This window comes from Cnephaeus nilssonii, assembly GCF_951640355.1.
Source record: "Cnephaeus nilssonii genome assembly, chromosome: 10".
NCBI classification, from domain to species: domain Eukaryota; kingdom Metazoa; phylum Chordata; class Mammalia; order Chiroptera; family Vespertilionidae; genus Cnephaeus; species Cnephaeus nilssonii.
In genome coordinates, this window is record NC_137081.1 from 15,029,798 (window position 1) to 15,271,663 (window position 241,866).

The following is a 241,866-nucleotide window of genomic DNA, read 5'->3' on the forward strand; positions in this document are numbered from 1 at the left end:
GAGACACACTCAATAACTGACTATCCAGGATTGAAGAGACCCTTTCAATGAATACCCGCAGCAGCATGCCAGGGTTTGAATGTCAACTGTTAACACTACAGCATATTTCTTACTCCTTCCTTCCATCCATATGCTATTAATCATTTCATAGTCTCCTAAAACCCCCTTTTTCTCCATCAGGCCATGTTCTGAGACAGACCCCTAACTCCGCCCAGGTCGCTGCTACTAGGGGTGGGGTGGGGAGCCCTGATACTTCCAACCTCACTGCCAGTGTCACAGGGACTAGGATGCAGCTGGTTGGAGGGACACAGCATACATAGAGCATGGTGGGACTTTGGGTGCTAGGGTTTCAAATCTTACTCTGTTTCAGTTTCTAATTCCATCATTGGGTCTCTTTTTCCATCTGAAAATGGAGGGAATTGGACCAAATGCCTAAGAAGTTCAACGGTTCTATCTATGATTCCATGGCTGATTTCAAGGATAAAATCAAGTGATAGCTCCTGTTTCATCAGCACTGGTTAAGCAATACAAGCCATACCTCCCCATCTTGGGTAACCACGAAAACACCTTGCCAGCATGCAACTTGAAGTAATTCTAAGTTGCATCTTACCTCTCTTACTCACGGCTCTCTGATCAGAACATTCCATGGTAAAGAATCACCTGTTTCCTCAGTTCACTTTCAAAGTATTTAAGAGATGGGTTTCTTAAATGGTGACATTTCAAAGTCAACATTTTCTGTGCTCTCTATTCATTATCCGTGTACCACTCTCCACATTCACAGACTCTCCTTTATTATCTAATGGTATCATCATAGGAAACATGCCAGAGGGGCAGGGCTGACATTTTAAATCCTCACCTGACACATGCATACACCGAGATTTAGATTAAGTGAGCGGTCTCGGCGTCATACACTTGGCTCTCTAGAATGCAATGTCCACGAAGGCAGGGATTTTTATTTTTATTTTCTTTTTTTTTTTGCGGGGGTGTGGGGGGGAGGGGGACTGCTTTATCTACAGATGTCTCCACCGTGCCTGGAACAAGGCCTGAAACAATAGGTTATGCTGAACATTCGTCGAATGAATAAATGAATGAATGTGTCTAATTAGTGAGGGAACTGGGTCTAGAATTCTCTGAGCTCTCAGCCGCTGGTCCTTCAGTGTTGGCAACAGGTATTCTCTGTTCTCCTGATCCCCCAATTGTCTTCCGTCGTTTCTGGGTGCGGCTGAGGTTAGGATTGTGGAGGCAAGGCCCGTGAGTCTTCTCCACAGAGGGGCGACAGAAAGCCCTGCCCCCCAGTTTCAGAGGAAGGGTCGTGTGTGGGGGGCTCCCCCCCTGAGAGCCTAAAGCTGACTTCCCCGGAGTCCTGGGTGAAGAGGGGCCGCTGGGTGCCTTTGTCCCGAGGGTCCCCAGGGTCCCGGGGGCGCTGGTCTCCCTGGTTGGTGGTGGAGGCAGGGAAATGGTCTAGCAGGGCCCGCCACCCCGGGACCGGGGACCGCAGTGGCCGCGGCTTGGCAGGCGCGGGGAGGCTGCCCCCTCCGGGTACCGCACTCGGCGGCGGGCGGCGGGCTGGCTGCGGCAGGAGGCGTGGCGGCCGCGCTTCCCGCCCGGACACTGCGGCGGGGACCTCGCCAGCCCCGCCGCCGCCTGGGACCGGCCGGCAGAGCGGGGGCGGGACTAGAGGGGCGGGAGGAGGGGCGGGGCGGGGCGGGGCGGGGCGGGGCGGCCGGGAGCCGGGGCGGGGGCGGCGCTCACTCGGGGCTGGACGCTCGGGCTGCGCGGGCTCTCGGCGGGGCCGCGGCGGCAGCAGCAGCAGCAGCAGCAGCAGCAGCATCCTCCTCCTCCTCCTCCTCTCGCTCTCTTTTCTTTCCTTCCGCTCCTTTCTCCATCTCCCCTTCTCCTCCTCCCCCTCCCCCTGCCCCGTCTCCCGCTCTGCTTCTCCCGAGGGCGTGAGGTCCGAGGCCCCGGAGCAGGGGCGGTGGCGACCGCGGGGGCACCCAGTACCCGCGCCCAGGTAAGCGCCGTCGTCCGCACCTCTGGTTCCATCCCGGGCGCCTCCCCTGCCCGGTCCGCCGGTCCTGGGAGCTGCAGCCAGACGCGGGGTGGGGATGGGAAGGGGGTGTCTGCTCCGCGGCGCCCGGGGCGCGGGCACAGGTTGGCTGGGCTGCCCCCTGCTTGCAGGAAGCTGAGGCGGCCGGTGCAGGTGTCACCTCGGGGCCGGCACCCGGGCGCTGCTGCCTGGACACATAGGAGAGGGTGCGACCCCGGCAGGTACCACTTCGAAAGGCCCGGAAATGCACCTGGGGTTAGGATACCTGTCTGCGGAGCTCCTGTTACCTGAGACGTAGAAAGACGAGGCGTGACTTATGAAAAGATAATGGGGGTCGGAGGGAGGAGATGGTTTTGTGCACCCAGCTGCAGGGACTGCACGCGGAGGAATGCGCGAGGAGGCAGCCTGTCCACTGGAAATCATTTTCCTGTGACTCGCCCAGAAACAGCTGGAAAGGAAGATCGATACGTATTTATAATTTTCAGGAAAATGAAAAATCAATGTCTGGTCGGGTGAGAGGGCGGGACACGAAAAAAAAAAAAAAAGAGTCTGGAGCTTGAGCATCCACAGTCTTCCCCTTTAAACCGTGGGGGTGGAAAGCGGCATGACTGTACATCTTTTTCTCTTAAAAAAAGGCCCGTTTTGGAGGCTGCAGTGCCGGGTGCCTTCCTTCCCCAACCTTGTCTTTTGTTGAAGGATGAACATTTAAAGAAAGAGTGTGTAAGAGGAGTGGGGATGGGGGAGGGGGGGCGGGGAGGGTAGTAAAGCAGATAGGGTCCAGAAAAAAATTCCTTGGAAACTGGAAATGGATGTTATACTGCCTGGGGGTTTTGTCAGAAAATAAAAAGCCTTCATTAGCAACAAGCCTGTTTGTAACAATTGCTGTGTGCTATCTGCTATACATCCTTAGCATAATGCTGAGGACATAGGCCCTTTAAAACTGACTCAATGGGAAAGGTTTTTGTTTAAATGCATGTGCATATACTCATGCACACATGTGCGCTTGTGCACGCCACACACATGTACACATACACATATGTACTATTCTCTCTCTATATGATATTACAAAAGGGAGTGGATACGTAAAGCACAAATCTTTTTAAATTCATCTTTCAGGGCTTGGGAATCATGGTGTAAATGAAATCTGCAGTGCAAAACAAAGGAAGATTGTTAATGGCATATAATTTTGATTTGAGGCAGAGGGATTGATGAATGTTGGTAAGGAACCAACTTCAATGGTAAAGGTATTATTTATTTAAAAATGGTCACTCTGGGAGAGGCAGTGACGACAAAGTGAAATTGAGGTTTGCAGCCGCAGTGAGGCGATGGAGAACAAAGCCTTTTATGTGAGCCACATTATGCAAAACGTCCCAGGCTTGAGCTGCAGGTACTGGCCTGGCATAAAGCATAGCTCTGTCACCCTGTCATTTTACTGTGTGCAATTATACTTTTTTTTTTGGCAATGAAAGAAGATTAAATAAATGAAAGCTATTCGGAATGCCCAAGAGGAATATTACCTTCTTTAACCAGAATGTGACACAAAACACCCCTTTCACTGGGCAATAGACCACCATGTATTTTGGTAGAAATCTTTATGGATTTGTAAATCATGGGACTCTCAGTCACCCCTCCCCCTTCATGCATGAAAGTATCCTCCCACCAAGAAAAGACAACAAAGGCATTTTTTTTCCTTTCAATAAAGAATATTATATTTGTGTGTGTATGTTAATGTTGAGTTCCTGGTCACTTTATCTGATTATCATAGGTTTCCATCTGTATTCCTGATTTGCATATTATCAGAGCTGTTGTGCCTTTAGGATCAGTGGTACATGGTTTACTTAATTTTAATTTATAGTACTTCACAGCTTGCTATAGTATTTAATTTCTGAAAGTACATATTTTTTAAGCCTCAAATAGAAAAATTGCTTAAATTAAATCTGGAGATCTAAACAATCTAAAAATGGAGCCTCCTTTTAAAAAATAGTATTTTGGTTACATTCATGTTATTTTCTTTGTTTCCTTTTTTATTAAGCCACCCCTCCCCGCCCCCCCCCCCCCCCCCGCTTCCTTTTGTCAAATAACCTGCTTCTTTCTGGCTGTCTGTGCTGCTTTAAGCTCCTAGTTATGTCTAGACTACCAAAGGCAGAGCCAGTGTTCTCAGGGATTTCAAATTTAGGATTTGTTTATTCTCTGCAGCAACTCTTTCGGGATGACTTGTTTACAGCACCTTTTCAGGGAGGAGGAGGAAGAATGTGCTGAGAGAGCATGACCCAGTGAAACTGGTACAGCCATTACCTCACCAGAGTAGCTACTTCAGATCCGTGGAGGGAGCAGGCATCCTCTCAGTGGAAACCAAACGCCAGGAGCACACCCAGCTCAAGGCAGAGGCCCTTCTCTTCCCCGCGCAGCCTCCAGGAATGTTGCTCTCCTGAGGTTAAAGGGATATTTTCTTTTATATGTGTTTCTTTTCAGGGCTCTTGAACTTGGTCAAAAAATGTGCGGCCAGAAATGAAACTTGGCACAGAATCCTCGAAGCCTGAAGGAATAACTTCATTCCTTTACCACTTTTGACTTAAATCAGTTTGCAAATTTTTTAAACATCAGAAAGGAGAAGGAAGAAAAATACTGATTGGTATATTTTTGCAGACACACATGTTTTGTTTTGAATTTTACTAGCAACTAGATAACAGACTGGACTGCTATGCTTTTGAGAACTATAGTGGCACAGTTGGACTTTGAAATTAAATAGTTATTAATTTGCTTAGATGTATTCATGAAAATATGTAATTATCCATTGCTATCCATGTGAGACAGACCATATGAAACCAACTTGGGGATTTTAGTATTCAAGTTGATTATTCTGATTAATGAATTCTTTTTTCAATATGTTTTTTTTTTAAATCGAGTTTAGAGAGAGCAAAAGGGAAGGTTGGAGGAGAGAGAGAGAGAGAAACATTGATGTGAGAGAGAAACATTGATCAGATGCCTCCAGTATGCAACCCAACGATGCTCAACTAATGGAGCCATACTGGCTATTAGGGCATGATTAATGAATTCTTTTAATGCTTAATTTCCTTTTGACAGATTAAGATAAAGAATCTTAAATAACAGATACCATAGATGATAACAGTACCTCCAGGTCAATACTATACTCCTAAATGGTAAAAGTGGTCATTTAGGTAAGGCATTAGTAAGTGAAGAAATCTGATAACATTCTGAAATAGTCTTCTGTGATTCTCTCAGATATCTTTGTATTTTTTGCTACTTTAATTCTCTTCAAGCTGTGTGATCTTACAAGTAAAAATTAATATTTCTAAGAGGCTTATTAACATAAAGCAAAATAAAAATAGGAACTTATGAATTTAAGGAATTGACTGATAAAGTTGGAGGAATTTGTTTCTTTTTAAAAAATAGGTTTTTATTGATTTTTAGAGAGGAAGAAAGAGAGAGAGGGAGAGGGTGAGGGAGAAGAAGGGAGGAAGAGAAAGGGAGGGAGGGAGAGGGAGGGAGGGAAAGAGAGAGAAAGAGAGAGAGAAATGAGAGACATTTCTTGAGCCCCAAACCCTGGCATGTGCCCTGACCAAGAATTGAACTGGTGACCTTTCAGTGTATGGGATGGTGTTCAATCAACTGAGCCACACTGGCCAGGGTGGGATTTGTTTCTTTTATAAGAAGAAACATTCAATGGTAGCTGTTGTGTGACAGAAGTGACACATAGCGCCAGGTACTGCCTCCAGACATGGAGGGGATTATTTAGGGCCTCAAGGGCAAGCCTTTAGGCATCAATTATATAAGTTACACATACCTTCTTTATTCCACATATATATATTTAAATCAGAGAATGATAAACTGATTCTTTTTGAGTGTGTGTGTTTATATACACATCACTTACCATCTCTCAAATGCTTCAGTCATTCAGGTGTCAAACATGTCATTAAATGCTGGATAGATAGCACATGAAAATTCTAATTCAGAGTATTCTGAGAAATACCTTTTGATATTTTCAAAGAGTTATCAGTCCCAGAAATTGATTCCAGGCACCAAAGCAGTTACATAACTGCATAGAAGTGGTACAAAAAGGGCAATTGTCAAGGGAGAGGATCTGTGGGAAAGTTTGGATGAATGGGTGGGGCTAGAGGGAGATGATGAACTAATGCAAATTCAAAGCTAATAGTTGTCCACTTAGGATGGAGATGAATTTTGTCTAAGTGGGTGGTGAGGGAGGACATCTGTTTTGTTTTTCTACCTCAGCACAATATTTTGTCCATATCCCTCCCTTGTTACTTTCATCTAATGGTCATTGGTATTTCCTTGTAAAATTTATTAAGGATATTTATTGGAAGCAATTCTGCAGTGAATTAAAAATTTTAAAAGAATGTGGACACAATTAGTTGACTTTTAATGAAAAACACTTTGAATCTAATATTTGAACTTAATCTTTCCTGTTCAAGAGAGATAACCTTTCCTTTGAGTGGTAGTATTACAACTGATACTTTTTACATTTTCATTTTAGTGAAATTCAGTGGAAGTTAAGACAAAATAAAGAGCTCAGAATTTCCTCTTTCAGTCAGTTATTAAGTGTATATTATGGACTTTGGGGGAAAGTTTAAACAATTTGTTTCCATTAAAAGACACTAGAGGGGGGAAATGTCTATATGTATTTTTTGCCTTTTGTTTTGTTAATACGCCTTTTAGAAAAAATGATTTTACTTAAAAGGTTACACAGCTTGACTTATCTCTGCCCTTCCTTTATTCCTTCTTCCCACTTACCCTTCTCTCTTCCTTCCTTTGCTCCTTCCTTTTAATTTGTTTTGGCAAAAACAACAACAACAACAAAACCCACTAATCATTAGAAAATGCAAATATAGCCTGCTATTTTTATGTGAAATTTATTTTCTATTCTATCTGTATTTCTTTCTTAAAAAAAATATTTTATTGATTTTTTACAGAGAGGAGGGGAGAGGGATAGAGAGAAACATCGATGAGAGAGAAACATCAGTCAGCTGCATCCTGCACACTCCCTACTGGGGATGTGCCCGCAACCAAGGTACATGCCCTTGACTGGAATCGAACCTGGGACCCTTCAGTCTGCAGGCCGATGCTCTATCCGCTGAGCCAAACCAGTTCAGGCTCTATCTATATTTCTTGTTTAACATGCAGTTTTATGCTACCTTCTCCTCAGGTCTCCATTATTCTCTTGGTCCTTTCTTTGATATTGGCTTTTATATCCTCTAGCCTTGAATATGTATATATTGTATTTCCAGTCTTTGATCATGCTTCCTTTCTAAATCAGGAAGAAAAGTTACTACCTTGTTTTTTTTCCATTATTTGTACCCAAAGTTTAGCTCCTGGGTAGGGGTGGCAGTGAGGAACCATTCATTCCACTTGATTCCGTTCCAGTTCTGATTATATTCCTGCTCTCTGAGCTAAGGGTGAGGTGACTCACCTGTGACTTTCACATGAATATAAAAGAGGGAGAGACGCAGAATTCTAAAACCATCCCAACCTGCTACATGCCAGCTACACCACTGAACACGGTGAGGCTAAACCTGATCCAGGGAGCGCTGACAAGGCTCCTGCTCCAGGGCCATTCCTGTGGTTTGGATTTCTCAGGGCAGAGCTTTCAGCTCTTGGGGGATGTGTGCCCAGACTCAAGGTACTTGGAAAGCAAAGGGGTTTTGTTTTTTGAACTTGAACAGTCCATACTGATGCCTCCCGATTAATTGAATCAGTGTTTAAACTTGGCTCTATGCACAAGGGGAATCCAACAAAAATAGCCAGGTTGAAACTTTTTTTTCTAACTTATAGAACCATGCAATGTTCTCAAAAATAGATTTCCTTTTTATCCCCCAGCTTTAACATTTTTAGCTAAAAGGAACTGAGCGAGAAAAGCCGTGGGCCTGTGTGTCTGTGCCTGCTTCCTCTTACATTCCCACTCTTGTGAGTCTTCCTGCTTCTCTACCTCCAGTGCTCCATCCCTCTGGGTTTTACTTTTTTTCTTCTTCCAAGGAGACAGCAGTTGAACTAAGAATTAGGTGTTTCCATGGTTACTGTGTTTTGTAGAGCTTTACCTGCACCCATGCTGCTTAGGTCTTGTAGAGTCTTAACTTGACAAATATTTGAAAGGCATGAAGAGCATCTTGGAGGGAATAAATTAAGCAGAAACCATGCTTCAATATTTAAAGAGAAGCCTCTTCCTAGTCAGTGAAAACTGAAACTATACCACTATCTAGGGAATGAAGGAACTCTACTGTCACGCTCCTGTGAGAGGATGTTAGATATTATGTTCTGATGTCTATATTATGTTTTAAACATGTGAGGAACATGCTTAATCACCCCTCAGAACTGGAGTACTGTTTTGTCTCTGAGTGGATGTAACAGAATTTCTAAAATATTTACCATGCACACCTGTGGAAGAATGGGCTGTGCAAGTTGTCTTACCTGGAAGTGTCTTTATTTTGAGCCATAAATGAAGGCAAAAGGCCATCTTAATCGCACACCAGAAGTCTACACTTATGAAAGCAGATCTTCCAAAATAAGATATTCTGTGCTCTTCTTCTTAGATGTGGTTGATTGAATTGGATAGTATAAGAAAACTAAGTGATCTATAAAGAATTGAAATATAGCTTTTAGTAAATGATGTGCTTGGGAAGGACTCCCTCTCTGTCTTTCTTCCACTTAAGTATCAGGCTAGTGAGGCCTCAGTATGTCTAATATCATGGTCCATAAATCATCCCTTCATTCATTTATTTATTTTAAAATATAGTTATTGGATCCCTACTATACAGCAGAATCTTTTTTGAATGTGTAAGATTTTGAGATGAACCATACACATTCCTGCCCTCGTGGAGCTTATATTCTAGTAGCAGGAGACAAAAATTAACAAGCGAACCGGTAAGTGAATGAACATTTCAGACAAGAAAAACACTGTAAGGAACGGGACACAAAACCACACACTAGATCTTGTCTGGGATGGGATAGGCTGCCTTTGAGACATGAGTAATGAGAAGTAGTCAGGGGTAGGAATAACCAGGGGAAGAGTTTTTAAGCCAGAGGGAGTAGGGAAAGCAATGGCCTTGAAGCAGGAAGAAGCCTGGCGCATTTGAGAAACAAATACAAGACCAATGGCATTGGAGTCTCATGAACATGGTAGAGGGTGTGGCACAGGAGATCAGAGCAGAAGGCAGGTACCAGGCGGCACTGGTCCTCTTCACCATGAGAAGGGGTTTGACTTTTATTTGACTTGCAGTGTATTCTAATTTTTCAGGTAGTAGAAGGAGAATTTTTTTTTTTTTGAAAATCTCATAAAAGCTTTTAAAGATTAATTATATCTCCTAAATCCCTGTAGCTATGTCTGTATCTTATTCACTAATGTGTTAAATCACAAGAGAGAAATGATTTAGAAAATCAGAAGTCAATGGTGGATATAAGACTTTTGTTATCCTGATCTAGTATAATTCTCTAAACATAGGCAACCTAAAGTGTGTCATTTTCTTTAGGTATTGGAGAATTTCATGTGTAAGTAATTTTAACTCCTTGGAGCCTTTTTATACCCCAAACTAAGTTTGTTTTTTTTAAATCTGAACAGAAAAGTACAAATCCAATTTTGAGAAATGTACTCATAGGAATCATTCTAGTTTCAATATGAATGTGTTCAATGGCTATTTCCCCACAACAGCTTTAGTTGTAAACAAGGCCAGGTGCCACGCAACAACCACCATAGTACTGAAATTTATAAACAACCAACACAGTACTGAAATTCATAAATACATTAAGTAACAGAGTAACACATGTTTATTTCTTTGAGGCAGTGACCTAAATCTCTTGATAATTCAGTAAGTGAGCCGATCCAATTTCATGATCATCTTGAAAGAATAGCATGTCCTATAAGACTGTACGAATTCAGTGGAGGGAGCTGTATCACCGTGTGGAGCAGGTAAAGATTTTCTGTGGGATTCAGGGCATGGATGGGTGTTGCATGAGTGGCTGGGTTTGGAAAAGCTGCCAAGTAGGACAATCATAAAAGCAAGAGAACTGAGGTGACAATGAGCAAGACATACCAGATGGCCTGCAGTGGATGATTTCTTTGGGAGAAAAGTGGGATGGGTGGATGGTCTTGTATTTCTAGAGGTCCTTGAATACTGGCTGGACTTAGTAGGAGTTGGTTTTATCATAAGTCCATTGCCGTCATTCCATTGACCTGGAGAGGAGCATGAGGAAAGTGACAAATTTGTAAGACAAATTTGAGAGGACCTGGTGGCAGATCTAGAATTTCTATATATGGTGTGGCATAGAGACTACCGGTCTTGTTCAGGAGTTATGGTTGCAGACATTTTCACGAACAATTGAGAAATATCAATATCAAAGAATGGAGGTGGGAGACATTGATAGAGATGGTGGAGTGAGGAATACCAATTCTTTGACATCTCCAGGAAGATAGACTTGAGAGAGCCAAGAGTTAGAAGCCATGTGAAACTTATAGTCAGTGAATAATATGAGTTCCTATTGGCGTTATGTCATGTTCATGCAAAATACGTATTTTAAAAAGGACACTGGGCTTTGGAAAACAAAGCAAAGAAATAACGATGAATTGCAATTCAACAACTTCTCTGACTTCCAAGCCATATTGGAAATGCACCACATGATTTCACAGATTAATTGCATAAATAGTTATTAAAAATCAATGTGTGTGTATATCTAAGTAAACACAGATTTTCTTGCAAAAAATTACAAACACATTTTTGTTAGATATTTATTTGATTTTAAATGTTTGCATTCTAAATATGTTTTAATATCTTTATAACTAATATCATATTGGCAGGGGTTGGCAAACTATGCTGTAAAGGGCCAGATAGAAAATTTTTTAGGCTTTGTGGGCTATATACAGTATCTCCCAATGACTCCTCTCTGCTCTTGTAGGAAGAAAGAAGCAATAAACAATATGTAAACAAATGAGTATTGCAGTGTTCCAATGAAACTTTTTTTACAAAACCAGGTGACAGGCCCATTTGACCTATGGACTAGTTTGCGAACACTGGCATATATATATATTGTCATAGTTGAACATGAGTCTAGAAAATGCCTTTGAAATGATAATAACCATACTTTGAAGAGGTCATAAGTACATGAGGACTCTGTAAGGAACTAGTTACCTATTTCCCTTTAAGAAGACCCATCTGGGGAACCTTTAGATTTATCTCAAGTCAGAGCATATTAGACACTGAAGACCTTTCCTGGGCCACTGGCTTGATCTTATTGTGCAGGCACTGGTTTGTTTTTATTTTTATCGATTCGGTATGACTTGATAATGATTTTTAGACATAATCAAGGGGAGCATCATGATAAATGGCAATGTTCTTCTTTAAAAGTTAAGAAACATAGAGGAAAAATACCATATGAGAAAAAGATATGTTAAAAAGCCTTTGGAGGTTAGATAATTAGAGATTTATTCCACCTTTTCAGGACTTGCATTTTAGATGACTAATTGTTTCACTGTAATCATTTTGTATGGTTTAGTGTTGCAGAGAATTGGAAATAATAAGTTGCATTTCAGTCAGATAGGAACATAGACAAAATCATGGGTGATGGGCCTTGAGTACATGTAGAATAGGATTTCAGTGGATATCATTGCCCAAGTACAGTTTTACAGGGCAATGATCATAATAGGCATGATCATGTATTACTTTTATTTTAGTGTAATATGCAAAGAAGTATTAAATTAGTCATGATGAAAAACTGGCCAAAAATGATCACATTTTATAGTAGATATCAGCTGTTTAGGAAAGCTGGTCTGTAAAAAAGTATATAAATGGAGTATGCATATTTAACCTTGAGAACAACCTCTTTATTATCTTAAAGTAACTCTTTCAAGGTTAAAATTGCTTGGCATTTCTCTATTATGTGGGGTTATTTTTCATAGACAAAACATATAAAAAACATAGGAACCTCTGGAGGCTTTGCAATAAATGAAATAACCATGACTTAATATCTTGTGATAAAATATAGTTTATTGTGTGAATAACTCCCCTGTATTTATTCAGCACCCTTTCTCTGGGCAGAGATTGAGGAAAAGAGATTGAACAACTGTAATTGCCTTTCCACTTCAGAGGTTCTTAGACCTGCAGAGAAGGTTATGTATGTGGAGAACCTACTTCCATCAGTGAACTGAGGAGCCCTGGTCCAGACCGAGGAATGAATGGAAAATGTCCCTGTTCAGAAAAGTGCTGTTGACCTAGACAGAGTGGCACTTATTCAGGCCATTTCTGGACTCATGTCAGAGTCCTCAAAATGGAGTGAAAACTAACCTTATGATGACACTGTAAATCTCTGGTCACATTTATTATTATATATCATCTTCATAAAATCCAGGTGTACACGTATCCATAAGATAGAATGTAGTTAACACAGAAACAATATTTAAAATTTGAGATAATGATGATATACAGTTAGTTATAATGTAATCTAGTGATAGAACAGAAATGACCTCTTGTTGAAAAAAACTATACCAAATCTAATGAGCATTTCATTTTACACTTAAATATAATTTACTGAGTATTACTCTGGCTACTTAAGGTAATAAAATTAAAAAGTTAAACCTTTGAAATTGTCTGTGAACATTCTGATGACTCATCACTGAAAGTCTATGAAAGTTTCTTCTCCATTTCTGAGGTTAGTGAGGATAAAATGGAGAACTGAGAGGGGACGTATAGGGCTATCACTTCGTATAACTCCAGCTTGACTTTGCATTGTTATTTCTGGGAACTCACATTGCTGCTCTGTTTTATCATTTTTACGACTTCACACTTGATTACCTAATTTCACAACTACTTGTAACTGCTGAGGTCCACATTTATACTCCTTTGAACAAGTAGAGTGTGTATGTATGATTTATTTACATAAGGCAACTTGTCTACATAGACTCATAAAGGAAGTATCAAAAAAAAGTCCATGACCTCCTTGGTCCTTAATTCATTATCTTTTAAAATGAGGATAGTTGCCAAAAGATTTCTCAAATGTGTGTGTGTGTGTGTGTGTGTGTGTTTTAGATCTAAGAATCTGGAAGTTGGACTAGAGCTATCTTTTGAAACAATTTATTTTTTTTCTCAGAAAGTGAAAGAGTAAAAAAAAAAAAAAAAAAGCTCTATGTGCCACAGTTGTAATTCCAAAGAAAAAGGCAATGCTGGCAGATGTAAAAAGATGTAAATATATGTTATCTATGGGTCACGTCAGCCATTCTTAGAACAACTTGAAATTAAGTAACTGTAGTACTTTTGGACATAAAGCTGAGCAGTTCACAAAAATTGAAGGCAAAGCTAAGTCATTCCAGTAGTTGGTACTAGTGTATACAACATGAATAGACATGGTCAGTGCACTTAATGTATTTGAAATAGGATGTAAATAAGTATAATATCTTACAGACTCATTTATTTTATTGTTTACTAGAGACCCCGTGCACAAAATTCACGCACTGTGTGTGTGTGTGTGTGTGTGTGTGTGTGTCCCTCAGCCCAGCCTGCACCCTCTCCAATCTGGGACCTCTCGAGGGATGTCCGACTGCCTGTTTAGGCCCGATCCCGGTGGCAGTCGGACATCCTTCTCACAATCTAGGACTGCTGGCTCCCAACCGCTCACATGTCTGCCTGCCTGATTGCCCGTAATTGTTTCTGCCTGCCAGCCTGATCACCCCCTAACCCAGTGATGGGCAACCTTTTGAGCTTGGTGTGTCAAACTTCGCCAAAAAACTGAGCATAGCTCGGGTAGTGTGTCACTTTGAGGAAAAAACTAACTCCAAGACTCTAGTCGCAAATGTTTCATCCTCAGGAGCAGCAAATGTTTCATCCTCGGCATGCGGCCGCGTGTCATCAGAAATGGCTACGCGTGTCAGTGCTGACACGTGTGTCATAGGTTTGCCATCACTGCTCTAACCACTTTCCTGCCAGCCTGTTCGATGCCTAACTGCTCCCCTGCTGGACCAGTTGCACCTAACTGCCCTCCCCTGCCAACCTGGTCACCCCTAACTTCCCTCCCTTGCCAGACCCGTCGTCCCTAACTGCCCTCCCCTGCTGGCCCAATTGCCCCTAACTGTCCTCCCCTGCAGGCCTGGTCACTCCCAACTGCCCTCCCCTGCAGGCCTGGTCCCTCCCAACTGCCCTCCCCTGCAGGCCTGGTCCCTCCCAACTGCCCTCCCCTGCCAGCCTGGTCGCCCCTAACTGCCCTCCCCTTCCGGCCTGGTCGCCCCTAACTGCCCTCCCCTGCAGGCCTGGTCCCTCCCAACTGCCCTCCCCTGCAGGCCTGGTCCCTCCCAACTGCCCTCCCCTGCAGGCCTGGTCCCTCCCAACTGCCCTCCCCTGCAGGCCTGGTTCCCCCCCCCCCCCCCCAACTGCCCTCCCCTGCAGGCCTGGTCCCTCCCAACTGCCCTCTCCTGTTGGCCCGGTTGCCCCCAACTGCCCTTCCCTGCCAGCCTGGTCGCCCCCAACTGCCCTCCCCTGCTGGCCTGATCGCCCACAACTGCCCTCCCCTGCTGGCCATCTCTTGGTGGCCATCTTGTGTCCACATGGGGGCGGCCATCTTGTGTGTTAGAGTGATGGTCAATTTGCATATCACCTCTTTATTATATAGGATTATAGTCTACACAGTAACTATCACGATAAATTAAAAACTATTCTATTACATTGTATTTAGATTTATTTCTGTACCATTGTATATACGCAGTATTCATTTTCATAGAGTACCGTATTTCCCGGCGTATAAGACGACTGGGCATATAGAAGATTTTCCTGGGTTAAAAAGTCGTCTTATACACCAGAAAATATGGTAGTTAATATTTTAAATATTTATCTTTGAAAAACCCAGTAATCTCATTTTTAAGTAGAGAATATGATACCTTAGTCACTACATAATTTTTATTTGCTTGTTTGTATAGTATCTACAAGATACACCTATTGCTAAGATAATTGTGTGGATGAAGGGAGTGGCCAGTAAATATTTTTGAATGAATGAATGGTTTTAGAGAAAGTAGCTTAGAATCTCCCAAAATTTGACACGATTTGTTTGATCTTATACCAAAAAGTAGATGATAACTCTTTATTTGGTTGGTAAGATCTGAAGGAATAAAAAAAAATCTTTCTTTTTGAAAAGACATAAATCTCATTTGTCTAAAATACCCTCTTTGCCTTTGTTTATGACACAGAAGACCTTATCACCCTCTTTTTGAGACATAGGGAATGTCACTTGACTCTCTGGGCCTCAATTTCCTAATCTACAAGGGACACATTTAATTATCTTCAAGACTGCTTCACATTCTATGGTTAACTGAAACTGCATTGCATTAATTCACATTTGCACAAATCAGTTTGTCTTGTTAGCTAGCTATTCACCCAGCAAAGATCTTGGTGATTGGAATGCTGAACAGGTAAGCTTTTTATTAGGGAAAGCTGAATGTCACAAAGAAAGATTGGAGTTAGTAGGTGCCATTCAGAGGAACAATTCCATCCGGTGTGAACACACCTATTTAATCTTCAGCAAAAGTTATTAAGAACCAGATAGGAGCCCCGTCCTGTGATGAGCCATGTTAGCAGTAAGAAGAAGAAAACAAGATTGCATCCTTACTCTCCTGTAGCTTGTCAGGGAATTGAGGAAAACAGCTGTCTCACATATTTTGAATAACTAAACTGGCTATCAATGAACACGTATCACATCACTAATTTACCTGCCTAAAAGTACTTGGGGGAGAAAACACATAGGTGAATGTCTTTAAAAAAAAACAACACACCCAAGTCATAATATGGTTATGTATTAAACGAGTGACACAATAATCAGAGGTGTTGGGAAGATAAGAGTGAGATAGGGCTTTAGGAAAAGACGAATGCAAATATATGCACTTGGAAGATACTTGCTCTCCTGTAGCTGGTTTGGATTCTAAAAAGAAAAATGAATTGTTTTGGAAAAAATACTTTGCAATAGAAAGGCAAATAATGTTGTATTCACTACTATATATGATATCATGTTTTGTTTCTTTGTAAGTCTTAAAGCGGTATATTAGACTTATGTATAAAACGCTTCTCATAAGTCATTTAAAATTTGTTAACTGCAGATCTGCAAATATCCATTTAAATTCTCTGAGAATGTCTTTCACTTCAAATGTAAAATCTTTAGAAGACACTAGGCTTTGGAAAGAAGAAAGAGGTGTGCCCAAAGTATTTGTTGTAGCATTTCTCAAAGCAGAGGCCAGCTGTTTTGGAACTAGAATGAAAATGTAAATTATCAAAAGGGAACAATGAGAGCCCTTTTTTTTTTCAGACAATGACCAGTGCAATCACATAAGAAAAGTGTTTGGGAAGATTTTCTCCTGTGCACAAGTCACCAATGATGAACTGAAAGGCTGTGAGGGAAGTGATTTACAAGGACTAAGTGGACACAACCCATGGATTGTCTAGTACTCTGAGCAGTTGAATTAACCCAGGAACAGACCTTAAGTTCTGCTGGGACTGAATCCAAATCACGAGATAACCATGCATGGAACTTAGGGAGTCAGTAGCATAGAGGGACTGTAAATTGAACTACAGTGCTGGCGTGAATTGCATTTCAATTCATGTGGTTTTATGAATCAAGACAGAGGTGTTCGAATACAATGCACACAGTCAGTGGGAACAAAATAGACACATGGGACAAAATAAAATGACTATGTATGAACTTGGCTAGATGGTCTATATTAACCATAGGATAAAGAATCCATGATAGCTTTTAAATCCAAGGATTTTCACAAATAAATTATTATTTTTGTTTAAATTTAAGTGCTTCAGAAAAAGTCCTACACATAAATCATACAAGTTTGAATGTCATTTGAACTGACCTTCTAATCCTAATATTTAATGTCAATCAGACATCATGGTTCTGTGATGGGAAAAAAAATCAAATGCCAATGAGTAAATAAAACTGTAAACATATAAAATTTATAATTGGGGTTTACACAAACTATGAAAATGAGAGGATAAAAGAATTTTAAACTCAAACTTTGGGGTGTGGGGGCCCTATACACATTTTTATAAAACATTGATCGATGATTTTGCCTTTTATATGACCATAAAGTTTATATGGGCTACTGAACAATTTATGTAGTGTTCAAACAGTTAAAGATAAAATCATAGTTCATGTCTGAAATAAGGAGTTTGATTAGCAAATAAATGTTTAATTATCAACTTAAATTTTTGCACCCCTCTCCCCTCCAAACACTCCTTTTGGTTTAGAACCGTGACTCTTTTTCTTTGAACACTCTTACTGGTTGATCTGTTCCATTCTCAAAGCTTTAACAAGCACCGGAATCTCCAGTTTGGGGTTCCTTTCTGAGAGTCAGCTTTATATATCCCACTATCTTCCAGGTGCTTCCACTTGGGCTCTGTAGGCATCTGAAAACCACCATGTTCACAACCCAACTTACTTCAATAGCCATCCTACATTCCTCTTACAGTCCCTCTTTTAGGCAATGGAACTGTTCCAGATCAGAAACTAAAAGTCATCCTAGACTCCTCATACATTTCCTAAATATATATTTCTTCACATTTTTGTTTTTTCACCTTTACTCTCCTTGAATTGGTTCTTCACCTTTTGTCTGAAATACAGCAACTGCTTCCAATCTTTTCCCCAATAAATGCAGTCTTTATAAGACCTTGAATGATATTTCTAAACCATCTACCCAGTACACTCTTTGTTCAAAATCCTTTCTCTTTGTTTTTTAACATAGCTTAGAAAGCCAGGGAAATCTAAGGGTCTGCTAGCTCTTCCATCTTATTTCAACCACTCCCTGCCTACATTTTTGGTCTCCCTCAAAACTACTAAACTCCTATAATTCCGTACCCATCACTTGCTCTATTCTTCCCATCATAGCTTTCTTTTCCCCATGACTAACTGCTTTTCATTTTTAAAAACTAGATGAGCTTTTGTATTTCTCTCTCTCTATCTGGATGTTATGCTTCTTGAAGGAAGTATCCTATTCATCTTCGCAAATACTGTATCTAGCAGAGTGCCTGGCATATAATACACACTCAGTAATTATTTGTGGAACTGAAAGATTTTGCTATTGATTACTTTGAATAAATGGGTGCATGCCTACTACACTGAGTTTTTATCAGGGAGCTAACTTTAGTCAAATACTTTAGAATACCAAGTATTTAAAAAATATTTTTATTGATTTCAGAGAGGAAGGGAGAGGTAGAGAAAGATAGAAACATCAATGATGAGAAAGAATCCTTGATCAACTGCTTCCCACATGCCCCACACTGGGGATCTAACCTACAACCCAGGCATGTCACCTGACTGGCAAGGGAACTGTGACTTCCTGGTTCATAGGTCGATGCTGGACCACTGAGCCATGCCAGCCAGGCCCAAGTATTTTTTTTTTTATCATGCTCCCAATCTCTTCACCATCTATTCCCAAACAGCAATTGTTTCATTTTTCTACCCAATCCTGAGTAAACTGAAAGCTCCGAGCCCGTTTTTCACCTTAAGGAGTTCCTATCTCAACAGGTTCTTGTGAGAGTTACCCGTGATCGCTTATGTGAAAATGGTGCACATTGTCAGGGGCAGCATTGGACTTTAGTAAATATGCAGTAAGCTTTCAGAAAACATGAAGATCATAATGCTTTCTGAATTGTTTTATCATTGCTATTAGAAAATGAAGGAAATGAGGACTTCTGACTTTAAGTCTGTCTTGGAGATTAAAGTATGAAATTTATATGTCTATCACATTCAGTATTTCTTGTCTTTCCTCAAGGATTAATTATATTGCTTAGTCTCATTGAATAAGAAAAATAATAATTTATACCTGAATAATATTTAGTGAATGTTTTGCGATACTAATTAGTATCTTGTAATTAAAAGTCTTGGATTATATCTAGCGAGGCTATTAGGTCAAATATAAACATACATTCCAGTTAAACACAGCCAGTCAGTATTACACATGGAGAAGCAGAGCTGTTGGTCTAAAATTAGAACTTAAACTGGGTTGATACTTTAAATCATGAACTCAAGTTTTTGGTTTCAGATTAATAAAATTAAAATAGTTTGTTAGAAGGGAAATAAAAATTAAAGCATACTTCAAATTCTATTGCAGTAACTTCTACAGGGGTTTGTAATTTATTTAACTTGGAGTTTAACTATAATTTTATTCAAACTGAGTCATCGAGACTTAGTTTGCTATTTAAATATCCTTTGAAGAAATGTGAAAAACAGTTTTTGCATTAAAATTTTTTGATTAAGAGCATTTTGTAAAACAGTACACATTTAATTCTAAAAAAAATTATAAAATGCCACACTTAAAAATTTTTTTATTGCATTTAAAAAAACATAAATCAAGGTGTTGTGATGATGGATGGATTACCACCAGCATTACTCAGAAGAAGATTTGGTTCATCATTTCAATTTGAATGCAGTGTTGTTTTTGCCTGCTTCTGTAATCCACAAATTTCCCATGAACTATGTAGCTTTAAAGCCTTTTGAATTAGAAAATAATATTTTGGGATCATTAAGAGTTGAGTTTATAATCTTTGAGAATATTCAGACTGTGATACCTACTCCATAGTATCTAGTTAGATACACTTAGAAATGGCTCCCAAATTAAGAAATTTAAAAAATCACGAATAAAGCACAACTTTATTCTAACACATCTAATGGTCCGTAGGGACACTAATATCATTATAGTCTTTAAGCTCTCAAGAGAGATATTTATATTCACACTTTATTTTTAAAAACTGATCAAGATACACAAAATAAATTTCTGCTTAGGCAATGGAGATAGTGATATAACAACGACATCATAATCATTGCTCAGAATAGATTGACAGGGTGTGGTTTCAGTGTTTGGGTTTTCTTAAAACCTTAAAGCTATGTGGCACAGGTTTTTCAGCACAGACATTGCAACACATTTAAAACATGTAGCCAAAATGTGGGTGGAGCCAAGAGGAAATTGGTGCTCTTGTTTCTGATCGAATAGCAAAAATGATGCAGAACACAAGGTTCTGCTGGCCACATAGTCTGCATTAAGACAGTAGGATGTCATATTATGTAACATCTTAACTGTGATGACTTACTAAATATGATCAAGAAAATCATGTTCTACCAACAGGATTAAACTTGGGAATAACAATTAGCATTGGCAAACCATTTAGCCACCCACATCTTCCAAGAAAATTACTCATAACAGCAATTTTGCATCGAGGTATTAAGCAGCACGTTTTAATGATATGTGGGCTTAAACTCAACAAGGAGACAGAGCAGTGCTTTTCTTTTTGCCTAAAGGCCATAAAGCATACTGTAAATGAAATGAACAAAAAGCCACATGTTTTTTTGGCAATCACAACCTAAGTACCTATGTCTCCTGCACATTACAAAATGCCATTAGAAGAAAATCAGTATTCCATCACAGTGTTCATCTGCAAGATGCCAAACAACCAAATAACAGAAGGTATTTGGATTTCTGGGAAATTGTTTAAAATTGTTCAATTTAATGCCATAATATGGTTATAAGCTTGGCGTGTTTTTAGAGAAAAAAAAAGTTATTTAAGGAAAGTGTCACTTTTCATATAGTTTCTCACTTTTTATTAACTACAGTTCTATTCATTGACTAACAAATCTCGATACAAAAGTAAAGGAAACTTGAGTAGATTACTGAGTGTGGTCATGACATACCTCACCTGGTTTCTTTAGATTCATGTAGGCCCTTTAGTCAACACGTTGACTGTAGTTGTGTCCAAGGGTCTGTCTTAGATATTTTTTCCTCCTTTGACTTAGCTTTAATGTTTCATTGTGTATTTTATCCTTTTTTTATGGAAAAACAAAGATCCTAAGAATAGCTGGATATATTTACCCTCTTTGTCACCACCACCACCCTCAGTTTTTAAAAGAACATAGAGTTGCTACATTACATTATTTTGGAAATGTCAGATATTTAATGAATAAAAATGGAACACACTTTAAATTTATAATGGAAAGTTTTCGATATAGACAGTCAGCTAGAACTACCTAGACGTGAATGAGCCAAGGGAAACAACTTTATAGTAACAACAAAAGCATCTAAAATTACATTATTCAAATAGGTGGGAGGGAGAGGAAGTTCAGGCTGTCTTATCTCTCCACCCAAGTTAGAATAAACACACCTTGGTTTTCTCAGATTATGGAAATTGGATTTTTTCTTTGTGGAACCAATACCAGAGAGAGTCAAACAGCTTTCCACTTCACATCATCCTGCCACTCTAGTTAAGTAAATTTTTTGAAGCCCTTGGCCCTCTATTGAGATTTGACTAGTCCATGCCAAGTTCAAATACAAAGAGCTGTATTCATTTTCCAAGACTTCAAAGGTTTGACAGTGTCAGTTGGATGGCAGATATTTCCTCAGATCTTACCTATCTAGGTACTACAGGTATTTTAAGACTACCTAGGTCCTCTAAGGCCAACAATTCTTTTTTTCTTTCTTTCTTTTTCTTTTTTTTTTTTTTTGGCAAAACTCCAGCTTGCCACTACGCACATCTTGCTTTCCCTTTCTGGAACTAATGCCTAGGTAAATAACTGGAGGAATGCAGTAAGGCCCTGGAGTAACTTCCTGGCTTCTTCTCCCAGACCTGAGTCCTACATGGACCTGAGACTGTGGGCTTCGTTAGTACCTAGACTAAGACAAGAGGCATTTCAGTGGCTTACAAGCATTCAAATTTAATTGTAGGTAAGAGTTCACTTCATGGAACTACCAAATACTATCCCACCAATATACCTTGACCCACTGAAGTGTTAGTAGCCATGTCTCCTTAAACTACACTGGTGGATTAGGCTGGTTTCTTTGAGCTCAGGATTCTACCTTTTCTAGGACTAAAGTATATCATGGTCCATAACACCAAGCTACAGAATTCTCCTTTGCTAGCATCTTAGTTAAACTCTCATTTGTATAGAGAAATTTTGGCTAAAAATTAAAGTGGCTAGGAGAAGAAGCAAAACCATTTAGTCTAGAGAGGCTCAAGGTACATCCTCACTTGCTTTTGGAGTGGGTGGCCATGCACTTTATGATACAGTCCTTAGTGATTTTTGTTAACCCCTAAGGGCAACCTATCAGATGTTTGTTTAAGCTAATGTCAGGTTGTTCTTGACCCTCTATTTTTTAAAATTATTATTTACTAGTGGCCTGGTGCACGGATTCATGCACATTGAAAGGAAATTAATTATAAGAAATATTTTAATATTGCTATTCGCCCTTTCTTTATAATAGAAGTGTCAACTAAATTCACGATTGACAATGACAGATTGAAACACATGCTTGCAATTGGTGCCAGGGAGAGCTTTATATGTATCACACATACGTGAGTCAACTTAGCCTTTTATACATATAGAATAAACTTGCTTAATTTAGACCTGCTTTCTGATTTAGCTAAACTTTTTCTAGCCCAGTGATGCACCCCAACATCTCTTTCAGGTAATTGTCAGCAACACAGCAGGAAATATCAACACGAAGCAGATTATTATTGTAGATCACACAGGGAAAACAAAGGGTAAAATATTTACCTGCAGCAGTGTTTGACTATGTTCTGCACAAAGAGAAAACCTGAAGTCATTTTCAAGGTCCACCATTTCTTTCTTCTTTTCATTCGGGTCAAGTTTCTAAACTTTCTAAATCTCCATTTTCCGGCTAATGAAAAGAAAATAGGATTCCACCGAGTCTCCTATGTACCTACTCCAGGACTTCTGTGAGGATCAAATGAGATGAGGCACTGGAAAACGCTTCACAGACATTTGGTTAAAGTGTGAAATGTTTGCACCTGGTTACAAAGCAAGTCATGTTACTTGGCTGAAGAAACTCCAAGGAGGCTAGTTACTAGGGAGAGGAAGCTGGGTGTTGCTATGTGATGTCATTACCCAGCGCCCACAGTGACTGTTTCCAGGCTGAGCTGGGCTGTGGGCCGCATTTTGCACCGCAGGGTCATGGCAGTGCTGGCTGTGATTTGGTGGGCTGTCGCTTTGGGGTGGTGGCAGGGCCTGTGTCCCACTTGGGGGAAGCCTAGTGTTGCTTTGTCAGCGCCAGGTCTATGGTGCTGTTTCTTTGTAAATGGCCAGTGCGCGTCACAGCAGCTCCTGTGTTGAGTGTCTGCCCCCTGGTGGTCAGTGCGCGTCATAGTGACCGGTCAAATGGTCGGAGGGACACTTAGCATATTAACCTTTCATATATATAGATTTTATTTTGTAATCCTCACCTGAGGATAGTTTTCCATTGATTTTTAGAGAGAGTGGAAGAGAGAAGGACAGAGAGAAATATCCATGTGAGAGAAACACATCGTTTGGTTGCCTCCTGCCTGGGCCCCAAGGGCAACTGAGGTATTTGCCCTTGACCGGAATTGAACCAGGACCCTTCAGTCTACAGGCTGACGCTCTATGCTCTGAGCCAAACAGGCTAGGGCCCTCTAAGTTTGAGAGACCTGTGCTTTCAGTGCTTCCATATAAGAAGCAGTACCAGTTATGTCCTGATAAATCGAAATATAGTGCATGGTATTTCATGCCTTAGCTCAGAGAGATTCAAGCCATCCTGTTGCATGTGTCCCAAACCCGAATTCTTAATAATGCTGACTTTTACAACTTCCCAGGGATTAGTGGAACAACATCCCTGGACCACATACTGGGATGCCAGAGTCTTCACTGGTTGAATTGATTTCTTGTAGCTGCTCTAACAAATTGCCACAAACTTTGTGCCTTAAAAAAATAGAACTTAATTCTCTCACAGTTCTGGAGGCCAGCATTCTGAAATGCTAGAGGAAATTCTGTTTCTTGCTTCTTTCAGCTTCGGTTAGCTGTTGGTGTTCTTGGGCTTGTGGCTGCATCACTTCAGCCTCTGCCTCTGTTTTCACATCGCCTTCTCCTCTTTTGTCTCTCAAATCTCCCCTGTGTGTCTCTTATAAGAATACTTGTCATTAGATTTAGAGCTATTCAGCTAATATAGGATTATCTTTTCATTTCAAGTTCTTTAACTTAAATATATCTTCAGAGATCTTTGTTTCCAAATAAGATAACATTAACAAGTTTTGGGGGGGTTAGAATATGAACTTATCCTTTGGGGGACCACCACTCAACCCATTATACTGGCCTTTCTGGAAAATGTGGTAGCAACTGTATACTATTGGTGCTTATGGCTGTGGTTTTAGATGAAAGAGATATGAAGACACTAAGGCCCACTTCCATAATATCCTAACTAGAGTTCCTTGGCTAACTAGGATATGTTTTGAACATACTTCAATTGGTTTACCTTGATTTAGTGTCTGATTTTTCTAGGGATTAGATAGGGAACTACCCAAGTTCAGCACCTTGGCCTAGAGAGGCAAGTGAAGACCCAACAATTAGACTGTAAATCCTTGAGTCTTATTTACCAGTGTATCACCTAGCACATTGGCTGGAAAATCATTTAAGGCCCAAAAGATTAAAGGCCCTTCAATCTTTAGGAAGGAATAAACTGTTATGTTTCTTATTCCAGAACTACGGAAATACTTTTAAGAATGACTCATTAAGAAAACCAGATGTTCAGAGAACCTTCCCTCTCCTCATTACATAACCAAATCATGTTTTCATCTTAAGTCCCACCTCTTCCATCAAGCCTTCCCATCTTCATTGTCTATACCAGTGATCTCAAATGTTTTGATAGCACACCCTATTGATAAAACAGTATTGTACATACTACCTTATACATATTAATTTGTTTAGCATATTTTAAAACATTCTTTAAATCAAAATGGTTATATAATTACAAAAATAAAAATTTAAAAGGGTGAGTTAAGCATGAAGTAGAGAATAATTTAAGTGAGTCTCATCATCAATAACATTGGATATAAATTATACTGTAAATTATCTTCCTAGTGATTTCCAATTTCTTTGTCTTCTTTCCAGATTTGTATAGGCTTTTATTGTCTTTATCTGAAAAAAAGTTCTATTGAAGGATAGAGACACTGTTTTTATTTTATTTTTTTCATGTACTTTGTTAGCATTATCATCCATTTGCTGTTTCTGCATAAAGACATTTTAAAATTACTTATTCATTTTGTAACAGAATTTAAATAAAAGCCTCATTTCCACTGCCCTGGGAACACATAAACTATTATCCATTGTAATAAGCCAAGAGCAATGAACATGTGAAAACTTCTCTTATTTCTTTTATTAGGGACCATGAATTCATCTGCTAAATAGCTCAGTTAATCTTGGTAATATGTGGTATTGAACATATAGACCAAGTGAAGACTCCAGTGCCAATCTACATATTAAATATTAGGAACATTTCATTTTATTTTTTCTCCTTAGGAAAAAATGATAAATAGAATTTCTAACATTAACTTTCTATATTGTAATAGAGACCATAGATTTTTACTACATCACTTAAATACTTCAATATTTAAAATTTTTTATTACTTGCCTTTGTTCAAGTATATTTATATGTCCTTCAGAACATCTGTAATGAAAATGAAGTGTTATACCTCAGTATCCTACAGATCATCCAAGAGAATCTTGTCAATAGTTAACGCTAACCATTTGATTAAGGACTATAGCTAATTGGAAAGTTCTATTGCTCTATGAGTATTTTGATTCATGATGATTTAAAAAATTAGAAGTTAATAGGAATCATCTTAATGTAGCTTATTAAAATGGACAGTGTAGATCACATGAAAAATATTTGAAATGTATTGCAAACTGTGGGCTACTATACACTGAGTGGCCAGATTATTATGATCTCTGAACGCATAATAATCGGGCCACTCAGTTTATATCCTATATAATAAAAGGCTAATATGCAAATTGTCCCCTTGACCAGGAGTTCGACCAGTAGGCAGGCCGGCCAACCGCCCATGTCCCCTCCCCCTGGCCAGGCTGGCCAGACCCCATCCATGTACAAATTCAAGCACCGGACCTCTAAAATACACACACACACACACACACACACACACACACACACACACACACACACTGAGTGGCCAGATTATTATGCGTTCAGAGATCATAATAATCTGGCCACTCAGTGTATAATAGCTATCATTATTAGAATTTCTAAGTTTTTCTCTTATGAGTTTTCTTTTTTTTCAAAGTTATTAGCAAATTGAGTTTTACCTTTTATTTCCTCTTATGAGTATATAAGACAATATTCACTGGCCTGGTAACCTAAAGGATATAATTCAAATCCACATAATTTTGAATCTGAATAATTGAGTTACTTATTCACTGATACTGCCATAGTATACCCGTTGGTACTGAAGGTTATTTAAAATGAAGTTGGGCCATGTTAAGGGGGAAAATGTTTATAAAAGATTATAAATTCACCCCTCATCTCCACTGACTTTTCCATTCCTGGTAAGGGGAGCGAATGTGACCTTAGGGTCTGCCCCATTCAGGTTTCTGTCCCCTCTGGCTTCCTGTTGGACTCAGCCAATGGGAAGCAAGAATAGGTGATCTGCAGGTGGAAGAGTTCTAGCTTTTGTGGAGTCTGGTTACACCGTGGTTTTCTCTTGCTCCCAAGTTCAAGGAATGGCAACAGCTTCCTACTTTTCTAGTCCCCGCTTGCTGCAATATTTCTCATTGGTTTCCTTAACTTTATCCACACCTCTGGAATGGAGTCCCTCATCAAAACCTCACTTTTCTAATTGGACCTTAACAAATACACATGGTGAACAAGATCAGAATGTTTAATACAGATCATCAGCAGACTTGCTTCTGGGTGTATGTAGGCACAGCTGTAGCAGGCTAAGAATAGTAGCTGTCCACAGCATCTTTTTTTCTCAGAATCTTTTGCAATTTTAAACTGTTTTTTTTTGACTCAGTAAAGAGTTTATCTTTAGCTGCCAGCTTTTCTCTTGCAATATAATCCTTTCTGACTCAGAAAGAACCTGATATTAGTTAGTAATTTCCCTTGTTATTTGACCACACAGTATTTTAGAATTGCTGAATTTCAGAAACATGTACCTGAGCCTAGCATTCACCTTTACAACATTCTCTCTAACTTATATAGAAAGACAGAAGCAATTGTTAATGGACTTTTAGGCAGTACTTAATTGATGTGGTCCTACTTAAGGACCCAAAAGGGCATCTTGAAATCAAAATACGTATATTTACAAGTCTAGCCTTCAGAGTAAACCTGATCATTTCTATGAGGTTTGGAGTAAGAAAGGTATGAAGTGACAGCCTAGCTATTTTTCTCCTCCAGGGATGGACCAGTGATCTCTAGAAGCAGACAGAGTAGAGAGGAGGGTTGACCTATATGCAAATGCCAAAGACCCATTTCTAGGAGCTAATTCATTTCCCCAGCTTCTTCAAGGAGGCAAAACCCACTTTCATCTAGTCCCCTGGCAGGTCATTCTATTGAGAACTTTCTTCTCCTTTTTTAAGCATCCATCAGTTTCTTTTCTTTAATCTAAGGACCCCCTTACTCAGTTTGTATTTTCTCATACACCTAGAAAAAAGTCATGATATTTTAGTACCCCTTTATGATATCTTGAGACATATTCCTATTCATGCCATTTTTTCTGACTCTAATAATGACATTTCTGAAAAAAGTACATCTTCAGAATGAAACCTCATCAGTTGGATTAAAATAAAACCATATGAAAGGGATACAACTTTCAGTATCCTCAATAGCAAAATGTCTGGTTCTTGAAGCACACAGTTCCATCTGTTGGATATTCCTCCCACCCTTCAATTTTTAACCTGTATACACACCTCAGCACCAGCCAGTGATTATGAAAATTCCAACATGGAGGGAGACAGTGGGGAATATCTCTCACCTAAACACCTTTGCTGCAACCTTATCCATTCTTCTGTTTTGTAACCAAAGGGGATGTATTTACCTGGTTACCATCCTCTCTACAATACTATTGATCTTTCATTATATAAATGATAATTTACATCTGTCTACTTTTTCCTCTTCACTATAAAATAAATTAGGAATATTCAACCTTAACCTGTATTTTTTCCCCCTCATAATTCCTACATTTCCCTCATTAATTGTTTTCCTTGTTCCTCTCTGTTTTCTCCGTCTTGTCTACATTTTGAAGATACAATAACCAAAAAAGGAATTCTGTAGGTTATGTAAATACAAGTTTTAAATAGAGTGGAAGTGTGACTTATGGTGTTTGTGTTTTATACTCTGTTATTAAATCTCAGAGTGACAATATAATTGTAGTGATGTTGTTGTTCCTTTAGTGTACTATCTGAACCCCCAGATATTTCTCTGCTTTAATGACACATAATCAGCTATTATTCATCATGTATTTACACTTGTGTTTAAGAAATTAATGGCAAACTGGCTATGATAATAATAGCTTGGCACTTTGCTTGGCACATTTAATTCTACATTAGTTGGATTTCATGTGTTAAAAATAAAAAATTTCCCCCTTAAGTAATAAAATATCAGGTGACACTTAATATAAAAAAATTTTTAAGATTGGATTTACAGTTTTTATAAACAACAATGCAACATAATTTAAGATGGGCTGGAAGAGCGTTCGATTTACATGTAAATACCTATACTGATTTTGTTTTCCAAAAAAATAATAAAATCTAAATCATTCCAAACATTTATGTGCTCAGCTTACATTGAAACTCTTCCAGATAAAAAGATTCCATACATTCTTTTAGTAACCAAAATTTTTATTAAAAATTTTTTAAAATATCAATTTTTTTTCAACCAAAGGTTGCCCTGTTCTGTGTTTGCTCAGATTGCGTGGCATATTATGAAATATAGTGTTTCTCATTAAGTAATTGTCTCAAGTGGATATTATTAGCATACACAGATGGGACTATATGGAGTCACCCTTCTACTAGAATAAAAGTAAAATAGAGGGTAAGTTTTAATGCTACAGTTCAGCCCAGCAGTGATTGAAAAAGCTCAATCCTGCCCTAGCCAGTTTGACTCAGTGGATAGAACGTCTGCTTTAAAAATAAGCAATATATAATAATATGTAGTAGCATGTAATATTTAAATATGTGATGATAGCTAATATTTACATACTACACTGAAGGTTAAGCATGTGCCTTGCATTCTTCCCTGTGTGTATGTGAGATCATCTTAACCACAATTAATATTTGTTTAGTGCCTTGCCAGTGTTGGCTCAGTGGTTGAGCATCAACCTATGAACCAGGCGGTCATGGTTAGATTCCCGGTTGGGGCACCTGCCAGGGTTGCAGGCTTGATCCCAGAGTGGGGCTTGTGGGAGGTAGCTGATCACTGATTCTCTCTCATCATTGATGTTTCTATCTCTCTCTCCCTCTCTCTTCCTCTCTGAAATCAATACAAATATATAAAAAATATTTATTTAGTTCTTTATTAAGCAAAAGTATATGTTAAATATATTATTTTATTGAATCACTATAATCTGTTTTGAAGCGGTAGTTACAGTATTACTTACTTGGTTTTACAGTTGAGGACACTGAATCTTCAAGAGAATCAGTCTTAGAGACCAATGGCAGCTGCCCAGATTAGCTTTTACTAGTACATGATACTGGCTCATCTTTCTACACTCACTGAGTCTTGTAAAATCTTCCTAAAATGCCCATCACTTGGTCTGGAGAGGTAGCTGTTGACCTAAGTACAGTATCTCAGCTAGGGAGCAGTGTGTGCCAGCCATTTGGAAATGACTGCACATAGGCACAAGAGAATCTATGCCATTACCTATTTTTGGAAGTAAGACTGATGAGGCCTACAAAAATATTTTGTTTAGATTTTTTCTTTTTTTGAATGAGCAAGATACTCTAGTGGAAAGAGTATTGAATCCATGATTAATATATAGAGGTTTCAACTCTAGCTCTTCTACTTAGGAGTTCTGTTACCCCAATATTTAACATAGTCTATCTGAGTATCAATTTCTCACCCGTTAAAGATGATGAAAGTAACCTCTTTGTACACTTCATAGGATTATTAAGAAGATCCAACTTAATGCAGCATATGAAAGTTCTTTGAAAACTGCAAAACCCCTGAGAAGTGTTCCAGGGGTATGGGGTGGAGGTACGGGCAGGGGTTATGGCAGGTTGTATGATCTGAGTTTCATTGCCACCTTTGCCCTTCCTTCTTGAGTTAGGATAATCCAAAATGAGTTATGGACCATGTGCCACACCATGCCAATGTTCATCTTAACCATTTGAATGAATTACAGCTGTAAAAGAAGTAATCTCCATGATATGTTTTTTCTTGTTTTTGTTGGACTGGCAAATTAGTCTTTTTATTAAATTTAAAAAGGTCACACTCTGTCACTACTATTGCTTATTAGTATGTCTTAAGAATTAGGATAACAATACAAATGAACAGGTAAAAATTTTCTCTTTGACAGAAGTCCCTGCTGTTAAAATTCCAGGAATCCCATTTAATGGAATAGAATCGTTATAAAGGGCTTGGCCTGACTCCCAGAACAGGAGGTTCCCCAGTGAGAAACCACCTGTTAGTAGACTCTTCATCTCACTGTGTGAAGTCATGGGAGAATGTAAATTATCTAGAGAAACCAACACAGAGGATCTGGAATGAAATGACCTCCTCCAACCAATTCAAAGAGTGTGTACTTATACCTCTATTAGATGATAGCATGCATTCCAGCTATACCCTCTGTTGATTGAAACTTTAAAAAAAGAGGTAGAAATAATATTGGGAGAAAACACACACACACAACACAGGGAGACAGAGATATAGATTAATGCCAATAAAAATAGGGCCCATGCAAAAGAGGAGACTATTACCATACCGTGTATGTATTCTTCCACCTGTGGACTTGGATGGGTAATAAACTCTGCATGCATAATTAATGATATCTTGAGTGTCTATCTCTGAAATCTCAACTGCATAGAAATATCAGAAACCCACTTAATTTTCAGAAAAGATGCTTGACTTTGCTTCTGTCAGAGATTTAGGACTATGGGAGGCTTCAGCTACAGAAGCTTCTTTTATTATACTTTATTTCTGCCCTTGTTTTTTGAAGCTTCTAATGTATAACTGCTGTATCAGAAGAAATATTTCATCAAAGAAATGACCAGCCCAACTATTACCTAATGACTTTATGAAAGTCATTAAGATATTCTTTTCATCTAAAAGTTAATAATTTGAAAGTTTGTGTTTATTTTAGATTCAACGTCTTTGGTAAAATCACATGTTATGGATGACTGAAGTGATTTCAAAGGAGCTATGTTGGAGTAATTGTAGAGAAATGCATTTGAACTAGTGTGATCCAAATCTGTACAATAAATGGAAATTTTATAGACTTAAAAATGTCCATGCAAAATCACTCAGTATCTAGAATTTACACTATGGGGCCAGATTGCTCATTGAGAAATGGTTGGGATTAGCTAGCTAAGGTGACTGAGTTTGAGTAATAAAGTAGATAGGAGTTTGGGAATGCTGGAAGATATTTTGAATCACAAATTTCCTCCTAAGTCTATTTTGTTTACTTCTTATCACAATAATAATTTATGTGGGTATTGCTCTATAATCAATCCCAAACCTGGAAATGTAGGCTCTAAATAATACAAGCTATCTCCTACATATTAGAAGTCGCATAAAAGTGTATGATGCATACAGTGCTCCCTTTACCGGCCTGAGAAGCAGTAGAGGATAGTGGCTAAGGGCATAGAATCTGGAGTAGTTTTGGGTAAATTACTGAACCTTTTTATATCTTAGTTTTCTCACATGTCAAGCAGGGACAATATACCAATCACATAGGGCTGTTGGAAAGATGACATGACATATAATACATTTAAAGCCTTAGAACAATTAAGATTGATGTTATCTGACAATTATTGAACAAAATTGAATGACAAGCAAATTTAAATCAAGCTGCTGCAATTTGTGAAATTCATGCTACATCCATAAAACATTTTTATCACTATTCCAGTTATCTGTGTCTTTTCATTCCTAGTCTTTATGAAGTAGTGATTAAGAGGATGAGTTATGAGGTCAGACTGCCTGTGCTTAAATTATGGCCCCATTGTTGATTAGCTGTAACCTTGGATAAATTGCTTAACATCTCATGCCTCTGTGTTCTCATCTGTAAAATAGGGATGATGCAAATCATAGTTTATTTTTTATGTTAAGCAATGAATAAATGAGGTATGACATGGAAAGACCTAGAACAGTGCTAAGTGCTCATCCACTGCTAGATATTGTTATCATTATTTTCCTCTGCAGTTCCGTCCTTTCTGTTACAGGGACCACTAGATACTCCTTTAATATTTACCACTTCCCTAATGTTCAAGACTAAACCTGCTCTAAATGGAAAGATACAGGGGTGTCTTTGAAGTCATTATTTTATGTTTCAGTATTACCATATTTTCCGGCGTATAAGACGACTGGGCGTATAGAAGATTTTCCTGGGTTAAAAAGTCATCTTATACGCCAGAAAATACTGTACATCATCCCTTTTTCCAGGCATATCCTGATTGTGTTACCCACCTGGCATATGTGTCTTTTTTATTTGGTTCTTGTGTCTAGTTTCTACTCCAGCACTCTATTGATACTCTTTGGACTCTCTTGCCTCTGGGGTCCTTTATTTCTCTCCTGCAGGACAGTCACATAGCTGAGATTCATTGGCCGGCCTCTGATGTTCACTGTTTGGGATTTCTAGTCCCTAGTCTTGTGCCTACAGGATTGCACTTGGATGTCCCACAGGTCTTAGATCCATCATATTTGACTTATCAATAGACCTCTGTTCTTCTCCCTGGAACCTTTCATCTCTGTGAGGGTCTTAGCCCCCCATTTTCTTCCTTGCCCAGTAACAATAATTTCAATGAGCAAACAAGACCCAATGCTAGATTAATTGATATTCTACAATTTCAACTTCTCATAAAAACAAGTACTGCGAGATTCAAATAAGTAGACCATATTTTCTCAACTTAGCATCTAGTTCTTTTTCATAAACTGAGAGATAGGTAAAATACATGAAATAAATTGGCTATCATAATGTATGGAGATTCCTAATATGTGACTAACTTTGTTCCCAGTGACAGTCTATGTCAGGCTATGCCTTATTCAGGGGAAAACAATGTGGGTGGTTTGAACAAAACCAAACTGGTTCTTTTGGGTGTGGATACTGGTTTCATAATGGAGATGTGAGTTTGCCCTAGAAAATCATTGCAGTGCAACAAATTGAGTGACTCAGGTGCCTTATATCTGAAGGGAAAAGGGAAAAACTATTTTAGTAGCACTGATCTGACTGATCTGGGTGAACTGGGAAGGAATGATTTTTCTTCTCCCTTTACATTCACTCTCTTTTTTCATCTTTTAACTGACGGATAACAATTTACTTCCACCTGGTTGTAGTAAGTAGGATGTTTAAGTGGGTGATTAAAAAGTAGAAACTTTAAAGACACAAACGAGTTCTAATGGAAAGTAAAAACAAACCACAAATAACCTCATTGTAATAGTTCAGAAAACCTAATTATTAAATAAATTTAATTACTACCACTAGAAGACTATTCATAATCATTCAAAATGAAAATAAAGCATTTGGTAAAAAGAAATCTATGCTATCCAAAATTTACCTCAAGTGAATATTTAAAATTGAATTCATTAAAATTAAATAACATTTAAAGTTTTTTCTTCAATTTCATCATTTCAAGTGCTCCATACCCATATATGGCCAATAGCTACCATATAATCTCGAAAAGCTCTATTGGACAGCACTGATTCACATAATTTCACATGGGATCACTGTAGAAAGTTTAATTGCACATTACTGCTTTAATTAATCCTCCTGCTTAAGATTTTAGTTTAATAGATTCTTAGTTTAATGTTTTTATTGTGTTACTCTTTGGTTCCTGATCTTCTAGTCTTCTGGCCTCTTCTTTTACCATTTTCTAGCTTCGTTGAACCTATTCATGCAATCATTGATCTTTTTTATTCTTACACATATCAGTAGTCTTACACATGTGATTCCCCAGGATTACCTCTTTTCCTCTGGCTGCTTCCCATCGTTAGAAATTAGCCCAGATGTCACCTGGAAGAAAACCTTGCCTCCCCTCTCTCTCTGGGTTAGGTGCCCGTAGCATCTCAGCATCCTAGTAGCATGTTAGGCTTATTTATTTTATGAATCATCACTCTTGTCAAGACTGTATTATAATTCCTCTCCTATCTTGAGTTGCCTAATAGTGAACCCTAGTAACATATATGAATTATACTTCTGTCCAATTTTTAGCAACCATGAAACATTAGATTCTAGCTTTCTTGTAAAGAATAAATGAAATTAAAATGAGGGAACTGGCATTTGGATATAGAAAAGAGAAGTGAAACGAATGGCAGATGGTTAGCATTTTCAATGAGGCCACATTGGGAAAAATGAAGAAGAATGCAGGAAACATAAACAGGTATCAGAGTTGCACTCCAGGGGTACTCTTGAAGAGAGTCTCTTGTGTATGTAGAATAGGGCTTTGCAGTACACTTAGCATGGGAAGAGATGATGCCATGGAACCCAAATATTGGGGCAGAGGTTTGAAAAGAAACCGCCTTAACTCAGTTTCAATAGAAAAGGTAACCACAAACTTTTTCAAGCATGCATGCTATTTTGTATCTCTGACAGCTCAGTAGAACCTAGGAACTAGGATTCAATAGATAGAAGTCAACTGCTGGTCATGAAATCAGAAAATCAATGACCAATAAGAAGACCACACCGTGCCTCTTACTTTGGATGTTCTCTTTCACAAATGATTTGCCAGTTATTGTTAATTACTAATTATTACTAATTGGAGGTGGATAAGGTATCATTGATTTAGCGTTTTGATAGAGTTATGTCTAGTTGCTTGGGTTTAGTAAACAAATATACTTTAGAGAGATTACTTAAGTTTTTCTGACACTATTTCTCTTAATTTAGTTTTAAGATCTTCAATTGTAGGTCACCATATCATAGTGACTTCAATTGAAGAACTTGTCTCTATCTGTTTACTTGCCTGCTATGAATCCCCACACATGAGCAACTTAAAGACAAGGATGCCCTTTATCTCTATAATCTCAGTATCTATCTCATAATGGTTACTTGATAGATGGTAAGAGGAGGAGAGGCAGGTAGAGGTGGAAGAAAGGATGGAGAACACTGTTTTTGCACTGAGTCTTTATAAGCTGGCTCTCATCTCTTCAAACTTATTCTTTACTATGGTCTTTTAAAATTTGTTCTGAGTCATGCAGTTTTATTTCCTAGAAAATAATAAAAACCAACTTCCTATCATTTTAAATCTTGTATTGTCTCACAAAAAATATCTTTTTAGCTAAGTGCCCGTTTAGCACTCTAAGTGAGGTCTGACTTCCCCAGCCACTAGATACGTGAAAATGTTTTCCTTCTTTCCATTTGAGAAAAGGGCAGCTTTTAACCTATTCTTTCCTTTTGGTTTTTAAAAAGTAAATGCAGGACACACTAGTTAATTAGTAATTATCATTACAACCTACACCAGTGAAATGCAGTTATGACATGTTTGAAGGAAAAGTTCATAAAAATGTATGCATCAAAAGCCAATATCCGTATTTCATATATAAGGACACTGGGATCCAGAAGGACAGACACAATTGCACAGGAGCAGAGGGTAAAACAGGGATTATTTCAAAGACACTGTTGGCAAAACCAGGAATAGATTTAGTCTCCAGTTACTTCACAGGGCACCTACTACAGCAGCATTTTTAAAAACTGTTACGAAAAGAAATAAAATAATTTATGATAGTTGTCTTATTCCTTTTTCTTTTTGACCTTTGTTGGTGCCTATTTATTGAAACTGAGTATTTGTAAAATACTATTATTTGGCTGAGTCCAATTAGAGAGTGTAGATACAGTGAAGTAAATAAAATTGTCAATGTCCTTAGATTTAGTGTGGTTTACAAGGTTTCAGGCAGACAAATGTCCCTCTCATTCTAGGACATCCAGTTCTCAACATGATGACTATGACAGGTGATCAAACACAGGGTTTGGGAATGTTTGATGGATCACTAGGGCAAATGAGCTATATTGTTTTATGTTTTGTTTTTTTTTTGTTTTTTTTTTATCATGAACAGATCTGTCTACAGTAACAAGTCTGGAACTTGAGACTGTACTCTATGCCATTCCAAACTTCATGAATGATTGAAATGGTCTACTAAAATAGGTTAATTTTTGCATGTCATTACCAAGACAGGACTTGCTTGTCCCTTGTTAACATGGCTTTAATTATAGCCTTCTTTCTGAGGAGGAGGTGGCACAGGTACTTTGGTTGAAAATAATACAGATTTCATTAGCTATTCATAACCATCTTGAATTCCCTGTCCTTGAATTAGTGTGGTAAAAATTTCTACAAGCAATTACTTAAAATAATTTAAATAACTTAGATTTATTCAAATTATGCTACTTACAGAAGAAGAATTGTGGGTAGACTCTCTTTTTTTTTTTTTGTAATATCAGACAATATTTGTTGTTTGGGTGGGGAGCATTTGAGGAATCTTGAAGGAGGAGACAATATTTCTGTTTTCATGAAAGAATGAACTGGAAAACAGGTCTGTCTCTGCAGATATTAAGTTGTATACTATTGGTTGATTCCAATAGTGATTCATTTATTCGAATGCAGCATTCAATGAACTATCCTGCATTCAGTGAATTATCCAGTATTTATCACTAGTATTTTAATAATAAAAATGCCTAGCTAAAAAATCAGTTTATATTAAAGCTTACAAAGACATGGATTTTTAAATATATCTTGATCTGCTAATGTAAACATAAGGTCATTATGGACATAAGTTAAAATTGCCTGTATTATTCTTCTAAGAGCTGAAATAATTTTGTAACTTTTTCGTTAAAAGGTATTTTTTAAAAAAATTACTGTGAGTATATGGGTGGGTGTGTTTGTATACTCACACATATCCTACATAATAAAAAGGCAATATGCAAATTTCATCACTCGGCTACGCCCACGATTGGGCCAGCTGGAGGCGCGGGGGGCGGGACTCAGGGTGGCTGATTGGCTGGCAGTAGGAGGGGGGGCGGGGCGGGGACTCGCGAGTCCCTGACCCCCACTCCTCCCGCCGGCCTAAACGGCCGAAGCTGCAGAAGGACCCATGCGGCCGGCGGAAGACGCTGGTGGCGGAACTCCGGGTGGCCAATTGCGTGGCTGCCGGCACCAGTTTTCCGCCAGCACCAGTTTTCCTCTGGCCACCCGCCATCGGAGCGCCTCCCGATCGGAGTTCCTCTCGGGGTGGCCGATCGAGCTGGCGGGAGGCGCTCTGATTGGCGGGTGGCCAGAGGAAAACTGCTGCTGGCAGCCAGGTGAAAGTCTATTGCATGAAACTTCGTGCAACGGGCTTCTAGTATCATTATAATTGTGTGTGAATAATTGTATACTGTTCTACATCCTACCCTTTTCATGTCATGTTATAAAATTTTTCTTCAAGGCTGCATGCTTTTTATCATAGGAACGAACTATGGTACCTGACCAATGTGACTTGGTTGAGCATCATCCCATGCACCAAGAGGATGCCAGTTTGATTCCCAGCCAGGGCACAAGTCCGGGTTGCAGGCTCAATCCCCAGTAGAGGGCATGCAGGAGGCAGCCGATCATGTCTCTTCTATCTCTCTCCCCTCTACCTTCCTCTCTTTCTAAAGTCAATAAAACAATTTTTTTTTAAAGAATGAACTATGGCTATTCTCCTGATGTTGGGCACTTTAATTATTTCCAAAGGTTATGGATTAATAAAATCATAGAGCTATAAAGGGGCTTACAGTATATTTAATCCAGTCCCTTTCCTTTATAATTAGATTTTATAGTTAGAACTAAGGTCTAGAAAGGTAAATTGATTTAGGGGTTACTTTATTTTCTTTGAAAAATAAATGTGAGTTATGTATTCCAGAAATACTTGTTCTTTAAAAGGAAAGTGAAAGAAAAATAAACTGAATCAGTCACAGCACATTCAAAAAGGATAAAAAATGTGGATGAGTAATCTGTCATTCGGGTGACTAATATATCATTTGCTATAAATATTTTCTTCACGTTTTAAAAGGAAAATACATTCATATAACATAACTTTTGTCATCCCTATCACTGTAAGAGAGGGACACCCAAAATATGGAATTGCATGAAAATCAGAAAATGAGTTTCCAGTCTACTTTCTCCAGAGTTAATTGCATGACGGTAAGGTGAGCATATGTTGAAAAGGAAAGTTGGTTTTTCAAATTCTTTCCATTCTAACAATCTAAGTTTTTGTAAAGAACAGTAATACTTTTTCCACTCCAGATGTAACTACTAGGCATTTAACTTTACATGTTTCATCTACTATCCGAGAGTAGAGCATTCCTATGAAATCTTTCATAATCTGAAATGGTGTAAAGCAAAGAAGCAGTTACTGTAGGACAGAGATGCACCGAATGAGTCAAGATGAAATACACTCACACAGTTCACGATTATGGTGGGCTGATACTGCGATGCTGAGTGTAGTGCCCAGGGAAGGCACTGAGCAGTACTGAGAGTGAGTGCAAGTTGCTTCTATAACCAACCACTGCAAAACAAGTGCTGAACCCTATTTTTTCACTTTTTGGCCTTTTCTTTTATAAGTGAAAATCCTCTTCTGATTTGTTTCGGTTAGTAAAAACAGCTACTAACGTAGTGTTGTAAAGTGAAGTTTAGAAAACAGAGATACTGTATCTCATTTTCTTTTCTTTTTTTCCAATTTTTTTATTAAGGTATTATATGTGTACATATTATATGTGTACATTCATTTTCTTATAAGTTATTCACAACACTGTAATTTATGGCTTTCAGTTGTCTAAATGATAGTTTAGTTGGTAAATGCCATTAGGTCTAAGACACATGCCAGTTCTTGAGAGTTTTGTCAGAAGTGGGATTAAAAAATAGGTATATCAATGGACTATGCTTTATTTTTCAAGAAGCAGTGTGATGGTGAAGCTGAGCCTCTTCAAAGGTTAAGATCTCGTTCTTTCTCATGTCTACACCCAGTTATAACTGTTGGACTAGTAGTCAAAATTACCAGAATGCTGGCACCTGTTCTAGGCTATAAAGAACATTTCCTTTCCAAAGCACCTAAAGCTACCATTGGATGTATAAATTCAAATATCAAAATTTGAACTGACTGGTTCCTATAAAATTTCATAACATTTCTGAAGAAATGGTATTTAGTCCAAAGGATACTATTACAGATTTTGTCTTAGTTTTTGTAAAGTAAAATTTGAAAATAAAATGGAGTTCTATTAACTATTTGTGCCTGCCTTTGTGACCCAATGAAATGGAATCTTTAGTATTAGCTTCTGATTGTTTAAGTGAACCCCAGCAAATAATTCTCTACACCCTTCACATTCCTTTTTTAAAGTAGAGTATTCTCCCTTATCTACAGGGGATATGTTTTAAGACTCTTGGTGGATGTGAAGATATATACACCCCATCTTCATTGTAGCATTATTTACAATAGCCAAACTATGGAAGCAAACTCAAGTGCCCATCAATATATGAGTGGATAAAAAAGTGGTACATATGTACAATGGCATATTACTCAGCCACAAAAAAGAATGAAATCTTAAAATTTTCGACAGCATGGATGAACCTAGAGGGTATTATGCTAAGTGAAATAAGTCAGAGAAATACAAATATCATATGATTTCTCTTATATGTGCAATCTAAAGAACAAAATAAACAAACAAAACAGAAACAGACGTATAGATACAGAGAACAAACTGGTTGCCAGAGGGGAGGAGATTTGGGTGACTGGGCAAAAAATGAGAGGGACTAAGAAGTACAAATTGTTAGTTGCAAAATAATCCTGGGGATGTGAACTACAGCATTGTGAATATAATGAATAATATTTAATAACTATGTATGCTGCAGATGGGTACTTGAAATAGTGGGGGAATCACTCTATAAAGTATATGACTGTATAATCACTATGCTATATAAACTAAAACTAATATAAAACAATATTGAATATCAACTGCAATTGAAAAATAAAATGAAAACTAAAGAGGTTATTTCTTCAGCTCTCAACTTCAGAGGTTTTGTGGTTCCTGTGTTTTCACAAACTATACCAACAGATAATGATATGGGTACCTTTGCCAAAGAGTTTTACAGATTGTATCTTATTAAACCACGTGGATGTCTTTGATCTGAGTGCATGTTTCCCTTATTTAGTAGGTGAGGAAACAGAAAGCAGAGGCATAGGGCAGCCAAGTAGTGCAGATGGGACTTAGAGCTTTCTGACTGTGCTAGTGCCCGGGGCTGCCACATGTGGGAGCATTTCTCTATCGCTCTGCACTTCCAGGATATGTTGCTGGTGAATGCTCTAGGATAACATCCATAATGATAACGCTCAGGACCACACGGTGAGCCACAGACTTCACCAGGTCTTATTAATTTTATTAATAAGAACCAGAGTGTTTGCAGACATCTTGGATGTCATCTTGTTCCGTTCCATACTCATGCATCCCCTTTAAAAAATGTATGACCTGAGTTCATTCAGCCCTGATTTGAATTCCTCCAATGTTCAAGAACTCATTATCTCTTAAGCCAACTCACCACATTTTCCTCATTTTTGGAAAGAGCTTAGAATCAAGCCATAACCTGTCTTCTTGCAGTTTTCACTCATTTGAGCAGGTTCTTCCACTAAGCTACTCATGACATGCCTTATATTCTTCCATAGGATGGCTGATCCAGGAGAAGACACACCCCATGCCCCTTTTCTAAGCTAAATATCTTTAGTTCTCTCAAGTGTTTCTAATGTGACACAGATTTTCACATTGTAAAAAAACCACAAAACCTTCCTTTTTTGACCATACTCAAATACATGTATGCACAGTATAATTTTTTTAGTTGGTTACTCATGGGCCCTACCTTCTTTTCTTCTCCACCATCTTAGGAAGAGTAAAAGAAGTGATATCCTCATCCCGCTTTTTATCCTTTCTCTACTTTCCTAGTGCACCTGCTACTTCCTATCCTCATAATCATTCTCTCTCTCTCTCTCTCTCTCTCTCTCTCTCTCTCTCTCTCTCTCTCTCTCGCCTTGATTCTTAATCAGGCCAAGAATTGCCTAAGCTAGTGTGGCTCATGCTTGCAGACTAGTTTTGTACAAATAATTTCCCATTCAGCTGCACACACTAAGGTTTGAACTCCAGCATTGCCATTTTCTAGCTATGTCACCCTCACTCAGTGCAAAATGAAAAATTAAATTATTTTCTCACTGGCAAGTAGTGACTATTAAGTGAAGTAGTACCTGTGAGAATACCTCGTTTGTAATAGTGCTCAGGAACTGAGTTTCTGTTCTACTGTGGGTCTACATTCTCAAGAGCCCACCTACCGGTTTCATTATAGTTTGCTGCATCAAATACATATGTTTGCTTTCAGACCTAAGTCACCCATATTTTTTTAATATAGCAGATCTTCAGTGTTCAAAATTAGTATGGCATGTTTGAATCTAAACACTTGTAATTGAAAGAAGTGAAAATCCAAACAATGTTTTGGGCGAGGCAAATGCTGTGCAGGAGGAGATGATCATTGGAAACAGCTTGTCATCTAGATGAGCAATGCCCCTTGGCATTGCTTTAAAAGAAAAAAAAAAAGATCTTACATATGGCAAAGTGCTCTTGTATATTTATCAACCAGGGCATATTATTAATGTGTCTTCTTTAGGAGTTTGAGCTTGTGCTAGACTGTAATTACCCATACTCCCCTGCCCCCCTGCAGACCTCTTTTCTGCCTTGTTTAGAAAAGAAACTCAGTGAAATAGTTTTTCTTCAATATTTTCCTCCCTTAAAACAGATAATATCACTGAACCACCGTAGGTAAAAGCAAAACCTAATCAGGAAAAGACCCTGTCTTTCTCACCAACAGTTTCTCAACCTCACCCTCATCAACCCTCTTGCCTGTTGTGTCTCCATCATGGCTCCCAGATACAGTGTACTTTAAACTCCAAGGTTAGCAATGGGCACCGAGTGTGGCTACACCAACTCTCTGGTCCATCTTCTCCTCAGTCTAAGACACCTGGATTCCGAAAGTGAATTCTGAAAGGGAACACCTTTCTGAGGGCCAAAACACCTTGCACATCATATCTCTCCATTCGTTTTATTTAATGAGCACAAAGTCTTGCTTTGGAAAACTGTAGTGACCTACTTATTGATTTTCCCATAGCAACTCTACCTGCCCTCCAACCAGTCCTCTGGATTGACATAGACCAGCGATTATCAACATTTTTCATCTCATGGCACACATAAGCTAATTACTAAACTTCTGCAACACTCCAAAATATATATTTTTTGCCAATTTGAAAAAAAAGGTATAATTTGATTCATTCATACCAGATGACTATTGTTGTGTTGGTTGTTATTTTATTATTATTATTTAATCTTTATTGTTGAGATTATTATAGATGTCCCTCTTTTTTCTCCCCATTGACCCCCTCCACCTGGTTCTCATCCCACCCCAGACCTTCACCACCCTATTGCCTGTGTCTATAGGTAATGCATATATGCATATAAGATCTTTGTTTAATCTCTTCCCATCCCCCCAACTCCCTTCCCTCTGAGAATCGTCAATCTGTTCCATTTCCATGCCTCTGATTCTATTTTATTCACCAGTTTATTCTATTCATTAGATTTCTTATTCGTTTATTTTGATATTTAGATTCAATTGTGGATAAGTATGTATTTGTTGTCATTTTGTTGTTCATATTTTTTATCTTTTTCTTTTTCTTCTTCTTCCTCTTCTGAAAGAATACCCTTCAACATTTCATATAATACTGGTTTGGTGGTGATGAACTCCTTTAGCTTTTTCTTATCTGTGAAGCTTTTTATCTGACCTTCAATTCTAAATGATAGCTTTGCCTGGTAGAGTAATCTTGGTTGTAGGTCCTTGCTATTCATCACTTTGAATATTTCTTGCCACTCCCTTCTGGCCTGCATAATTTCTGTTGAGAAATCAGCTGACAGTCATATGGGCATTCCCTTGCACGTAACTAACTGCTTTTCTCTTGATGCTTTTACGATTCTCTCTTTGTCTTTAGCCCTTGGCATTTTAATTATGATGTGTCTTGGTGTGGTCTTCTTTGGGTTCCTCTTGTTTGAGACTCTATGTGCTTCCTGGACTTGTAAGTCTATTTCTTTCACCAGGTAGGGGAAGTTGTCTGTCATTATTTCTTCAAATAGGTTTTCAATATCTTGGTCTTTCTCTTCTTCTGGCGCCCCTATAATGCAAATGTTAGCATGCTTGAAGTTGTCCCAGAGGCTCCTTACACTATCTTCATATTTTTGGATTCTTTTTTATTTTTGTTCTTCTGGTTGGGTGTTTTCTGCCTCCTCATATTTCAAATTGTTGATCTGATTCTCTGAATCCTCTACTCTACTGTTGAATCCCTGTATATTATTCTTTATTTCAGTCAGTGTATGCTTAATTTCTGACTTTTCCTTTTCCATTTACGTGGAGGTTTCTGGAAGATTCTTGAGTAACCTTATAATTGTGGTTTTGAACTCTATATCCAGTAGTTTGCTTTCTTCAATTTCTTTCATTTGTGACCTGTTTCTTTGTCTCCACCTTTTGGCTGCTTCCCTGTGTTTGTTTCCATGTCTTGGGTAGAGCTGCTATGTCTCCTTGAGTTGATAGAGCGGCCTTGTGGAGTAGGTGTCCTGTAGGGCCCAGTAGCTCAGCTTCCCCAGTCACCTGAGCTGGGAGCTCTAGTTGCACCCCTTTGTGGGCTGTGAGCACAGTCTTGTTGTAGTTGAGACTTGATTGCTGTTGTTGTCACTGGGAGGAATTGACCTCCAGGCCAATTGGCTGTGAGGACCAGCTGCGACTTCAGTGGGAGAGCTGCTGTGCAGGAAATACCCCTGTGGAGCAGGACTTGCTTCAGTGGGGCTTTGGTGCTCATTGAGTCTTCCCCTTGAGTATGTCCCTTATGGATGTGTAGAATTATAATCTGGTATGGTCTGACACTGACCACTGGGTACACTGGCTCTTGGGACTCCAGGGAGGTGCAAAGTCAGCTCCTGCTACAGAGAGATCTGTGGATTCCTTCTCTTTGTATCGGGTTTGAAAGTGCCCAGATGACACCCAGCTATGAAGCAAGGCAGGCTGGTGCTGGTGCCAGGTCTTGGGCCTTTTATTAATAGGCTTGGGCTCCCTGACACAGCTGCAGCTTATTTCAGAGATTTTAGGCTTGGGGCTCCCTGATCCAACTGCAGCTTGTTTGAGAGATTTTTAGCCTGAGGAAGGGCAGGCCATTCGTATGCAAAAGCTGCTGCACACAGCTTGGGTGTGGTTGTAAATTGGATGAGGTGGGGTCTTAGGGAATCACTGGGGCAGAGCAAACAGAAATGGTTGCCAGTCAGCCCTGCGACGGGGGAGGTCCCAGAATAGGAACAGTGATCCTTGAGAGCACCTCTGTCTGGGAGAAAACTGCCTCCGAGTTCCTGCCCTGATGCCAGACAATCCAGTTCCTCCTCATATGTGTCTATTTCCCCAGAGCCCCACCCTGGTGCTGGAGCTCAGAGGAAGCAGGACCTTGTAAGTTCAGTTCATAGTGCCGGCCTTTTAAGAGGAATAGGTTGAGTCTCCAGCAGCCTCTGTGTCACTGAGCCCCAATCCGCCTGTTTTTTACAGCCCGTGGTTATGGGGACTTCTTTTCGCAGCTCTGGGACCCTGGGCTGGGTGTCTGGTGTGGGGCTAGGACCCCTTGCTCCTCCGGAAAGCCTCTGCGGAGATCATCTCCCTCCCAATCATCAGCCCATTCCATGCGCCTCTGCACCTCCTACCAGTCTCAGTGGGCTTTCTTCTTTACTTCTCTAGTTGTAGGACTTCCATTCAGCCAGCTTTCCATCGGTTCTGGATGATGATTGTTCTGTATTTTAGTTATAATTTTGATGTGGTTGTGGGAGGCAGTGAGTACAGGTGTTTACCTACGTGGCCATCTTCCGTGAATCCTGTTGTCATTTTTTTATTTGACAATCTAAGGGAAAAGAGGTCACTGCCCCTGACTAAAAAGTTAGGCATTGAATGTTTCAAAAATTATTTTGGCACACTGGTTGAAAATCGTTGAAGTAGATTAACCTTGTAAAAACATAGATCTGCCAGTATTCATGTCCCTGAAGGCCTTTAGTGGCTCCCCATTTGTCTTCTGGTACAATTATAAATCATTCCATGACTTACAAGGTTCCACATGGTCTGACTCTTGCCTGCATGCCTTGTTTCTCTCTTTTTTCAGACTATATGCAGTTTCTTTTAGTTCACGTTGTCACCCACCTTCCCCCTTTCTGGTTAACTCTGATTCATCCTACACATTCAAGGAATCCTTAACTCAAACCCTTTCATGTCCCTTTGCCTCAGAACACCTTTTTGTTTTTAATTATTTTACAACTATCTTAGAATATTTATTATTTTATGAATACCTGCCTCCTCTACTAGATTGTAAGCTTTTTCAGAATGGAAACTGGCTCTGTTTTTGGTCACCATTATATGCCCTGTAACCACTGAATTAATAAATAAAAGTAGGAGCTGATATGGAAGGAGAAGGATATTAAATGGTTTTTTAATACTTTTTCCCCCTAAAATTCTAGGTGTATTTGTAAAAAGAGGTTAGTATCTCAAAATTATTTATTAAAAGTTTTTAAGGGCAGTGAGAGCCTTGTATCCAAATATTTGAATAATTGGCCTCATGCCCCTGCTTCCTCTCCCCATGTAATGAAAAATAAAGAGGGGAAAAAAACAACAGTATTCTACAGTGAAGCCCACTTTCTTTCATTGGATATAAGTCACTACCTTGAAATTGGTTTTCATCCTTTAAGAACAAAGGCTTGTTACTTTTTAAAACACCAAATAAGGAGACATTTTTATGATAAACTTGAAAACACACAAACCTGGCTTCTATTATCAGTATTTTCTGGCTTTAATGAGTCTTAACAGAGGCTTGTGCAAATGAGATTGCATTTTACTGCTATGTTGAAAGGAATGGGTCAAAATTACTGTTTAAAAGGGGTTTCAAAGTCCCCCTTCCTGACCCCCATTTCATCTTAACAATTTTCCATTAGGTAATTATATTAAATATGTTATGAAAATAAGGCAAATGTATAGTACGTCGCTGTTGATTTTTAATTTTCATTTGGAGCCCTTTTGAGATATTATTGATGCCCCTTGGAGCAAGTGTGTCTGAGCCATTAGCTAGGGATTTAAGTTGGCAACTAGGTTTATTAAGGAAAAAATGGGACCCTTAGGATTGCTGCAGGTATGTAACACCAAGCTAAGAAGCATCAAGGAGCTGTTGAGTACCATGGTTCTTGGCTTTCTGCTTCATTTTGGCCGGAGTTCTAGTGGGCAGAGCCCGCCCTGAGTTACCAAGGTCTTGTAAAGTGACCTGCCTAAAGCTCAGGAAAAGTGACAGCTTGCTGTCCTCGCCTTTTGTTTCCCAAAGATTGAAAACAATTCATCAAATTACTGAGTGAGGCATCAACATGGAAATGTCTCTTTGTTATAAAAGAAAGAGAAGTTAAACACTAATTACTAATGACTCTTTGCCTACTGAAACCTTGAAGGAGGAGGGGGAAAAAAAGCAGAGGATTATGTAACATAGGAATGAATGGTTGGGAATACTCAAAGGAAAGTTATTGCCATCACTGAAATTGCTTTGTCATTGTTTTACATCCAAGAATACACACCTGTGAATTTGTATAAAGTTGTTGCACTCTTCAATAGAATCTGAACATTGAGTTGGAAGGAAGTTTAGAAATCTAGTCTAATCTTGTTTTATAGAAAAAAATAGCGGATTGCCAATTGTCAAGCAAAACAAAGGGGTTCCAGGTGATTTTTATGTATAAAGTAGTCCCCCCTTATCTGCAGTTTTGATTTCTCCTGTTTCAGTTACCCAAAGTAAACCATGGTCTGAAAATATTAGATGGAAAATTCCAGAAATAAACAATTCATAAGTTTTAAATAGCCAGCCCTTCTGAGTAGCAGGTTGAAATCTTGCGCAGTCTCTATTCATCCTGACCAGGATTTGAATCATTCTGTTGTAAAATGTGTCTCCAGCTGTATATTCTACCTGTCCCTCAATCACTTAGTAGCCACCTCGGCTCATCAGATCTACTGTCCCAGTATCTCTGCGTTCAAGTAACCTTATTTTACTTAATAATGGCCCCAAAGTCCAAGAGTAGTGTTGCTGGCAATTGGAATATTCCAGAGAGAAGCCTTAAAGTACTTGCTTTAAGTGAAAAGGTGATAGTTCTCCATAGTGCGTGATAATTGCTTAGCTAAGATGGAAAGGGCATTGAATTTGTCATGGAAGACATGATAGAAAACACATGTAGGTTTGGTACTATCTGTGGCTTCATGCCTCCACTGGGCGCCTGAGAATGTATTCCCATGGTTGGGGATGGGGTCTACTGTATATTTTTTGTCTTTACATTCTTCTGATTCTCCCAACAATAGACGATGATCTTGATGACTAGGAATGCAACCTGAGTTTCAGGAGCGTGATGCTGCTCTCTGACCTGGCTCAAGTCAGATCCTTCTCAAGGCGTCACAGTGTTTGGTCTGGTCTCTCTCCACAAGCTAATACCATCACTGGAACCATGTTTTATTCTGTGAGTCCCACATTTTACACAGTGATTGGGCAACTATTATTGCTCAGTAATTATCCTTTGCTGAGAAAATAAATGATCAAAAACTGGTCTAGAGCTTTCTACTCAGCAACATTTAGAAGATTTATTTAAAAGTAGAAATGTTTTCTTCATTCTTCTGAGTATTTTAATGTAGATAAATAGTTAATGAAAAGCCATTTGTCACAGAGTTAGGGACTTGAAGGCAAAGAGACTACAGCAGGGCCCTGGGGTAAAGAAAGCTATAGTAACATGTATATTTGAGGGTTTTGCATTAATTGTTTTCATAAATTACAATTTTATAATACGATTCACTCTGAAATGTCTGGATTTTATTTTAAATATTTTAGTTGGGGATAGAGATAGAGATACAATAGAAATGTATAGTTGTCTCCTCTTTTAAGGTGGGTTTGGCCTATAAAGTAAAAGTTTACAATTATTTTTAACAGAACCCTATGAAGTGTGTATGAGACATACCTCTATTTTATTTTATCTTAAAAATTTTAAATTTTTTCCTATTACAGTTGACATGTAATATTATATTAGTTTCAGATGTACAGTATAGTGATTAGACATTTTATATACATGACAAAGTGATAAACCTCATAAGCCTACTACCCCTCTGGCAATATACATAGTTATTACAATTATTATTGACTATATTCCCTATTCTGTACTTTTCATCCCTGACTGTTTTTTGCAATTGTAAATCTGGCAATTTGTAAATCTTAAGCCCTTGCATATATTTTTTTAAAATAGTATTGCATATTTCCTCTTAAGATTTCATTAGGAGAATTATTACTATTTCCGGCTTGCTGTATTTATTCACCCCATGCAATCCTTGCACTACTTCTTTTTGGTTTCACCAGTTGAGTGTGTACTTCCCAGTACTTTACACACATTTCACAAACCTGATTTGTCGTGTTTTCTGACACTGAAACAATCTGGGGTCAGATTTTGAAAGGAATACTTATTGTCTTAGATGCAATCTTTAGTGGTTAACCCAAGTGAAGTTTGAGATACAGGCATTCTGCCAGGAGGTGAATGTAACCAAAGCAATTTTGGTTACAGCTGATTTGTGGTTTGATCTTTGGAGATGTACTTAACCTTAATCTAATAAGTTTTAGGAAGTCATTGCAATTCATTGGAGCCAAATATGATAAGTGCCTAAAGACAGTAACTTTGCCACAGATGTTTTATCAGCTGGATAGTTTTTCTTAGCCAGAAAGGAAAATCATGAGTTCTTCATGTGATCTATATGATATGGAATGGTAGAAAGGCAATCAGATAAGTTGTAAAATAATTAATGATTGATTATTCCATTAGCCCAGGAACAATGCATAATCTTTTGGAAAAGATTTTCTTTAGGAAAATGTTTTTCCATTATATTCGGTGTTCCCCAATTTGGAGATTAGTATTGTTATGAAAAAAGAGACAGGGGGAAGGCATATATTTTTATATACGTTTTTACAAAAATATTACAAAATGTGTATGTTATATGTATTATGAATGATATGTTATTATACAAATGCATATTTTAGTACAAAAGTTAAATGTGCATATAAATAACAAATAGCAACTCAACTAAATCACAAAATATTAGGACAAAGGAGTGCTGCTTGAAGCTTGAAATGAGTGATTTTCAGACAAATAAAGTTTACTGATATTTTACTACACATTGAGTAAAATGCCTGGCAATTGTTATTTCAAGCTTACTTATGCACATATACTTTGAATTTATAAATAAGCACGAGGAGAGCATAGATTATTTTCTCAGTTCATACAGTAGCATTTCTGAATAAATTTGGCCATATCTTCTCTCTCCTAATAGGGATCACCTATATATATAAAAGGCTAAAATGCTAAGTGTCTGTCTGACCGTCAGACTGGTTGCTATGACACTCACTGGCCACCAGCAGGAGCTGCCATGATGTGCACTGGCCATTTACAAAGAAACGGCACCACAGACCTGGTGCTGACAAAGCAACACTCAGCTTCCCCCAAGTGGGACACAGGCCCTGCCACCACCCCAGAGCAACAGCCCACCAAATCACAGCCAACACTGCCAAGACCCCATAGCACAAAATACAGCCCACAGCCCAGCCCAGCTCGAAAACAGTCATTGTGGGTGCCAGGTAATGACATCATGTAGCAACACCGGGCTTCCTCTCCCTAGTAACTAGCCTCCTTGGAGTTTCTTCAGCCCAGGAACAGGACTTGCTTTGTAGCCAGGTGCAAACATTTCACACTTTAACCAAATGTCTGTGAAGCGTTTTCCTGTGCCTCATCTCATTTGATCCTCACAGAAGTCCTGGAGTAGGTACATAGGAGACTGAGTAGAGTCCTATTTTCTTTTCATTAGCCAGAAAACGGACATTTAGAAAGCTTAGAAACTTGACCCTACTGAAAAGAAGGAAGAAGTGGTGGACCTTGAAAATGACTTCAGGTTTTCTCACTGGGCAGGATATAGTCAAACACTGTTGCAGTTAAATATTTTACCCTTTGTTCTCCCTGTGTGATCTACAATAATAATCTTCATGTTGATATTTACTGCTGTGTTGCTGACACTTACCGTATTTTCCGGCATATAAGACGATTGGGTATATAAGACGACCCCCAACTTTTCCAATTAAAATATAGAGTTTGGGATATACCCGCCCTATAAGATGACACCCCGTGTATAAGACGACCCCTGACTTTTGAGAAGATTTTCCTGGGTTAAAAAGTCGTCTTATATGCCAGAAAATACGGTACCTGAAAAAGAAGTTGGGGTGCTTCACTGGGCTGGAAAAAGTTTAGCTAAATTAAAGAGCAGGTCTAATTAAGCAAGTTTATTCTATATGTATAAAAGGCTAAGTTGACTCACGCATGTGTGATACATATAAAGCTCTAGCTGGCGCCAATTGCACATGTGTGTTTTGATCTGTCATTGTCGATCGTGAATTTGGTTGACATTTCTATTATAGAGAAAGGGCAAATAGCAATATTAAAATATTTCTTCTAATTAATTTCCTTTCAATGTGCATGAATCTGTGCACCAGGCCTCTAGTTTCAAATATAATGTGCAATAGAGACTTTTTGCAAGTGATGGCTTTTCACTGTTATGCTTCATTGAGTTGAAAGCATATTTTTCCTACCAAACGAATTTCTGTGTGTATGAAGAGGAGTGAGTTTTACTAGTAGGTCTATTCCTTATCTTGGTCCAGCAGACTGAAAAATTGATTTATAGTTATATATCCTGAAACATCTATTATAATGAAGCGATTTGCATTATGTCATGAAGTTTGGGTAAAGAAGGTTGCATCCTACCACGTTTTTATACACGTACACGTATCAGACAAATCACAAGTCAGTGAATATAAACCCACCTCCTAATCAGGTTTCAAAAATATGTACTTTTAAAATTTTGTCTTTTATTTACTTACTGTAAAAATATAAATTGTGGCTGGAATTTTGTTGTTGTTGGTTTTTTGTGTTTTTTTTAGCCACTGTACAACTCAACTGAAAAGCCAAGTGTTTCCTTTCATTCATACTTTAATGCATTTGTCCTGAGAACACAATATTTTATAATATTAAGTCAAACATCATAGTTTAGTAGCCATACATGTTTAGTAGCTCTATTCATATTTTGAATAAGGATATATATGATAGGAAAACTCTTACAAAACTTATAACCAGAAATTATGTTAAATAGTGAGGTTTAATTTAGAGGTCAAATCAATATTGCTATGTTCAAAGGGGCACAACCATCTTTCTGGTTTTATGCATATCTAGTAAAAAAACAAAATTTTTGAATTACAGTTCTTAGCTTTTATTGATGTATCAATTCTAAATAAGTATCAGTCTTTGTGTCTATTCATTCTTCTGTGTTTTAACATTGTCTTTGACTTTAACACTATATAATTATCTCAACTTCTTTGGAATATAAATATAAATGACCAAAGTACAAGAAACATGAATAGAGTGGGTAACAATGGACTAGTATTCTAGAGTCTTCCATGAAGAGTCTCCAGGAAAATTGTGAGAGCGTTAGTGTGAAGTCAGTACATGCTGAGTTTTTATTAGACAGAGCTTTCTGTTTTCTCCCTCAGAGTGAAAGACACGTTCAATAGTGAAATGATTTCCCCCCCTCTTTTAGGTTGAATGTATTTTATTACAGTGAGGATTTACCATCTTGAAAAGCAAGTTTCCTCTCTTCCAAGATAGAAGCAAGGCACTGTAGAAGAAACGTATATTTAGAAAATACTTTGAAAACCGTTGCGAATTTTCCACTGAGGTCTTCCTCAAGGACACAACGGTAGATCCTAATTTTGGAAATAAGAGTCCTGTCCATCTAAAAGTGATAGCAGTCACTTAGAAATAAGATCCATTGACCTCTGACTTAAGATGGTCTCCCTTACTTTGGAATTCACCTTCTCAGTAAACAGATGCTGAAGAAAGCGGTCCATTTACAGAAGGAGGTAAACTAGCCTAACCTGCAGTTGGGCTGTTTTCGTATACTGCTCTACTTATAATTCAGGAGGTAATTCAGGAAATACATTGCTGCTCTCCACAAGATGTCTTGACAGTGAAACATACTACCCTGGTCCGAGCCCCATTTCCCTAATGGTGATGGAAGCTGGGCAGAGAGCCCAGGGTAATAAAAACAGTCTCAGAGCTTTTTCACTAACCTTAGCCTGAGAAAAGCAACATTGGGGGTTTTATTTCTTGAAAAATACACAACGTCCATATGATTAAATGCTCTTCGTTGTTTTTTTTCAATCCCCGGCTGCACACTCCAGCCTTAATTGTGCCAGCTGTTCCCTTAACCCGTCACCTAAATATTGCTCTTGAATGTAATCTGTCTTATTACAAAGCCTTTTAAGTTTTCTTTATTATAATTCATCTTTCTTATCCTAAACTAAATGTCTTTTCTCATTGGAGAAAAGTGAGCTCTTTGGAGGAAAATTTAAAACAAAGATTTTTTTTTTCTGCATATATTAAGGCAAATCCTTTTTCCTGTCTTAATTGAATTCAGTTAAGCGTTCAGAAACTTTACCACAAAGATGGGCTGAGCGTTTTTTCTTTGTAAATGAGGCCAAGTCTTGCTGGCACCCATGACGAAGGCCATACTGTGTGAGGGCAGGTTGCCAGCAGGTTTAACAGTCAAGGCCGGGGTTTGACTCCGTCTGCTCAAAGCTTCTTCAAGAGTCACGCAGCGAAGCCACCTTGCAGGCCAGTGGCATGCGTTCTGCACGAGTCTTATTATTTTTTTTTTCTGCTTTGCAGATGGTAGATTTGGAAACAAAGAAAGTGATCCATTCACTTTCTTTTATGCAAAAAAAAAAAAAAATGAATGATGGAACTGGGGGCTGTTGGGTGAGAGGTAGTGAGTAACCTGGACCACTTTTACAACTTCTTATGAGACTTAAACGATTTCAGAATAAAAAGTTATGTACAAAAGGGACAACCAGAACAAGCGAATATGAAGAAACCGAACTGTAACACAAAGTATGGCTCTATCTTTTAAAAATCAGTTAAAAATAAAGACAATAAAACAAGTTTTTCTTTCCATTGCTTTAGCTACATGCATGTGAGGTCTACTCTATGTCCAAATCCCTTTACAGTTGTACCTGGTGGAGGAAAAGAGAGCATTAGGTTATTCTTTACCAACACAAAGTGGATTTTAAATGGCTCTTTAAGTCTGTCTCTGTCTCTCTCCAGGTTTCCTTCGCTTCCACCTCTCTTGTCTTCTCTGTCCTCCCACTCTGACAGTTCCGACATTAGAAATATTGCGGGATGACTCTCATTCTGTGGCCCCAGGGAACTGCCACCAGGCTGAAGTGTAGTAGAGCATGGTTTGGATCGATTAGGTGGGGGAGAAACAAACAAAAAACCACGGCCAACACGTCATTATTGCTCCAGTTATCTATAAGGGAAGGACATTGTTTACAGTGGTTAGGAGCCTGGCTTCTGAAACCAAGCAGCACCGATTCAAATCCCGACCATGCCCTTTTCACGTGACCTTTACTGCCAAATATGCTTATCTTTGAAAGGGGGGAGGTGACCAGAACATTTTCTACGTCATTAGTTTATGAAAAGGATCATGTGAGGTCATATATTGAAGGTATCTAGAAGAGAGCACGTCAGCTCGGTGAGTATTAGCTTATTTACCTAACAACTAATGGCACATGCTTTAGTATTGCCAAGTCTTCAAGATGTTTCTGGATATGTGAAATGCAAGTCACAGAGCCTCATGGAGAACATGAGACATGAACAGCACGAGATGGCTGTGTGCGGACACCCAGCACATCACAGCTACTTGTCTCTCTCGTTGCACGATCCACTCTCCCGTTGTGTGTCAGCAGGCATGTGTAAATAATTTAGTTCCTGCTTCTGTTTATCATCCATTATTAAAATACCAACTTGCAGTGGCGGCTGTTTTCGATACACTATAAGGTTCCACATTTTTATTTTGTCGGTAAGTTTCCCATTTCTTTTCTAGATGTATCTAAATGTAAATTATTTTCATCATGTCCTGAGATATTTGTTTTAAAGGAGTTGCTCATATTTTGACTGCACACTATTGTAAATGGAATGAAATTAAATAGCTTTGTAGACTCTTTGGGGTTGGAGACAACTTTGTAAAGAAGTATCTAGCATTTACCCAGTCACACAGTTTTATGGACTTGCTTTCACTTAAGCAGTTTCATTTATTGAGAGATAATTGTAATGAAGTGTTCTGAATAGTGAAAACAACAAATATTAACTTCTGATACCCTACCAGTTGCTGATTCATTTTCAAGTTACAAAAGCAAGTGATTATTTTCTTGAAGCAGTTTTGCAAGACATATATATCTCTCATTTTTATAAGGCTCTCTATATAATTAGAATTAACAAAAGAAGAAATCCTGTGGGTTTTCATTGACGCTGGCATGGGCATCTGCTGAAATAATATTACCAATACTACAGATAATTTATATAAATCTTCATTATAGCAATTACATTGGCATTTACACTACTTTGTTCATGTCAACATATTTTTAAGTTTTATAATTTTTTGCTTATTATATGGAAACTGTATTAATAGAGATACTTTTTTGATCAATTGTCTGGGACTGGACAATAAAGAGCTTAACTGCTCAATCCCTCCATCCCCCAGCTGTCAGCCTGTTCTCTATCTATGAATCTGTCTCTATTTTGCTGTTAGTTCATTTTGCTCATTAGATTCCACATATGAGTAAAATCATATGGTACTTGTCTTTGTTAACCAGTATCACCCAATAAATTCTTAAAAAAGAACTTAAATTCTGAAGCTCAAATATATGGTACTTAGATTTGCTTTGTTAGTTCCTATCGGTAAAAGTAAGTAACAGTGCTGATCTCAGAGAGTTCTCTGAGCCAAACGCATAATACATGGATGAGTAATACAAGCTCGGAGCCAACAAATTATAGAAAAATTCAGAGATTGTGGTAATTAAACACAGGGTATTTAATTTCTAGCTTGAGGTGAAAAAGAACATAACTTTGCACTATATAAAACAATATTTTAGTTCTCAGTGTTTTATCACCCCCAAAAAACAGCAGCCAAAAAATTTTTTTAAGTTGTTAATGAAATCTCTAAGAAAGACTTGGTATATTATAACTTCTCTCAGCCCCAGCAGGTGCAGTCACTGAACGTTCCAACCTTTTCAAATTGTATACCAAAAGAAAAATGAATTGCTAGTAGAAAGCCCAAAAGATGTTTGTAAGATTAAACCGATGAACCTGCTTTATTACTGCTGCTGCTTCCTTTGCTTTACTTGAATATGTCATATAAATTTAATTAAGGTCTGACAGATGAAGCTGCACTTGATATTTTTCACAATTTTTCTCACCATTCCTTACTTAATAATATACATCTTGAAATAGCTGATAGAGTTTAAGTGAACATGAAAATGGACTAAAAGCAATTAACAAAACTTAAACCCAGTATATGATCACTATATCAAAGGGAAAGTGTGATAATGTTCTGCCAAAGATGAGAATCTTCCTTAGAAAAAGGGAAAAACAGAACTTTAGAATACAGTATAATAATTAGTAGACTCCACTACTTCTATAGCTAGTTGACTTGGTTAACTGCAACCTTTTATTCCATTTGGAGGTAAATTACTAGATCCTAGTTTATACAGGGTCAGTAAAACTATGGTATACTTTTTGTTCTTATACATTTAATTGTGAATAATATTGAATTGCTGGCTGAGTCTATGAATTGGATACCTTGTAAAATTTTCACATATTCCTACAAGCTAGTATTGCTTTATTTGTTGTTGGAATCACACATTATTGGCTTTGAAAAGTGACTTGCAATTGAGATGATCTAAAACTTTTTTTTTCTTTATTACACACTTAAGTTATAGTCCATGGGCAGGCATTGACCAAACATGGACCTGCTTTATATGTCAGTCAAAACAAATTATTTGAAGTTAACAATAAGATTTGCTATGAGTATTTACTCATAATCTTTCACCTATAAATGGGGGGGGGGGGGTGGGCGGGCAGGGAGGAACCTTAACTCAAATGAGTAAACTGAAATAAAAATAACCAGGAATGCTACTTGTACACATGGCAGGGTCCAGGTTTTCCAATGTGATCATTACATCAGTCTTGTTCTTCCCCTTGCTCTCACATATTTGTGTTCTCTCTCTTTCCTTCCAACCACCATCATTCTCTCTTCATCCCCTGTGTTCTGCTTCATCTTGAAGTCCTGCCTTCATCCTGAGGCTTTCTCTCCGCAGTGAAAGATGAGTGACAGTAGCTTCAGGCTTGAGATTGTAGCACAGAGTTAACCCAGAAGAAAAGAGACAGTATCCCATGCCGCATTCAGGTTTTGAGGAAGAACCCTTTGGCCTTTGTCACAAATTGGGTTTTTATGAGGCTGACTCTGAGATAGAGTTTAATTTACAAGATACTTGTTGGGTTCAATGTCTGTGCAAGAGAGAAGGAAACTGGATTGAGTAGAAGGAGAAATGGAGCTTTCCTGCCAGCCCTCCGCCCCCCAGTTGGTGCAGTATACCTATAATGGTTCCTGTTTATAGAGAAAAAACGCATTTTGAAATTTGAGGCCAAAATCTCATAATTCACTGTTCAATGTCCCTTATGGCAATGCCAGAGTTTGTAGTCATCTTTTGAAGTATTTCCAAAAGTTGGCATGTTTTGCATTCAGAGAGCACGCACCATTTACTTCTTTATTTTATCTTATTTTATTTTTAAATTTCTTTATTGATTAAGGTATCACATATTTGTCCTTGTCCCCCCATTCCCATCCCACACCCCTCCCCACACATGCGCCCCCCCCCCCCCCCCCGTTGTCCTTTACCGCCGGTTAGGCTCATATGCCTGCACACAAGTCCTTTGGTTGATCTGCACCATTTACTTCTAAACATCTTTTTATCGCGGGAGGGTTAATAGAATGCACGGAGCCTGGAAAGGTGTGTGACAGTTGGGAGAGATTTTGGTCAAGGCTCGGAGCCCTTCCGGAAGATCGATGATGCAGCATTTTCTGCCAGTTCCCTTAACTTCACCCAGGTTATCATCCCATCTGGAAACTTGGTGCTGGACCACATGGTGTTTCTGACAGCGTAGATGACCTTAGGACATTCCTTTAATCTCCTGAAGCTCGATTCTCTTTTTCAAATATAAGAGTAAGGACCCTACACCCTCGTATCTTCCTAAGTATGATGTAAAGACAAATTCATTTGCATTTGGAAAAAATGAGTTTAACTCTTGTGGGTGCCTTTGGTGTTGACTGTGAAAACAATAAGCTACCTGCCCCGGAGGGTAGCAGCAAGCACAGGCTGCCCTCTACAGCGGTGGATGTTTGCTGATATGTGGTCAGTGGGTTACATTTCGCCACCAGGAAGTCAAGGTCATTTCTTCTATGCGTCATTCCACAGAATCTTATCTTTCCCAGGGAATTTGCTTGGGAGCAAATGACTGCAAGACCCGAAAGACTTTTGTATTTCCACTCTGCCTTAGAGCAAGTTGGCCCTTTCGGTTTGGGATGGCCAGGAAATGATGCTCCTCGGTTATTTAAAGGCCATTAGTTAAAAACCATTCTTGTGAAAGAACTGAAATCTTCTAGCTCAGTTCCTGAAGGCACACTGACACGGGCAGAGGGAAGCACAATAGCAATTGTGCAGCGAGACGGTGACCGGGACACACACACAACAGGAGTTGGTAATTGGCTTCCTCATTACAGACAGGGAGAGGCCTTTGACTCTCTCTAACTGCTAACGAGTGTATATAGTTACTCTGCTGTGGCACCGGGTCGTCAATCGCCCGGTGCTGAGAAGTGGCAAGGTGACCTGCGGGGCGGGTTGGTTCCGGCTTCTTCCTGTGAGTCACAGGGGGCAGTGCCTGCGTGGCCTGGCTGCTGTCAGAGCTTATTCCCCTCTCGGCTCCCTGGCTGAAGACGTGATGGACCATGAGCGGTGATTGTAAATAATTGTGTGCCTGGCCCAAGCAAGGAGGTTTAATCAATTCATGATGGATGGCTTATAGAACCCACCTTCTGTAACTTCTTTTTTTAATTATCATTAGGTCAAAAGTTGGGAAATGAAGCATATGCTATTATTTGGAAACATTTCATGGCACGATGATATAAAAAATGAGGTCATTTGTTTTTCTTTGCCTTTTGATTATTTTCGTCCTTACATGACATTTGACACTCTGGCAAGCTAACAATTGAGGGCAGCCCATTACTAAAGATTACCTTTCGTTGGGAAGCAGGTGTCATGCCTGAGAGTCAGCTAAATCTAGGTCAGCTGAGGTATCTTAGTTTACAGGATTAAGCAAGTCTTTATGTGGAAGAACTTAAGTCCTACGCATGTAAGATCTTAGTTCTAGTGTTGGCAGAAGTATTACTACTAAAACCCCACCCCACTCCCCAAAGTGTACTTTTTGTGCACTTTCAGACTTCACGTGAATGTGTTACCTTTACACTTTTTAACTTAAGGAGTAGTTGTAGGTCAGGGATCTGCTGGTTGAAATGTTCCCGTTGGATAGATCATCAGGTGAGGGTCTAGTTTTCTTGCTTTGATAAATGTAATTTCAGCTTCTACTTCTTTCTTGCTGCTGACAAAAAAGAGCTCCCGACCATCATTCACTCACCCCTTACCCTGCTTTATTTTCTCCTAGCGGTCCTGGCTGTCCTGTGTACTTGTGTTTTATTAGAGCGATGCAAGTTCCAAAAGGGCAGGGGCCTTGTTAACTTACCGACCACCATTATATCTCTGTCCCTAGATAACCAGGTATTCAAAAGTCATTAGTAAAAAGGGCAAATAACTAACTCCCAAGTGCGCTCCATTTGTTGGGAAAACAGTCTTAGAGTAAAATCCTGATGAAGCAGTGTCTGGGACCACAATCAGGCCATAAACATTCCAGTTAGCTATCCAGCAGTAATTCAATTATATGGAGCATTAAATTGACAGGATTAGAACTTTAACCACCATTTGAATATTTTCCTTATAGATTTAAATAAATGGCTGAAAATGTATAAGTATACGACTGCCTATATGTGAATTATAGGGAAAAGATGTACAGTTAATTTAAGCTATTTTCATTTTGCTGTAATGCTTTTTGGTCCATTGCTGCTTTGGGGGAAATTAAAGCTTTAACCCTTGGTTAGTATAGTTGAGGGATGGTGGCGTCTGAGAAAGTACTTACTGTTTAACATGTGGTAACAGCAGATCTGTTTCCTACATTAATGCTTTTAGACTTACAGGAAACCTTGACTTTTGCTGCAGTTACATTTGTTCCAGACATAGGATTTCTCATTGTTATGTACAAATTCTGACTTTTTTTTTTGGTCCCTTGTATGTAACATGAAATGCCATATTAATATTAAAATGAATGAAAATGTTCTTTATAATAAATACTTTTAAAATCAGTCATTTTATACCTCTTTTTGGAATTTGCAATTTTTAATTAAATTTTGCTGGAAATAGCTATAACAACATATGCAGGAGTTAAAGGCACCAGATTCACCCTGGAGAGAGCCTCTACCCCAGAGAAGTGGGTCCAGCAATGTGTGGAATGCTCCAACTTGGCTTGTTAGTGCCTTAGTAGAGTTTTCAGGAAATTAGAGCTTTGGGGAACAGATTTGCTTTATTGTTTAAGGATTGCCTATAGCTGTTTTCCCTTTGAAATGCAGGTTTCACTGAGATGACAAAAAAAAGTTTGGTAAGGCTAGGAGAATGTGTACTTTCCGAATTGGAGAAAAATCTAGGTTGTGGCATTAATCTTTTTGTGTGCGTGGCATTAATCTTAAGAGACATCTTGATGTTAGGCCCAAGTAGCATATTGCCTGTTCGGTGGGTGCCTCACATGTATCCCACACCATTTCAAAATTCACTTGTAAATCCAACTACTAATGAGATGGTGCTCTGGTAAAGATTTTGAACAAATAATGCATTCACTTTACTAAGATAATTTCAAAGGAAACCTTAAATTTTATTTTATTTTTTAAAATATATTTTTATTGCTTTCAGAGAGGAAGGGAAAGGGAGAGAGAGAAGAGAGATAAAAACATCCATGATGAGAGATAATCATTAATTGGCTGCCTCCAACACACCCCACACTGGGACCAAGCCCACAACCTAGGCATGTTCCCTGACCGGGAATCGAACCATGACCTCCTGGTTCATAGGTCAAAGCCCAACCACTGAGCCACACCGGCCAGGTGGAAACCTCAGATTTTAAAGTCTGGTGATTTGAGTGAGTAGATAGGTTTTCATATTGCAAGAAATAAGCTTATTGGCTTTTTCAGATTCCATCATCATTCCACTCTATTATCTCATTATCAAAATAAATGCAGTGTTATTCAGATACAGTGTAGGCCTCAAATAACTCATACTACTTACTGCTGAGTTTCATCATAAGCCTTGCATAAATTAACTTCTTAAACTATATATACGCCCAACACTGATAAAATAAAAATTACAAAGAAGAAAAAAACACACAAAAGGACTTAGGATGAGGCTATGAATGGCCTTTTTGTCATAGACATTTAGGTAGTTTCAGCAAAAAGTTTCCTAAAAAATAAATCTGCTGTCTTTCAAAATTTTTGTACCATTATAAAAATCTTAAAGAAGGAACTACAGGATAATGGGCTCTTTTCACTTCAAAAGTTTTTTAATTTGTTCTCTTTCAGTTTTTCTAAAGCATGCTTACCCATATGGTATTACCCGAATCTGAATATACCAGAATTCCTTAAGGAATTATGCAGCGAAGAAAACCCATCAGTGCCCTAACTTAAAAACAAAATATTAAAAGAAAATGCAGTTGACACTTGACAACACAGGGGTTAGGGTGCCGACCTCTTGTGCAGTCAAAATTCTGTATATAACTTTTGACTCCCCCCAAACTTAACTAATAGCCAGTGTTGACTGGGAGGGAGCTTTACCCATAACATAGTCAGTAAACATGTATTTTGTTAATGTCTTTATATACTGTATTCTTACAATAAAGTAACCTAGAAAAATGTTATTAAGAAAATAATAAGGAAGATACATTTATAGTATTATATGTATTTATTGAAGAAAATCTGCATATAAGTGGACTCACTCAGTTCCAACTTGTGTTGTTCAAACCAGGTGCTCAGGTTTCCTCCCACATCCCAAGGATGTGCAGGCGTGTGAATTGTGTCTAAATTGTTCCTGTCTGGGCGAGTGTGGGTGGGAGTGGCCCTGGGATGGAAGGGGGTGCTGTCCAGGGCTGGTTCCTGCCTTGCACCCTGAGCTGCCAAGACAGGCTCCAACCACCGGTGACTCTGAACTGGAATAAGTGGGCTGGAAAGCCATTCTCTTACTTGTTTTTATTCTTTCTCAAATGAATATATAGCTCACATTTGTTTCAATGCTTAATATTAGAAGTGTTTTGGGTTTTTATTCAGAAGTTTGGTGATGTTTCCGTGACCACAAATAGGGCCTCGGATCTTAACTCTTATTTATATCTCTAAGCCAGTGGTACACATCTCTCACCCAAAGTCACAGTTTCCAAGAACCTATTGAGGACCTTCGGTGAGGACTTACTGTACTATAGTTTTCATGAAACAAATTCCATGACTGAGTCATTTGAAAATTATTCACTTTAAATGTGTTCTTATTATTATTTCTAGTTCATGCATCACCTGCTCATTTTTCTCCGGTGTTGTTACAGTAGATGGGTGAATTAGATATAATTTCCCAGCATGGAACTGGTCCTCTTTAGCCTTAACCTTTATTTCCAGTCATTGTTACAGAACCTACAGTGAACATGTCAAAGTACCGAATATCCTATTAAGAGGCGTACCTTGTGCCTAGCCTCCTATGCTGTTGTGTTATATGAATAATACAAAGTCTAGAGGTGCCCATGACTCAGCCTCTTTTTCCGGGGGGTGACTCATTCGACATTTATGCATCCCTGACTTTGTGCTGTATACCACATTATGATACAAACATGGATTTGCTGGGTCGCTGACCAGAGTAGCCCACAGCCTGAGAGGCAGGATATGGCATTCATTAAGAACAATATGGGTTTACACAGCCAGGACTCTATGAATGTGATAGCTATCTCACGGCAACATGTGATTAAATATTCCATAATGTGGGCTGGCTAGACAACCTAAGTCTATGATCTGGAACATACACATACACTTCTGGTTCTATCTTGATATATTTTAGCCTAAATACATCAGCACAATTTTCATTCCTTTTTGTTTTGTTTTAATTTTAAGTAAGATTTCACTCTTTTGCATATCACATATGCCCCATGAATAGGTTAAGTGTCTGATGAATACCTTCCCTTGCTTATTCTGTAGGAAACTGAAATATAGCATGAATAAAAACTTTCCCTATCATTCTCTACTCTTGCTCGGCCATCTCATCTTCCTTCAGCCTTCCCTGTTTCTAAGAATGACCCCATCTTCCTGGGAGACTGGTTCAAATCCTCTGAATTCTCTTGGTTCCTTTTCTCCATCCTGTGCCTTTCATAACCAACCGACCCCTAAGCCCTGTAGGTTATACACACTGCTGTGGACTGAGTTGTGTTGAAGCTCTAACCCCAAGTGTGATTGTACCTAGAGATAAGGCTTTTAGGAGGTAGTCAATGTCAAATAAGTTCACAAATGTGGGGCCCTGATTTGACAATGACTATGTGAGGACACAAGGAGAAGGCAGATGTCTACAAGCCGGGCCCCAGGAAGAGAGGGCTCTTACTAGAACCAGGTCAAGCTGGCACCCTGATCTCAGACTTCCAGTCTCCAGAACTGTGACAAATACGTTTCTATTGTTTAAGTCATCCAGTCTATGGTACTCAGTTATGGCCGCCGGGATGGACTGAGACACTGGCCTATTGCAGTCGTTAGAGCATTCTTCCTTCTTTGTATTGACAGTCTCTACCTGAGTTGACTGGTCATTACCGTTCACATGGACTTCTGAAGGAGGGCTAGTCTCCTTTAATTCTTCTCATCTCTGATCCAATCTATACAGTCCTGCCAGATTAGATGTCCTCATTATACAATTGTTAACGTAAAACCTTCAGTGGTTCACGTTAGCACACAAAATTAAACATATTTAGCTATACAACCTCCTCAGCTTTTCATTCAAGGTCATTACTCCCTATAAAGACCCAGCCTCGCCTTTCAACCAGTTATTGCTCGTGTGTGTTTCTCTAGCAGGTGGTACTGCAGGGGGTTGTTCCAAACATCCCCTGGGCTTTGCTTCTTTCATTACTTTGTTTCTGCTGAGTTCATTGTCTGAGTTGGTCTCCTTCCCATTCCATCCCCAGCAATCAAAGTCCTTTGCCTCTTTCAGGGCCCAACTCAAATGCACCTTCTGTGAATCCTTATCTCTATAACAGGATTTCATTTTCTCCCCCGTCTTTCATCTCCGATAGCTCTTTGCAACAGCAGGCGTGTTCTGCTTTGTATCATGGCCTTTTGTCTTTTCGTAACCACCTCCATCCCACTAGAGTCTAAGTAAGCTCTTTGAGGACAAAGAACTTTGGATCTCTGACACAGTAAACAAGTGTATTAAAAAGAAAACTTCTATGTATTTTAAAAATATAAAGATTATAAAGAAATAAGAGCACAAATGTATTTAAAGACTAGAATTTATTTTTAATTTGCCTTGCAATGGCAATATTCCGAGTTTGTATCTGTAAAACGAAACTCAAGCAGTCACTTTTCTGTTACTTACATGGTAACAGTTTCTGTAAATTGAGACTCAGGTGTCACTTGAAGAAGGGAGAAGCACAGAATGGCTGTTCAATGGACAGCCGACCTTGATAAACTAATACCTAAAATATGTCTGATACTTTCCGTTTTTATTCCTTACTAGAGGCCCGATGCACAAAATTCGTGCAAGGGGCTCCGCCAGCCCTCACAGCCCCAGCTTCGTCCGGAAGGTCGTCTGGCTGTTCGGTCTAATTAGCATATTAGCTCTTTATTAAGTATGCCTGGTTACAGGATAAGCTGTAACCAGGCATGCTTAAGCCTGCTGTAGGGTTTATAATTTGATCTGACCATCACAATATGATTTGTAATACGTAGGTATGAGATCATGTCTCACTGGAAAAAGAGAAAGATAAAAGGCTTTAGCAATTAACTCTCAAGATTGTTTTCTGACATTTCCTTTGTGTGTGTGCGTGTGTGTGTGTATGTGTGTGTGTGTGTGTGCGCGCCGTGGAGAAGGAGACTTAGAGGATGGAGAAGTGGTGCTTTCAAAAGGCTGCTAAGTTAAGCTGCCTAGGAGCAGATGCTGACTCTGCTCCTAGGCAGCAGATAAGAATTTGATGTGGGTTATGCTTAGGGCATTGTTTAGCAAGACACCACACAGAAGTCTTAACCTGTGTGTTTGAAATGGCAGATGTTCACAGGGAGGACTGAGCCTTAGGGCTACATAAATCTCCACTATTCTGGACCTATTTGCTTAATAACTGGGTTGAGTGTGTGTGCGTGTGTGTGTGTGTGTGTGTGTGTGTGTGTGTGTGTGTGTAGGGGGAGTTAATTTACAAAGCAGCTGCTCTTGATGCTGCAAATAGAAGTGCCCCCTTCAAATGAGAAAAGCAAGCAAACAAACCCCCCGAGAGAACTTGAGTCCATCAGCTCAAAACGGAACGCCTCTTCTTCCTCAGAACTTTGTTTCCATTAAATATTTTTGATGCAAGTGAGGTGGGGCAAGGGTGGGACTTGTTATCTTATTTCGGCCCAAAGGGGGATGTTCAACTGTTTATTGAAATTTGACAAAGCACCAGGAAGGTACAATAGTAAGCACCTTCATTCATTTAACAAATACCTATTGATGCTCTTTTGCATGCTCTTCTTTCACTAAGCCTGTGGATTCAAGTGCAAGGTTCACGTATCTAAAATAACATTCATATTTGAAATGAAGTTTACATTTGAATTTTGCTGTTTTGAAAAAAAACCCACTAGAAGTTTTGGAGATGGGACAAGGTTGGGGGGCAGTGGTGGGAACAAGTTGGAATGTCTCCCCAATCACATTATGAAACATGAAGCCCGAGTTTTTAAAAACTCAAGTAATCATTTTGGTTTTGCTATGAAAGTATATATTGAAAGTGACTGTAGAAAAGATAAAATCCTATCTCCTTAAAAGAATATGAAAGATATTAGGACATTGATCTAGTATGCCAAAGGGCTTTGAGCAAGAAATGGCTGTGGTCAAATGGTAAATTGAGGTTTAAAACAGCGTACAAACAAATATGCAGTTGTCTGTGGTCTTCCCATGGTCCCGGCAACAGGGAAACCAGCTTTTCTCAGGGAATGATGATTGATGATCCACATGGTTAAGGTGTGCTGAGGGGAAGCAGTTTGCCACCCTAAAATGTGCTTTATGAGATATTGATTCTTTTAGGCTGGTTATTTTTAAGAAACAAAAGACTCAAAGAACCTTTGACCCTCCCTTTTATTTGCCTAAAGGAAGCAAGCTATCTCCTTAGTACAATATAAACTAAATGTGGGACACGAGAAGAAACCAAGCCAAGTCTGTTAGCCTTCCCTCCGTGCCCCATGGTCCTGGGTGGTCCAGCAAGAATTTGTCTTTCACATGTTTGCTCTTTCTCCTCTGCCTGTGAATTGCCCACTTTCCCTTTTGAAATCCAAGACTCTTACCTCCCTCTCCTTAGTCCAAAATGACACAGAAGCCTCAACTGCCCAGTGAGTCCTTGGGTTCCCTATTCCCTGTATGTGCATATATAATCCATTTGGTCATTTTTCTCCTGACTATCTCTCCTGTGTTAATTTGATTATTAGTCCTGCCAGAAGAATTTAGGATAGAAGGGAAATTATTTTTTCAACCTCCACAGTACATACATGCAGTGTGCCCACTACTTGTGTTTTGTGTTTCATCCCCTAGAGTTCATGTGTACCGTTTTTTTTCAAGTCTTTAAAAAAATTGTTTTTCCATCACCATTTATGCAGTGTTTGCTTTTATATCATAAACCCCATCTAAAAAAAACAATTTTGCAAACTTAATGGTATCGTTGAAAGGAATGATCAGTAATCTAATATTGAAACTGTGAAATGCTTCAAGCTAGTAATTTGTATGGTGCCTGATGGATGTTGCTGTATTTTTTCATATATTGAAAATATTTCACCATTCTCTGAATTTACTCTGGTGTCTTAGGGTACTACGGCAAGCAGTTTGGGAACTGTTGGCTTTATAGCAAAAAAATATTTATATCAAAGTAAAATAAAGTCAGATGCTTGAAGTGGAAGCAGACATACTAAAGCCATTACTCTTGGAAGTCCCTCAAAGTGTCCCCACATCCTTTTCAAAAAAATCTCCACAATTTTATCCACATATCATTTATTCTTGTATGATAAAGTTCACTTTTCTTCAGCCCCTGCCTTAAGATTAAAAATCAAGAATTTTATTTCTAATCATTTTTTTTGTTTACTAGTACTCTATTTTTTAAATAAAATATGTATATTGAAGGTGTGCAACGTCATGATTTGATATACTTATACACAGTGAAATGATTACTACAGTCATGAGAATAACCTATCATCTCATTGGAATATATGAATATTACTTTAGACTCTTCTTTTCATTAAGTAGTTATCACTATAGTTTAATTTAGCTCTTGGATTTAACCTAGGTGTCCAATAATGACGCATTTCCAACATGTCATGTGGAACATATTCTAACTTCCAACCAATTAACTCATAAACACACGTCCAGAAGCTAACTTTTTTTAAGCTAAGCTTTTTTTTTTTTTTTTGAAAATTGGAGATTTAGCCATAGATGTGCCCTGCAGCAAGTCAAGAATCTCACTCCATATTCTTTTAAAGTTATATTTTTTACTAACTGTCCAAAAGACAGGCTGACTTTTGGCCCAGTCCTTCTGGGTTTGCGTTTGTCCTGAGTTTACCTCCTTCGTTACTTTCATTTGACAATGTGCTTCTCAGCATAATGTAGTGGCAAGGCTTTGTATAAAGAAGCAGTGGGACCATGGGTAGGTTGCCATTGAAATTGTCTTTGGTGACTGTTTTTTTGCTTTTAGATATAAGATTATTGATCCTGGTCTAAAAATCTACAGACAGTCTGTGGATGTTAAATCCAATTAAGAATCCAAATGCATCAGCTTTATTATTTTTTAATTAATCATCTTTCGAGACAAATGTTAGTACATTGAGTACAGAATTTATTTTAAAAAATTTGGTTGACATTTCAGAGTATAAGCATGAGAATTGTTCTACTGTAAATAAAAACTGCTGAAAATAAAAACAGGGCCTAATTACCATGGTACCCCAGGGCGCCACATCTAATGTATGTTTTTAAGTGAAATCTAGAAAATAATTTTAAGCTTAAAGTTTTGTAACTACATAACATGCCCTTATTTTAAATAAATGTGTTGCCAGCCAGTAAATTTTATGGTGCAAGAAACCAAGTAATTTTATCTTCTTCCTGAGTAAAATAAAAAAACTAAGTCATTTGATTGATTAAATTTATGGGATGCCTTTCTGTTTATTTTTCAGACTTTATTGATCTGATCCAAGGTATCTTGTGACTGCTGGCTGGAATTAAGGTTGGTGGTGTGTTTATAATATTGATTGTGAATAAACTGTGAAATAAAATAGAGGTATCCAGGGCCTTTGGATAGCTGGGTCAGAATAGCCTTGCAGAGTGTGATAGAAAGCTGAGCTTAGACCTGGATACATTTCAGACTTGGGACATTTACAAATGTGTTTTCCTGAGCTGCGTTTGTTTTTGTAGTACTACACTTGTTTTGATTATTGAGTGTTTCACTTATTTTGATTAAATAAGAAGACCCAACTCAAATTCATTTATTTAATAACCACGCTTATGAAAAGAATGACTTCTTGGTGAGGCTAACTCACAATTTAAAGAATAGTCAGCTTTCTGATTTGGCAACAAAACACTTTGAAGCCCATGATTTGATAGCCACGTTTCCTGAGGATGAGAGTGTTGAAAAATTGTTTGTCAATTGTAAATTTCATTAATTAGCCGAGGTTTAAGATGCCATTCCTTTTGTTCTATTTTCTCGTTATTTGGTTTTATGGGAGATCCCAAACCAGCTAACCTGAGTTTAGTGTAATAGTAGAGCTTTAGAGGGCACTCACAGCAGGAGGCATGGAATTTCATTTATCCTTTCCATTTTCTTCTCTAGGACATGCATTCAGATTTTAAAATAAAATAAACCCTGATTGAAATGAGGACTTTCGTTGCTCATAAAAGAGCAAAATATCAGTGGTTGCGAATCTTTTTGAATGGGCTTTTGATGAATAGTTAACATAAAGGAAAGCACTGGCTTTTCCTATGTGCTTACATTAATCAGGAATTTAGCCATCAACACCTTTGGTGAGCCTGCAGATTGCAATGTTTAGCACATATCAAGCACAGTGGCCTCAATTGTGCCCTTGCTCTTCTACCCGAATACAAAACATGCACACAGCGCGCGCGCACACACACCCACACCCACACCCACACACCACCATTTCTCTCTTTCGTACACAAACTGTGTTTTGCTATTCTTGAAATCTGTGTGGATTGTAGCAAATATAATATGTTAAAATAATGCCTACTGATAATTAGCAACTTATCAAGAAAAAAAGTGAAATATCCACACAAATGATAGTTAAAAGTCTCTATTTGTAACCAGTAATATAATGTGTTCATAGAGTTTGGTGTTGAATTTAATGAAGACACTTAGCCTGGCTTCCTTTTATATTTACTCCTCAATGTATTATGTATACACTTGCACACATTTAAACATGGAATTTCTTGTAAGGCTTTTTGAACTCTTTGCTACTCATTTCCTCAGCCAGCTCCTACTCATCTGCTAAGCAGAAGTTACAGGTAGAATGAGATCTTTGGCAAACTATAAATCTTTGAATAAGAAATATTTTCAATGCACAGGGTTAAGTTTGGATCATTAATTTTTTCATTTTAATTAAAAGCAAATTGTATTTTATCTTATTTTTTGGATTTTTGTTTTATTGTTGGTATGGTCAACATGACAACTTGATATCTCATCTCATTTTGGGCACATTTAAGAAAGAAAAAAAAACTAAAAAAGAAACAGCTCCATTTCCCTTCTAACTTGCTTCCTGTTGTTCACACATCTCTCAGAGCATTTGTTCAGACTTCTTTCTGTTATCATTATTTCTGGCTATGTCTTATCTTCCCCAGCAGCTCATAGCAACTGGGATCTTCACTTTTGTTTCTTTGCCCTGGTAGGGCCTTGAAATGGACACCCAGGAAATGCTTATTATTTGAATTATAAAGATTAGAAACAACAAGGAACAGTTTTGTTACATATCTGTAAACTAAGTATATATATATATATATATATATATATATATATATATGCATATGTAAGTGTATGTATGTTATAATAATTATTCCCTCCCCTGGTGATGGGAAAAGTTGAGCAAAAAAGCATAAGCAAATCCCTTAAAATGCATTTGAAGTAGTAATAGTCAATAATCATTAGGTCTAATTTGGAGGATTTAAAATATGAAGGTATGAGAAAAGCGATTGCTTGTTAATGTACTTTGTTTCTACATTTAGCATAATGTAATAGTTATATACTTATGGATGAACACATATCTAGAATTATAATTATTGGATTGGCATGTGACAAAATGACTTTGAGATTCTGGAAAGATTTGCCTAATTATTTGTTTACCACTTTAGGGAGAGATACAGAGCTGCTAGAATCACATTTCAGACTGGAAAGACCAGTTAGTCCCAGGAGAATTTGCTTTCTCTGTGCTGCTTTCTGAAATCTGAATCATCATAAGCACATATTTTTTCCTTTTTATAAAAACTAATCTTTTCCCATCACAGACATTACAAGAAAGAAATGCACTCATGCCATGATTTGGAACGGGAGAAGTGGGGAGAAGGTGGAGAGGCAAATTCACTATCGCTTCTCAGTCTCCTCATATGACCCAATGGGATGCCTCAGGAATATGTGTTTTCAGAATCGCTCTTTATTTTGACAGTCTTGACATATGGAGGAAATTGGCTTGTTGATGCCATGCCACAGAGGACAAATAAGAAAACAGCCCACCAGAAATATCTTAAATAACAAGTAATGGATCTGTTTTTTCCATGTGAGAAAAAAATGTTCCAGCTGATTCTTTTTCTCTTAGCTAAATGTTTGCAGTATCAAATGGCTACAAAAGACAACCGCCTGGATGTGTTTTCATAAAAACCCCATGCTTAAGAAATCAGTCCTGTGGATTTAATTCATTGTCCAGCTAATCTTTATTCTTTCCCTGAATTCATCCGAAAGAGTGCCATTCCAAAGAATAGCATGGGGGATCATTTTTGTAGACAATTTATATCATTAAAGATTACCATGACTTTCATTTGAGCCTATATCTTATTAGGGAAGTTTAGAGGAAATAAAAACTTAAGAGCATTTTATTCTTATGTAAGAAGTCTATTCATTTAGAAATCCTTTATTTCTTTTATGGCCTACTTATTGCAAAGTAAGAACTTTGTATTATTAAAAGGGGATATGCTTTCTTGTTTCTCAGATTCTATAAATCTACATGAGACTCACTAAGTCTCCTCACTTATTCAACTGAGGATAGAAAATCATCAATTGCTTAGCAGAAAAAGGAATATAATATATAATTACATATATGTTATACCAGTATAGAAACATAGATGTGCATGCTGATGTTGCATAGTTTGCCAATGAACAATACAAGGGCTTTTCTTTGGGGCATACTCGATGGGCTATTCCTGTTAAAGAAGGTAAAATCATTTGCCTTTTCTGAACGAATTCCTTCCAGTTATTTAGGAATATTAAAATTGTTAGTTGAAAAACCATTTGTCATGACAAACCAAAGTGAATTTGGCTTCATTCCATATTATTCAATGTCTTATGACCATCAGCATATGTTATTTTAGAGTCTTTGCTATGTTTACTTTTCCTTCCACTTTTAAAAATCTATTTAGTGAAGGGCTGATTAAAAACACTTATACACATGCATCCATAGCTATATTTATGTATCTACCCACCCCTCTCTCCCTCTCTCTGTCTCAAATAAAGTTTATAGTTCAAAAATAAAGCAAGTACATTGACTAATTTTTAGAATGTAAATAGATATTTAGAACTTAAATACTGTCATCCTCATTATATGACTAGAGAAAGTTAGTTACCAGACACAGTTTTTACAATTGACTCTTTTGTGAAATGTAATAGTTCTTAAAAATATAGAAAAGTCTTTTTTAGGTATAAAAATAAGTAGAAAAATACACATTTACCCAAATGTAATCACTTGTTTATAATATGCAAGTATATACCATTCAGTGATGTCTTCATTTATAAGTATTAATCTTTAGAATGACAAGTAATAGTGAACCTGATATCTTTTGCCTAAAGATGATTCCCCCACAGAATGGAAATTACTTTTTCAGTCTTGTCCTTTTGCCATGTGTTTGCCAGAAGTAGCTCTCTGAGTACAAGACTAAGGTGCAAGAATGAGCTAGCCCAATTTTTTTTAAAAAACAACTATATTGGCCTTTTAAGGGGTCTTAAGTCAGCTACAAGAAATGCTAGCCCTATAAAGGAGAATAAATTGAACAACAGGGGTAGAAAACTTACATGTTTCTATGGAGGAACTGAAGGCTTCATTTCTGAAACCATTAGGGAAAGTGAAATTACAAGGATTCCTTCTTCTAATTGTGATTTTTTTCACCAAGGTTTTTCTTATTTAAAAATTTTTTTAAAATAAGTTTGGAAATATGGAAAAATGGGTCAGTGAACAGTTAACTTGATAGGCAGCTTTATAGATGCAAACACTTTTAAATTTCACTTTGACTCTCCTTTATCTCTTAGGGACTTAGAGACCTAATACAGACCATCTGGCAATTATGTCACAGAGAGAGGACCTTTGTACTTAGTTTAACCCTTGGGGTTTTCTACCTGTTTAATAAAGATGTAAGTCTTTTACTATTAGTAGTGTGTTTGAAGCATATACAAGCAGCCATGTAAGACAAGGTGAGATTAATGACCAAAGAGAAATTGTGTATTCAGGTTAGGTTGTTATATACGTGTTTCAGTGGGCATCAGCTATAAATATAAATTCCCCAAAGAAGTTATCTAAATTGTTTTTATTTGCATCAAACATCATTCTACCTCCCCCATTAAACCTGGAAGTGCTGTGTTCCTTTTACATTGGAGGAACTGAAAAATGCCAATGGGAGACATAAAAAGTGTTTGAAATGTGATTTGACGTGGTCTTGCTTTCAGAAAGTTTTCTCAGGTAAATGGTTTGTCTTTGGATTGAACTTAGTATCTTCACCACTTCTGTGTCACGGTTTGCTCAGAGATATTTTTCCCAGTTCATTATTTATCTCATAAAAGACCACACACACAAATGTTGTTTTGATACTTATTTCATTATTTAACACTGCCATAAATGGTTTCCCACTCACCTAGTCAAATGATGTATCATTTTGCTGGATTCAGGAGTCATTAGCTAAGGTGGCCCCACATGGAGGGACACCACCTCACAGGGTGGGAGGTCAGTGAGGGGTGGGGCAAAGGAAATTTTTTAAAATTTTTCCAAAAAAATAAAAAGAAAAAATATAAAATAAAACAGCTCAGATAATACCCCCCCCCCCTTTTTTTTTTTTTGGCCTGGTCTAGACTTTGGGAAACCAGATTGTTTTCTTCAGTGTCCTAGTTTCATAGGGATTTGTAAATGATAGTGTTTGTAAATTGTGGGTACTAAATCTGTACTCTCATGCTAAATCTTTGTGTATATGAAGTAAGCCTACTGGAGAAGCTGTAGTTTCAATGAAACAGAGCAATTATTAATAAATCAGGTATTGAGCGTGCACTTATAGTTCATTGGAGTGCTAGGTTCTGTGGCTCTTTAGAAATATTAAAAATGGTTTCTTTGCTCTGCAATAGCTTGCCATCAAGTTGAGGAAAGGGAAAACTAATGCATACAAGTAGTAACTAACACATGGTGATACCATCAAATACTAAGTGCAGACATCTTTTCTAGAGAGAACCCTAGAGGTTATAATCTACTGTTATTTACAAAGACCTCCTATAAAAAAATAAAAGGGAATTCCAGCTGGGTTTAAAGGTGACTAGAATTTAAATAAGCACAACAGGATGTGGAAGAGAAAGAAGTGGCTTTCTTGCAGGGGGTCCATGGAAGCCAAGGCACAGAGAAGGGACTGAGGACTGGGAAGTTAGGAAACCTGAGACAGGGCGCAGGACAGGTTTGGACCTGGATTCTGCCCCTTTCCTCTCTCCTTCTGTTTAAGTCTTCCATATTTTTCTCTCCACAAATATCTGTTGAACTACTTTTATGTGCTTATTTTTTTAAACTATGAGCAAAAGTCCAATCCATCATGAGATGTTGTGCTCTTTTTGTGCCCGAAAAACAGTTACATTAAGAAATATTCATGTGGGTGTCTTTTCTAAGAGCTTCTATCAAATTATGTTTCGTGAAAAGAAAAAAACACACACCAGTATCTTGACACATGGAACTGAATGTTCCAACTAGCATTCATGCTACCTGAATTTATTTTATCTTGGTATTGATATTACCAAGCTTGTTTATAATCAAAGGTAAATGGAATAGTAACATTAAGTATTATATATCTTTATTCAACTTCACATGGGAATTTTGGAATTTCATCATTTAAATTATTTGTTATATTATCTCAAAGGGCTCAACTGCAGGGGAAAGGGGGCTAATTGGAATTGGAATTGTTGGGGAAATATAATTAAAAACAAAAACTTCTCCTAACCCAGAAATCCTCTCCAAAAAAGGTATTAGAGAAAGAAAACCATTATGTTATTGAATAAGTTTTAACTAGAATGTGATGCTTATTACAGGCAACCCACTAAGAGATTGCAAAGGCCAAAAGCAATGTCACCCTTTTATTTTATTTTTTTAAATATATTTTTTATTGATTTTTTTACAGAGAGGAAGGGAGAGGGATAGAGAGTTAGAAACATCGATCAGCTGCCTCTTGCACACCCCCTACTGGGTACATGCCCTTGACCAAGGTACATGCCCTTGACTGGAATCGAACCTGGGACCCCTCAGTCCACAGGCCAATGCTCTATCCTCTGAGCCAAACCGGTTAGGGCAATGTCACCCTTTTACATAGCCAAGCAGATACAATCCATTACATGCATGCTTTCAAGAGAAACAGCAACTAGTCCTCAAGTAAGAGGACCACATTTACCTAGCAATTGGCGTGCCCATCTGTGTAAGCTAATTGCCTTTCTCCAGAGAACAAACTTCTCATATCTTTATGACAGGAAGTTGTTTTACAGTTTGGAGCAAGGAACCCAGGAAGTTTGACTCTTCCTCTCACAGGGGAATGGGGAGATAGAGAGCTATCTTCTTATATGTTTGCATTAAAAAAAAAAAAAAAGGACTTCTTGGCCCTTGAGTAAACATTCTGGAGTGTGAGAGTGGCCCCAGGCTTAAATTAACCAGCATAAAGATTTGCATACCTTTGAAAAGGACCCTGAAAGAAACTGAAAGAAAGGGGAGAGGGGCAAAGTCTCTAACCTTATTTTCAACAAGGAAAATTAAGCCTCTTATTTTTAATTTCAATTTATTTGCCCTTACAATGAATAAAAACATTGTTTTATAAGAAAAGTAGCCAATGGATGGTTTCAGTTCTTCTAATATACTGCTGTATATTCTAAAACAAACAAAATAGCTTTTAAAATGGAAAGATTTAGTGAAATTATCCCTCCTTCCACACACTCAGCCATCAGGTTGCTGGGTAAATTAGCAGGGTACTAGTGTTCAGAATGGGCTATAAAAAACAACAACGCATAAACTACTTTTTAAAGTGGTGTCAGATTGGGCATTTACAGCTTTCTGGTGCATTTAAGTAAACTGGAAGAGGGTGCTCATTCAGATGCTAATGTTTGGCCATCTGCTTTTTTTTTTTTTCTTTCTTCAAAGCAAAACAAGCTGGAGGTCACAGGACCCTAATTACTGCAATTATGAGCTTTCTGGGAGTAATCACTAAGGTTGCACCCAGAGTGAGCATCTGTTGATGATAAATAGATCTGGATATTACTAAGGCGAGGCTTCCCTATAAGGCAGCTGATGATTCATTTCTTCTTCTTTTTTTTAAAAAAATATATTTTTATTGACTTCAGAGAGGAAGGGAGAGGGAGAGAGAGAGAGAGAGATGGAAACATCAATGATGAGAGAGCATCATTGATCAGCTGCCCCCTACTGGGGATCAAGCCCACAGCTCTTGACCAGAATCAAATACTGGACCCTTTAGTCTTCAGGCTGATACTCTATCCACTGAGCCAAACCAGCTAAGGCAATTCATTTCTTAAAAGGTATCTAAAGAAGTTGAGAACAGGCCTCCTCATGATGGTCCTGGGAGCTCACAAGAAAATTTACCTCTGCCTTAAAGAATTTAAATTAGGGGCTTTGACCATAATAAGAGTTATCACCAGAAATAACTTTTTATGACCTATCTAGAGGGCAGAGCAAGCTTCTAATTACTGAACATCTGCTTTTCTTATCCTGCAAATGACCTTCCTTCTCTCTGAAGCTCCAAGGTGCCTTATCTTAGCCTTAACAGAGAATGTCACATATTCCTCATTTTCTCTTTCTGTCTCTGAATCGCTCCTGTTTGTGGGATCTCCGACTCTCTTAGGTATGTGGGGTTCTGGTACATACACTTGTAATTAAACTTGGTTATTTTCTCTTGCTAATCTGTCTTATGTTGATTTGATTATTTAGACCAGCAGGCTAAACCTACTATATAAGAGTAGAGAAAAGTTTATTCTCCCCCACATATACATATACAGAGCTCAAACCCATATGTTCTAATAAAAGAATTCTTTTCCCCCAGTTTTTTCTTAAAATTTCTCTTTAAATTTAGTAGCAACAGTTTAAAATTTACGTGTGTGTGTGTGTGTGTGTGTGTATAAAATTAGCATTCTAAAGAAGAATATGGAGAAAACTCTACTAATGACTAATAGTGAAGCAGCATTATTCACCTACACAAATTCTAGTTCTTTTTGCAAAGAGAAAAGAATGTCACAAAGGCTCAATATTTCCAGCAGAAGTATTATTTTGTATTACTTTGTTTTGTTTTATTAATTTGGAGGTGAAGGCCTAACTTCTAATTATGAGGGAAAGATCTTCAGACAACCTAAGGCCTTCAGAGTCATCCTTTAACAAGGAAAATTATTTCCCCTTTAATAAAGCCCTTTATTTCTCAAGAGCTTATAGTTTCTTAGGATAGATTTTAGCGGTATTGTTTGCCTTGCTACCTATTACTTATACTTTTCAGACTAAACAGGACTCACACTTTTAAATTTCATGTGTATTATTGGATTTCTTTTTAACCTGACCCACATCATGCAGTCATCTTTGAGCAAAACTCTATTCGTGCTAAATTGCATGTTGGGCTGTGTGACGGTACCTTGTTAACACGGTCTGACTTAATTAATATTGATTAATGGCAGTGAGATGAAAGATAGTGCATTGCATTTTCTTTTGAAAACCCCCCATTATCCTAACTTGCCTCCCAAGTCAGGTTTAGAGCTTCTTATAATTTCCTGTTCCAGTTCGGAGGCAGTCTAAGTTTATTTCCAGCCTGTGTAAAATGACACCTAGTAAATGATTTATTAATTAAACAAATGCTTTTGTGAGCACTACAGTGTGCCAACAGGTGTGTTAGAAGGAAACGTAACAGGCATAGTCTTGCTTTCTCTTATTCAGAAGGTAACTCAAACAGCCTTTGAAGTATGTACATGCGTGAACTTGACACCACATTTATTTGACAAACCTAAATATAATATGGACTTTGCCAAATGATTTGTCCTCAACTAGTAACAATTTAAAAATGCATCCGTTGATGGCTTTTAAAAGCTGTTTTGTGGCAGCACCTGACAAGTCTCTCTACTCCCTCCACTCCTTTTTCATGACTAGGAAAGGACACGACTTATGCTTCAGGAATCAAGGGTGTCTGATTGGATCATAACTTTTTCCTCCCACCTTCATCTGTCTGTCTTAATGCTTCACCTTGGTTCATATAAACATTTTAATGTTCTTTTGTTTTTGTTTTTGTTTTTATTTTTAAAAACTGTTTCTGCTGTAATGATTGACATCTGTCCTTCTAACTTCTCAAAGAAAGGGCAGTAAAGAGGCTTTGTGATATTAGAACTCTGTCAGTACGACGCTGCCTTTCAAAGAACATTAGGACCACATTCATGACCTACCTGACCTGACAAGCCAGGAAATTTGGAGTTTGAGATCAAGAATTTAAGTTTCACTTATTCCGTTGTATAACACATTTTAAAGAAGCTTCACTTGCTAAACTCAATAGTTATTGTTTTCATGAGTACCAGAGCCCCCATGATATTATTCTTTTCAATAAGTAATAGATTAAATTTTTGATAATGCAGTTCGGTTCAGCTTTATAAGACTTCATATAAGTAAAGTCATAAATCACACACAAAAATATTTTGACAGATCATTATGTTTAGAGTTTGGGTTCAGAAAATGTTGTCTTTATAAATATAATTCAAATGAGGGTATTTTCTCCATTCACTTTTACGTAGAGAAGTAACAAAACCCTATGGTAAGCCAGAGGAACCAGACAGCTCTTTTCAGCATCCTTCCTACCAGTGTTTTGGTTGAAATGATGGGGCTCCATTTATTTCACCAATTGGATCTCATCTGGAAGATGAGAGGTGACATCAAGAAAAGAGAACAACATGGACTCCAAGAGCTAATCAGAGAGAAAGCCAGGGCCATGCACTTCTGAAACAAGGCATAAGTCAGAGGCATCATAAACTTGAGAGCAAAAATGATGGCATTTGCTTCAGAACAGCATTTTGAACTCTAAAGACAGAGGAAGGAAAGTGAGCTGGAAGAAGAGAGCAGAATAAATGAGGCTAAATCATGTCATTGAAGTAGATTGACGAATCTTCAGTCTCAGATTGAGAAAAATATTGCCCCATCTTATGTTTCAACAACTGTTTGTGACAAATACTTTTCAAAGTAACTTGGAAGTGCTATGAATACCATGAGTATTTTATGATTTCAGTCCCTGATCAAGAGTTCACATCAATATATAAAATAAGTTTCAAATTTATTCATATGTGTAAGAGGCTTACAGTTATAGGTCTTTCCCAATGAGAGGGGCATGGCCTGAGACCTCAATCCAGGAAATTGTTATTAACAGACTTACTAATTAGGCTCCTTTTAAAAGCTCTGTATGAAAGTTTGTTTTGTCTCTTTACCTTTGATCAAATCTTAAATCTTCCTCATTTAGGGAAAGTTAATTGATGCTACTACCCCTTCAGAAATGAAAGTTTCAGTCAAACATATTATAACTTATGGGCAGGAAACATAGGCCAATAAACTAAAGAGACATCCACTCAGTACAGCCCACTCTTAAGGGTGATGAAATAGGAGTAGTCATGACTAATGGATTTACAGTTGTCTTTTCTTGTTTTTCTAGGGTTGCCTGAATATGTATGTATGTATGTATGTATGTATGTATGTATTTATTTTTAATATATTTTTATTGATTTCATAGAGCAGTGGTCGGCAAACCGCGGCTCGCGAGCCACATGTGGCTCTTTGGCCCCTTGAGTGTGGCTCTTCCACAAAATACCACATGCGGGCGCACACGTACAGTGCAATTGAAACTTAGTGGCCCATGCGCAGAAGTAGGTTTTCGGCCTAGGCGAGTCTATTGTGAAGAAGTGACGTTAGAACACTCAAGGGGCCAAAGAGCCGCATGTGGCTCGCGAGCCACGGTTTGCTGACCACTGTCATAGAGGAAGGGAGAGGAAAAGAGAGATAGAAACATAAATGATGAGAGAATATTATTGATTGGCTGCCTCCTGCATGCCCCCTACTGGGGATTGAGCCTGAAATCCGAGCACATGCCCTTGACCAGAATCGAACCCGGGACCTTCCAGTCCTCAGTCCAATGCTCTATCCACTGAGCCAAACCAGCTAGGGCTGAATCTGTCTTTAGATATGACATATTGCATGCTTAGGCAAAGCCTGGTAAGGCACACAAAAATTTGATATTTGTATTCACCTTCAATTAGTATCAGCAAGTAGTTTTTCAGCCTCATATCCTGCATCCTCTCTCCTTATTTTCCCCCCTTTTTTTTTTCCTGTTGGGATGCCTGCTCAGACAGCAGTTTCTTAGGGAAGCCTCCTTCCATTGGGCCAATGTCTCAGCTGGGCACTCCCATAGCAACAGAACTCTGGTCTACCATGGCATTCCACTTTATTCTTATTCCTAAATCAACATTCATTTTTCTTATTCATTAGATGCTAAGTGACTTGTAGGCAGGGACCATATATATGCCTTCTCATTACGGTCTTTTTGGAACCCTGCCTGATATCATTTTTCTGATTACTCTCGCGGTCATTCCTGTTGCTATTGTTGGCTAGCTGTTTTGGTTATTCCCCGTGCCTGGTGTGCCCCTCTTGATTGCTATCCTGAGCATTTCCTTTCTCACCACTCTGTCTGGGCTGCCATCTGCCTGTTCCTTCTGCGTGTGAGAAACTGAACCTACACGCTGGATCTCCCTGCCCGCCTCCCCTGACTTGCAGCAGTCTCTTGTTCTTCCCCACTGAAGGCCCCCTAATACACTCAGCAGCCCACAGAACTGCAGTGCATTCGCCCTTAATGAATGTTTATTGGTCAATAAAAAGAAATCTCTTCAAACTGCATGAGAAGAATCAGCAGACCTGTTTAGCTCTATTTGGCTTTTTATTATTCTGTTTTCTTTGGCCAGATGGTCTGAATCAAGGATGGAAGTGCCCTAGATTTCCAGATTTGTCTTCTACAGATTCACTGTAAAGCACTTAGTGCTGTTTGTATTTTAAGCATAACTTTTATAAAACTCTATTTTGAAAAGCTATGACTAAGTATGGATACACATAAAAAGAAAGTTAATGGAAATGAAAAGTCCCCTTCAAATCTGTGTTTTAAGGCTTCTCTTAGTTGGAAAAACAAAAGCTGCATTGCCTGCTTCACCAGTGACCAGGCAAGTGCCATGCTCCCATTGGCTAGATATTCAAAATTTAGTTGGGCATATTAAAAAAACACACAGTGAAACCATTTAATGTATCAAAGGCCTACATAATGTGATGTGGGTAAAGGTTGTTTCACAGCTTATTTTAGTATCCTAGAGAGGTTGGCATGGAAACCTGGAAGGCATTTTAGGTGCTTGAGACATAAAGATTTTCATTTTGAAAGTCCGATTCATCCAATTTATTTCTATTTAGAATCCATTTTAATGCTTATTTCTGTCTAATTTTAGGAATATGATCTTTTTCATAAGCAGAAGCAGCTCTACCGTCAAATTTTTAAAAATAAATATATATTTTACTAGAAAATGATAAGGAGGTAGGCAGGATCGGGAGGATAACTTTCAAGAATTAAGCAATTAATTCTTTGCTATAAATATAGACTGTGGAATCACATAGAAATGGGTTCAAATGCTGGTTCCAGCACTTACTGGCTATGACGATTGCTATGTTGGTAGCCCCCAAAAGGGAGATAAAACTTAATATAATAGTAATCAAAGGAAATAAATGAAATAATTTATGTAATGTACTTAGCAATGTCTTGCATAAAATCCTTATATCTTTTGCCTGAATATTGTGAAATGGTGATTATAACATGTCTCAAAACCTTCATTAATTTATGTGTGAATAAACTTTTGTGGATTAAAACAAGGGTGTGAAAAAGTTCCATGTCAATCCCCCCTACCCCTCCACCCCCACCCTCCCAGTTCATTACCTGATGTGTTGTTCTGTTACTGACTGGAACTCTCCTTACCCCATGATAATTAGTGACCATCAATGTCCCTTGGGGTCCAGAGACCTGGGTTCAATTATTGCCTCTTCTACTCAACAGCTGTGTGACCTTGAATAAGGAATTTCAACTCTGGAGACCTGGGTTTTCTTACATGTAAATTAAGTAGAGATCAGCCATATGGTTTCTAATGAATATATATTTTGGTTTTTAAATGCTGTGATTATATCAGCTCTAGGTGTCACCATGGGGTCCATTCTTTTCTTTTTTTTAAATATATTTTTATTGATTTCAGAGAGAAAGGGAGAAGGAGAGAGAGAGAGAAATAGAAACATCAATGATGAGAGAGAATCATTGATCAGCTGCCTCCTGAAAGTCCCAACTGGGGATCAAGTCTGCAACTTGGGCATGTGGCCTGTTTGGGAATTGAACTGTGACCTTCTGGTTCATAGGTCGATGTTCAACCACTGAGCCACACTGACTGGGCACACGATGGGGTCCATTCTTTATAGCCCTGAATCTGCCATCTTTGCATATATGCCCAGAGGCTCTCAAGCTTTTTTTCTCCCTCTCTTTATTGATAAAGGTATTACATATGTGTCTTTATTCCCCCATTCCTCGCCCCCCCTCCCCTTTTATGAATGACTTTGTGAAGTAAATTAGCTACTAATTTTTAAAAAACTTAGAATCTCAGGATATTTGGCAAGTGTGATGACACTGGCTTTCCAAAAATCCCTAGCAAATAAAAGACAATTATTTCTAAACATATTTTTAAAAATACAGGCATCAATTTTCCATATCCTTATTTAAAATGGCATTTCTCAGGCATGAGACAGCTAAAAAAACAATGGTGTATTTGATACTAAAATAACCAAAAGATATGAGTAAGTCATGATGGGAGAATAATACAAAGGAGCAACTTTAACAGTATAAAATCTGCAGTGTGTGGGCGACTATTAATTCATGGAGGTGTAATCTCTCTAGGCAGTGTCTTGCTGAGCTGCAGACGGTTCTGCCAAAGCAAGGCCTTTCCTGAATGGACTGACCCTGGGAGTGACTGGGGTTAGGGACAAAGACCAGCATGCCTCTGGAAAGGGAATCATGGCATAATGATGTACAACTTACTCCTCAAAAGCGTCAGCCCTTCCAACTAAAGTTTCACGGGGATACAGAAGAATCTCAAGTTTAATTTTGGAAATTCCACCAAATACGATATTATCTTTAAAAAAACAACAACAAATATTCACATGAAATTCTATATACTTCAAGAATTCTGTACCTTTATTTAAACTTTTAGTTTCTATAACAATTTACAATTTTTTTTTCCTCCTGAAGAAAGTCTGGGAAAAAAATCTTCACTATATTAACTGATTAGTTCCATTTCCTGCAGTATTTCTTTTCTTGTGGTTGCTGGTTTCCAGCCAATTCTATTTTTGCATTTATTTTCTCCAGCACATTTATTTTCTGAGTAGAAGAATTTTTGTGTTTTTAATTTTGTCAAAATGGAACTTTTCTCATCGTCATGTCATGTTATGAGTTTGATGTTTTTAAAGCTTAAAAAGCAATGCAAAGGAGATATGTTTACACAATTAAACATATCATGGACTTTTTAAAAAGATCTGATAATGCTAAAGTATTTTCAATCATCACTGGATTGGGAATGCCCAATCACTTTTTTAAGACCTATACTTTTGAGTGTAGCAATCGACTTGATGCAGCTGTGTTTTAAAAGAGGAAACTAGGAGTCTTGGAAGTGACATCATGAGAATGCAGAAAACTAAGAGATTAAATAATGATATACAGCAGCCCATTTCACTGTCTTAGTGCAGTGGAGGGAAATTCTGAAAGTGGAGGGAAATGCAATTCAAAAACTTGCAAATGAGTATCCACATATGAGTACCTAAGAGAGGTACAGGCGTGAATGTTTGAGACATTTTTCAGTCTTTTGATTTTTGGTTTGTTTCTTTCCTTTTTTGGGGGGGGGGGGTGGTGTTTGAGTCTTTTGGGTTTGTGTTTAGAGCACGCAATAGTTATTTAGATAGAATGCATGAACGTTTGCAGTTCAAGATGTAAGCATTTCTAACTTTAAAAAGGCAAGGACTTTCCCCTGGGAGCAAATCCTGTTTTTCTGCCTCTGTCCTATATGTTGGAAAATAACCAAGAAGATACTAGGAATTCCTAGAATTTACCAATTAATTGAACTATCTGTGCTAGATCCTTTCAGAAATACTGGCTAACCGAAGCCCTCTTTTCTGCCCTCCTGAAAGTGAAAGAAGGAAGTGTTGCTATAAGAACTCTAAATCAAGCAGGATCCTCGTTTTCTGATCATGGTTATTGTGTATTGGACAATTTTCATTTCAGGTCTGAAATGTAGAATATGCAAAACTCTTTCCTAACCCTGATCCTCCGCAGCACAACGATGGGAGGGATGTAGTCTGGAATCTGTAAAGCTGACTGACCACAAAACCAACAAATAGTTTCTCTTCTCTCCCAGACCTACTTAAACTAGATCTGTGAATGTGTGAATGCACTGGACTTGTAGGTAGGAGGGCTCTCATGAAATTCTACACCCTCACTATCTGGAGTTCTTTATACTAATCCTGGCATCTGGGGGATAAGTAATTACTAAAGTTACAGGTTGCCATTGTCTCAGTTTCTTGCGGCAGCTCTCATGTCTGATATCTAGTAGGCATCCTTCCCACATCACCCTTTGTGAAAATTGAATACTTAACTCCAACCTACCCTGCCCATTATTTTTTTCCAGGGCACTTATAGATATATCTGATATGCTTTATATTTATTTTTGTAATTATTTATTGTTTATTTCCCCTAACTAGAAAGTTCATGGGAGCAGGAGCATTTTCTGTTTGATCACTCATGAGTCCCTAACCTCCAGCACAGTTTTTGGCATATAGTAGATGTTCAATAAATATTTGTTGAGTGCATAAATCTAGCTGCTCTTTTATACATCCACTGATGTCTACTGGTCTTTGGTCTTCCACCTTCACACATATACCCTTTGCCTGCCTTTCTTCTCTTTCTCTTCATTTCTCACAATTCCCATCCACAATAGTAACTCTCTTTACTAGAGTGAAGTTACCAACTTGAATTAGGAACCACCTCTTTTAGATCTTTCTCAGATGCTTAGTGTGACACCATATGTGGCTGTGCTCTCCTAGAGATAAAGGTTGAGCTTGCTCTTCAGTTCCTTATGTTCTTCCTTGATGTGGAACAGTGGTTCTCAAAGTGTATTCCCAAGACCAGCAGCATCAGCATCATATGGAAATTTTCTAGAAATGTACATTTTGGAGCCTGCCCCAGACCTACTGAATCAGAAATGTGGATGCCACTCAACAACCATTTATCAAACCTCTACATGATTTTGATGCTAATATCTGAGAATCAGAGATAGGACACAGATTGCATCACTAAAGTAAATTTTAAAAAAGAAAATAAGATTCTATTTAGTTAGCAGGGCATTTAGTCCAAAACAACTTGTAGTCAAGGCATTGCATATTGACTAAACTGAGTAAGTAAACTTTTCAGCAAACAATTGCATGTTGTGCTTTATAAAGTAATAGTAAATGAACCTATGGGATCAGGGACATTGCCTAGTGTGAGGGAGAAAAAGCAGACATCTCCTACGAAAAGTCTGTTAAAATAACTCTTCAAGAGAAAAAATATGGGTCCAATAATCGGGAATGTTATTTATTAGTGTATCCAATCTTATAATGACAAAGGGTCCCCTACAATCCCTTTTCAATTGTTGTAAAAGTAGAGTTCCTTTTGAAATAAGTAGGAGGCAAGCAGAGCCATCAATTTCTAAAGGGTATTAGCAAGATGAAAAATACTCCAGGGAGAAGCAATAAATACTTTGGGCAAAATATATGTCACTAAGTACCTATAAGCCATTTATTTCTCAGTTTAACAGTAAACTTTAATTGTACTCCTAACTATCATAGACCAGTTACTCACTTCTCTGACTGCTAAAGTAATTTGTTAGGATTACATATGGCCTAACTTTTTCTTTTCCATTAGTGACTATAGGAAGAAGACAAATCTAATAATTTTATGAGTGTTGATTGCATGCTTTTTCTTAGGTATATTTAATTTTTACTAGATCCAGGGGCAAATGACAAAGACCACTGAAGTAACAGGAGCTTAAGCCAGTGCAAGTTCGGCACAGTGTTCCATCATCATTAAAGACCTAGATGCCCTCTAATATTTTTGCCCTGTCATCCTCAATGTGCAACTTCCATTTTGTGTGCAAGATGGTGGCTTTGGCTTCCACTGTCTGGTCACACATATGTTCTGGAGAGCAGGAAGGGGAAAGAGTAGGAGAAGGGCATGGTTTCACCCTTTACGCTATGTCCTCCTAGTCAAACACACATCTATCCCATTGGCCAGAATTTATTTGGTCACACTTTGCTATTGAGATGAAATGTGGCTTTTATTCAGAATTAACATGTACCCAACTAACATTTGAGGATTCCTTTGCTGAACAGGAAGAACAGAATCGATAATGGAGGACAATTTGTAGCCTTTGCCATATAAGAATTAGCACTATTTCGTTAATCAGAGGAAGAAGTGCAGATTATTGTGTTGCAATGAATGCTCACTGTTCAGTTGCATGATTATAGGACAAATATAGATAGGAAATTAGATATCTCTTATAAATTGTATAATTTGAGATCTTAAAGATGCCTGTTATTTATGAATCTGACTATTTTTCTCTGTTTAAATTAAATCATAAATTCTAGTAACTTGTGTTGATAAGAGGACAAACATTTATAGAATTTCAGGCCACATGCTAAATTCCTAATAAATATTATCATTTTTTAATAACCAACTAGTAAAATAGGTGTTCAACCTCTTTTATAGTCGAAGAATCTGCTTTTTTAGAAGAATTGTTTAGTTTGCTCAAGATCACATAGATAATAAGAAGTGAAGTTGGATTTGAATGCATGACTGTATGATTACAAAATACATGTTTTCTGTATCCTGGTAGCTTCTCAGTGACACTGGCACTGTATTTGATTTATTTCATCTCTCTTTAGATCCTCCTTGTGAAGGATTTTACCTGTAGCTATTGATTGAATCAATGAAATACTGAATCCACTATTTTTGTTGATGCTGTGAAAAAAAGTTTTTTCATTTGTAAACTATCCAAAGTCATCAAGTGACTTAGCTATGTTTAGTTCCTGACCATATCCAAGTAATGGCTAAATTTTGATTGAGCAAATTAGGTGACATAATAAGTGGAAAATTCCAAATAGTTTTTTTTAAAATAAATATATTTTTATTGATTTCATAGAGGAAGGGAGAGGTAGAGAGAGATATAAACATCAATGATGACAGAGAATGACTGATCAGCTGCCCCCTGCGTGCCCTCCCTTCCCCACTGGGGATCGAGCCTGCAACCGGGCAGTTTTTTTCTTTATAAGAAAAACAAATGAGAGAATGAAACAAATTAGTAGGAAAGAAAAGACAATGTCTGTCTCTGTTTCTAAGTTCTTAATGCACTTGAGTCTCCTCATGTTGTGAGCTATGTCCCAAAACATCTGCTCTTCTACTTTCAGATTTTTTTTATCACTTAATAGCATGGCTTTTAAAGCCACTAAATTTATGAAAGCATGTCTAGTGCCATTTAGTGGCTGTTACATTTAAGTGCTATAGTAAAGAAAATGCAAACATTCCTTTTATGCGCCTGAAACAGACTTTCATTAAATAAGTTCTAAAATAATTAAATGTATGTTTGCCACATTTATGGATATTAGCCTGAGACAGAGGTTGAATAAAATTTTCCTTCAATACTCTTGAGATATTTATGGGTTGGTGAATATGACTTACTTGTCCTTATAGGTTAAAATGTTTTTTTAAAAATTTAAGTTATTTTTAACTAAATTCTGAAATTTGAATAATTAAATTTGCAATATATGAATTGCTGGTTTAAATTATTTTTACAGACATTTCCTCTTTCTAGCTTTAATGCTAAATTTAAGTGAGTTTCATTATCCAGGTATGAAAAGTTTGGGGCATTAACCAAATTAGGGTACTCTTATGCAACTAATCTTAGGCTCCTAAGGGAAGGATCTTACTGAGAAAACGTGACTTTAAACAATGATGTTCTTTTCTAAAACATACATGTTGGTTGTTTCCTTCCTTTAGCTAATTGGAAAAATAGGAATCCTTGGTTGACTACAACTTTTAAGATCTAGGGTTTATTTCTTTCATATAGGCTCTCCATTATTATCTTTTTCATCTTCCTGACTCATTTTTTACTGAGTGTTAAGCCCTTACCATGTGCTTTTGTATTGAATTCTTGTAATAGTTCTAAGAACTAGGTAATATCATTTCTCCATTTAAAATATGATGTAACTGAGGTTTAGTAAAATTAAACAATTTCCCTATGGTCTCAAGGCTTATAGCCATGTGAGCCTAGATTCAGGTTGAGACCATCTGAAATCCAGAGTCTTCCCTCTAAACCATGCTCTGACACCCATGTATACCAACACACAGGTTCTGAACGGGTTCTGGCCATGTCTAGATGGCTCTGCTTTAGTGCTTTATCACTAAATCTATCTCCATTTTAGATGGCTCGATGGAATTTTGAGTCACAAAATGAATGACATCCTATTTCTTTATATCCAAGTGGATATGGACTAGGTCTAAAAGGCTCTTTGCATTTGCCATTTTCACTCAATTGGTAAATTGTGTTAGTTGACCAATAAGTTTGATGAAATTTTCACCAGTAAATTGAGTGGTGGTTTTAATGTATCTTAAAAAGTAGGCTTGCCTGGCTGGTGGTGGCTCAGTGGTTGAGTGTTGACCTATGAATCAGGAGGTCAGGGTTCAATTCCCAGTAGGGGCACATGCCTGGGTTGTGGGCTCCACCCCCAGTGGGGGGCATGCAGGAGGCACCCGACCAATGATTCTCTCTCATCACTGATGTTTCTCTCTCTCTCTCTCTCTCCCTCTCCTTTCCTCTCTGAATACAATATATATATAACTAGACTTAACCTGCTCTCTGATAAACTCATGAAAAAGCTGAAGATTGCCCACTTCTCATTCTTCTCCACATGCCACTTTTCTTTTCATATTTTTTCTTTGCCCTTCAGGGGTCCCAGATTGCATTCTGTGCTCAATGCCCCCTTTTACCACTTCAAAACTAAGTCTTAAAAAAAAAATGCAACTTTACTTCCACATTATTCTTCCCTAGTGCCTCTACTTCCCTGGTCTATATATATATTTAATTTTTTTCGGGTTTCCTTTTCTATTTTCACTGTAGAAAGATTTAAAAGTACAGAACAGTATAAAGAAACAAATAAACATAGAGCTCACGACTCTACCCCCCAGATGCTACAGTATGCATTTTGGCAAATTTCCTGTTAGCCTTCTTTTGTCATTTGAAAAAATTCTAAGGCATGGGGAATTTTTTTGTTAATAGAATACAGTCCTTTAAAACAAAGGTCTGATTGTCAGGGCTTACTACCAGTTGAGATTAAGACAAAAGGTTCTGGTGGTTCTGGGCGGGCAGTGAGGACCCAAATTGGTTTATGTTTGGGAAGTCAATGTAATGCCACCCTCCCGGGGAGAATAAGAGAGGACTGGGGTGAGACAGGGTGAAGGTAGCTGGTCCAGGTAAGGAAGTTCTTTTTAGGAATTCTATTAACACAAGGACAGGGGATGTCGGGACTTGGCCAGCAGGAGGGAATAAAAGCTGACTACTGGCAGAAGGAACCAGAGGATCCCAAGTGACTTGGTCCTCAAAGGGCTACCTAGCTGCCTGGCCGCTCCAACGGGCTGTGCAAAACACCAAGATAACTCACAAAAATGTGTTCAACCTCCACTCTGAAGCAAGGCCAAGGCCAACTTAATTGTTTCTGAGCCCTGCAAGTAACTGATGTGAGACCTTTTGTTAGTTTGCTATTAATAATTGTTAACATTTTTTGAGTATGTGTCCAGCATTGGCTGACTTATTTCCTGGTGTTATCTCCTTTAGCCCTTACAATAAGTCAGCTACTGTTAGGATCTCCATTTTCCTGATAAGGAGTCAGAGGCCTTGAGAAATCGATGGCTTTGCTTAAGGCCACTTGGATAAATAGAGATATAGGAATTCTAGCCCAGGGATTGTCTAACTCCAGAATCCTTATTCTTAACTACCACATGGTCTATAATTTAGTATTTTATCTTGGGTTTATGGTGGGATTTTAATCTTTTTGAGCTGAACCTCAACTTTATTCTCATAGAACATGGAACTATATAACAAGATTATCTTTCTTAATTGCCACAAGTTCTACAAAAATTACAATTCAATGTTAAGTGAATTACTACTCTGAAATAGCAATAGTGTCAAAGCTAATCTAGAGTGACAGGAAGTGTCCATGAGATCACAAGGTCATGTACTCTGCCTAGTGTTTTGTTGAATAGAATACTTGCATATTCTATTAAATGAAAAATTTGCATTTTATTTTTAATAGCTTGTAGGGACATATAACCCAAATACCATTCATTTCACTTATTGTAAATATACAATTTAGTGGTTTTTAATTTATCCACAGATATATGAAACAATCAACACAGTCAACTCTTTTATTATGTCAAAAAGAAATCCTAAACTCTTTAGCTATCATCTCCCATCCTGTCCCTCATCCCCAGACCTAAGCAACCATTTATCTACTTTTTGTCTCTATAGATTTCCCTATTCTGATTTCATATGAATGGAATCATATGCTATGTGGATTTCTTTCACTTTACATCCTATATAATAAAACCCTAATATGCAAATCGACCAAACAACTGGTCGCTATGACGCGCACTGACCACCAGGGAGCAGGCGCTCAATGCAGGAGCTACCCCCTGGTGGTCAGTATGCTCCCACAGGGGGAGTGCTGCTCAGCCAGAAGCCGGGCTCAAGGCTGGTGAGTGCAGCGGCAGTGGTGGGAGCCTCTCCTGCCTCCACACAGTGCTAAGGAGCAGTGAGCCAAGCGGTAAGGAGCAGTGAACAGGCAGGCGGTAAGGAGCGGGGGGTCCCGGATTGCGAGAGGGCACAGGTGGGCTGAAGGACACAGCCCCCCCCCCCACTCTCCCCACCCCCAGTGCACGAATGTCGTGCACCGGGCCTCTAGTATTATACATAATATTTTCTAAGTTCCTCCAGGTTGTAACATGTACCCAACTGTTTTTTGTTGTTGTTGTTGTTGCTAATCCTCACCTGAGGATATTTTTTCCATTGATTTTTAGGGAGAGTGGAAGAGAGAGGGAAAGACAGAGAGGAACATCGATGTGAAAGAAACACATTGATTGGTTGCCTCCTGCCCGAGCCAGGACCAGGGCCCGGGTTGGGGAGGAGCCTGCAACCAAGGTACTTGCCCTCGACCAGAATCGAACCCCAGGACCCTTTGGTCTGAAGGCTGAGCCAAACCAGCAAGGGCCTCAATTGTTCTTTGTATTACATTTTTACTAAGGATTCTAACCCTCAATGCCACTAAAATATGACTCCCTATTTATCCTTGAAAATTTCAATGGATACCCATAATATATATGAGTATAAGTAGTTGTTTTTTTTTTCAGCATCTTAGTTACACAATTAGTTTTTATTAACTGCATAGGCAGAGGGAGATATTCTGGAAATTTAATATATATTTTAATCCTAAGGATAATAGGCATTTGCATTTATCTTTTCCAATGTATACTACATTTCTCCAAAACCAGTTCATTTCCTGTTCCATTGTACTCAAAGCCATGGGCAGAGAAAAAGACACATACTCTTCTACCCTTTTGCTCTGATTCAGTCTATTTTTGGTTGAATTGTGCTTTATTTAAACTGCCTTTTTAAAAAAGCAAACATTAACCACACTTTATTATTTATGACTTTGCCAAAAAGGGATGAAGAACTTGTTGGTATGTGAGCCAATTATATAAAACAGCAAAAAATGTCAAAGTCGTGGTAGGAAATTCACGAACAACTCTTTCAACAGTAATGTCTATCACTACAAAGGTTATGAATCCAAAATACCAACCCACTCCACTGCCTTCTTCCCTCCTTCCTCTAAAAATCAAAAATCATAACCACTTACAAATCCAACAGAGCAATAGTCGCAGTCACAAATCCAAAAAGTCAAAGGCTCCTCAGCAAAAACTGGTCCGTGTTCATGATCAAAATATTCACTGATGCTCAGGTGAGGGGGACCAAATTGACTCCACTGACTGTGACCTTGAGCAAGTTACTTAATCTGCTGAGCCAGATACCGTTATCCTCCTGAATGTTAGAGATAAAATCATATGCTGTGAGTTTGACATACATGTCAAACAGTAAATATGGTTGATGTTAGCATTTCCTTGCTTTTGATACCTCTTTGAGCAGCAGAAGGGAAAGGAAATTAAGCTCGTATTGTTCAGCAATGCAGCTTCCTGATAAAATGCATTGAAGGCTGAGTCTGAGGCAGGTGAAGGAAACAATATATTCAAGAATAACATCAAAGGAGCCTTGTCTTCTCTGTTTTAGAATCACCCCAAGGTTATTTCAGACCTTAAGAAGAACTTGGCTTAATTACAAGCCAGTCAACAAATACTAATGGAATGACTACTAGTTACTCGATACTGTGCTAGATAATGATGAGGGCTACAACATAGGCACATAAACAATGCCATTGCCCTCATAGCCCTTGAAATATAAGGAAACAAAGCTAATATACATACAGAAATAGTGCACAATACACACACACACACACACACACACACACACACACACCTGCAATTAGTTTCTAAAGTGTATTATTTAGAAAATTGTACAATTTGACTTTTATGAAGATGAGAGTTTTTGCTTCATTTAGTTATTGTATTACATATGGTCTCTGTATAGAAACAATCAGATTTTTTTCTTAATCATGCGTCTAGTTACCTTATTAATTTACATATGAGTCTACATGTATAAGTTAATTCAAATTATATTGAATTTTTAAAATATTTCTTTTAGTGACTCATTATTTAAATGAACCTGGATATGCATTAGTTTTCAGCTTATAATTGGCATGGAGGGTACTAATTTATATTAGGAAAAAAGTAAATATATATATTGCCATTTCTTCTTCTCTATAGCTCTGTAAGGTAGGTCTTATAGTTCCCCATGAGGTAGTTGAGGGCCAGAGAGATTAAACAACTTATTATTCATGAAACCAGGATTCCTATCCAGGTTTGTGTAATTCCAATGCCGGTGGTATTTTCACTTCACCCTTCTTTAATATAATTCACTTTATTTACTCTTTTACTTGAAAGTGTACCTGGAGCCCAGAAGGCGTGGCTCGGTGGTTGAGCATCGACCTATGAACCAGGAGGTCACGGTTTGATTCCTGTAAGGTCACATGCCCAGGTTGCAGACTCGATCCTCAGTGTGGGGCATGCAGGAGGCAGCCAATTAATGATTCTCTCTCATCATTGATGTTTCTATCTCTCTCTCCCTCTCCCTTCCTCTCTGAAATCAATAAAAATATATATTTAAAACAGTGAACCTGGAACTCACAACATAGGGTAGATTAGTTTGGATGGATTATTTTGCAAGATAATAATTTGATAGTTTAGACATGTTTTTTGGGATAAAATCTCAACATCTATAAATCATAGACATAACAAAATATATTAATAAAAATAAAGGTACAATGTAATATACTTATTGTCATTTAATGAACTAAAACTGTAAGTCTTACTTGGTGGCAGACGTAAATATACTATACATATTAATTATGTAATGGAATATAGTATTCACAAATATTCTGGGATCAAACTCTTCTCTTAATCAATGCTACCTTAATCTAACATGGTGGGTAAAATAACATTTGGAAAACATTAAAGCTATTTTGCATCTGTTTCTAAGGTTTAGGATTGTTCCAGGTTTCTTTACATGGCACACATATATTTTAAAGATTTTAAGGGTAGTTTAGAATGATACTTTTTTTCTCCCAATAACTTTCTCTGCAGAAAACAGAGCATTGATTCCTTAGCTTTGAAACTGCATGAAAATGTTGTATCAAGTTTTATTTTTGTGATGGCTTAAAAATAGTAATTGTGTGTTAAATGTGTGAGACCTCTCTAAGAGCTTTCAGTCTGTATCTTTTATTTCATCCTCTTCCTCTCCTTTTTGTTGTTTTGTCATATACCCCAACAATATCAAGGCAGTCTTGAAAACGAAAATAACGAAATGGCATTGGGAGGAGTCTTTATGGCAGTGGGGAAGAGAGAGTAACAGTTTTCACCTTGACCATGGGAGGAAGGACTACATGAGAGATGCTTTTATTTATAGAAGCCTAAGGGCTTTAAAATAAGTTATTGGAGCTGGTCCCTTCTTTCTTCATCTTCCCATATCACTGCTCAGGCCAGCACTGGGGGATTTAACCCTGAGAAACTCATTCGCCCCTGGAGCCATAGCTCCTCATCTCTAAAATGGATATACCTCATCATAGTTTTGTTGTTCTTAGAATTAAAAGAGAAAATTCTTGTAAACACATATTTTATTTTAATTGATTAATTAATTAATTAATTTATTTGAACCCATTGAATTACTGGGTATAGGCAGAGGAGTGAAATCACAATCATGGACTTGCGTACCCTTAGATTCCACATCCATTTAAAAAAAAATACACTAGCTCAATAATGGGGATTGATTCTGTATGTTGTCAGCATTGTGAACCATCAATGTTTTTATGGAGATTGGAGCAGATGTTACACGTACATTCAAATACAATTATAGCACGTACTTCATCATTCAGGGCTTGAATAACCCAGTGTCTCGATTGCATCAGCCTTTATTAAACTAGAATATTCTTCTTCTGGCCCTTTCACTGCTCATTAACCTATCAGAACTTGAGCAGTGGAAAAGGAAGCAGATAAAATAGAATCCAAACTATTTTTGCCGCTTTTTAAAGAAAAGCCCTGTTGTTAATTTTTTAGGGGATTTCAGCTATGGAATAATGGTATGAGTTTTCCATTCTAAGTGGGTGGCAGGGGTGGGGGGGGAATCTGGCAGTGACTGGATTATTTTACACATTTAAATCAGGTTATTTATACTCTACCAATTACTGAAAGTAAGTGAATTTCCTGCAATGTGCTAAACCTTAATTTACACTTTGCCATCTGTCTGTGTCTTAGGGATTTAGTAGATTCTGCCTATAGTATCCTATTATAGATGAAATCCACCTTTGCAAAGGTATCTTCTTTTGTAAACTTGCCTAACGTGCACTATGGGCCTAAATCAGAGACACAAATCCTAGTAAAGTCCAAGTAAAATAATGTTTTATTGTTGCTTTGGGGTTTTTATTTTTATAATGTAGAGCTTGGAATAAATATTAATTAGTTGACCTGGTGACAACAATATTATGGTAACAATGCAGCTGACATTGTTGTACCCTTATTAGTCAAGTGACATGACAAGTATCTTATTAACCTGAGAGTTTGTTTTCTGTTTAATCATGGCATTTCTTCTAGTGAAGTAAAAGATGATTTTAAAAAATCAAATTAAAACATCTTATGGCTTGTTTATAGTATACAAATTGTTACATTTATTTATTTATTCTTTACAATTTAAACTCCTAATTTTTTCTTTTTAAAAAAGAAATTAGGTGAAGTTCAGTAACTTCCTTAAAACTCAGTAGTTATGTTTTATAAATTGCGGGTTGAATGTGAGTAAGTGAATAGTACTTAATTAAATCTACTTATAACACTAGATGATATTTAACCAGCTTAATTTACAGTCATGTTCATTCATATGTGTACAGTTGTCTGTATATATGCATTCTCTTGTATGTATATCTTTATATGTACTAGTATATGTATGCATGTAGGTACACACTGTATATATAAAGTATATACACATTGGCATACATATATTCAGTTACACTATGAAATATATGTGTGTGTCTATCATTATATATGCACTAGAGGCCCAGTGCATGAAATTTGTGCATGGGTAGGGCCAGATCTGTGGGGCAACCGGTGGGGTGATCGGCCCCCTCCTGCCCCCTCTCCCCCGCCCTGCTGGCACCCGCCTTGGCTGGCCTGGGGCCTGCGGGCTGGGGGCAGCTCCTGCATTGAGTGTCTGCCCCCCTGGTGGTCAGTGCATGTCATAGCGACCAGTCATCTGGTCATTCTACCGGTCATTCTGTAGTTCGATCGATTTGCATATTAGGCTTTTATTATATAGGATATGCATCTATTTGTATGTGGCATTATCTTTAATGCTACATCTAAAAGACAAATGATAAACAGTTATGTATTATCAGTGTTGTAAGAGACATAAAAAACTTGTTCTGTAGAGTCATGTAAAACTGAATTTTATTTGGCTCTGCCCCTCACTACTTATATAATTTTTCATTTCCTTGAGCCCCAGTTGCCTCACCTGTAAGTTGATGTATATATAAAGTAAATGAGACAATATGAAATGTGTCAAGCACAGATCCTGGGACATATTAGGTTTTCAGAGTTAGCTGACCTTCACCTAGGAATGAAGAAATACAAAATTTTTTTGAGTCTCAAAAGGACGTACTTTGTTAAAAATGAGATAAAGAATATGCATATGATAGACTTGGCTTTCAAAGCCATGAGATGAGCCCAAATAAGAAGGCATTTCCTATGATATTTTCATTTAACAATTCTCCAAATAATGCCGATTAGAATTAACTAAAACTCTTCCCCTTTTTATTTTTCAATGGTCTTGTCCTTGAGTAAGAGAGAAAGATTGACTAAAATACAAAATTATGGAATTCAGTAGTCCGGTGGCTAAAGCTTCAAGTGTAAGCATACATAATGGCTTTCTAGTGAGTCAACATATAGAAGAAACTTTTAAAGTTTGATACATATTTGGAAATAAAATATTTAAAATGCTCATTTTACTTATCCAATGGAAGAAATTACTCCAATTATACATATCCTAAATTGTCTTTTTGTTTAGATTCTATGAATTGGCATAACTGCAACCTTTCTTTGTAAAATGCTCATGTTGACTTGTGCGGAGAATGTGTGAAGAAATATGTTTCCCTGAGCAGAGACAGCTCTGGACCAATAGCTTAAACGAGGCATGCGGCCCGCTGGCCGCGAGTTTGACATGCTTGCAGGTTGGCGCTCTACTTTCCCCCAAACCAATCTTCACACAGAGCCACCCCCTAAAAATACATTCCTTTGAATTAAAAACACTACGTTTGTTTTACCAACATATTAGTGCCCTTTCACTCAGTTCTTAAGTTCCTCACACGTTGTAATTTTAGAGTCATCACCGCTTCCAAGGTGAGTGAGAGCTCCACATAATCAGTCAAGGTGTAGAGATGCTTAAAATACCAGTATATTTTAAAGCTTGAAAGCTCTAAAGAAGAAGGAAGTGATGTTGGTAACAACAATACCTGTATTTTATGTTAGTATTGAAGGTTCTGTAGTCATAGCACCTGGGTTCAGATTCCTGCTGCCCCTCTTATTTGCTGTGTGTCTTGGGGCATGCTACTTAATCTCTGTGTGTCTGAGTTCCCTTTGTCAAATGGGGAAAATAAAGCCACGAGCTTCATAGCAGTTGTAAGAATGTTATAAGGATTAAATGAGAAATCCATGTAAAACACAGCACAGTGAAGTTGAAATAAGGGTTAGTTGTGGCTGTAATTTCCATTCGTTTAATTAGTGGTATTTGCATTGCCTAGAGATAAACTTGTGCATGTGCTTGAAGGCTAGAATTTTTTCGCATGTTTAATACTGGAACATAGTTGGTCCTTTTAACAAAAATGATATTCATTGTGCAGTAGTCTTTAAATGGAAGAAAGGAAAGAAAGAAGAACTTTTCCCATGTTTTCCACTCAAACAGTGAAGCTTTATATAGTGCCTTTTTTTTTTTTCAAATAAAGCACCAGAAATAAATTGCCTGCTGTTTATTATCTGGACACAGAGTCCGGATGGCTTCAGTTCATCTACATGTAAATTACTCAGCATTCCAAACTACATCAGACTCAGGGGCCAAGCATCAGTAGGAAAATAGTTCCTGAGGAGCTTAACCAAATGTACATTATTGTAATAAAAAATTCCAAGGCAGCCCTCTAAGGAACAGACCACTCAGCTTTGGTGGGGAAAGTGGAGACTTCCACAAACTTCATATTTTTACCTACGTACGATTAACTTGTACTAGACAGACAATTAGGATGACAGCCTGCCTAGAAAGGCTTTGCGTTGTTACATTTGTCCTCTTCCTAGATCTTTTATCCCCTTTTTATATATTTTTTCTTTGCTAAACAAGTAGTACAGCGTATGCTCTTGGCTAGATCTGTACATAACTTTATAAATCAGTTTGGCATATCTGGAGAGAAGCTTTCTCAGGTGTCATAGGGATTGCACAAGTACAGAAGGCCAGAAATATCAGTCAAAATGCAATCAATTGTTCAGGGACACCTTTAGATATTCAGTGTACATCTTTTTACATCTTTCTATATTTTTAGAATGTTTACTTTTTTCAGTCACACTCTGCCTCATGGTCACAAGATGGCTGCTTACACCTTCAAGCATGATATCTGTATTCCAGGCAGTAAGAAAAGAGTGGCAAAGGCTTTCTCCTCCCAAAGATGTGTGTTGTGGTTTAGCATGAAAGGCTCCCTCCATGAGATTTTCCCCAGAACTGGACCATTTCCCTGACCCAAACCATGCACTGGCCAACGGAAGTGGCTGGAGAGTGTCGGCTGCACCTTTCTTTGACCAATAAAAAACACCCAAAGTCTATTCCCCAGAACAGACTTGCAGGTTTCATCGTGAGCTGCAGAGAAAGGTGAGCTGCAGAGAAAATGTAGCTGCAAACCTGGTTGGCTCTGGCGACTTCCCCCTTCCAATACTCAACCAAGTGTTCATGGAAATCCTCTCTCAAACTGCATTATTATTTCTGAAAGCAATTTTAATTGTCTTTATGGGATAATTAGAAAGATACAGAATATTAATAAATAAGTCACCATACTGAATGTCTGGAAAACAATACTTTTTAAGGAGATATTTCTATTTCTTAGGGCCTTAGAGGAACTGATGGAGATTTAAATCTGCCAGTTTCTTGAAGCACATAGTTTTCTTGTCTGCAGCTACTGTATATTCTGCTGCCTGCTATTTTCATGGTAACAATCACAAGTTGGATGCTCTTCTTAGCTATAATGGGATGGTGCTGAATAGGCCAGCTGAGAGCTATTTTACAAGAAAATTTAGCAGTCGCTTTGCGGTAATGGATATTGGTTTGTGGCACATCCGTTCCAGTTTCTGCTTTGTTAAACACTTTAAAAGCAGCTTCTATGGATTTGTCTTCACTTTCTGACCCTCTGGGAACTACACGTTTTATGCATCTTTACAATTGGTGGTGAACAAAGCCAAGCTAATCTTAATGCATATTTTGCCTGTTAACATTATGTAGAGAAGGCTACCTGGGCTCTTGTTGATAACTTTTGATTTTATGCTACTTTAAATGCTGTTTGTAGAGCTTCCCAGAATTTTTTTAAGAGGAGTTATTGATGGTTTAGAAAAAGGAAGCAAACAGCTGGTTAATTCTATTATTGTCAAATCTAGTAGACAGTATAGTGATGAATTAGTCAACTTTTTATTTTGCTTTAGTGGCATTTAAAACATGATTGCTATTGGAATTAGATATTTAATAAAATGCCATATTTAAAAACAGCATCTACTGTCTCCCTCTTCTCTTCTGAGACTATCAACCATACTCAAAACATTTAAGCTGTTGACAAATCTATTTGATGGAAAAAGGAATGTGCAGGGAGTCCATATGTTTATGATTGAAGAAATAAAATATGTCCTGCTTTATAAAGCATCAGACTGTCATAAGTACTGTAATAAAATTGTTATGTCCAGTTAGAAAAGTTAATTAAATGATTCAAAGAAATCAGAAGTTTATTGCATATTCTTTCATAAAAATTATTTGATTTCTCTTATTCTAATTCCTATACTTGGACATTTTCTTTGAACCTGAAACAATACATCTGAAATATTGATGATGAATATGAATGAAACAGACTCCTGGAGAGTATTTCTTAATTTTTAAGCCAGAGTAAACCAGATATAGCTAGAACCTTTAGGCAATTTTTAGATGATTAACAAATAATCAAGATTAGTTATTTCAGTTAATTAAAGACTAAAACAGTTGCAATATTCAGAAGGTTTTGTGATGGTTAAAATAATTTTGAAAACAGTCTATTTCATAATGTACTTTTACTTGATTTAATGTAATTAAGTAATAAAATTTCACAAAGTTTAGTTATCTCAATCCCCCCCCCCCAAAATGAATACTAAATTGTGTATCTAACTTGCAAGAAGAATTTTAATATATAGAGGATGTCCTAGTCATATTGAGGAGGTTCCCTGATACAGTCTTATATCCCTTCTCATAGCACACTCGTAATCAGAAGATATATGATATCAATGCCTTCCAATTTCAAACACCGTAAGGGACATTCTATAAAGGATTCCATGTTACCATGTCACTGTCTATTAACATAGGAAGTAAAGACTTGATTGGATACAAAGTTAAAGGGCTAGGTAGTAAAAAATACAGTCCATTCTTTTGTGTTAGTGAAAACTGAGGCCTACATAAAAGAGGGAATTACCTATTGTTAGATAGAAGTAGATCCTGTCTATTAGAGAGTTTTAAAAAAATGTCCTGATGGTACTTTTCCCTCTGTCTTTATTTTGTATCTACTAGTTTCATTTATCATTTGTCATTTAATTCCTTTTAAAAATAGCAAACATAAAATATTATTACTTAATTATTATTATTATTATTCATTCTGGAAAGCCCAATGCATTCACTTGATAAGGTAAATTTCATAATTATTCAGAAGTGTTTTAGTCTTAAATGTGCTTATCACATCCTTGCATAGAGCCCAAAGAGCTCTGGGTACCTGTTCGATTTTAGAAAACAAGTTTGTTCATTTATTATATGCAGAGTTACTGTAGACAAAATGCATATGCTATTTCCATTCAAGATTTTTTTTTATTTAAGTAAGAGTTTACATTTTAAAGATCGGCGGTCGTAGAGAAAGCCTGAGCAAGTTTACCCACACTGTAAGCCTCCCTCTGGGGAAGTCACAAATGATTTCCTTTCTAGGGAAATCAGAGAATGGTAAGAAAGAAAGGGGACTAACTTTACTGGGAGGGTACACATCAAATTATTTATTTTATATAATGATCTTGTGAATTAGGGATTTGTTAAGTCTAGGCTACTTAATTTCCCCAAGGTTTTACAGCTAGCTAGCAAGTTAACTCAATTTTAAACTTGACTCATTTCAAAGCCACACACCGTTCAGTATACTAGTACCATACTGCCAGTGAGCTCCAGTGGCTCATAGCAAACAAATACACTTTTGGATCTAATGAATTATTTGTTATGGAATCATGGTACAGGAAGCAAAAAGTTACATACGTGTTTATTAAGAGCATATGTTCTAAATTTTTTCTCCATCCTGAAACTGTGGCTTTTATAAATAAAATATTCATAAAGAAATCAGATTTCCTTATAGCGAGACTTCACTCTTTTTACCGTACTGTTCCTAACTCACTGTAAAGTTGTCAGGCCCTAACCTGTTATGAGTAACGTCTCCCAGGCCATTTGGAAACTTTGCTTTTAACGACTTCCTGCATCCACTCCATCTACTTCTATTTTTAAACATTGGGGTTTAGGGACAGACTTAGCACAGTGCCAGGAACATAATATATTTAAATAATGTCGAATTTATGCTCTTAATCACATCAGAGTGTAGAATGACGTAAGCAGTCCAATGGCTGGAACCCACCCATTCCCTCCCCCCTTTTTTTGCCATAGTGCATCACTGCCATCATTTTCTCCCACTATGTAATCTCTTCTTTTGAAAGTTCTATGGGTAGGACTAAAACCTGCTTTTAAAATACGTACACTTAAAATTAACTAAAATTAAACGTAACTTGGAAGACTCTTGAGAGTGGAGCCATCACAAAATAAAGTTAAAACATTTTTAAACATCACATACACGTTTATTTTTAAGCGCTAGTGTGGAAGAGTGAGAAGAGACCAGTACTGGGAATCAGGAAACACGAGTCCTGGTGTTGCCTTCTCCAGAAATCAGATGTTGGAGTTTATCAATGTGTGTATGGGGATAAAACAATTCCTGGCCCTGGCACCTTTAGAAGATTCTCGTGAAGAATATATGAGATAAGATACAGGGAAATGCTCAGTCAACAATACATTGATGTCCAGGTGGAAGTCAGTGTGCCCTTGCTGTTATTAATACACCCCTTAATGGTAGTGGTAGCAGTAATTGGAACAGCTACTCAGTTGAAGTCCAAGTCATTTCAAGTAATCTTTCCTGTTTTTATGCCTCTGCTACTCTTATTTTTAGAGCGTCCCTACTGCTTTTAATGGATTTGTCCTCATCCCTAAGTGAGGCATTTGGGAATGTGATCACTGCCTAAAGATGTGTAAAAATTGTGTCAAAAGGAGGAAGAATCTCAAATGTCCGAGAGTTGGTGGTGTGCTGGCTCTCGAGGGGCAGGAGGTAAGGCAGGAAGAGAACAGCTTCGATTTGCAGAGTTAGCCAGATTTCTGTGTGTAAAGAAATACTCGGGCTGTGGACAGCTTCCAGCTGCCACCGCCATGTCACTGACCACAGAGTTGGGAAGAGATGCACATAACTGGCTCTTGGGAGCAGGTGGGAGCCGGGTCCAGCACCCACACCACTGGCCTGGGATCGGGTGGGTGTGAGCAAGGTGACAGCTTCAAGGTACCTGGTTCATGGTGGAACCTCCTGACCGCAAAGGCACGGACAGACATGTACGGCTCTACTGCAGGTGGTGATCTTTTGGCTCTTTGACTTAAACCTCAATACACACTTCTAGTCTAAGAGAGCATTTAAGTTCAGTCTTTTGGGTCCTTAATTCTGAACGCTCCTCACCAGACCCTGAGTTGGCAGCCAGGTTGTCTTGGGAGGAATCCTCTGCTCTTCCTATGTTTCCTCCAAATTAAGCCCACAACTCTGAGCATAAGTGTCCTACATTCTAGCTATGTCTTCCCTGCTTCCCTTCACTGTCTCTCTCCTCAGAGTGCAAGACTTAGACAGATATAACCATGGTACCGTCATGCGTTAGTATGAATGCTGCCACTGATCTTGACAAAGGAGCAAAGGCAATGCAATGGAGCAAAGATAGTCTTTTCACAACAAACGTTGCTGGTGCCACTGAACATTCACATGCAGAAAAATGAACCTAGACACAGACCTTCCACCTTCCACAAAAATTAACTGAAAAAGTAACACAAATTTAAACGTAAAAAAAAAAAAAGCAAAACTGTAAACTCCTAGAAGAATGCTAGTTAATCAGGGTAGAAAGAATAATATATTTTCTTAGATCTTCATTGCACCCCACCATATAGTAAGGGACACAGGCAAGCATCCTATATAATAAAAGGCTAATATGCAAATCGACTGAACACAGAACAACCAGTCACTATGACGCGCACTGACCACCAGGGGGCAGACGCTCAATGCAGGAGCTGCTTCCTGGTGGTCAGTGCGCTCCCACAGGAGGAGCACCACTCAGCCAGAAGCCCAGCTCATGGTTCGCAGGGTGGGGAGCGGGCCTAAGCTGGCAGGCAGATATCCCCTGAAGGGTCCTGGACTGTGAGAGGGCACAGGCCGGGCTGAGGGCCCCTTCCCCCCCTAGTGCACGTATATTGTACACTGGGCCTCTAGTCATGAATATATACTAAAACTATTGGGTGAAAAGTTGTTAGGGAACAGGATATTCTCATGGTCTCAAAGTACCACCCATAATTTCCTTCTTCATTATAGAGGGAGAAAGGTATTTTTAATAATTAATTGCTAGACAGTCCCAATATCAACTATTTCCCCCAAAAAATCTGTGTTCTCAACCTAATCATGAGGAAGAAAACAATGTAAGTCTTGTGATTTAAAAATACATTTTGAATTTTAAGATAATCTTTATAAAGACATTGTAGTAATTCACTATACTTGTTCTTGGCAAATTTATATTCACAGCCAGCACCCACAGGGGATATGCCCATAAGTATGTTAATATGAATTTGGTCTGCAGAACTGGGCACTGATTTCAGAGCCTGGGAATTCCAGGCCCACTGCTGATTTAGTTTGAATGAGGCCAAGGAATTCCACTATGAGCTAGAGAAGAACTATACTGCAATGGGATGAGGAGGTTGGCGGGGTCGGGGGCAGTTTCCTTCATCCTAAATTGGGTTCTGACAGTCTCTGAAGGAGGATTGTGCCCATGGGCCTCTAGGTAATAATGAGAAACTTTTATCAGGCTCTTGCTAAGGACTAAGCATTGTTTTGAGCATTGATTTGTATTAACTCATTTAATCTGCACAGCAACTCTGTGTGGTAATTACTATTGTTATCCTCATGTTCTAAAGAAGGAACCAGCATACAGGTGGATTAAACCGCTGGATATGAACTCAGTTAATATCTGGCTGCATGCCCGGCCAGTGTGGCGCAGTGGATTGAGCATCGTCCCTTGCACCAAGAGGTTGCTGGTTCGATTCCCAGTCAGGTTGCAGGCTCGATCCCCAGTGGGGGGCATGCAGCATGCAGGAGGCAGCCAACTGGTTTCTATCTTCTCTCCCTCTCCCTTCCTCTCTCTAAAAAAAAAAAATCAATGAAAACATATTTTTAAAAAATATCTGGCTGCAGGTATAATTTTTATACCTAAATTCTAAAAAAACATCCTACATTCAACTACTCTGTATTTTCATGCATTCTGTATGTAGTCTGAACTGTTCCTGTAGCAGGGAGATGGCTAAAGGCCTTGGGAGTTAATGTTTAGCATCCCAGACCTTGAAGTTCTGACAATGGGTCCAGGTCAATAATATGCACAATATGAATAATCTGGTACCTGGGAAGCAAAGGAAAATCCCAAAACAATTTTGGCAACTTATTTCTTTAGTCTTTTAATTTTCTGAGATGTGTGGATAACTAACATTAAAATTTCTGTTTTTAAAAATGAAATATGTTGTAAACTTTTAAAAACGGCCTTATATGTTAAGGCTAGTTGAGGCCTCAGGAACTAAAGAGCTCCGTGCTTTGGCACCTGAGCCCGGGTGGGCTCACTGTTGGTCTTCGGAGGCAGGGATTTTAGGTTTTCGGTGCTTCATACAGATGCTGTTTGTGTCAACTCTTTTTTTAAGTGGAGACAGCTCCAGTGCATAGATACCTTTGAGACTCATGTGCTCTAGCTGAAAGGGGAAAGTGATGTTTTATTCTTTTAAATTATAAGATGCTCAGGGGAGATTAATAAATTAGTGGTATTTCAAGCCTTGGATACTATAATAAATTCTAAAATACAATCTTCAGAATCACATAATTTATTGACCATTGCTTTAAAGTTAAAGCATGTTTTCTTAAAAACTTTTCTGGGTACTCCACAAAGTTATTTCATATTTTCATTTTGGAAATTTCATTGCAAAGGGCTTTGTTACTTTGGGCGGGGGGTGGGGGGTGTCTTCTCATTCTTCATGTCTCTGAAGTATGAAAAATTCCTTAATTTTCCCAAGGTCACACCTTCATTGTATCTTGTAATGGTGAGAATCAAGCCAAATAACATTTCATTGTTTGCACAATGGTCTGCCCCGCCACAGTGAGCCACTTGAGGACAGGCACTGCATTGTGTTTTGTTTCCTAGCATCTAGAAGAGTGATGGCATGGTAGGTACCTCATCAATGCATCTTGTAGTGAGTTTGTGGATCTGGATAATAAAGAAAAGCATAAAAGTCTTGAAAAATATTACACCTCTAAGAAAGGAAGTTAAAGAAACCATATGAAGTAAAGCTAGAACATTAAAGACTGAATGTTTAGTCCATTTATTGATTGAATTGTTTTAAAATGTTCAAATATTGATGTGACATCTTCGTAATATTTCTATTTAGTCATATGTAAATAATGATAAGAGCTATGAGTGTTTGGGTGCTTATTGTTTGTCTAAAGTATATTATTTTATGTGTAAGGTGCTTATAAAGAAGATCCTTTTATTACTTCCATTTTATAGGTGGGCAAGTTGAGACAAAGAGGTTAGATAACCTCGCCAAGGGCAAACTGTTAGTAAACTGAAGAGTCGTTATGAACCAGACAATCTGGTATGAGTTTCTCAAAGAGCCTCAGTGTTTCTGCTTATGTTTTGAATTCTTTAGCCCATTCTTTTCAGTTTTGGAAAATGAGGAATTTCTTAAACAGTTGAAAGAGAGCACTACCAAAACCAATCACCTTCTATGCTTAGCCCAGCCTGCCCAACAAACACACAGGCATTCAACATCCCTTCATCTGACTTTTATACAAAACCACAGAGAAATAAAGGACATTCTGACATAGAGTAGACAATCACATGGCCTTTGTTCTTCTCCGTGTTAGCCTGGCTTCCTGTGAAAAGGACTGAAAAACCACCGGGTCTCTGTGAGTGCATCTTCCTCACTCCATCCTCACCCCTCCCTTTGCCACCACAGTCAGTCTGGCAAAGACAAAAAGATACAAAATCCCTATGTCCTGGACATCTGGGCTAGTTTGCTTTCCTTCCCTAGAATTAATGAGATGCTAAGCATCACCTGTTTACTGATTGCTAGCCTCTGTCCAATTTATCATAATCTATGGTCTCATAGGGGAATGTTATTAAAAAGTTTTAATTTGAGAGTATAAAGGGATGCAGCACAAGCAGGAGAGCCTGGAAATTAAATTAAATGACATTTCTCGTGAGAATCTCCAAGATGAAATTATAGTCAAATAGGTATGCTTTTTATTTGTAATAAAGTCACAAGTATGCTATTCTTTTAGCACCTGCTAAATAAATATAAAAGAGGTAATACTTTATTCTTTCTTATATGAAATATTTAATAATAAGCATCATTAGTAAAACAGTCCACAGTCTTTTCTTCTGTATTATTTACTCTCTTAGAGCCATAAGATAGGGATTCATAGTCTCTTCCAAAGTTGGCTGATTTTTCTCTTTCCTCCTCACATGTGTCCTGTGTCTTCTACTTCTTTTCTAAACTCAGACAGATGTATACTGGCTCTGCTCTTTAGCGTTGCTCCAAGTCAGCGGAATGCTTGTTTGATGATACTAGTAACAATGATAGTATGGCTCATTTTGTCCTAGAAGCAGTGAGAACCCAGTCTTGGTTTCTAAATACCACTTGTCACTAAAAAGTTCTTGGAAAAAAGTTTTAGACTCTAGGTCTAAAACAGGGAAAGTACAGTGTCCCTGGAATCTTGTTGCACTTAAAGCAGGGAAATGCTGAAGGATTAATGGGGATTGTCAAAAAGATACCACTACTGCCACCGAGGGGTTACCATGGCCAAATCTGAGATAATTTAGGCATCAAACATAATAATAATGATACCAGATTATAAGACATTGAATAAAACAAAATCCATGAGTCTATGGTGACACCCTAATGGGGTGGGAATATGGGGGGTGGATGGAAGGTAGAAGAGAGAGAAACCTCACAGAAACCTCCCCTCACCCAGCCAACCTCCTCATCCCATTGCAGAACAGTTCTTCTCTAACTCATAGTGGACTTCCTTGGTTTCACTCAAACTAAATCAGCAATAGGCCTAGAATTCCCAAGCTCTGAAATCAGTGTCCTGCTTTGCAGACCAAATTCATATTAACATAATTATGGGCTGTGTCGTCCCCATGTCCCGGATGGAGGTTTTGGCCCTTAATAAAAAAAATCCTGTGAAAGCTAAAGTAATGTCGCACTTTCATCTGATATGAACAGGTGTCCTTTTCACCTTATAGTTGTTTTGCAGTGGAAAGAGTAACCTTTTACCTAGTTGGCGAGGCTCAGTGGTTGAGCGTCACACCTGTGAACAGGGAGGTCATGGTTTGATTCTTGGTCAGGGCACATGCTTGGGTTGCAGGCTCGATCCCCAGTGTGGACATGCAGGAGGCACCCCATCAGTGATTCTCTCTCATCATTAATATTTCTATCTCTCTTTCCCTCTCTCTTCCTCTCTGAAATCAATCTATAATAATAAAAGCATAATATGTTAATTAGACCGGACAGCCAAACGACCTTCTGGAAGTCTTTCTGGACGACCTTCCGGATGAAGCCAGCACTGCATCAGGCCTCTAGTAAAAATATATATTTTAAAAAAAGAAAGACTAACCTTTTTTCTGTGGCTACCAGTTCATAAGCATCAAGTACAAAACTTGTACTAGGTCATAGAAATATGTAGAATGGTAGAGACAACTTTACAATTGTATGAGCAGTATTTCTAGATTTTATTTAAAGTATATGACATAAGTAAAACCTTGGAATCCTGTTTGTACCTTTACATGCCTCTTAACAGTCAATGCGAAATGAAAGTCAGTTCATCTTAAAATGATTAGAGCAATTTTTTCTGGATATTACCTGTCATTACTGATTGTAGCTAATGAAGAAGGGGAAATAGGAAAGGAAAAATGAGCAGAAAAATAAAAGGAAACAAAATAAAACTTGTTTTTAAAAAATACATTTCTAACTTTAACATAACCTTTATGAAGACATTGTAGTAATTCACTATACTTGTTCTTGGCACAAATTCATATTCACACATAGTTTGACCCCCTCCCCACCCCCTCTGTTTTTGGAAACCCTGCTGTTAAGGATACAACTTATTGTAGTTTTAAAAAACTCTCCATGGAGTTTTTTCAAAGTGTATCCCATGAACAAGTGGCACCATCACTGGGGTGCTTAATAAATGCATAGCAGCCTCACAGACCATCTCCAGACTTCTGAATTACATCACACAGAGGTGAACCCCCGCATGTTAGCACAGCTCTGTGCTGTCCATTGACGGTAAGAGCCACAGCCGTATCTCCATTTTCACTGTCTTTCCCCTGTAGGTAGTGCTGGGGTAGTGATGGTAGGGTTCACTTTATAACTTTCCTGGGTCTCATTTGTTGTTGTTTTTATTGATGATGTTCCAAAGCACAAATGCAAAGAATTGAGTTCTTCATAACCTTCTTTTGGGGAGAGGCATGATGATCAGAATATGAAAGTCCCTTTGTTTTGCTTTATATTATTTAAAAATTTTCCTTTTATCTCTGACCTCCATTTACATCTTCCCAGCTCTCATATATCCTCATTGTAATATGCTTGATGAATATGTGAGATGTCATTCTGTTTATGTCCTTTTCATTTAATACATTTGTATGTTGACTTAATTCAACACTTCTAAGAGCAATGCGGGACCCCTTACATAGATTCACCACTTGAACAGTTCATTTGTAATCATGCCACAAGAATACATTCACCATTTCTTTCATGCTTTTAAATCCAGACTTTGTTTTTCATTGATGGTGTCTTAATAAGAAGGTTGGATAGCATGTATTGGGAAAAGTTGCAAACTCATTTGAAGATGTTTTTAAATTACTTTTAGAATGAGTTATATCTGGATTTCCTTTAACCAGGTATTTCCAGCTGTGATTTATAAATTCTTAAAAATATCACCCATTGCCCAGCTAGCATAGCTCAGTGGTTGAGCATTGACCTATACCAGGAACCCACAGTTCAGTCCCTGGTCAGGACACATGCTTGGGTTGTGGGCTCGATTCCCAGTATAGGGCATGCAGGGGGCAGCCAATCAATGATTCTCTCTTATCATTGATGTTTCTTTCTCTCTCTCCCTCTCCCTTTCTCTCTGAAATAAATAAAAATATAAAAAGGAAAAAAGAAAAAAAAAACACCCATATCAACCATAACCTCCCAATTTTTTCCTCACATTTGTCATACAATTTTGTGACCTTTCTCCCTGAGTCCTTTGGCTCTTTGTTTATTAACTCTGAGTTACTTAGAATGTGTGACAGGAAGTCATAGATCCATCTTCACTGGTATAAAACATGTGTCCTATACTAGAGGTTAACCAGAAAATTGTGCTTAGCCAAGATATTTTGTGTAAGTGATCAAGCATTTAACCTAAAGAAGAAAGCAGCCAGTCAGTCAATAGGGATGAAATACTCTTTGTTCGTTTCTCACTCTCCCTCACTCAGAGACTGCTGACTGCTCACCTCCAGGCCGTAGGCATATTGAGGGTGACATTCTCTCTTTCCAAGATAATCCTCATGATAGGATGCACTTTATTTATGCTGTTGATAGCACTGAACTGAACTGAACTGATTTGCATATCATCAATGCATGTAAGTCCTGAGTAGAGGGCCAGCCATCCAAATTAAATTATTCCCTGTCAAGGACTTGCTGTGTCTAGCAAATTCTGGAGTAATGCTGATTGCAGGTGTTTGGTGAATATTGATGCTGTTCAGGGTTTATAAGGCTGTATTGGAGGGCACATGAAACTCAAGATTTCTTTAGAACAATGTCTCTGTTTAAAACTCCTCTTGTTCAGACCCAGCTGGGCATTCAGTAATGCCAGCCACTGAATAAGATCTTTCAAGTGGCTCAGCCCGCCTCACCTGTCAGGCTGGCTCACTGGTTTATAAATGAAACCCTGTTTGCTTCCAAAGCTCTTGATCCTCCAATTCTTCTCTATCCTTCCATTTGCTTACTTTTCCTTCTAATTTGAGTGACTTAACCCTCCTAACACATGCCATCAGTTTTCATTCACTGCTTTTCTTCAGGTGATGCCCTAACAGGTCTGGGTCTATTTTAGTGTTTCTATCTTTTTTTATAACTTCACCCCACCCCCACTTTAAAAAAGTTTTTCTGTGTTGTAAAATAAGTTTCTCTTTCATTGCACTTGACTTTTAACTGAATGTTATGACTGCCAATTTCTCAATGTTTCCTTTGGTGCTTTCTTTGTGCTTTTAACACAAACTTAACTTCCTCTTTTCTCATCAGCTAATCAATCAAGCATACCTTTTTTTGAGCAGCTCCAAATTAAAATATGAAATTATAAGAACTTTATAAGTAGCTTTCACCACCTAGAAAAACCTGTCATTGAGGTACCTTCCACTGTTTTCTAATATGGCATCTATGTGCTCACAGGCATAGATGTGATCCACAAAGCAAATGGACATTTTTTATTGTGCACCATTATTTATTGTACAAAAGGAGTCTACCAAATATTGTAACAAGAGAAAATGGTGTAAAGCACATGCAGTCCCTCATCTACTAACAAAACCAAAGACCTGTGTAGAGGCAAGTCGAAATGATTTCTTAAATATTTTCCTGTTTCCTTGGTCATGGCTTCCCATGATGTTACAGAAAACGGAAGAGTTAGAAAGACACAGGCAAAGCATAGAGAGTGGGACAGAAAGATAATAAAAAGCACAAGAATGTGGTAGTCTAAGAAGAAAAGTTGGTGGTCTGAGAGGTATGGAAATCTCTCTCCCAGGCAGATTCATTGGCCCAGATACTTACTTTACAATGACTACTTTTTGCAAAGAGGATATTTTCACCTTCCACTTGGAACATGAATCATGATAGATGGGCAATGCCCCGAAAAAAATTTTGAGTTTTTTCTCCCTCAAATCTACATAATAAAAGCCTAAGCGAGTTATGGCGGAACGACCAGAACGACTGGTCACTATGAGGAGCAATGACCACCAGGGGGCAGATGCTTAATGTAGGAGCTGCCCCCTGGTGGTCAGTGTGCTCCCACAGGGGGAGCACTGCTCAGCCAGAAGCCTGGCTCACAGCTGGTGAGCGCAGCAGCGGTGGTGGGAGCCTCTGTTGCCTCTGTGGCAGCGCTAAGGAGCAGTGAGCCAAGCAATAAGGAGCAGTGAGCAGGCTGGCAGTAAGGAGCAAGGGGTCCCAGACCGCGAGAGGGTGCAGGCTGGGCAGAGGGACCCCCGTCCCCACGCCCCAGTGCACAAATTTTTATTGTATTATATAAAACAGTCTTATTTCTTCAATTATATGTTGGTATTAGAAGCAAGGGAGATTAACCATTATATGCATATATGCAAAACCCATGAACACAGACAATGGTGTGGTGAAGGCATGGAGGGGGCAAAGGAGAGGCGGGCTAGAAGGGGGTCAATGGGGGAAAAGGGGACATCTGTAATACTTTCAACAATAAAGATAAATTTTTAAAAAAAAGCAAAGAAGGAAAAGAGCCATAAAACTATGAAAACTTCATAAAAATAGCATTGCCATATAGAATCCTCACCTGACCTCTTTCTAGCTAATTTGATGGTACTATTGAGAAAGATTATTCATATATAGACATTAATCATATGTAATATTTTTCCTTTTAACTTAAAAACCAATATGTCTTTTATCTAGAGTCTTTTGTAGCTTAGAAACTTGAAGATAGGGTGTAACATGAATGTGCTCCCATTCTTCATTACAGTTCACCTTTCTTTTCACACAAGGGATTTTATATCCATCACCTGTATTCTTTGGTTCCAATCAATAGGAGGATTTAGGACTTCAGTGCACATTTAAATGTACCATTGAATGTATTCTAAGTATTCAAAGTATGTTATAGTTTAGACAAACTGTTTTACTTAAAATATCCATAAATAAATATTTGCCTAGCTAATGAATTTCTCCCCTCGTTTTTGATGCACCCCTGGTACAAGGATCAGAGGAAGAGGAACAATAGGGATTAAGAAACTCCATATGTAATTTTTAGTGATTATCACCACAGGATCTAATCACTCGAAACAGCAGACAGAATACAGGTAGATGTCATAAATATTTGATATGTGGATAAACATAAGAATAAACATAATAAATGAGTAAATTATATGGTATATTAGAAAATGCTAATTATTGTGTAAAATAGGATAAAGGAGGTTAATGGCAGGAACTGCAGGTTATAATATTAAATAGGATGGTCAGGTTAAGGCTCCCTGAGAAGATAAACTTTGAGGAAAGATTTGATGGAGGGAATGGAGTTTTTCAAAGAGAAGTCCTTCATCCAGAATTTAACTATAAATAAATTTAGTTAATTTAAATACAACATACACTACATAATATGATATTAACATAATATTTTCTGGTGTAACCTTTAAGATTCACCATATTTGATTATTTCTAACTTGATATAATAAAACAAGTATAGTGATTTACTATGTAAGACAGGAATCTACTTGTATAATCTATACTTCTAAGACATAGGTTCATTTCAATATCACCACAGGGTCTAATCACTCGAAACAGCAGACAGAATACAGGTAGATGTCATAAATATTTGATATGTGGATAAACACAAGAATAAACATAACAGATGTTTATTCTTATGTTTCATTTATTATATATGTTTTGTAACCATCTTTCAATAGATGGTTACAAAACATATATAATAAATACAAAAAGCGGAGTTCTTTAAAAACACATGAGCATATATCTCACACCTATGATTCTGTGCTCTCTGCCAAGAATAGACCAGCTAGGTAGTACATAAAGCTACAGTGCCTTCCTTGACCATAAGAATGCTTAAGTTCACACATATACACCATTTAAATATGAACTGATGGAATTGAAATAATTCTGAAAGTAAAAATTCTTATTTCTAATACTTTCTCTTTTATGCACACTTAGAGTAATAAGTAGTCTATTTAAATTACCTGTCCAATAAAAATGGAAAATTCTTAATTCTTTGTTTAATTTATTACTTCTTTTCCTGATACCTTAGAAGGCTGAGTTACAAACTAATTAACTAAGAAGTCCGGGATTGGATTTCTGCTCCACAACTTCCCAGCTGTGTTCTTGGCAATAACTAAACCTAATTGGGCCTGTTTTCTCCACTGCTAAATGGAGGTTCATAACTCTCAGAGTTGTTGAATAAAATACTGTGTTCACAGAGATTGGCATATTATAGGTAATTAATCATTTATATTAAATCGGTTTTATGCTTCTTTAATTGGTTGACATTACAATAAATAGCTAAATATAAACAACTGAAGACGAGTCCAAGGCTATATATAATATTAGGTGTTATACTATTATGGTGATTTTTTTTTTCTATCATGATGATTCTGAGAAAGGAAAGAGCTTTGTGACACTGTGTGCTGGGGGAGTTCTGGAAGTTGTTATAAAAGAGGGCAGAACATGAAATGGAACAGAAAGGAAGTGTAGGTCTTGGGATGGAAGAAGAAAAGTGGATGGTTGGTGAAGGAAACTAATGATTATGGTGGATATCAATGGACAAGGGGTTCGTGTGAAAGGGACAGTATTGAAAGCACCTTCACTGCCCATTCTTTTGTCATAATCATGTAGTTCAGTTAGTGTAGCTACACATGAGTACTTTCACTTGTTAATATAGTCTTAAGATACATATCTCACTTCACATTTATTTATTAAAAGCTCATGAAAAATATTCTCCCCCTTCTAAGGAAAATATCTCCTTACAACTTATTTATTTAACAAATACATAGTCGTCATAGGGCCTTCACCTATGCAGCCATGGTTACATGGCATGTTTGCAAAATGTATGCTCATACCAGAACTCTTTGGAATAATATTCACTACAAACCCCAGAATTTGGTTTGAATAAGAGAGTTTCTAAGCCAATGGTACCGTCATATTTTATTATTAACATTACTTAGATATAACATACCTTAATAAAGTACACACATCTTAATTATATCTCCTATGTCACTGCCATTCATGTCAAGAAGGCATTTATTTCTTCCTGGTCAATCCACCTCCATCTTAATCCCCATAGAGGCAAATATTACTTTGACTTTTGTCTTTGAATATTAGTTTAGTTTGTTCTTGAACTTCATGTATATGGAATAATACAGTGTGCACTCTTTTGTGTCTGCTTCTTTCACTCATCATTATGCCTGTGAGAGTCATCTGTGTAGTTGTGTGTAACAGCAATTCCTTTTCATTGATTCTGTTTTTCTGTGTAGTAACCTATTATATGAATACTAGAGGCCCGATGCGTGAAATTAGTGCAAGAGTAGACCTTCCTTCCCCCAGCTGCCGGCACCCGGGACCAGGCTTCCCTCCAGCTGCTGGCCCCCCGGGACCTGGGCTTCCCTTGCAGAGGGAGGCACCATTCACCCACCGCAGCCCGCTGGTCGGTGGCCTGGGCCTCCCTCTGTGGGGCGATGGCTGGGACCAACCAATCGTATTGCACCTGCCTTGGCTGGCCTGGCGCCAGTGGGTGTCATAGCGTGGTCTGGGATGGGTGTCCGGATGGATGGTCATCCAGATGGTTGTTCGCTGTTCGCCGTTCAGTTGATTTGCATATTACACTTTTATTATATAGGATACCACAATCCATTCTACTGTTGATGAGCCTGAGTGGATTCCAATTTTATGCGATTATGAATAAAGCTCCTATGAACATTTTGTAAAGGTATTAGGTGGACGCATGCACTCAGTTCTCTTGGGTGTATATCTACAAGTAGAATTGCTGGTTCATACACGTGCATTTAGCTTTAGGAGATATTGCCAAACAGTTTTCAAAAGTGTTCATACTAATTTACACCCCACCAGCAATATATGAGAGTTTCAGTTCTACAATCTTGGTTTTCTTTTCAACATCTGGAGAGCTTTTTATTCTCAACACTAGAGACCCTGTGCACTGATTCGTGAATGGGTGGGGTCCCTCAGCGTGGCCTGCGGGGATTGGGCCGAAACCAGCAGTCCAACACAGCCTGCCGCTCCCACTCATCCCGGCCCCTGTTGCACCTGCCTCGGGCTCGCGCCCAGTCAGTCCTGATCGGGAGAGGCTCACGACACTGCAGCTGTGCTCGTCAGCCATGAGCCCCGCATCTGGTGCCCGTCCCAAGGGGGGTGGGAGGGCTGGGACATCATCAGCCCTCCCGGTGGGCTATGGGACGCCCTTGCTGGCCTGGGATCCAGATCCATCCCTCTGACATTTGCACGGGTTGTTGGGAGCCACCTGGCAGCCACTTTTATATCATTTCTTCCATTTTTTAAAAAAATATATGTTTTTATTGATTTCAGAGAGGAAGAGAGAGGGAGAGATAGAAACATAAATGATGAGAGAGAATCATTGATTGGCTGCCTCCTGCACGCCCCACACTGGAGATCGAGCTGGCAACCTAGGCATATGCCCTGACTGGGAATCAAACCCTGACCTCCTAGTTCATAGGTCAACGCTCAACCACTGAGCCACGCCAGCCAGGCAGAGCCTCTAGGGTGGGGAAGCGGCCATGGTGCCCGAGGCCTACTTCCAGGAGGCCAGCGGCACTGTTGGGATCATGACAGCGGCACCAGTCCGTTGGTACCTGGCCCATTCTCCAGAGATTGGACCTGTAGGACTACTGAGGGAGTAAGTGGCTGCCACCGGGCTAGTGGGCCGCTGGGACAGGTCGGTCAACTGAGTGGCACTCCCTCTGTGGGAGCACACTGACCACTGGGGGAAGCTCCTGCATTGAGCGTCTGCCCCCTGGTGGTCAGTGTGCATCATAGCGACCGGTTGACCAGTCGTTCAGTTGTTTGGTTGCTTAGGCTTTTATATATAGAGACTAGAGTCCCAGTGCTTGAAATTTATGCACTGGGGGGGGGGGGGTGTCCCTCAGCCCAGCCTGCACCCTCTCCAATCTGGGACCCCTCAGGGGACATCCCTTTCACAATCCGGGACCGCTGGCTCCCAACCACTCGCCTGCCTGCCTGCCTGATAGCCCCTAACTGCTTCTGCCCTGATCACCCCCTAACCACTCCCCTGCCGGCCCGATTGCCCCCAACTGCCCTCCCCTGCTGGCCTGGTCTCCCCAACTGCCCTCCCCTGCTGGCCTGATCACCCACAACTGCCCTCCCCTGCTGGCCATCTTGTGGTGGCCACCTTGTGACCACATGGGAGTGGCCATCTTGTGTGAGGGCATGATGGTCAATTTGCATATTACCTCTTTATTATATAGGATAATACTTAAAGTGTAATGAGATTATGCCTTGATAAAGTGAAGTAGCAATTATTTTTTATAATTGCAATTCACATGACACTGTTTTTGAAAAGAACTTTTGAAAATGATGTTTGGTTCAGTTTACTTTGGTGAAAGTATATGAACAGAATAGAACTTTGGGTACTATCATATTCTCAGCTTAGGTTGTTAATGGCATACAAAACCTAAATATGGCCCGTGAGCTAACTGTTTCACTAAATTGTAGTCAAACTTTATTTTTAGGACTGACAATAAGAACTCCTCCCTCTCTCCCCCTTTCCTGTTTCTCTCCCCCATCTCTCCTTTTCGCTCTCTTCCTCTCTCCCTTCATTTTTGTCATCATTTTTACTTCATTTTGATGAGTGAAATAAAAAATTGATGGAATAAAGAAAAACAAAAGAGTGTTTTAAAAAATACCTATGCAGAATTTCCAGTGAAATATGAATATTTCTGAAGTGCAAAATGGTACATAATCCAAAAATAATTTAAAATATATTTTGTCCTTACATTTGGATAAGACTATAACTGATATTTAGAGACAATCTCCATACTAAGATTTAAAATTAAATTATAAAGCCAAATTCTGAGTGTGACTCAGAAGGATTAAAGCATGATTCAAGAACCATTGGAAAGTGGTCCAGTTATCATGTCTTATTCCTTATCCTACTTGCTTAAAATACATTCATCCTTCCCACTCCAGTCCAAGTCAGATCAAAATCACAGAGAAGATGTCCAAGATGACCACAGGTGGTCCCTAGGTCAGTATGCTCTTTGCTTCTTTATAAAGATACTTATTTCTGATTCTTTCTTTATCTAAGTTCCATGGAGAATCTGAATATTTTGGCTTAACATATATCTTACTGTATTATATGTGTAAAAGACAGTTAAAATACATATAAAGTAAGGCAAACAATTATAAGACTTAAAGCCTGGACGATGTCAATATTTTTCAAATCTTAAGTAAGTAAATAGTTCAGCTCAGTAGCATAGCAAACCTAGTAAAAGTAAATAAAAGACAAAGTACACAATAAGCTAATGAATGCAGTCTTTCTCCTTCAATCACATCAAGAAGAATTTGGGACAGGAGTCAAGTGATTCAAGGAATTTGGGGAGGGGGTGAATTTTTGTCCTTAGCTAATAAATTTATATAGTATCTACCCTCAAAATTCTTTACATGAGTTTCTCAACATTATTTTTTTAAAATAATGAATAATTCAGCTTTGTTGATGGTGTATGGTTAATTTTTGCAGTTTGCTATGAAAAAACAAAAGAAAATCACATGAGTAATTTACATAAGTTTATTATTTGGGTGTTTAGTGATTGTTTTTTAACTCCTGGCCAGTTATTATTTATCCCATAAATCAGGGAAGCTTTAGAGTATGTTTCTTTCATTGACGATATTATGTTGAATTTATTTTCTCATGAAAATTAAAAAAAAAAGAGATTTAAAGGCCTGTTGTTAAAATTTTCAAGGAATCAAGAAACAATTCTAGAAGATTTTCAGATCCTTAAATGAATTATAGAGCCTCATGGCCTTTAAAAAATAATAGCTTTAGTAGCTTTTGGAGCCATGCTTCTAATAATTGGTGCCATAAATTGAATTTGAAACTTACCATATTTTAATTAGTGGCCATTAAAGGCTCACCCTGCCTGAAGACTGGGACATTTTCTCTAACTTTCTCCTTCTGCATGTTTCATAGCTTTTTCAGGAATTAGGTTGAACCAAATGAAATGACCATTTTGTAGGTAAAGGGTAATAGAATTTCAACGTCATTCAGTTCATACTAATGCAGGGTGGGGCAAAAGTAGGTTTACAGTTGTTTGCATGGAAAAAATACAATAATGAATGATAATAAAAGAATAAACTCTGTATTTTGCATACTCACCACTGTAATCCTACTTTTGGCTCTCCCTGTATATATAATAAGGAAATCAATATAGAATACAAAGACATTTCTTATGCTTCAACACTCCAATCATTGACTAATGTAATTTTCACATTCTCTCTTTTAAAAAAATGTTTTTGAGGGCCAGTATTTTCAGCTCTGTTTTAGGTGCTTTGGAGATACCAGTGCACCAAACAAGTAAAGATGACTTCCTTTATGGAACTAGCACAGTGAGGCATGTGATAGTCAACATATTAGATAAAATGTGATATGATAGAAATTAGTAAGTGCTATGGAAAAAGGGGGAAATATAGCAGGGCTGTGGAAGGGACGTGGTTGTGATTTTCATTGTAGTAGTCAGGAAAGCCTTGGTTGGGAAGATGATATGTGACCATGGAAGTAAGGAAGATAGACCTCCATTATTCATTCCTAAAGGGCTTAAAGAGTGTTATGCAAACACACAGACCAGTATGTTTGGGGAATGAGCCCAAGCTCTTCCAGAAGAGTAAGCTAACGAAACTTGGGGTCATAGTTAAATAGGATTCTCATAGACCAGGATCTGAGATGAAGTAGATGTAACAGAGGCAGAGACATAGTGTCTCAGCAAAGTGAGAAAAAGAAGTGTGAAGTTGGTTTCTGTTTACTTCTGTGTTCCCTCCACTATCATTGAAGTTCCTTGAGGAGGAAATTTTGTTTCCCTTTATCCCAATTCCTAGACACTCTCAAGTGTCTGAAATATATGACGGTGCGTCATCAAAATTGGGAAAATGAGCTGATGAGTGGTGCTAAGCCAAGTCTAGAATATTGTCAAAGAGAAGAAGGGTAAGAAAAGACTGCAAAAAAAAAAAAAAAAAAAAAAAAGAAAAGAAAAGACTGCAGTTCAGGCTCAAGCATAAATATGAAAAATCTAACAAGTCATGAAAAGTCAATTATCTGTCATCTTGTATTCTTAGGATATAAGATACTTAAAGGCAGGAATTTTATTTACCACGTTATGCTTATTCTATGGTGGACATGCTAAAGTACTAGTTCCTCACTAACAAATGAGGGGTATAAGAAAAAGAACATACCAACACATTCTTATTGAATGAACCAGGTATCCCCAAAAGATAAATGGCTCCCAAAGAGTATTAAATATTTTTGGAAGCTGTGCTATTTTCTTCAGACTGACCAGAACCAGTATGGGTGCTTTATGAGATCTTAATAAAATGTGATTCATGTTTCAAGAAATGACACTCTTGCGCATCTTTTTTGGTTGCTCAGAAGTGAGCAACAGCCCTAGCAGGTTTGGCTCAGTGGATAGAACGTCCACTTGTAGACCAAAGGGTCCTGGGTTCGATTCCAATCAAGGGCATGTACCTCAATTGCAGGTTCCTGTCTGGTCCGGGCTCTGATCGGGGTGTGTACAGAAGGCAACCAATGGATGTGTTTCTCTCACATTGATATTTCTCTCTGTCTTCCCTTCTCTCTTCCAATCTCTCTAAAAATCAAGGGGAAAAAAATCATCAGGTAAGGATTAAAAAAAAATAGAAAGACGTGAGTAACAAATGACAGTATATTAGAACAAGCCATTTGATTTGAAAAATAACCTTAGTGTCCAATATCACTGAAGAAAAACAGACATTTAACAAAATGATACACTAGTATTTAAAGGAACACTTTTCGTAGGGGAAGAATATCCTAACCAGCATAGAGGATTCACTGAAATCGGAAATCTTTTGTAATTACTACCTAGGGTAATTATATATTCTTAATGTGATTTATTTATTTTATAGCTGGGGACAGAGAACAGTAGTGGTGGTAGCAACTGTATTTTAAACATCAAAAAGGCTATATGGCCTGACCTGTAGATGAGTTCACCTAAAAGCAATGAGTCATAAGAACTGAATATTGACAGGAACACTTTAGAAAGGAAATAAAAACATCAAGATAAAAATTCTAGTCACAATTTTTACTGAGTAGTTCAGGAAGATTTTAACAAGTATTGCATCCCCCCAGTGGTTATTTTGAGTTATATTATTATTATTATTATTATTATTATTATTTTAATTTTACTTGGGCTTCCAATTTTCTGGCTTCATTATTTTGGGTAATCCCAAGAAGGTTTACATTGTTTATAACTAGAAGGAACCTTGGGAGGCCAACTCAATTCAAGTGTTCAATTTCCCTTTTAAAAATTTTATTAAGTGTATTGGGGTAAGATAGGTTAACAAAATTTTATAGGTTTCAAGTATACAGTTCTATAATGCATCTTCTCTGTATTGCATTGTGTGCATACCACTCAAAGTCAAGTCTCCTTCTGTCACCATATATTTGACTCCCTTTATCCTCTTCTACCTCCCCACCCCCTTTTCTCCCAGGATAACCACCATACTGTTGTCTGTGCCTGTGAGTATTTGTTTGTTTGTTGCTTTCAGCTTTATATTCCACATGTGAGTGACATCATATGGTTCTTGACTTTCTGCCTGACTTACTTCGCTTAGCATGATATTCTCAAGATTCATCCATGTTGTTGCAAATGGGCAGTATTTCATCTTTTCTGATGCGATTGCTCAATTTCATGCTTGCAGGGAGAATGATGCCAGTGATGATAGAATTCCTACAATATAATCATTAAGTTCAAGTTCAACAGGATAGGTTCACAGAAGGGCAATCATGCTTGATTCATCTGATTGCCAGACTGGAAATGAAAGGACAGTGGTGACATAATCACCCCACATTCTTCAGACCTCATTACAGCACAGATATTAAGCAAAACTAGTTCTGCTTTAGCTAATAAAAGAAGCATTACAAAATCCAACACAAAGGATGTTTCTAGAATCTGTTTTGCTTACAAACAGAATGGGAGATAGCATGGAAAGAAAGTCACTCAAGAAGAAAAGCAGGGGGCCTGAGTCAGGAAACTGGGATGGTGTCTGTTGCATCTCTACTCAGCTCTGTGACCTTGGTCAGACCCCCTGGGCCTCAGCTTTCTCACCTATGAAACAAAGGGTGTGGAAGAGGCTGAGGGGTGTTCATGAATTCAGAATAGACAGAGGCATGGAGTAGCAGGATCTATCTCATACAGAAGAAACATAATTTGTATAATTATGGAAGCAAAATTAGCTAGTGATAAAAAATGCAGAAGAAAGATGGCTAATGGGGAATGCAAATTGATCGTAATGCATTCAAAATGTAATATAAATCTGAGACAATTCTTTCCAGAAGGAAAAGAATGAAGCATATCAAAGGTATCTAAATTTCCTCCTCTATAGTCTTTTTCTCTTTTCTCTATCATCACCTTATTTTTCTCTATACTCTCTGTTTCCAGTAACCATGGTGATGCACCCTCCCAACAACCTTCTTCACAGCCGGCCCTTTTGGTACACATTGAATTTGCAAGGATCTAGCAATGCTGCAAAAATTCATTAATTTATTAACATTTTTTCATTCCTTTTGTCCAGGAAGTAAACGTGGAGAATTATTCCACACTTAACCACCCTACATAAGGGGCACTGTAAAATAGGGATATTCAACTGTTAATTTCACTTGCTAACATAAAAGGGATACTGATTATGCCGGATTCAATTCCCTGCCTTGGCCTCAGGGACTGTAAAGTCCCAGGATTCAAGCTGGTTGCCAGCTCCTTTTGCTTTTGTGTATAAATGGAATAAAATGGATTGCCCACAGAAATCACAGGTCAACCTTGGTTTCCCAATCCTCTGGTGTGGTTTTTTTTTCCTGCAATCTCCCTTGTAAGGAAGACATTTCCAAGTGCATAATTACCACAGTTACAAGAGGACTGATTTTTTCATAGGAAAATATACATAAGTGTATGCATTTTTCTAATGAGCATGGTTATTTATTTTGGAATATAAATAAGCAATATGCGATACTCAGTTTTAAAATATTTTAATTATCTGCCAATGACAAAACATCAAAGAATCTCTGTTGTCATTGATGCAGATAATAAAAATTCCCATAAACTGTCATTGAGTCACATCCAGTTTGTGGAGCCTAACTTATTTGTAATCCTGTACGCCTGAAAACTGTCTGCTTAAGCAGTGTGTGTGTGTGTGTGTGTGTGTGTGTGTGTGTGTGTGTGTGTGGCAGTAACACAAAGGAGACCAGATGATGACATTCATAGGCTTATAGACTCGACTCCGGGGGACACACTTGGATGGAGGCAATTAAAATGCCTGTCAGGCATTTGGTACCAGCAGCCCCTATGGCAAACCACTGAATCATAAGCCAGGGCTGCACCTTATTGTCAGTGAATGATGGCGGAGCTGGGTGGCTTGTCATCATTCTCGAAAATTCTGAGGCTAGTGAGCGTTCTCTCTCTCTCCCGCTCGCCTTATTTTCCTTTTCGCCACTGCGGGGACGTTTTCTAATTTGCAGCGCCCCTTTCCCTGACACACACACACACACACACACACACACACACACACACACACACACAGACAGGAGCTGGTGGCTTGCAGACTGCAGTGTGTCTGGAGCTAGAGAGCCAGAGCCAGCGTGTGGAGATGATGCTCAGGGAGAAGGATTCCGCAGCCATCCTCAGAGGCTAGACCGGGTGGTATCGCGCCATACATGCTGGTAATGGTCTGGCGTGTTTATATTTTTAATTTTGTTGTATTTCTCATCTGTTTTCCAAAGAATCTGCTTTATGTGATGTCAGAATAAAATGCTTTAAAATTCATTACCGAGCTTTCTAAAAATTCAAGTGCTGCATTGTTTGTACTACAGATCTCAAGACAGACTTATTGTCTGGATGTAAAGAATGCACTTGCTTACTGGTGAGTTATAATTTTCCATATTTAGTTAACAAATCTGTATATGTGTTTTTTTCCTTTTGTTTTGTTTCGGTAGATTCTTCAGTTTGTTGTCTGTAACCGAGGAAGCATTGATTGGGAACCACTCATTCAGAAAATTAAAAGGTACCACATGTTTCGTTTATATGTTTAAATGAGGGAAAATCAAGGAGGAATTGGAATGTTTTTATTTGAAGTAATCTCTCTGTGCCTGGTCTTTTATCCTTACGTGGATCATTGTCTAGAGCATGTATGATTTCCTAGGGAGAATGCCATTTTCCAAGGCTGTTTTATGATTAGATATCTAAAGAATTGTGTCTTTTGCCTGTGTTGCAAGTTATTAACAGATATTAGTATGTCTGACTTATTGTTGGATTTTTATAACTATAGCGAAAATATGCAAAATTCCCTATCTTACTGAAAGTGCAATAATTTGAATTTAAGAGAAATAGACTGATTTTATTTGAGGAAATCTTGCTAAGAAGTGATTTTTTTTTTTAAGTGGCTAAATGAAATGGCTGTTCTTTCCCAAGTAGAATGGGTGCTGGAAATGAAAGCCCAGGAATGACTCAGTATCGTTGGGTTTTGTGAATAAAAGATTGTAATTTATTCACGGATGGTTTAGCAACAGACATATTAAAAAACCGAGGTTGTTAGGTATTAAAAGAACTGATTTTTACATACACTATATTTGGCATTGACAGCATGAGACAGTAATCCTTCATGAAAGCAGTTGAATCCATTAGTCAATCTCAGGCCTTATGCCTTACAGGAAAAATATTAATTTTCAAATTCAGCATCAGGATACATACAGATCTGAGATGACAAGTATGGGTATTACCTTTTCTTTAATTCCTTAAGGTGATCTTTGACTTTAACATATACTCATGTCAATAAAATCTTTATTTGTAATTTGGCTTTAAAAAAATGGAAGACATTTTCTACCTTGATGAGAAGATAATCAATAACGTCATTAAAGCCTTTCCTTGGCATTCACATAGTATTTTCCCTCAGATTATGGCCCAAAATATTTTACGCAGTAAGGTGTTTTTTTTTTGTTTTTTTCTTTTAGCTATACTTTAAAAATGGCTAACGTTCAACTACTGATCCTGAAATATTAGAAGTATGTGAGTATTTACCTGGGAGCATGATATTTGTAGCAGTTGAAGGACAGGAGACTAATGCATTGTCCTTCTTTAATTTTCTCTGCAAAGTACAATTATGAGAACCTTAATTTATTCATTCCACAAACAGGAAGGGCCTTGCTTCTGTGGGTGGTTATTGTGGGAGGGGGGGAAGGACAGATGTCTCTGTCACCACCCTTCCAGAGTGTAGGCAGCATCACAAAATATTTTTGCGCAAGAGAATGAATTCGTTAAAATAAACCACTGTGCTCTAAAAAAGGGAAATTGCATTATTTCAGATATTGAACAAACTCTAATAGACTAGTCTGTTAGGTTCATCTCGTGTATTCAGAGATAGATGAAATATATTGCACTTTTTCTTCAGAAATTACTCAGGAATCATGTATGAAATCCCCAAACAGGACATGCTATTCCTCCTGAATATTGTAAAATCCTTGGGATCATACTCTCTTGCTAGGTTTCACTCACAGTAAGTGAAAACATTTTATATTTGGTGAAAACAACAACAACCCTCTATTTGGTATTTTCCCATCTAGCTAAATTCATACAGTATATTATTTCATATGAGAATCTGTTTCCTAATTGTCAGACTCATTTAGGAAGTCATTATATTAATTTTGAACTCTGGGGTATTTACATGAATTGGAAAAGGATGAAATTACTATTTATCCACCAAAAAGAAGTCTTCACTATATTGTCAAGAAGACCTGGAACTAGAGGAGTGGCTTATTTATTACCTTACCAAGAGCATCTTGGTCCCTAAATTTTCTAGCACCATTTAAAAATTCATGTAGGTGTTGATATATTTTGTGTAATAAACCAGAGTTCATTCAAATAGTCTCTCACATTGTCAAATCACAGTAGAATTTGACTACTGGACTCTAAAAGAGTTGGGGATCTGTATCATGGTTTTTCTAACCAACATCTGGGCATTAGTTTTACCATTAAATTCCTTTACTGATTTTTCACTGTACCTTCAGCTCATAGCATAATGCCTTGACCACAGTAGTTAAATAACTACTGATTTAATTATTTGATGGATAAATAAGTTTGCTGGGAAAATCTGCGTTTTTCCTCATTACTTTTCTGTTCTTGTTTTTCATATGGTTATGCACTGTAATCTTTTTTTTTTTAGTTACCTAAAATATTCATAATAAATCCCTAATTTATGGTAATTAATTGGCTAATACCAGGTAAAAAAGCAGCCAAACCATGTCTGAAAATGTCTCCAGGCTCCATGGAAAACGATTTTTCTGGTTTTAGGTTAAGATGGAAAGAATTTTTTAAATGTCCCTTTCACTTTCATCAGCTAAGGGGAAAGATGCCAAACTGCAGCATGAGCTTTGCTTTATGGACACTTCCTAAATATTCCCAGGCTTGACATTGTTTATTGCTCTTTATGACTTCAGCCAAGATTTTGCTGCAGCACAGGGGTGGAGGCCCTCCCCTCCTTCTCTTTGTAAATGCAACACTAGAAATGATGTCATAGTCTTCCTGAACACCTTCTTGCTCATTATGGACTAGTTCAGTATGACATCATTTTATACATATATATTTAAGGAATCTATAAAGAAACTTCTAGAATCATAATAGCTTTAGAGAAATTGTTCTTGTTGTCCTTTATCTCTATTAATAAAACTATAGTTTTTTGTTGACTATGTGCCAGATAATATTCTAAGCCCTTAACACATGTTGTCTCATTTTAACTCTCACTACAATCCTGGGAAGTGGGTATGGTCTCCATTTTGCAAATGAATGAACTGAGACTCCACTCGGACAATCAGCACAAGTCTGGCCCAAAGTCCTTCATATTAACCACAACATATTATATTTTTTTCCAGTAAATTTTTGGCTCATAGTGATTGTTTTAATGTTTTATTTATTAAACATGGTTTATATGTTGCTGCAAGAAGGTTAAAATAGCATGCTTGTAGATTCTTGTTTTTATATACATAATGTAGAAGTAAATAAATCTTCAAATACATTATAATATTCAAGCTCTGATATATTATATATTGTATATTTTAATATATATTTCTATTTGACCCAAGGAACTTTATTCTTTAAGGAGAAATATCAGGAAGTTTTAAAATAAATGCATTAATAAAGCATTTCCTATGTCATTACAATGAAGTTGCATTACTGAATTACATAATCTATATGAAAAAAATTAGCCATAGAATTCTTTTGCTAAATAGCATAACATACCATATCATGCAAAGTTGTTTGTTTTTTTAAATTTAACTAATGACAGAAGTTTCAAATGGCCAAAATAATAAAAAAGCAGGGAACAGTATCATGAACAGTTAAAATAACACATTCAACCTTAAGTAAAACTTACTAACCAAGGGCACTAACAATTACACAAATATATGTTAACATGTTCTACTTGCAAAGGAGTATATGCAACAGAACACTTTTGGAGCTCAATGGGTCCAGCAGAATAAGTCAAGGAAGCAGCACCAATGCTCATTGGTAATGTAAGAGACACATGGATAATTTCTTAAGGGACTTCATTGCATGGCAGGATTACTAAAAATTGAGAAGGGACTCAACAGGAAACACATCATGGAGGATGAGTCTGTTGAGATGGAACAAGGATGAATAGAAGTATTCAGGGAGAGATAATGCATGGAGGAGCTCCAGGAAGAACAAATATTAGCAAAGGAACCAAAGGAAGTGAACATGCTTGGCATGACATCCACTAATTTCATTTGTATTCTAGAGTGCAGGCAGAAGGGGAATCTTAGTAGATAAGGATGGAAAGGTACAGGAATACAATTATGTTGTACCATATGAAATGGATAATATTCAACCCTTTTGAACTACAAAATAAAATAAAAATTTTAATATATATTTTTATTGATTTCAGAGAGGAAGGGAGAGGGAGAAAGATAGAAACATCAATGATGAGAGAGAATCATTGATTGGCTGCCACCTGCATGCCCCCTACCAGGATCGAGTTTGCAACCTGGGCATGAGCCCTTGACTGGAATTGAACCCAGGACCCTTCAGTCCTCAGGTCAATGCTCTATCCGCTGAGCCAAACCAGCTAGGGTGCAAAATAAAAATTTAATTCTGTTCAATTGAATACATTGGAAAGGGATCTTAAGTGCGAAGTTGAGGTGGTTTTTTAAATCTGTATTCAATGGAAAGCCATTGAGTATATATTAAATGAGACCATTATGATCTCAATTGCATTTTCCGATGACTTTTTTCATATAGCTGTGTGAGATAAATTAGAGTTGTGTGTGAGAGCATGTTGAAAGCTGTCATAGGATAATTCAGGAAAAAATGAAGGCTCAAAGAGGGCGTTGATGGTGGGTAAAAAGAAGAGGCCATGACAATGAGATGTTTCTTCACTTAAATTTATATACAGACAAGAGCCAGTTACTGACTGGTAGGAGGAATGAATAGAAGAAGGACTCAATGGTGACTCCAAGGTTTGAATTTGATAACTGGAAACATGAAAGGAGAAAGGTAGCTAAAAGCCACTTGAGGAAAGAAGCCCTCCTTTATTTTTATTGCATCCTGCTCTCCAGCAGACCGCCTAGTACACAGTAGACAGTCAATACATGCTGACTGAATTAGTGGGGCAAATTCATGCCCTTTTCCTGCCCTCATGGAACTTTCCTTCTAGAAGAGGGAATAATCAGTAGGTAAACAAATTAAATTAAAAGATTACTCAGGCAGCTGTGCAGAGAACAGATGATAAATAGGTAAGAATAGATGCTGGGAGATAAGCTTTGCAAACCTTACAGCAGAGAGTAATCAACTGAGATCTTATGAAAATACAGATTCAGAATCAGTAGATGTGAGGACAGGCCTGAGATTCTTTAACAAGCTCCCAGATGACGTTGGTGTTGCCCGACTGTGGACCAGGCTTTGATTAGAGTTTGGAAGGCAAATGTCCAGACAAGGAAAATTAGGAATGATTGGAGAAGTCATTATGAGCAAGTTTCATTCTTTCTGCCCATGCTCATTGCTTATTTTGCCATATAAAGCATTCTTGTGGCTCAGATTTGGGGATGCGATTGCACAAAATTCTTTCTGTGCCCGTTTCTTAACTCGCGTTCTGTTGCCTGCCTCATTATTTCTCTGGACTTTTCACCTCCTCTCTGCCTGGATGTTCAGCATAGTACTGGCCTGCTAACTTCTCTGGCCCCCAAGCTCCTGACATCTCTCATGTTCCTCTGTGTTTAGTAGCGACGCTTCCGGGTTTCCACATCCCGTCTTCTGGCCACTCACATCTTACACAAGCTTTGGGAGACTCCACTTCAAGCCATAGGGAACTTTTGAGGATGGTCTCTGATTTAAGAAATGCTCCAACAGAATAATTTTTTTGGAGGACTGTTTTGGCTGATGGCAGCACCTTCATGCTTCTGAAGGAAAAATTATGATTAGGATGTTCAGGAGGGCTGTGTTCACAAAAAGCCTGGACAGATTCTGTCTGGCAGGGGTGTTGTCTTTCCGCCTCCACTGCTAGGCTCTAACTCTCAGTGCTCCTTTGTAGCTACAGGAACATGGGAGCATTTACTGGTTTGATTCCTCCCACACCACACTTTGCCGCTGTAAAATATCTAAGAAAATAAGAAATTCAGTAAATATGGCTCACTCATTCATCAAGGAAAACAGCTTAAATGCATATGAAACATCTGTAATGCCCTTATACTTATCAGTATTTATCCTTTGTTTAAAGGGCTGGTTCTATCTCTAGGTCTAGATCTCTGGATCTAGGCACTGTCATTTTGTAATTTGGTGTTTATTTAAACAGCCAAGTAGGCATGAGCAGTGTCATTAGGAACTTTAAATTAAAAATTCTAGTGAAATATCAAATTTGTTTTCATATGAACAGAAGTCAACTTAAGTTGATAACCACATTTCTTCAAGGAGAACCTTTAGGAAACGTCCTTAAGGAGAGAAATCATGTCATAGACATCTTAGTACTTCCTATGCTGTCTACATAGAAAATGCCCTTGATACATGTCAAATTGAAGCTAAGACAATGAATGGTGTGTGTGTGTGTGTGTGTGTGTGTGCGTGTGTGTAAGTCTAGTCTTTCTGCAATGGACAGTGCTAGTCTTCTTTGCACTGTCAAACTGGAATGGGTGAAATTTCCAGAATTTGGATACCATGTCTATGCCCTTTAGCCATTTGTTCAATCATTAAGTCTTAGAGTAATACAAGATAATTTCTGGCAGAAATTCCCCCTCTTTCTCAAAAAAATTGTCTAAATCAATTCTCTTTTTTGTGGATTTCATTTGGGTCTGCCTTGGATGGTTTGAATTAACCTGTGTTCAGATTCTCTCCTGGTGTTAATAACTCTGGATTATGACCATTTAAAGCAGCCGAAAGTACCTTGATCCACATCTGGCAGTTGTTAAAACAAAGCTACTCCACTGAACACATTAGAACCAAAATATATTTCTTCACATTGTGTAAGAATTTAGGAAATTATGTTTCTTTCCAGGAAGATCTTATGTTTTATTTCCGAGGTAAACAATGTTTATATTTAATTTCCTTTAAATTTTTTTATTGCTTACTGTAAGGCTTTCTTGTGGCAAGATTTCATAGTTGTGTGAACAGAATAAGATACAACACAGAGGCATTAAGGATTATCTTCACACAATGCCTAAGAGCAATTGGTTAGCATGATTTTGAGCATATTGCAGTGAATTTGTGATATTCTAGGATAAAAAAACACACACATAAATAGACTGCCTATATTTTTAATAGTGGGGACAGAAAACCCTAAAATTACTGACTTTACAAGATCACATTTGTACTTGAGATCTAACAATGAAAAAACAAATTGAGATTTCTGTTTAGAACTCATGGTCCTGTGAAACTCATATATCTCTGGTCAGACTGCTGTACTTTCTCTCTACAATTTGGTGGCTAGTCCAGTGCGTCAAAGGGAAATAATAAATGTAATATGTAGCTTAATGTGTGCATGCAGTTCAGTTCTACATTGTATATTATACTCACAAAACCAATCGGGTTGTAGACTTTGGATTATAAAGTTGTTGGAATAATGAAACCATTTAGACTTTGAGAAAAATAAAGAATTCTGTACCCCTTTTTAAGTCATAGAATGCATTTTCTAGTTCATGACATCCCCAAGCTCACAACAATCCCTGGATAGAACGGCAGCTCTTGTTGTTCATTACAGATGACAAAACTGAAGTTAGAAGACGGCAAATGACCTTCCTAAGTCACCCCACTAGAAAAGTGGTAAACCTGGGGTTCCTATGCTTGTTCTGACCCAAAGCCTTTACTTTGAACTACCACACAATCTAACAGATAAATGAATATGTTGTCCTAAGTCTGGACTATTTTAATAATACACTTTATTGCTAAAGTAAAGAAGCAATTCCAAGGTAGCCATGATCTTCACTAAATGGATTGCCCTGCTCGCCTCCTGCCTCTAGAGTCCTAGAATAGTGTGGCCTGGAGCTCAGTCAAATACTAGTAAAAATAACAGTTACTACTGAAATGGTGCAATATGAAAAGGAGATAAGGCTAGATACATCACAGAACATGTAATCTTAATGGGCTTAAAAGCATTGGATAGAGGGATAGATTAATAATTAGAATCCATTGCTGTTATGTTTCACACCATTTTAAGCAAGTGATAAGTAATTCAGCAAGAAACCAGGATAGCAAAGAAAATTTTTCTAGCTGTAGAAAATCAGGTTTTTGGAGAAACATTTTTAAAAGCAGGCATTGTGATTTATCTGTAAGAACTTACTAAGAAGAACTTCCAGCTGGAAGCTGTGAATCCCAGTGCTGATCTCGGATGTAGATGGAAGGGTAGCATAGTAAAGAAAATAGCCATCTTAGAGGTCACTGAGTAGAGTCAGGTTGAGGTTAGGGTTTCAGTGCAGACACCCAAAGGAATGGGTCCCCTGAGGTCATTCTCCTGGTGGCCCACCTCTTCTTCAAATTTCCCTTTCCACCACCCTCATCCAGGCTCTCATTATAACATGCCAAGGTTCCAGAAATGCTTTTATCTGGTTTCCCTGCCCTGATCACCATCACCCCATTAATCTCCCAAAGTGTAACCTTCTTCTTTGTTATTTCCATTTTTCTCCCCTCAGTGATTCTCATTTACTCTAAATATGGCAGGACCTAGCTCTATGCAACTATTTAAGTTTAAAAATTTTAAAACAAAAAATAATTAATATTTCATTTTCTTAATTGTAGTAGCAACATTTTAAGTGCTCCATAGCCATATTCTTTTCATAGAACATTACATACTATGTTATTGTACATTTCCATCATCACAATGCTTTATTTTTTTAAAATATGTTTTTTTATTGATTTTTAGAGAGAGAGGAAGGGAGAGGGAGAAAGAACTAGAAACATCAATGATTGGCTGATACACTGGGGATCGAGCCCACAACCTGGGCATGTGCCCTGACTGGGAATTGAACTGTGACCTCCTGGTTCATAGGTCGACGCTCAACCACTGAGCCATGACAGCTGGGCCACAATCACAGTGTTGTATTGGAGAGTGCCATTCTGGAGCATAACCAGCCTCCTCACCCAAGCATTCAAGGATACACGGACTTCTTATCCCTTGCTAACCCTTGGCACACGCTCTCCACTCCATAGGCTTCTCCTGCTGCTCTTCCTCATCATCATTACTAACATTAAAATGAAAATAATGATAGCTCGCATTTATTTAATGCATATTATGTGCCAGGTACCTAAATTTTCTCACATGCTTGTTTAAAAAGAAAGAAGGCCAAGGAGGAGGAAGATAAAACCCTGCAAAATAGTTTTTTATTCCCATTTCACAGAAGAGGAGATGAGGTTGAGTGAAGTTAAGTATATTTCCCAAAGATAAATAGCTAATAATTGTTGGTGCTTGAAGTAAAAGCTAAGTCTGTCTGGCCCCGAAACTAAGCCCTATATCAGTTATTCGTAACCAAGAGCAATTTGCTCCCTCTGCCAGGGGTCTTCTGGAAATGTCTGGAGACATTTTGATTGTGTTTTTGTTGTTCAGCTGGTGGTTTTTTTTTTTTTTTTAATTTATTGTGGGCTGTTGTTTTATTATAAATGAAAAACTAGGCTGAAGGTCATAGAGAGCTGTTGTAAGTTTCCTCTGCGACGTGCAGATCTGTGTGCCCCTCACTGTGACCGCAGGGCTGGGAATTGGCAGAGTCTCAGGAAGCAGCCATCCAGAGGCGCAAGGAGATGGAACCAACAAGGAGCAGGTTAGGATGCTCACAGTTCCACAATGGGTTTAATTCTGCCCCCCCTTCCGAGACCAGACCAGGTTTCAAGACTGATCACCAACTTTCATTAAAGACTAGTCCTGGTTTTCACCCTTGAGGGCAAATCTTCTCCTGTCAGCTGAAAATATAGTATTAAGGGAGACAAAGAAGAGAGGGTCCCCGTTCTGAATATGTTCTGAATGAATTGCCCTGATATTGGTCCTCCACTCCCCTTGGACTCTACTTGAAGACTCTAAGTTTGGCGTTTCTCCAGGTTTCTTTGCTCTTCAATGATGTACTCCTACCAGCAGTTTCCTTCATTTTTTTTTTCTCTTTCTGTCTCAGCCCATCTGCATTCTGACTTCTAGAATAGCTTCAGTATTCTTGTTAGGTCATTCTTTTCCAACATGTAAAAAAATCATTTTAATGATAATTTAGAGAAAGAATTATGTGTAACTCTTCCATCAATGACCATATTTAATTTTCTTCACTATGATTTTCAATAACATCAATATCAGTATATGTTTGCATTGCATTCTTTTGCATTAATTATATTGTTCTACCTCTACTATTTATTAGCTAGCTAGAAAAATTTCTTCTTTGTCCTCTGCCCTCTTTTTATGTAAAATACAGATAATAACCGATTTTGTGTTGAGATGGAACATATGAATGCATGTGGTAAGCTAAAAAAAATAGACTATAAATGTAAGCTATTGTTACATATAAGATGAGAGTAACAAAAAAATGTAAACCTGGAGATAAGCCGTAGTACCAGCATGTCTCAGGTGAAAGTGAGGTAGCCCCCTCCCCACTGGGTCCTGGGAGTTGGGTCCTTACGATATCTTGAGAAAAAGAATTTTCTGAAGCAGGCACGGGAGGATGAGTGTTTTTTACTTGTGTGGAATTACATCCCTGCATTTGTAAAGTCCCATTTCCCTTAATTCAGTCCTGGAAGATGTGCAGCTGGGGACCCAGTAGAGCTAGAAGCAAAGTCAGTGTCCAGAGTTTCCATTCCATGTTGGAACTGGGTCCGGTTTAGCGTTTGGCTTGTTGCACTCCATTAGTCCATTATGTGTGGGGTCCACATGGCGGTGAGCGATGTGGGCACATGCAGGAGCGCAGGAGCATGAGAGCCCCTGGGAAACCGGGAGTTAAGTGCACCACGCCAAGAGGCGAGAGCGTGAAGCAAGAGAGCAAACTCCTTTGTTTAAGAGTTAAGTATCTCAGCTCTTCCTGCACTTGCAGTGGCCATGCCTACTGCGGCCAATGATCTGTTCCCGGATAGGACTGACAGACAAGTACCTTCCCTGTTTCACCCAGGTTTAACTGGGTATGCATCCAAACTGTAGCTTCCTGGCAAAGCTGCACAAATGACTATAATATTTGGCCTTCCCTTTGCTCCTTTCCAGTTATTAATAACTGGGTTAAATTACAGTGGTATCACTACCAGAATGGTTCATTTTTCATCAGGGATAAACACTGGCACATCTTAATCACCCAACATACATAGTTTACCTTAGGGTTCAGTCTTGGTGTACATTCAATGGGCTTGACAAATGTATAGCAACATATATCTATCAGTATAATATCATGCAGATTATTCATCTCTCATCCCCCACAAATATTTACTTTTCTTGTGATCATATACTACACTTTAATTTCAGGTTTGTTTGTTTGTTTGTTTTTGATAGAATTCTATTTTTTTCTATTTTTTTATTAAGGTATTATATGTGTACATATCTTACCATTGCCCCCCCACCCCACTCCCATATATGTCCTCACCCCCCAGAGTTTTGCGTCCATTGGTTATGTTTATATGACTATTTGGCAACACATTCTAGAAAATATGAAGTCTTTTAGGAAAAAAATTTTAAATAACAGCCTCTATTTATAAAGCTATTTATTACAATTGCCTTTATCCCAACAAAGCAGGAATGTCTGGAGGCTATGGCCATTATTGCGTTTTGTAAGCAGAATGTCTGTCATATAAAGGGCATTTGACAAATGCTGGATTATAATGTAGTGGAATAAGTGCATTCTTTGAAGATAGATACCCTTGGGTTCAAATCTAGTTTCTGGCCCCCATCCACAGTGAGAAATTGGGAATTTATCATGCCTCAGTTGTACAAAATAGGAATGATAAAATCAGCCTCATTAGGATATTGAGGGAGTTAATGAAGATAATTTACATAGCAGAAGCTCTATAATTGGTGATGATTATTATGACTTTCTCAGTTTCTACTTCTCCACCCCCTTCTTTAATAGTTAAGGTAGGTGTTCAGTTCTTTATGTTGTTTTGAAGCTGAGTAATATACTAGTAAGTTTAATAAAGATAAAGCCTAACACTGAATAAATGGTAGGTAAGAACTATAAAGGAAGTATTGAAGAACCCACACAATTTGTTTATTGTGTCCCTTTCTTCTTTAATGCCCACTCCATCCCCACCCTCCTCGTACACACACCCCCACACAGAAATTAACAAACATTGACAGGTGAAAAACAGCAAAACAAAAGATACAATTGTGTTGAATCACCCAAGGTCACCAGAAAGGCTTGGAAATTATTTACATTCTAAATTACACCACCTGGGGCCACTGTGCTCTCTGGAGAGAAACTGGCTAGGGGAGATGTTAAGAGTTCAGCTGTCTCCCAAGAGACTTATCTGCAATGCAGATTTTCCTGAGCTTTTCTTATCTCTTTCTGCCTCCAGAGTAGCCAGCTGCTCTCAGTCCTTCCAGCTGGCCTAACAAGATTTGTAGCGTCCACCACCCAAACATATTTCAGATAGAGATTTTTTTCCTCCCAACTTCTATCAAAACCTCCACCTTGGCCTCCCTTAGTTGTCAGGATGGAGCCTTTTGTAAACTCACTGGATCAGGATCCCAGCACTTTGAAGAGCCTGTGCAAATAGGAAGACAAATACAGAAATAAGCCCTAAAGTGTTCATTATTAATACCCACTACCAATAAAGGTACGTACTCACACTGGGAATCTCTTTTAATGAACTCATGGAACAGGACCTAGCTCTCCTGACAACTGAAAAAGATCCTGAAGACTGAGATTCTTGGAAGAACCATAGTGCATTCTGAGCACTCACTCTGATGGGGTTTTTATAAACGTGAAGAGCTACCTGTGGGGCTTGGTGTCACTTCTCTAAAGTTAACCTTACACTTTGGAAATCCACCACCAAACCTTAAAATGGCTTCATAACTTGCCCTGTTTTCTGGAAGATACTCTGGTGACCGCATCTCTCTGGGAGCCCTTGGAGGGAGGGAGGCTAATGACTCAAGCAGACATCTCAAGTTCAAAAATCGGTGGCTTGACCTGAATGCATTTGCGACAGAAACCGAATAACCTTAAAAATCAAAGAAAGACAAGATGTCCTGAAGGAACTGGCTATGCATAACCATTCTCTCATGCAACTCCAACTAGGAGTTAAACTGCCTTCCCGTGTGGGGACAATAACCGTTGGTTGAATAGCATTCTCTGTTCAAACAGACATGTAGTCAAGAAGTGTCTGGGAAAAATAAGCCCCTTGGTTTATTTAGGGCTAAAGTACAATGTGGAAAATACAATATGGCATGTCTATCTTTCTTTTTTTTTTTTTACTGAACATCTTGCCCATGACAAGTGCTTAAGAAGGCCATGACACTAATCGATAATCAGCAGAGAGAGCTCATCACCTTCAATGTGTCTTTGTAGTTTTTGTCTCATTGGATGTAGAAACTTAAAAGCTGGCCTTAGTACAAACAATTGACTGGATGTACAGGTACGCTATCCTGCCAAATGATGTAGATGTGAGGAACAGGCTCAGAGTGAACATTTAATGGTGCATTTTCAAAGCTTTTCTGCTTTGGTGCGCAGCTCCTTTGGCTCAGTGTTAATAGATATGTGGGAGGAGGGGGAGGAGAGAGCCCCACTCTTTAATCCCTATTTAAGCTCTTCTCATCTCTTTGTATCCTCCACCTTTGGCCACATAAGAGGATAGCCACAGTTTTGCATGTTTATCACAGAATCTCAGTATTTGGAATACATAGAATGCTATAGGAGACCCCTTCTTTTCAGTAAACTGTCCTGATCTTTTCATCAGTGGAACAACCCACGCTTGCTGTTATTGATTTCAACGTTGACCTAACCGTCTAAGGGCTGTGTGTGCTCAGGTGGCAAAAACACAGATTTAGAAAAGTTTGTATAACGTCAAGGTGAAGCCCCAGATGTCCTGCTTTTCTGGCAGAGGAATGTGTACTTGCCTGGGGGGCACGTGTTACACATTCCAGGGAGCTAAGGGTTCTGCTTTGCTGAGCTGTGGCAGGTCCCGTGGCTGCTGGAGGATTTTGTTTTCCATACTGTGTGCATTCACTCAATTACACTAATTTACCTCTGAGGTTCCCTGATCTGTCCAGCATTAAGGCGACGTACCAAAAAGAGGCTGTAGAGAGCGAGCAAGATGCACAGACTTTTAGAATGATTGCATTTGTTTCATCATAGATTCAGTTTAGTATTCCTGGCCGACGCTGAGGTATTCATTCAGTTTGCGCCCAGTGCCCTTGAAACAAGAACACTGTACAAATCCCTCTCTTAATCTGTCCTAATCAAGATGAGCTGCTTTGGGAGTTTGGCCCTTGAGTTAACAAAAATGACTGTCAGACAGGGAGTTCAGCGCTGTATCTACATAATCATAACTTGCAGCAAAAAGATTTCTGCTCCTGATCTTAAGAATCTTACCAATATTCATTTTAATGATACATTTGTTGTCTGGTATAAACATCAGCCACTAAAATATGACTGGAAGTAAGAAAAGGAAGATCTTCCTACATGTGATGGACTATCTTGCTTTGTCTTGGAAGCTTTTTGTAAAGGATTTCACCGTCACCTTGCCTTTGAAGTTTCACCGGAGTGACTTAGAGTAGCAGCCTGCTTCACAGGGATCAGTGGGGATCTTTCCCTATTGTGCAGGCAGGCAGGTCACCCCGTGCACACGAGTCTTGTTTGTGGGGAGAACACGGTTCGGTTCTTTTATTACTTGAAGCAAAAATAACAAATAATTATCCTGCTATAAGAGGAATACTGATAATTATAGCTTGCCAGGCATGTTGTATAAGAAGATAGGAAAGACAAAGTGTTCATGTCAGCCAACCCCAAAACAGAATTCTTCTGCAGACTGAAATACACGCCCACATCTAAAGGCCACCCCACTGAAACCCTAAAAATTTCAAGGCTGAATGAGACTATATGGTTACAGTATATTAGAGAAAGAGAGAGAGAGAGAGAGAGAGAGAGATTCATTTTGTGAACCCAATCTAATCAGATATTAGTTAATTAGAATCTATTAAGTTGGACATATATAGAGAAGCTTCAGGAAAATCTGTACAAATCCCTGCCTTGTTTTGATGACATCATTTTGTGTTTTTTTGTTTTGTTTTGTTTTGTTTTTTGTTAATCCTCACCCAATATTTTTTCATTGATTTTTAGGGAGAGTGGAAGAGAGAGGGAAAGGCACAGAGAGAAACATCAATGTGAGAGAAACACATCAATTGGTTGCCTCCTGCACGAGCCCTAACCAAGGCCCGGGCCAGGGAGGAGCCTTCAATCAAGGTATGTGCCCTTGACCGGAATTGAACCCGGGACCCTTTGGTCTACAGGCCAACACTCTATCTGCTGAGCCAAACCGGTTAGGGCTGATGACATCATTTTGAATGTAATATTTATGACATTTGAAAGTTGAGATCATGCCGTGAGTCATTCGCTTTTGCATCTACTGGTATGAGGCTATCTTTTTGGAGCTGAGTAACTGTATAATTAAATTGCTATTTAAAGGAAGAATAACAACATCAAAAAGTCAAATGTTAACTCAAGTGAGCATGGTAAAGAAGGTCTGATATTTGTATTTTAAGAGGACACCACAGTAAATTTAGAGCATTAATATTAAATATATCATTTGCTGTTGTGTTAATATTGAACTCAAGCAGAAATACTTATTCACCTTGAATGTTTTTTAAGTTTTTTTTTATGATCAGTATAGTAGTAGTATCTGCCAGTTAGTATCCTATATAATAAAAGGCTAATATGCAAATCGACTGAATGTCGGAATGACCGGTCGCTATGATGCGCACTGACCACCAGGGGGCAGACACTCAATGCAGGAGCTGCCCCTTGGTGGTCAGTGCGCTCCCACAGGGCGAGCACCGCTCAGCCATGGCTGGTGAGCACAGCGGCGGTGGCGGGAGCCTCTCCTGCCTCCGTGGCAGCGCTAAGGATGTCCTGTCCGGGAGCTGGCCTAAGTCATCAGTCAGACATCCCCCGAGGGCTCCCAGTCTGCAAGAGGGCGCAGGCTGGGCTGAGGAAATAAGAAAATAATCACAAAACTCATCTACTCACAAATATTTCTTATGTTACACTATACATATCCAAGGTACATTTCCAAGTAGGTGGCATTCTACTTTCAAATAAGAGTTAGGAACTGTATAAACATTATATACAATTTGACATTTACAACAGTTTAAACAATTGAGGGATGTTCTGAATATTTAATTTTTTTTATTCCAGTATCTGAAGAAATATGTGCTTAAATACAGGGAGAAACAACTGTTTCATTGACTAAGATGAATTAGCAAAGTAATAATATAAAATTTTATCCCAGGGTCACTCCATACCTAACAGATTTTGAAATAAGGTAGATTATTCCCCCCCTCCCCCATTGCAAGTCTTCAATGTAATATCATATAGGTGCCTTATACAGTGGTGTGTTCCATCATTGGATCCTAATCAGTCTGGTACCCTTTTACTTTACTGCTTAAACCTATTTATATTTCTAGCTATCGCCTTCTTATTCCCTTTGCTATCTGAAATCCTCTAACATGTCCACTCCACTCATTGCCGCACTTCTTACCTGTCCTACTCTCTTCTTAGCATTTTACTAGATTTCTTTTTCACCCTACCACTTGCTCAAAATGTCTTTTTGAGAGATCTCCTTTGCTAATCTTGTTAAATAATTGAATGGTTGCCTCTTAGCTTTTAAGTTGAATGACTCTCTTTGGTACAGCAATGATGCAATAGAATTAATATTGAAAACTTGATTTTAGTCTTGATCTGCCACCCACAGCTGACTGTGAAACCTCTGACAAGTTATAAAACACCAAAAGACTGACCAAGATTAAATACTGTACACATATGAAAAACGGTATTATTAGTGGCCACGCATCTCTCCTTGAAACCTCTTTTTTATTAGATTCTGCAATACTGACGTGTCCTGTTTTTCGTTATTGCCCTCTCTAGCGTTTCCTCATCCAGCCACCCTACCATTGGCCTAGCCCAAGACACTCGCTTTGCATATGTTTGAGAAGCTCATCCATTTCAATTAAAGATTAATCTTTCTAAAACACAGATGACTTATATCTTACCTAAAACCTCCAAGAAATCCCTGTTACAGTAGCATAAATATATTTTCTTCCAACTAGGATTCCAAGCCCTCTGTCTTATGCCCCAACCTGTATTTCCAGCTCTATCTGCCACAATTCCTTGTGTGCCAAACACTTGGCAGTTTTTATGGACGCATCCTCTGCTACTTCTGTGCTTTTGTTTCTGTTATTTTCTCAGTTTCTTCTTCTGTCTCTCATCCTCTGCTTAAATACTATGCTCTCCTGAATAATTGAAATTTAACATAATCTTTCTTGACCTATACTTTTTCTCCTGTGCTTTTAACCTAAGCTTTGTGCTATAATTAACTGCCATCCCAAATAAGCTCTTGAAGTCAGTGAGAGTATTTCAGGCTATTTTTTTTTTAACAGGGCTAAGTAGACAGGGTATAATTCAGTATCTAATATATAGTAGCAAATGATGAAATAGTCAAAATGAATATTCTGAATTATTTTGTTTCATTATAGGAAGATTTTCTTTTCACTGCTTGGGCCTAAACGTCTTGAAAATTTTAAATTCTAAACAAAGTTAATATTTACCAAATTTATTTAGATTTTAGTATTAACACCATGAATTAATTAACATAACCACTGGGTCATTGATTTTTTTTTTCTTAGTAATAGCTATATAATTCACATACAAAAATTCACCATTTTAAATGGTACAATTCATGGATTTTTAGTTTATTCACAGAGCTATACAACCATCTCCACTATCTAATTTTAGAACATTTTAATCATTCCCCCCCCCCCCGCAAAGAAACCCCATATGCATTAGCAATCACTCTTCATTTTCACCTTATATGAATCACAGACAATCACTAATTTAGTAATACAAGCAAAAATAAAATGTGCAAGCCTTACATTTCTCTTCCAGGACTTAGTTACATTAAGTAAGGTACAACTTGCTGGGCAATGCATATCTGTTTTTCCAAAATTTGTGATAGATAGACTCCGTGGTATTTAAAGTTTGCTGTTACTGGATTCCTTGCTATCCAGTATAGAAATTTGTCTTATTTTCATAGAATAAACAGCTATTTATTAGACTTCTCCTATTCAGTTTTGTAAAGAACTATTCCCAACCCTCCTACAGACTAAGCAATCAAAGCTATTTGAGAAGTAATAAATATTTAAAATATATAAAGGCGATTTCCCCCATTGCACAATAATCATGTTTTAGACCTATAATATCTAAAGAGTATAGAAATAGTTCTCTAAATTGCAAGTGGTTACTATCTATTTCTTGAGCCCAAATGCTTTTAACTTGAGGTTCTTTGGCTCCAAGGCAATATATAAATGGGACCCAGCTTTTGTACAAATAAAGTCAAATCTTCATGGGCATGAATCCAAAGCTTTCATTCAATTTTATAAAGAGTCTATCACAGCCCAGTCGGTGTGGCTCAGTGGTTGAGCGTTGACCTATGAACCAGAAGGTCATGGTTTGATTCTCGGTCGGGCACATGCCCGGGTTGCAGGCTGGGGTGTGCAAGAGGCAGCTGATCAGTGATTCTCATCATTGATGTTTCTATCTCTCTCTCCCTTCCTCTCTGAAATCAATAAAAATTATATATATTAAAAAATAAAAGCTTATCACACACACAAAAGAGCTAAAGACCAGGTTTTCTGAGAAGAGAAACTATCATAAATTACTAGGAAAAAAATACTTGGGTTTATTTTGTATCACTTATGGAGGTTTAAGCGCATACAATTAAAACAACAACATTTAAACTAACAGTTACCACTAAGCTAAGATCTTATAAACCATATTCTTTTTAAAAAACTAACATAGTGACAGACAAAATGATCAGGGTTACACCAATAGGATTAATTATATATTATATAGCAGTTATTTGTCAAACTGTGATCCTCAGATTACCGTCTAAGGATTCATATGGAGTGCTTGTGAGGAGGTAGATTCCCGGACCCACTCCAGACCTCTGCAGTCAGAATCCCTGGATTGGAACCCAGGACTCTGAATTTTTAACCAGGAGCCCAGATGGTAGTGATGTCGCCCATGTCTGGAAAGTGCTTATAGAACATAATAAATGGAAACGCTCTTGAATGTTTTTGGCAAACCTTCCCTACCCGATTCATTGAGTTGTATAACAATAACAGTACCATGTGACAAACACTGAATATTTGTCAAACTCCTTGTAAGAAGCTTTCTTTAACTTATCTCTAGCCCTTCAAATTGTTCTTTAAGAAAGTAGATATTATGATCTATAATTTATGGATGAAGAAATTAGGGCCCAATGAAATTGAATAACTTGCTACACAGAGGTCTGGTTGGCTCCAAAGTCTGTCCTCTCTGTTGAGCAGCTTCTTACTCTAACCACTTCACTGGTTCCCACTGTAAGAAACATTTTTTTATATGAGTCTAACAGCCCTAGTCAGCACCCATCACAATCCATGGTCATCAACACAATAACAGATTTATAATGAACAAAGTATAACACATGAGCCTCTCTTGCTAAGCACAGCTGTCTGACACTTTTCTAAAAGAAGCTTCCAGAGGTAACACTTTACAGGCAGGAATGGTGTGACCATGAGAAAATTGCTTCCAGTTGTTATAATTTAACAAGCAGAGAATATAAGGAAAACCAAAAAGGGACCTTAAAACCAGTCTGTACCATTATCCCTCCCTCCGCCCCTCAAAAAAAGGGAAAAGGGAAAAAACGTCAAAGAGAAAACATCTCTGTGTAACCTACAAAGGACCTAGAAGATAGGTCTGTTGGGCTTTTTTAAAACATGAGTTTTGGTAAGAATTTTGCCTAACAATGATGGCTCTGAAATGTGTGCCATAGCACTCGAATTAAGCTTCATTTCATTCAGTACTTTCCCTGGGCACCGACAATGAAATTATTCAATTTAAAAATATCCTGACAAACATCTCTGCTTTATAGACTTTTACTTGAAAAGAGATCAAACCTTTTGCCAATATAGTAAGTATAACATAAACTATTCCTGAAAATTTGAGAGTGATAATAAAACAGATTTCATAGTTATTACTATCGTTGTATTTAAAAAAAATAAGTTTGCATTTCAGTTATGTATGAAGTCTTCAGATTAAGAAATTTAACTGGACTTTTAAGGAGGCTTAATTACAATAATGATTTCTTTTAAAATATCTTCACAGATTTTTTTTTGAGGAAAAGGATCTTAATTATTAATTATTTAAGAGAAAATGACTATTCATTTGTATGATGCTCAAAACCAATTCTCTGGGAAATTGGAAGCCAGAAATTTCCCATGGGTCTGTTGTGGCTGAGCTTCTCAGCTGGCGTATAATGGCTATTCCTTGTGGTCCCACTGGAAACTGTCTTTTCAGTAGGCAGCTATATAGCAAATAATTTGTTAAGTGAATGAGCTATTACTGGACATTTATAATTACACTGAAACTTTAGAGACGATTAGATGATGCTACACAGGATCAATACTGTGTTTGAGAACATGGTGAAGAATGAATGTTAGATGTCTTTTGTGATGATAGTGCATGGGCTTCTTTAAGGCATAAAAAAATCACATTAGAACAAGTTTCAAAGGGAGTTTTATTTAAGGACAGAGAAGCTTATAACTTTCTTCTGAAGTTAAAGGTTCTTATCTTTTGTTCTAGCAGCAGTTATATGTGTGTGTGTTTTTTAAAATGAATAATTTAATAGAAATCGGTATTCCAGATTTTAGTGTTAAAGTTGTATCGGGATCTCATGAAGCCAATATACTTTATTATGATGGCTTTCAGTCAGTTTCTGAGGCGATTGCTAAAATTAACTTCTATTAGACCAGGGCCTCATCATCCCACCGCCAACCCCAGGTAGTCACTAGGAGATCTCCAAAGAACCAGTGAGAGTAGGTTAAGGGCTTGAAGCAGAGTTGCTGTGCACAGGGGAAATCTATGCAGTCCCTGCGAACTAGGTAGAGCCCCCAAAAACATGAGGCAAAGAGAAAGTCAGAAATGGCTTTCAGTCTTGTATTTTAAACTATTTTTTTCTCCTCTTTTCTTTAGCTGCATGAGTTTGCTTTTAGCTGAATGAGTCTGTTTGGCATTGCATTAAAAAATAGGATAGCCCGGCTGGAGTGGTTCAGTGGTTGAGCGTCGACCTATGAGCCAGGAGGTCAGGGCACATGCTCGGGTTGCGGGCTCAATCCTCAGTAGGGGGCATGGAGGAGGCAGCCAATCAATGATTCTCTCTCATTATTGATGTTTGCATCTCTTGCTCCCTCTCCCTTCCCCTCTGACATCAATAGAAATATCTTTTAAAAAAATAGGTTAGATGTGCAATAGAAACTAAAATCATAAATAAATTAAGTAAAGCAAAACAAAAGCACTGTGCTGCGGGATCTGTACTCCCTCACTAAGAAGGTACTTCTAAATCCTTAAAGTGGAAGCCCCTGCCAACGGTGAAGTGATGCCAGTCACTCAATGGAGGAGGCACACACAGAGCAGGCTGTTGGCCCTCATTGCTGGGAGATCCCAGAGAGATGGGGGCAGTCCTGGGAGTGAGGGAGAGTAGCCCCATGTGTGCAGTTAGATCACTCTAAGACCCCAAATGGGACTTTCTGTAATGTAACTACTGGGAGCCACACACACAAAATAATACATTTTTAAGTCGCAGTAATTGTTTAAACACTGTTCATTGGCCCAGAGTAGCTCTAAAAACCATTCTCCGGGTATGAGGGTGAAACCCTACCTCTGAAGCAAACATCTGTGCCTGCAAATACCAAAGGTGGCTGACTAGTCCCAGGGGAGGCCAGGGGAGGCCGGAGGAACCCAAGCAAGGCGACAGCCCTCACATGCCTTTGGAACAACAGTAATTAGAGCAGCTGGAATATTTGCAACTTCATTGGCTTACTTGCTGTTTGTTTGGGGGTTTTGTTGTTGTTGTTGTCTTGTTATTGTTTTTTAGTTTAGATTTTAATCTCATTTTCATGTGGTTTTTGTATAAATCAGGCACAATGTGGCCTGATTATAGACCTGAAGTGGCTACTAGGAGCTTTAGATAAAGGCCTTTTGGGACCTGCACTGCTGGCTCCTGTCCCTTGCTCCCTGGGCCCCTCCTGCGCTGATTTCTGCACTCCTCCCTCCTCCATTCCCACTGTCTGTGTGCTTAAATTGAAGCCAATTAAATAAAGCATAATAATAGAGTACCATTCTGAAAAGAGCACAAAGAAGGGGAATTGCATGGCCACCGTGGCTACTGACAGAATAATAGAAGCAAGGGAAAACATTTTAAAGGGCTCCCCAGCAGACATCTGCCTCCTCCTTTGCCTCCTATTGATACTTTGGAGGCAAGCTTTTTCTTTTCTTCTTTCTTCTTTCTTTTCTTTTTTTTTTTTTTTTGTCACCAGTATCTCTCTATGCCAAGTCCTCCCCTTTGGTTTGATGGAATCTTAATGATACATCCTTGTGTGTCTTAATATTTCTAAGCTACTAATGGGAGAATTATTGGATTATGTATGCATGAATATTGTTATGGAATTCCCAGAACACCTGGGAGCATTAAAATAGTGGATCCAGATATATTTCAAGGCTAGAGTTTACTTTGATATATCCTCTCAGCCAGCAAGTAATACTCTCCCTCAACTAAGAAATCGTCACTTCTTAAAATGGGTCACTTATGGCAATTTCATTGGTAATAAAGTGCTGGCTGCCACTATTAAGAAGATAACTTGGGGAGGAACAGATATATTTCAAATTAGCCTTAAGAAGGGGGAGGGGTGGGTGTTAGCTCAGTCCTCACTGCCCTAATTAAGTTATCACTTGTTGCCTCTTGAACAATATGCAGCAAAAGATGAAGGACCTGAATCAGCTGGAGATCACCCTTAATTGTAAACTCTTCCCCAGTGAGTTGATGAAATCCTTCTGCTTCTAGAGCCTTCAGCTCTTTGGGCTAAAAGTAGATTTGCTAGAATTTCATTTTTCCGGTCAGATGACTGCAGCACAGCATGTATTTCCCCCTCTCTGATGGAGTCCTCTTTTCTGTGTGCTCGCCTTTTCAAATTCTCCAGCAGACAGGAATGTCATCCTCACAGAGTGTGGGCGCTCAGGCAGAGAACATCACCCATCGGGTGAATTCTAACTTCTTTAGACCACAGCTGGAATTTGAGTGCTCACATTGACCTCAAAAATAGCCTGGTGCTCTGTCACCCCGGTTCAGCTAAATGCCTTCTCCATGAAATCTCTGTATTCCCTGCAGGTTGACAGATGGTGCCCAGCAGGTGAACTTGGGGCTATGAGCGAACAAGATGCTTTCTTTCTCGGGCACAATCCTTCTCAAAGACATCCCATGTCCTAAGAACTTTGCTTAGCTGCTAAGCAAAACTGAAGGGAAGAGTCGAAGCTAAAAAACCATGCATTGGCATGAACTTTGCTGAAGTTAATACATAGTCTCTTCACAAGGGTATAGAGTAGTGCCCCATGGTGAAGAAACACAATTTGAAGGCTGACATTGACATACCACGATTTTCCACAATTGTCAAAGCACTTTTCTACAGATGATGTTATTTCATTATGCAGTACTCTGTAAGGGAAATCTCACTAATAATCTCCATTTTCCTAGTGATAATACTGAAGATGCAAAAAGTTGGAAGGTCTGCCCAATAGTTTACAGCCGCGGAGGGAGGGAGGACGAGCGGGTGGGCGGGCCTCTGGGGCACGGGATGCTGGTGTCATTGCAGGCCAGGCTGAGGGACCCCCCGCCCTGTGCACTAATTTCGTGCACCAGGCCTCTAGTTCATTTATAAACTAAAATATACATTTATTTATATTTCTATATTTTTTAAAATAGGTTTTTATTGATTTCAGAGAAAGGAAGGGAGAGAGAGATAAAAACATCAATGATGTGAAAATCATTGATTGATCAGCTGCCTCCTGCCCCCCCCCCCCCCATCTCCCCTACTGGGGATCCAGCCCACAAACCAGGCATATGTCCTGACCTAGACTGTGACCTCCTGGTTCATGGGTCAATGCTCAAAAGCTGAGCCACACCGGCTGGGCTATATTTATATGTTCTCAGAGTCAGAATGTATTAACAATTTAGCAAAATAAGATTTTAACTGATATCACCGAGTATTATTTCTTTTCAACTCTTTTAGAAAAGTGAGCATTTAAGCACGACCCGAATGTACTACTGGACATATCATGCCTCTCACTCTTGCAATCGAGATTTTTATTGTTCAACAAATCTCTATTTACCCTACCTCTCTCTCCATCCCTTGCATTTAGGCAGAGCCATATGGTTAGTTGAGCCCAGTGGGCTGTGAGAGGAGGTGATGGGTGTCGCCTCTGTGTTAAAGCATTTGAGAGCCAGTGCACAGCTCTTGGGTGTCTCCCTCCTGCTGCAGTAATCCGGAAGCCCCGAGTTGAGCCACAAGAAGACTAGATCCCAATTGCTGGGTCACTGCATGGGAGAAAGAAAGGTGGGCTGGAGAATTACCCTGCTCATATCAGGATTTGTATGAGCAGGACATAAGCCTTTTTTATATAAAGACTCTGAGGCGTAAACCTGACTTTTCTGGCTAATTCAATCCTTTATCTTTCACCTATTTGTATCCTTCTTTACTGCCTTGAACTATATTGAGATGCTTTGAACAAGGCTGGATTATTTGTGCTAAATCGGCTTAACGCAGTCTGCTAGTCCTTGGCAAGAGCCTGAAGTAGCAGGTTTGGGGATGAAATGGGAAAACTCAATCTTGCCTAGATTCTCTGGACAACTTGAGATCATATGTTTTGAATAGGGCTTTTGTTAAGTGTCCTTATTTCTTTCAAATGTATATTTTGAAGCATGTTTCCTTGGCCAGAAACATAATGTTCTCCTTAAAAGAAACCCCAAGAAAGAAATACCTCTTTTCAACTGTCAGTGGTTTTGCCTCATGGTGACTTTCAGCTACTAATAAATAAGTAGTGATCATGAGCTGCTTCTAAACCTATTGTGGAATAGAAATGGTTTAGCAGCATGTTCGACTAGATGATTTTATGTTGGCCACTGCTCTAGTTAAGATTGCTTGCGTGGTGGATATTTTCCCGAGTATCAGCAATTCCGTTCTCATCAGTTGAAGTCTCGTTGTTCTGGACAAGTGCCCTGAAGTACAGGAACTGTTCAAAGCCTCGCAGAGCAGATTGATAGAGGATGTAGAGAACAACGTTATTTTGTTTATTTGAGAGTTCATCAAGTAGGCTAATGCTATCCAATGAGGTTATGTTTAGCTCTTCAGAATCCCAGCAACTTCAAGCATCTGTTTAGCTTATCTGACAAAGTCTATCAAAACATGAAAAATAACCAAATGTTTCAAAGGTTAATGAAAAGTATATCCTGTCCCTATCAATCTAGGGAAGATTTTGTCTTGACTTTGTTGCTTAATTAATTAAACAAAAAACATACGTTAGCAATATTTTCTTCACAAGATTCTAAAATAAATGTATCCTTTTAACTTCAATGCCATAGGCATCACATAACTTGCAATTAAATATGCCAACATCCAAACATGTATTATGTGCAACCTAATTTCATCATATACACACCTTATTTATCTGAGTAAGCAGCTAATAAAACTGATCATATATAGATAAACAAGTGTTTATCTTGGGTTCCTTATTGACTGATTTATTCCAGGAGTTGGTGATGCCACTGTGCATCCTATTCTCTATCATGTGTAGGCTAACCCTTAAATATAGTTGTTAACCACTGGACTTTGTCAGGTGTTATCAGTCATGATTGTCAACAATGTTTGGACCCAGCTCTAAGAGGTTCTGGAAGGTGACACAGCAGACCTGATAGAAAAATGGAGTAGAGAACAGAGGCAGAACTACAGCTGAGTCAACTTCGATGTGTTCAAGAAGCTGGATATGCTGAAAAATAAATGTGCTTAGTATTTCTAGAAAATTAAAAGTTGCCGTCCTTGAAATACCACTTCTCAGAGGAGTCACAAAGCCTTTATGCTTGAAACGTTGAAGACCTAAAATCAACCCTAAGAGTTATAAAGAATTGGTGTATTGCTGAAAGGTTAGCCACTTTCTAGCTGTGTCATGCTGGGAAGGGCACTTAAAGTCTTGGCCTCAGTTTTCTCATCTGTTAACTGGGTATAACAATAGTTGCCTGTCTTAGAAGGTGATAGTGAGGATTAAATGAGCTAATATATAGATGAAGTGCTGCAAATAGTTTCAGGCACATAATAAATGCTGTGTACATTTGTTAACATTGTTTCAGGGATGCTATAATTACTCTATATAATGTAACAAATACTAAAACTGTGCCAAAGAATGCTCTCAATGAAAACTGTGTTAAAGTAAGTTAATCCTTTTTATATGGGATAAAAATATTACTTATAACTGCACTGTATTAATTTAAGATGACGATTCAGTTTCATGTGCCTGATGAAATAGGCCATAAGTGCTTTTTAAAAATAAATCCCAGATGGCATTTATCTCTTTATCATAAAATAAAGTCTAGAAAAATAGATTGTCATTTTAATTTTATAACAAACAAAGACACACAAAAATCAGGATGATGGATAAATGGGCCATTGTTGTTATGACTAAATGGGTACCCTTTATTTTTTAACCATCTTCTCATTCTTTGCCCAATAATTTCTAAATTCTGTTGGAATGAAACTCGCTTTTAAGTGTTTAAGGCTGCAGTTTTACTTTCATTTATATATAACTATTGAGTTAATATTGAGAAGACTGTGAAAGACAGGATGTTATTTTTAAATATTGTTTTAATATTGCTCAAATGATGAACGTGTTCTTTGATAATAGGTGTCGCTGAATGTTTGCTGTAAAGGGCCAGATAGTCAATAGTTGGGGTCATACATAAACATATAAAGGGCCGTAGAGTCTCTGTCACAACTACTCACTCTGGCAGCGCAGCAGTAAGGCAGCCACAGGCAACAGGAGAACGAGAGACGTGGTTTGTGTGCCAATGAACTGTATTTAGAGAAACAGGCAGCAGGAAGATGGATCTAATCTATGGTCCATTGTTTGCTGACCCCTGTTCTATAGATTTTCTTTCTTTTTTTCCTTCTTAATTTTACTAGGGTAAATGATACATGCACACAATATGTAATCTGTACTTGCACACTCATATACATGGGTGAATGTGGACTTGAAAATCATGAAGATGAAGTACAAAAAATATGCATATTAAGGAATTTAAGGAAAATAAGGAATTTAAAGAGGATATAAAGCATGACATTTTATTCAGCATTCATTGATTACGTTCCCGAAGATTCTTTTTATGAGAACAAGGTCCACCATTTTATTAGTTTTAAAAGATTTAACTTGCTTTTAATCAAAACTATTCTTAAAATTATTTAGTCTCCAGTTATTGTATATTATGTTACATAAATATATGTCATATGTACATTTATAAATATATGATGTCATTTAAAAATATATTCCAAATTTGAGGACCACTGAACTGGAGTAAATGGAAAAAACAAAAGCAGAAAAAACAAACTGAAAAAAAACTTTGTTCAGAGGTCTGGGTGGTCACATTTTTTTTTTCTAAACTAGCTATCAAATTATTTGAAGAAACTGAGAATTCCACTGTTTCTTTGTGCCTACAGAATATTTTTTTTAAAAAACGTTAAGCCTTTCTACCTTTAATATGCATTAACAGACTTGTTCTCCACTGCACATCATGTGTGATTGCTTACAGATGAAATGAGACAATTACATGTAAAAGCACTTAATAGAGGACCTGGGCTAGTCAGTGTTTGTTATTTTTTCATCGAACCTTGCTCTGCTCATATCCATATACACATTGTTCTCAGAAAGGTCATGGAGAAGAACAGAGCCACCTGCTTCTTGTCTTTTCAAGTTTACATTTCCTACTGGAAGAAGAATCAATAGCTATCAAAATCTCATTTTGAGTCTTAGGGCTCATTCTTGTAAAGCAACATCTTTCCTGAGGATATGATGGGGTCCACCCTACCAGGGGTGAAATCATACAGGCCCTGACAGAAACACATGGAGATATATCGATTTAGACTCCTATTGTAAGACAGCAGGACTTCAAACTGGGCCTCAACTCTGCCCCTTGATTTAAGGACAATTATGTATGTATGGTTGGCCCTTGGTTGCCTTCTCTGTAGATAAAGATGATTACACCTGAATGGCTTATGAGGGACAAAACAAGCCCAGTGCTTTCTAGTAATTGGTTTTTTTCTAGGCACCACATTAGTAGGAAGTATTCTGTATTGTTCTAGTGGAATTTCTAAGCAGAAGTAATAATCCAGAATGACTTTTAGGATTCTGTATGTCAAAATAAGTTTAGTACCTTTAGAGAAAATTTAATTCATTGTTAAGGAAAAAAAAAGTCCTCTTCATCCTATGCTAGGGAGAGTCAATACAAACTGGGCAGGAGGCCCAGTCCTTTAAAGCTAACTGGATATAATTAACAATCTACCAGGATGAATACATTCTCTTGGGAGAGAATACAAGTGCCTACAATTTATTAGCTGAAAACAATTCAAACTTTATTTTTCCTTGGATATAATATATATGTAGCTTCACGGGAGTGAAGCTGAAAGGCAAGAAAAAGTTTGCAACAATTAGCATTTTCACTGCTCTATTCCAAACCCCTGAAAGAGTGCCTAGTAAATACTCAATGTTATGACTATAAAGAACCACCCTGAAATTTATCTCTTGGTCTCTTAATTACCCAGTATAAAAAGAGAAAGACACAAGTTGAATTTGGTGTTTACTTACATGATGTAATTAATGTAACATGGATCAGAGAGTAAATTCTTAATTTTCTAAATTTTTTTTTTACAGAAAGAAGCCAGAACCTATTATTAACCCTTTGAGAACACAACGTAACAATCTTTACCATTTTACTACGTCCTTGAATAGGTAAGCCTCATCACAATTGTGAAAAATAACTGTTAACAATATATTTTTAAATATCTTTTTTAAATGAATATAAGTTCATTTTGATAAGGGAGAAATACACACGAATTCTACAGTTAATACAGTTAGGATCATCAAAACAGCACTTAATGTTTTGAATGATTTAATAGTAAACAGATGAAAAGATCTTTTTCTGAACTAAGCCTCACTTCTATGACTACCAATAACAGTAGTGTTTTCTCAACATTTACTATGTGCCAGACTTGGTCCTATATGACTTACTTTGCATAACTTAAATCAGTTATTCCTTACAACATACAACCCCGTGAGTAAATAACAGGGATCATCCCCATTTTACAAACTAGGGGCATGAGACAGAGAGGAGGCAGGCAGCTATAATTCACCCAAAGTGGTGTACATGGGTCTGGGAGCAGCAGACACTGGAAAGAACACCACCCCCAGCTGCTATTGTAGGAGGAGTTTCATGTTGTGATAGAAAAGTCTAGCAATCAGGTCCACCTATGGTTTGAGTTTGTTCTATCTGAATTTATAGAAGAAAAAATATATAATGCACTTACTGAAAAAGCCATAGTAGGCAAACATTTATTTTAGGTTTGTATTTGTTACTTTATAATTGTTGCATGAATAAATAACGAAATGCATACACTTAGTTCAGTTTACAAGCAGAAGTAATATTTTTCTTTACTTTAGATCTTTCTTTAAACTCAAAATTCCTATAATAAAAGGAGAATAATCTTACAGAAAGAATACAAATGAATGATTTTTTATTCTAGGAAATGAATAATGCATTTTAATCTAATTTCTTTTTATTAGAGGTACTGAATATCCCATCTTAAATTGGTCACAGCAATATATGCTGTACTGCTTTTATTTCTTCATTATTTTATTTTTAATCAAGAAAAATTACAAAATTTTCAAAGAGAAATATAGAAAATTTATAATAAATTACCTAAGTATAAGTCCCATGGATTAAGCCAATGCTAACAGTCAGCTTTGTTCAAATCTTTTTTAAATTTATAATTTCATTATAGTCGATAAACCCTATTATATTAGTTTCAGTTATGCAACATAGTGATAAGACAGTTATATACCTTATGGAGTGATCACCACATATGATGTTCAAATCTTTTCTAAAGGAATAAACCATCACAGAAGAACAAAAACGCACCCTGCTCCCTTTCCTTTCTTCCTGAAAGGTGCACAATCTTGAAGATGATGGAACCTTCTCTTTGTCTGTTCGATACTTGAATGACATGTGCATGAAACAATATGCCATATGATTGTTTACATTTTAAGAGTTTACATAAATGGCATCTTACTCTAGATATTCTTTTGCAGCTTGCCTTCACCTAACATTATATTGAGAGCTCCATCCATTTTGATACAGAAGGATCTGGTTGACTCATTCTGTCAGCAAGTTGATTCATTTTAATGTTTCAATCATCTGGTGCTTAGTAGTAATTTAATATTACTTTTAAGTGACTTTGAGCATTTTGAAGATGGTTTAAGCATGGCTATCAAAGCATGTTCAGGAATCCAAAGTTCTTAATACATGACGCCATGACAGTTGGGTTTATGTTTCTTTCTTTTTTCTCATTAGAAAAGCCCCCCTTTTTATCAGCTATAATGATCTTGCTAACTCATGGGACTCATGATTCACTGACTTTGTCATAACACAATAACTGAAATATGGTTTATTTCCCCATAGATGAAATGCTGACTATTCCTAAAACAAAATACTACCTTTGAAATTAAAAGATACTTAAAAGAAAAAGTCTTTTTTGCCCCATGTTAATAGCTTATATTATTTTCAAAAATCATGGTAGAAATAACCTTTTTTTAAAAAAATGATTTTTTTCCTAATTTCCTCAAACACACTTCATTCTAGAATTTGTTTAAGGTAAAATAAATGTCAATAAACAGTAGTAAGATTTATAGATATAGAATCTTTCATATATCTATAGGGGAGAAAGAAGAGATAAACTAACCTTTGCTGGGCAAATATGAGTAAGTGCAAGATATTATGTAAGCCTCACAGGTCAGAAGTGCATGGCAATTTTGCAGATGAGGAAGTTGAGGCCCAAATATGTCTGGTAAGTTGCTCAAAATCAGATGGTAATTGCAGAGCCTGAAGTCAAACTCATTGTTCTCAGACTCCAAAGTTACAAAGCTGACCAGAAAAGGATTGGGAGCACCTAACCTATTTGACACAAAACCATCAGTTTAACTCATTCCACTAAAACTTATTTGGATCCTTTTATGTAAGTTGAGAAGGGTGATGTTAGAAAAACAAAGAAGACACAATATCTACCTACGGTGAGAAAACAGGTCATTGGGAAGAGCAGTGATTCATTCCGTGATACCATATATGTTACTATTTCATTAGATACCTCTCTATTTTGCTTTGTTATCTTGACATTGTTTAACTTTGCAATCATCGAACCGTGCCAATTAGATTAAATTGAATGGGATAACAGGAATGAAAATGCTTTATAAAAGTTTTTGTAGTCATTTGCTAATATTACTAATTATTCTGTAAAATTTAGAATTAAAAATTTCAAACCTAATACATTTAACTCTAAATGTAAAAGTTGATATATCACCATCTCTTGGACACAAAAGCCCCCTGTAAACATTACAGAGTAGTAAACAGCCCTGACAATTGGTTTCATTCCACCGTCCATTAGAGACATATTATTTAACTTGCTTAAGCCTCATAGCACCAAGATCATGCCTGTCCAGAATTTGCTGTTTCTCATTATCTCTGCCTATATCGTTGGAATTTACTCTCTCACCTTGACTCCTGCAGTAGCCTCCTGTGCTCAACCTTTCTGACCACTCATCTGTTGGTCATTTAGTGTGGCCTTTAATAGATCTTAATCCATTGATAGGACTCTTGTTCACAATTCACCAGTGGCTGCCCATAACAGTCAGAATAATTCCCACACTCATACTGTGATCCAGAAAGATGCTATATAACCCATCTTCTACCTCCCTGACATCATCTCAACATTCTCTCCTCCCACTGAGAGGAGAGACTATGTGACGTTCTGAGCTGTGTCTAGAGTAGTGTCTTTAACTTGGTGGACCCTCACTTGTTGAAGGACTGAATGAGTATGCAAGGGTTACTATAGAAGGAACTCAGGACACAATATCTTGAATGCACATCAGTGATGGTTGTTGCCCTTTTGAAGGTTCCTTCAGTTTGTCTTAATGGAGTGCAACAATTCTGAAATGCTAAGAAGCTTTCATGGATGTTTTTGACACATAATTTTATAGCAGTATGACAAAACTTTATTCTACTAATATGTAATCTTGAATCTTAATAGTACCAAAAACACAGAAACAGATCCGGGACAAATTAGAACGAGAAAACCATTTTAAAAGAACAAAAATTATTTATTTTATTATTCCATGCAGGTCTTTTATCTATACAACAAGATTTGGTACATCCTGACATTGCTTACAGGTTGCTTTATTTTCAGAATAGATTTCTATTTTTCATCATTTATAGATGGTGAAGTCTAGCCTTTAGACAATTTTCTATAAAATAGGATGGTTGTTTTATTTTTCCAATATTCCTTAGGAGCAGCACTGGATGAGTGTTTACTTTGTTGAGAACATTTGGCAAGAGAAAGACAAACAGTAGGAGCACAGTACCCCAATGACTAAGGAAAAGAGAAAGAAAATGTATTGTCACCATGCTCTCCGAAAATAAGTACCTTGATTTGTGCTGATTACTGTCTCATCAGCATTCAGCTCTGGTCCATGGCACTCTATGTGAACAATTTTAAAGGCACATTAAACATTCTAAAAATAGATTCAATTGGTAAATTAGGATGTCAGACAGTCCCTTTATGAAAGCCTATCCTAATCTGTCCTGTCAGCCCGCAGGCATATCCAGACCTCAGACTATTCTGGCTCCTGGGGAGCAAGAACATATTCCAGGGGTGAGGTCTGAAGAGGGGTGTCTCATGGTTAACTAGAGACAGAAAGAGGAGAATTGCCCAAATACTCCAGCAGGAGTTAAAATAACAATAACAGTCCTCCTACTTAACAGGCTGACTCAGAAGCACATTCTACTGACTTTTCGGCAGTTCCGAGCAGATTGTTTGGGCTGCAATTCTGCAGGCAGAGGTGGGCACCACCTGCTGCAAAGGCTGTAGTTCTTGTTAGGAGGGTGCTGTTAGTAAGTCTTGCCTTTTAACAGTTTGGCCAAATGGAGATGGGAAAAGACAAAAATTGGGTGCTGATGAGTGCTACGTTGTTCTAATACTTAGAATAACAGAATGGTGGTCTAGGTATGGATATTATGCATTTAGTTCTTTTACTGGCCATGAGTATAAATCACTTACTGTGGAGGTCTTGTAAGTTAAATCTCGCTGGATGTTTGCCTTCAGAAAATTCTGTACACCAGTTGTGGCAGCCTTATCTCAGTCAATTGGGAAAGGCCTGGAAGCCAATAGAAGTGTGGTTTTTGCTTAAGTAGAAGGAGAAAAATTATTATGTGGTTACTGAATTACCTCATACTCGAAGGGTTCCCTCAGCTCAGCCTCCCGTACATTTACCTGTACCCTTCAGTGGCCTTGGGTGAGTATGCTTTATCCTGATTCTTATAACCTGACTCTCCTGCATGCTGGCATCATATGGTTTTTCATATACATCAGATCATTTACTCGTGCTACTTAAAATTTTCCTGTAGTACAAAGGTCTGAACTCATTAAACAGGGCTCCAAACAACCATTTCTAGACCACCTCAAATCCCTCCCACTTATTCAACTGCCTTTCCTTCATTCTGAAGGAATTCAAATGTCATTTCTTCTATGAAGCTCTCTTCTCAAGCCCTCAAATGGTATTAATTGTGCCTTTGGGGGAGAAGGGGCTTTCATCATCTTTTAAACATCCCTAGATGACCAAAAAATCATCTTGGTGTATAATTATTTTCACCTCTGCCTTTGTCCTCAGCTCTGTGAAGTTCTCAGAGGCAAAAGTTCTGTCTTTTCTATATTTGTGCCTCCAGAGCCATGTTATTAGATTTGAAAGAAAAATAATATTTTTAAAAATGTTAATAGTTAATAACAATAATAAATGAGTAGATATGATTAAAAGTGTAAGTGGTAAATAAATGAGGGACCGAGGAGGTGAAAAAGAAATTAACAGTAGCCCTATGCAGCATATTTACAAAATAGGTTTTATGGTGGTGGCTTTATTTTTATTATATTTTTGTCATTTCTTTTGCATGTGTGGTTGTTTCTTTGTTTTGGATAGGGAAAAAAGACTATGTTTATACTCAGAAAGTAAGGGAAGGAAGAAGCTGACACTGTGAGACTACAAAGGGATATTTAAGGAAAAGAAGCTTTGGAGCAGGCAGGAAATGATATGCTAAAGAGCAAATAGAGAGACTAATATTAATAAAAATGAGGGCCACCTATTCCTCTAAAGAAAAGTGAAGACAAGGAGGGAAGTTGAAGAGGGTTTAGGGAGATTGGAAGTAGACCCTTGTATAAAGGCTTCAGTTTCTATCATCTCAAGAAAAACAGAGCTCACACTTTGTCCTTGCCAAACATCAGACTGTCAGATTCTCTGAAAATGATTGAAGTCTGTGTTGACCACAAAACAGGTATTATATTACAAGAGGAACAACCTGAGGGCTGGGCCATCTTTGCTCCATCCATACCAGACCAAAAAGGGGGCATGAAGAGTGTGATTTAAGAGGAGCACAGGAAATGATCTTTCCTCTTTGCCACCTCACTTTCCCCACTCCAACACCACTTGCTCACTGCTGTCAGGATGTGCTGTGCAGGCTGTTCATTGGGGATAGTTATTTAAATTTGTTTTATTTAACCCTATTACTTCTATTAGTCTCATCCTTTTTTAAAAATGTCATTATACTTTTCTTCAAACCAAGTATATAAGTTAGGGTTGGCTAGCTGTTAAAACAAATAGATCCAGAAATGCGTTGAAACTTTATTTCTGGCTCATTGAACCATCTGGGTGAGTGTGTGGGTTGGGAGGCTGTCTGCCCTCTTCATAGTCCATCAGGAATCCCAAATTCTTCCATTTGTGGCTTTACTTTGTCATTTTCTTCATCCAGCTAGTAGAAAGGCAAAGAGCAAAGAGAAGCACATGGGAGTTGTAGAGAGCCAAACCTAGAAGCGGACATATCATTCTGTTCACATTCCATTGGTTGGAGCTGAGCCACATGAGCACACCCAAGGGCACTCCTGCTATGTGCTCAGGAAGAAGGTGAAAGAGATTTTGGCAAACTGCTAGCAGTCTCTGTTATACCAAGGCAACAACCTGTCTACAGAATTAATATATTTGAACATTTGGATCAAATAGTTCCAGCCCTGGTAGAGTAGATACCAATCACACCATAGAGATAGAACTGTGAATTATAATTTCAGTGTCATATCAAAATAGTGAATGTATTTGATACATCTGTTTAACCAAAGTTAATTCTTACAGTAGGACTCAAATAAGGTATTTTTAAAACCCTTCTTATAGAAATATGCATTATGTCCAAAAGGATAATAAAAAAAATTATAGTGCCTAGTACTGCTTACTTTTCTTCAATAACTTATTGCTAAATCAATCAATCAATCAATCAGTAGATGTAGAAAGCTTCAATAGGAAAAAATAAGTATTTGTACTTTCATGAATTTCCAAAATTCATCATAAAAAGACACGAATTAGGATGGTCTAAATTCATTTTGGACTGAAGGATGTGCCCTTTTAAAGAAAAATAGCATGCAAAGGTAAAATAATGAGCAAAGATTTTGAAAAAAAAATGTGATGTGTTGATGAACTTACGAATATTCATCTATAGGCCTCACATCGTATTTTGTATTTGCTCTCTCTGTGCTGTTTGTTCAGATGGTGGTGACATTGCTATTTTCTGGAAGGTAGCAGTGCATCTGATTGTTCTACATGTATAGCATATTGTGTCAGTGTTGAGTCAAAGCCATGCCACCAGCTAAATCTTCTACAAAATCAACTCTGCTGCTAAATAAATGTCACCGTTTCAGTTTCCTGTGACTGCAGAACGCTTGTTTTTTGTGTGAAAATACTGCATTGCAGTGAGTGTATGATCAACTGGTTTTTCCTTGAAGGTTTAAAACTCCTTTCTTTTTGAGAGTAAGTAGCAATTTAATCAAGTTTTCATGGCATCCAAGAGCATTTTAAAATGAATGTACCCCAATAAAACTGGCCTCTTTTGCAAGTATATACGAAAAGGCAGTTATATGCGTCAGCCTGTGGGAACAGAATGAAGGGTGATGGGAAAAAATCCACCACGGCTGAACCTGGAGGCTGAGACCTTAAAGCGTCTCTGTCAGATCTTTCTTCCTGAGAAGTATAATGACTTACTTGAACTTGCCAATTCCTGCGATTAATTTTTACTCTTTTTTTCCTCACCCACCCCCTGCACTTTTTTGTAATGAATTTCAAGGACTCCAGTCATACCGTGTGCACAGTAATTACTACAGAAGGCAGTTTGATTCTGAGACAGCTGAGTCTCTGTAAGAGAAATTTAGAATTTACTAAAGCACATACTTTCGTGAGGGGGTGCCAAGGCTTGAGTCATTTAAAAGCATTTTGAATGGGCTCTAGGAAAGATCCAGTAGTAACCAATCCTGAGTAAAAAGCAGAGGGCAAAACAATCAAAAAGACCCTTTTCCAAGACGAACTGCCGTGGTACCAGCAAGTTCTTGCTACAGGGAAGCAGTGTGTAAGCCTTTTGGTTTTGGTTGGTGTATTCCTTTGTGGCATATGTTTACAACTGGAGTGGGTCTTATTTTTGGAACCCAAGAATTCTAAAGCACACTGTTTTAAAATCAAGAGGAATTGAAACATATATAGCAACATAAGGTAATATAATACATTACACATACACACACGCATATAACATATATAAAATGTCAATGGATCATTTAATTACACACTATAAAAGTGTTATTTGAATGGAACATGGGGACTGGGAAATTAATTCTTCAGTGAAGCTCTGTAGGGAAATACCATACTGGTGGATAATCTTAATAATAAAAAGCTAATATGCAAATGGTCATTATGCATGATTAGCAGGAGGCTTTGTCCCCTGCCCGGCAGCTTGACAGGGGATGTGAGGCTGCGTCCTGAGCCCCCCCCCCCCCCCCCCCCCCGCCTGGCGGGGCTTAACGGGTGGGACCGGCCAGGTCTGGGTCTTGCCCAATGGGGATGGGGCCAGCTGGTTCTGGGTCTCATGCGATTTTGAGACATATGTAGGTGGGCGGGGACTTGACTCTGGGTCCCGTGGCATGCCCGAGACTCTGACAGGAGGGAGATTTTCATATACATTTTACTAATTTTCTTTAATCTCTGACACTTCTTTTATAGAGAAAGGGCAAATAGCAATATTAAAATATTTCCTCTAATTCCCTTTTAAAGTGCACAAATTTCATGCACTGGGCCACTAGTTTATATATAATTTTCTCACTGGGGAGTTGAGTAATAGCAGTGTACAGTTTAAAATATTTGTATATAGAGAATACATAGGAAACCCTTCTAATTTATATTTTTCACGATGGTTTAAATCATGACAAGCCTATCCTGCGACTCTTGTTTCTGGCACTCAGAATGTACTGACTTCTAATCCTCTCGGCACCCCGGTGAGCAGCGCTGCCAGCATCTCTCAGCCAGCCGGTGGATGGGCTTCCTGAACTCTGTTTCCGGTCTTGCCCTGCTGTGCTCTGCTTTTCACACAGCACCATATGGTCTTTCAAACAGTTGTTACCACTTGCTCAGAATCCTGAAAGGGTTTCTCATCATACTTTTCCCCAGTTTCATTGACATACAATCGACACATAACACTGTATATGTTTAAGGTGTACAGTGTGTTGATTTGATGCACTTATATATTGCTAAGTGACCACCACCACAGCATTCACTAACACCTCCATCATGTCACATAATTACCATTTCTTTGTTGTGCTGAGAACATTTAGATCTACCCTGTTACCAACTTACAAGTATATAATTATTGTTAACTATAATCATCTGTACATTGGATCCCCAAAATTTACTGGTCTTAAAACTGTACCCTTGACCAACATTTCCCTATTTCACCCCTTCCCATCATACTTAGAAATAAATCCAAACGCATGACCTGGCTCTGCTTAGCTTTCATAGCACTCTTCCTTATCTTACTTCAAGTCAGACGCAAACACATCAAGTTCATTCCCACCCCAGAACCTTTACACCTTAAGCACATATTTCCGTCCTGGAACATGCTAACCCCAGTTCTTTGTATAGCTAGCACCCTCCACATCATTTGAGTCTTGCTTCTGAGCTTACCTCCTTGACGATGTTTCCCTGAACACCCGATTGAAAGTAGTGCCTTTCTCATGCCTTGCTAGCTTCTTCTCATTTAAAATTTTATATTAAATATATTAAATATTAAATTTAATACTTTAACATTAAATAGTACATTTTATGTATTTTAATGAAGTGCTTGGTTCCTGTATGATTACCTCATCAAAATGCAACTTTTATAAGGATAGGAATTTTGTATGATCTGTGGCACATTGAGAGACTTCCCGGTGTCCCAAAATAAATATCGCATATCTTTCCCTCATTACCAATCCCACTGCTACTACTATAATTTAAATTCTTATATGCTTTCTCATCAGTTATAACATTATTGTCCATCTGCATACCTTTCCTGTTTCTGATCATAACCTTTTACAGCTCTTTCTCTGGCTCATCTTGTTATTTATCTGCTCAATGTTTCCCAGAGATATGTCATTAATAAGGATAAAATTTATACTACACAGCCTGACAAATGAGATATTCATCATCTGGACACTTGCCTCTCTGCAGCATTTTCCACTACTTCTGTTTGTTGTTGTTGTTGTTTGTTTTTAAAATACGTTTTTATTGATTTTATAGAGAGAGGAAGGGAGAGGGATAGAGAGATAGAAACATCTATGACAGAGAAATATTGATCAGCTGCCTCCTGCACACCCACTACTGGGGATAAAGCCCATAACCCGGATATGTGCCCTGACCAGGAATCGAACCAGGGACCTCTTGGTTCATGGGTCAATGCTCATCTCTGACCACACTGTCAGGCACTACTCCTGTTTTGGACATTCTGAAACATCTTGATCTTTCCACTTCTCTTATACCCCCATGTCTATTGTGTGTATGTGTGTGTGTGTGTGTGTGTGTGTGTGTGTGTGTGTGTGTGTGTGTGTAATTATGCCCTTCAAGAACTGAAAGCAAGGTTTGCCATTCTGAAGTCCCCCATGAATTTTCTCATTTTATAGGAACTTCCATAGAATCCCTTTATACTTCTATTAAAGTATTTATAGTATTGTCACCTAACTAAATTTATAATTTGCCTATTCTCAGCATCTAGAACCATGCCAGTGACATAATAGGTGTTTGTTAAATATTGTTACATTTCCCCATCAGAAGACAAGGTTTTCTAATCTCATTTCTCTCTTCTGCTCATGATTAAGGCATTTGTCTTGCTTTGTCTTTTAGTTAAGTGTGAGTAAGGTAGTCCCTATCTTACTTATAAATTACTCATGAAAATACTTAGGAAATTTATTATTTCCTCAGAAATTATGGTTTCCTTTATACTTAAGGCCTATAGTGCCTCAAAGGAGATGTAGCTATACATCATAATTTGCACTATCGTGAGTTTCCAGGAAAATATTTATGTTCAACGGAAAGTATATTTCCCTTTGCCTCTATGATTAAAATATGAGACACTGAATATAATTTTAATATTTAATTCTAATGTATTTTTTATGATGAAAGAGAGAAAAAGATAAGAAAAATGAAATTAAATATTGCTGCTTAGAAATTCTCAACCAAAGTGCCCACTAGAAATGTGGATCTCATTTTGAAGGTAAATGGCAGTTGTTTATGGCCATTTTCTTGGAGAAAAGTAGTTACTTTCATGATTCTATCTTCAGTTCACATTTTTTACATAGGTTAACTCTAAACTTTCTAACCTAAATTTTCAGAATTTCCTTTCTTTGGTTTATCTACTTATTTATCTAAAATAAAATAGAACATTGAAGCAGCATATATATTTCAAAAATTAATATGCCTCTTCAGAATTTCAACTTTCCTGTAAATGTATTTTATTTTAAAATTAATTTAACATTTTTACAACATTTACATTTGAAATCATGTTTTTATTTGCTCTTGGCCAGGTCCTATTTGCCTGACTTGTCAATGATGGGTCTATTTTTATATCAAATGTTTTTCCCTGTGGGCCCATCATATAATACGTGCCTATACTTACATTAAGACTTTTACATATTAGATTGGAATATTTTTCTTTGTAGAAAGCTGAATCACTGTGGATATTTGTTAACTTGAATATTTTTTCCAGCTCACTGTTTTACCATCTCTAAAATGTAGAGTAATTGTATATATTTCAGGCCTGGAGAGTTTAGCAAATTTGTGCCACATCATATCAACCTGAAAGTTTAGCAGAATACAAGTAGGAAGCCATAAAAAAATGACCTGGTTTCTAGAATTGCACTCCAGGGTACACAAAGATATGTCTGCTCAAAGAAATAAGTTGAACGGCATATGAAGACTGACCTGATTGGGTCAGACCTGAGTTATGAAGGAATTCCAAATGATAAGAATTCTGCTTGCTACCTTTTGGCCCAACTCAACCGACAGAGTGAACAAGACAACTTTCAACTTAACTCAGAATCCCCCTGAGTCACAATTACAGCCAGCAGCAGCACAGCACAGCATAGCAAGAGCCTGCCCTACATCCAGAGAAGAAATCAATGTTTTACATGACTCAGATTTTACTTTTATATGACTCATACTTTACCTCTCTGTAGAAGAAATTTAGTATTTAATATAATTAACTAGATTTTTGACCCTCCATGTATGCATTAGTTTAAAATATTTAAAACTGCATGTGATACAAGTATTTTGCACCCTTCCATTTTTTTATTTTAAATATATATATATGATTCAGAAGGTTTATATTCATGTGGCACCTGTGGTTTACTTTATTATTGCAGTTACTTTATTATCTTGTGTTTTTCAAACACATCTTGCCTTCTGCAATATAGTGTGGGTTACTGGTGGTCATAATCAATATCTTAAACTTCATTGTATTCCTAGTGCCTAACAGAATTCTTGGTATAAAGCTGGTATTTAGTAAATGTTTACTGAAAAACTTTTAGAAGGCATAATAAATGAATTGATGATTGATAATGATCTAAAATTAAGGCTCAATTCATGCTTGCTAAAACAATATATAAATACAGACGGTTCCCAACTTATGATTTCGCAACTTTATGATGGTGTGAGAGCGATGTAAATGCATCAGTAGAAACCGTGCTTAGAATTTTGAATTTTGATCTTTGCCCAGACTAATGATATGTGGTGTGATACTTCTCATGATGGATGCTGGGCAGTGATAGAGAGCCACAGGACCCCCTCAGGCACACGATCACGAAGATAAACAACTAATAGTCTACACTGCTGTGTTGCCAGTGTCTTTTGGATATGGTGTTCTGCACACATTTAACTTAGGCTAAGCTAAGCTATGATGTCCGGTCAGTTTAATATGGTAGATTGTCATCAATAGGGCGAGTTTACAAAGTTAGTGTCTTTATCTGGATTAGATTCTCTTTCAAGTTCCAACCCCATTCCACCAGTCTCACTGCTTGGCGAAAGAGCAAGCAATCAATGGATGTTAGTGGATTTGGCGTCTCATTCCAGATTTCCCTGGAAGTGTCTAACTTGATCATATAATTTACTCTTTCTGGCCTCAGTTTTTCAATATTAGGCAAACTATGTACTGACTTCTATTGCTAAACATGTTCAAATACAAACCATAAAATTAATAATAGGTAGCACTGAGCATTTCCAACTTGCCTGGAATTATGCTTTATTTGTATTATCTAATAATCCCACCAACAGCCTAACACTGGCTTGTTGTGTACTGCGTGTCCATCATCTTCAAAACTATTATGCACCCACCAACTTGCTTCATAAGAATTGTCTGCTGTCATGGTATGTGATGGAGAGTGAGTCATTCTTACAGGTACTTAACAATCAACTTGAAAAGAGCAGAGAAGACATAAAACAAATATTTGGATTTTCAGCTTAACTTTTTTATGTCATCGAGGATTTTCTCCTTAGTTTTGCATAGAAGACAAAGAGAAGGAATGCAGGGTTATAGTCAGTTCATCAACATCTATTTAAGCGTAGACTTTGTCAGCATTGGTAAGTGAAGATATAGATCCTACATAAACTTACACTATTGTTAAGGACTAAAACAAAAGTTTCTGTTTTGTAATACTGGTATGGATAGTAATAGTATAGGCATAATTGAGTCTACATGGAAAAGGGAACCAATATTCATGTACTTAATTGTATTATATAACTGATTGTTTTACTCTTTTCTTGTCTTTGGTTATGCAGCAGGGCAGAATTATAATCAGTTTTTATTGAACTGTCACATTGCATGATGACAGAGCAAAACATATCATAGAGAACATTCTAAAACTGTTGGTGCCAAGCACATTATGAAAATGGAGACATGTCTATCTGGCACACAGTGTATTTTTCTTTTAGTTTTTCCAAGCTTTATTGTTTCTCCTTTTGCCAATTTTTAAGGATATTTAAAGTTTCTCAGTAATAACTATAACCATGGACTATTTCTATGCTTTGTGATCTTTCTAATACTATAATCCAAAGAAAAACAGTGAGCTTTGCAGTTAGTTGGGAATCCTGGGAGAAAGGGTTCTATTCTACTAAATGACACTTTCAGCACATGTCTCAGTTAGATCTGAAATCATTGATGTACTTCTTTGAGAGCTTTACGGCTCAGAATTATCTGTCACACATTCACATCTTACCTATTACCCACATCCATCTCCCAAATGATCTAACAGTAAAGAAAATTATAACTTGATGTGACATATTTTAAGCAAGTGCGCTTTTGTCATAAATCATTAATAAATACCAAGGAGTATTTAAAATAAATATTCGAAAGAATTTTAAGTTGTTTGCATACTGAGCAAGGATTAATCATTGTTTTCACAATATGAAGTAGGTTTATACCCCAGACAATGGGTAATTTTAAATGTTCCTCTGAGATGTGCCTGCCTTCCTCAAGTAGGATTAGAGAAAAGAGACAACTGGCATATTCCCAGGATGCTGACTAAAAGCAGCCAGTCCCATGATTGGAATCCACTCCCTTTCATAAATGCCCTGGACTGAGGAAGTAAAAGGTTCAACTTCTATTTGTGAGAATGATGAGATGGCGTCTCAAGTAATTGCCTCACCCCTTTACACCAATTATTCTGTAGGCATGTTTCATGTTCTTTTCTGAAGTCCTATGCTGCAGGCTTGCCAACTTTAGTGTCTCAGAATCACCTGGTGAATTTGTTAAAAGACCAATTTCCAAAGCCCATACCCCAAAATTCTAATTTGCTAGATGGATGCTGGAGGTAATTGGCTGAAAACACTTGAAGATATATCGGAAGTGGATCATCACCAAAGAGTGTTTCAGGTTTATGAGTTTAAAACCTTTTCTGAGATGGGATGAAATAGTTTATCTTAAAGATATTTTTATACCTACATGTCACATGCTCTCTATTATGTATCCAAGTTTAGTTCAGGTCTAGTCATTTGTCCTGCTTGGCGTTATTCTTCATGTGCTCCCAATGGAGTTAGAACTTTAGTACCAGCTCTCCTACCATGCCAGAAAATTAGGTTTCAAAACCATTCTCTCATTGATGGAGCTAGTGTTGGCTAAACATTTATAGCTAACAGAACCTTTTCCCCTGTGTATATCTGGAGTTAGAAGTAAATTATTCACTCAGCATTAAACAAATATTGGAAACACACGGATAGCTAAATGGTGCTTTGTTCAGTTTGAGAATTACTATCATACTTCGGTTATGCGCATCTTGCTTTGCATAACCCTTCTCATACTTGGAAGGAAAAATGTGGAAACCCCTAACTAAGTAGATAGAAAATTAGAAAATGGTTTATTTTGAATAAAATGTATCTGCAATTTACATCCTTAGCTCTGGATATGCCCTGAGAAAAGGAATTTGTCAGTAGCTCCAAAAACAGCAGAGCTGTCAGGGACATTTTCTTCCCAGTATTTCTGCTTGCTTATTTCTTCCCTTTGAATCGTGAAGGAAATGTGGCAGCTGTACCTTATTTTTTTGTCTCTGCAAGCCTCAGGGCACATGTGCTCAGGAACTGAAGTTTGATACACTTAAATAAATTTATCTCTGCGCTAATAACAGAAAATACAGGAACTGTCAGAGCATGTCAAATTTTTTTTTATGCACAATATGCAGGCGGTCAGTAGATGGAGTTCCAGATGAAAATGCCTCTTTTTTCAAGGTAGTCTTTAAACACATTAAATTTTAATGTGCACATGTGATTTTATAACTCTTAGGGAGAACCAACAAAAGTGTGTTATTTGGCCACCTCCAAAAAGTAAGTCGTCATTTTAAAGATATCACTCGTTTATTAGCAACATTTGCTTGGAGGATAAATTCATAGAGTATTCTAGGGAAGATGGATAAAGGAGAAATACTTTTTAAACAACTAAGTAATGTTAGTTTTTTAAGAAATCATATTTTCATTAGAGTTGTTAACCTATATCTTATGTGAAAGATCTAGAATATTATGTAAGGTTTTGCAAAATTATTTATCTGGAAAATATTGGTATCTATTTTTTTTCCACTTTATGTATACATGAAGGATAACATGAAAGCTATTATGTGCTAAATAATACTACATGATTTTCTTAAAGAATGATGCCCCAAAAATAAAATGTTGGAAGGCAAAAGATACAGTTTTTATTTGTAATAAGTAACAGAATTCAGCACCAAAGATTTAGGATGAGGTAAATACTATAGTTAAGAATTAAAGTTTCTGACAATTAAGGGAAAATATGGGAATATGTCTAAGAAGTATTAGAAATCAGCAAAAATGCATATTACCTTATTTCTAAATTACAATACAAATTAATTTATTAGATATATCCTATGCAAGGACAATCATACACAAAAGACAATGTTTTCAAGAGTGGTCTTGCAGATTTGGAGCTAGGATTTGGGGTTGCCTGTGGGCAAGTCCAAATTTGTTCTTATATACAAAAATTGTATGAATTTGTGTAAGTATCTGGGCAGATAGGTACTCAAGTAAAATCTTAGAATTTAAAACATAGAGCATTATAGTCTTAGGTTTGGAAAATGTTTAAGGCAGTTGCATTTAAATATAAGAGAATCTGAATATACTAGAAATCCAATAATTAATGTAATCGGTATTCTACAAATCTGATAAATACCATTACTGACTGACAGACCTACTCGTAAGCTCCAAAATGAGTCTCTAAGACCCACATTAATGATCATATTAGATTTTAAAAATTTTAGTAAGTAACTGAAATTTGGAATATACCTATCCCAGACCATGAGTTGAATTTTGCCATGAGAGTCATGTCATGTTTTCTGTTGAGTTGGAATTTTCTTTTTTCCTGTTCTTTCTTTTTCTATTTGTTGTTGTTTCTTTCACTCTTTTGCTTGTTTGCTTTCTTATCTCTTTTGGAATTTCTTAACTAGAATTATCTAAGACCTTCTAATTAATATTGGAAGAGTACTAGTTTTACTTCACAATATTAAACATGTATACTTTAAATCTACCCAAAAACAAAACTGAAGCATTTTACAGATGTTATATAAATAAGTAATTAATCTATAAACCATTTAATCTATGGAACAACTGTTTTCATTCAGATCTCCAGCTCTTCCACAGTTAGGATTTGTGATCTTTTGCAATAAGGAGAGAGGAGAGTCTTTCTCATTACATAGGAGGAATGGAATGTTAACATTCCTTGTACTTCAGTTTCCTCTCATAGATTTGGAGGGGATTTGCCTTCATCAGCTTTCTTATTTATCTCACATTCACAGTTTTCAGAGAGATTCAGGTAAAATAATTATATACAACAGGAAGAAATAATTAAAAGAAGCTGTGATCACTTTTGACTATTGTCATAATGCCATTTTGTAGAGTAGAGCTAAACCGTGACTCCAAAACACTGATTAGGAATTCAAGTGAAATTCACCACAAGTGGGTGGTATTTTAATACTATCGTGCTTTGATTATAAGTGAGTGTAGCCAATAGTATCTCCTTTGCTTCCAGAAGCTTTTCAGTAGAGCAGAAGGAAGTCTTAAATCATATTTTCTGTCAAAGTAGCTTTGTCAGAGCAATACCAGCTTGACATTTTCTAAGATGTTGTCACTTAATACATGGTTATACTATGTACATTTCAAAAGCCTAACAAATTATAAAGTGATAGCTGATTAATCTGCATACATTTTAAGGAGTATTATCTGAATAGTCTTATCAGGAAGTTAGATGATGCATTTTAGATTATAAATTCACTTCATTTGTTTCTCTGATATTAATTGAAACCAATGTGGCCAGCCACCCCTTTCTTTTTACAAAATTAGTTTCTACTGATGGATTAAAAAGAAAGAATCCAAAAGTCTGTGGCATTACACACTAAAGAGATCACTTTTTTAATGACTGGTCTCTTGAAAACAAACTATCAACATTTCAAGTAGCACTCTCCTCCATTAGACATTGGTTTTCTTAGGTTCACTATGAGGATTTTTAGTCACTGAGAAATCTTTTCCAGAGAGCCCTGTGGGGAAAACTGCCAATTTTAGCTGGGAACTGTGGGTGTTCATATTATTTTCTTTACTTTGAGACTCTGTGGCTAGAACTCCCATGGGCTAAAGTGAAAACCTAAGTATTTCCCAAATCCTTTGAGAGGTGTTGATAAACATGGCATCAGACAAAGGGTTCTGTGGCCTATTGGTTAGGATTCTCCCCACATCACTGCCCTTCCCTGAGATTCCATGTGTCCGAGCACATGAAAAGCTCTCGGCTAGTGTTACACGTGCCTGTGCAACTCGACATTTCTCAAGCTCATGTAAGCACTTAACACTGGTGGTCTTCCTCCTAAAACACATCATCAAAGACTAAACATGAAAAAACATTAGACAATTTTCTTATAGTGCAGGATTCCTTGGCTCTACTGAACAGTTAACATCATATGTCAATGAAAGCTAGCTAAGATGTGTCCTTAAATGCCAAACACTATTTTTTTTAAAAGGTGTATATAGATTGATGGAGATCTTATATTAAAAGGATATGCCAAAAAAAAGGTCTATAAAAAAACAGAACCAAAGTGTTACTAATGGCTACCTCTTAATATTAAAAGTAGATTATTGAAAGGGCGTTTTTGTGTTTACCATAGCTAACCACCACAAATTTGCTCTATCTTGGTACTATGAATATCAGACCAGATTCCCCCAAAGTCATGGCTGCTATTTTTTCAATTCCAATCACAGGAGAGGTGACAGGTGTTGAAGAATGGCAGATGATCGGAAAGATGACGCAAAGGCACCTCACTGGACCTCAGCTCAGCTAACGGAGGCTTCTGCACACCCACATTCACCTGAGATTAAGGACCAAGGCGGGGCAGGGGAAGGACTTGTCAGAAGTGCCAATGGATTCCCGTTCAGGGAGGACGAAGAGGGCACCTTTGGAGAACATGGGTCACAGAGCACTTACTCAAATACCAAAGAGAATGGGATCAACGGAGAGCTGACCTCAGCTGACAGAGAAACAGCAGGTAACTAAGGGCTCTCCAGTCACCAGAGCCTGTTTGTGCTTTGAAGTCTGTTTAGTCTGAAAGTGAATTAATTTACAGCACTCATCCTCTTTCAGGAATGCTAGGATGGAGACTTTAGTCGGTCAGGGGAAAGACACAAAAAAGAGAAAAATCATGGGAACTAGCCTTATGGTACCCCAAATTGGTTGTATTCTCTATCTCATCTCCCTATTTAGTTTTACCACTTTAATTTTAATAGACAAATGGCTCAGTACCTGTCAGCAGTTTAATTCATTGAAAGAAAACACATATAGTTTGCTATTGATTTTCTTGAATGATATGGGACCTAAATCTGATTGACTAATTAGAAGCATATTTACTTTTTAGGGCAGAAAAGAATGTTAGAGTACAGCTCTCAGCTTTTAAAAAGAAAAAGGAGTAACAGAAAAGAAAGAAAATGAACACACACACACATGTACAGGAACCATTTCATACTTCCTCAGATAACTTTTTAAGACCTGATATTCAGATATTAGGAAAACATACTATAATTTATTATCAAGTAGTTACTTTCAAAGTGTAATTTCTACACTTTATCATTGACAATGTTGTCATAATGGCATAATTATTATATAGTATGAATGGCATAGAGAAACAATACTCAGAACTATAGTATTATTCAAAATTATTTTTATTTTTTCTGTGACTCAGAATTTACTGCATTTGAACACAGTAACTTGCAGGCATGCTACCCAAAAAAGTGTAAGCAAACTACAAGCAGTAAGAAAGATTATGTATGCCCCCTTCAAAATCATCCTTTACTTATTCAAAGATTGGTTTTCTACATTCCACCCACTAGTCAGCAACACATCGACTGTACACTGTTCAAAAAAAAATGTTTACACTTTAATGGGAAAATATGAAAGGCATTTCAAATGACTGGGGAGAAATTACATAAGTACATAGTGTAACTTTTTTTTTTTTAATCCACACATTCCACAAATTACTGTTGAGCATTTTCTATGTGGTAAAAAATGTGTTAGCTTCTGTGCCAGGTGTGTGCAAGGAATGGTCTCTGAGCTTCACAGAGCAGGTGACCTAGTAGTGGACATGAGACCTGTGCATGCAGTTAATTCAGATACAAAATACAGTGTGTTCAGTACCAAGTGAGCAGTACAGAAAGGCAACGTGGAACTGGGATTGTTTCTACTTAGGGCCAAAGTTCCAAATTGTGCAAGAAGTGTCTTGAGGTGCCATGGCACACCCCCAGGGCTGAGGCAGAGTATTTGAAGTACTCAAAGCAAACGCAGCAATTCTCCACATCTGTCCAACACTACATGGTCTGTTAGCTCAAGACAGTACACAGTTTCAGCATTAGTGCACACTAAATTTCTTTTCAAGATGCAGTATCTTTGTGAAATTGGGTTTTTAGCTGTTGCTGTGATAAAAACCAAGTACCCTGCAGACATCCATGTGGAACAGGAAAAGAGGGTAGTGGTGTCCAATCCAATCCAAGGATTTGAGAAGCTTCGCAGTGCCTAAAAGGCACATATGCCCCATTAGAAAGAAACTAGTTCAGAATGAAATAAAAATATTATTTTTGCCTTTCATCATTACAATGAGGATTAAATAGTAATGTGTACAAAGTGAATGGCTCATAAAATAGTATCTATTAATTATTATTATTATTATTGGTGGTAGTGATGTCAATATAGAAAACAGAGTACTCATAAACAAGGAATGCTTTTCTACAAACCAGTATAATACAAGTTGTAGAGGATGGGATTTGGATCAGAAACATTAACTAGGAAAATTTTGAAGGATCAAGGCATAAAAAGAGGAGGACACATTAGAGCAAAATGATTGTGGGGAAAGAAATAATGTTATAGACCAAGATTATTCTTACCATCATATTCTGTAGCACCTGATATTATACCTCAAGTACTCAATAAGTGTGTTGAGTGAGTGAATAAATGAATGAAGGAGTCAATGAATAGAAAAGAAAAAAGAAAGTCCTTTTCAAATTGATGGTGAAAAACTATTGAAAAGTCTTCCATTGTGTCTTGGGCTCTCACCAGTTGAGTCTCATGGATTATTGTGAGGTTTATAATACAAGACAAAAATCTCTATCGGGTGTTTGGTCAAGCAGTGGAGAATCAACATCACTCACTATTTCAGTTTTTCAATGGTCCTAATGGACTATTTCAGAGCACCTGAAAAATCTATTTCTAGGTCAGTGTGTCCTCGTCAGCTTGAAAAAATAATATAAATTAAAAAGAGACTAGTAGATTTTCTTTTAAATTACGGATTCAAGAGCATCCAAAAGTAATTTTGATTTCAGCTTGTCATATATCACAGTAATTTTATATTACATTTGGGAGACTGATTATGAAAGCTTTATATGTATGTTCATAGTGACCGAGTTATAAAGAGCCAGCTGTGGATTACCAGGGTGATGTGTTCAATTCAAATTATGGTGTGATTTTAAACTAACTTCCCTTCAGAAATAACAGGCCAAGTATTGAATTATAAGTTATCTATGTGTGGGAAAAGAAAAATGTAAAATATTGTCTCCTCATGCCTGTAGAGGATGTTCCAATGATAAATTCATGTGCAATTAAATAACTCTCTAAACTTCAGCTTAATAAAATAATACATTTTATTATTGACAGTTTATAGGTAACTGTTCACAAACTACAAACAAAAATAATTCCCAGTAAAAAAAAAAAAAAAGTGTTCTTAAATCTCAAATATGTTTTTTTTTTTTTAAATGCTGTCCTTTGATGATGGGAACTACTGCTGAATGTGAGCTAGCATGATATTTTGGGTTGTTTTAGAGAGGACCAGGGAGCTATATACTAGCCCACTCTTTTTATTATTATTTTTTTTAATTTAAATTCTTCATTGTTGAAAGTATTACATGTCTCTCTTTTTCCCCCATTGACCGTTTCCTGGCCACTCCCACCCCTCAGCACATGCCCTGACCCGCCCCCCCCCCTAGTGTCCATGTCCATTGGTTATGCTTATATGCATGCATTCAAGTCCTTTGGTTGATCTCTTAACCCCTCTCTATCCCCTGCCTTCCCTCTGAGGTTTGATGGTCTGTTTAATGTTTCTATGTCTCTGGATCTATTTTTGTTCATCGGTTTACATTGTTCATTATATTCCATAAATGAGTGAGATCATGTGATACTTATCCTTCTCTGACTGGCTGATTTTGCTTAGCATAATGCTTTGCGTACACTTATAATCTATCCGAATATTGCGTTTCTCCCCTCTAAAGGAGATTTCTCAGGGCATCGGTAACTTGAAGCATTTCCCAGTATCACCAGGTCCTTAGCTATACGTTGTGGTGGCCACCACATTACTGATTTACTCTAAAGATCTTTCTTCTGCTTTCCTTCTTTGCTATGTCCTCTCTTGACTTTAGAAATAAATCTTTCCCCCAAGGTTGTTTATTTGTATTTATCTCTATAAACCAGATAAAATGTGAAATGAATTGCAATCATCACATCCCCCCTTCTTCCTTCCTTTATCAGTGTGGGCTTACTTCAACCAAAGGTCTTGCCTCATTCTCTCTCACCCTTTTTCAGTGTTCACCTTCATTCCTGGGCCCTAATAACCTTTAAAGATGCAAGCCCGTAGTCAGTTTATTGTTAATCTTATGCACTGAGACTTGGGATGGCAGGGAATGCTAGAAGGCAATAATGTTTTAAATTACATTTCTTTATAGTTTATTCTTCTAGATTTTGTCTCCTTACAATGTAAAGCTAATCCATAGAAAGGTAGATTGAATTATTTGCTCCTCTGATATAGCATAAGTTTTGATACTTTAAGGATTTTTTTTTTACATTTATTCATTCAGGTGTTCTTTTTAGAAGCCATCCCACAGTAGCTTTGAAAAATAAATGAGAAACCATTGAGAATCTAGCCACTTGGGAACATTGTTGTTACAATGAGAGTAAAGCCATCATTTTTACATTTGTTTTCCAAAGTGTGAATCAGAAGAGTAAAAGCTTAAAATAAACCCTTCTGCTACTTTTCACCTTAAATTTGAAGCAAGAGGAGTGCATTTTGGTCCCCACAGAGTTCCAATTCTGAAGGAAAATAAGGAGCTTCATCTTTAAGATTTTTATGTGAGGTGGGGCCCAAACTCATATTAGAATCCATATCCAAATAACAAGAAGATAACTAGAAGGAACCAATAAGGTGGCCTTTCATGGTCCTCCTCTTTACAGGTTTGGTCCCCATTCAAGATCTCATGACCATAGCCAGCATGCTGGTCTCCTGCCACACAGACCAGCACTCTTTCCACAACCCATGGCACCAGATTGAGACCAGCCCAGCCAGCTGCCTGGTGATCCGTTATAGCCAAAGAAGACAATGCCTATTGCAGCACTGCCACACCCCCATACCTCTAAGCATGACAGAAAAATCATAATTTTATTCTCAGTTCTCGGTATGAATGTAGAAACAAAGGAGGCAAATTTGAGAAGTTGATAGATGACAAAACATTGACGTATTTCATTAAAATCATCCTTTCGTGATTTTGACTATCCTAAGGCCTAATGCTTTGAACACTAGTAAGAAACACTAGTCAGAGTATTAAGAGCCTTCACGACCATCCACAGTCCACAGCCAGTGCCAGCTCTGAGCCAATGGAAGATTAAAGGGGAGTGTTTCTTTAGTTAACCGCCCACCCCACTCCCCAGGATGCGTTGTTTCCCAGCATTCCTGAGGAGCCCACCCAGGTCTGTTCCCTGCAGAAGCAGCGAGATCTGGAAAGCTCCTGCAGGTCATACATTGTTACATTTCAGAGTTTACCTTGAGCTGTGCCTTCGAAAGCCCGGACTTTACCATCCTCGGAACTCAAGCAGCCAAGCGACGAACATACTCAGATATGTCCGTTTATTGCTGCTGAAATTATAAATTTAAGCTTGAAAATACACGATGAAGGAAAAGTTTGTTATCACTCTAACCTTCTGTTTCCCTTTCAACCTTAGAATTTGAGAACCCACCTTTTCTTACTTCTTCCACTTTCCTCTGCCAACATTCCTATTTGAGATTTACTACTAAGAGCTGTCATCCCATTCAAAAGATGGGCCCTAGGTGGTTTGGCTCAGTGGATAGAGCATCGGCCTGCGGACTGAAGGGTCCCAGGTTCAATTCCAGTCAAGGGCACATGCCCGGGCTATGGGCTCAATCCCTCGTGGGGAAACAGCTGCAGGAGGCAGCCAATCAATGATTTTCTCTTCCTCTCTGAAGTCAATAAAAATATATATTTTTTAAAAATTTAAAAAGATGGCATATAGACTTTCACATTATATTCATGTACTCAGAGAAGATAGTGCAGAGCCATGTCTCCTGCAGATAAACTAGAGCTACCTGCATCACCCCCAAGGCAAATCAACAAGCTGGCCTGACAATACAAGAGGCTGCAGATTTTCTTTTCCTTGTTGCCATGCCAACCACTCATCGCTCCGCTGCCATTTCCCTGAGCTCCGCAGAGGAGGGTGCAGAGCAGAGGTATTTAGCATTTAAGGGTGGATCTGCGGAAAAGCACAGGGCCTCCCTGTGAAGCCTCTGGGCCTGGTGGCGCCGATGGATGAGGACAGAAAATGGGGATCTTTTCAGTGTTTTCCTTCAAAAGGTTAGGCATCGGGGGCTAGAAGGGTGAGCAAGACAAGAATTGATAGAAAGGCAATTCCACGAGGTTTGTATTTGTCACGTTTGCTTTGTCCTATGTGGTCTCTATACCATTTGAAGCAGGTTATGGGTATTAGCTTCAGTTATAATACGTGGCTTGTCTTGTTGGTAAATAAGAAGGATCTGAACCTAAATGAGGGCTAGCTTGTGTGGAAATTACAATAAGGAATCGCGTCTCTTACTCTTGTTAAGGAATGAGCTTGTGCATAGCAAGTATTGCTAGCTAGCGCTTTTATAATGTACTAGAAATTAGAGGAAAAGACAGGCACCAGATAGAGTTGTTTGTTTAAATGTGCAGTTATAGGGTAGTTCTTCCTGTAAAAATTTACAGGTCTATATTTGCTTGCTCTTCAGCCAGTCTTAGAGTAGGATGCGATTGTTTTAAGCCAGTAATTTTTAAATCAAAATGTAAGAAATCTTGGTTTCCCTAGACCTCTTTTAATTAAACTTATGACTCAACAAATTAAAATGTGATTTTACTCCTTGGAATTTGCATTGCCTACAAAAACTTCAAGTCATGAAGACAATGTATCTAATACAATAGAATCTGATATTTAAAAATTAAGATTAATTTGCATATAAATTTATTCCCATGTATGTTTTTCCAGAAAATGCCTCCCATGAACTTGTGGAAATAAGTCTCCTTTCTTTACTGTCTTGTTTTGTGCTAAATGTCAGAACTACATCACATTGAATTTGAATTTTAATGCAACAGACTTGAGCCAAGAACAATTCAGATCTACTTCTAAAGTTATTCTTTCTGGCTTGTTCTGTAAATGTAAATATAATTTAATTATCATTGTATTATTTTTTCACTTGGTCCCTCCCCCTGATCGTATATTTTCTAAGACCTTATCAAATTTTGTCCTCTCCAATCTGCTGTCATGTTTTATCATCATAATTTTCTTTTAATGTATTCCATTTTTGACATTTTAAAATTCTCCATCTGAGAAGAATTCTTAACATTTTATAAAATATTTGTAGTGTGCAGGTGAACGTAGTCATGGAAACAAGTCTTTTTGGATTCATTTTTGGACTGTTTAAATATTTGTTTTGGTTAGAATTATGCACAATCTTTATCTGTGTCTTATTACCTTTCTAAGAATTCTCTCCACACAAAATAAAAAAAAATTAATAGTAATTTGGAATATATTAATTGCTCTAATATCTTGAGAATATATTCATCATTAATAACATATTTTTTCAAAAAGTAGGATGGATGGATGATAGAGATATTTAGATGATAGATAGATAGATAGATAGATAGATAGATAGATAGATAGATAGACAGATAAGATTGTTTGTATATACCCAAGAAAAGTAGTACACCAAATACCACCCTGAGGGGTGGCTGTGGATTTGATTTCATTTACTGTTGAGAGGTTAGTAGACTGGGGAGTACCTAGCAGTCATTACTTCTCCCTCTTTCCTTCCCAAGCTACTGAGATGAACCGACTTTTTCCGCTTCAGTATATTAAGCCTTTTTCTCTTCCTCTCATTCCCTCACACTTCACTGCTCCTCAGCACAATACATAAAGCATGTGCTTTGACTGTCATGGGAGTCTGGAAAGTCATATCAGGAGCAGATGAACAGAACAACTGGTGCTGCATTGCAGACTTGGTAGTTTAAGCATGATCTGACTTGGCATCATGAATCCTGAGGGGAAAAGAACACTGAACCAAATGCTTGCTGCCTGCTCACTGTGTGGCTCATCTCAAAGAATGAGTCACCAGCCAGCAGCACTCAGAGAAAATACAATTCAAAACCCAGCCAAGCTGATGAGCAAAGAAAAGAGGAAAACATATCTCCTCAGCTCTTGTTGCAACTTTTAACAAAGATGCAAATGCTAGGTGGTTATTAGGACACATAGATGAGAGCTAAACATTTGCTTTTACAGTTGATTTCAGCATCACTCAAAACTTGGGAAGACATTAGGCAAAATGGATAATAAGGGATGAATCAAGATTCAGAGAAACATCATCTTTAATAGAGATGATTCAGCTTCAGCAACCTGAAAATTAGAATCAATATTTTCGGTCCAAATTTTCTATTTGTAAACACAGGTCAGAGCCGTGCTGGGATGGGAGGCTCTCTGATTCTAGCATAGGAGACTCGGGCATGGTCAGTCCTCCAACTGAACCAACAGTCTTTTCTTTTGCAAAACACGGTACGTTTGCTGGGAAAGGCTATATTGGGAAGAATGTCATGAAAGGATATAGTGGAAGACTAGATGTGGTTGTTTCATCATGTGTAGCATGATGACATTTGAAAGAGTGTGTACTATAGGAGAGACGACCAGGAGTCTATATGATCAAAGGTCCAGAGGTGATGTTGATTTTATCCTCTCAAATGAATCTCTTCCTTTTCCGAACATCCCCATGTACCATGTTTATATCCTGCATTGATCATATTGAACATTTTACTGAGGTTACTTGTTACTTGTTTTAATCCCCATCACTAGGTTGTGTTTTGAGGTTGTAGTTGTCTATGCTTTCTTTATCTTCATGTTCTTTTTGGTATATAATATGGTGCTTATTTTTTATAGTAGGTGCCAATCAGTAGTTTTTGAATTGATATGAAGAAGAGAGAACATTGCCCAGCCGGGGTGGCTCTGTGGTTGAATGTCGACCTATGTACCAGGAGGTCACAGTTCAATTCCTGGTCAGGGCACATGCCTGGATTGTGGGCAAGCTTGATCCCCAGTGTGGGGCAGGCAGGAGGCAGCCAATCAATGATTCTCTATCATCATTGATGTCTCTCTCTCTCTCTCTCTCTCTCTCTCTCTCTTCCTCTCTGAAATCAATAAAAATATTTTTTAAAAGAAGATGAGAGAGGGTTAGTATCCATGTTCTGTTTGAGAATCTAAATTACATAAACAAAATGGGGCTAGAAAAATTATATCACAGTGTGAGCAATACACTTGTGGGAAAGGTTTCATCACAGTTTTCACTTTGACAGCAAACTTCTCTTTTGGGAAACAGATACAAACTCCAAGCTCAAATACACCATTTTTTAGGTGAAGGATTTCTATAAAAGTTGGGAAGGCATGATTGATAAACTGGAAAGGGGAATAAAAATGAATCAGAAAAACCAAGCTGTTTTTAGACATAGTCTTAAAACCAGGAATTGATCAACCTCTTCATGATCAGGGCTACTGTTTATGACATACTAGAGGCCTGGTGCATGAAATTCGTACACTTGCGGGGGCGGGGGAGGAGCTCATCCTGGCCTGCACCCTCTTGCAGTCCAGGAACCCTCAGGGGATGTCTGACTGACGTCTTAGGCCCATTGTCCCTGGGCCTAAGCCAGCAGTCAGATATCCTGAGTGCTGCCGCGGAGGCAGGAGAGGCTCCCACCACTGCCGCTGCGCTGGTCCGGCTCAGGGCTTCTGGCTGAGCAGAGCTCCCCCTGTGGGAGCGCACTGACCACCAGGGAACAGTTCCTGCATCGAGTGTCTGCCCCCTGGTGGTAAGTCTGGGTCATAGTGACCAGTCATTCTGCCATTCAATCGATTTGCTTTATTATATAGGATTGAAATTGTAATTTTGTTTAAAATAAAAGCTACAAGTCCTGATTTTGAAAATTTATTTTTTTCATATCTTGTATAATAAATTGAAGTATTATTGACATATTTTACTAAGAAAATGAAATGAAAATTTTTGAAATCCGATTTACCATATCATGAAGTTTCATATATCTCATAGGGTTGTGTTTTTTTATGCAAAATGAAGCTCTGTGTTTGTAGATATACTATAGCTTTTAGTTATAGTAACATCTGCCTATCTGAGACCTTTCTTTAGCAAAGTTATATTAATTTAATATACTTCCCCCCTTGCCTAAATGTAAATGATAGGCAGATCCTAAACTGTGGAGTTGCTGGGGCCCATGTCATCCTACCTACCTAGATAGCATCCCATTCTTACATTTTTCTCAATTCTGCTGCTCCATCAAAATTGATCCACCTTTCTCTTTCTGCTGGACTCCTACAATAGGAGAACCAGAGCTATTGCAATAACGAGTTACAGTTTTATGCTTTCTAGATATCATTTGCATCCTGTTATAGCATCAATATCTTCAAATAAAAGTGAGTACTTTGACAGTTTCAAGTATGATATAGATGGTACCCACAATCTGCAAGTATTTCTAGAGGTAGGCTTGGTAGCAGTGAGACCCAGTACACAGAGAAGAGATATAGATTGAAATGTGTTAAGTGCCATCGAGTCAGTCCTGTCCTCACCACTCCTTAGACAATGTGATGTGTTCAAGACAGAATACAATCCAATTTCTCCCAAGTTTACTAGGAGTAGTACAATTTTCATGTTTCTTACCAGATGCAAAAATGAGCATTTCAAAGCTCTAAAAGCATTATCAATTCCCTCTGTGCCTTAATGATTGTGTTCAGTTTATTGACACTGAAGCAATTGGAAAATTTCAGGGAGCAAAGTCCCTAAGAAATTTCTCTTTACTATATTAATTTAAGACTAATAAAATATTACAACCTGGATTAATTAGTAAATGTTTAATATGTGGGCTACAAACAACAATATAAATATGTGCACAATACTACATTGGAAAGATACCACCAACAGCAAAAACTTTGACTAGAATATGATAATATAAAGTGAGACTATATGTACTTACTATATTTCTTCTGCTTAAATGTGTGTGTTTTTCCTGTTTCCAGTTGTACCCTTAAAATTAGAAGCAAAATTTCTAGTAGGTACTATTTCTGACCTGTACTTTGCTTTTCTAGTTACTTTTAACTTCGTTATATAGTATCCTGAACTTGTGGTATCCTTGCACTGATAACATTAATTTATTATACTTCCCTCCCTTGACTAAATTTAAATGCTAGGCAAATTTTGTTCAAGCTCTAAACCCTTCATTTGAGTAAGTTAAGTTGTCAATCTAAATAAATTGTGGATTTGAGCATATAGATTGAGATAAAACAAAAAGAGCGAGGGAAATTTTCCTGGACTCAGACCTTTGTACAAGTGTATTTTCTACCAATCTTAGCTCCACTGGGTTGCGTTTGCATTTGAGAAGAGGACCATATGAGGGACTGTGGATAATTCAGCCAAAATCAGTGGCCATTACTGGGAAAAGCTTAAGAAACAAAAGGAAAACATGTCCTTCAGTGACTTTGCCCCATTTCAAGCACTATTTCAATGCAGGAACACCAAGTTCTACTCATCTTTATACCACCCATAATGACTAAGCATAGTTCTACTATCTTTCGTGGGTGCAATACAAAATCTGTCCAGTTTCAGAACCCATCATAACTGAACTTTGTGCAGTCATGATTCCTTATCTTAAACGCATTTATCCCCACCAGTGGTCGGCAAACCGCAGCTCGCGAGCCACATGCGGCTCTTTGGCCCCTTGAGTGTGGCTCTTCCACAAAATACCACGGCCTGGGCGAGTCTATTTTGAAGAAGTGGCGTTAGAAGAAGTTTAAGTTTAAAAAATTTGGCTCTCAAAAGAAATTTCAATCCTTGTACTGTTGACATTTGGCTCTGTGGACTAATGAGTTTGCCGACCACTGCATAAACTATCTGTACCTCAAATGCATTTCCCCCCATAAACTAGAATTTTCTTTGTTTTAATCAGGAAGTCTTTAGAAAAAAAAAATCTTTGGAAGACAAAGCTGGTAGGCAAAGATCGACAGCTGCAAGTGTTGGCCTGGGTGACCCTGTGAGATCAATTGGAGTCCTGCTAGGGAGGGGTCTGCCTGCTGGCCTCTTTCATTAATGCTAAGGTGCCAGGGAACCAAACAAAAAAACCAACAATCTGCTCTTTTAATTTCCTTCATCACCAGTTGATTACAGGAAGTCGTTTCAGAGAAACCATTTACTCTCCAAATTAAGCCAGGAACTTATCTTTTTCCCCTGTGTTTATGAATTTATCTCGGGTATTTGTTTAGCAGACCTCTTCGAACTGCACAGTGCTTTCCTTGTTGACTAGTTTCCATCGGCAGCAGCAATTAGCATCGGTTTCCTAGGCAACCATTCTGTACCCTACTGAGAAAAACCTTTTCTTGACAGGAGCATTCTGTCTAAAATTGTCTTGTTTTCCTTCTTTCACAAGTGTACAGTGGGCTTGTCGTTTCTTTTAACACAGCACTATTATGCCTGATGTTCTTAAAAGCAGAAACATTTACTGGCTTTTATATTCTATATGGTTGAATTTATCATCAATGTTACTTACTTCTCTCTTAACAACCTGAAAGAAATCAACAAAAATATGTTCTCAGGCTTATGCCAACTTCTTTCCTTCCTTCCTTCCTTCCTTCCTTCCTTCCTTCCTTCCTTCCTTCCTTCCTTCCTTCCTTCCTTCCTTCCTTCCTTCCTTCCTTCCTTCCTTGTTGTTCACAGTGTAATTGGTGAGCCTTTGCTTGCTCACCGAATCACAGCTGGTCCTGATGAAAACACAAAGGGTCCACTTTCAAAATCCAACCTCTGTGTATACCAACAGTGTCATATATGGCTCTGAAGCAAGTTGAAGTTTTCAGGGCCACTGAGAAAGTCACAACTGCATGGCTTGGTTATAAATCAACCACGCAATGTCTATAAATTAATATAACAAAATAACTAAATAGTTAAAAACCAGGCCTAAGACTGTCTTAAAATTTCTGATGTAAGTAAAGATACTGTGACTAGAAGAGCATAGCATGAATCAGCATCATAGAAAAACCAGGGCACTGCAATGGCTATAAACGCTGAGTAGTCTGGTACAACAGTAGAGTCACATTTACTGCATCATTTTTGTTTAAATAATTAGTGGCCCGAGTCTGTGAGGCAGTGACCCAACATTCAGGCCAGGAAGTACTCACTGGGAAAAATGACAGAATCATCTCAATGGATGACAAAAGTTTTTAAGTCTTTATCGTCATGTCAATCAAACAATCTTCATTGACTCAGACGTTAGCAAGACAGCAAGAGTGATGAAAACAGTGTTATGTAATTTAAATAAGCATTTAATATACATTATTTCATTTAATCGTCACAGCACATTAAAATGTGAATGGCACTTTTATGCCCCTTAGCATGGGGAATCTGAAGGTTAGAGAGATTGTCACTTACTGTGGCTAGTAAGAGATAAAGGCAGAATTTGATTCCGAGTTTTCTGACACCAGAACCTACTATTACATATACTGCACTGATGTAAATCAAGTGACACCCAAATGGAACATTAAGTTGCCTTTATCCATTATTTTGCCAGTTTTCCCATCTAAAAAAATGTATGATTGTGTAGATTAGATAATATTGACAGGAAATAAAAGTACCTAATTTAACAAGTTGTCTAATAACCTTGCATCACAGTATAGTTGTTTATTCGTTACTTAGGTGAAATGTAAGTAGCTTAGCATGATTTTTAGTGTGTATTATCAAGTAGGTTTCTGTTGGTGAGAGCATGTCTCAGTTTGTTTCTTATACCTATTTGGCTCCCGTTTATCTTTCCACCAATATATTTCCCCAATACAAAGAAAAGCTATTATTTCTTATGAGAATTCAATTTATCTATTGAAGACTGCTTTGATACTGGTTTTTGAAGCTTTTAAAACAGACTTTACTTTTTACCTGCAGACGTTATTCTATATAATGATCACCTGTTATCATCTGTTCCCTGGGTTATATCTTTAAATCCTTTATTTTATATCAGCCTAAAATTAATAAAGTTTATTAGATGTTATAAGATGAATTGTTTTTAAGAAGTTGCTTTTAATGTTTTTCTTCCAACCGATTTTTAGCCAGATCACGTAACAGATTATTTCCAAGCTGTCTTTCATTTTTCTTAGGCGACTTGACTTTACAGCTATGTCCTGAGATGTTTTTGTATTACTGCCTCATAACCAGAATGACATTATTGATAAAATAATAACCAGTTAATATTCAAATACTTGTTATAAGATTCTCACAGACTGACCAGCCTCCCCTTTTTTCAATGAAACTTTTGTACTGACTAGGTGGGTATATATCATAGACATTAAAGATCTAATGAAATACATGGAAATGATATATAAAAGCTACTACTCACAGAATCACAGCTGGTCCTGATGAAAACCCAAAGAGTCCACTTTCAAAATCCAACCTCGTGTATACCAACAATGTCTACGTAGCAGATGTTTAAAGATGTTTTAAAGATCTTTAAAACATCTGCCATGTAGGAAAGTGGTAGCTCTTATATATCATTCTCATGTATTTTATTCACTCTGTCTTCTCAGGTTTTTTCTGAATTGGTCTCGTGAGCATTGATCCTGTTGAATAACAAATTCGTATTTTGAGGCATCTTTGTTAGGTTTTAAATCACGGTATTTATGTAAATCAGCATAGACACTTATGGTAATGATACTTTTCTAAAAAACTATAACAAAACTAAAAAACATATTTTAAGTTAAATCCAAAATGAATTCTCTCTTCTCTTTGTATTTGTTTTACTAGGCACAAACAGCTTTTAAAAAATAAACTGCCATACCTATTACTTATTTTTCTTTCATTCTGTGTTTATTTTGCTTATACTACCAATTCCTTTTACTTTCCCTTTTTTCTTTCCCCTTTTCTTTTTATGGTTACAATATATGTATTTGTATTTTTTCTGCAATTTAATACATTTTATTGTACTCTTTTGGGGAGAAGACAAAGGAAAGGAAATTCTAATGGACTGTATTATTTAATGTTCCTCTTTGCTACCTGTTTTGGGCATTTCACCATTTTACTTTATTTTTCGCTCTTTATTGCAGAGGAGGTGTCTGCAAGGATAGTCCAAGTAGTCACGGCTGAGGCTGTAGCGGTCCTGAAAGGCGAACAAGAGAAAGAAGCTCAGCATAAAGATCAGCCTGCAGCCCTGCCTTTAGGTAAATGAGCAAACCTCTGACCAGGGGCTGTGTCTGCTGTTCCCTGATCACAGGTCACGTCTTCATGTTCCCAGAGAGGCCATCTCTCGTACTTCATTCATCAGAAACCTCTGTGGGGATGCACTGGGACGTACGGTATTTTCACCTTTCGCAGCCGGGTCATTGTGGTATTTGAGTAGTCTTTAGGGTTGATAAGCTTATAGTTAGACTTTGCCCCTAAATTATTCTTAATTTTTCATTTCCAGACCACATGAGATAATTATTATAAAAATAAAGCCAATGCACTTTTATCTCATCGCCCCCATTCACAAGGAAAATGCACTAATGCTTTAATTAGATATAATTGTTTCCCTTTGTGGGTTTTGGTAAATGATTGTCTATATACTGTAGTCTTCTTTGGGTCTCTCTGAACCAGCTACATAAAACCTATAACCAGAGCTTTGTTAGAATTCAATTCTTTGTGTCCCATGTAAGATACTGGTCTTCACTTGGTTCATTTAAGGACACTCAGAAGGCATTTCTCTCTCCTTTGGTCTCAAGTCAAATGCCTTTCAGGGCCAAACAAACAGGTAATGTGATGGTGCTTGCCAACAAAACACTCAGCCATGTGCTTACGACCCCTACTCTCCATAAATATAGATTGGTGATTGATGATAGATGATAGATAGATAGATAGATAGATAGATAGATAGATAGATATGCCGAGACACAATAAAGGAAACTTCTTAGGTTCAACAGGTAGGTTTATTTCCTAAGTACATAGATGTAATCCATAGGAAGGTATGTTTTTTAAAGCCTAAAAATAGAACATAACCTTTTTCCTCTTACAGTCTAATGTATCCTTAATATTTGATTTTCTAATCAGTAATTTCTCAATTGTCTATTAAAAATTAAACAATCAAAAGTCCACTTTCCCATAATCATAATTTAAAATATTCTCATTATTTACAATCAGATGTTCTTTATCTATTGTTTTTCTCCTTAAACGGAGAGGGAACAGTTATCTAAAACATTGACCTTATGTCTGTGGCTCACTTCTGTTGCTTGAAATAAAAGAAACCTTCACCTTTTCCTTTTCAACCTGAAACCTTAAAGTATGCCATGGAAAGGTCCACAGGGTCAAAGAGCTAAAGAGTCGCCATCCCAATGCTGCCTCTGCTAACTGCTTTATGAAATAAAAATTTACATAATCTTTAGAATAGATCTTACCACTGGCCTTGACTGATGAATATGTCCTCCTTTTGTAATCACTTACCTTCATATGAGTAGTCATAAAGTGTCTTGAGGAAATTTAGCATTAACTGTAAATGAATCACAGCTTTCAGAACCTTTCTCTTTGGTCCTTCTTCATGTAAAATGCCAAGGACGGAAGATTACTCAGCTCCCACTGGTACATGTTTCTGTCTGAAGGTTGCCTCTGGCTATGACCACTTCATTTTTCTTTTCTGAGAGTTCATGCAGATGATGGGTTTCGGTATTAGACTCAGTGAACAAAAAGCCATTTAGAAAATACGTTATCTAAAATAACTGAATAATCAAGGTAACATTTGTCTTCAGATCAAGAAGTTGATCAATAAAGAATTCTAATATTTTTTCAGTCCATCAAGCCAAATGTAAACTAAAATGCCTGCCTGTGTGTGTTTGACTAATATAGTAGAATAGGGCCAGGATGAAATATTTTATTAATTAGACAGACTCAAATTAATGGGATTAATGATGGACTTTTAACAGGCATCTCTAATCCATTTTTATGGAGAATACAAAATGATTATTTTAAAATATTAAATGCTCTTCTTTCTTTTTAGGTTTTCAAAAATGTGTGAAACAGGTAATGGAGCTAAAAATAAGTCAAATGCACCTTACTATTGAGTCTTTCCTTGAATGTCATAGAGAGGACTTTTTATAGATGGCAGAACTGCCTACACATCTGCTGGCCTGAAAGAATTAATTGTCGTATCTCATTTTTTCATTGTTCGATCTTTAGCAGCTGAAGAGACAGCTAATCTGCCTCCTTCTCCACCTCCATCACCAGCTTCAGAAAGGACTGTCGCCGTGGAGGAAGGTAAGGCCTATGGGACTGTTTCAGGTTTATCTTCTGGTAAAGGGTAAATAAACATCAATCCATCAATCCATAACTACTGGACTTTAGTATAAGCTAGTCTGTGACCCAGTTGAGAGCTGTCAGATTCAAATAGTCAAGAAGAAACAAAGACTTTAATAAACAAATGTATAATAATTTATCTACATAAAATCAGAAGTAGAGGAATATGGTAAACAAAAAGGGAAAAATATGCTTGATGAAGGAAAAGATAACTTTGTGCTTAAGTTACTAGAATAACTACAGAGAACCAGTTCACTTAATATAGAATGTTTTGACAATAATGGTACAATTTTATCTTACAAGTGACTAAAAAAAAAATATATATTGATGAACTCAGCACTTCCTTATGGAAGTGTTGTCAGGAATTGTCTGTTTTGCTGAACATTGTGTTGCCAAGGTCTTCCCCAGGACCTGGGTTGTTGCAAACTCTCAGTAAATGTTAATGAATAAATAAAGCAGTTAATGAGTGAATCTGATGCAGAGAGCAATGAACTGGAAGCTGAGATCATGGCTTCTTTCCTGCTGAGACCTGTTATTGTCCATGAATCTGTTTATGCAATTTATTCAACGTGAAAAGCCGTGTCAGCTTTTGAATTCTCATTGATAAAAACTGAGGGATGCCTTTGAAGAATATTCATTCAGAATCTGAGATGAATGGCATCATTTAAAAGCAAACTATTACTGGTTCTTAGATCAGTGTATTGTTTGAGTTATGGGGGAAAGCTACAGCTCAATTGTTATTTTCATATAATTTAGTTTTCATATACTAAAATCAGAAATTTAATACTAATGCATTTTACTCATTTATTTCTTCATTTATTTTTCCTTTTGTTGCCCCTCTTAGAGATCATTTTATTATGTTAGAAATAGAAACATCACAAAGGACTCATTGTCTTTTTATAATTTGTAATTAGATTCATTTAAAATATTCTTTGATTTCCTCAGATTTTCCTAAATTACTAAACTATAAATGATTAATAAATATAATTTACTTTTGTCACAGATTTATAGACCAAAACTTTTTTGTTTCTTAAACTGAAGACTTTTTTCAAACTTACTGCCTGAAATATTGTTAAACAAACTAAATTATTTTAATAAATACAAGAAAATTGGGGATTATGATCAGTACTACATATAATTAGTTTCATAAAAGCCACTGATTATTAGTTAATTCTCTGAAAATGTGATTTGATCTTTTAATTCATAGATTTGAACGATTCTTTTTGCCTTATGTTCATCCATTCATTCAGCAGATATTTATGGAGACCCTACAATGTATGCAGTTCTCTTCAAATTCTGGGTGTACATTAGTGAACAGAACAGATAGGATCCCCATTTGTAAGGTGCACACTGTCTGGTGGCAAGAACAGAAATCCAATAAATAAGCTTATACATAATTTTGAATTGGATTAGCACTAGGAAGGAAAAGAACAGGGACTTTTACATTGGAATAAGAGGAATCTTATTTTATTGTATGGTAAGGGACAGTTAAGAAGCGGAGCCTAGAAGCTTGAATAAGTGTTGGTCAAGCAAAGGTGGAGGGAAGGGGCATTTGGGGCAGAGAGACCAGGATATGCAAGGGCATTTAGGTGGGCAAGAGCATGAAGTGTTCTAGGAACTGAAGGAGTTTCATGGCTCATGGTGAGTGAAAAGCAGGAAGAGTAATGAAGAATTTGAGGGTAAGCAGCAGCCAACTGGGTTGAGGGGCCTGGATTTCACTGTGAATACAGTGATGATAGTACTTCACTCAGGTAACTGAAAATGTTTCTGAGCCCCCTACTCACAACCTTTCAGGTGTCAGAGAATCCTCTTAACCCAGATAGGGCTATGACTCCAAGTCCGCTGGAGGTCACATAATTACTCTTCTTACTCTTATATGGGGGTTGGAGCAGAAAGGGCCCTAGGGTCGCCATCCATCTGGGGATTTACCCAGTCTGCCTTTCGGGGGGAAGGGTTTATAATGAATATAATGAAAACATAAATAAAATGTAGAATCGCATTTACATTTAAGTAACTTAGGTGTCGCTATCCAGAGTATAACCCTCCCTTATATTTCAGTACTTTCCCCAGGCTGTTTCAATATATTCTAAGAAAATGTCAACTTAACACTTTCTATTGAAAGCAATTCAAAGATATTTTATTCTGAACATTTTCAAACTTATATTCTTATTAAAAATTTTTAAAAAATATTGAGCTATACGGAGTACTAATGATTTGCTTTTAAGAGGATAACCATTTTTGAGTTATATTTTTAAAGTATGCATTTTACAAGTTTTACCTAATTAATTTAAAAGACCAAGTAGTATTCTTACTTTAAATATGTGAAAGATACATGGTCTGGACAATTAAACCATCCCCTATCTTTTTAAAAAAAACCACATATTCTATTGATTTTTTACAGAGAGGAAGGGAGAGGGAGAGAGAGCTAGAAACATCGATGAGAGAGAAACATCAATCAGCTGCCTCCTGCACACCCCCCACCAGAGATGTGCCCACAACCAAGGTACATGCCCTTGACTGGAATGAACCTGGGACCCTTGAGTCCGCAGGCCAATGCTCTATCCACTGAGCCAAACCGGTTAGGGCCTCTCTTTTCTTTTTAACCACTCTTAAAGTATGTCTAAAAACTTTATAAAGTTTTTTTTATCAGAAAATAAATTAGTGACAAGCCACAAGATAGGATTCAACTCTTCAATTTGTCAAACCAATTGGTTTTGTAAAGACCCAGCCAAAATTCAGTTAATGTATTGCTCATAGCAAGTCCAGTGGAAATGGAACAAGTGAGGTTTTTTCCTAGAGTTTTTTTATCCTTTTTGACGCACCCTCAAAACAACTGTAATCTAAGGGCACAGTGACTGCCACAGCCCAATCCCTTTTTCAAATGCAAGAACTGGATTAAATTGAGTTCAATAATTTTGGAAAATATGCTTTTTATTAATTATCAAAAATTTTAAATGCTCTTCTTTACCAAAGCGGGACCATAAAAGCTTCCACTAAAAATAACAATATGTTCGTTACTGTCATTTATGAATATTTATTTATTATAATCAATGTAATATTAATAATTAAAATTTTTCAGAATATGTGCTTATTCTGGGAAACATTTAAAGGGATTTTGATGAAAAAAAATTAAACAACAGCCACACTTAGAAAGTAAACGCAGGTATAGTAAAATGAATACTAAACTAGGTAGGATGTTTTCAAATTTGGCCTAACCATAATGGTTGTTATTTGGGATTTGGAAGCCCATGCAAGAATAATGGAATCATCAGAAAACAGAACCAGGAATCTTTTTGACCTCTTCGGTTTGCTCCAGAAGTCTAGGGTGTTTTTTTCCTATGTCAATGATGTGGCAATATTATAATTGCTAATCTGAAAAATTTCCCTCCATATCATTCTGGGGCAGCAAACCCAGTTGGCAAATGGAGGAGTCCTCAGTCAAAAGCTTGCAGAATGGGAAGGGCTTAGAAGTGACAGAGAACAGTGCACTTGGGGCCAGCCGCCTGCAGCCATTGGCTGTGGGGCAGAAAATGTGATGCCAAAACAGACTAGAACTACTGAGTCACAGAGACCCCGTGAGACTCAGTCTCTTATAAAAAAGTGACTACTCATTTATTCCCAAGGGAGGTGACATACTAAGTTTGGGTTTAACATGGCAAACCTTATTTAACCCAATATAAATTTTCAAATGCTTTCCTTAAAAAATAGATTATATGAAAGCAAATTAAGAAAAATGGATTCCTCCACTGAAACCAATAGAAGTTTAGCATTCTGAATAAGAGCCATGTAACACAAGGTTCATAAGGCTACCCTGTTCTTTCAAATATCACAGTATTAAAATGAAATGCAATCTTTTGTGGCAAGGAAAGTGTCCCCAAAAGCATGTATACTTATAATAAAAGAAGGCATTCAGTTCTGACCTTAAACAGCAAAATTAACTGTTATGAAGTGAGTTTACTCTTTCATAAATCTCTCAAGTCTACCTTTGATGTCAGATGAAAGTAACCAGCAGAGGTCCGTGACCATCTGCCTAAGTGCATTGATAGATGCTGACGTGTATGGAATCCAGCACTGTGCTTGGCACTTTCTCAGATATCCTCTCATTTACTCCTCCTAGCAACCTACAGGGAGAGATAGTATTCACTCGCACTTCTTGCCCAGGATGTCAAGGCCAGTGGATGGCTTATCCAGAATTCAAATCCAAATCTCATTCCCTGCAGCCACAGCTCCATTGCATCCCTAACGCTGTTTCTCATCTAGGTTCTTAGTGTGGGACTACGAAAACAACTTGATCTTCCAATCAGAGGTGTTTTTTTAAAATTTTTGTTATAAACTATTGGACTAATTTCCCCTTTTTTTCCAAATTACTCTCAAATAAATAATTTGTTTATTTATAATTATTATGTATCCCACCTCCATTAGGTATGAACCAAGAGCACCTGCCACACACAATTCCATAGCAAATGAGGATCTATTGTCTTCTATCACTATCATTGGAACCACGTGCACTGTTTGCTGGTCATGGTCCTCTAAGCATCACATCCCTGACACACCTCTGGGACTTGTAAAGTAGATGGACATCAGGCTCATGGGTCCTAAACAGAAACTTGGAGTACAGACAGCTCATAGTACCAGGAGAGGACTGGACTTGGCCAGGCATTCTTTATGAAGTTGCCTGGCTCGGGTCCAGACAAACACGACAGTGAAGCTACTTTTCCACGGCAGCCCTTACAGTTGTTGCTGCTTTTGTTGTTCTCTGACTAGAGTCAAAGTTTTCAGAAAGAAAATACTGTTTCTCTGAAATGTTAGAGATCTAAAGTAAGACTGGGCTGTTTTCACATGTTCCCTTTCAAAAAGAGCAACAGCAACAAGAAAAAGGAGGTCAAAATCTTCAAAAGGCTTAACCCAATCCAAGGAGTAGCGTCTTCTACTACCAGAACTCAGCTTTAAATTCTTTAGTTTTATACTGCAGTCTGCTCTGCTCCCCAGGAAATAAATGTTGAACAGCAGAGAGGTGAATATGACATTTTCATTTGTTGATTGTTCTTACAATGTGTTGGACATATTGGAAGTTTTAGAGGTAACTAGGGTACCTGGGTAGTTTACAGCCTCGGAGAGTCCCTGGAGGAAATGTGAATGGGTGGGACACATGACAAGCCCAGGCCTCATGATTCATCCAGTGTTGTAGACCAAGTTAGAGCCAGTTATTTGCTCGGCTGAGAAATCGTGCCGAGTTAAACTAAGAATATCAGATGTAACTTTAGGCTTCTGCTATCCCATGATAGAATAAGCATCATGGATGAGAAAGGTCTGAGCACCCATCCAGAAACAACTTCCACAGGGCAGTCAGTAAATAATGTGTTCAAAAAGATTAGAAGTATTCTCTCCCTGAAACGTTATTTTAGTATCCTGATGATTTCAGACTTATTTCCAGATGCCAGCCCCTGGTTGCTGAAAATAAGTTACTGCCTTAAAAAGACAGTACATTTTCAAATTAATGCTCTAATTCTGCATGCTTAAATTTAGGAATAGAAACTATACAGTTCTTATTGTTAAGGATTATGAAATTTGTAAAATTATTCTCTCTGTAAGTCAATAAGTAGTGATTAGCAAATTTGGTAATCTGACACACAGGTCTGAGATGCAGTGTCTACACATCCGAAGCCAAGTATTGTTCATTGTCATCATCCTTGAAGCTCATTAAAATATACATGAATCCACATGTGAAGCCGACTAATCTACCCCTGTATATCTAAGGAAATATAGTTAAATAATGCATCTTTAGAAGCCAAGACACAGGAAAGGACAGAGATGAGAGCAATTCCTTTAGCATTTAAGTGAGAAGTATGTAATGAGAAGGTTGAAATAGGAAAACAGCCAAGAGCCAGTAGTACAAATGAAACTGCATGGAATAAAGTCTTGATGAATCTGACGTCCTCCCTGTAGAAAGTCTCAGCTAATTGTATCTCTGTTGAGCTTTCAGAAGAGAAATAAAGCACGAAAACAAGTTTAGAATACTAGGGGCTTTCTTAAAACCCTAAACTTTCACTGACATGCAGATTAGATGTTCAAAAGGATGCCTCTAGGACTTAGCACCCAAAGAGGGAGCCCTGCTGACTGCATTTTTCTTAGCAAGGCAGGGAAGAAAAATAATGCATTGTAGATTTTTATTAACAAGATTGGCTCAGTGGATGGAGCGTTGGCCTGCGGACTGAAGGGTCCCGGGTTTGATTCCGGTCAAGGGCATGTACCTTGGTTGCAGGCACATCCCCGGTGGGAGGTGTGCAGGAGGCAGCTGATCGATGTTTCTCTCTCATCGATGTTTCTAGCTCTCTATCCCTCTCCCTTCCTCTTGGTAAAAAATCAATAAAATATATATTTTTAAAAAGATTGAAATTAAACATTATTTTCTGGTTAAAATCGGTAACTAAAAATTAAATTTAACCAAAATGCTAACTATGTGAGCATCCCAGATAATTAAGGTTGTGCTTCAAACAGGACTATTTGCCCCCATCATCAAAGAGATCTTAACTACCTTCTTTTTTTCTGATAAATAAATTGATATAAACAAGAGAAATTAATCTACTTGAAAGAATATCTTCCAAAGGATGCATTTGTTTTGCAATGCTTTGTCTCTATGCCAGTGTTTCCATGGTTATTCTGACTTGTTTGAGGGGCATGTATAGATAAGGTCTATTATGCAGCAGGGGTGTCAGTGCATTTGATTCATTAGGTCAATTACAAGATTATTTATGGGATGGTTTCAATTCAGTGGCTCCTGAAGCATGAAACATTCACTGTCTCCCATCCCATCTCCTTGGTCTGGCCTGTCCTTCTCCGCTGTGCTGCTTCTGTGGCCCTGTGTGTCCTTGTGCAGGTGTTGTTTGTCTGTCTGATCTTGTGTCTGTCTTGCCCAGTTCTCCCTGCAGTTTCTTCCTGTGTGTCTGTTTGTAGATGAAGGGGCTGAGGATCAAGTGGGTCCTCTACACAGGTTCCCCAGCCACGAACCTGCCACCAGCGGGAAGAGGCGTAGACTCCTAGTCCCCTCCATCTCGGTGTCTGTGCCTGATGATGGCCCTTCCAATTCCGATGAGGAGTGCTATGAGCATCCTTTGTTCAGCTCACAGGGGACTACCTCTAGTGTGCTCCCCAGTGGCCCAGCGCAGAGTGCAGAGGCCCACTTAGGCCAGGAGAAAGGAACCAAGCATGGTCCCCTTTTGCTCCTCCTCCCCAGCCCACGGCTTTGACGACATGCATTATGTTAAGTGTGCCTTTATATATGGGGTGGGAGGGATAGGAGCCTGTTTTTTCCATATGAAAGTGAAGTCCCTATATAGCTTATAGCCATCCAAAGGCTTCGATAATTTATATAACAGAAACCTTACTTGAGGCATGTGAGAACTTCCTTTTTCTGTATTGTTACTTCTATAAAGGAAGCCAAGAAAGTGGGGGGCAGAAAGGGAGGAATTCAAAAAGGTTTAAGTAAAATATGACTCCCTTCTGCTCCTTGCAAATAAATCCATCAGGGAAGAAAATATTATCATATCCAAACAAGAGAAGATGACCCTGAATATAATTTTCCTTCCTTGGATACACAGACCAGTTATAAATAGCCATCTTTTTTAGTGCCATGTTAATATGATAGTTTCTGTTTAAGGCAGAATAATTGTTACGGAATAGATGTATTTCTCCACATCATTTAATTAACTGCAGAAACTACAGAGGCTCTTCCAGGTGACTAAATCTCACATCAGTAGATCACATCAGTAGAACTAAAGTGAAGGAAAAGATCCACAGCCTTTGTCATTCCAGCCCAATGAAGATGGGAGACCCTAGTTTATAATTGGCTATGCTATGAGCAGTGGGCTGCATTGTGTCTCATTCTAACTAAGTAGTTTTGTAAAGAAAAAGTAATTAGAGCTAAAATATTTTTGTTTAGGTGAAGAGATTATTTTCAAATAGGCAAAAATACCTTGCTTAAGTAAAGAGTATATATTATACTAGAGGCCCAGTGCACAAAATTTGTGCACTTAGGGGGCGGTCCCTCAGCCCAGCCTGTGCCCTCTCGCAGTCCAGGAGCCCTCAGGGAATGTCCGACTGATGGCTTAGGCCCATTCCCCGCTGTGCTTGCCAACCGTGAGCCCGGCTTCTGGATGAGCGGCGCTCCCCCTGTGGGAGTGCACTGACCACCAGGAGGCAGCTTCTGTGTTGAGCATCTGCCCCCTGGTGGTCAGTGCATGTCATAGCGGCCAGTTCTGCCGTTCAGTCAATTTGCATATTAGCCTTTTATTATATAGGATGGGACAATAGTTAATGGGAGGTTAAATACTTCCAAGGCAGTGGGGATAAGCTCACTGACTATGTTCCTGATAATAAACTTCTTCCAAAACAAAAAGCACCAATGATTCAGACACTCTGATGGAGAACTATAACCTCTACTGATTGAAACTAAGTTCTTCTAATAGTGTAAATTAAGACAATTAAGAAAATATGTGGATTTTTGAATAAGGAACATGTGGAGTGGAAAACAAACATGATTTATACAAAATCATAAAATGGAAGGCTAAAAACTTACATGGATTTGGAAAACATGTAAATTAACTTGATTAGGCTTCATTCGATAAGGTGACATTAGCAGCCATATTAAAAGTCTTTTAGCTGTAATTAAAATCTCTAATTTTAAGGCATTATAAAACTGCCTTAGTAAATTAGAGTCTGAATTTTAAATGTTACTCCCATAGCTAAATTATGAAAATGAAAGTGTCTGCGTGCTAAATGTGAGTAATAGATGAAGTAGTTCTCTCCTCCCCCCAACTCCAAGGGTTTTAATATTTCTCAAAAAGAAAACTCAGCTATCTATGTCTTTCTCACAGGGCCATTTAAACAATGTATAATTGTTTCAGAGGAATTTTTATAAGAATTTTTTATCAGCAAACTACAAAACAGCTTATATATATTTCCTCTAATTTCTTAAGTGGTAAAATCAGATTTATTTTACTGCCATTTGAAGCACAATAACTCATGCCCTTCATAAGTTTGTTTTTATATTTTAAATATTAACATTTTTGCATGTGATACACACCTTTTGGGGGATATTTTGGCAGTTTGGTTGGCCACTCAGTTATTTCCTTGGTGGTTGTGAATTGCAGAAATAAAACTTTATAGTTAACATGTACATTTTCTTTCCTATTCAGTGTCAAAGGGAACTATGCGTGAACCACATTATGAACATTTCAGGTTTAGTATTATGAAAACAGTTGTGTCCCAGAGGCAGACTTTTCTTAATAGGTTGAACTTGTCCCTGATCCTTGTTTTTCAAAATACTTTACTTATTCTTTTAAAGTTTTTATATTCTCTAATATCATATAAGGTAGTGAAGGTAAAATAAATTGAGTTAGGCAGTCTTTCACCATTGAAATACTATTAAATAAATTATATTTTAAATGGTTTTTGTGGACTTCATGATAAAGCTGTAAAGGTAATTGATTGGATCTTATTTTGAGACCAAGGCTTTTTTTTAATTCCCAGAGTTCTTTAGCAAAGTTTGCATGTTTTAAATAAAGTAATCAGAGATTCATATGTAGGGACTTCTTGCATTGGAGAAAACAGCACATGTCTAACGAGTGTAAAGTGTTTTGTTTTTTTTCAGTACATCAATGCATCTATCTTTTCACAACCATCTGTTATCTGGTAGCACCATCTCTTCCTGCCAACAAGCTTCTCACATGTGTGCAGCTCACTGCCATTTCCACTAAGTGGTAATAGAGCAATAAAACCATTTCAGCTCTCAAATTTTAAGATAACCTTTTAATGAGACTTTAAAAGGCATCATTATTAGCAGATTCTACCTAAGTTTTCCAAGCAGTAATTAGTCTACATTGCATTAGAATATTAAAGTGCTCATCCAAATGGTAAAAGAAATTCTCCTGAGCTGACAGTGTGCCTTGAATAATATTTCTGTTGTTGTGTGCATTGTTCTGTGGTCATGATGTCAACATCTTTTTCATCCCCAAGAAGAAGAAACGCTAGAGGGTCCAGTGGCTGAGGAAGAGAAACCTGACACTCTTCCTGGGAAAGAGTGTGGGGCTGCCCAGGTCTCAGGCCAACCCAAGGGCCTCCGTGAGGGCCAAGTGGCATCTAGTCTGGAGACCCATATAGTTCCTGAAGAGAGTGCCCCAGCAGGGGCCCCGCAGGAGAAAAGTATAAAAGAGGTCACGGAGGTGTCTCCAGAAGTAAAAACCCCTTCCTCTGCCAGGGAAGGTGTGTCTTTCTCAGGATTTGCATGTGTCTTGTGGCAAATGATCTCTCCAGCAGCTGACCAACCTGATGCCTTTCCAGTGCTATTCCATTTCTGAGTCTTCTCATGAACCCAAAACCACTGACAGGCTTGCCGAGCGGAGGGTGTGGCTTGCGCAGGTGCCCAGTGGCAGCTTGGTTTTCCGCCGCTGCAGCTGATTCCTGGTTTTACGTTGCCTTGATACAATACGCTTTGCAGCCAGGCTGATGACGCTGTGTGAGCTTTTTGTCCCTCCGCCCCCTCTCATCTCAAATGTTTGCCAGTCACATTGCTAATACATGTGTATTTTTATTTGTTTATTTTTGGGACAGCAATTCATATGCTTTTGTTTCAAGTCGCAGAGTTGAATTTTCGCACACAGAGGCTTAAGTGATAGATTCATTTTTGTTTGCAACCGCAATATGCTCTATTTTTTATGCTTCAATGAGGACTGGTTTGGTTTCCTTAAAAGCTCCTGCTGATGCTTCTCATATCATTTCCTTTCCATGGCAGCCAACCCTTTGGTCATCCCCATATCTCTTGAGTTTTCATTCATCTGATCTTTATTAGAAGTTCATAAACTATTTTTTTCTATTACAACAGGACACACAAGTATATAAGGTAATGATGATCCATACACTTGCTCTTCAAGAGATGACTGGATTTTATTATTTCCCCCCAAATATTTTCCAGATAAATATATTTGGCCCTATTGGCCACAGTGAAGTACCTTTAACCTTAAAACACAAGTGAAACTCTGAAGCCTTCTTGATTGGTGAACAAGTTAAAAAAAAGTCATTTATTCCTGTGGAGCATCTTTAAAAGCAATACTGGTGGATGCTTCCAGTTGATTGTGTTCCAGGGAATGAGGAATTAGGTGATGACCAAGGAGAGAAAGATATTATATAGTTGACACTCTTTAAAATTTTATTACTCATATGACTTTCCAGTACTAACATTATAATTCAGATTTTCTTATATTTATCATAAAGACTAAGTAATATTTGTTAAGAGTTTTGAATCCATGATAGAAATTGACTAGTCAATTCTTAGGCCATATCATATAAAGTCAATAACAAATATTAACATTCCTGAAATTTGATCTTAATGAATTTTAAAAAATTATTTCAGTAATTGTTTAATACCCCCAAAATTTGTTGATCAAGATAATTGAAATCATAAACTTTTATTATAAATGAATTGACCTCTGCCCATGGCCTACCAATTTACTTTTAAATGAGAAAACAATAAGTTCAGTAGAAATCAGTCCTTTTCCATATTTAGTCCTTTTCCATATTGAGTTTTGCACCCTAATATTAGCTACATATCAGCATTATTTAATTCACAATTTTTATCTGAAGAAGGAATGTAATCTTTTTCTACTACACTACTTATGACATATTGTTTAGGAGAGACTAAACAAAGGACAAAAGAATAGTCAAAATATACTCTCTTACAATTTCTGTATGCATTGATTCACAATGAGAGCTCATTTTAGCAACACCACAAATATATCTCAATCCTGACATTTTCATATTGATTCTTAAATGGGTAGCATGTGTGCATGTTCCATAGTTTTTCCTTTTACCCTGCCACTCATTTGTCATTTCAAAATATAATTTTATGCTTACTGCCTGAAAGCACTTGCCTATTGTTTTTTTTTAAAAAAATCAACCCAATTGCTTCAGGTTTACTTACAGCCTCGAAGATGGAGTTCCGTGATCAACAGGAATTGACTGCCTCTTTACCTGAGCCATTAGACAAGAAAGAAAAAGAGTTAGAGAATCAAAGTAAGCCTGGTGAAGATCTTAAACATGCTGCCTTAGTTTCTCAGCCTGAGACAACTGAAATGTCCCCAGATAAAAAGGACAGACAACGCCCAGAAGAAGGAAGAGTGCCTCTCACTCTATTTGGGCACACTCTTGGTGCCGGCCTGGAAGACTCGAAACAGAAGGCAGAACCAAGCCTAGTGGTCCCTGGTATTGACCTTCCTCCAGAAACCCCAGTTCCAAAAGAACAAAAGGACTGGTTCATCGAAATGCCAGTGGAAACAAAAAAGGATGAGTGGGGTTTAGTTGCTCCAATATCTCCTGGCCCTCTAACACCCATGAGGAAAACAGATGTATTTGAAGATATCCCAAAATGGGAAGGGAAACAATTTGATTCTCCCATGCCGAGTCCTTTTCACAGTGGAAGTTTCACTCTCCCTTCAGATGTTATGAAGAATGAAATAGTTGAAGAAGCATCACCTTTTGCCCCTGCCCTATTACAGTCAGATGACAAAAAATCTCTGGAAGAAACCAGTGGCCCAGTAACTGCCAAAGACACTTCTAAAGTTGAAGAGCCCCATAAGGATAAACCTTACAAAATGGCAGAAGTACCAGCCTCAGAGGCAGTTCCCTCACCCAAAGATGCCCACATTCTGGATGTAGAAGAATGTGTCCCAGAGAAAGTTTTGGAAGAAGAAAAAGGAGCAATAAAGCAAGAAAGTGTGCAGAAAAAAGAGACGTCCACCCTTAGTGGTCAGGAATCTTCAGTTACTGAAAAGGAATCTCAGCTAAAGCTTGAGGAAAAGACAACCATTCCTGACAAAGAAACCATGCTGAAAGAGAGCGAGCCCCCCAAACCGACAGACAAAGAAACAAGTGTAATTCAGCCCTCCACAGAGCATACTTTCTCAAAAGAAGAACAGAAAGACCAACAGCCTACCACAAATACATTAAAACAGGAGTCATTCCCTGTGAGTTTGGAGCAAGCAGTTACAAGTTCAGCCATGACCTCCAAAGCACTGGAGAAAGAACCAGCTGTGCTAAGTGAGAAGAATGCTATCGAGGATCTGTTTGAAGAAAAGGTTGCTGACCAAGGTAATAAAGTTGAAGGAGTTGGGGCTGCAACATTAGCTGAGCTTGACATGCCATTTTATGAAGATAAGTCAGGAATGTCCAAGTACTTTGAAACATCTGCCTTGAAAGAAGAAGTGACAAAAAGCTTCCAGCCAGGAAGTGATTACTATGAACTGAGTGACACAAGAGAAAGTGCCCAAGAGCCTTTTGATACTGTATCTCCCCTGCATAAACATGGTGACAAGGGACTTCCGGCAGGTAAAGAATCCCAGCCCAGTGCTCCAGCACAAGAAGCAGGGTATAGCACTCTTGCAAAGAGTTATCCACCTGATTTACCTGAAGAGCCCAGTTCTCCTCAAGAAAGAATGTTCACTATTGATCCAAAAGTGTACGGGGAGAAAAGAGATCTCCATAGTAAGAATAAGGATGATTTGACATTAAGCAGGAGTTTAGGACTTGGTGGTAGGTCTGCAATAGAACAAAGAAGCATGTCCATCAATTTGCCCATGTCTTGCCTGGATTCCATAGCCCTTGGGTTTAACTTTAGTCGGGGGCATGATCTTTCTCCTCTGGCTTCTGATATTCTAACCAACACCAGTGGAAGTATGGACGAAGGGGACGATTACCTCCCAGCCACTACCCCAGCACTGGAGAAGGCCCCTTGCTTCCCAATAGAAAGCAAAGAGGAAGAAGAACAGGTACAGGAAGAAAAAGCTATCAGAGAGGGAAATATTCAAGTCGAGACAGCGTGTGAATCGCCATTCCTAGCCCAAGATTATTACAAAAACGGTACTGTCATGGCCCCTGACCTGCCTGAAATGCTAGATCTGGCAGGCACAAGATCAAGACTAGCTTCTGTGAGTGCAGACACTGAGGTTGGCAGGAGGAAATCAGTCCCATCAGGGAATGTCATTGAGGAGAATCGTACTGGCTTGCCCCCTGTCACCGATGAAAACCACGTCATTGTTAAAACGGACAGTCAGCTCGAAGACATGGGCTACTGTGTGTTCAATAAATACACGGTCCCACTCCCATCACCAGTTCAAGACAGTGAGAATTTATCAGGAGAGAGTGGCTCCTTTTATGAAGGCACTGATGATAAAGTACGAAGAGATTTGGCCACAGACCTTTCATTGGTTGAAGTAAAATTGGCAGCTGCTGGAAGAGTCAGAGATGAGTTCAGTGCTGAGAAAGAAGTATCTCCACAATCAGGACTGAGTAGGGAGTTTGATCAGGAGAGGAAAGCAAATGATAAGTTGGACACTGTACTAGAAAAGAGTGAAGAACATACTGATTCAAAAGAACATGCCCGGGAATCCGAAGAGGCTGGTGACAAAGTTGAAACATTTGGATTAGGAATAACCTACGAGCATGCTTTGGCCAAAGAACTGACAGTGTCAAAAGATGCATCACCTGCCATGGCCGAGAAAGCAGAGAAAGGTCTCAGCTCAGTGCCAGAGGTGGCTGAAGCAGAACAATCCAAAAAAGCTGGATCAGAACTGAATTTTGCCGCAAAGAAAGCTGAGCAGGGTCACTTAGATGTTAAAATCAGTGAGTTTGGACAGATGGCCTCAGGGCTAAACGTAGATGCTGGAAAGTCAACAGAGCCTAAATTCGAGGCTACACAAGACCTCACTCTCTTGTCTGGGACACCTCAGGAGGCAGATGTGTTTATGGGCGTTGAGTCAGGCCACGTGAGAGAAGGCACCAAAGTCGGTGAGACAGAAGTCAAGGAGAAGGTGGCCAAGCCTGACTTGGTACACCAGGAGGCTGTGGACAAAGAAGAGTCCTACGAGTCCAGTGGCGAGCATGAAAGCCTGACCATGGAGTCCTTGAAGCCTGAGGAGGGCAAGAAGGAAACTTCCCCAGAATCTTCTCTAATTCAAGACGACATTGCCATCAAATTGTCCGTGGAAGTTCCTTGTGCACCTGCTGTTTCAGAGGCCGAGTTAGCCCAGGACGAGAGAGCGGATGTCCAGTTGGAATCTATTCAGCCACCCAAAGAAGAAGGCAAAGAGACCCCAGGTATCTCCATCACACCCTCTGATGTTACAGAGCCGTTGCTTGAAGCCGTCGAGGCTGAACCAGCAGAAGCTCAAAAGGAGGAAGAAGAGATCGAAGCGCGGGGAGAATATGATAAACTGCTTTTTCGCTCAGACACCCTTCAGATTACTGACCTGGGTGTCCCGGGTGTCAGGGAGGAAATTGTGGAGACCTGCCCAGGCGAACACAAAGGAGTGATCGAGTCTGTGGTGACCATTGAGGATGACTTCATCACTGTAGTGCAGACCACAACTGATGAGGGGGAGTCCGGTTCCCACAGCGTGCGTTTTGCAGCCCTGGAGCAGCCAGAGGTGGAGAGGAGGCCATCCCCTCATGCCGAGGAAGAGCTGGAAGTAGAAGAGGCAGCGGAAGCCCAGGCAGAACCCAAGGACGGCGCCCCCAAGGCTCCGGCTTCCCCTGAGAGAGAAGTGGCTGGGCTCTCAGAATACAAGACAGAAACCTATGATGATTACAAAGACGAGACCACCATTGATGACTCCATCATGGATGCTGACAGCCTCTGGGTGGACACTCAAGGTGTGCTTTTTTTTAAATTTTCTGCTCCCAAAGAAAATCCCATAACCTAATGGATTTTTTTTTCATTTTAAACATTTAAAAACGCCCCTTTGTCTCTTTATTTTGCATTTTGTTCAATAGATGAAGGATTCTGTACATTTGTTACTAATGTTCTTCTTGTTGTTCTTGTTGTCATGATTTGCTTTGATTCGCAGATGATGATAGGAGCATCATGACAGAACAGTTAGAAACTATTCCTAAAGAGGAGAAAGCTGAAAAGGAAGCTCGGAGACCATCTCTCGAGAAACATAGAAAAGAAAAGCCTTTTAAAACCGGGAGAGGCAGAATTTCCACTCCTGAAAGAAAAATAGCTAAAAAGGAACCTAGCACAGTCTCCAGAGATGAAGTGAGAAGGAAAAAAGGTTCATTTAACAATCACTTCTTTAAAAATGTTTGTGAAGTAATTCGTTATTACTCTTTTTATAGAAGAAACTTCTAACAGTGGTAACTATTTAATGAAATTTTGTTCGGTTTTGTTCCAAGTGTTTATTTTCTCCTGATGGTATGCTTTTTGTGTTTTCTTATTCATAGCAGTTTATAAGAAGGCTGAACTTGCTAAAAAAACAGAAGTTCAGGCCCACTCTCCTTCCAGGAAATTCATTTTAAAACCTGCTATCAAATATACTAGACCAACTCAACTCTCCTGTGTTAAGCGGAAAACGACAGGTGACTGTTCAATTCTGCAATGTGGCTGGCAAACATAGACATGTTTTGTTTTGTTTTTGTTTTTTAAATTTCATTACCGTAGCAGCTTCTTCATTTTATTTTTCTTCCAAAAGTATCTCAGTAGTCATGAACGATTTCAGCTATTACGTGTCTTGTATCATTATTCTTTTTTTTTTTTCCCTCCCTGCAGAAGAGGTCATGACCATCTGTTTCTTTGTCATGCTCAGACTTAACAGTGATTGTATCTTGGCATTGTGCTCTAGTGTCACGTTCTGGGGATTCGTATTTTCATTCTGTGTGTTTGGTTAGACGATGGCGATGAATATAACCGTGGTATGCATTCTCATTATTTTGCTTATTTATCTCCCTCATGCTTAAACCCATATGTATTTGTCCTATTTTCTAAATTGTTACTGCCAAATCTGTTACTGATGTTGATGAACTTACTAAAAGCCACCAAGAATGCATAGTGATTTAGAGATTGAAAATGAAAAGCACATCTGAGTTAATATAGTGGTTGCACAATTACTTTGCTTTGGATGACAGAGGGGGGGAAAAGAAAACAAAATTATCTGATAATATCCTCAAATTTCATTTCTCAGATACAAAATTATAAAGGTTTTTCAATCTACGGGATGTATCTCTCAGCTGATATTTCATCATTGGGCTTTTCTTAAATGTGTTGGGTCCTATATTATTCAGTGTTCAGTAATCAAAGATAAAACTCTCTCTCCTCACAGAATTTCTTAGAGTTTAGGTGTATTTCTATTTTACTGCCTTCTTATTTTTTTCTTCTTCAAATATACTTTTTTTTTTTTACTGTTGAAAAAGTGATGGAATGAAGGAGCACAGCATGTTACAAATCATATAAAAGCCATCAAATATCTATAATGCAAACGCCATTCCTAAATTGTAGTATTAAGTATTTATTTACATGTATAATTATACTATGAAATCTTAATTTACAACATATTTTATTTTAACATTTGTTAAGTGGCATACTTGCAGTCTACAAAATTAGATATCAGATTGCTAAATCAGGAAGGACTATTTTGCTTTCCATTATACATTAGAAGTGCCTTTTTATAAACATTCAGATGGTTTTAAATGTTAAGAGCAGCATTAACCTTTGTAAAAAAAAAAATCCAGATCATTGATTGTTTTGTGGTAGCTGCTAATATCTCAAGTATTTTGTATTTGTGTCCTTCATATTGGAATCGCTTAATATGCTTTTCTTCAAGAACTAGTCTCAAAGGTAGTATTTGAAAGTGGAAGACTTACAGTTGTGTACAAACACTGATAATAAAGATTCAGGATGAGGAGTTACTCTACTTAATAGTTAGGAATTGACATGCCATCTCTAAACCTTATATCCACACCTTAGATCATTTTTTCATTAAATGTTCAATTTTCCTTCTAGTTAGCCAGATACTTGGGCAGGCAGAAACTCTTGATTTGGGCATAAAATTCTATATTCTACTTGAAAGGATGAAAGAATATATCAGGATTGTGGAATTTCAGAGGAAATGTCAAATGGTGTGGTGAAGTACCTACATGTCATTTCTATTCAAGATCTGTGTACTAATTAGGATCTTCCTTACTCTATTCAAAGGTTAGTACTCAAGCAGAAAGCATATACCAAACAGGGTGACATTGGCTTGTAGCAAACCTTATGACACAGACATTTGAATAAAAAAATGGAACTAGTAAGGATACATCATTTTCACAGCTTCTTCCTCAAAAAATAAAAATAAAAAAATCAGTTCCAGAATCTGTGAATAATCTTACTAACCAATCCTAAATAGCACGTAGCATATTGTAGACAGTTATTATTTTTGTGTTAGAGCTGCAGATGGCATAAGGAACTTTCTGAAACTCATTTGAAATGCTTACTAGTATAAGGATAAGGATTCCCCCGCCCCTCACTGAGGATTTCTCTTTTATGAAAGAAAATTAAGGAGGAAGTAAATACGCAAGCTTGTGTCTTCCATTTTAAGCACAACTTTTAAATGCAGGTAGTTTTCCAAAACACAAAGGATTGTTTTCAGTCATGAGAGATATTTAAAGTCAAGTCAGGTAAGTCATCGACAGAAAATATGCTGGAGATAATGGAGTTTCAAATTGACACCAGAAGTATAAAAGAGTAGCAAGAGAAACAACAGTAACAGATGTGGTAATAATTTCATGCAGTAAGTTCATGTGTAGGGCATGTTCTATATGACCGAAGTCAAAGTTCTCTCATGTTTTCTCTCTTTGACAAACTTTTTCTTCCCTTCTCTGCTCATGTGATATGTTTCACATCGAACAAGTGTGTCATTCATATTGTAAAATGAAAGGGTGCAGAGGGAAAAGGGGTTGGCTGACCAAGAGCGTTTGGAATATGAAAGGCAGAAGTACCTGTAGGTATGCCAATGGCTGCAAAAAGAGGGTTTGGGAATCTTCATGAGCTCTCTTTTATATCATGCCAACTGGAGAAACCAGCCAGTCCCCTTTTCCTTAAATTCTTTAGCATTCAGATTGCTATTCTGTGACTCCCGTTCTAAAGGATCTATCCTCATGTAGTAATAATTTAAAGGTACATTGGTGACCAATAGAAAATTATTTGGTGTGCTTAACCTGTGCTTTGGTAAACCCTGGGCTATCTTAATGAGCACACCCTATACTGGAGTGTTGTTATTATTCAGGTTTCTTTAGGTTACTGAGTTTGAGTCTCAAAATAAGCAAAATTTTGCTTTGCATTAGGCTGTTGACACAACTAAATATTCAAAGTGAATAAAGCATGTGTGTGCTGTTTAGCCATTAAGTTTGGGGTTATCTGTGTCTTCTCTCTCCCACAGCAGCAGGTGGTGAATCGTATCAGGTTCCCAGTGTATTTAAACAGGCAAAGGACAAAGTCTCTGTGAGTAAAATAACTTTTTTCCTGTTCTTCACTTGAAGCTCCTCTTGGTATTAGTGGCAATGTTTTACTAACTTTAGATATAATTTAGACTTTAGCTGTTTACTCTTAACTGTCATTGTAAATCAGAATGATTCTCGGTGGCATTCGGGCATGTCTTAATGTCTTCTGGAATGACTTGTCGTTGGTGAGGGCTGCTCTTTATTAGGAAGACAAAACATACAAAACAGCACAATGATCTGGTAAAAAGGGGAGCCCAATTATTTAGTTTTCATAGATTCAAGATAAACCATTATAGTCAACACAAAATTAAATTTTATAATACATATTTATTATGTCTATCAAAAAGGAATCTGAGCCGAAACTGGTTTGGCTCAGTGGATAGAGCGTCGGCCTGCGGACTGAAGGGTCCCAGGTTCGATTCCGGTCAAGGGCATGTACTTTGGTTGCGGGCACATCCCTGGTAGGGGGTGTGCGGTAGGGGGTGTGCAGGAGGCAGCTGATCGATGTTTCTCTCTCATCGATGTTTATAACTCTCTGTCCCTCTCCCTTCCTCTCTGTAAAAAAATCAATAAAATATTTTTTTTAAAAGGAATCTGAGCAAATTAAGCATGTAGATGACCAAAAGTTAGTAAAAATATTATAATCCCCTTATCTAAAGACAACTACAGTTACCATTTTGATGTAAAATCTTTGTTTTTTTTCTACACATTTATAGGTTTAATAACAAAAGCACAATGTATCAATTGTTTAAACAGTAAACAGAATTCCATGTCACTAAACATTCTTATACATTATCTTAATGATTATACCACATTGCATTTTATTTATTCATAGTATATACTTAATTAACTCCCTATTACTCAAACTATTTTTTTGTTATTTTTAGCAATATTACTATGCAGAAATCATTTTTTGCTAAATCCTATAAATGCATCCCTGTGCATTTCCAGTAGTGAAATAATTGTTTCAAGAAGAAGGTCCATATTTAAAGTTTTTGATTAAGGTTGTCAGATTGTCCTCCATTAAGATTCTACTGACTTTTATGTCCAGCTGTATATAAAAGCGCCCACGTTCACCATTGTTACTAGCTATTCCTATACTTTTTCTATATTTCTCAAGTTATGAAGATGAAATATCTTATTGTTCTAATTTGCTTGTATTGATGATATTTAACTTCTTTATATGTTTAAAATCTTTTTTAGTTTTTATTTTGTGAACTTTATTTTTATATTATTAACCATACTTTTAAAACTTTCAAAAGACCAAAGTCAATATGACTTTTCTTATTGAAAGAAAAATCATAAAGAGTACTAATAAAATCCTAAAATTACAACAGATCATTTGAATGATGTTAATTAGTAACATATCACAGTGTTCTCAGCCAACATGTATGATATGTGAATCACAATTCTTTGTTTAGCTTTTTAAAAACAAGATTTTAGACTTCCACTTTTTATTTATTGTGAAAAATAGGAATTCATTTTTAATAACAGCCAGACTTTTATATAATCCTGAACACAAGGAGCTTTATGTTGATAAAAACATAAATAGATATATATTTATTTAATTTTTATATAGTTGTTTTCAGATATAGTCTTGAACATATGGCAAGCAATAGAATCCATTTATTGCTTTGGTAAATATTAGTGTTTATTTTGAAAACACTGTGATTTTAAGATTTGTATGTCTTCACCTTCTGTTTCTGATGAGCAACTAGTCAGTTGTGGTGTGTAAGAGCTGGGCTAGAACAGACCAGGTCCAATATTAACTATATTATCTTTCCTTCCTGTGTCTTCATTTTCCAAAAATAATGGAAGGGGTAAAAATTCCTATTTCATAAGTTAACTGTAAACATTAAATATAGTAATTTTATAAAATAGTGCCTAGAACATAGCGTTTAACAGTGATAGTTGCTATTATTATTGTTATTGTTATTGTTGTTATTATTTGAAAGGTGCAAATCTTTGGCAGCAGATATGGAAAGTAAATTTGAGCTTTCCCCCATTAGGGAAAGAATGTTTCAGTGTACATTGTTTGAAAAATGTTTAGGAAATTTTCTTAAAGTGCCTTTGCCTTTGAATAATTCAACAGGAACTGGCATTCAATGCTTACACTTAAGACAGAAACCGTATACATCTTCTGACACAAAATGAACTTTTTTCCCTTGTAAACACCCATCTCATTTTTCTGAGGAAAATTAGACCACCATTCTTTCCAGCTGTTTTTCATTTAACATCCCTCTTTTTCCTTCCCTTGTAACCTCATTTTTTTTTTCTGTTCCTTAAAACCCTAAGATAAACTTTTCTTTTTCTCTGATATTCAGTACACCCATCAGAACAGTTATCTCCGATTTTTCAATTGACCTTTATCGTGAACCTGACCTATAAACCTTGATTTCGTTTTGATTTTTTTGTTTGTTCATTTTATTTTGGTTTTGTTTTTAGCATCAGATTAATAGTTTTCTTTTATAATTTGTGGCAATTCAGTCACTCATTTTTCTTTCCTATATTCACACTTTTGAAATTCACTATTTTGTGGGTAGCATCAATAAAATTTTTTAAAAAATGACTTCTGCTGACCCAGTTAACACTTCTCAGACAAGGTGCTGGCTCTGTAAAACAGGAAGTGAATTGTGCAACCAGTGACAAGTTCTGCCTGTAAAGTGGCTACGGGAGCTAGAAACTTGAGATAAAAAAATCTCAGTTTCAAGTGCTATTTTTAAACAACTAAATCATATTAATGATTTGAAGATAAGATATCCTTGGCTTTGTCATACTTATCTGCATATTTAATAGAGTTTCCCAAGAGACATGGGGCGTGCAAGCATAGCTTACTTTCAAAACCATTGGCATCCAACCCACTTACTTCAACTTGCCCACAGTCTCCCCCTGGGTTATCAACACCTACAAATTCAGCCTTGGATTTTTGTGGGCAGTCTCTTCAGTGCTGACTTTCATTTCTGGAATTTATAACACATCATACAAACTGTGGTCCATGAATGAAAATGTTATTCATTTTATGGCATAACTTAATCCCCAGTATGCATTTTACTCATAAAATTAACTTATATATATATAAACTCTGCAGTTTTCTGATGAAATCAATGTATATAATCTAAAATATATATTTTCTCAGCTTAAAAAATTTTTAATTATTAGATTTTAAATATGCCTTGTTCTTTTTTTTTTTAATTTCAGAGAGGGAGGGAGAGGGAGAGAGATAGAAACTTCAATGATGAGAGAGAATTATTGATTGTCTACCTCCTGCATACAACCCACTGGGCATTGAGTCCGCAACCTGGGAATGTGCCCTGACCAGAAATCAAACCTTGAACTCCTGGTTCATAGGTCGATGCTCAACCACTGAGCACACCTGCCAGGCTTATACCTTGTTCTAAAGTTCTTGAAATGTGACCACGATATTAGTTATATATACATCTTAAGAGCTGTGTTTATCAAAGGAACATTTCCAACAAACTCACAAGATAGTATCATCCAAGAGAGTATCACGTAAGATCTATGGATTAATCAGAGACTTTATACGTAAATGCATAATGAATATTTTAATCTGTATTCTCATATATAAATATTCCTAAGTTAAAAGGAGGTGTTCAATGAAAATTTCTCATTCTCATATAAATATACATCTCTGTCATTGTTTATAACCATTTATCATGTGTTCTTATTAAACATTACATTTAATTTTTATAAGTTTATACATTTTTAAATTTTCCTTTTATTTCATAGTTTGGTTTATTTTGTGCTTTTGTTTGTTTTCTTTCATGGCTAGAATTCTACCTTGTCAAAGATTCCTGCCTTACAGGGTAACACAAAGTCCCCAAGATGCAGCTCAGCCTGCCCTAGTCCGACTAAAAGGACTACATTTTCTGACAGTTTTTTAATACAGCCCTCCTCAGCGGGCTCCACAGACCGTTTGCCATACTCAGAATCAGGGAACAAGGTAAGGCAGCAGGTCAGTCAAAGGCGCAGAAAGGAATATAATTTGGGAAAAGGTTATAGGACAGGATTCAATAAATGAATGAAAGCAAACACTTTAAATTCTGACAGGGATGACATATAAATAATAGACCTTTATGAAAAAAAAAATTAAAAGCTTGAGTAGCTATGAATAGTCTAACCATTAAAAAAACTAGAAAATGTCTTTTTCTAGGTATACCATCCATTATTAACTTATTATTTATTTGAAATTTAATAAAATTTCAAATGCAAAAAAAATTTATTAAACATATTGCATGTAGCATGTTATATATATAATATAATATATACTAGTATATTGTATAACCTAATAATACCAAATTATAGTACCCTGCACCCTCTCGCAATCTGGGACCCCTCAGGGGATGTTGGAGGCCCGGTGCATGGTTTCAGCCTAATCCCCGCAGGCCAGGCTGATGGAGGGAGCCCACTGGTGCACGAATCCATGTACCTGGCCTCTAGTATATGCATATAAGATCTTTGGTTAATCTCTTTCCAACTTCCCCTCTCCCATCTTCCCTCTGAGATGCATCAGTCTGTTCCATGTTTCCATGCCTGTGTGTTGAGCGTCTGCCCTCTGGTGGTCAGTGCGCATCATAGCTACCGGTCGAACAATCGGATGGTCGCTTAGGCATTTGTATATATAGATAATACAGTAGAGAGTTTGGATTTGATATCAGATACATCAGGATTTAATACTAACCTCTGTTACCTACCAACTTGAAAAAATTATATAAACTGATTAAGCCTGTCTCCTTGGCTATAAAATGCATATCATTTTTGTGCTGAGAATTAAATCATAAGTGGATATAAAGTGCTTCAGTTCCTATGACATAAGTGCACCATGTATGCAAGGGTCATTATTAGGAATATTATGCATGCAATGCCCTACTGCCATTCCTTTCTGATTAATAAATTATCATGCTAATGTAGATTTTTCAGTAAAGTTATTAATTCACTAAAATTACTTGAGTAAATTCATTTTGCCTATATTATCATTTAGGATTGGAACTTCATAATCAATTATTAACACTAAATCCAAAGTAATCCATTTTTAAAAAACCTCTAGGCAAATATGAATTCTAAGTTTTGAAGTAGAAATGCTTATAAGCATGTGAAATTCAGTAGTGTGTATTAAAGAAATTAATCTATGAGCACAGGAGGAAAAATAGCCAGAGCAATGTAATCACCTTGTATAATTAAAAATAAAGGTTCACAAGAACCCAACGTCCTTTTGTTCCCCCTCCCCCAGCATCAGGATGGAGTAACCAAGAGCCCAGAAAAGCGCTCTTCTCTGCCAAGACCCTCCTCCATCCTCCCTCCTCGGAGAGCTGTATCGGGAGACAGAGATGAGAACTCCTTCTCTCTCAACAGTTCCTTCTCCTCTTCAGCACGGCGGACCACTAGTAGGTTATTTTGGTTTCTCTTCCTTTCTAATCATGTTTCTAAAATCCCATAAGTAGAGCAGAACTTATGTATTTATACCTTACATTTGTCAAAATGTGCTTTAAAGTCAGATTGCATTTGTCCTAAGGATCAGGAAATCCAGACTGTTAATGGGTCCTAAGAGCTGTTTGAGTCAAAACGATTCATGGAGGAAATGAGTACATACTGCTTTGTTATTAAATGGGATTGGGACAAAGTTGTTTTTCTCAGAATATATTTCCCTCTTCTTTCACGTTTAGTGTAAAAATAAATTTGAAAGAAGTAATTAAGAAAACTTGTAGTCAGGTGTTTAGAAAATATATAGCTATAGAAACTTAACCCTTAAAATCTAACTGGAAAGTCAACGATCAAAACCTAGGATCCTGCTCAATTTGTTAAGAATTTGCCTTCCAATAAGGCTGTAAACAGAGCATGTTCTGTGCCAGAGCTTCAGTTTCTTTAGACTGATGGCTCATCATGTACTGGTTGATAGTTATCACAGTGTATGTAAAGACTATAAAAATGTTCTAATCAGCTGAAACTGGTTTGGCTCAGTGGATAGAGCGTCAGCCTGCGGACTGCAAGGTCCCAGGTTCGATTTTGGTCAAGGGCATGTACCTTGGTTGCGGGCACATCTCCAGTAGAAGGTGTGCAGGAGGCAGCTGATTGATGTTTCTCTCTCATCAGTGTTTCTAACTCTCTATCTCTCTCCCTTCCTCTCTGTGGAAAATCAATAAAATATATTTTAAAAAAATGTTCTAATCAGTCATTACCTACTTATATGTTGTGTTGCTATCTATGTGTTGCAAGACTATCTAGTAAAGACTGGGTTCAAATTACTTTCACAAATATGTTTCTATTACACCGAAAATGGCTACCATTTATTGAGACATGGAGATGCTAAAATCTTAAGACACATTTTCCATGCAATTTAATTAACAAAGCTAATGGTTAGGTATTAATAACCTCATTAAATCTTCTAATGAGAAAACTGACCTTTTAGAGAGAGTAACTTGTCCAATGCTATACAGCTAGTAAGTGGTTGAACTTGGCTGTCAGCCCACTGATCATTTCACAACCTGTCCTCATAATGTCTTCTCTATATTTATTTGGAAGAAATAGTTCCAGAGAACTGCTCTATAGAATCCCTTGGGAAATAGTACAATAGCTCTGTAACTTAAAAATCCTTACAAAATGGTAGAAACATTTGAAAAATAGCATCTGTCATTAAAATCTATTACAAAATGGTGGAAATTGCCACTGCTATCACATTATAGTTGACTTCACCACTTCTTTTTTTAATTTTTAGTAATTAGCCCACTTGAAATGTGACTATTTTGCATGACATTTAAACAGTGCTTTTGTCTACAATGAAAATGTTTGTTATAATTAGAGCAATTGTGCTCTACATCATTTAGCTTCATGAAGTATTAACATCCTTTGAAATATGTGCTCAGAACACTTTGAAAGCATTAAAACTCTTTTTTCCTTAGCAAAAATAAAGTATTCAAAAGAAATTGGAAAGAATGCATTTAAGAGTTAGTCATCTCCAGAGAAAAGACTTCAGCTCCAGATATCTGGAGTTGGAATTGGGCATAACCTTGGGGATGTTAAGACAAGACAAATGTATCAAGTGCTCCCAAATGCATACCATGAATCATGCTTCTATTTGTTGCTATGGAAACAAATGGTACTTCCTTCATAAATCCACAACTTCAAGCTACTGTGCTCTACCCTTTAAAATGTATCTGCATATAAATTGCTTTTTTGTTCTGAGTCAATTCCATTTTGACTTTCTAACTTTACTTACATAATCATGTTGCATTGTATTATTTGATAATGAACATAACTGATACTCTAAGGAAATGGTTTGTTTTATCTCCACATAGCAATAGCTAAAAGGCTCAGGGACAATTAGAAGAGTATGATTTGCCTGTCATCTTTTTAACTGCAAATTTAAGAGACAAACATAGTATAAGAAATGGAAGAAAGGAGTCAAATGATAAAATGAGGCTAAAGTCAAGTTGAAGCCAAAAAAAATTATATCTTGAAATATCCTGAATAATTGACCATGAGAGATTATTGATTTGACTTCAAATTACCAAACTAGTAATGAAGGTAGAGGAGAAAACACAATCAGATACAAGATTTACTGTGAATATAATTTAAAAATATCCTACTTTTCTAAGGAGATAAATGGACATTTTTTTATATTAAGAACTAAGACAGCCGAAACAGGTTTGGCTCAGTGGATAGAGCGTCGGTCTGCGGACTGAAAGGTCCCAGGTTCGATTCCGGTCAAGGGCATGTACATTGGTTGCGGGCACATCCCCGGTGGGGGGTGTGCAGGAGGCAACTGGTCGATGTATCTCTCTCATCGATGTTTCTAGCTCTCTATCCCTCTCCCTTTCTCTCTGTGAAAAATCAAGAAAATATATTTTTTTAAAAAAGAACTAAGACAACATTCATTATAAAGAAAATACATGATATTGTAGACAATGTCTGACATTACTGAATGGCTTTCAATAAACACATTTGCAATTCACAGTGCTCTTCAATATAAGATGAGGGGATACCATTGAAACATAATTCAATAGATAATTTTCTACATAGTCCAAAAGTATGTGATTTAGGTCACAGTTTTACATTGAATCTCCACCTGGATTTCAGAAATAACTTGCTGCACAGAACAATGGTCTGCATACTATTTGAGGGAACTTCAGTAAATATGGACCCACATAAGTTTAAGGGCAGACTCTTTTTGCAACTAACGGCAGATCCATATGCCTTAATGATTACCCAGGTAAAAAACATTTTTTGTCACATTCATAATATAATTACTAGTAAGAAGAACAAATCAGGAAAAATTAAGTTTTATTCTTGCATTGACAGCAATGCATGTTCAAAAAAATGTACCAGGTAATGGTCCTAAAAGAGGAGGCTTACATTTTTTAGCATTGTGATTCATAGATACTCCAAATACTTCAGAAACTTAATGCATTGTAAATTCTAACAATTATGAGAAGAAGGATACGTTGAGGAGAGCTTTTTAATGCTGAATTTTTGGTTTTGCTTTTTATTTGTTCATATAGGGTCAGAGCCGATTCGCAGAGCAGGAAAAAGTGGCACTTCAACACCTACTACCCCTGGATCAACCGCCATCACTCCTGGCACCCCACCAAGCTACTCTTCACGCACCCCAGGCACTCCCGGAACCCCTAGCTATCCCAGGACCCCTCACACACCAGGAACCCCCAAATCTGCCATCTTGGTTCCCAGTGAGAAGAAAGTTGCCATCATCCGTACTCCTCCAAAGTCTCCTGCCACTCCTAAGCAGCTTCGGCTTATTAACCAACCACTGCCAGACCTGAAGAATGTCAAGTCTAAAATCGGATCAACAGACAACATTAAATACCAGCCTAAAGGAGGGCAGGTAAGAACCATATGAATACATATTTGCTGCCAGGTATAAAATCCCACTAATTATTATGATGCCTTCCTCATATTATAAGCTAACAGTTCTTATAAAAAAAAGGGGGGGAGGTGGAGTTACTGGTTATGATTTATTGCCAAGAGTTTGGAACTTATCTGAGAAAGCTAGCTTATAAAATATAATGAAAATCACCTGACATATTTATTTCTTCTGGTTACTATTGGATAAAAGTTGTTGTGACCATATAAGAGAAACTTTTATTTGGTTGCCTAACAGATCTTTTCTAAAAGTATCTCTATTACCTTATGGATTTTAACTTAAGAGATTAAAATTGCATTTCTGATATGAATTGACAGCATTCTATTTTAGATCCTGACTGTGAGCTCATCTGACTATATTTTAGTGATTCTACTTTTCACCTCCTTCCTTCTTCCCCAAGGATTTCCTATGACGTCTTCTATCATTTCCTCATGTTCACTCCAAATCAGAGCATGCTTTACCAAGTTTCTTCTCTGGCTGATGTTACCCGAATATTGCAAAGGGTGAATATTCATGTTGATAATAAATAGACAGTTCTATATGGTTTTGATGAATACAATTGTACTAGAACGTATTTAAGATTGTCTCGGGAATTCAACAACTTTTCAAGTTGAGAAGCCTTATTATTTGCCCCCATTTGTACATTTTTTGCTCTTCTAGATGTATATGTTTTGTGCTCTTAGCCATCATCTTTCCTTTTAAAGGCCTGTCTTTTATTGGCAAGAGGCTGTACTGCTCAATGGCTTGGTTCAGTGAGGCAAATCAATGCCTAATGTCATAAATAACCTAGCTGAAGGTATGAGGAGATAGATAGAAGCAATAAAGTTCATCTTTTTTAGCTGAAACAAATTCACTCTATTGGAAAGAATATATACAATCCTGGATTCAGTGTAGACAGTGATCTTGGCTAATTTAACTTAAGACAAAGGTACGACTATCTTATTAAGTTCATTGATTTGAAACTATCTAAATATAGTTAGCTCCCTAATCTACATTAAATCTAAATTTTAGAATAAATAACATTACTTTTAAGAACACAGTTACTTGATTAAACAAAGTTAGGGAAAATAATTTCTCTAAATGCATGGCATAAAAACATTTAGGCAACAACTCAATGAATGACACTTTATACCTTTTCTATGTATTTCTGATAGGCACATTGATTTATATGAAATATGTGTAGGTGTTTTGACAGGTTTCTTGTTTTTAATCAGTCTTATGAAGATTAGTATACACTGCATAATTTTTTTACCCTTATGATAGTTGAAAGTTACTAATGGGGTAATTTCACAAGGCCATAATTTACAGATTATTGGATAGAGAACTTAGGTGAATGATTACTTCTACAAGGCCATTTCTATGGATTTGATGGATTGCCTTGTGAATTATATACTTCATACATGGATCAGTCAGTCATTTTCAGGTCAGCTGGGCTAAAGATAGAGGCATCTCCAAGCAAGAAACTCCTGTTTAACAGTACTCATCTTTGACTTAAAGACTCCTGTAGAATTTTTCAGCCTATTACTTTCCTAGTTGGTGTTTTTTAAATGTTTATTTACATAAATCCATTCATTATACTAGAACCTAAGAAATATCCTTACATTCTAGAAGTAAAACAGTCTAATTTCTACCTCTTAGAGAAATTAATTAAGCAACGTTAAATATTCAGCTTCTTATAGTCTAACTTTCATATTTTCACAAAATAAGAAACAGAAGTTCTCCCATTACCCACATCTGACATATTACTCAAATAATAGGACTCTATTGCCAAATCAAAAATCTGAGTCATCTTTTCATCTCCCTTTTCCTCATCCCATATCCTGGCCATCTTGAAGAACTAATGATTTGGTGCCCTAAATAGCTCTTAATACATTGTGCACCACTATAGCCCAGGTTCCGTTATCTCTTGTTAATGTCACTGCAGTAGTTGTTAAGTGGTCTCTCTTCATCTTTTCTTTCCTCTGAATATACACTCCATACTATAGCCAGTCCTTCTCACCACATTTGTAATTAAGCATTCCATTGTATAGTTATTTAATGCTGATCTTGTCTCACCTACTAGATCATAAGCTCTATAAAACTAGGGATGAAGTCCATCTTGTCCTCAGTATACAGTAGATGCTCAATAAAATATTTTTTGAAAGTAGAATGACTATAGTATTTTATATGCATGGTGAGATGCATTCTTTCTAGTGACTGTTGAATAAGTGTGAATGCCTAATGTCATTACAGTTGTTACCCAAAGAAACTTACCCTGTTTAGACCACAGTGAATATTGTCTTAAAGAATATTGCACCAGAAGTACCACAGTTTTTTAATCCACTCATCTGCTGATGGGCATTTAGGCTGTTTCTAGATCTTAGCTATGGTAAACTGTGCTGCTATGAACATATATCCATAGGGGTGCATATATCCTTTCTAATTGATGTTTCCTGCTTCTTGGGTTTGGGAAGGTAATGGGGGGATGAGGAAAATATGTAATAACTTAATCAATGAAGAAATTTTAAAAAAAGAATATTGCACCAGGATGTAAGAGCTGAGTTCTTGGTCCCCCTTTTCTATTAAATTTTGTATGACCTTAGATACTGACCTCTTATGTCCTCAGATTTCTTAATTTGTAGAATAGAAGCAACAAAATAATACCTGTTTTTTTATATAGCACCATCTCATTTAAATAGACTATTCCCTAGTTGGTTTGGCTCAGTGGATAGAGCATCAGCCTGAGGACCAAAGGGTCTCAGGTTCAGTTCTGGTCAAGGACACATACCTTGGTTGCAGGCTCCTCCCAAGCCCGAGCCCTGGTCGGGCATTTGCAGGAGGCAACCAATCAATGTGTTTCTCTCACATCGATGTTTCCCTCTGTCTTTCTCTCTCTCTTCCACTCTCCCTAAAAATCAATGGAAAAATATCCTCAGGTGAGGATTAACAAAAATAAAAAATAAATAGACTATAAGGTCACTTTCAGATCTCATATCTATGGTTTTCCTCAGAATATGATAGTAATTTGTCAACTATGTATGCAAGTAAGTCACCAATATTTTTATATGATACTGAAATCCTTTTTTGCCAGTCTCCCACTGTGGCTGGACTGATTGGACTGAACCTTGAAAGATGATCTGTTACAGGTTCTACTAGCAAGAGATAATAACATAATGAAAGCATGGGGATGAACTTGAAAGTGTAAACACAGTCTGGCCCAAAATGTAAAAATATTAAGAGAGGCCTCAAAAATCAGATTTGCTGAAAACCTTGGTTGCCTGGCTGAGAAACGTTGATGCATTTAATTGGAAATAGAGAGTTGGTGAGAATTTTGAATAAGACAGAGCTTTAGGAAGATGATCCAGTTGATTTCACTTCCACTGTGAAGTATGCAGGAGAAAAAATTGCCTCTCTTTCATTTCACCCCATTTTGCATTAATAGTGCAAGTAAACCTTTGGATAAAAGAAAATAACAAAAGTTAAAATGTGTTAATAGAGTTAATTTTGGGTAATGATTATTCAAATATTTTTCTTCCATATCATGAATATAGAAAATTAGTTAATTTGTCAAATAGAAGTTTTTTATTTATATTTTTAGACAGTCTCTAAAATATTAAAATAATTTTCTGTTGACATATGCTTTAGGAAAACAAAAGCTCAATGAAAATTCTTCTCAAAGAAATTTGATTTAGATCTTTCCATAGAAAAGAGAGAGTTAAACTCAACTCTCTGATTTAAACACACACACACACACACACACACACACACACACACACACACACACAAAACTAATCTAGAAGGATAATTCTATTTCATTGCCAAAACTTTATCCTTCACAGCAGCCATCTATTTTTATTTTATTTTATGGAAAGGTTTGTGACAAGTGCTGGTATTTGTGGAATTAACTCTCTAAGTGTTAATTAATGCAAATGATCCTAGAGATCTTTGGCATGAAGTATTTTGTAATTTTTCTAAGGCATAAATGTGAGTCACACAGACAAGGTGGGTACTCAGGTGCAAGTTGTCAAGCTAGAGGGTAAATCATACTGAGCAAAGGGGTTTTGTTTTGTCTACTTAGTCATCAAGCAAGATGGTGCATGTCATACTTGGCCTCATTTTAGACAAAAGCAATATACTGTGTAGCTATTGCATATATGGAAATATGTAAAGAATGTACCATTAATGCATGTCAAAGGTCGGCTTCACATTATAGATTGAGCCGACATAGTAAGAAAGTCTACCATTGAAAAGAGTCAGCTAGTTGTTTCACTAGAAAATCTGTGACTATCTAGAACACCAGAAAAAATCAACAGACGTCGACATTTAAGTTTTAAGATTTTAAGATTTAAATTATCTCTAAATAATGCTAGCAATGTGTGTGATCCCTTTGGGTTTGAATAACTTGTTTTGGCAATCATAAAAATTGTCAAAAAGTTGATTAAATGTTAGAGTCAGATTCTTGCAGCCAAGTTTAGAATTTCCATTTTTGCAGCATGTTAATCAGATTTAACATTTGGCTTGTGATCACTTTGTAATGAGTGGCTTGATTGGTACTCTAATGATCTCTAATTTAAAATTTGTTAATGCAGTATGAGACCCTGTATATTCCTAAGGATGAGAGAGAAAAACTGGCTTAGATGAATTCTATTTCATTGCCAAATAATTAGATCTTCATGGATAAAAATTAAAAGTATTATTAGGCATATTAAATAAAAATTATTTCCTTTCTAAAATACATTTTTTTGTGGTTTGAAATGTAATGGTCTTTGACTCAAAGTCGATGGTCTATTGACTCAAAGGTATGTGTATCATAGTTTATATGAAATTCTTAGCTTACAACTACACTTATTGTTAGATATAGACTGTGTGTGGTATACCCCCTTTTATGAAACTGGAATTTTTATTATGCCCTAAAGTGTGGCCCAATCATCACGCCTCCTGAATTCAGATTCTGACAAGAGGCCCTTCCCTCGGGCTGTCAATGAGAGTTGCCAATGATATTTCGCTATCAGGGACAGCTATCTTGTCAGTGTTAGTTAGGCAGGCACTGCGATTTAAGCTTTGTCTAGTTAAAAATAGTCAGGATTCATGTCCTCTTGAAATTTTTTATCCTTTTTTAAAAGATCAAGAGATGTAATATTAGATGTAACACAGCTGTATATCTAAGATAAACTTATTTAGCTTTTTTTTAAAAAAAAATAAGAGGATAAACTGTCCCATAAAGCATTGAAGATGTGATTTCTCTTTAGCTATTGGGGGAAGGGAAAAACACTAGCTTTAGAAAAAATAAAATGAACCAACCAAACAACAAAAATAAACCTTTCTTTCTGTGCAAACTTTGCTTATCTGCCCTCTACACCATGCAGAATTCAAAAGGCACATCAAAGACGTCACAAGAGTTTTACTTTGCACATTAGTATATTATGCCAGAGTAATATCTTTCCAGATCTGGATTTGCTATTGTCTTCAAGATAAAACTGAACTTGTTGAAAATAGAAATAAAACACCTAACCTCAAATCTGCTGGACCCACCCAAGGCCTGGACTACATGACCTAATACAAGCCAGCTAACTAAAGTTCTTTGGTTTTCTACCTTCTGCAGATGGAAAGAATGCTTCCACACCCACCATCCAAGGGCAGTGGCTGTTTGTGAGCAGTTTTCAGAGAGGCATTTCAAAAGGCCACTGAGCCAAGCCTTCAGGGAAGGCCCAGAGCCTCCTTGTTGACCCTCTTAGGAAACCAGGGGTTCTTCCCCTGAATGAATGAGGACCCTCACCTATAGCATTCACTAGACCCTGTGCCATGTGACCCAATAATACAATTAAGTGAAGATGATTTATAATGGCGATGCTGACACTGTCAGGGTTAAAGAGAGGCAGGCAGGGCACTGGCATATCCTTCAGGATCCTGGGCTGAACTACACTGAACTATTGGACCTTCCATAGAGCAAACCTGAGTCTCACTGTTGCCCACAGTATTGGAAGCCTCCTCCTCCCAGGTGATCCAAGTTTTCATTTTCTCTTCCTCTCATTGCTTCCATATTATCCCTGCCTACAACGGGGATACGTAAGGCTCTGGAGCACTTGGCCCTTGGGAGTGCAGAACAATAGAGGCTCATTTTTATACGATAGATCTGCTCTTTAGTTCGGTGTTCGTTTTTCCCTTAAATGGTTATGTAGGTGGAGGGGAGTTTGGAGCCTTTTGGGAACCACCCCTTCTGGTTCCCTGTACCCAGCATGTTGAAAGAAAAATGCACAATGAAGTTACCTCCAATTCCTTTTAGGTTAGGATTTTAAACAAGAAGATCGATTTTAGCAAGGTTCAGTCCAGATGTGGTTCCAAGGATAACATCACACATTCTGCTGGGGGCGGAAATGTAAGTAGCAGCTTCCGTTAGAAAGCTGTCCTGATTGCGTGGAGCCATCTGCACAGCCAGCACCCTGTCTCCTTTCCTCAGCCTCTGCATTTTTGGTGATGGGTTTCTCATTCTTCCTTTTAAGATCACCAGCACATCTCTTGCTTTCATTTGAAGAAACAAAACCTTAATGGAGTGCACTATGGTTTTCAGGGGGTTGGAAAACCCACTTCACTTGCCAATTTTGTTTGCTGGCCTTTGGCCCAAGGTATTTCCTCATGCTATCTCCGTTCCCTTGCAGAAGTCACCTGGGCACACACTTTTCTAGCTCCATTTAAATTACTCCTGAGGCAAAGACTGATATAGTTTAAAATACCCAGTGTGTGATGTCAGTCTTTTGAGCTAAATCATTCATGAGAGTTAGAAATCCCTTGAATAACACAAAACTGGTGAAGTATGGGTCATATCTAATTTGAAGTGAAAGGATTCAAGTCCCGGCAAACATGTCTTAATTGTATATTTCCTGTCTCTTAAATTGAGTGGACATAATATCCTGAGAGAAAAGGAAAGATGAATCCATATCTCTCAAACTTAGTTGAGGCAGAATTGAAACAGGCAAACTCAAGCCAGATCCTGTCACCTAAACTTTAGGTTCTGGCCATTCAGGACTCCAATAATTTAGAGTACAAAAACCAGAATTCTCACCTGCCTAATAACTTTTGGCTCCTTGCTCCTGAACTGGACAGAGATGGAGTCAAACAGTGAAAGGAGAGAGGAGCAAGTGACTTCTATCAAGAATTGTCACCTGATGTTCAAAGTTGATCCACTGAGCATAAAAATTTCCCTGTCATGGGAAGTCCATAGCAAGGTTTGATGGACTTCTCCAAGAGTTCTGGGCTAAGCCTCAGGGTCACTATTTACATGGACATGGTTGCCCTCTGCCCTGTTGGCCTAACTGTAAGTCTCACCACCTGGTGCTCTCACAGAAACAGTGCCAGTCCAAGTAACTAACTTGAAGTGATCAGAAGGTAGACCCAAAATACAAAATACCTAAGTAAAAAGGGATAAATTGAGATAACTAACAAACTTAAAATAAGTAGGTGAGCTTCCAACTTCCAAAACAATCATCTTAAAATTTCCTCTAGGGAAGAATCACTTATTCAAACACACAGAGTCCCTGGCCCCATTTCCACAGCATCCAATTTAGTAATCCCCACGTACTTCTGATGCAAATGGACAATGAGCCACACTTGGAGAAGCACTATTCTAAATATTGGGAGAGGAAATAATTTCAACAAAACACAAAAAGAAAAGAAAATGCTGTTGTCATTAATAATCTGGTGCACAAGAAAAATTCCATTAGCTAAGACATAATGTTTTAGAAAAGCATGTTTACAGCTTTTTTTTCTTCTTGTAACATAAAGCAACGCTGTTTTTCTTGTATCTATGAGCAATGTTGGTCACTTTTATGTAAAAATCACTTTTGAAAAAATAATTTACCTCTTCACTTGGCTCTTTGCTTATGGAAAGGTTTAACACGATGTGGCTTCGTTCTTGCTTTATTAATCCAGGTGTTTCTGTCCCCTTCGTGGCATGATCTATTTTCTACTAATACAATCTTCTGTTTTAGGATTTTCTTTCACTCGGGTCCTTCTTTCCAACCAAACATGTGGGAGGACATGTGGGAGATAATGTTGCCCTATGTGTGTATGTACTTCAGTTTGGGTTCCTGGATATATTGTAGTGTGTTGTGAGTTTGGACATGTTTCTAGATTTTATGTAGGAACTTAGGGGGCTTGTTCATATCTAAACTATTTTAAGCATTTTTATGTGATTCACACAGGTACAGATTGTTACTAAGAAGATAGACCTAAGCCATGTGACATCCAAATGTGGCTCTCTGAAGAACATCCGCCACAGGCCAGGTAAGTAAATGCTTTTAGTAGTTTGAGAAATATTATTGGATTCAAGAAGTTGACAGGCAAAGGTTTTGTTGTTGTGAAATACCCAATTGGAAGGGCATTTCAATATCCTGATACTTAATTCTTTTATATAGAGAAACAAGTTAGAAATTTGGACATCTTCATTTGGACAAGTAAACTCAATTACCAAAAATAGGCCATATATCATAGGACAGGTTAAAAATTACAATATACATTTATCTCTATGTACTCAACATGCTTATTGCAGCTCTTTCTAAATATCTTACCTTATAATAGACAAATATGCAAATTGACCGCACCTTCGCTACGCCCAAGCCACGCCCACCAACCACGCCACGCCCACCAACCACGCCCACCAGGAAACCTTGCAGGGACGTTGGGGTGTGGCGGAGCCCAAGGCCGGGAAAGCCTCAGGCGGAGGCTTTCCCGGCCTTGGGCACCAGCGGGGAGCCTGCACAGATCACAGGAAACCACTGGGGGTCGGCTCCTTCAATCCTTAGCAGGGATGTTGGGTGCGGCCGAGCCCAAGGCCACTGCCCGGGGCCAAGCCCCGACCCTGAAAGAAGGCAGAAGGCGGTGGCCACAGCCAAGGCCTGGGTCCCTGGTGCCGGCAGAAAACTGGTGCAGGCAGCCAGGTGAATGAAGGTCTATTGCACGAATCTTCGTGCAAACGGGCTACTAGTATAGTCTATAAAATGCTTTGGATCATATAGTCATACATAATTACATGGATTTAAAGCAGCATTTCCAACGATTTTTCATGAGATTGTTTTTCTACGTTAAGTGAAATAAGGATTGTGGTTAAGCAAAGCTGAAGAATTTTACTTATCTGTTGAATTTCTCAGATCCTTTAGTAGGTCAATAAGATCTGTAAATTCTCAGCAGAATATAAATGCTTCTCCAACGTATTTGACCATTGACCTCTTGATTTTCTAGTATATGTCATGGGACTAGTGATCTACAATAGAGTTTATATTCTTAATTCCTAAGGATTTTTCCCCTCTTTCAAATGTGACTCTAACATATTTTGAGTTGTTTTTCTGAGTATCACATATTACATGTATTTTTGCTAAATTCCACCTCCACTCATATGTAAATAATGGACAACTATCAAATTTGTAATTTTCTTGAGAAATTTTGATAAAATTTTTATATATCATTGTATTATAGGATAACATGAGGAAGCAATTGATTTTAATCATCTATGCTTAGCATCTTAATTAAACCAGGTATTAGAGTGTTCCCATTCATTGTTGTCTCACATGTTATCAGAAACAAGGTGGAAGAACAATTAAGCCCAGTAAGATTGCTGATCAGGAGAAGATTATTAAAAAGATTTATTAGTTGAAAAACAAAGGAAGGATAAGATTTAAAATGGATAAATGCCTTAGAAACATGTCTAGAAATCAGGCTTTGCTTTGGCAAGTCAAAGAATTAAAATTACTTATATGGAATCTCTATTAGTAGTTTCAGAACTGCTACCTTGGCTTTAGCTTCTGTCACTCATGAGGCAGCAGGGACCTGGCCCCATTCTGCCTGTTTTCACAATTCCCCTGTCTATAACTCAAGCCCACAAATACTTAGCTGACTTTGTACTTCCCTGTCAACAGTATGACTGAGGTATTTGGTCACACTGCCTATTTTTTTCCAGAATACAAAAGAAAATATTGCATTCTTTAATTCCAGATAGTAAGTATACAATTATTCAAATTCACCTGGGGTCTGGATGCACAGAAAAATTTTACATAGACAAGGAAATGTTCTGTGCAGAGATTTACTGGTATAATAGACTATTGTCATGGACTCCCACCTATTCCTAAATCTAGCTCTTCTATAATAATTGAATCAGATGACTAAATTCATAAAGAAGTGTTAGCACAATGATCCTTGACAACAGCAAGCTTTTCACAAGGTGACCGTGGAATGTGGAATATCTACGGAGAATATGAAGGAAACAGGTCAGTACCTGCAGTCACAGAATATTTATTATACAGATAAGAGAAGCCCCTCTGATACCTTATGTTACAGTGGATAGAGGAGAAAGGTATTAATATGTAAAGCAATCCATATCATGGTACAAAAAAGATGTCATCGACTTGGATGACATGTGGAAAATGGTATGGACTAGAAATTTTAAAAGATTTTTTTTCACATCTATGGTCAGAGGCTAGTCGAGTTAATTAAGCTTGTGGTTTACAATGGTCTATCTACTATAATCATTTTGGGGAAATAGTCACCACTAATAAAATATTTCATTTTAGCAAGGCATTTAAAAGCCTTTCTCCTCACATAGGTGGTGGACGTGTGAAAATTGAGAGTGTAAAACTGGATTTCAAAGAAAAGGCCCAAGCTAAAGTCGGTTCGCTTGACAATGCTCACCACGTACCTGGAGGTGGTAATGTCAAGGTAAGGAACAAGGTCATGAGTGGTCTCGCCTTTTTTTTTTTTTTTAATTCTTCTGAAATCCTCTTCATCAACATGGGTCCCAGATTAAAGACCTGAACATAGGGGAAGTAGGGATGGCAGAGCTGAGTAGAAGTGACATTCACATTAGCTCTGGGATATAGAAAAAGATCTAGGGGTTAGTTAAGATGCTTGAATTAACGAGGATGGATGCTTGTCTTAAACAGATTGACAGCCAGAAGTTGAACTTCAGAGAGCATGCTAAGGCCCGTGTGGACCACGGAGCTGAGATCATCACGCAGTCCCCAGGCAGATCCAGCGTGGCGTCCCCCAGGCGACTCAGCAACGTCTCCTCTTCGGGAAGCATCAACCTGCTCGAATCCCCTCAGCTTGCCACCCTGGCCGAGGATGTCACTGCTGCACTCGCTAAGCAGGGCTTGTGAATATTTCTCATTTAGCGTTGAAGTAATACTATTTAGGCATGAGCTCTTGGCAGGAGTGGGCTCTGAGCAGGTGTTATGTTTATTCTTTACAAACCATAAAATAAATATAATCTCATTCCCAAACTCTAGTAATTGTTACAATTTTATATTTAAAAACAGGAATAGCATATGCAGAAATTGACTTGATTTCCATTTGCAACAGAAGACACTGGCTTTACCTAAGTACAATTGGACGATTATTTTTGCTCTGCTCTGTTTTGCATGGAGTATTATTATTTGAAAAATTGCATTTTCACCTTTCATGTGCCTGAAGGCTACCCACTACATTCTGAAAGGCCTTGTTAACATCCAAGCTGCTCATCTCACTATTCTATTGCTGGGTGAAACAATAAAAGCTTCACATTGTAACTTATTGCCGGTTAAAAATAAATCAAGGAGTCTGATGGCAAGAAGGGAAGAGCATGTAAGAAATAAGGTTTTTTTAAAGTGTTATTTTGTATAAATGGGAAGAAAGATTCAATTAAGTTATTAACATTTGGGACCTGGATAATTATATCAGAGTATAAGTCAATTCAATAAATTATTTAACTAATTAAAACATAGTTACGAAGCATTTGAGCTGCAGTTAAGGAAGTGGTGCAAACGTGCTCTCTTAAGAATGAAGCACTTTCACTAGGATGGACTCGTGTCTGGTTAGAATGTCAGTTATCAGCTAGATTTGTGTCCACACTACCAGTTTCACACCCCCTTTCCATCTGTTTGATACAGTATTATAGATATAAATATATATATATTTCTCTGTGGCCATTTGTGATACTTCCTCATATACTTGAATATTATACTTCCTTATTCACAGTATCTGTGTCTCCTGCACCCTTTGGTGTTGCAATTTTAGGTATGTGAAAGTAGATGTTAGCAGGGTTCTTTCCCTATTTAAAAAAATACATTAAAAAAGACAAAAAGTTTTAGCATGAAGTTGCTTTCTGTAACACCTCAAAGCTGTAACCCTGTTATAGTGCCAGATACAAGTCTCTCCCGTGATGCTAGAAGATTTTATTTTTCTTTGTTTTCACCAACATGGAGTTTGTGGGGGTGAGTCCAGTTATACATAAAAGGGTTTACAAATTGTTGGTTTGAAATTATGGATTTCAATTATTTTGAATCACAGAATAGTTTGGGTTTTATTTCTGTAATCATTTATGAAAGACTTATTAATGTTTCTTCTTCCTTTTTTTTTCCATTTGCTAAAGTTGAAACTAACAGTAGGAGTTTGGGACATGTTATCCCATTCTTCTAAATAGGACCTGCTTATTAAATTATCTGACAGAAGAGATTTGGCTTCCTTCCCCAAAGTAAAGATCCCTTGATCAGAAAGGAAAAATACAGTATTTTTGAGAAGCTGTAGCTACAAAATACTTGAGATGCAGATATCAAAATCATTTTATTCAAGACTCCAACACTGCTTAAAGGAATACTGTATGACTTAGCATTACTTATGAGTATATAATACTGTTTGACTTTATATACAGTCTAGAAATCACAAATCAATGAATTAATTCCTCTCATAAATCATCCATCTTAGACTTATGAAGAAACAATGCATTAGTCAATGGCCTGAATAAGGCAATGTGTTACCAGGCTGGGTGGGTGCATTTTAGTATTTTATCTATTCATTTTCTTGCTCAGGGCTGGTAGGTTGGATTATGAACAGTTACAGGCAAATGATCTGGTAGGTGTTTGATTCATTTGAGCCAAACCAATTCATGAATATAAAGGAAGAAATAATGAGCGTGGGTGAGGCAAAAAGGAAGAATAGTAGCATCTAAGAAAGAATTCAAGGGATGCAATAACAGAGAGAGAGACAGGTGACATTTTGTGACTCATTGACTATTGGAACCAATGTGACTTCCACAGAAAGAAACTCTAGGAGCAAATGTGCACCATTCACTCTCCATTCACTCTCTAAAAAAAGGTTTCACATAGGCAAACATGTCGGAAACTATGTTTAAATCAGTTACTTCATATAACAGTAAAAAAGATAGAAACTACTGAGTAGGACAATGAATGTGTCTATTTTCTGCCTAATAATTGCTGTGAGGTTTTATTTGACCAATCTGGGCATTTTATCCATCAGCTTCCCTTGAAATGCACCAGAAAATAGAAGAAAGAATAGTCGTGTGGAAACTTATGGTATTTTCTTACATGTTTGATAGTGTTAGATAGTGATTGAAGTTCGGTAGAAAGAAGTTAACAACGGATTAGAACAATTTTAACAAGTGAAATATGTTTGTTTGTTTTTTCAACTTGGTTTAAGTTTTTTTATAAAAATTAAGAATAAATGAACATCTCTACACATTATAATTCAGTTTCTTAAAAATACGTGTCTAAAGTAAAAATTGTGTAAAGCATTAAGTTGTTAGATTTGGCATTTAAAACAAATGTTTATTTCAAACCACAGAAAAATTACAATGAATAAATGCTCTTCCTTTGTATGGAAATGTGATTCTCTATAATGTTAATCACAGCAACAATGAAAAACCTGATTCTTTGTACCAGTAAAAGAGAGAAACACAGGATAAATGTCTTCTTATGGGGATAAGTGGTGGAACCCATCTTGCCTTCACTCTCAAGATTAACGACACAAATTAAGCTTTTTGAACACCACTTTTGTGGGGACATCCATACGCTGATCTAGAAACTACAGCTTCATAGTTCCAGTTCTAGATCTATTCATGCCAGTTTCTCTTGGGCTTTAGCCTTTGAGAACCTGTTAAAGGAGACCTAAGTAATCCAGAGCTGTGAAGAGTTAAAAGGCCAATTTCTCCCATGAACTCGCCCTCTCTGGGTCACCTGCAGCCAAGAATTGGGTACCTTATAACGATGCAGGAAAGATCCGAGTTTAGGATGAGTTTCAAAGGCCGTGTTCATTTAGGAACCAACTCTCTCTGGATCCTCCTGCTGAGTTCCAGCAGGGTGATGGGCTGAAATCCCACCCACAAGCAAGACGCCTGTGTAACACCAACTACCTATGGCTGAAGAAGGTTAAAGAGAGAACTTTCTTAGATGGAAGACTGTACTAATGGTAGCTGGCTTCTTCAGACACTCCTATAGTGGTACAGCAAGAAATGGGATCATCAACCAAAATATAACATGTCAGTCGTAGTAAAGAAATAATCTCAATGTGCTTAATTCTGGCATAGCTATAATTATAGTTTTTCTCATACTGTTCATGCCCCCAAAAGGAGGTAAATAAACTATTCATGGTCTAAGTAGCCAACATAAATAAAGTAGATTCATGGCTTGGAAAGGCAAATTCTAGGCACTCCTTCCAAGATCGATGTGGTAAAATCAGCATTGATGTTTGTTTTTCTAGGCCTAGGAGTTTTAGCCTCTGTGTGTAGGTTGAGGCCAAGTCCCTCTGCCAGAAAAAGCTTATATTTAAGCTCAAAACTGTCAATCATGAAAATCTACTTCAACTTTAGCAAAAAGAAAAAAAAATCAACAAAAAGTATACTCTGTATGCTGGGATTCCAAGGTTCCAACACTCCGCTACAAATCTGTGGGGGGTTTCTTTCTTCTGATAACTCTAGAGCCTGTTACCATAGAAAGGCATTTCTTCAATGGCTGATTGTAGTTAGTTCATGTTTTTCAATCAAAATTTGCAAATGTATTTGTTGCTGTATAGTGATTGTTTTGCAAAATAAAATTGCTTGTCATCTGATTTATAGTTTCAGATTGTTTCTACTTCTCTGGGAAAAGTTATATGTGTGTGTGTGTGTGTGTGTGTGTGTGTGTGTCCCTTGTTTGTATAGAAATGCAATATATATTGTTCAATCCAAGCAAAGGAACATTGTAAAGAGAAGGCCACAATTATCTGCTCAATTCCTACCATGTGTCAGACCCTATCACTACTGTATTAGCAAAGGCTATCTGTTGCAAGTGACAGAAACTCAAATCAAATTGGCTAAGCATGAAGGCAAATTTATTGACTCAAGTAACCAAGTAGACAGGAGTATGGCTCAGGCATCAATGAATTCAGGCACTCAAAAGATGTCATTAGGAATCTTTCTGCTTCCTTTGTGTTGGTTTCATTCTCAGGCAGGCACCCCTTTCCAGATGGTCACTAGAAGCTCCAGGTTGTACAACCTGCAAAGAAAGCCTTATTCCAGTAGCTCGAGCCTAGTGGTCGGCAAACTCATTAGTCAACAGAGCCACAGTTTGCCGACCACTGCTCTCCAGTGGTCGGCAAACTGCGGCTCACGAGCCACATGCGGCTCTTTGGCCCCTTGAGTGTGGCTTTCCACAAAATACCACAGCCTGGGTGAGTCTATTTTGAAGAAGTGGCATTAGAAGAAGTTTAAGTTTAAAAAATTTGGCTCTCAAAAGAAATTTCAATCGTTGTACTGTTGATATTTGGCTCTGTTGACTAATGAGTTTGCCGACCACTGCTCTAGCCAAAAGCCAGGGTCTGAAAAATCATTGAATTACTTGAGTCACCTGTTCCCTTGTGCTAATTGGCCAGGCTTGAGTTTAGATCTAACTCTGTCACAGGTGGTTGGACTACATGAACAAATCATGGAGAGGAAACGTTCCCTTCAAAGTAAAGTCAGTCTGCTACTGCCAGAAGAGAGGATTTAGTGCTGTGCAGGTCATAAAAACATACATCTTCTACATCCATATACCGTATTCCCTGTCTTGATTCAGCCTTTAGTTTTTTTGCTACTCAAACTGTGTTTAGGTTTCACCTGGGAGCTGATTAAAAATGCAAATTTGCAGTCTACATTCCAGACCAATTTACAGTGATTCATCTGCTCATTAAAGTTTGAGAAGCACTCAGTTTATCCAATCCTTTCTAATGTGCCGAAGGAGAAAGAACTCTGTTTGCAGCCCACTAACAGGTAAGAATTATTCCTAAGACTACTTGACTATAATGCTGCAATAAACATAGGGATACATGCATCTTTAAGAATAAGTGTTTTCAATTTTTGTTGCATGGAAACCCAGAAGAGGGATTGCTGGGTCAGATGGTAGCTCTAAATTTTCTGAGGAGCCTCCGTACTGGTTTCCATAGTGACTGCAACAGTTTACGTTCCCACCATCAGTGTACAAGTGTTCCCTTTCTCCACATTCTCTTCAACATTTATCGTCATATTGAAAAGAGGCATTGTTGTGAGTGTGGGGTAGTATCTCATCGTGGTTTTGATTTGCATTTCACCTATAGCTAGCAATGTTGAGCATTTTTAAATATATCTGTTGTCCATCTGTACATCTTCCTTAGAAGAGTTTCTATTCAGGTCCTCTGCCTATTTTAATTGGATTGTTTTTGTTGGTGGTGAATTGTATGAGCATTTGGTTGGTTGCCTTTTATTTTGTTGGTAGTTTCGTTTGCTGTGCAGAAGCTTTTTAGTTTGAAGTTAGTCACATTCATTTATTTTTGTTTCATTCCCTTTGCCTTGGGGTCAAGTTCACAAAGACCCCTCTGAGATCAAGATTCATAAGTTTAGTGCCCATGTTTTTTTCTATTTATCTGTTTCTATTTTTCTGTTTCAGGTCATGTTCAAGTCTTTAATCCATTTTGATTTAATTTTTCTGTATGGTGTCAGGAGTAGTATATTTTTAAAAAAGAAAAGACTACTTGAGACACCACACCAGGTCTGATTTCAGTTACCAAGTAGCAGATGTGAAGCAGATTAGGTACAATCTAGCCAAAATCATATATTTTTAAAAATTAACATCCATGTTTTCCTTCCAGGAAGTCTTGAAAACACAGGGACTAAGATATTTATTCATCTGGTAGTATGAGTCACAGTGACTTTTATTTCCTTTTTATTAGTTAACAAGTTAAAGATGAGTTTAGTTGCCTTGAGGAGATACAAGTAACTCAGATCTAATGTAGAATGACAAAACAACCCTCTGTGTAGCTTATAAGGGGGAAATGTGGCACTTACATACAGAACTGTGACCCAAATAATTCAAAGCTAAAAAGTCATCCAAAGTACACAGTCCAGTAACCTGCAATTGTTTTTAAAATACTGTCCTTCACTAGGTTTTCCTTTTCTTTCCTTTTTGTCACAATAGGCCACAGCTTTGCCCACTTCTACTCCTTCAAATTTTATTAAAATCTCCTGCTCCAGTCCTGGCTGTGTGCTTTGTTTGGCCTGAACAGTGTTGTCAAAAATCAAGAAATTTGTCCGGCTGTGGTGAATCAGTGGTTGAACATCAACCTAGAATCAGGAGGTCACAGTTCAATCCCGGTCAGGGCATATGCCCAGGTTGTGGGTTCAATCCCCAATCAGGCAGAAGGCAGCTGGGTAGGTCAGGGAGACTAGGAGTCTATTAAATCTATTGAGCAGATTTTTACCTTTTCTCAAGAAGAAGGAAAAACCCCTTTCAGTAGTACTTTTATGTGACAATAGCAACTAGTAACTTTCATGTCCATGATAAACACCTGTAAGATTCTGCTCCCACCTGTGATTTATCATTGAAGCAGAGAAAAAGGAGAAATACAGCAGAGTATTTATTTTTGTCTTTTCATCTTACGATAAATAAAAATTTCCTGGACAAATGAGAAGTGGCAAAAAAATAACATCTTTCTCAGTAGTCCTGAACCTATAGGATACTTGCCTATTACTTTTGGAAGTAAAAAAAGACAGAGTGGGAAAATGTTCTAACCTAGTAAAGAGAGTCACCTGTTCTTAAACCCATGACCAATTTTCAATCAGTGTGTACCTTATTTAGCTGAAGAAGTTGCTATAATGTTGAAAGACTTGCTGCCCAGATTTTCTCCTTATCAATGCCCACCTTTGTCTACCCAAGCCTATGCCCTTGGGTTCCACACACCTCCTCCAATTCAAGCACCTGCAAGGTTAATGCCTGGGACAGCAGAGTCTCCAATATCTTGTTCAAGTTCCCCCAAAAGTCCTGGCCTTCAGGCACTACCAGTAGCTATGGCCCCTTCAGGGGCTCTGGAGGACTGTGCCTAGCTAGCTCTTACAGGAAGCCCAAATGGTCTATGCTGGTACCTAGTAGCCTGCTGGCCTGCCAGCCACCTGCCACAGATCTCATTTGCCTATCCCTATCCCTGCATTGTCACCTTCCCCAACGTCAAGGAGACCTGAGTCCCACAGAGAAAAACAGCACCTTTTTTGGCATCCTGGAAGCAAATACATGATGCTCATATAACCATATCTTGGCTATGATCACCTGTTTTCAATCTTAATTCCCCTATAATTTCCCTCGTGTTTGTTGATAAGAACCACAAGTCACCACAGTACTTTAACTCTTATCATAGTATGGAGACAAGGAACAAGAACTGAAGAGATAATGGGGGCCCCTGAGGCCAACAACAGAAGGAGCTTGTTAGTGACAGGCCCCATGGTGCAATGTGGGGCTAACTGGTACCTAAGATAAACCCTTGGTATAGTTCCTGTTGAAATGCACCTTTAACACCCACTGAAAGCCCAACTGAAGTAGGCATTACCAGCAATAATTATATACTTATTAAGTGATTGTGCCAGGCATTCTGATAAACATGTTAAATCCTATGAGTACTGTAATGATTAGTGTCCCCATTTTACAGATGAGAAAACTGAAGCATAAAGAGGTTGTTTAAAACGAAATGGGCAAAGTCAGATTTTGAACCCAAGCAGTCCAAGATGTCTCATCTGGTCTAAAGGATTAGATATGATTGAATTAAATACTCAAATTAGCAATTTTCATGACAGCCATTATAAAGATACCAAATAAATATTATGTACAAATCTCAGTATTATAAGACACTGAAAAAATTCATGTATTTGCTGTTAATTCAGAAAATGAGAGATGATTTTCAATCATAAATAATATCATTTATGTAAAGAGACATTCTCCTTTTTTTGTAAATGTAAGTCATGAAATACACACTTCACATGGTCTTAGTTTATTTTTAATATTAGTAAACAAAAAATATGATATTTCCATTAACATCAGCAAACTAAGACACAAAGAGACACCAAGAAGACTTCTCAGCCATTTTTTTGCTTCAACTGAAAGGACTCATTATACGGACACCAGAGTACCAATACTGTGTCTTTTCCTGTGTAACCAATGTGTTGAACAAGCATGACTCATATGAATTGTGGCTCAAAACACAAATTTATTTTTGTCTCTCACAGTTTCTTTAAACATTATGGAAGAAATCTCATGCCTCAAGCTGAAGACTTGGGCAGACTGTGACATTTTAGTCACTCTCAGATAATACAATTATTCTGGCTATAAAAATAATCTCTAATTTAAAAAAGCCTAAACTCAGATATTAAAACCTCCAGCCCATGTAACAGTCCAAACTCTGAAGTTGTACTCTTCCCAGCATGGATTGGCCTTGGTTGTAAGCCTGCGTTGGGAGTATAGTAGATCTTCTGTGTTCTCTGTACACTCACTTTCTCTTCTTCCTGACAGATGCTATTTTTGCTCCTTCTGGGTATAAAACTGGGGGAGTAAGGAGAAGTAAGGGAAGGTATTTTAGCAAATTTCTCCTTAGTGGGCATCCAGTGGTACACTTCAGCCTCTTTCTTCTGAGGCTTCACCCCACCACCCCCAACCAGACAGCCTTACTTACGTGATATAAGATGACTTTCCCCAGCTCTGTCTGCTGCATGGCCCTCACCTGGCCCGCGTGTATTACCTACCTATTAACTCTAGGAGTGGAGCCAGTTTCCAACTAAGCAGTACTCCTTGGGTCCCACAGAGTCATCAGCCCTCCTCTGGCCTAATAGAGAAATCTAGTGTCTCCCAACATCAGGAAATGCATTTCCATGCTCTCCAAACATTTGAATCTTCTTTTTATTAAGCTTCGGGTTAGAAAGCAGCATGGCCACAAACCTTCCCCAAAAGGAAAGTGTTACAGACAGCATGGCATCTCTGTCAAAATAAATCCCCTCATCAGTCTCCTCCCACCAAACTCTCCTGCCCTGTGTCCCCTTTTTGTGTCCTTAACCTGACAGAACAAAGTCCTGGAGATCATTTCCTTTATACATCTGTTCATGGAAAGAACAACTTCTCACTCTTACTTTTTTTCCCCCCACAGTAGATTCTCAGGCCCAAAGAATCCAATTTTAATATCAGGCTGTCTTTTCTATAGTTTTGGCTAGAGTAGGCTTATAATGTTTGTATCTTTTTAAATAGAAAATGAGTAAATAGCACAAACACGTATTGAGTGCTACATCCCCATTTGGTCCAGTGCTCTCCAGGCATTCAAGAGTCAAGCGAAAGAAACATAACTTACACAACACACCACACCACAGCCCACAATAAATAGCGATAAGTGGTAGAAACACAAGTTTACACAGAAGCCCAAGTTCACACAAAAATCTATGGGAAAAGGGGAGCCCAGGAAGGACAAGAAGAAGGAGGGAAGGGGATTTCTAAACCCAAGGCACAAAGGCATGAATGAACATGAAATTATTTGTTGTATCGGAAGCGTTGGTGGGTCAGAGAAAATGTGGGGGAGGGGAGCTTGGAGACAGATTATGGATCTTCTATCACATTCACATTCTATTGTGTAGGCTAAAGCAGTCATTAAAGGTGTTTGAGAAAAAAATGACATGAATAGATCTGAAATTTAGAAGAGTAACGTTAGCAACAATGTGGAGATTGACCTGGAGAGAAGAGACTAGAGCTGGCGAAACCAGTAATTAGTGAATAAAGCCTGAGCCAGGAGAGTGGTAGCAAAGATCCAAAGGAAGGTAGGTGCTTAAGACACTTTTGAAATGAAAGGGACAGAATTTGAAACCATGGGATGTGAGCTGGTTAGCAGAGAAGTAGAAATAAAATTGAGATTTATAACTTGGGCAAACAAGCAAATGATAATTCAATTAATGAAGATGAATTATGCAGGTGAAGAAGGTAAGGTATCAATGAAGTATCCTTGAGGAAATATCATAAATTTGTTAACTCACCTCTTGATCTTAGAAGTGGAATCATGACCACAGATGGATATATCAATATCACCCCAGGTTCTGGATGGTCCCAAGCCAGGGATGTAAATAAGAGGAAGAGGAGTGGCTTGCCCCAATCATCTCTAACACGACCATATTGATCAATAGTGAGCAGTGCTCTCACCATTCATCCAGGGCATGGATCTCTCTAAGTTCAGGCATTAACTATTAGGATTTATCTAGTTGACAATGAATGCAAGTTGGTGGCCACCCCAGGGCCATGACTCATCTGTTCTGGATCCCTGCAATGTTGCTTTTTTTAGGGAAAGTTAGAGGAGCTAAGCTAAAAATCATCTGAGTCAGTAGAATGCAGACCTCCTTACATTGGTGCAGTTACTTTATACTCAGCTATTCCTATGTCATCAGTAATGATTCATAAATGGTCCATTACCCTCAGACTGTTTCATCTTAAGTGGAGAGAGGGTCTTTTTTTTAACTTGTTCTCAACATTCACTTATTAGACACCAGGTATCTTGGCTCCATTTATTTTGTTTAGGGATTTAGAGATGAAACATCAAGTCATCTATATCAACAGGCCTGTGCAGTGGCTCTCACGACAGGCAGGCGGGGTGCTGGCAGCTTCCGCAGAGCATGCAAGGCATCATGGGGCAGGGCGCTGGCAGCGTCCACGAAGTGTAGGAGGTGTCACAGGGCAACGGACATGGCCCTGATGGCAGGCTAGACCTAGGGGACCCTACACACACACAATTTAATCGTGCACTGGGCCTCTAGTCTAGGAATAATACTCTTAAAATCAAGTCAGCAAGGGTCAGTACGAAGTTATTAGTTGTACTGTGTTACCATGGCATTTGACATTTGTTCTCTTTTCCTCATTTTCCTGGGCTCATAATCTGAAACAGCTTTGAAAAATTCCTAACATACAAATGATGGCATTAGTCCTGGAAAATGGATGAACTCAGGCAGGCTGGGGTCACAAAGGGAGAGGAGTTACAAAGTCCAAATTAATCTTAGTGTGATTCTTATATTTAAGCACCAAGCCGTGAGAGAGAAAGAGAAAAAAAGGTGATCATAAAAACCAAGGACTAGCCATTTAAGGAATGGTGGTAAGAAAAAATGTCATAGAAGCCACAGGAGTGGATGTTGCATAGTGTTAAAGTATACCTGGGTTTTTTCCAATGTGAGAAATGGGAAGCTGCCGAGTGTTAGGATAGATCAGTGGTCGGCAAACTACGGCTCGCCAGCCACATGTGGCTCGCGAGCTGCTGTTTGCCGCTCTGTTGACTAATGAGTTTGCTGACCACTGACCTAGACTCTCGATTCCAATAATTACAGGCTGTTGTTGTTCCTTGTGATTAAGCCCCTATCCCAGTGGTCGGCAAACTCATTAGTCAGCAGAACAGCAAACCGCGGCTCTCGAGCCGCAGTTGCCGACCACTGGATAGATAATTCAGTGACTTAGCAGAACAACCGTGGATGTTAAAAATAGAACTGGCACCTTTGGCGGTACTTCATTTCACTTACATATGAGGGAGGGAGGGGATTACATTATTGAGCTATTGGCAAAAAATAAAACCTTCTCTAGCTCTGAAAAAGCACTCTGGATAAGAATGTCCTCACTCAGAGCTTGGGGAATTCGGAATATAAACGCTTTCCTCTTGAAATGCTTTTCATCCAGGGCAAACAAGGTTTGTCAACATTGTCAATAGTGAAAAGGCATCTCTATGTTCCTGATCACTCCCATGGGTGGTTTTGAAAGCCACTTTCTATTTCCATTGGTTCACAAGCACCTGCATTTGCTATCTTGCTAGCACACAGCTGTTAACTCTGACACTGGCTCCTAAATGGATATAAGTATATTCATTTCCTTGTATAATGGGGACCTGGAGAGTATTATGCTAAGTGATATAAGCCAGTTAGAGAAGGACAAGTATCACATGATCTCACTCACATGTAGAATCTAATGAACAAAATAAACTGATGAACAAAATTGATCCAGAGACATAGAAGCATGGAACAGACCAACGAATCTCAGAGGGAAAGGGGGGAGGGTCAGGAAGAGATTAACCAAAGAACTTATATGCATATTTGCATAACTCATAGACACAGACAATAGACAGGTGAAGGCTTGGGGTGGGGGGAGTAGTTAGGGATGAAGGGGGGTCACTGGGGAAAAAAAGGGACATCTGTAAGACTTTCAACAAAAAGATAACAAATAATAAGTAAACAAATGAATACATTTTTCAAAAGAGTAAACAGGCTTTGGTTAGTACAAAAAAATAGCTCAATAGAATAAGGAGTTAAAATAAAGTGATTAATGTCTGTTTCATTACTTATTCATTTGTTGGTCTTAGATAAAATCTTTTAACCAACCCTTCCAGCCACAAAAATGAGGATAATAATTCTTGCTTATGTATTTTAGTCAATTAGATTTGCAGAGTGATTTGGGATCTCAGATAAAAATTATTGAATTTTCTCATCTACACATTGTAAGAGTAGTGGATGATGAGATGATGAATTTAAAACCCTCTGCCTTCAGGGCCAGTCTAGAAAATTGCCATACATTAATTTTGGATATGTAATTTATGGTGATTTCTTCTCTAGATAGACTTTAATGCATTACACAATAATGGGATCATTTGTACACAATCGCCTTTGAGTTATATTCTATTTTGATCTGATGCCTGTGTTTGCATGTACATTCACATGAGCACACTCTTAATATTTTACATTTTATGATGTACCCATTCTAAAATTGTTAGCTTTCAATTTCTGATGACTCCAGAATGAAGAGGTGGGCATCTAAGTTTGCAGGCTGGCTCTTAACAGCGGGCTTATACTTCTGCCCTGACATATTGCCTGTGCTCTCAATTACTGGTATCAGAGGAATCATTCTCATGCAAGGACATGATGCTTGATTAGAGAAGCACATTCACAGCAACAAACTTACTGAAAAGCAAGAAAAAAATCAAGAGGAGGTGGGGCATTTAACTATGCTTGCCAAGAAAAATTTTTGCCAGTAAAAAGTAAATCATATTTAATATTAGTGCATAAATGAGTATCGTCCCCTGTTTTTTAGAATATGCATTAAATATAGAGGAGTAAGTAGAATACTTCCTTATGAACCTCAAACCCACATCCAATGTCATTCCCTTTTTAGAACAAATTTCTCACCAACCACCTCTAGAGGGACATCCAAGTTTCATAGAGTCAACTTCAGACATTTAAGAGGAAGAGCTTAGCTGTGATATCAGTGAAAGAAATAAACGTTGAAAGAACCCTCTTTGGCTTGTTCAAAAATATATGCTAGAAAATTAAAGATTAAAATTGCCATATGTGGAACAGCACAAAGCACAGAATAAGATAAAACGCCTTTGTTGTTTCAAAGGTGTTTATTTTTTAATTTGTATTTATTGTCAAAAGTATTACAGATGTCCCCTTTTATTCCCCATTGACCCACCTTCCCTCTGAGATTCAACAGTCTGTTCCATGATTCTATGTCTCTGAATCTATTTTGTTCATTGTGGGGCGCGGCTACAGTGTTTGGACAGGTTCAAGCCTTGGACTGATCAGAGGGCACAGTCCTCTCGTGGCCACGAGCAAGTCCCAGCTTGGAGGGCAGAGCCTTCCCAGCACAATTATAGCCAACAGCTATAGTTATAAGCTTGAGCCTATGGTCTGAACACGTGGCCCCACGTGCCTAAGTGATATAGGCTGCAAGTAAACAAAGCTTGATCAGGTGCATGTAGTTAAGTAGAATTGAAACTCATGAGAATGTTGTAAACATCTTGACCAGCCCCTTACTTTGCCTCCTGGCATCTGGCTATAAAATAAAGACAAGGCTTGTAGTCCATGGCGCTGTCTTTCAGGGAGCAGCGACCCACCGAGACCCAGCCTTCATTCTCTTGTCTGTCTTTTCTAAGCCTTTCAGCTGCTCCCACTCAGGTTCACCCCTGTGACACCCGAACAGGGCCTGAGTTCAGGGGAACTACAATTGTTAGGTGAAAGGAGGCATACTCAGCCCCAGGGCGCCTTATGTGCCGCGCCAGCACGGCCAAGGGTGAACCTGAGTGGGGGCGGCTGAAAGGCTTAAAAAAGACAGACAAGAGAATGAAGGCTGGGTCTCGGTGGGTCGCTGCTCCCTGAGAGACAGAGCCAACGCCCACAAGCCTTGTCTTTATTTTATAGACAGATTTCCAAGAGGCAAAGTAAGGCGTGGTCAAGATGTTTACAACATTCTCGTGAGTTTCAATCCTACTCAACTACATGCACCTGATCAAGCTTTGTTTACTTGCAGCCTATATCACTTAGGCACGTGGGGCCACGTGTTCGGACCACAGGTTCAAGCTTACAACTATAGCTGTTGGCTATAATTGTGCTGGGAAGGCTCTGCCCTCCAAGCTGGGACTTGCTCGTGGCCACGAGAGGACTGTGCCCTCTGATCAGTCCAAGGCTTGAACCTGTCCAAACACTGTAGCTGCGCCTCACAGTTTATCTTGTTCATTAGATTCCACATATGAGTGAGATCATGTGATACTTGACTTTCTCTGACTGGATTATTTCGTTTAGCATAATACTCAAAGGTGTTTAAATCACAGGGTGCTGTGTTCTCTATACAAGATACTTTAAAAAAAAAATCTGTGTTCTTGTGTCTGAAACAATGGCTAGCTCAGCTATTTGTGGTATCCCAGCCATAACACCTACGAGATGAACCCAAAGCAACCATTTCTCAAGTGGTGGTATTTTTCTAATTCTCCAGGCTACAATCCAAACAATACGAGAAAGGAAATTTCCCAAATTATTCCTTTAAAGAATTGAATATTTTTTCTTCTAGCTAACACATTTCTTCAGCAGATAAACGTATTCCTTAGGCAGATATTCTGGGTAATATCTCTAAATCTAAGGAGTGCTTGCAATGGAGGAAGTATATAAATTCTAAAGCAAGGGCTCAAAGAATAATTGCTACGTGTGTGCTAAGTCAGTCTTTTAGCCTAACTTCCTTAAAAAAAACAAAAAAAACTAATGATATCTCATATAAATTAGCTATAAACTGATGACAGCTTAAGAAGCAGAATTAAATTGCACAGTCACTGCTTAGTCTTTTCAGCAATCCATGTATAGACACATAAGGGCAAATTACGGTTCTCATTGTTTATGTAGAATCAAAAGTTCATTGAGTTACTTTACAATGTCTACATGTTTTTGATACATTGCTTCCTTTAATCTTCAGAATAACTCTATCAGGTAAATATCATGTTCTTTTCATGTTAAGAAAATAGGGACTCAGAGCTCATTACACGGTGAATTACATGGATTTCTACGATTGGAATACCAATACCTTTCCCACTAAACTATGCTGCATTCCCAGCAAGGGCATTAGCTATTTATGTTAAAACATATTAAAATTTACTCTTTAATGTTTGTTAAAAATAAAACATTCAACCTGATCCTGGAAAGAAACTCTCCTAGAACCTGAGCTTTCTCATCCTGGCCTTACTGCTCCCTGGTTATGTAGCTTCAGGCAATGTACTTAATTTTTCTGTGCCTCAGTTTCAAACACTTGTAAATGTGATTAAGTTAAAGATTAGTGACTAGCTCCAAATTGTTAAAAATTTTATTTTTTAAACTTTTTAGTGAAGTATAGTTGCATACAATATTGTATTAGTTTCAAGTGTATAACACAGTGATTGGACCTTTATATACCTTACCTTGCCCACATCTCTGCACAGATGTCTAAGTAGGTCTGAATGGGTCTGTTTCTTGCAGCACAATAAGCTTCAAATAAACCATGCTGGCTGATCCATGGAGCATTTTTATTTCCTTTCTACGTTATAAAAAGACCTATACAGATCTATGTGATTTTGAGGAGGAATATAAAAATAATTAAATATATTCATACATATAATCATGGAAATAGTGAAAAAGGAAACTAGCATGGAATGGTCAAAACAACATTAAAAGGTGTGTATTGATGTAATGTTGGGCACATTTTAAAATAGGATTAAAGTAGGTAAAGTGGTTTTGAATTATTTCTTGTGAGAGGTAAAGAACATTAATTATTACCAGTCACAAAATCTATTTGGGATGAGGACTGTTCCATGAGCAAATGCTGATCAAAGGCTTGAAGATAAAAAGCAATAGATTGCATTTCCTTTTTATGGCATTTGCTTCGCTTCTGCTTTTCCTGGTGATAAAACTACTTGCTTGGCCAACTCTACTTATAGGA

The 241,866-nt window shown here is 37.9% G+C and overlaps 1 protein-coding gene across 6 annotated transcripts; it reads left to right on the forward strand.

Annotated features, from left to right (window-relative positions):
• Positions 1-1,773: 1,773 nt before the first annotated feature.
• MAP2 (microtubule associated protein 2) lies at positions 1,774-229,429 on the forward strand. 6 transcript variants are annotated; one of them, XM_079782259.1, is made up of 19 exons: positions 1,774-2,011; positions 67,595-67,644; positions 122,456-122,523; positions 150,953-151,030; positions 169,466-169,749; positions 184,176-184,289; positions 186,274-186,351; positions 196,405-196,650; positions 198,355-202,089; positions 202,284-202,490; positions 202,660-202,794; positions 205,632-205,693; positions 209,483-209,653; positions 210,941-211,094; positions 214,206-214,546; positions 220,848-220,940; positions 222,763-222,844; positions 225,156-225,268; positions 225,493-229,429. In XM_079782259.1, the coding sequence occupies exons 5-19, from the start codon at positions 169,488-169,490 to the stop codon at positions 225,706-225,708; spliced, it is 6,009 nt and encodes a 2,002-aa protein (XP_079638385.1). In that variant the 5' UTR covers positions 1,774-2,011; positions 67,595-67,644; positions 122,456-122,523; positions 150,953-151,030; positions 169,466-169,487; the 3' UTR covers positions 225,709-229,429. The 6 variants fall into 6 exon arrangements, with proteins under 6 accessions (XP_079638385.1, XP_079638380.1, XP_079638382.1 ...); XM_079782254.1 differs by lacking the exons at positions 196,405-196,650; positions 198,355-202,089; positions 202,284-202,490; positions 202,660-202,794; XM_079782256.1 differs by lacking the exons at positions 196,405-196,650; positions 198,355-202,089; positions 202,284-202,490; positions 202,660-202,794 and having other exon boundaries at positions 205,635-205,693.
• Positions 229,430-241,866: the final 12,437 nt, after the last annotated feature.

What these genes read in the sequence shown, in the direction of transcription:
- MAP2 (XM_079782259.1), top strand. Translation starts at nt 169,488, where the DNA reads ATGGCAGATGATCGGAAAGATGACGCAAAGGCACCTCACTGGACCTCA. An exon ending in AGCTGACAGAGAAACAGCAG is followed by an intron (nt 169,750 to 184,175) that starts GTAACTAAGGGC and finishes TCTTTATTGCAG; the next exon opens with AGGAGGTGTCTGCAAGGATA. An exon ending in TGAAGTGAGAAGGAAAAAAG is followed by an intron (nt 202,491 to 202,659) that starts GTTCATTTAACA and finishes TCTTATTCATAG; the next exon opens with CAGTTTATAAGAAGGCTGAA.